The sequence below is a fragment of the Hemitrygon akajei genome, chromosome 23, assembly GCF_048418815.1.
Source record: "Hemitrygon akajei chromosome 23, sHemAka1.3, whole genome shotgun sequence".
NCBI classification, from domain to species: Eukaryota; Metazoa; Chordata; class Chondrichthyes; order Myliobatiformes; family Dasyatidae; genus Hemitrygon; species Hemitrygon akajei.
The window spans coordinates 37459219-37747576 of NC_133146.1; the positions used below are offsets into that span (position 1 = coordinate 37459219).

Consider the following 288358-nt stretch of genomic DNA (forward strand, 5'->3'; position numbering starts at 1 on the left):
CCAAGTCCAGTGTCTGCCACATCTACCCCAGGAGACAGGGTATTCTGGGATGTTCTGCTCCCTCTATCTCATCTCTTAATAATGTCACGACTTTTTAGAAGCTGTTTCGTACACCTCATTTGCTTGGTCAAAGCGTTTTCATTGGATAGATCTGGTGAGTTACTTCCAGCAAAAAGGGAAGCCATTTTCTGATCATCCATTCTGCTGATACTGATGATTTGTGAGGCTGTGAACTGGATTTTACCTTTTCATTACAGTTAACATGTCTCATGCTCGGACTAAACACTGAGGGCATCCCATTTTCCAAAATGCTGGTTTTAAAGCTGTGAACAGTAGGCCTGAGGATGCTCCTTAAGCACATATCAGCAACAGGGACCCATCCTAGATCCAGATTCTGTGTGCAGGATGTATTACCAGGACCCGACCTTATGTACTGTGAGGATATCTCTCCCAAGCAGAAGTACAGGTCCCAATTTCAGATAAAGATAAAACAGATTGTCCTGAATCAAACACAAAATGCTGGTGGAACACAGCAGGCCAGGCGGCATCTATAAGGAGAAGCACTGTCGAAGTTTCAGGCCGAGACCCTTCGTCAGGACTAACTGAAAGGAAAAATAATAAGAGATTTGAAAGTAGTGGGGGGAGGGGGAAATGCGAAATGATAGGAGAAGACGGGAGGGGGTGGGATGAATCTAAGAGTTGGCAAGGTGATTGGCGAAAGTGATACTGAGCTGGAGAAAGGGAAAGGATCATGGGACGGGAGGTCTCTGGAGAAAGAAAGTGGGGGGGAAGCACCAGAGGGGAGATGGAGAACAGGCAAACAACTAAATATGTCAGGGATGGGGTAAGTAGGGGAGGAGGGGCATTAGCGGAAGTTAGAGAAGTCAATGTTCATGCCATCAGGTTGGAGGCTACCCACCCAGTATATAAGGTGTTGTTCCTCCAACCTGAGTTTGGATTCATTTTGACAGTAGAGGAGGCCATGGATAGATATATCAGAATGGGAATGGGATGTGGAATTAAAATGTGTGGCCACTGGGAGATCCTGCTTTTTCTGGCGGACCGAGCGTAGGTGTTCAGTGAAACGGTCTCCCAGTCTGCGTCGGGTCTCACCAATATATAAAAGGCCACACCGGGAGCACTGGACACAGTATACCACACCAGCTGACTCACAGGTGAAGTGTCGCCTCATTTGGAAGGACTGTCTGGGGCCCTGAATGGTGGTGAGGGAGGAAGTGTAAGGGCAGGTGTAGCACTTGTTCTGCTTACAAGGATAAGTACCAGGAGGGAATTGGTTAGGAATTAGTTCTTACTCTCAATAGCGGAATTAGTTCTTACTCTCAATATCCTAACCAATTCCCCTCAACCACCACTCTCCTCCGTCTAGCGGAATTAGTTCTTACTCTCAATAATTTCTCCTTTGGCTCCTCCCACTTCCTCCAAACCAAGGGTGTAGCCATGGGCACCCGTATGGGTCCCAGTTATGCCTGCCTTTTTGTTGGCTTTGTGGAACAGTCCATGTTCCAAGTCTATACGGGTATCTGTCCCCCTCTTTTCCTTTGCTACATCGACGACTGCATTGGCGCTGCCTCCTGCACACATGCTGAGCTCGTTGACTTCATCAACTTTGCCTCCAACTTTCACCCTGCCCTCAAATTTACCTGGTTCATTTCCGACACCTCCCTCCCCTTTCTTGATCTTTCTGTCTCCATCTCTGGAGATGGCTTATCTACTGATATCTACTATAAGCCTACAGACTCTCACAGCTACCTGGACTATTTCCCTCCCCACACTGTCTCTTGCAAAAATGCTATCCCCTTCTCACAATTCCTCCATCTCCGCCGCATCTGCTCTCAGGATGAGGCTTTTTATTCCAGGACGAAGGAGATGTCTTCCTTTTTTAAACAAAGGGACTTCCCTTCTTCCACCATCAACTCTGCTCTCAAACGCATCTCTCCCATTTCCCGCACATCTGCCCTCACCCCATCCACCCGCCACCCCACTCGGGATAGGGTTCCCCTTGTCCTCACCTACCACCCCACCAGCCTCCAGGTCCAACGTATAATTCTCCGCAACTTCCGCCACCTCCAAAGGGATCCCACTACCAAGCACATCTTTCCCTCCCCCCCTCTTTCTGCTTTCTGCAGGGATCGCTCCCTACACGACTCCCTTGTCCACTCGTTCCCCCCATCCCTTCCCACCGATTTCCCTCCTGGTACTTATCCTTGTAAGCGGAATAAGTGTTACACCTGCCCTTACACATCCTCCCTCACCACCATTCAGGGCCCCAGACATTCCTTCCAGGTGAGGTGACACTTCACCTGTGAGTCAGCTGGTGTGGTATACTGCGTCCAGTGCTCCCGGTGTGGCCTTTTATATATTGGTGAGACCCGATGCAGACTGGAAGATCGTTTTGCTGAACACCTACGCTCAGTCCGCCAGAGAAAGCAGGATCTCCCAGTGGCCACACATTTTAATTCCACATCCCATTCCCATTCTGATATGTCTATCCATGGCCTCCTCTACTGTCAAAATGAATCCAAACTCTCCCGAGGCCTCCCATCCCATGATTCTTTTCCTTCTCCAGCTCGGTATCACTTTCGCCAATCTCCTTTCCAGCTCTTAGCTTCATCCCACCCCACTTCTCCTATCATTTCGCATTTCCCCCTCCCCCTACTACTTTCAAATCTCTTACTATCTTTCCTTTCAGTTAGTCCTGATGAAGGGTCTCGGCCCAAAACGTCGACAGTGCTTCTTCCTATTGATGCTGCCTGGCCTGCTGTGTTCCACCAGCATTTTGTGTGTGTTGTTTGAATTTCCAGCATCTGCAGATTTCCTCGTGTTTGTCCTGACACAAAATATAGTTGCTAAGTGGACTATTGTTTGGAAATGTACCATTTATCAATTCCCAATTAACTCAACTATTATTTGACTAAGATTCCAAATACAACTAAAAATACATTTTAAAATTAAAAATAGCAAGAGTATCAACATTCAATGCAAGGTTTAAAAAAAATCAAAATGCTGCAGGTAATATACATCTGAAATAAGAACACCAGTTCATGTCAAAGACCCTACCACCTGAAGTGTTCCCTTTCCACAGATGCTGCCTGACCTGCTGAGTACTTCATGAATTTTGTGTTTCATTGTAAAATAAGGCTGGTGTAAATTGAAGTCTAATCGTTAGTGCTTCGTTTGTAATAGTGGGAGTATTTGTTGTGCCTTTAGAGGTACAATGAGGTGTCAAAACGTTTGGATAAGGAGTCTGGAGAAAGACACACTCAAACCGATCAACCGTTCATTGACTTTAATGAGAACTGTTGCAGAATTTAAAGGAAAAGAAAAACAATAAACACTAGGCCAACAGGGCTGTTAACTAAAACTCTCAAACTGAAAGCTAATGCCAACACAGTGACTGGAAGCGATAACTAATACTAAATGAGTACTGCGCCTTGACAGATGCTATCAAAATGGAAGTCTTCTTTCCCAGGCAAGGTTGATGGTAAGCAGGGAGCACAAATGTTGCTGTGCTTTTGCTCAAGTCTCAACAAGACTAGAACAAACAGAAGGGAGTTAAATGCCACCATAATGAAATACTAAATAGCTGGAATGTGCAAACTCACATGCAGCAGATTGTAGTTGTGATGGGAGGACTGGTTTTGCTCATTATGAGATCCAAATTTATTCTGCTAAGGGTTCTTGGATCTGGTAATTTTAAAGATAAATAAAGATATGAGCTAGTAAATTGGATAGTTATAACTTGATGGTTCTAAGTTGAAACAAATACAGTTTTACACTTGGCAAATATTTCAATGCATCAAACACAACTTCAGTTTAATATATGATTTTTTTCTAGTGAATGCTGCTTATATGTTGCAACAGCATCACAGGCACACAGCAAGTTAGTTTTCCATTGCACCTGTGTGTACATGTACCTGCGCACTTGACAATAAACCCCATTTTGACTTTCAACTTTGACCCTAAAAGAGCCAAGATTTAATATTCTTCAGTGAAGCTGTCTTTGTAAAAGAGAACTTCAAGTGAGTGGGGAGACTGTGTCAAGCAATGCATTTCTCTCCCAGCCCCCATTCAGCAAACAGTCAATCTAGAAAAAAAACATCCTAAACCTAAAAAACTACTGCGTTCAGTGGCAAAGGTTCTCAAGGACCATGGTCCTGATCTAGAATACAAGAAAACAGGAGCAGGATTTGCCCACAGGTCTCTAATATCTGAACTGCCATTCAATATAATTACTGCCGATTTATGTCAGGTTCAACTCTCCTTTTGCACCAGTTCCCAAAGGTTCTCAATTCCTGAATCTTTCAGAAAGGTATCTACTTTCACCTTAAAATTTTCTAATGATCCAGCCTTCACAATATTCTGGGGTAGAGAATTTCAGAAATTCACCACCCCTGCAAAAACAAATTTCTCTGCATCTCAGTTCCAAATTTCCAGCAATTTATCTTGTAACCATGTCCCTTCATTTGAGACTCATTTACTGGAGAAATCATCTTGATATTCAGCCTGCCAAACCCCGTCAGCCTCCATAAGGTTCATTCCCCCTTCATTCTTCTGAAGTACAAAGAATTCCAACCCAAACTGTTTCACCTCCCTTAATTCCTTCCATCCCAGGAATTACCCTAGTAAATCTCCCTTGGACTGTGTCCAGTACTAGCATATCATTTTTTAGGTACAGGGACTAAACAGTGTTCAATGCTCCTCACCAACCTTTATGTTTTTAAACTCCAAAGCCTTTGCAATTAAGAGATCTGTCTCTAACTTTTAGATAGTCATGCAATCGAACACCTAAATCCTCTGAACTACTCATTTACAGTCTTTTTTCAATTACATAATAATTCACCTTTTGATTCCTCTTGTCGAAGTTCATGACTTCACATATTAAATTCCATTTGCCAAGCTTTTGTCTAATCACTCAGTTTATCTATATCCCACTGCGTGGTCATAATACTCTCATCACAATGTGTCCTTCTGCCTGTTTTTTTATTATCTAAGTTAGGATCACTGTCTTGAACTTTAACTGTTCATTCTTTAGATAAAATTGCTTAGCTAATAATCATCTTTATTTATAGATAGATAGATAGATAGATAGATAGATAGATAGATAGATAGATAGATACTTTATTCATCCCCATGGGGAAATTCAACTTTTTTTCCAATGTCCCATACACTTGTTGTAGCAAAAACTCATTACATACAATACTTAACTCAGTAATAATATGATATGCATCTAAATCACTAACTCGAAAAGCATTAATAATAGCTTTAAAAAAAGTTCTTAAGTCCTGGCAGTTGAATTGTAAAGCCTAATGGCATTGGGGAGTATTGACCTCTTCATCCTGTCTGAGGAGCATTGCATCGACAGTAACCTGTCGCTGAAACTGCTTCTCTGTCTCTGGATGGTGCTATGTAGAGGATGTTCAGGGTTTTCCATAATTGACCGTAGCCTACTCAGCGCCCTTCGCTCAGCTACCGATGTTAAACTCTCCAGTACTTTGCCCACGACAGAGCCCGCCTTCCTTATCAGCTTATTAAGACGTGAGGCGTCCTTCTTCTTAATGCTTCCTCCCCAACACGCCACCACAAAGAAGAGGGCGCTCTCAACAACTGACCTATAGAACATCTTCAGCATCTCACTGCAGACATTGAATGACGCCAACCTTCTAAGGAAGTACAGTCGACTCTGTGCCTTCCTGCACAAGGCATCTGTGTTGGCAGTCCAGTCTAGCTTCTCGTCCAACTGTACTCCCAGATACTTGTAGGTCTTAACCTGCTCCACACATTCTCCATTAATGATCACTGGCTCCATATGAGGCCTAGATCTCCTAAAGTCCACCACCATCTCCTTGGTCTTGGTGACATTGAGACGCAGGTAGTTTGAGTTGCACCATATCACAAAGTCCTGTATCAGTTTCCTATACTCCTCCTCCTGTCCATTCCTGACACACCCCACTATGGCCGTGTCATCAGCGAACTTCTGCACATGGCAGGACTCCGAGTTATATTGGAAGTCAGATGGCAGGACTCCGAGTTATATTGGAAGTCAGATGTGTACAGGGTGAACAGGACCGGAGAGAGTACGGTTCCCTGTGGCGCTCCTGTGCTGCTGACCACTGTGTCAGACCTACAGTCTCCCAACCGCACATACTGAGGTCTATCTGTCAAGTAGTCCACTATCCAATCCACCATGTGAGAGTCTACTCCCATCTCCGTTAGTTTGTGCTTTAAGATCTTGGGCTGGATGGTGTTAAAGGCACTAGAGAAGTCAAGGAATGTAATCCTCACAGCACAACTGACCCCATCTAGGTGAGAGAGTGATTTGTGCAGCAAATACGTGATAGCATCCTCCACTCCCACCTTCTCCTTATACGCAAACTGAAGCGGATCCCGGGCGTGCCTGGTTTGTGGCCTCAGATTCTGTATTATCAGCCGCTCCATGGTCTTCATCACGTGCGACATCAAGGCAACAGGTCTGAAGTCATTCAACTCCTTTGGTTGTGGTTTCTTCGGTACCGGGACAATACAAGATGTTTTCCACTGTCTGGGTACTCTTCTCTGATCTAGACTCATGTTGAAGATGCGCTGTAGTGGTTCTCCCAGTTCAGTCGCACAGGCCCTCAGTAATCGTGGGGAAACTCCATCCGGTCCAGCCGCCTTGCTGGTACAGATCTTCCTCAGTTGACCTTCCACCTGTGCAGCCGTAAACCTGGGCGTGGGCCAGATCTCCTGTGAGTGGCTATTTTCCTGTGAGGGAAGTAAGCCTGGTGTGGAGTTCTGCAGTGAGGGTGAGATTGTGCTGTCGAACCTATTGAAGAAGTTGTTCAGCTGGTTCGCTTTCTCCACATCTCCACTTATGTTTGCCCCCCGCTTTGCACCACATCCGGTGATGATCTTCATCCCATCCCACACCTCCTTCATGCTTTTTTTCTGCAGCTTTTGTTCTAGCTTCCTCCTATACTGCTCCTTTGCCCCCCTTATCTGTACTCTGAGTTCCTTCTGAACTCTTTTAAGCTCCAACCGATCACCATCTTTAAAGGCCCTCTTCTTCTGGTTTAGGAGGCCTTTGATGTGACTAGTGATCCACGGCTTATTATTGGGATAGCAGCGAACAGTTCTAACAGGGACAACGGCATCCACACAAAAGTTAATATAGTCCGTTGTGCATTCAGTGACCTCCTCAACGCCCCCACAGAGCCCCCCTTGCAGTACATCCCAGTTAGTAGTACCGAAGTAGAAGAACTAGAATTAATTTAACAGCTTGAAAACAAGTTATCTAAACTAAACTGGAGTCTTCTACTAATTTGAAGTAATTCTAATACATTGAAGAGTGACCAGACCATTTAATCTATAGCTGCAATGCTTCTTAATTTGGTCACATTAACAATTTCATTTACGCAAAGGTATCAGTACAAGGGAAATGCTAGGACCAAAGAGTATGATCTGTCCTCTCTCCCTATTGTTTAATGTCTGTAGGTAAATTCCTTATGTGCATTATCATCCACACTGGGACTCACATCTCCATCCTTTCTACTCACCCCTCTCAAGCTCTTTTGAATCTCTGGGGTGTTAATGTTAAAATTTCTGCCCGCATCTTCATTTTTATATCTTTGCTTTTAAGTTTTTTCCAGATGTATGTTACAGCAGACACAACCTTGGATATTTTCTTATTTCTAATTCCTCTCACTTCTCTTATTAGGCACTTGCTCTCTTATACTGTATATTAATTCCATACCTTTCACCCTCAGCATCCTTTGGGCCTTTGAAAGGCTGTTTGTGTTGCCTCAGAATCAGAACTAGGTTTATTATATCATCACTAATGTTTACCCAGAAATGTATTGTTTTGCAAACATAAAATATAAGTTTCACAAAGAAATATAAATATTGCTCTTACTTATTTATAGATGTATATAACTAAGCAGAGCAAAAAGAGAGCAGGATTAATGAGGTAGTGTTCATGTTTTCATGGACAGTTCAGCAATCTGATGGCAGAGAAAGGAAGAAGCTATCCTAAAATATTGAGTATGTGTCTTCTGGCCGCAGTACCTCCTCCCTGATGGTAGTAATAGCTTGTTATTGTGGAAAGAAATACTCAAATTCCGATTTGTTCACATATTCTTAATCACCTCACTACTAATTTTTTATTTCTATTTTTGCACTATTTATTTAACTTAACTATTTAAATATATGTGTACTTACTGTAATTCACCATTTTTCCACTATTATTATCCATTACATTGTGCTGCTGACAAAAAGTCAACAAATTTCACAACATCTGCCAATGATATCAAAACTGATTCTGATTGCTATTGTCATTACATCAAGTGAAAATCAGTCTTCCTATACACTTCCACTGTTAAAATCCAAGTCATACTGCACTGAAACAGGTCCTTTGGCCCACTAATCCTGACAAACCATCAGCACCTATTTACTCCAATCTTACACTAGTTACATTTTATTCTTCTAGTTTCAAACACTTGCGTGCACATGAGAGGAAATTTACAGTGTCCAATTAGTCCACTAGTCGCCATGTCTTTGGAAAGCTGGAGGAAACCTATCCAGTCACAAGGAGAAGTGCAAACTCCACACAGACAGCAGCTGCAGTCCAGGTTGAACATGGGTCGCTGTCAGCGGACATAGTGTGAAATTACAATCACTTGTTGATTGTTTTCCTCAGATGTGTAATTTTTTAAAATGTGCTTTCTAGTCTGCAATCTTGTACTTTTAGATTGCTGTTAGAGGATAATCATTCAGTCAGGGATAAGAATGATCTTACCTTAACACTAATCCAAGGTGCAAGATTCAATTCAGGAGCAAGAAAATGAGAATTTCAGAGACTGTGCACTGCTAGCTGCTTCATTGTGCCATAAGAAAATGAACTCCAATCCCCAGAATGGGCAGATGATGACTTCAAGGATTGAAGGGCTCTGCACAATTTTGTATAGTGCTTTAAATCTCAGACTCAAAGAGGATTAGACAGAAATGGTGAATGGCTGCCCAAAGACTAATTGCATCTCCATTGAAGGCAACATAATATATGGCAAGGAAAAGTGGTAAATACATTGCAAGGTAGAAAATAAGCAGATGGTGGAGATACAGTAGGTTGAGTAAATTGCAAAGAGGGGATAGCTTTGTGTAATTACCCTGATTAAGTTACAGACCTTTATTTCTGCACTTCCACTCACACAGCAAGGCCCTGGTTGCTGAACTCTATTTCACACATTATTGTCATAGTTCCTGTGCTTCCTTTTCCTCTGCACCCTTTCACATTTGAAGCCCCAGTTCGTTTACCCCCTGTTACGTACTGAATATCCAGTTCTGTGCTCCATTTTACACACTAGGGCCCTGGTTCCCATGCTCTCTTTAAAATTATTGGGGCTTTATTGTGTCTAAATACCCTTTAAACTACCTAGATTTACTGGAGTATTGATCATTCTATTGTGTAATATATCCAAAATGGTGAATAAAAGTGCATTGGAGTGCTCAAGGAACAGCTTGGATTCAAGAACAGTTATTACCTCACAATCATCAGGCTCCTGAATTGGCGTGGATAACTTCACTCACCCCAACTCTGAACTGATTTCACAATCTACAGACTCACTTTCAAAGACTCTAAAACTCCTGTTTTCTGTTATGTTTGTTTTATTTGCACAATTTGTCTTTTGTACATTGGATGTTAGCTTTGTTTACGTACAGCTTTTCATAAATTTTATTGTATTTCTTTATTTTTCTGTAAATACTTATATGAAAATGAATTTTAAAGCAGTATATGGTGATGTAATCATACTTTGATAATAAATTTACTTTGACTTTGACTTTGAATTACATCCAATAGCCCGGAAATTCTGCTATTCTAGCATCACCTAAATTCCTACATGCCAGATGAACAGGGTACAGAGTGGTAAAATTGAGGGTATGCAGCCTTCATTGGAGGGCAACATAACCTCAAATAAAATAACTAGAATAGTAGCAGTGCGAATACTATGAATTATTCAGCAGTATTAGTGTGAAATTAAAAATTACTCGTTGATTGTTTTCCTCAAATGTGTAATTTTTAAAAAATGTGTTTTCTAGTCTTGCACTTTAGATTGTTGGTAGGGGAAGGTCATTCTGATAGGATTAAGAATGATCTTTTCTTAACACAAATCCAAGGTGCAAGATTCAATACAAGGAGCAAGAAAACGAGTATTTCAGAGATTGTCCACCCTCCACTTTTGTGGTCTTGAGCTACATTATATATCTGAAAAGCCTTGGGATTGATGTGGTTATCTGAGAAACACTTCGGCCTGTAAGATTCCACATTCAAGGTTGCTTCAGTACGCAAATGTCAATGAGAACAAAATGATTGTTAGTCCTGATCCGGTACAGTATAAAAAACACAATAAGCATAAAGAATACAATAAAAATAAATATAAATATACAAATAATCCTGTAAAACGCAATGTACAAGTAACTGTTATATACATAGACTGATTGTATATAGGTAAAGTGGTGCTGGGTGATGTATATGTATTGGTAGTGAGGGGTGGTGGGTGGAAGTGTAGGTCAGCCTAACAGCTTGGAGGAAGCAACTGTCAATGAGTCTAGCTGCCCTGGCATGGATGCTTTGTAGCCTCTTCCCTGATGGGAGTGGAACAAACAGTCCCTGACTTGTTTGGAAGCATCCTTCATGATATTGCTGTCCTCTTTCCAGCACCTTTCTGCATGTATATCCTCGAAGGTGGGTAGCCTGGTTCTGGTGATGCACTGGGCAGCTAAGCTTTGTGTGTGAGTATCAGTTTGAGGGGGTCAAACAATAGAGTGGTAGGTGCACATGAAATGAGAACCCATGCCTCACATGTTGGTCGCAATAGTCACAGGGAGAATAACACAGGCTGAGAGGCAGAATGTAATGTGGAAAACCTAAAAGCAGAGTTCTTTGCAGGCTGGAGACTTGAGGGACGGCAGATGTTAGAATTTGGAGCAAAAATCAAACTGAAACATCTACATTTCCACCGCCCCCCTCACCCCCCCCACCCCCCGTGGGCTACATACAACCGCTGAGTTCCTCAAGCGGATTGTTTTTGGTTCCCTTCAGACTGTTGAGCCTTATATGTACATATGCCTTTCTACTGTCCTTACTTGATTTCCCACCGACCACTTTCCCAGACAGCATTCAACCCAATTGATAGGCTTGGCTGCTAATTAGATGGAGCGGGCTGAGGTAGAGAAGTGGGGTCTGTTCCCAAGGGGAGATCAGGCTCTGACCCAGGATGGTCCAAACCTAGTAGTAGGAAATCACAATGTCCAACCTCACATTTCAGGTGTATCCCATCCCATGACTGAGGTTAGGTCCTTTACACCTGCATGAATGGTATTTCCTGGTGAAAGAATCTGGGATGCATAGGAAAAGCATCCTAGCTTATCCAGGCCATCCCTGAAGCAAAGCAGATCCAAAAACACCCAACCCTCACTGTAGCAGCTGAGCATCCCGAGAACTGAGGATCCAACTTACCCTGGCACATCTGCAGAGTAGGCTAAATAAAACACTTGAAAAACAAGAAGTATAGACCCTGGAAATCCATAATTAAACTAAGAAATGTTGGGTACTTAGCAAGTCAAGCAACATTTGTAGAGAGGTTTAACATGAACTCATTTCTACTCTTTACACAGATGCGGACCGACATGCAAGTTATTTCAGATTTCTAGCCACACTGGGGTTATGTATCTCAGCTGATGTTTTAATTACCTCTCTCCCCCCCTCCCATTCTCACTTCTCTCACTCTCTTTATGTCTCTTGCACATTATTTTCCATTAACACATTGTCACCACCCTCTCACAACTGACCCCAATAACCTAGCTGTAACACACACAAAATGCTGGAGGAACTCAGCAGGCCAGGCAGCATCTATGGAAAAGGGTAAACAGTTGACGTTTCAGGCTGAGACCCTTCAATAGGGCTGGGGAAAAAAAGATGAGAAGCCTATAATCTAGCTTCCTGCTCTCCACCTAGTTTCTTTGTTCCCTCCAATCCCTCCCCCTTCTCTGCAACTTCCTCCAACTTTGCTCAGTTGTGATTAAAGGCCATCAGTCTGAAAAGATAATCTTGTTTGTTTCTCCATAGATGCTGCCAGACTTGCTGCATGTTTATTTTAAATAAGAGACTTCTGGTCTCATGAGGAGTGAGTCTGCTGTCTTCAACAAACCTGTTAGTGAGTTGGAGTTTGCTTTCCAATACCCTGCCAACTTCCCTGTAATTATCTTCTGTTTTCAACCATTCAAAAACCCACATTGCTCTGTACAATCAAATTCCCATCAATGTCCCTGGTATCTTCACTACAATGAATTCAGCAGAAGTGATTCTCATTGAACCACAGAATGATACAACACAAAAACAAGTACCTGCTCCACTTTGCTCATGTGGACCACCAAACAGTTTTACCCCAATCTTACCCTAACCGCATTTTATCTCTCCACATTCACAGAAAATGCCCCCAGATTGTACTGCTCATGTACACACTTGGGGTAATATACAATGTCAAATTAATCACATGGTCAAAGGGAGATCGGGCACACTCCACACAGAAAGCACCGAAGGCTGGGATTGAATATGGACTGCTGAAGCTGTGAGGCAGGAACTCCACTCAGTGATTCTCACTGTACTTGTAGTGTTATATGTATGGGGCAAAATTACTAGTAACATTCACCAACAGCTTGTGAAAAGGTTCCAAAGGCAGTAAATATGATTTGTGAACTGCTGGATTCCTAAGTCTATTTCTTGAATTAGTGCAGAATGTTGGAGACAATTCTTCTGGTCTGAAGTATTTCCCTGGGCTTGGTCCAATTACTCCCAGAATGCCTCTTGACTGAGAACAGGAACAGATCTCTCTGATGCAGTAAACTGGCCCAGATGAACAACCTATTGGCCACTAAAATTTCTCACGGTAGAAAAGATTTTTTTTTTACCCAAGTCATGAAAAGAATTATAGAACTGCATGAATTATTTTAGAAAACTGAGATTGTTTATTTTCTGAGTCTGGGCAACCTTCGGCTGTTATTCCAGCCACTTTAATATGGTATGCATCAGCACAATTCATTGGTACTTCTTCCTCTAAAGAGATCAATATCAGCATTTAATAGAGGTTTGTACTGGAGTGAAGAATTAGTAAATTAGGACAGTGAAAACTTTTTGTTTGCCATTCATCTGGATCCTTTCATCGAAGTATTTCAATGGAAACCAATAACAGAGTTCAGAATAGAGTTTTATAGTTACAGAGAAAGTGGATTATCAAGTCAAGAGTCCATCGTATGACGCAAGCAGGATAGAAGCTGTTCTTGAGCCTGCAGTATGTGCTTTCAGTCTGTTGTATCTTCTGCCCAGCGGGAGGAGGGAAAAGAGAGAATGTGTGGCATGGATACAGTCTTTGATCATGTTGGCTGCTTTACCAAGACAACAAGAAGTGCAGGCAGACAGAGTCCATGAAGGGGAGGCTGGTTTATGGCTCAACTCTATTTAGTGATGGCAAGGCACTTCATAATTCTGCAAGGGCCATGGAGCACCTTGAAAGTGATTTTTTTTATATGCATCTGTATTTAAAAAGCAAAACCCAATAAGTTACACATAACAAGAACACACAATGGGATAATGACCAGATTATTTATTCATATAATATTGACTTTTTTGCAATTCTGAGATCCTTGTGAAAGCAATTTAATGTTTCATCTGTAAATGCTTGTTAAAATACTGTGCAGGGTTTCCCAGCAAGGTGATTGATTTCATGAAGATGATCCCAGGATTTGATCTCTATATATCCACATTTTGTCATATTGATCAATTTTTGATGTGAAGTTAACTAATTCCATCAAAGTTTCTTAATCAGTTCTGCTATTGTCTAATCTATTCCAAGTAATCTCTCATTAGTCAGGTCAACATGCTGATGTCTAATCTGAGAAATGGATAAAAAGATATGGATACAGCCCAGTCCATCACAGGTAAAGCCCTCCCCAACACTGAGCATATCTACAAGAAGCATTATTGCAGGAAAGCAGCATCCATCATCAAGGACCCTAACCCCACCATCCAGGCCATGCTTTCTGCTTGCTGCTGACAACTGGGAAGGAGGTACTGGAGCCTTAGATCCCACTCTGCCAGGTTCAGGAGCAGTTATTGCTCTTCAACCATCAGGCTCCTGAACCAGCATGGATAACTTCACTCACCTCAACACTGAACTGATTCCACAACCCAAAGACTCACTTTCATGGACTCCACTACTCATGTTCTCAATGTTATTTATTTTTTTGTTTGTTTGTTTGTTTTTCTTGTTTTATTTGCACAATTTGTCATCATTTGCACAGTAGAGTTTAGTCTGTCTTTGTGCATAGTTTTTCATTGATTCCATTGTATTTCTTTGTATCTACTGTGAATGCCCACAAAAAATGAATCGCGGTAATATAGAGTGACATGTACTTACTTTGATAATAAATTTACTTTAAACTTTGCTATAATTAGGGATGAGTGCATAACTGATAAGACCCAAACTGGAAACATTCTCATCAGCTGATTATTTTTGAATAAATCATTTTGTTGAATGAGTTCTGATCTCTTAATATTAGCAAATTGTCCTTCTTTAGACAATATTGCATAACTTCTCAGTGTTAAACTCATCAAAATTTTCTAACTCTTCACTAAGATTTTGTTTTAGGCTACACAATACTTCGTTCCACTGCTCTCCGTATCGTGAATGACATTTGTCTTTTTAAACATGTACTGACTAGTAAAACAGAGGAGCTAAAGATAGCACCAAAGGGCGACTTCTCCCAGTCTAGCTTCAAAACAGGTTAAATTCTTCTTCTCTTCAACGTCTCTTCCTTCCTTTTCGTGGTTGGGGTCCTGTCGGAGTCTGTGATCTACAGCTGCAATCAAACTGCAGTTCTTCATGGTGGTGGGTTCCTACTCTCGGTGCTTGAGAGCAGCTGTTTTTGATATTCCCAGGACGGGCCTGGATGATCTACTCCTTCAGCCTGTAGACCTGATACTTCTCTGGTGTCACCAACTGAAGCATCGCAAGAGATCAGAACATCAAGACAATGGATGCAGCTGTCAGAGGTCTCTGCACTCAAGCGATTTCTCTCTCTCTCTTGCTCCCTCTCAATTGTGAGAGAGAGTTTGCTGTCGATTCTTGAGTTGGGGAACTTGAAACAAAAGTAAGACTGCAGACTGTAACATTGAAACAGTGGACTGTTGGTCTCCCCTCTCTCACAGTAGCAGGAATAATACCACTCTGTCCCTTGAGAGAGGGGGAGAGGAAGGTGGAGCAGGAGGGAGGGAGGGAGAGAGGGGAGAGAGAGAGACTTTGCTGATGCTTGTATGTGGAAGGGGGAGGGGGGACTTTGGGGTTCTAACATTTTCCAGTCATTCATTCTTGGGGGGAGGGTTCTTCAGTTTCGTGTGGAGAGTAAGAAATTCAGTTTGTACATTATATGCATTCTCTGATATTAAGTGGAACCTTTGAACTATTGACTAACTTCATGTTTCGTCTTTTAAAATATACTAAAGGATATTTGGACAAGCAATAACCCAATTATAGACATTTCATTACTAACATAATTGCAAAGCTCTTTATCCATCAAGTTAGTTCTTTCTTTAGTTTTAGAAGGCAGAAAAATTTGTGGTCCAATTAAAAAGGTTTTTTCCCCCCTTTCAATAACCTTCCAGCACTCACTACCAAGGTTATTCCACTGGCGTCTCTAGAACTTTGCATATTCTCAAAGGGAGAGCTAAGAAGGACTAAAGAGAAAATACATCTTTTACAAAACCTGAGACTACCCAAAAACAATCAACAGTAATCAATAAAAAAAACACGAAATGCTGGCAGAACTCAGCAGGCCAGACAGCATCTATGGAAGGAGGTAGTGACGACGTTTCAGGCCGAAACCCTTCATCAGGAGTGAAGTAACATGGGATGGTCGAGGGGGGATAAGAAGTGGGGGGAGGGATAAAGTAGAGAGCTGGGAAGTGATAGGCTGGAGGGAAGTGGGCTAGGGGGAAGGTGGAGAATTATGGGAAATAAAAGAGAACGAAAGGTAGGGCTAGGGGGAGGGATTATAGTGAAGGGGGAAAAAGAGAGAGAAAGAGAACCAGACTAAAATAATAGATAGGGATGGGGGTAAGGGTGGGGGGCAGGGATATCAACGGTCAGTGAGTTGGATGTTCATGCTGGCAGGAAGGAGGCTACCTAGGCGGGAGATAAGGTATTGCTCCATCGACCTGCGTGTGGCCTCATCTTGACGGTAGAGGAGGCCATGGACAGACATGTCGGAGTGGGAGTGGTCTGTGGAATTGAAGTGTATGGCCACAGGGAGATCCCGCCACTGCTGGAGGACCGAGCGCTGGTGTTCGGCGAAACGGTCTTCCAGTCTGCGGCGGGTCTCCCCAATGTATAAATGGCCACATTGGGAGCACCGGATACAGTATATCACCCCAGTTGACTCGCAGGTGAAGTGGTGCCTCACCTGAAAGGACTGTCTGGGGCCTGGGATGGTGGTGAGGGAAGAAGTGTGGGGGCAGGTGTGTAGCACTTCTTCCGTTTGCAGGGATGAGTGCCCGGAGGGAGGTCGGTGGGGAGGGATGGGGGGGATGAATGGACAAGGGAGTCGCGTAGGGAGCGATCCCTGCAGAAAGCCGAGAGTGGGGGGGAGGGGAAGATGTGGTTGGTGGTGGGATTACGTAGGAGGTGGCATAAGTTACGGAGGATTATGCGTTGGATCTGTAGGCTGGTAGGGTGATAGGTGAGGACCAGGGGGACTCTATCCCTGGTGGGCTGGCAGGGGGATGGGGTGAGGGCAGAGGTGTGTGAAATACGGGAGACGCGATGGAGGGCAGAGTTGATAGTGGACGAAGGGAAGCCCCTTTCTTTAAAAAAGGAAGACATCTCCTTTGTCCTGGAATGAAAGGCCTCATCCTGAGAGCAGATGCAGCGGAGGCAGAGGAATTGAGAGAAAGGGATAGCATTTTTGCAGGAGACAGGGTGGGAGGAGGAATAGTCTAGGTAGCTGTGAGAGTCTGTAGGTTTGTAGTAGACGTCGGTGGATAGGGTGTCTCCAGAGATAGAAACAGAAAGATCTAGAAAGGGGAGGGAGGTGTCGGAAATAGACCAGGTGAATTTGAGGGCGGGGTGAAAGTTGGAGGCGAAGTTAATGAAGTCGACGAGCTCAGCATGCGTGCAGGAAGCAGCACCGATGCAGTCGTCGATATAACGTAAGAAAAGAGGACGACAGATACCGGTGTAGGCTTGGAACATAGATTGCTCCACATGGCCGACAAAAAGGCAGGCACAGCTAGGACCCATGCGGGTGCCCGTGGCTACACCTTTAGTTTGGAGGAAGTGGGAGGAGCCAAAGGAGAAATTGTTAAGGGTGAGGACTAATTCCGCGAGGCGGAGAAGAGTGGTGGTAGAAGGTGACTGGCTGGGTCTGGAATCCAGGAAGAAACGGAGAGCTTGGAGACCTTCCTGGTGGGGGATAGAGGTATATAGGGACTGGACGTCCATGGTGAAAATGAGGCGGTGGAGGCCAGGGAACTTGAAATCTTTGAAGAGATGTAAAGCATAGGAAGTATCACGGACATAGGTGGGAAGGGATTGAACAAGGGGAGATAAAACAGAGTCGAGATAGGCAGAAATGAGTTCAGTGGGGCAGGAGCAAGCAGAGACAACGGGTCTGCCTGGACAGGCAGGTTTGTGAATCTTAGGTAGGAGGTAGAAAGGGGAAGTGCGGGGTGTGGGAACTATAAGTTTGGTCGCCGTGGATGGGAGAACAGTAATCAAGCTCCATACCAGAGGTTCAGATGTTCATGCTTGGCTGAGGAGGCAATAGGCTCAACGTGGCATAGAGGCGGATCAGCCATGGTCTGCCAGAACGGCACAGCAGGCTGCAAGGACCAAGTGGGCTACACTTTCATTTCTTACCTGCTTATTGAAGGTGGTAAATAAAAGGAAGTTGTTATGCTTGGCAGTGACCAAAACTGTTTTTATTGATTGCCAACATTAGTTAAGACAGTGTAAACCGTTGTCAGAGGTACACACTTGGTGGCACAGGGCAGCACAGTGTGGCACAATAACACAGCTGGTAGAGCCACTGTCCTCACCTAAGGCACCATATACATGGAGCTTCCACGTTCTGTTTGTGGCTGTGTGCATTTCCTCCAGGTGTTCTGGTTTCCTCTCTCATCCTAGAACTTGGCAGGTTAATTGGCCACTGAAAAAATAGCCCCAAGTGTAGTAGACCATAAGACACAGGAATAGAATCAGGCCATTCAGCCCATTTAGTCTGCTCCATCATGGCTGATTTATTATCCCTCTCAACCCCATTCTCCTGCCTCCCCCCCCCCCCCATGACCCTTGGGTGAGTGTTAGAACTTGGGAAAAATGTATGGACATGTGGGGAGCATATAACAAATGGGTTTAGAGTAAATGGGTGTCTGGTGTGTGACATAGACACTGTAGGCAGGGGGCTTCTTTCCATGCTGATGGCAATTAAGAAAGGGTTAGCTTTAAGTTTACGAACTAACATTTTCATCAGATTTTATTCCTACGATGAAATATAACACCAAACAAGGGTGAAGTTATGAGCAGGTTGCTTAGGAACAATAGAATTTTGGATATTTTAGAACTGAGTCACAGCCAACCCTCCAACTTACCAGAGAGTTCAATGTAATCCAATTGGTTATCACTTCGATCCGCAAGTGTCATCTATTTTTCCCCTTATGTATCTGTCCTTCCAGAAGGGAAATTCAGATACCTATGTGATATTCGCATATTGCCTGAGCTGTTATGCTCATCAATCTAGTCCCTCACAATTTTCCTCTACTCCTGCCATTGCTGATGCAGCTGCAGTTTATGAGCAACTTTAAAACATTAACAGCACACACAAAATGCTGGTGGAACACAGCAGGCCAGGCAGCATCTATAGGGAGAATATAGAGAGCTTCTCCCTATAGATGCTGCCTGGCCTGCTGTGTTCCACCAGCATTTTGTGTGTGGTGTTGTTTGAATTTCCAGCATCTGCAGATTTCCTCCTGTTTGCTCTTTAAAACATTAACATGTATTGTTGCGTTGGAAAGATTGTCTCTGCTGGAGAGCTACGTGCGGTCTTCTTTTCCCCATCGCTTCTGATAAATTGCACCTAGGTCTGTGCGACCGGAGTGGTGAATTTGCCTCCCTCCCACCCCCGTTCCCAGGGAGCTGGAGACCTGCGGGATTTCAGGCGCCACTGACTTTTGCCAGCTTCACTGGAGCGGCGTGGTGGCGGCGGCGGCGGCGGCTGCCTCGTACCCCGAGCCCGGGAGGCTGCGGCTCTTCGCTGCTCACCAGAAAGCATGAACGAAGAGCGCAGGACTTCCGCGGGCTGTGCTGAAGGCAGGGGGAGAGAGAGGGAGCGACTTCCAGCCATAGCGACAGCCTCTGCAAACACACAGTCGGTCTCCGCGGCGCCTGCGGTATGTGACTCTAGGCAGCAACTGTCCCTGCCCGCGATTAGAGCGATCAGTAGTCTCTGTAAAATGCTGGCATGATTTGTCGCAGGAGTAAAGAGAACTGCTAAACATGAATGACAGCAACCTTCCAAAGGGGGAAGAAAACTGGACCCCACATACATTTTTTCTTAAAATGGCACAATTAAATATAACTTGTTATTAAAAACAACACAGGGTCTTAAGTTAAGGATTTAGCACCTTAAATATAAACTGAAGTTATCATTCGCTCCTGTAGTCGAACGTCAATAACTTAGCACTTTCAAAACGAAAGAATAAAACCTTTCAAACTGTCACCTTCAAATTGTTAGCTGTGAGAGACGGTTTAGAAACAGTTCGTGTAGCTCTAAGTTTTTTCGTTATTCCGTTTTTAATGCTTTGCACACAGACAGTTCATTTGATTATAGTTTGATGTTTCAATTATGATTTGTCTCCTTTTAACCGACTCCGAATATACCTGTAACATATTTGGAATTAATAAACCAGTATCTAGCAAATTAAGATAATAAACTACAATTATGTACAGAAAATGTTATTTCTTGCTATAATGACATGACACTGCATCAGGCAATGAAGGGCCATAACTCTGCATTTCCATTACAAGACTCCGTAAAGTGGACCAAATGACCTGCAGAAGCAACTTTGAATATTTTTACTGATCTCCGATAGGTAGAGTAACTTTTAGTTTGTTCATTAGCATCACGTTACAGGTGTTACTGCATGCTGTAAATTTTTTTGTCATTACCTGCTGCACCTTAACAAAAGTTGTGTTTTACACCAATTTTAAAATGTTAAAAGGTTAATCAGGCGACAGCCAAAGGAAATGTTGTTAGCACAAGGAGCCAAAAGCTTAAAGAAAATATTTGCAGGAAAATAAATGTTTATTTATGAGTATGTTTGTTCTTGGACTCTTTGTTGCCATTAGGCTACCCTTGCTTGCCTTGTTAACATGCTAGTGGACTGTCCTATTCAATTGCTGCAGGCCATGTGCTGAAGGTATGTTCTCACTGATGTTGGTTTTGGGGGTTCCATAATCCCAACAATGATGAAGGAACACCAATAAATTTCCAGTTGAGGGTGGTATGTGACTTGGAAGGTCCCTATGGACCTTCTAGTCTGCTTTGTGTAAGGAATGGAAGACTGGGGTTCAGAGTTGCTGCTCGAGAGGCTGCTGCAGTGCACCTCGTTGATGTTACAAACTGTAGTTTGGTGCACTGGCCATGGACTGAATGTTTAAGATGGCTGGTGTTCCAATCAAGATAAATCTTGGAGAGGGGCTTGTGTCCAGAAGAACAACGTTAGGACAGAAAAAAATGGGTGCAGAATAGGAAAAATCCAAGCTCCCTTAGAGATTTGTAGTACTGAGGATGATACAAATCAAACTATAGGATAGAGGAATTAGAACAAGGGATTGATAATTGTCAACTTTAGGTCTTCTGGGTCTGAAGTACTCTGCATCAGTCTTCACTGTTGATTTCAAATAGTACTCTTCTCCAATAATATTTATCAATTTCATATTGAAGCAGGCAAAGACTCCAGACAATTCTCTATGCATGGAAATGAATTCCTGGTATCCAATGTACTGAAAGTTTTTGCCCTACTCTGAATTGATCAAATGTCCACGGGTGGGACAAATTGATTGCCTCTTAATCATGCTATATTTATAGAAGTGATTTTCAAATCTATAATCCACACTCTCTCCTGTGCATGTATTTTACAGCCACTGACATTGCTGTCTACAATAGAAATAACATCTAAGTACTGGTGGCAGTACTTTCCCTTTTCTGCAGTTTACACTTCACCACTTGCTTCTGACCATCAAACGCATCTAGCCTGACTTTGATAACTTTGCATATCTCAGTGCACTTTTCTAAAGATACTGTGCCTTATGCAGCAGCCATCGTCTTTGACAAGAAGGCCTGATTCCAAAAATGAATTGATTTTCTGAGGAGCAAGACACTGAATCTGCAGAACTGCAAAGATCTGCTTAGAGTCTTAACTACTTTTTTGAAGTATCCAAAGAGCCTCTCTGTTCCTAGTTAAGTAAAGAACCAGCAGTACTTAATTGCTCCACTTCCGGGTGGTTTGTAATGTATCTGATGCATTCTCCAGAGTTGTACTTTGAAGGCTTTATAGAGTGGATACCTTTGCATCTTTAGTTTAATCTTGCTGAAATTCATCTTCAACAATCCAGCTCAATGTGCCATTAAACATTCCTTCCTTTGCCTCTGTTCTTCTGGCAGGATGCTTCCCTGAAAATCTACCAGCTTCTGCATTGTTCTAATTCCACTGTGTACCATCTCAGTTGAATTGTACAGCATGGTGTCTCGTGATGTATGTTCCTGCATTATTGTAATTGGGAGAGACCTCCTGTCACATTTGGTATTTAGATTCAGATGCTATTCTTTTTATTTCATCGTTCTGCAATTTTTTCCCCATGTCTCAGTACCTCCATTATTTATTCTCCAAAATACCGGAAATAATAGGTAATTTAAACTACTCATGAAAGTAGGCAGCCGATGTCCTTAGAGTTTCTTACTCTGGAGAAAGAAACCTCCATCTGGAACCATTGACCCAAATCACATTGTAACTTATGAACCAGAATCAGAATCAGGTTTAATATCAGCAGTATATGTTGTGAAATTTGATAACTTAGTCGCAGTAGTACAATGCAATACATGATAAAATATAGAAAAAAAACTGAATTACAGTAAGTATATATGTATATTCAATTGTTAAATTTAAAGATAGTATTGCAAAAACAGAAATAATAAAACGTGAGGCAGTGTTCATGGGTTCAATATCCCCTTAGAAATTGGATGGCAGAAGGGAGGAATCTGTTCCTGAATGACTGAGAATGAGCCTCAGGCTTCTGTATCTCCTTCCTGTCGGTAGCAATGAGAAGAAGGCATGTACTGGGTGATGGGGGTCCTTAATAATGGACGCCGCCTTTCCAAGGCACTGCTCCTTGAAGATGTCTTGGGTGCTACAAAGGCTAGTACCCACGATGGAGCTGACTAATTTTACCACTTCCTGTAGCTTCTTCGATCCTGTGCAGTAGCCCCCACCCCCATTCCAGACAGTGATGCGGACTGTCAGAATGCTCTCCATGGTACAACTGTAGAAGTTTTCATGTGTTTTAGGTGACAAACTCCAAATGAAATATAGCCGCAGCGTTGCCTTCTTTATAGCTGCATCGATATGTTGGGACCAGCTTAGATTCTCAGAGATATTGATACTCAGGAACTTGAAATTGCTCACTCTCTCCACTTCTGATCCCTCTATGAGGATTGGTATGTGTTTGCTCGTCTTATCCTTTATAAAGTCCATAATCAGCTTGAAGGGGAAGATTGGTTGTGCAGGAAAACAGATTAAATGATACTTATCTCACAGGTTCAGATAATCAAGTATTGTTCCTGAATTAATTGAAGTAAAATGTTGCCAATGGAGTCCTCATTCAGCAATGGCATAGCACTAAGATATTAGGTACAGAAAATACAATCCTTCTACTTTCAATGACTAGATCCTTTGGATTTAATAAAAGGAAAATAATCATTCTCCTTAGAATTCTACTGATGTAATGATTCTTGCTAAGGAATTCTCTGTGGAAAATATTGGACTGAGATCACCAATGAATCACAATGAGGGAAAAAAACAACAGGCTATGATACCAATATTAAAGAATGAATTTCCACTAGGAGTGACTGATAGTCATGCATTAATAAACTACATCACAACCCGGGAATAATTCTCAGATACTCGGTGGTGTAAGCAACATGTGCTTCTTCAGATTGGAGATCAGAGCTGCTTCAAAAAACAAAAAGTGTTCCCTTGATTCCATGAATCATCACTTTAGAACTGCCTCAGAGCACAAAACACTACCCTTGAAGATATTCACTAGTTGTTCACCAAGAAAGAAAATGCAGATATTTCACTAAGGAGATTAAACAGAAGGACAGTATCATGATCGCAGTGTTCCTATTGTCTTTCTACTGCAGTTAACATTTTTAAATTTTTTTAAAATTCTGTGCTTAATGTATTTTTCTTTAATATTCATCACCTTGAGGCTGTATGTTTTTTGAATATATAGTTATATTTTTTCATTTAAAGTAAATTAATGTGGTTAGAATTTAAAATTATAGAAATATAAATGTACTTAGTCAAATAGCCAAAATAACTAAACATCACAGCTGAAACACAGCCCAAAAATTAAACATCTTTCTGGTGAGACAGGACCGCAGTCATGAATAATTTCAAGACGTGCACTATTTTGTTGGGTAATAAACATTTATGACCTCAGTTAGAAGTGATCAGTGTCAGTGAAAGGGGAGGTGGCTTGTGGCTTCAGATGGTAAAGAAGCATGTAAACTGTGATTTTCTAGTGCAGTGTTACTGGCAGCTGACGGAAGGAGGGGATGCTGTTAGCTCCATACCTCACAGACTGCCAGTTTTCAATGCAACTCCCTGAAAGGCAGTTAAGGAGGGTAAATACACCTGTCATGGCTACGATGATCCCAGTAAAGTTGTTAAGTATATTCTGTTCGTTCCAATTACTAACTAAAATGCACCACCTTCTGACCTAGCCATTGCACTTGGGATTTGCGACTCTTGCGCAATGCGTCTGCCATTACAGGGCTCCTCTTGACCCACTCAGCTGTCCCACCCGTCCCCACGACCTTTAATCTCTTCCCCAATCACAGCCCTAACCTCTTCAGAATTAAGTATCCCAAAATGACATCTTAATGTGTCTATCCACAGTCAGAGAACTTCAGAATGGCCACAGGTTGGCCACTAAATTGTTAGGCAATTATCAGGGACAGAGCGCCCGCCTGTGCCTGCTGGAAGGAACATTTCAAAGAATCCCACAACCATGTCACTATCCTTTATATGAAGTCAGTAACTCCATTCTGTGACAAACTGTGCTGTACGGACTGCTTCCACTCTCAATTAGCATGAAATCAAAAGGCCATAAACTATCTGAAACATCAGGGCCTTGGGAGCAGGGCTGTCCCTGATGAAGTTAGAGTGAAGGAAAACATTCTTAAGCAAATTCATAATTTCATCTCCAACATCTAGAAGAAAGGGGAGATGCTGTAGACATGAGAGACGCTGTGATTCTGGCCAACTTTGAGAAATGACATGATTGTGTTGACTGGGTGGGGTCTCTCTGCTCTCTGTCATGGGGAGCATTTTCACCATCTTTCAACTGCCTTTTCCCAGTGGCTAAACAACTGCTCAGATCATGGTGTATCCCTTCCTGAGCCACAATGGGTATGGGCTTCACTGTACAAGAACTCCAAGAGAAATGGAGAGAGCAGCATCATGGCAAAACGTTACCAGGTGATGCACCATCAATAACTCTCTCTGAGACGTGAAGTCGAGATATCGGCTTTTATTGACTGGAAGAAAGAACAAGCAGTAGTTGACCACCATACTACATCCTGGAGAATGAGGGCCGGGCTCAGGCCTCAATCGCCTTTATACAGGGGTCTGTGGGAGGAGCCACAGGAGCAGTCAGCAGGGTCTGTGGGAGGAGCCACAGGAGCAGTCAGCAGGGGTCTGTGGGAGGAGCCACAGGAGCAGTCAGCAGGGGTCTGTGGGAGGAGCCACAGGAGCAGTCAGCAGGGTCTGTGGGAGGAGCCACAGGAGCAGTCAGCAGGGGTCTGTGGGAGGAGCCACAGGAGCAGTCAGCAGGGGGTCTGTGGGAGGAGCCACAGGAGCTGTCAGCGGGGGTCTGTGGGAGGAGCCACAGGAGCAGTGGGTCTGTGGGAGGAGCCACAGGAGCTGTCAGCAGGGGTTTGTGGGAGGAGCCACAGGAGCAGTCAGCAGGGTCTGTGGGAGGAGCCACAGGAGCAGTCAGCAGGGGTCTGTGGGAGGAGCCACAGGAGCAGTCAGCAGGGGGTCTGTGGGAGGAGCCACAGGAGCTGTCAGCAGGGGTCTGTGGGAGGAGTCACAGGAGCTGTCAGCAGGGGTCTGTGGGAGGAGTCACAGGAGCTGTCAGCAGGGGTCTGTGGGAGGAGTCACAGGAGCAGTCAGCAGGGGTCTGTGGGAGGGGCCACAGGAGCAGTCAGCAGGGGTCTGTGGGAGGAGTCACAGGAGCTGTCAGCAGGGGTCTGTGGGAGGGGCCACAGGAGCAGTCAGCAGGGGTCTGTGGGAGGAGTCACAGGAGCTGTCAGCAGGGGTCTGTGGGAGGAGCCACAGGAGCAGTCAGCGGGGGTCTGTGGGAGGAGCCACAGGAGCTGTCAGTAGGGGTCTGTGGGAGGAGCCACAGGAGCAGTCAGCAGGGGTCTGTGGGAGGAGTCACAGGAGCTGTCAGCAGGGGTCTGTGGGAGGAGTCACAGGAGCTGTCAGCAGGGGGCGTGTCCAGACAGGTATATGTAGTTCACCACACCAGGAGAACAGAAGAAACATTTTGAGGATTTTCTCAGAAGCTACCTTGAAACAAGTGTAACATCCCCACTGCTGCATGGGGATCCCTGCTCCATCAATGTTCGAAATGGAGAAGGACCCTGGGCCAAAAAGAAACAAATGCAAAATGGGGGCGGATTTTCTGTGGACAGCCCAATTTGAGAACACAAAACCCTAGTGTGCACCATCTCCTCATTTGTGACAGAGTCTACTAATCCCACACTGGCCTCATCATCACCTTGGAACCAGCAGAATGGAGCTGACCTCAAGGACTGCTTAATAAGGCCCCTTCACAATATTCTCTTACCCAACAACTATTTGACTATGTTATTACACACCTCCTACTCCTACATGATTCACCCTTCATCCTCACTGCCACATCCCTACTATTCACACCACGGTGGGCATTGTCTCTCTCCTAGGTAAAGGGAACTGCGTTGCTGGTTGATCTCACTACTGCAACCTCGGCTGTGAGGTTCAGGATTGTCAGGAGCTTGCAGTGTTCATCCTCTGCTCCTCTCATGCATGTTGAATGGGTTTAGTCTCTGGTGCTCTCATTGAGGATGGCTGAAGCATATCAGTACCATCACCATCTGCTTCACTTACACCCTTAACCACCTGGATGCGTATTTTTGATCAAATTCCAACTAAACTCTGCACCCTGGTCATCTGAAGTGACTTTAATGGGAAAAGAAACAGTTGTCCTCCTCCCAGGCTGTACCCATTAAGGATGGACTTTAAAGAGGCCATTAAGGTAAATCAGTACAGAATTGAAATACTTCTGACAAAATGGCGGCAGTGACCTACAGCAACATTTTGCAGGCAGCTTACAAAACTCCTGAATAATCTTCTTCTGTTAGATATACTTATGAGCTGTGGTCAATTTCAGCCTATAATTTCACTTTTAAGAATGTATTTTTGGGCTGACTGAACAATCTGGCACTTCTGCGATCTCCTGAGGGATTCAGCATGGATGAGATCTTGTGTCATTTCCTAATGCTGTAACTCAAACCTGTGGTCGGCTGCAATTCCACACACTGATTCAAATGTAGAGCAAGATTAAAATTGTCGCGGGCGAGAGTGGAAAATTAACAGTTGTTGGGTGCAGTCTGCCTGCATTTGACCGGTTTCTGCTGCTGCTGACAGTGGGTGGAAGGAGCAGGAGTCATTGGTCCCATGTCGCTGAGTTCAGGAGCAGTCGCTGCTGGGCAGCCTTCAGGTTTCTGGATGCACTCCGCAGCTGTGGGCTCACTTCTGGGGCTCTGCTGTCAATGGTCCTCGTGTTTTTTCTGTTTACTTCTCTTTTTTACAATTTTGCTATTTGATTGGGATGCTTCAGCGCTGAACTAACTTCACAGCTGTGGCCTGCGACCATCAGCACAACACTGAGGCCTCACAATTAATGCTATTTGATCTCTTTTCAAAGCTTGCACGATTTGTTCTTTTGTTTTGCACATTAGGTGGGGATTTTCTTTGAACTAATTGTGGTGAACTAGATATACCTGTCTGACTGCTCCTGTGGCTCCTCCCAAGACCCTGCTGACTGCCCCTGTGGCTCCTCCCACAGACCCCTGTATAAAGGCGACTGTGGCCTGCTGCTCTCCCTCATTTTCCCCAGGATGTAGTGTTGTTCTTCAGTCAATAAAAGCCGATATCTCACTTCCTAAGTCTCGGCGTGAGTTATTGATGGTGCATCACTAATTCTATTGGTTTCTTTGTTCTGTGGCTGCCTGCAAGAAGACAAATCTCAAGGTTGTATACAGTATACATACTTTGATAATAAATGTACTTTGAATTTTGAACTTTGTATTTACAGAGGGCCTTTCATAATTGTGCAAGTTAACTGGAGTTCTGCAAATAAAAATTGAGTCGTTTGGTGAAGGTTTCTTTTCTGGATTTAGTCTTTGTTGATATTTGAGGAAGACAATAGACAATAGGTGCAAGAGTAGGCCATTTGGCCCTTTGAGCCAGCACCGTCATTCAATGTGATCATGGCTGATCATCCACAATCAGTACCCCGTTCCTGACTCCGCTGTCTTTAAGAGCTCTATCTATCTCTTTCTTGAAAGCATCTAGAGAATTGGCCTCCACTGCCTTCTGAGGCAGAGCATTCCATAGATCCACAATTCTCTGGGTGAAAGAGTTTTTCCTGAACTCCGTTCTACCCCTTATTCTTAAGCTGTGGCCTCTGGTTCTGGATGCATCCTAAGGTTGCCCTACTGCAAGACAATTTAATGTGTGGAAAGTTTGAAGGACGGGCCATTTGCTGCGATGGAGTTGAAGGGATGGCTCAAGAGATTATTTTCACATTAGTTTTTTCTGCTCTTCTATGAAGGGGAAATGTTATCTAGTCAGCAATTAGTTTTAGCATCTATGTTTCAAGGTACGCTTATCTTGGGTCTCAGGAGCGACCCAGTCCGTCGCACAAGAGAACCCCACGGCCAGCTGACAAGTGTGTTGATTCAGTGTGAAATCTGGATTCCTGTGGGGGATCCTGACTCAAAATGGTAACCATTACACTTCTACTGCCCTTCATAATGGGTTCTTAGTCACCCCTGGCATGTATTAAAAAAACGTGAGAAGGTGGCAATCTAATCTCGAGCCTTTTATCTGTTACGTGTATCTTTTTTTCAGATTTATTTGAAAATAAATACAATTGGGTTAAACCAATGCTGAGTAAAATGGCGGCACTCTCCAAACATCCTATCTCACAGCATGCACTGACAACATAGAGCAGGGACATTTTTGTTAGACTGTCTGAAAGTGAGATATGGCTTCAGTAATAAGATACTTCATCCACTGTTGTCTTAGGGATATGAAAAGCTGGCAGCATTAAGTACTGTAGCTTGCGTCATTACCATTGTCGCTTTTGTGAACCGTTCGATAAATATACTTCGTAGCTGTGACACAATGTGTTGATTTAACTTTCTAGAATCCTTCTAAAATCAATCTCCCTCATTACGATGCCTCCTCACCTATATCCTTTTACCATTTAAGAAGTCGTTCAAGAGTGGCAAGATTGTTCTTGGCTGCATCTGAAAGATAAAATGCTTCCTAGGCCACCCATGTCTGTTAAGGATTTTTTTTTAAAAACAATAGAATGAAATGGAATCCAAGACAACCACAACATCTGCATTCATCTTAGATCATACTAAAGCAGAAGATGTGTGACAATGTAAAGAATGGATGTAAGAATACTTGTGCCATTATAATAGGGAGATCAATGTTGTAAAATCGATTTAGTGTCTACGATGCTCAAAATTATCATAGGAACAAGTATGCAAACACGAGGAAATCTGCAGATGCTGGAAATTCAAGCAACACACACAAAATGCTGGTGGAACGCAGCAGGCCAGGCAGCATCTGTCCTGCCAAAGTGTCTCAGCCTAAAACGTCGACTGTACTTCTTCCTATAGATGCTGCCTGGCCTGCTGCGTTCCACCAGCATTTTGTGTGTGTTGATAGGAATAAGTTATGTTCATTCGTTGTACCTCTGCACTTTTTCTTAGGGTTTTGTGTCACTTGTTTTCTTTGTAATGTGTTTGACAGCCAATTATCATAACACAGCCCTATTAAAGTCAATGGCAGGTTTGAGTAGGCTAAATAAAAGCCAGCAAGACTGCCATTACATTTTAAATCTCGTATATGGCACAGATGTGCCGGAGTCAAAAGGACCACGTTCATGGAAGGCAATAACAATCTACTGTTCACTCAGAATTAATATTGATCTGAGTAGCTAATGGAGCACTTACATTTTTGGAGATTTACTTGAATGCAAATATGAAAGTAATTCTCAAATCTTCTAAATCATATAATTAAGAAAAACAGGATGATTATCGAAGCAAAGGGAAATTAGCTTCCTGGGGAGAGGTTTTCTGTCTGCTTCTAAAATCACTTTCCAATTTTGCTTGTTCCTAATGGATAACTCTCCTAAGCTCTCATAATTCTCACAGCTTGTGGAAAAAATGTAGAATTACTGAAAGTGTTCCTTTAATATTGTGACAATACGTATTCAATATTTAATTCCAATGATTATATGTAAATAGTATCAATTTGGATTAACAAATACAAAATGCTGGAGGAATCCAACAGGTCAGGCAACATTTATGGGAATGAATAACCAGTCAACAATTTGGGCCGAGACTTTTCATCGGGACTCGGGTCCAAGGGTCTCGGCCTGAAGCATTGACTGTTTATTCATTTCCATAGATGGTCCCTGCTGAGTTCCTCCAGCATTTTGAGTATGTTTCTTTAGATTACTCTGGTCAGATCATCCATGCAAAATAGGACAAAAAGTAGAGGAAGACTAAGAGCAGTCCACTAGTCCTCCAGGTTCAGGGGTTCAGCTCAGGGCTGGCAACAATGACTGGTAAAACAAAATCGTTCCGGAAACAGCAATGAAAAATCTGAGTGTGATTTTATTCCTGAGTCTCTTCCCAGGACTTGCACTACTGACAGTAATGAAATCCAAAAGGAAGCTACTGACACAATGAAGGGAGCCGCGAACACCATCAGATATGGAGGACCTTCATTGGTGCCCTAATTGCCAATAATGTAATGGACAATAAAGTCTCTGGTTTTCCAGCCTCTGCAGGATCTCTTGTGTCTATGCATAACCTGGAATGCCATCTGTACTTGAGGTTTGACTTTGGCTTGAAATTCTTCCACATACTTGAAGAATTTGAAGAGTTTATTGAACTCTTCAAATGTAATTTTGTTTATTTCATGGTGAATGGCTAATCTGTTATTTATAAAACACATGGAGACTGATAGAAAAATCTCTTATGAGGGATAGTAAATGCTCAAGTGACCTCTCTGAGACCTTAAAGCGAGATGCCATCTGCTCATTAGATAGACTTAATACACCAAGCAGTGTTTTGATGAGCAGAAGAGTTATCACTAATGTTCTGGCCCACATTTATCCTTCAACTAAATAAATTCAAGTCTGAAGTAAACTTATTATTGAAGTACGTATATGTCACCAGGTACTAGCTTAAGATTAATTTCCTTGCAGGCATCCACGGTAGAACAAAGAAATACAATAGAATCATGGGAAAACTGCATAGAAACAAAGACTGACGAACAACTGATGTGCAAAAGAAGACAAACTGTGCAAAATAAATGAATAAATACATACATATGACTGAGAACATAAGTTTTAGAGTATTTGAAAGTTAGCCCATAGGTTGTGGAATCAGTTCAGTATTGAAGTGAGTGAAGTTATTTATGCTGGTTCAGGGAGCTGAAGGCCTCATTGTCACGTTTGCATTTCGTGGGAGCTTTCTGTGTATAATTTGACTCTAATGCAACAAGATTGCTCTTCAAGTATCATATCACTTAATTAACCATTGACCACTTTGAAATGACCTGGTGCTTTTATATTTATGACTAACTGGGTACTGTCCAAGCACAGTACAGTATGATCATGGAGAGACATCTATTTATTATGTCATGGTGCTTACAATAATGACAGCATTTCCTAGTGTACTTGTGGGAGTTGAATCTGTGTTTTAAACATGAGTAAATCTCTTCTGGCGCGTGGCTGTTTATATCACAGTTAGGCTGACAAAAGACCATTAAGATTCATTCTGGCCAGTAGCTGCCAATCCAACTATGATTAAGAATGCAAGGGATCAAGATATTTTAAAAGATCTAATGTATTGTCTGATTAATTGATGCTAAAATAAGTGAAAATTTCAAAGGTAAATTAAACAACAGTTGTGCTAAACATCCACAAAAAACATTGAGCCTTGATTTATGACATCCAGATAAACCACCTTACATTTTGAATCCACAATCGTTCAATCAGCAGAATCTATACATGGAACACGGAATTATTTGTTTCCCATGTCGCCACTAGCAACACTTCGGAGATTCATTAACCCCTTGTAGGACATCCACACTATCCAAGAGCTTTGGCAATTCTATGACAGCATTATCCACTATTATTGTATATTACATAAAATCAAAGTAAATTTACTATATAAGTACATATAGGACACCATATGCTACCTTGAAATTCATTTTCTTGCAGGCATTTTTAGGAAAATAAAGAAATACAACAGAATTTATGAAAAGCTATACATAAGTAAAGACTGACAAACAATCACTGTACAAAAGACAGACTGTATAAATAAAAATAATCTGAGAACATGAGATGCTTCTAATTGAATTATTTCTCTTTTCATTGAAGTATTTACTCATCTTAATAGAAGTTCAAGAAGTTTCACGGGAATACAACACACTTGAGGTTGGAGCAGGTTCAGAAAGGCCAAACCTCTTGCAATTTTAGATGCATCTTTGAACCCTTAGTTTTGTTACTTATAATGTCACTCGGGTGAATATTATTTGATATAATATTTGAAATCTTAGTTATGTGTCTCCAAGAATAGTGCATTGAGTTGACATTTGGCGATACTGTATACCAATTAAACAGTAATATTGTAATTTGAACTAGATACATTTCATTTCATGTGTAAATTGGGTCAAGCAAAGTTTTATCCATACTCCAATACTTCCCTTGATCTTTTTCGTTACATATTCAACCGCTCCAGTTTAACTTTCATTTACTTCAGTTGTCAGATGATTAAAATCTAAAACATTTGAACTTAAGTTGTTGATCAAGTAACTCAGAAGAATTTTTTGTGTGCTACAGAGGTAATCAATGATTAATGAAACACTGTAAAAGCTCCTTCAAACTAGGGTTAATCAGTCTGTTTCTGCTTGTCTTGTTGCAGGGAGGTGAAAGAGGACCTAAAGTTCAGTTTCCTGCTTTTAACGGCTCTAACGTCAACCCGAAACAAGAAGCCATCGGTGCCACCAGTACAACCACAAAGCCTGTCTTACATAATGCTAAATATGGTAATCTAATACCTGTTGTCAATGATTAATGCTGCTGCGATGTTTCAATCTGATCAGCACCATTTTATACATTAGCTATGCTTTGCAATGATTTTCAATGTTTTCAATAGTTTTTGTGCCTCTTATTTGGCACCCACTTTTATCTTTCATCTAGCGCTCCCAAAGAGGTAGTTCAGTTGATAATGAACTCCGTCATCTGCTTACATCAGTCTTGAAGTTGCCAGCAGGAGTACTGGCCTGAATTCTACTTGCCTTTTGCTGGTCAGAATCAGCAGCAATCCAGCACAACTGGCAACCACTCTGCTGCTGAATCCTGAGGCGAAGCACAAGCATCTCTGGCTAATGGACAAGATGTACTTCACACCTGTTTCCTTGACCCTTCATTAGCCATGGTCTGCAAAAGTAGAATAATCCCATTCAGTTAAATGAGGTCACCATTCTCAATTCTAAACATAGGTGCTGCCGAACTTGAAGGGAGTTAAAATCAATATTAAATAAAAATAGACCCTTTTGATACGAGTTTAAATGTATTTGATGATCATGGACATTTGAAAGCAGTTCAAAGAGCTTAGACACGAGTGAGCTGTAGAATAACACCCTGGCAGTTTGGAAACAGGACCTCAAGATCTTGTGGATGGTAGCAATGCTAGTGAGTGACCACAACCTCTGGACCTGGGAGGACCAAAAGAGTGTGTAGCCATGGGAACAGTGTAGGGAATGAGAGTTGGGAGCCGGCTGGATTGAGTACATTAAAATAAGAGATTTTCAGCAGCAATACCTGATAGTGGTTTTTAGCATTAAGGAAGGTTCAGTGCTCTTTTTCCTAAAATTCTATTGAGGACTGTAAACATCACAGAACTGGGATTTTTGCCAGGTACGACTTTAAAGTGGTGCACCAGAATCCCAGGTTCAACCTTGACCTTGGGTGCTGCTGGTGTGGAGTATCACATTCTCTCCGGGATTGCCCATTTCCTCTGTGTGCTGCAGGTATTCTCCACATCCCAAAGATGGGTTTATAGGCCACCATAAGTTACACCTCCGTGCAAGTTCATGGCAAGAAAGAATCAAAGGGGATTTACAGACTTAGATGAGATAATAACTACCTGAGAGATTAAAGGAAAATGAAACTAAAGGGATTACTCCCATGGGAGTCAGGCTGGGCATATTGACCTCTATCTGTGTCATTCAAAAAAAAACAGTTTTAAGCATTGTGGAACCAAAGCAGAAAAGTGAATAAATTCTTATTGCTCATGATCTAATTAAATAGACATACAGATTTTGAGGGACTAAATGGCCCACTTTCAAACCTATATTTCTAGAAGTCATTGTAAATTGTGATGGATCAGATTTAATATTCCTTTAAGCTACAATTACTTAATATGTTTTAATGTAGTTAGGTTTCACTGACAGCCCAAAGAATAAACTTACTGTCTATTTGAAGGGCATCAAGTGTGCATATTGTCTACTCTAAATATGGGCAAGAGCTTTATAATAAAGGAAGAAATTGAAAGGAAGTGCTGGAAGCATTCAGCACGTCAAGCAGCATCTGTGGAAAGATAAAATAGCTAACATTTCAGGTCTGGTACTCTTTTATCAGGGCTGTTCTCTCTGCAGGTTAGGCAGCTTCTCTCCACAGATTTTGCCTGACCTATTAAGTGTTTTCTATTTTTATTAACCATCCTTCCACCTTATCCACAGCTCTCAGAAGCTGGTATATTGTTTCTGTATATTAGTATTTTTGATCTGTTTATCACTAATTTAAAAATCTACAGTGATTGGCAAAGTAGAATCCTAGGGAACATAGAATTATTTTCAGCAATGCAGAGAAAGTAGTTCAGGCAGACATTTAAAAATGAAGTACTTAGGCTGTGTCTTATTGAAGCATATCAGAGTATTAAAATGAAAGGTAGATGACGAGCGGAAGAGAGTCTGCAGCTGCTACAAATGCCGATTAACACACAGAATGCAGGAGGAACTCGACAGTGACGAATGGTCCTGATGAAGAGTCACGGCACAAAACATGAACCATTTATTCCTCTCTGTAGGTGCTGCCCAAGCTGCTGAGCTCCTCCAGCATTTTGTGAGTGTTACATAGCGAGATGCTGAGATGTTTACGCCAGTGTGGGAATTCCAGATGCAACAACATAGTTGTAAGGTTAGGAAACTGTCATTTATAACTGAAGTGCACAGGAAATATATGCAGAGTGTGATGAATCCCTGGAATTACCAACTCTGAAGAGTTTTGGAGGCTAGATCAGTTGTGGAATTTCAGAATCAGAATCAGTTTAATATCACTGGCGTATATCGCGAAATTTGTTAGCCTAGTGACAGCAGTACACTTCAATAAATTATATTAAAAAATAATTAAATCAATTACAGTAAGTAAATAAATTATGTATATTAAATAGTTAAATTAAACTTAGTGCAGAACTGATAAAAAAACAGTGAGGTAGTGTTCTTGCGTTTAATGTCAACTTGGGAATCGTATGGCGGGGGAAGAAGCTGTTTCTGAGTGTGTAACTTCTGGCTTCCGTACCTTTTTCCTGATGGTAACAATGAGAAGAGGGCATGACCTGTGTGATGGGGCCATTAATAATGAACTCTGCCTTTCAGAGACACCGCTGCTTGAGGATGTCTTGGATACCTGGGAGGCTAGTACCCACGACGGAGCTGACTAATCTTACAACTTTCCATAGCTTCTTTCAATCCACCCCACCCCCTGTACCAGACAGTGATGAAGCCCATCTGAATGCTCTCCACAATACATCTGTAGAGGTTTTTGAGTGTCTTAGGCGACAAACCAAATCTCAAACTCCTATTGAAATATAGCCGCTGTTCTGCCTTCTTTGTAGCTGCACTGATATGCTGCATCCAGGTTAGGTCCTCAGAGATCTTGACACCCAGGAACTCGAAATTGTTCACTCTCTCCTCTTCTGATCCCTCTATGAGGATTGGTTTGAGTTCCGTTGACTTACCCTTCCTGAAGTCCACAATCAACTCTCTTTTTCTTGCTGACGTTGAGTGCCAGGTTTTACTGCAACACCACTCAACTAACTAGCATATCTCGCTCCTGTACACTTTCTCGTCCCCAACTGAGATTGTGCCAACAATGGATGTATCATCAGCAAATTCATAGATGGCATTTGAGCTAAACCTAGTCCCACAGTTGTGGGTGTAGAGAGAGTAGAGCAGTGGGCTAAGGACACACCCCGAGGTATGACAGTGTTGATCGTTAATGAGGTGGAGATATTATCACCAATCCACACAGATTATTGTCCTCTGGTTAGGAAGTTGAGGCTCCAATTGCAGAGAGAAGGTACAGTAGCTTTTTGATCAGGACTGTAGGAATGAATGATGGTGTTAAACGTTGAACTACAGTCAATGAGCAGCATCCTGACATAGGTGTTTGTATTATCCAGGTTTAAAGAAGAAGTAGATAATTTTTTTGAAAGATTAGAGCAGAGAGGGCAATGGGGAGCTGGCGCATAAGAGGAGATGAGTCTCAGGCAGATCAGTCATGATATTGAATTGTGGGACAGGCTTGAAGGGCAACATGGCCCACTGCTTCTATTTCTTATGTTCTTGTTTCTCTGACGGCAGTGCACGCCAACTTAAATGGTTTCTAGTTTAGGTGGGTGTAGGAATTCAAAAGTCAATTTTCCACATAGCTCAGGAAGAATGCAAAGGGCACATTTAAGTGTGTGGGTGAGCAGCAGAGATCTGCAGGAAATGTAACCCTAAGTGAAATCTTTCCTATTTATTACTCCATTGCCGGAATTAGAGAAACAACCTGTAAGGAGGACAGGCAGTGGATTCGGCCCAGTACATCACAGGTAAAACCCTCCCAATCACTGAGCACATCTACATGAAACATTGCCATAGAAAAGCAGCCTCCATCATCAGAGCTCCCCATTACCCAGGCCGCGCTCTCCCCTCGCTGCTGTCATCAGGTAGAAAGTGCATGAGCCTCAAGACTCACACCACCAGGTTACTTTCCACAACCATCAGGCTCTTGAACAAAAGGGTATAACTACACTCACTTGCCCTTCTGTTGAGAGGTTCCCACAAACAATGATCTCACTGTAAGGACTTTTTATCTTGTTTTCTCATGATCTCATTATTTATTACTGTTTATTTATATTTGCATTTGCACAGTTTGTTGTCTTCTGTACTTTGGTTGATCTTTCATTGATGCTGTTATACTTTCTATCCTACAGATCTGCTGAGTATGCCAGCAGGAATATGAATCTCAGGGTTTTATATGGAGACATGTATGCATTTTGAAAATAAAATTTACTTTGAACCTTGAAGAATTTTCATGTAAAAAATAACTTATTTTTCTGATCAGAAGAAAATGTGAGAGTCTTGAACTCTCACAATTCTGCACCCTATCATTCAAAAACCTGGAGTTTCTCAGACCTCTGTAATCCCTTTACTGAATGAACATTTTATGGTGTCAACATATAGGTGCAAAATGCTTTTTCAAGAATTGAGCAAATGACTTTGTAGAAAAACTGAGGCTGGTAGTGTTCAACACTACCAATTGCTGGAATAAAGTGTTCAAATTATGGTATTCCTCATATAGCTACAGTCCTCCACAAAACCACTCAGTAACTATAGCTGGCTGTTGGAAGGAACCTTATCATCAGCAAATATCCAGAAGTTTTTTTGTGAAGGGTAAGAAAATAATATAAAGCTGAGTGGAAATGAATCGTTTTGTGCAAAGTGAGTCATAGTTTGATAAAGGTGAGTTTTCAAATGGTTGTGGATAGCGGTGAAGTAGGGTAATTTCCATGTTGTAAATTGAAAGGAGTTGAAGATAGTGACGTTGGATCAGAAATAGTGACTGGGGGTGGGAGAACCATGAAGACTGTCAGAGAGGGAAGAGGGAAGAGAGAGGGAAGGCTCCTCAGACAGGATGAAGAGGTCAATACTCCCCAATGCCATTAGGCTTTACAATTCAACTGCCAGGACTTAAGAACTTTTTTTAAAGCTATTATTAATGCTTTTTGAGTTAGTGATTTAGATGCATATCATATTATTACTGAGTTAAGTATTGTATGTAATGAGTTTTTGCTACAACAAGTGTATGGGACATTGGAAAAAATGTTGAATTTCCCCATGGGGATGAATAAAGTATCTATCTATCTATCTATCTATCTATCTATCTATCTACTCCAGAGGCCAACCTCTGAGGATCTGTAAAGCCACAAGAAGCGATGTGAAGCTGAAGTAAATTTCAGAAAGTACTTGGATTTCAGTAGAGTATTTTTAAATTGGGAGCCAATGTTAGTGAATGACAATTGGAACATAGAATGCAAAATGTGTGAACAACTGGGTGTTGAGCATGAAGAAAGAGACTGGGACAGTCTTAACTGTGGCAAGAGAATTTTTTGAAGATGGTTGATCTGGTAAAATAAGCAAAGTGACCAAAACTTGTCTTCAGTGGGCATTCTTGAAGATTAAGGGAGGTATGTTTAAATGCCTGCAATTAGCTCATTCATTGATGGTGGGCTTTAATGAGAAGTGAATTATTAGAGAAATCAATAATTTTAATAGGCTTCTATAAGTTTCAAGAGGTCCTGCTGAGATCTTTCTCAGAAATATTTTGCCCAGCTTTCTATCAAACAGTTGACTGGGGCTCAAAAGACAGGAGCAGTTAATCTGAGCTGACAATCATGTGACCACCCCCATTTGAACAACAACTCGCATTATGATTAATATCTTCCCCCTTCTGGGAACAAATGTTTAGCAGTGAGCTCTTGTGCTGTTGGCTACATTTTGCAGTGCTAGAGGTCTGAAGCCGTAAAAACTTGGAGAAGGATATTTTGGATACACTTAACGTGTCGGAAGAGAAAGGCTATCTATGTCTGCAACAGCCATGGTGAGACCAGCTCATGCACTGGGGTGGTAGTGCACCAGAAGGCCTGAGATCACAGCAGCAATGCTTGTATCACAGGGTTTGCAGACAGGAACTTGGCTACATCACCTTTGACTGATGTTGGTAAAGAAGGTGTTGGCTGACAACTGCAGCCTCCAAAGAAAACCTTTTGGGCCGAGTGTCTCCCATTCCCAGTGGCTATTGAAGCATATCATCCAATCTCCCAGCATATATGGAACAAAAAGAGCCAATGCAGCCATTCCAACCTAAAATGGACTTTAGATTAAATCTCCTTTCTAGTTATTAATCTAAAGCTCTAAGGACCAGCGTTCTTTATGTGTTCGTCTACTATAAATGCGCTCTTGTAGGCAATAAATTCACTGAGTGAAATAATTCATTCACAGTTGCTTTTTTTTCCTTTTAGTAATTAACTTAAATCTGTGCTCATATTTGCTGAGTACTTTGCTAAGTAACATAGTTGCTTTCATTTTATTCTGTTTAGCCCTCTGGTAACATATCCAACTATTGTTCCAAGACTGCACTTGTATGTCTCTCTTAGAAGGCCTATCAGTTAGATGACCATAAATACACAATGAACATGATGGAATATTTGTCAAACCTGGACAATAAATAGCCTTCCTATTCTGGCTAGTGATATCACTCTGTATGGGTGAGCACGCAGATTCACCCCTGTTGCTGGATTCCCCCAAGTATAAGGTGCCATCAAATGCAATAAAAATTCAAGAATTGGCCTAGTAGCCAAATATCTTTGTGAACCAAAGGTATTTTTCTAGCACTGTGCAATTGATGTGTAAGAAGTTTCATGATGTGGAGGTCCAACGATCCCTACTTTTTCATTTCAAGAAATAGCTTTAAGGTCTGGCCCCTTGGAGGCTTCAAACTTGGCAAGATCACAATTCTACCGACAAGCCACTGGCCTGGTATAAGTGACGGCACGTAACTACCAGATCTGTCAAAGCAAAAGCAGCAAGGATGTTTTTGATGTGCTTTAAGTACCAACAGAAGAATGTAGTGGTATGGTGTGCCTCATGTAACTTTGCACAGCGAGAAGGGTTTCTAGTGGAGGGGGATGAAGGGGCCCATCATTTTTTTCACATGAGAGAATCTTTGAGGAAGATGATACTGGGAAACCCACCATCAGGCCAGTCATAGTACATTATTGGGTAAATGTATCTGATTCAGAGGTATCTGGGCTTAATAAAAGTGAACAGCAAAAATGTTTATTTGTATGGCTGTACATCCTGTGATATTGCAGCCTCAGAAAGAAAGTCCAGAATCAGGTTTATTATCACTGACATATGTCATGAAATCTGTTGTTTTGTGGCAGTCGCACAGTGCAATTCATTTAAAAAACTAAGTTACAATAAGAAATGTATTAACAAAATAAATAAGTAGTGCAAAAAGAGAACAAAATTGTGAGGTAATGTTTATGGATTCATGATCTGTTTGGAAATCTGATGGCAGAGGGAAAGAAGCTGTTTCTAAAACACCATGCATGTATCTTAGGGCTTCTGTACCTGAGAAGAGGGCCCGAATTGGATGGTGGGGACATCATGACAGATGCTGCCTTTTTGAGGATCACCTTGATGGTGGGGAGGCCAGCGCCCATGATGGAGCTGGCTGAGTTTACAACCCTCTGCAGCATTTTCCAATCCTCCATATCAGATGCAACTGTTCAGAATGCTCTCAATGGTACATCTATAGAAATTTGCTAGAGTCCTTGGTGGCATACAAGTGTCCCCCACTTTACAAATGTTCACTTTACGCCACTTTGTTTTACAAAAGACCTACGTTAGTAATCTGTTTTCGCATTTCAGAGGATTTTCGCTGTTGTGAAAATTTTTCCCGTATAAATTCATCGCTTTACGTCATTTCAGCTTAAGAAAGGTTTCATAGGAACGCTCTACCTTTGTAAAGGGAGGGACACCTGTATTAAATCCACTCCTCTACATATACAGTAAGTGAACTTTGTATTTCCTGCTCTGACTTGATCTATTAGAATGCTAACTACGTGGTATCTGAGAGATTGCATAACTATTCTATTGATTTCCTTCTCTCTCTCTCTCTCTCTCTCTCTCTCTCTCTCTCTCTCTCTCTCTCTCTCTCTCTCTCTCTCTCTCTCTCTCTCTCTCTCTCTCTCTATCTATCTTTATCTTTTGTGAAGATGCCTTGGCGAACTGCCAAGGGAGAGGCACCTTATTTTGCCACTGACTGCACCCTGTAATAATGAGAGTAATACTGAATCAAATCTAGTTATTGCTTTTGTTCAAAGTTTAATGTCCGTTATGAACCCTTCCTCTGCATGCTTTATCTGTAAATTGTCCTTTCAAGTACAGCTGAGAAAGTGGTAGCAGATGTGTATTATACCGACTGCACAGCTTGGACATCGGGAAATTTACTGCTTCAGATCTGTTGTGTTTGAAGATTCTGACCTGCTCATTTAACTTCTTGGCTTTCCAAAATTATCACTTTTCTGAGGTGCTTCTCACAGTTTAACATGAGAACTAGTTAATCAAGATACTTAACAGTTTGAATGTTGTTATTGCTGATATACCCTCGTGCTCTGGGAATAACCTTTTAGCTATAATGTAAAGACTAAATCCCAATTTTCTTTATGTGATGTTGCTTGGATTTCTAAAAGTTTCTGTATACTCCTCTATTAGTTCTTGTAATCTGCAGTGAAGTTAATACATAGCATTTTATTTGCATCATAACAAAGTGAGTTTTATTTTTGCTTCATGCTCTGAAATCTGTTTCAGGTCCAAGATATTTTATGTGACATTTGTTAGGCAGACTCGTGGAGAGCTGAGGGAGGTATTTTGTGCAGCTGTCACAACTAAGCACATCGTTATAATATTAAGGGGAACTAAAGTTAATTTATAATATACATGGGAGTAGTTCAGAAATATTCCTCTGTTGGTTAAAGCTAATACACTTGGACAGTTCAATGTTGTTTAAAGTGCAGACCACCCCACTGGAATATTCCCACAGCTATCATGAACAAACGCTGGCCTCCCATACTTTCTTCTCGGTCCATTTCTAACTTCCCATTTTTAGTCCAAGTATAGTCTATTAAAATAAACATGATTCAAATCTATTTCCGCTATGCATATAGAAAAAAGTCTATCTGTAATAGGATGGGCCCCCAAACTTGCTGATCAGTAACCATATGATACCCAAATCAGCTTTGTAATCTCATTTAATGCCTAATCCCGAAAGAATTTTATTTTAGAGGAATATGGGCCATAGCTAAATAAATAGACATATTGGTTGGCATGGACTAGTTGGGCTGAAGGGCATTTCCGATGCTGTATTACTCTGTGACTCTATTTGTTTATATTTACTCACTTCCTTTGTTATCATATATATTCTTCTCACTTTATTTCCTTTTCAACTTACTGCTTTTCATATTTCTTTAGAACAAAAGACTATTCAGCACAGCTCTCAAAATAATCCTGCCTATCATAATTCCTTATATCCTAAAAGTTCTTCATCAGTTGAATCCGCTTTTCAGTTTTCCTGACCTAGTTAGACATTTGTGCCCAGAACAACTTCAAACTGGCAAGACCGAAACCCAACTACTTTGTTCTCATTCCCCTGTGAGACTTCCATCTAGATATCATTCTGTTCACAAGCAGCAACTTAAATTTCTAAACACCAGAGATTCTGCAGATGCTGGAAATGCAGACTAACACATGCAGAATGTTGGAGGAACTCAGCAGGTCAGGTAGAATTGATGGAGAGGAATAAACAGTCAATATCTTGGGCCAAGGATTTCTATCCTGTGTGATAATAATGGCAACACTGTACCAATGGCATTGACCATTTTCCTACTGCCACACCATACTGGCTTATTTTGTCATCTGAATACTGTATATTTGAACTTCAACTTCACGCTATAGGTTTGTGTATAGAGCTTGATGTGCTATACAAGCTGAAGTACATCTTCATTCCAATTCCCGATTTTTATACTTGTTTTATTCCATTCTCTTCTAGAACTGCACTTATAGTGGTTCAAATTATTAATTGATAATGCAGTGTTATGTAATTACAAAATGGAATTTGTCTGGCATCTGCATGAATAAACGCCTCTTCTCCTAACTCTCCATACTTGCCAAAAGTGACTGTTCTCATGCTTGTGTTTACCTGTCCCTGTTTTCTGAACCAGACTAACAACTTCACCCAAAGCACTTGGCTTCCTTTTCCTTTGCAGGTTTCTATTTCCTTTCCTCCCCCAATTCAGAGCTCCTCAGATGTATAGTGGGTAAGGATACTGCAACAAGAGAAAGTGGGAGAGGGAGGTAACTAAGGCAAACAGGGTGATCAAGCTAGCAAGTATTAGAATGTATGATCAGAGAGAGAGGAACAAGAAAAGACCTTTTTTTGTTCTCTGTAACACCATAATTAATGACTGAAGTATTTTTTTAACTGAATTAGAACTAACTTAGAGCTTTTTCCCTCCCAAAATTAGTTATATCAATTTCATAGTGTTTATCTATTCCAGTTATTCGCAGCACCTTCACTCGCATTTGTTACCGGTGTAGGATGAATGTAAATTAATTGCTTTCCAGCTGTAACTTGTCTATAACTCTTTTTTTCCAAATGTTTTGAACTTCCTACTCCATCAAATTCAGTTACCCTGATTGTAAATGATTGTAAATTGGAACTGCGTAATATGCTAAAGGATTATTTTTCTGGGCAATGTTTGTGTCATTGGGAGCTGTGTGCACACAGCCCTATCATGCATTGTGTAACGATTGCACGTGAGCTGGGTCCTCTGTCAGCTTTGTAATGCTGGGTTCGAAGTATGATTATGTAAAAGGTGCCTGTGCCCACACTAAACTGACATCTTGTTATCTTTTCTAAAATGGGAATTGTTTAAAAAATCATGGTAAGTCTGCTGAAACAAGCCTTTCTGCATGTACAGATAATGTTGCAGTAACCATTTTTAAAACCTCTAAATTGTACATTTAACATATTTACGAATTATGAAATGCCACTTAAAAATGGCAGCCCAAGAAATTAAATTAATGACTATCCCATCATTCACAAGCTTCAACTACTTTCTGGTCACATTTGTGTCAAACAGCCACTGTATATTTTGAATACATTTGAATCGGTTGCCTGGTAACAGTGATGTTTTTTCCAAGAGGTGAATGCCAATCTTCATTTTTTTTTAATACTACACTTTCTTTCCACAGGTTTGGCCATTCTCATTATAAATACATTTGCAAAATATTTCAGTTTTGAAACCTGCCCTTAGCAACCAAACCACAGAAAATCCATGACTCTGTTACCAGAGCAACAAGAATCTCAGAATATTAAAGCCAGCTCCAGCGAAGGAACATATCCAGTCTTATTGTATTTACCTTTGCTTAGCAACTTATGGTGATGTGTCAAAACAGTACTTCAGGATTATGCTGCAAAATTCAAACTGTGTTTATAATGTTGAAAACTCAGATTGCATTTTAATTTATAGTTATCGTGAATGGTATATTTTTGTTTGAGTTGAAATTGAGAACATTTCTTTTTGCCTTGAGAGTGTTGTGATTTATTTATTTAAACTGTTACAAATCGAGCTGAACCTGAAGCAGCTGATGTATTTAAGCAATATGTTTTGAATTAATTTCAGGCCAGCCATTTGAATATGCTCCCATAAGAGGCTGCTTCAAACTTTGATTTTCCTTTTACTGGTCGGGTATATGTTCTGAGTTTTATGTTTTATTTATACAATTTGGGCATCTGCAGCTACCAAGTACTCTGTTTTTCCTTTGGTAGATATATTATCTGTCATCAAGACATTCAGAAAGTGTCTTAAAGATATTTATATGTTTTATTTAGCTTTTCAAAAAGATCAATGCCAGAGTCTCATTTGTTGTTACTAATCATTAGCTTCAATGTATTTGTCTCTGTGCCCAATGTACTTCTCATGTGATAATGTTAAGTGATAAAGATCTTCATTTGTTTGACACAATTCAGTTCTTTCATTACCAATTAAATTTATGGATTGAATCTCCTTGCAGTTATAATGTCACAATGCTGCACACATTGAGAAGGAAGGGAGGAGGCTGAGTGGGGAATGTGGTGATGCTAACAGCAAAGACAGTTGATTTGAGGAAGAGGCAATATCCAGGTGATGGGTGATGCATTGAGCATTGTGAAAGTAGTTAACTTATTGCAGGATTTAATTGCACTTGCATGTGTGCAATGGCTTGTAAGGAGGTAATCTAGTTAAGGTTCCTTGTCACCATCACCTAAAGTTTAATAAACTTCTCGGTATACAAGGGAACAATATTCTCAGCAGTTTATGCCCAGTAAATTCTTTACCACCAGCAGCTGTGGAGGCCAAGTCTTGGGGTATATTTAAGGCAGAGGTTGATAGATTCTTGATTAGTCAGGGCATGAAGGGATATGGGCAGAAGGCAGGAAGTTGGGGCTGAGAGGAAAAACGGATCATCCATGATGAAATGGCGGAGCAGACTCAATGGACCAAATAGACTAATTCTGCTCCCATATCTTATGCCTCTAAATTTAGAAGCACCTTGGAGCTACGCATTGCTTTTTTGTTTGTCTTCCATCTGTGAGAAGTATATCCCTAGGTGTGAAACCTGCAAGTCAATTCTTGTCCATTTGCCCCACTGTGAGTATACATTGTAGTTGACTTGTTAGTCAGACTGCCTGTTACTGTTACAGCCCAGCCCTGGTTCACTAAGCATGCAATGTGAATCATCAATAGTGATCTTGGAAATAAAGGTGCAGGAACTCATCTGAAGACTTTACAGATTTGGGGTACTGGTAAATTTAGTGATACAGATACAGCTTGCTGGAGCTTGCAGAGACGTAGGTACAAACTGTTGGTTTCCCGTTCACAATATCACCGTAAGGAGACGCATAATTAAGACTGGGTCCTTTCTACAAGCGGGAACACTTAAACTCAAAGATAATGGGAGCAACTTAACGACAGTGGAGTCTGTGCATATTTTTAAGTCAAATGAATATACCGTTAATTGGCTGCTATATGATCTTCTTTCCTCTCCTCCTCTTCCAGTACGAGAACTACCACCTATTAACCAAGATGTACGTCAGAAGCAACGCATCTCAATAGAGATCTTGCCTCCCGAAATGAAAGCTCCTTTCCCTCCTGATCCAGTATTTCCCATCCGAACCAAAACCGTGAAGGAATTTCAGTAAGTATTGAAAACAGCTTGAAGTACATTTTATTTGCCTGCTTACATTTTTTTTGGCCCAGTGTTACTTCCCCAGCGATAGTCCACCAGTATTCCTGCTATTATGGTAATTTCATCTATAGTTCAATGTCTTTACAGTAACTCCAGCTGTGTCCTACCACTGTTACTGCCTCCCTATACTATCAACAAGAGCCTCCCGGTATTCACAAACAAAGAGAAAATCTGCAGATGCTGGAAATCCGAGCAATGTACACAAAGTGCTGGAGGAACTCAGCAGGCCAGGCAGCATCTATGGAAAAAAGTATGTTCGACATTTCAAGCCGAAACCTGTCCTGCCAAAGGGTTTCAGCCTGAAACATCGACTGTACTTTTTTCCATAGATGCTGCCTGACCTGCTGGGTTCCTCTAGCATTTTGCGTGTGAGTCTCCTGTTATTATTGCCCTCACTGCTCTTCTTGCTATACCACCGTTATAATTATCACTGCATATTCAACTATAGTCTTGCGTAATTTGCTCCAGCTCCAGACCACCAATATTACTGCCAATACTGTAACTCTTTTTTGTATCTTACCAGCATTAATATACTAACTGTAACTACAGCGATCATTCCTCAAACTACTGCTCCTCACTGTGACTCTGGCAATAACTTCCTCATATTACCTGTTGTTACTGTAACTTCAGTTATATTTAACTATGGGGATCATAATTTATCAATTTAATTAGTCACTGATTCTCACTGGACATTAATGTGAAGTGAAATTGTTGCAAAAGTGTGTGATAACCTGCTAAGTCTGGTCATGGTGGAAGGAAAGTTGTTGTTCCTCACCTAAACTGCAGTTCATCTATTTCATGACAAAATAGAGGGATTGTTTTTGAAGTCAAGGTTTAACAATGAAATCTAACAACTTGCTTCCATGATGAAGGGTCTCGGCCCGAAACGTCGACAGTGCTTCTCCTTATAGATGCTGCCTGGCCTGCTGTGTTCCACCAGCATTTTGTGTGTGTTGCTTCCATGATACACCGGTGTGCTCTCTTCAGTTACCTGATGAGGTAACTGTAGCCTTTGGCCTGGTGCAGAAGTCATCAGGTGGTGCCCAACCTTCAGAGAGTGTTTCAACCCTTAACCACACTCTCCAGCTGGTGGGTCAGCAGTGGTGGCCAAGTCATTGTCCATCTGCTCCTGACTTACAGCTCAAGTCCTGTCACCTGCTCCATATCCAGCAAGAGGCTCTTCCTGATTCCTCCCCACCCTGGAGCTACTGGGTTCTTGCTCATTTCATCAGGCCCAGCATAGACAGCAACCTCCATGCTGACTTGCCGGGAATCCTTTACAGCCAATCTCTGCTGGGAATAGTCATGTTTTCCATCCTTTGTCCCTGTACTCCTGGACTAAGGATTGGCCTTCCTCTCATGAGCCTCCTCACATCCTTCCTCCCATGGTACTGTGAGCTCCACCATTTTCGTGTCCTTGGTGGCACATATTAAGGTATCTGGTTGAAGTGTGGTTTGCACCACCTTCAGGAATGGCAGCTTCCTCCCCACATCAACCCTCATCTCCCATGATTTGGCAGTTTGCAGCAGATTGGATTTAGGCCTCTTTGATATGACCGGATTGGCCCTCTCCTTGATTAAAATGACTGCCTGCCCTGTTTGCCTCTCTGCCAGATGGTCTTTTTTACACTTCCTCTGCTCCACTGTGTCAGCAAGGAATGGTGGAACCTACACCGTCCTTGTGTTAAAGTAGTTTTGCATCCTGACAGTATGTGTGCCAGTGAACCCTGCTGACTACAAAGCTTGCAGTTAGGGTCCTCTCTCAGCCCCCATGAGTGCACTGTGATGGTGTAGGGAGAGTGTCATACACAGATTGCAGAAGGAAAGAAATGTGGAGGGGCTCCAGTTACCAAAGCTCTGCCCAAGGGATCTTGCAAATGGGAAGATCCCATTTTGTCCAGGTACCCTCTGACCCCAACTCCACTGCCTTTGATAATCAGCTTCCGTCCTCACAGTTCTGGACCATGTGACCTCTATCCCTTCCATTTGCACCCTCCCATTACTGGAAGTGTGCAAAGCGGAAACCTTGCCATCCCAGGCATGGGCTGTTGATGATGTCTCTCCGTTGCAGGGAGCTCACTACCTGGTCTATGGCTGAGTTGGCAGCCCACTTTCAGCCCAATTTTATTGTGACTCCTACCTGATTTATTAGTTTGTCACCGGAGCCCCTCAGTGTTAACACAACTCTATACTTTGCCACCTTGAACTCCTCCACTACCAATGACAATGGGAGCTGTAACTAGCCTGATCTTATGTGTGTGTGTAGGCCTCCGTTAGTCTTGATAGACCATGGATTTGCACCTTGGAAAGTTTCCAGGGCGCAAGCTTGGGCAAGGTTTTTTTTAATGGAAGACCAGCAGTTGCCCACGCTACAAGTCTCCCCTCTCCATGCCACCAATGTTGTCCAAGGGAAGGGCATTAGACCTGATCTTATGTAGACCCCCACTGAAGAAAAACTTGGGGCGATCCCCAGCCACCTGCACAGGTGCTTGTTAACTTTCCTCTCTACAGTGGTCACGGGGATCTTGTACACTGTGAAAAGCCAGAGCAGCCTTGGTAGAAGACCGTATTGCTACAACCGTGCCTTAAGTTTACCAGGGAGTCTGGTTTTGTTGAGCCACTCTTCAGTCTGCTTTACAGTGTTGATGATATTGGTGCTGTCATTGCTGCATTAAACCAATTTCCTCTGTGGATGAAATGACTTCTTCCTGCACTTGAATACTGAAATTGCTGGTAACCTTGCCTTTTTTGATCACCACGCATCTGGACTTGTTGGCCTTGAAGGTCATCCTAGCCCAGGTAGCTACATTGTGCAGGGTTTCCACTACCCATCTTGCTTAGGCATGGGTTACAGTGGTTACTGTGATGTCGTCCATGAACCTCTGTTTTGCAGGCTGTCGGATCCCAGGCCCCAACAATAGGCCTCGGGTTACATCTGCTGCTGCTGCTGATATGAGGAGGTTGTTACCCATGACAAACAAGATGAAGGAGATGGTACAGCCGGTCGGAATCCCTTTTTGGCGGTCTTGCCATCTGGTTTTAAAGTGGGCTGATGTGAATCCTCCTAGGTGGCTGGTGATCATGTCTCGCGTTACTGGTGGGATATGGTAGCGGTCCAGGCCAACCTGGGTGAGGACGTGTGGAAATGATCCGTTGGCATTGGCTGGGTCTAACTAGACCACTGTTAGGTTGCCTTCCTTCTGTCTGGTTTCCTGCCAAGTGAGATCTGCCATGTTTCGCTCAGTTGCTGGGATCTTGGTTGGGGGACTTTTGGATTGAACTCTAGTCCCTGATTCTTACAGGGATCGCTGCGTGATTCCCTCAGAAATTCTTCCACCTCCTACTTTGAGCCGGTTATGGTGCCAGATTTTTTGCTGGCTGGGAAGAGCCCTGGTGAACCTGAATGGATTTTTAATGAAGTACGCTCTCCTTCTCATTTTCTCCCTTCTGAGCTTCCGCAGCTGTTCCTGCAGTTTGCCAGTTAGATCTTTGACGCCTTCTTTTTTGCTAGGTGAACTGTTTCTGAATCGTTTGTTCAGGGTCTTATCTCACATCTCAGGTGGCAAATCTCCCTTTCCCTCCTGTTTTGTTGCGATGATGGTTTAAGATCCCCTTGGGCCAATTCATTCTTTAGCAAAGTTGAACACGATGGCTGTGAGGGAGTTGAGTTTCCTGTAGACAGGTTCTGCCAATGTAGCTTCCAAGATGCAATCCAGGTTGTCATCAAATGGCTTCCAAGATACATTGTCTGACGATATAGGCCATCCGACCCTCCCCTCTCTTTCCTTGATGAATGGATTAGGGTATCAGAGGGGGCACACACTTGGACTCTTCATTGGCACTAGGGTGGCTCAGGTTGCGGAGAGATCTTCAGTTCTGTGGGGTGCTTCCTGGCTGGAGTTCTCCATTGTCTCACCAGATGTCAAGTCTGTGCATTGCACTTGAGTCACCATCGTTCCACAACTGGACCTGTTCGGCTACATCCTGAGCCCTTTGGTGTTCTTGCAGATTTTGCCGCAGTAGCACTTTGCAACGAATGTCTCCCCGGTCAGTGTTGTTTGCTTGAACCTTCTCATTATCATATTTCCAGTCCTGGTTACTGCAGTTATATTTGTCCTATTGAGCCTCTCATCCTCCACCCCTCTTGGGAGACTCTGGGGGTGTTGCATATTCAGTTCGTCCATTGTTTGTATAGTGCCCTCTTGCGAGTGCTACACACAAGGTTGCTAGCCTTTCCTGGAACTCAGCAGTCTTTCCAGTGTCTCTGACCTTCTTGTTTGCCATCCAGTCTTTTCTGGAAGTCACTGATGAACCAGTTGACACTTGCATCCTACACTGGGGTGTTCCCTTCCGTTACCTGAAGAGGTAACTGTGGCATTTGGCTAGGGGCAGATGTCATTGGGTAGTGCCCAACCTTCACAGAGTGTGTCAACCTCTATACTCCAGCTGGTGGGTCAGTAGTGGTGGCCAAGTCACTGCCCATTTGCTCCTGACTTCCAGCTCAACTCCAGTCACCTGCTCCATATCCAGCAAGAGGCCCTTCCTGCTTCCACCCCCATCCTGCGAGCTGCTTGGTTCTTGCTCTTTTCATCAAGGCCCAGTGCAGACAGCAACCTCCATGCCACCTTGCCGGGAACCCTCTACAGCTGATCTCCACGTGGAATAGTCATGTCTGCTATCCTTTGTCCCTGCACTCCTGGACTAAGGACTGGTACTTCAGGACCCTCCTCTTATGAGCCTCTTCACATCCTTCCTCCTGTGGTACTGTGAGCTCCACCAGGATGATATTCTTGTCTTTGGTGGACTACAGTACAATAAAGCTGAATAATTTCAGTTTGAGTTATCATCAAACTAACAATTTTTGTAAGCAGCTGTCAACATTGTTTGAATTTTAGTCAATTATCCTAATTTTAAAGCAGATACTTTGCAAAAATTTGCACAGTGAATTGAGGTTTTTACTTGGAGCTGCGTAAATCCCTTCATAATTAATTAGATTTAGGGATCTTGGGGTCCGAGTCCATAGAACGCTCAAAGCAGCTGCACAGGTTGACTCTGTGGTTAAGAAGGCATACGGTGTATTGACCTTCATCAATCGTGGAATTGAATTTAGGAGCTGAGAGGTAATGTTGCAGCTACATAGGACCCTGGTCAGGCCCCACTTGGAGTACTGTGCTCAGTTCTGGTCACCTTACTACAGGAAGGATGTGGAAACCATGGAAAGGGAACTAATAATATTTCTCACAAGTTTTATAACTAAATAGATTGATTGGAAGTAGATTCACACAGCTCCATAGACAAAGATGTTGTAAAAAAAAAGCAGCTTAACCCGAACTAAAGCAATTCTGTGCATGTTTTGAAAAATAGTCTCCTCATTTTGCAGCAGGATCTTCAATCATCTCGCACCTTTTTCATTGTGGAAAGTTCCCAAATGAGTCCAATAAGAATCTTTACCAGGAGTGAGATAATAACCAACTTAGAACATAGAACCACAGAACAATACAGACCCTTTGGTCCACAATGTTGTGCTGACCTTTTAAACTACTCCAAGAACAATCTAACCATTCACCCCCACATAGCCTTCTATTTGCCTTTCATCCATGTGCCTATCTAAGAGCCTCCTAAATATCTTATATTTATCTGCCCCTATCATCACCCCTGGCGGTGCATTCAATGCACTTACCTCGTTTTCTGTTTAAAAATAACTACTGTTAATGTTCCCCCCCCCCCCCATACTTTCTACCAGAAAAGCTCAAGCTCACTCAGCCTTTCCTCATAAGACATGTTCTCTCATACAGGTAGCATCCTTGTAATCTATTCTGTACCTTCTCTAATGCTTCTACCTCCATCCTATAATAATGCAACCAGAACTGAACACAGTACTTTAAGTGTGGTCTAACTTTCTATCTAACCAAGAGTTTTATAGAGCTGCAGCTTAACCGTATGGTTCTTGAAATCAATCCCACAATTAATGAAGGCCAACACAGCATCCACCTTCTTAACCATTGTACAGAGCAAAGACCTTTCCTCTGAAACTGTGTATTTAAAGGGTGGACTCTGACCTTCTATGACCTCAATTTCGGGTGGTCAAGGTCATGTTCACTTTTGTTTGAACTTTATAATGAAGGAAAGGATATTTCACAAGCTTTGTTTTTCTCTTTCCAGAAGAGGTGGTAGTGGGGTCAGAAAGATTTGCTTGCAACTAGACTTTCCCTGATTCCACCATTATCCATTAATTTATGGTAATAGTGGTCAACTAGTCCAGCAACAAAATAAAATGCAGGAAAACACCATAAAATGCACATTAGTTCCTTTCTGACACAAGATGAAAAATTGTTTGATCTTGAGAATTTCAAAGAAATTTCCTCTGACTCATCTTCCTGAGAGTTTGCCAAGGCTGAATACCTGGCAGTGGTTCATTTGTTTGATTGAACAAATTTTAAGGAAGATCCCTCTCTCCCATCATCAATTTCATTCAAATTTCAGATACAGTCTCTTTAGTCTTCTTACAAACTAGAAGGGTGAAGTACTCTTTTGAATGTCTAAATTAATTTTTCATCTACATCGAGGGTTTCTGGCCTGAGATCCTTGGACCCCTCGGTTAATGGTAGGGATCCATGGCATAAAAAGGGTTGGGGACCCCTGCTCTACTTTCTCTGGTTTCCATCTGATTCATTTTCCTCATGGTTGTTGCAGGGGCTGATTCCTTTCCTGCTGTGAATCTTGGCCTGCGCTTTCCTTGAACTAGCCTGGTGGAATTAATCATTCTGGGTCACTTAAATAATGGTTGGAATGTGTGGGTGTCCATGGCTTAACTGGCATGTTAACAAGAACTTTGGACAGAGCAAATAGGTTGTGGTCAGTGATTAGTTTTAACCAGGTTTTATATTAGTGCCTGATGGCACAAACATTGATTTCTCAAACTTCCAGTAATACCCCCAACCCCTGCCCCTTTTCCCTCTCTCACCTCATCTCCTTGCCTGTCCATCTCCTCCCTCTGGTGCTCCTCCCCCCTTTTTCTTTCTTCCATAACCTTCTGTCTCTTTTCCCAGCTCTTTACTTCATCCCTCCCCCTCTAGGTTTCACCTATCACCTTGTGTTTCTCTCTCCTCTATCAACCCCACCTTTTAAATCTACTCCTCAGCTTTTTTTCTCCAGTCCTGCCCAAAGGGTTTCAGCCCAAAATGTCACCTGCGGAGCTCCTCCAGTTGCTTGGATTTCCAACATCTGCAGATTTTCTCTTGTTTATGTTAGCGAACATTTATTGTTCCTTAATCAGATGTAAACTACAGTGCTGAAGTAACAAACAATGAATCTATGGCTCTATCAAATGTATATTATTTTGCAGTGATTAGGGCCTGAATACTTATTTCTATGATGCCAACGGATTTTATGCTGATAAAGATATTTTCCATTGACAAATGAAAGCACTGCTGGAACATTTCACCTACAATCCATAAATCCAGTGTAAAATCGGGAAAGTTAAAGATATGACAGAAGAATTATTTTACATTGAAGTGCTTGTCTATATTATTTTAATAGGTTACATGTAGGATCGTAAAACCTTCCATGAGCACGAAGGTTTTCAGAATCACGCCCAGAAGACACCTAATGGATTAAACTAAGCTAAACTTTCCTCCCTCCCACTTTCTGCTTTATGCAGGGATCGCTCCCTACGTGACTCTCTTGTCTGTTCGCCCCTCTGCACTGATCTCCCTCCTGGCACTTATCCTTGCAAGCGGAACAAGTGCTACACGTGCCCCTACACCTCCTCCCTCACTACCATTCAGAACCAAACAGTCCTTCCAGGTGAGTTTGTTGGGGTCATATACTGCGTCCAGTGCTCCGGGTGTGACCTCCTGTATGTCGATGAGACCTGACATAGGTTGGGAGACCACTTCACCGAGCACCTACGCTCCGTCCGCCAGAAGAAGCAGGATCTCCCAGTGACCACCCATTTTAATTCCACTTCCCATTCCCATTCTGACATGTCAGTCCATGGCCTCCCCTACTGTCGCAATGATGCCACACTCAGGCTGGAGGAACAACACCTCATATTCCATCTGGGTAGCCTCCAACCTGATGGCATGAACGTTGTTTTCTCAAACTTCTGTCAATGCACCTGCCCTCCTTCACCATTCCCCATCCCCTTTTCCCTCTCTCACCTTAACTCCCTGCTTGCCCATCGCCTCCCTCTGGTGCTCTTCCCCCCTTTCTTCCATGGCCTTGTGTTCTCTCCTGTCAGACCCCCCCTTCTCCAGCCCTGTATCTCTTTCACCAATCATCTTCCCAGATCTTTATCCTTCCTCCTCCCAGTTTCACCTGTCCCTTTATTTCACTCTGCCCTCCCCCTCCTTTTAATTCTACTCCTCATCATTTCTTCTCCAGTCATGCCGAAGTTATTAACCCAAAACATCGACTGCACTTTTTTCCATAGATGCTGCCTGGCCAGCTGAGTTCCTCCAGGTGTGCGTGCGTGCGTGCGTGCGTGTGTGCGTGCGTGCGTGTGTGTGTGCGTGCGTGTGTGTGTGTGTGTGTGTGTGTCTGTGTGTGTGTGTGTGTGTGTGTGTGTGTGTGCGTGTGCGTGCGTGTGCGTGCGTGTGCGTGCGTGTGCGTGCGTGTGTGTGTGTGTGTGTGTGTGTGTGTTGCTAACTTTCAAGATTTGAGCTGCTGTTTAAGGATCCAGTTCTTCTATGATGAACTTTCTCTGAATGCTTGGACCATTCATTACTTGGATCAGTCATAGTTTCAGCAGCAGTTTTTGAGGTACAGCATGGTAACAGGTCCTTCTGCCGCAACAAGCCAATAATGCTCAATTACACCCATGTGACCAATTAACTACGTACTAACCCATAAGTCTTTGAAATGTGGGAGGAAGCTTGAGCACCCAGAGGAAACCCAAGCTTTATGGGGAGATTGTACAAACTCTTTACAGAAAGCAGTGGGAATTGAACCCACGTCTATGGTACTGGACTTTACTAATTGAGATACAGTGTGGAACAGGCCCTTTTGGTCCTTTGAGCTGCACTGCCCAGCGAATCCCCTGATTTAATTTTAGCCTAATCACGGGACAATTTACAGTGACCAATTAACCTACATCTTTAGGCTGTGGGAGGAAACTGGAACAGCTGGAGGAAACCCACACAGTCATGGGCAGAACGTACAAACTCCTTACAGGCAACAGCAGGAGTAGTGTTCAGTGTAACGCTACGCTACTGCGCTACCCCTTATGTTTTATTAAAACAGTTTCCATTCCCCACAAGTTCAAAACCTGGCATACAAAAATAGAAATTCTGCTTGAACTTTTAAAAATGTTTTTGAGAACGTGAACTAAGCTGACAAGATTGGCAATTCTTGACTGGATATGAGGAGTTGATGCCGGCAGCCTCCTTAAATCATGTGGATGCAGTGCTTTTTATTTAACTAAATGACCTGGCAGGTGAGAAAGAGCATTTAGGAGATAGTTGTGATGTGGTTCTGGAGTGAATATATATACCTATAAATGATTGGCAGGTCATTAGTGAAAACTCGTTGGTGAACCAACTGGATTATTACAATGGATGCCCAATATTCAATGCATCAAGTGAATTAATTTCTTAAACGTATACCGTGGGAAATGAACTCGTGTTTTGTAGGAATTTAAATTACCCTTAATCAATTCTTTCGTTAGTGCAGCAACATGAGTACTATGCCACTATGCCACTTAACTTTAGGTGTTTTCTCCTCGCCAGCTGAGCACCACTGTAATCTCTGCTTACTGAGGCAAGTGGGTATGTGAACACTGAGAACATTCCCAAGATTCCAATTTCCCAAAAAAAATCCAAGTCAGCTCTCTTTTTGTGCAACATGTAAAGACTGTATTTCAGATGTCATATATTTCTTTTGAAGTTTGAATTATTAGCTATTGTGAAGTTAAGTAAGCCAGGTTTTTACATAGTGATTTAACAATGTCTGAATGGTTTGAGGAAAGATCTCACCTCGGTAGCTGGAGTAGGGTGGATACCTGGGATTTGTGTTAGTCACAGGATATTCTAGTTAAGCCTTTCCCTGCACCAAAATTTTATTCTTTTAATGAGGTGTGTAGAGTACACAAGAGATTCCCAAATGATAGTACTGTAGAAGGAAAATTATCTACTTTATCAGGTATTCATCATTTTTTAATAATATCATTCTTCAGACACCAAAATCTATAGTAACCATCCTCAATGGGCCAGCTGGTGTTTTAGTAATAACATTGGTGAAAATTATTTGAGCTGATGTGCAGGTTCTAAGCACTCAACGGGGTAAGATCCGAAAATCATAGTTATGTGAAATTGTATATTCTTGTAGGGCATTTGAGGATTTCGGTTATCTGTAAAGGGCTGTCAATAATATTGCTCAAAAGTTAGAAATTATGTGGACTAATATCTTGTCATTGATTTCATTTGGGAGGTCAGGGAGTGGAGATGGGGTGTGGGAAACATGCTACCTCAGAGGAGGTTTAGCAGGGTGCCACCTGGATTAGGGTGTAAGGAGAAGCTGGATAAACGAATTATTTTCTCTGGGGTGTAGGAGGCTGAAGGGGGGGGATGATAAAAGTTAATAAAATTTTGGGAGGCATGGATAGGGTAAATAGAGTCACATAACAGAGGAGATAGCTTTGAGGTAAGATAAAGAAATTTTAAGGGAGATATATAGGGCAAGTATTTTACACAGTAGTAGGTGCTTGGATTGCAGTACCAGGGTTGGAGGAGGAACCCATGACATTTAATCATGACATTAAAGAGGCATTTAGACAGACACATGAAAATGAAGGTAATGGAGGGATATAGATTATGTGCAGGAAGATGGGATTTGTTTCATTTGACATTAGAGTTGGCACGTACATTAGAGCGAGCCAAAAGACCTGTTCCTATAAAGTTCTGGGTCTATATGGAATTTTCGTATTCCCTGTGACCGGATGGGCTTTCTCTGGGTGCTCTGGTTTTCTCATGTAATGGATATTCACTTCCTGGGCCAAGGAGCCTCTTCTTTTTGCCAAACCAGACGTTCTATACATATCCATTGTCACTTTTTAAAAATTAAGCAGTATTAAGTTAAACTTCCAACTATGCTCTTTGTTTAGCTTCTGATTGTAAATCGGAGCCGGTCTTCTGTTTTAAATGTAAGTGGAAAGCAATAATCAGTTTGAAGTTCGAAGGGCAGCTTTGCACACAGATGCATTGTCTAAAAAAAACAGGATGTAGGTCAGTGCACTGAGCTTATTGTTGCTCAAGAGATGCACTGTAAGATAGTGGATTATTTAATTGGGCTTGTTTCAAAATAGATAATGCTGGCTAAGTTGTTTAGATCAAGGAAGCTTGCAAGTGAAATGGAGACAGTCACTTAGCACATCAATAACTAATCTATTAGTAAATTGGAAGGTTTGTGTACTCAAGGAATCAGCTTCACAGAATAAATTGTACGTAACCTGGGATCTGTGTCTCCAAGAAGCTTTTAGACCTTTTGTTTTAAAAGGCATCTGAAAGAATATCATATGCGTGTGACGTCACTCAAGTGGCTGAGAAGGGATATAAATGTAGAGGGCAGTTCAGGCTCATTAGGAATGGGGTAAAGAACATCAAGAAGCATGAGAATATGGGATGAACTGGAGTTCGTTCCTCTACCTTCGATTTCTGTGATGGATGACTGGTTCATCTGCATTGTTGGTATGTCTTCATAGCTTAGAGGAGTTTGTACCTGTGTTTTAGAAATGGTCTGCAATTTGGAAATATTTTTTATGATAGAAAATGCTTTCTGAGCTATAAATGTATTTTAAGAGTTCTGTCTGGATTTAAAAGTGTATCACTAAAAAGAAACGAACTGTGCTGAAGCTACTTTGTTGGCTGGAAGTATCTCCTCCTTGCAGGGAGGGGGTCCCACCACTCAAATAGTTGGTATCGGCAGCTAAACTTGTCGTGGAGAATAAACAGTGAAGTGAACTAGTCTTTGAGGATAGGGTAGTTACACTATAATCACCCTTTAGTGATGGTAATCATGGCTACTTACAGTATATCCGATAGGTTTTAAGGTCTTGGTTTTGAGATTAGGACTTCATGGTCAGCAAACCCAATGCCGTCACACTCACGCATCCCAAAGATGTGCAGGTTGGTAGGTCAAATGGCCATTCTGAATTGTCTCAAGTGTAGAGCTGAGTGATAAAATGTGAGGGGAATGTGCAGGGAATAAAAAGGGATTAGTGTGTTTGATGGTTGGTCGTTTACATGATGCTTGGTGGTTTAAAAGGACTTGCTAGGCTGAAGATCCTGTTTCTGTGTTATATGACTCTTGTAAGTAAATGGATCCAACTATTCACTGGAGTGTATAACCTTCATATCTATTTTTGAACAGTTAAACTATAATTAATGAGTGCAGTGATATTCAGCATTCGCCAAGGCAGAATTTTAATGAGGATAAACATTATTAATTCAATTAACGTAGATATAAACAAATACATCTTTGTTTTGATTACAGGGAAGATATAGAAAAGGCCAAGACTTCAGGAGACTGGAAAATAGTGCATGATTTTTATTCAACAACTTTTGATTCTTTTCTGGAAATTAACGCAGCATTCAAGGTATAGAGATCTTTCATCTTGTTTTAGGAAAATGGGGCTTGTGTTGCACCTATTCATTGCATGCATATCTAACAACCTTTAATTGATTTTAACGATTTTCCGTAACTGTTCTTAAGAGCATAGTGCTCATTTCATGTTCCCATAAAATGAAGTGATCCAACTGAGATACAAATTACAATAAACAGTACACCAGCAGTATCAATTACTTGTTTTCTGCTGGTCTCCTATTATGACTCCCAGCTTCCTGATGTAATTTGGATTCCACCTCTTCCAGATAAAATATAAACTATATTGTTTATCTGTTCTACAGTCTGCTTTTAAATCTGCATCATTTGTGACTTTCAGATGTTGAAGAAGTAATTGATTTAGATCTCAATGTTGTATATGGTGACATATATGTACCTTGATAATAAAATGTACTTTGATCTCTGTAGGAAAAGTGAAAATTCAGCAAAATAGAAATGATATTTGTAACAGACAAGAAAAACAGTGGGAGATTTTTTTTAAAGTTATGACATGCACATAATAATCAGTCCTATTTCCAATGCAACTAACCATAAGTGATATCTCAGTCCTATTTCAAAGATTCAAAGTACATTTATTATTAAAGTATGGATGCAGTATACAACCCTGAGACTTAACTTTCCACAGACAGCCATGAAACAAAGAAACACCATGGAACCTGTACAAAGAAAACATGCCACACCCAACATGCAAAAAAGAACAATGCTAACAGCAAAACCAAACAAAAATACAGAATATAAAGCATCAAACCACAAAGTCATTGACACAGTCTAGGAATGTTATGTTTAACTCAATTCAGTTTAATTTAGCACTCTGTCGTTCATTGACTGTAGGCCACAGAACCAATCCAGCCTGATCAAAATCGCAATTAAAAAAGGAGCAGCCAGAACACATATAACCTGAACTGCAGAGTCCAGCCACAAACCGCGTCGAATAAACCCAAGACGCCAACATAATCCCCCCACAGCGTCAAGCGAGAGGGAGAGAGAGAGAGAGAGAGAGAGAAGTCAGATGCAGGCTCCTTTCTCTGGGAGCAGTAAGCAAGAGTGAAAGAAAGGCTGGTTACAATCAGGCATGTTCCTGCAGCAGGTGCGAGTGAGAGGGAAGAGAGACCAGACAGATGCAGGCAGATGGTGCTGAACACCCTCTCACCTTCCTTTCTTGTCCTCTTTGATTTCAATCTTGCTTGACACTTTAAATCAGCAAGAAATGGAGTCGATCATGGGCTCGCACCCTGTCTCCAGGCTTTTTGGCCTTCAGGCCACACACTCCACTCGAAACCTCACCAACCTCATTTGGAGGCAGCAAAATGCCAGATCTCTCAATCAGCCCGAAAACAGACCATCAAAATGTAAATCATTAGTAGCAAAATGATCATTGGAAGAAGAAGTAAAAGTAGTTTTGTGAATTGGCTGAAGGACGTCGCCTTTGGTCATATTGTTCACTGGCACCATGTTCTTCATTTCCAATACAACTAGCAATAAGTCGTATTAGATTGGAGATGTTGATCAGGGAAGGACAGAAAGCAACATGTTGTAATCACCATCGAGCTGTCATATATCAAGATAGATTATAGATTGTCCTGATCAATATAGAACATAAGATGTTTTCATTATCACAGAGCACTGGAAGTTCTAATCAGTGTAAATTATAGTACTCAATATCTTCATCAGGACTGATTATAGAGTGGTTAATCCAGTGAAAACTGAGAGAATTCTTATCAGAATCAGTTGTAAGATCTTTTTATTTATAAACAGGTCTCAGGGCAGCTCAGACTGCCCTTGTCAGGGTGGATTATAGATTGTTCTGATTAATCTAGAGCTCAGAATATCTTGTGAAATTACTTTTTAATTGTGTATTTTCTTGAGGAGTGTATTTTTATGCTTTGAAAAGCTTGTTTGAATTATTAGCAAGCTCTACAATATCCATGCAGCAGATGCTGGAAACCTGAAAGGGATTTGGAAATCTCAACATCTGGAAAGAAGGTGTAACATCTGCACAGCATTTTGAAATGCTATTGACTTGAATACTAAAACATATGTTCTAGCTGGGAATCTCCAGCATTTTCTCCCTGATTTATGGTACACATTATTTTGGATCAGGACACAACTACTGAGTGGCAGTTCAAGAATGACAAATCTGTCTCCCTACCCTAAAAATCAGAATATTGTCCTGCTCTTTATTCTATGTGTGAGTGCTTTCAGACCTGCCATATTCTCAAAATGTTATTTTATGTTAACTACTGTTAACCACATCAGTCAAAAGCTCTTACATCGCCCTCTGCAATGTGTCTGCAGACTCCAAAGATAAGGTTTCACCATATCTTTAATCCTCCAAGGTGGAGCAGCAACATAGAGGCTGTGGATAAGAAGGGCAGAGTTGCCTCTGCTTCCTGAGGAGGCTGAGGTCCTTTGGAGTATGCAGGCCTCCCTTTGCGCTTTCTACCAGTCTATTGTTGCCAGTACCATCTTCTATGTGGTGGTGCGCTGGGGCAATGGCATCAACACAATTGATGCCAACGGACTCAATAAACTGAATAGAAAGGCTGGCTCTGTTACAAGAGTCAAACTGGACACACTGGAGACTATGGTAGAACAAAGGACCCTGTGGAAAATCCGGGCAATTCTGGACAATGTTTCTCATCCTCTGCATGCCACCTTGGCTCAACAGAGGAGCACCTTTAGTAATAGATGAAAACAAATACAACTGCATTGTTCCAAAGAGTGCTATATGAAGTCATTCTTACCCTCGGCCACTACGCTCTATAATGAGTCAACCTGTAGCTGGGGAAGTGATGACCCCCTTCTATTAGACTGTTTGAGGTAAATTATATTTTATTCTTTCTTACTTCTCTTCTAATATTTGTATATTGGCATATCTGTGCACTTGTAATGCTACAGTGACACTGTAATTTCCTTTGGGATCAATAAAACATCTAGCTATCTATTTATCAATCATAATAACATGCTTGTAGGCACCATATTCCTCCCCCTAATTCTCCTCCTAATGTCAATAGTAGGAACGTTCTAGGGACAAGATTTTTGTATAGTTAGTAAAGTATGTATTCATCTAAGATCATCAACATGTCCAGTTTTGGGGAGATCCTGTTTAGCCAAATGACTGAATTTTTCAAAATATTAACAAAAGACCTTGATGAGTTCAGTGCAGTTGACGCAATCTGTGTGGACTTTGGTAAAGCTTTGACAAGGTCCCACATGGGAGATTGGTCAAAAGGTTAGAATCCATGGAGTTCAAAAGTTAGCAAACTGGATCCAAAAATTGTGATGGTAATAGAAGACATAGGGTATAAATGGAAGATTGTTTTTGTGATTGGAAGTGACCAGTATTGTTCCACAGGAATTGGTGTGAAACTTTTACTGATGATGACATATAGAAACATAGAAAGCCTACAGCAGAATACAGGCCCTTCGGCCCACAAAGTTGTGCCAAACATATCCTAACCTTAAAAATTACCTAGGGTTACCATAGCCTTATATTTTTCTGAACTCCATGTACATATCCAGGAGCCTCTTAAAAGACGCTATCGTATCCACCTCCACCACCATCGCCAGCAGCCTATTCCATGCACTCACCAATCTCTGCATAAAAAACCTACCCCTGACATCTCCTCTGTACCTACTTCCAAGCACCTTAAAACTGAGCCCTCTCATGTTAGTCATTTCAGCCCTGGGAAAAAGCCTCTGACTATCTACACAATCAATGCCTCTGATCATCTTATACACCTCTATCAGGTCACCTCTCATCCTCCGTCGCTCCAGGCAACATTCTCGTAGATCTCCTCTGCACCCTTTCTGTGGTTTCCACATCCTGTAGTGAGGCGACCAGAACTGAGCACAGTATTCCAAGTTGGGTCTGACCAGGGTCCTATACAGCTGTAATGTTACCTCTCAGCTCTTAAACTCCCAATCTCACAGTTGATGAAGGCCAAAACACCGTATGCTTTCTTAACCACAGGGTCTATCTGCACAGCAGCTTTGAGTATTCTATGGACTCAGACCCCAAGGTCCCTCTGATCCTCCACACTGCCAAGAGCCTTACCATTAAAGCTATATTCTGCCATCATATTTGTTCTATCAAAATGAACCACCCCACACTTATCTGGGTTGAATTCTATCTGCCACTTCTCAGCCCAGTTTTGCATCCTATCAATGTCCTGCTGTAACCTCTAACAGCCCTCCACACTATCCATAACACCCCCAACCTTTGTGTCATCAGCAAATTTACTAAACCATCCCTCCACTTCCTCATCCAGGTCATTTCTAAAAATCACGAAGAGTAACGGTCCCAGAACAGATCCCTGAGGTGCACCACTGGTCACCAGCCTCCATGCAGAGTATGTCCCATCAACAGCCACTCTTTGCCTTCTGTGGTCAAGCCAGTTCTGGATTCCTGGATATGTTAAACATTTGGATGTGTGTAGAAGGTACAATTAGTAAGTTTGCAGATACAATGAAACTTAATTTATCAATCAGTTGGTGATTGGTAGAGCAATGGACAAAGAATTTAATCTTGATAAGTGTGAGATGATTCACAATGAATGGTGGGGACCCAGGCAGTATTGAGAAACAGAGGGGCCTCAGTGTGCAAGTCCCAGGGTCCCTGAAGACAACAGTACAGGTAGATGAGATGATGAAGAATGCATATGGGGTCTTGGCCACATTTAGCCAGGGCAGAGAATGGCCATGGTACAATGTTATAAAACACAGGCTGGGCCACAATTGGGGTACTTCACCTACCTCTGATCATTCCAGTGTGGAAAGCTGTGGTTCATTGGAGAGGATGAAGGAGATGTTGCCTAGGAGGGAACGTTTCATTTACAGGGAGAGAGATTTGGCTGGATTTGTCTTCCTTGTAGTGGAGGATCTGGAGAGGTGTGGTTGGAGGGAGAGGTGAGGAGCAAGATCCCCGTTTAACTTTTATGAATAGTTTATATCCAATGTGTTGCCTGTTCCTATGTGCCTGTGAGCAGCAGGCTTTTCGATGTACTGAACTTCACCACATGACAATAAACTCGATTTGATAGAGATGTACACAATTATGAGGGGCCTCATAATTGTGAGGGTAAATAGTGTAAATTGTTGGAAACTTTTCCATATAGCTGAAGTGTCTAAAAGTAGAGGACCCAGGTTTAATGGAAAAGGTAAGATGTTTAGAGGAGATCTGCGGAGGAGCTTTTTCACCTGGATTACTGTTGGAATGTGTAACACACTATCTGTAGGGATAGCAGAGACACATACTCTCACAGCTATTAACAAACATCTAGATGATCATCATTTGAATCACCAAGGCACAGAAGGCCATAGGTTAAGTGTTAATAAATGAGATTAGCAGAGACAAGTATGTGGTGCTCAGTGTGGATGTGAAGGTCCATGGGGCCTGCTTCTGTCTGCACAACTCTACAACTTTATGCCTTGATGATCGATTCATCCAGATTTTTCTGGAATACATAGGGCTTACTTATTTGGGGATCGACTTAATATTTTACACACATTTGAAAATTGATCTTTAATTGTTATGATACATTGAAATCCTGGCTGTAACCCTGTCCAGGTTTTATTTCTAATTTCTAAATACATCTTTTCTCTTCCCAAATTTATTAAACTGAAGCCAAGACTCCTTCTTTGGCTTGCTCTTTTTCCAGGACACAAAACACTTTGAACTTTTATTTCTAATATATTTTTCCTGCCAGCTGTCAGATGCTCATACCTGGTTTCAGTCAATTAGTGCTTCTAAAATTACTTTGGCCTATTGAAGTGTAAATCATGCAGTAAAGTATTTTCACTGATTGTAGATCAAAAGCACTTACTTCCGGGTGAAATCCAGAACTCTGGAAAATTGGCCTGGACACTTGCATACACAGTTCACCTTGGCACATGCTGATGTTTTTCCAATATTAGTCATTAACATAAGGGGAAACTTCTTCACTCAGAGGGTCACAAGAGTGTTGAATGAGCTGCCAGCTACAGGTGGTACATGCGAGCTTGATTTCAACATTTAAGAGAAGTTTGGATAGGTACACAGATGGAAGAGGTATTGAGGGCTATGGTCCCAGTGCAGGTCGATGGGAGTAGCTAGTTTAAATGGTTTTGGGCATGGACTAGATGGGCTGAAGGGCTTGTTTCTGTACTGTACTTTTTTTGACTCTATGTACCTAAGGATACTGCAGTGTGTTTCCTTCATTGCTAACAACAATCAGAACTGTTAAGTACAAGCTTCACTGTCGAGCCACAAGTAAATTGGGATCTTAGCTGGGATCAGCATTATGACACTTAAATATTCTTCTCTAAAATATTGATGCCTTGAACAACTGTTAGTGTCCAGGATAATGGAAATTGTATCCAAGGAATTCCCTTCACAGTTCACAGACTCTGTAAATCATATCACTTTTGAGCTGCAAAAAGCATTTTTTGATTTCTTGGTCACCATCTCGTCCCAGTGGCATGGGACCTCTTGAGGCTTGGGGCTTAATGGAAGTTGATCATCATGGGATTTTGTCAAACATTCAGAGATCATCTTGTGCCCCTCTGTCATGTGACCCCTCCTTTTACGGCACCAATTTAAGCAGCACCACTGCCACGGGCAGAATTCGTTAAGCTCTGACTTCAGCTTAGTAGTAAATGGAAGCCAGGAGACCTTCAAATAAGTCCTGATGGAAATGACACAGGTCCTATTTCTCTGTACCAAATGCCACAACCCCGGTTTTAATGTATTTTTGAGCAATTTCAGGAATTTTTGTGCAAATTAATGTGTGAAAGAATTGAAATCCATTTCTTGGACTTCTATTCTGCTTTGCAAGAGTTCTGTAACTTCAGTTCTTTTATTTGTTTAATTTAGTGAGTTACCAAGTGGAATAGGCCCTTCTGGTCCTTCGAGCTGTACAATCCAACAATCCCTCGATTTAATCCTAGCCCAATTACCGGACAATTTACAATGACCAATTAATCTACCAACCGGTATATCTTTGGAACATGGAAGAAAGCTGGAGCATCTGGAGGAAGCCCATGGTCACAGGGAGAACTGACAAACTCCTTACAGGCAGCAGCAGGAATTGAACCCGGGTTGCTGGAACTGCAAAGCGTTGTGCTAACCACTACGCTACTGTACTGCCCCTTCATATAATGATTCTAATTTTATACAAACAGATTGGGGAGGTTTTTTATACTCAATCTAAACTCGTGCACCCTTTCAATTTTCACTTCTTGTACTTCCGTTGATTAATAAGAATTCTGGTATGTTCAGAATTATCATTATGTTAGGTTGAAGACAAGCTGATGATTGGCCATGTATAGGGACTATTCAAGTTCTACAATGAGTCAGTTGTTTATGATAATGAAAGTAAAATTGGTTCTCTATCTTATAAAATTCACTTGTACTGAAGGTTTGCATTATTTGTCCAGTTTATGTCAATGTTCATTAGAGTAAATGGGAGATACGTTGGCTCATTTCCAATACTTGAGTTTCTTTTTACCATGTAAAGGAAATTAACATTAATTTTGCATTAATGCCTTCTTTATTTTTGCCTTAACTGTCTTTGGATTTTATCTTCCATGAATTCTTAGCGAGATGTCAGTGCACCTTTTAATACAATTGAGGATCCAGGCATTAATGTTAAATTTACCAACAGTGTCTATGATGCATTGCTGAGCACAGTAAGTATGTTATTAGCATCTTTAACAAAATCTTAGCAATTAAGTTTATAGATTTATTGCTTAATAATGATGATTCTACATTCTTTAGTGTACCAGATATAAAAGCACTCTTACAAAATAAAAATATTTAAAACCTAACTGATAAATGTTAATGAGCTGCAGAATTTTGGGAATTGCAGAAGATACCACAATTGTGGTAGAAAGTTAGGAGTTTAGTAAAGAGGAGAAAAATGAGCCAGTAGAATAAGCTGGAAGTCATCAGGTATATTTAAAATGTTGATAGGTTCTTGATTAGTAAGTATGTTATGGGGGAGAAGGCAAGGCAATGAGGTTAGGAGGAATAAATCAGCCATGGTGGAATGGTAGAGCAGACTCAATGGGCCAAATGGCCTAATTCAGCCTCCATGTCTTATGGAAAAGGGATAAATAAAATTTAATCAAAAGACGTGTGATGTGATACTTTTTGGCAAAATGAATGTGGACACACAATGTGGACCATTTGGCAGAATTCTAACAAGTGTACAAGAGCAGAGCACATTCTTCTTTGAAGCTGGATGGATACTTTAAGTGAAATGCATGACATCAGAGTGAAATAAATAAAAGTGCAGGGTATAAGAACACAGCGGTTATGTTGAATCTTTAACAGGAGTACAGCATTCATTGTAGGAAAGGATATGAAGGTCGTTAACAAGGTATTGTAAAGCTTTGCTTGAACAGCTGAAAGATTCAGGGAATTTCATCTGCAGAATTAACCTACAGAAGCTTGGATTAAACTCCTTGGATCAAAGATGGATTAAGGAAAATTTTAATAAAGGTGTTCAAGATTATTATACCTTTTGGCAGTCTAGATAGTGGGAAAACATTCCCAATAGCAGATAGTTCAAAGAGCATGATCACAGATACAATGTGATACTGGGAATTCAAGGAGAATGTAAGAGAAAGCTTTTTCTGTGCAGTGAGCATAACCTTGTTCTTGAGTTTTGGCTGGGTGGTAGAGACAAATTCTATCTGGCCTTTCAAACAGGACTTGAGTATGTATTGGAAGGAAAATTATTTATAAACTTGAATTATAACAGGGTAACCTTACAGACAGTTATTGATATAGCCTCCTTCTTTGCCATAGTAAATCTAAGTAGTTGGAAATGCAAAGTGAGAAATGTTAGAAATTCTCAACAGGCTATGCAGCATCCGCAGAGACAGCACAAAGCTAAAAGACAGTATTGTGGTATTGTAATATGCAATTTGAGATTGGTAGCTGCATGAAGATGTGACTCATGTTGCCTCTTGCATACCACTGACTGTCCGGGGGATTGGTAGTTGTGGGCGTATTCAGCAGATTTGCCGTGAAGCTGTATTGTAAAATTGAATTATTTCATAATTATTTGGAGTACTGCAAAATATTAACTTACAGTACGCTCTCACCATTGCTTTCATTAATGTACTATCAAATGATTATGATGGATGGTACAACTATATGGTTACCTTAAACCACACCAGATGACACACAACTGTACTTCGGCAGCTAAACAATCCAATGCAGATTATGTGGGTGTTCCTGTCCTCCTCCTACAAGTAATACTGGTCCATCAATTCGCCAAACGCAGCCCTATTGAAATTGAATGCTTATGCTTTATAGCATTTAGACTTTACCAGTCTTTGTGAAACATTCAGTAACCATATACAGCATTAACAGATTATGTATTCTGATAAAATATATAAAGAATGATCTGCTGCTCTAGTATGTGTAATTGAAATGAATTGGTTATATATATAATAACCTCACACGACTGATATTGTTAGCCCCAGGACATCCAGAAAGCAGTACTGAAAGGCATTATTAACAGTCTCCTGAAAGAATGGAAAGGGTAAGTGTTACATGTATTTTTTAAATGAGCTTGCTTTGATGTCCCGTTGACAGATTATATTGGTAATTTTGATTTCCGATGTACAAGAAAGAGCAATGTATTTTCCTATCATTTAATGACAACATTCTACAGCTTCCCATTGTAAAGCTTCAACATTGTGGGCTGAAGGGCCTGTTCCTGTGCTGTACTGTTCTATGACCTATGCCCAATTTTACATAAGCATTCACCAAAGAGGAAATGTTTCCAGTTAGAGAATAAGAAAAACAAACATCTTAAGAATGTCTTCATTCACAGAATGTGATGTGGCTGGAAATGTGAACATTCAGTGCTCATTCTTAATTACCCCTGTACTGTGAAGGCTATTGAAGGAGCCATATTGGTGGGGCAGGAGTTACATGCAGGCCAGACTAGTTAAAGGTTGTAGCCTTTCTTCTTTGAGGGACATTATTGAGTTGCAAATGTTTCCACAGCAACCCAGTGGTTTTATTGTCGTCAGTACTAAATTAGATTTTTTAATAATTCAGAATTTACTCCATTAGTTGAATTGAAATTCACCAGCTGCCATTTGGGAATTCAGACTCATATCTCTGAGTTGTGAGAGGCCCGGTTGCTGGTTCAGCAATTTAACCACCCACCTACCTAAATACCGATGAGGGATATTGAATTTCTCCACCAACATTCAAAATAAAATTTATTATCAGAGTACATACATGTTACCAGATACAACCCTGAGATTCACTCTCCTGCGTGCATACTCAGCAAATCAATAGAACATTAACTGTTAAACAGGATCAATGAACAACAAGCTGTGCAAATGCAACTATAAAGAAATAGTAATAAGTAACGCGTATGAACTAACAAGATAAAGAGTCTTTAAAGTGAGTCCATCGGTTGTGGGAACACCATAAATAGAATGAATGTAGTTCTCACTTCTTGTTCAAGAGCCTGACGGATTGAGGGGTAGTAACTGTTCTTGAAACTGGTGGTGTGACTCCTGAGGCATTTTTACCTTCTACCTGGTGGCAGCAGTGAGGAGCATATGGCCTGAGTGGTGAGGATCATGGATAATGGATCCTGCTTTCCTCCAGCAACATTTCATGTAGATGTGCTCAGTAGTTGGGAGGGCCAAACCCACTACCTTTGGAATGATTTTCCATTCAGAGCCATTGGTTTTCCCAAGCCAAGTCATAATGTAGTCAGTCAGAACACTTTCCACCACACATCTATAGAAGTTCGCCAAGGTTTTTGATGACATGCCGAATATCTGGAGACTCCGGAGGAAGTAGAGGCACTGCTATGATTTCTTTGCAATTGTGCTTATATGATGGATCAGGACAGGTCCTCTGAGATAGTGACACCCAGGGATTTAAAGTTACTGACCCTCTTCACCTCTGATCCTCAGATTATTACTGGCTCATGGACCTCTGGTTTCCCTCTCCTGGTCTACAATCGGTTCCTTGGTCTTAGAATTGAATTGACTATTTCTTACATACACAAGGAGTAAAAATCTATATGTTACACCTCTGTCTAAATGTGCAATATGTAATCATAGTAATTTATAATAAATAGAACAGTCAGTGTAACATACAAATACGCTTGTGTCAGCATGAATTAATCAGTCTGATGGCCTGGTGGAAGAAGCTGCCCCAGAGCCTATTGGTCCTGGCTTTCATGTTGCAGTACCATTTCCCAGATGGTAGCAGCTGGAATAGATTGTGGTTGGGGTGACTTTGATCCCCAATGATCCTTTTCTCACACCTGTCTTTGTAAATGTCCTGAATCATGGGAAGTTCACAACTACAGATGCGCTGGGCTGTCCGCACCACTCTCTGCAGAGTCCTGCAATTGAGGGAAGTACAGTTCCCATACCAGGCAGTGATGCAGCTAGTCAGCATGCTCTAAGTTGTGCCCCTGTAGAAAGTTCCTAGGATTTGGGGGCCCATACCAAACTTTCTCAACTGTCTGAGGTGAAAGAGTTGCTGTTTTGCCTTTTTCACCACACAGCTGGTATGTACAGACCACGTGAGGTCCTCAGTGATGCGGATGCCAAGGAACTTAAAGCTGTTTACCCTCTACTCCCCAGATCCATTGATGACAATAGGGGTTACCCGTCTCCATTCCTCCTGTAGTCCACAACCAGCTCCTTTGTTTTTGTGACATTGAGGGAGAGGTTGTTTTCTTAATACCACTGTGTCAGAGAGTTGACTTCTTCCCTATAGGCCACCTCATTATTGTTTGAGATTAGGCCAATCAATGTAGTGTCGTCGCCAAATTTAATTAGCAGATTAGAGCTGTGGGTCGCAACACAGTCATGGGTATACAGAGAGTAAAGGAGGGGACTTAGTCCACAGCCCTGAGGGGCTCCTGTGTTTTGAGTCAGAGGGGCCGAGGTGAGGGAACTCACTCTTTCCACCTGCCAGCGATCTGACAGGAAGTGCAGGATCCAGCTGCACAAGGCAGGGTGAAGGCCGAGATGTCTGAGCTTCCTGTTGAGCCTGGATGGAATTATGGTGTTGAATGCTGAACTGTAGGCCAAGAACAGCATTCTCACATAAACATCTTTCTTCTCCAGATGTGTAAGGACGGTACGTAGAGCAGTGGCTATTGTGTCATCTGTCGATAGGTTATGTCGGTAGGTGAATCGTAGGGGGTCCAGTTTGGGTGATAGCAAGCTGCAGATGTAATCCTTGCCAGCCTCTCAAAACATTTGCTTATTATTGAGGTGAGTGTGACTGGACGCCAGTTGTTCAGGCATGTTACCTTGGTCTTCTTTGGTACAGGGACAATGGTGGATAATTTGAAGCAGGAGGGCACTGGGAGAGGAAGAGATTAAAAAATGTCTGTAAACACACCTGCCAGTTGTGCTGCATCCTGAGTACTCGCCCTGGGATGCTGTCCGGTCCCGCAGCCTTGCGACTGTCCACTCATTGTAAACATCTGCATACCTCAGCCTCAGAGATGACCACATTGCAGGTTGTAGCAGTGGCTTTCCTCGGAGGCTCGGAGTTAGCGACATCGAACTGAGTGTAAAAGTGATTGAGTTCATCTGGGGAGAGAGGCCGTGATGTTGGCAGCACCACTACGTTTGGCTTTGAAGTCTGCAATGGTTTGCAGCCCTCGCCACAAGTCATGTGTGCTATTCATTGTGAATCTTGACTCAGTCTTCTCCCTATATTGTTGTTTCGCAGCCTTGATAGCTTTGCGCAGATCACAGCTGCTTCTCGAGCTCCTGCTGATTGCCAGCGATGTAAGCTTCCTTGCGGAAGGAGGTGTAGCAGTGGTCAAGTGTGTTATCTCCATGAGTGCTCGGTTATTGGCAATGAGTGAGAGGTTGTTATTAGCTCACTTAGCCAAGGTTTTAGTCTTGCTCCTGAATGCTGATTCGTCACTCCCTTTGATACAGCCCACAACAACAAACCTGTATATGGTGTTAGAGCTGTGCTTAGCCACACAGTCACAGGAAGCAAAGCGAGTAGAGGAGAGGGCTAAGAACACATCCCCATGATGCTCCTGTGCTGATATTCTGAATATCCTGTGATAGATATGCACCAATATTCAGAACTAAAATTCTGAATCATTGAATCAGATTAATAATCAGAATAATAATTCTGATTCAATGATTCAGGCTAATGCTGACACCAGCTAACAACCATTCCTCGGGCAACATCTTCCAGGTGGCAACCCACACAAAATGCTGGTGGAACGCAGCAGGCCAGGCAACATCTATAGGAAGAAGTACAGACGATGTTTCAGGCCGAGACACTTTGTCAGGACAGATGCTGCCTGGCCTACTGTGTTCCACCAGCATTTTGTGTGTGTTGCTTGAATTTCCAGCATCTGCAGATTTCCTCGAGTTTGTATCTTCCAGATAGACAATCTTTTCAATTATTTCACTTTCTCTATGTTTTCTGCTTGTTCTTTTTGTCTTGATTGTGTTGGAGCCTGTGATGTGCGGTTTTGATTTTGGTTAAATGATCTTGCGCTCTGCTATATCCAACGAGGACCAGAGACGAAGTCCTGAGAAGGACCGAGGACATGAACCGCTTTGTGGAAAAGACCAGAGATGGGGCGCGGGTTCATGAACAAATCCATCTGGAAATGGTAAGGAAGCTTGAAGCATGAAGGTGACTACGGAGGAGGTCAGCAATCGCCCTCAGTGGAGGCCATGGGATCAGTAGCCAGGGCGGTGGCATTTGCGTACAGACACAATGTGGCAGTCACACCTCACAGAAGGACTGAGTTTATGCAGCCGCTCTCCTCGAAAGCTGACAGAAGGATGTTTTAGATATTCTGAGATTTATGTGATTACTGAACTGTACTTTCTATTGGTCTCCTTCTGTTTTTGGTGTTTTCTTTCTTGTTGCTGATTGGTGGGTGGATGATGAGGGAGGAGTTGGGGACTTGGGGTCTGATGTTTATTGGTGTTATTTAGCGGTGTTTATTGGTGTTATTTGGTGTGGGTGAATCTATTAGTTTCTGTATGTGTGAGAGGGGTTGGGGGTTTTGATGCTATTGTGCAGTTTTTTCTGCGAGGGAGGGGGTTTTGGGGGGTGTGGATAATCTGGTAGTTTTTTTCTGCTGGGGGTGTAGAGTTTTGGGGTTTGTGAGTTTTGTTTCTTTTTCATGTTAGGGGGGAGTGAGGTCTTTTTTTTCAATAACAACTCCCATGGTTTCTCTGCGTTTCATGGCTATCTGGAGAAGACAAGTGTCGGAGTTGTATTGTACATGTGTACTTTGACAATAAAATTAACCTTTGAATTCTGAATTATGAATCAGAAACATTTTAATATTAAAATGTGTGTATACAGTAGTTAGGGCAATATTTATAGCATAGACTAAATACTTGGGCGACAAAATTCCTGTACCAAGCAAAAAGCTGTACATTGATGAGGCAAGGGCAGAATTTGAGGCTGCACTTAATGTCTGTTGTTAGCATGTAATTTTTATTGACTTTTAACTCCCCTATTGTGAATGGCAATTGATCTTGCAACTTAGGAATTCAAACATGCACAGTTTACCAAATGGTCAATATCCTAAATGATAAGCCAATTCTGTGTGACAATAGCATTTTTCTGACCTGGCTTCAGAAGAGTGTGGTGGCTGGGGCCATTCTGTTCTCCTTTTGCACAACTAAAAGAATCATTAGTAGGGAAAAGATGAAATATGAGAGCAAGCTAGCAAATAATATCAAAGCGGATAGTAAAAGCTTATTCAAATATGTAAAAAATAAAGGAGAGATGAGATTGGATATAGGACCACTAGAGAATGAGGCCGGAGGAATAATAACAGGGGACAAGGAGATGGCAGATGAACTAAATGAGTATTTTGCATCAGTCTTCACTGTGGAAGATACTAGCAGTGTGCCTGATGTTGTAGTGTGTGAAGGAGAAGTGAGTGCAGTTACTATTACAAGGGAGAAGGTGCTCAAAAAGCTGAAAGACCTAAGGGTACATAAGTCACCGGACCCAAACTGCACCCTAGGGTTCTGAAAAAGGTAGTGGTAGAGATTATGGAGACGTTAACAATGATCTTTCAAAATGATCTGGCATGGTGCTGGAGAAACTGGAAAATTGTAAATGTCTCTCCGCTCTTTAAGAAAGAGAAAGGCAACATAAAATAAATTATAGACCAGTTAGCTTGACTCAGTGGTTGGGAAAATGTCAGAGTCAATTGTTAAGGATGAGGTTATGGAGTACTGGTGACACAGGACAAGATACAACAAAGTCAGCATGGTTTCCTTCAGGGGAAATCTTGCCTGACAAACCTATTGGAATTCTTTGAGGAGATTGCAAGTAGGATAGATAAAGGGGATGCAGTGGATGGTGTATATTTGGACTTACAGTAGGCCTTTGACAAGGTGCCACTCATGATGCTGCTTACCAAGTTAAGAGCCCATGGTATTATAGGAAAGTTACTAATATGGTTGGAGAAATGGCTGATTGGTAGGAGGGAGCAAGTGGGAATAAAAGGATCCTTATCTGGTTGTCTGACAGTGACAAGTTGTTTTTTGCAGGGGTGGGTGTTGAGACCACTTCTCTTTATGCTGTATGTAACTGATTTAGATGATGGAATAGATGGCTTTGTTGCCAAGTTTACAAATGTTATGAAAATTGGTCGAGAGGCAGGTAGTGTTGAGGAACCAAGTAGTCTGCAGGACTCAGACAGATTAGGAGAATGGGCAAGAAAGTAGCAAATGAAATATAATGTTGGAAAATGCATGGTTGTGTACTTTGGGAGTAGAAATAAATGTGCAGACTATTTTCTAAATGGGGAGAAAACCCAAAAATCTGAGACGCAAAGGGACTTGGGAGTCCTTGTGCAGAACACCCTAAAGGTTAACTTGAGGTTGAGTTAGAGTGAGGAATGCAAATGTAATATTAGCATTCATTTCAAGAGGTCTAGAATACAAGAGTAGGATGTGATGCTGAGGTTTTATAAGGCACCGATGAGGCCGCACCTTGAATATTGTGAACAGTTTTGGGCCCCTCATCTAAGAAAAGATGTACTGGCATTAGAGAGGGTCTAGAGGTGGTTCAAAAGGATGATTCAGGGAATAAAAAGGTTATCATATGAGGAACACTTGATAGCTCTGGAACTGCACTCGCTGGAAATGAGAAGGATGAGGGGAGATCTCATTGAAACCTTTCGAATGTTGAAAGGCCAAGACAGAGTAGATGTGGAAAGGATGTTTCCCATGGTGGGACAGTGTAGGACAAGAGGGAACAACCTCAGGATAGAGGGTCGCCCTTTTAAAACAGAGATGCGGCAAAATTTCTTCAGCCAGAGGGTGGTGAATTTGTGGAATTTGTTACCACAGGCAGCTGTGGAGGCCAGGTTGTTCAGTGCATTTAAGGCAGAGATTGATAGGTTTTTGATTGGACTCGGCATCAAAGGTTACAGAGAGAAGGCCAGGGAGTGGGGCTGAGGAGGGGATAAAAGGATCAGCCATGATTGAAGGGCGGAGCAGACTCCATGAGACGAATGGCCTAATTTTGCTCCTATGTATTATGGTCTGAGTTAAATAAAGTACAATTGAGGTATGAGTGCTTGGTTACAGAGTCCAGTTAATTGGCGAAAGCATAGTAATGTTCCCGTATAAATGCTGCCCTTTTGCTTCTGAATAAGGGTCACAGGTTTGAAGCTGGTGCTGAGAAGTCTTGGCAATTTACTGCAAAGCACTCGTATTAAGTTGTGCGTTGGTCAGAAAAGGACTGAACTTTTAGGGACATGCTTGTGCTGCAAATTAGACTGTTCTGTCATGCACTAGATGGTGTTGAGCCTGTTGAATGTTGCTGGAGATGCATTCATGCAGGCTTGTCGATGATAGAAAGCCTTTGAAAAGTGAGGAGGTGAGTCACTTTCCACTCATTATCTAAGCTCTGCCTCACTCTTTCAGCTATGTAGCTGAAATTTCTGGTCAGTATAAATCTCCCTCATGCTATGCCCCCAGATCTGTCCTCTCTCCAACACCACCCACTCCCTCCCCAGATTCTAAGATCCTGACAGCAGGTATTCAATGAAAGCAGTGGTAATGAATATTAAGAGGTAGGTTTATGACTTGGAAGTTCAATGATTTAAGATTCAAAGTACATTTATTATCACAGTATACAACCTTGAAATACATCTTCCCCACAGACTGTCACAAAACAAAGAACCACAGAACCATCCTGTTCAAACATCAAATTCCACTCCATCATGGTGCGAAAAGAAATCGTGCAAATGATGATAGCTTCCATCCACTGTGTAGGACTGAAGTTACCTACCACTTATTGGTCTATTTCCAAATTATGTCCAGGTCTCGCTGTGAATGAATTGGCCTAAATCGGTATGAATCGCTACACTCTCAGAGGTAAAAAAGGATCCCATTCCATTTCCATCTCACCAAAAGCTTAATTCCATCAGCCTTTCCCTGACAGGATCGAGAGGTTCTGCATTCTTCCTCTCATCCACCCTCCTTTTCCTCCTGTTCCACCATCTCTTGATCATCTAAACTTACTTAAGCCAAGGCCACATAATTGGCATGTTGTGTAGGACCCAATATATGGTTTGTGCAGGACAACACCCAAGCAATTTAAGCAACAGAGTTATTGCTTAATGCTCTGATTTTCTGCTCATCTACATTATAATGTTGGAATGGCTCTCACTACATTCCCTTTCTCTACTTGGGCCTGAGCTGTGTGGAGCCAGGCTTTGGAGTGCCATGTCTAACTAACAGACACAGTGTCTAGAAAGGAAGGGCACAGTAAATTGTCATAGGATATAGTTGTCATGGTAACTCCTCAACTGTTGTGCATTTTTCCTCAGTGTCATCTGGGCATGTTTGTGAAACAGCTTCACACGAGGCCTTTCCAAGAACATCTTTGCAAGCTATCAGTGTAATATGAGTAAAGTCAATCTTGCAATTTCATCACTGTTATTCCACCAATGTAGAAAACTTCTGTTCCCCTTGGCCTAATACCATATTCTTAAAGAAGAGGTGAACACATTACTTTTAGGGCAAAGGACCCTCTTGCATTGTGGGAAATATGATTTGCATCATTGGTGCTGCCCTGACAAGAAATGGAACCAAGGAAATTCATTGTAACTGCTGATTTAAAGGTCAAGTGTTGCTAAAGTGGCCCAGTGGTGTGCCTGATGGTGAGGCTGTATCTACAGCAATCCAAGGAGCAGCAGAAGCTTTGGCAAACATCTGATCCTCGTCAAATTTTGTAGGAAAAGTGATCCAAGAAAGCTCTGGATATTCCCTCTTCTCTTCCCTCCCATCAGGCTAAATATACAAAAGCCTGAAAGCACATACCACTAGGTTCAAGCTGAGCTCCTGTCCCACTGTTATAAGAATACTGAACTGCCCCTTATTACAATAACATGGACTCGTTACCTTCCAGTCTATCTTGTTATAACCTTGCAACTTATCATGTACCTGTTCAGCACATTTTCCAACTGTCACACTTCAAAGTTCAAAATAAGCTTATTATCAAAGTACACAAACACACACACACACACACACACACACACACACACACACACACACACACACACACACACACACACACACACACACACACACACACACACACACACACATCACCATATACAACTCGAGATTCATTTTCTTGCAAGCATACTCAATAAATCCAATAACCATAATGGAATCAATGAAAGACCACACCGACAGGGTGGACAACCAGTCTGCAAAAGACAACAAATTGTGCAAATGCAAAAAGAAAAAAAAAATCATAATAATAAATAAACAATAAATATTGAGAACATGAGATGAAGAGTCCTTGAAAATGAGTCTATAGGTTGTGAAAACAGGTCAGTGATGGGCAAGTGAAATTGAGTAAAGTCATCCCCTCTGGTTCAGGAACCTGCTGGTGTGAGTACTAAGGTTCCTGTGCTTTCTTTCTGATGGCAATAGTGAGATGAGTACGTGACCTGGGTTGTGGTGGTCCCTGATGATGGATACTGCTTTTCTGTGAGAATGCTCTGGGTAGATGTGCTCAATGGTGGGGAGAGCTTTACCCATGGTGAACTGACCTGTGTCCACTACTTTTTGTAAGATTTTCCATTCAAGAGGTGTTTCCATATGGGCTGTAACACAGCCAGTCAAAATACTCTCCATCACACATCTATAGTTGTTTGGCAAAGTTGTAGATGTCATGCAGAATCTTTGCAATTTTCTAAGGAAGTAGAGGTGTTGTGCTTCCTTCGTAAGTGCAGGGCCCAGGACAGGTCGTTTGAAATGATAACAGTGAGGAATGTAAAGTTGCTGACCCTCTCCCCCTTTAATCCCTTGATAAGGACTGGTTCTTGGATCTCCAGTTTCCTCCTCCCGAAGTCATTAATCAGCTCCTTGGTCTTGCTGACGTTGAGTAAGAGGTGGTTGTTGTGGCACCACTCAGCCAGGTTTTCAATCTCCCTCCTATATGCTGATTCATCACCACCTTTACCTATGGCAGTGGTATTGTCAGCAAACTTGAGTATGACATTGGAGCTGTGCTTAGCCACACAGTCATAAATAAAAATCGAGTAGAACAGGGGGAATAAACACACAGCCTGTGGTGCACCTGAGCTGATTCAGATTGTGGAGGAGATATTGTTGCCAATCCAAACCGACTGGGGTCTGAAAGTGAGGAAGTTAAGGATTCAATAGCACAAGGAGGTATTGAGGCCAAAGTGTTGAAGCTTATTGATCACCTTTGAGAGAATGATAGTATTATATACTAAGCTGTAGTCAATAAAGAGCATCCTGATGTAGGCATCTTTGCTGTCCAGATGTTCCAGGGTTGAGTGAAGAGCCAATGAATTAGCATCTGCTGTTGACCTGTTGCTCTGGTAGGCAAATTGTAATGGATCCAAGTTACTTTCAGGCAGGAGTTGATATGTTTCATCACCAGCCTCTCAAAATGCTTCATCACTGTGGATATTATTGCTGCTGGATGATAGTCATTGAGACAGGTTACCATCTCAGGCACAGGTATAATTGAAGCCTGCTTGAAGCGGGGGTGGGGGGATACCTTAGGTGGCCAAAGCAAGAAGCGTAAGATCTCAATGAATGCTTCAGCCAGTTGATCAGTGCAGGTCTTTAGTACTTGCACAGGTACCTCATCTGGGCTGGATGCTTTCTGTCACTTCACCCTCCTGAAGGATACTCTTACATAGGCCTCAGAGAATCAAACCACAGGGTTATGAGGGGCTGTGAGAGTTTGTGATGGCTCCTCCGTGTTTTGACAGTCAAACGAGCATTGAAAACATTGAGCTCATCTGGAAGCCCTACTGTCACGTATTGATTTCACTTTGTAAGAGGTGATGGTATTCAAGCCCTACTACAGGTGTCGAGCATCCTTCATTGATTCCAGTTTAGTACAGGATTGCCACTTCACCTGTGAGATTTGTTTCCAAAGAATGTACCTGGACCACTTGCAACGTTCGTGGTCACCAGAATTCCATGCTTCTGCTCGGGCCCTCAGCAGATTGTGGTTTACCCAGGGCTTCTGATTGGGGAACAACTTGAGTAATTTTGTCTACAGCCGTCCTTATAAAGTCTATGACAACTGTCCTTGAACACAGCCCAGCCCACCGACTCAAAGCAATCGTATATCCACTCCTCTGATCCCCATGACCACGTCTCGGTTGTCCGAATCTCTGGAGCCTTGCTCTTTAGCCTCTGCTAAAATGCAGGTAGGAGGGCAGCCAAGTGATCAGACTTCCCAAAATGCAGTCTGGGCATAAAACAGTAAGCTTTCCTTATCCTAGTATAGCAGTGGTATAGTGTGTTGGGACCTCTGGTGCTAATGGTAATTGGGTAGGGTTTTCTTCAAATAAGCCTGAATGAAATCCCCAACTATGATGCACTGGGGCGGACTGTTTCTTACCTGGTGATGGCATCATGCAGTATCTCAAGTGCTTGATTATTGTCAGCGCGGGTGGTATGTAAGTTGCTGTCAGGATGCCAGAGGAGAACACATTATTCTGTGATTGTCTTACCTCGTATTACCTCATGCACATTGATCTGTATAAACAGTACACAAGACAAGATCTTCCCTATAATTCAGTACGTGACAATAATAAACCATTTTACCAATTTAAACACGATCACTTGCTTTAAGCCAATCTCCCTCTCACTTCCTGACAGATTACCTTGCTCTCCTGTCTTTCTTACTTTCAACATCTCGAGTTTTAGCTGTGAAAGAACCTTATGTTACTTGAAGTAGATTAGCTCAAGTGAAACTCAGCTGGATTTATCTGGTGATAATAAGTTTTGACATTGAGCTGCATACCACACACTCTGCTTACTCATCGTGCGTAGTGAATAGATCCTACAGCACCACACAAACAGTGCGTCACACCATTCAAGCAGAGAGTTAATCCAAACTAACCACCGCAGTGCTGTAAACATAAAGGCCACAGAGCCCACTTTAATGACCAGTGTGCTCCTGAAGTTTGCAAACACAGAGACCAAGAACTGCACTTGAGCAGAGAGGAGCCCAGCGCCACTCAGGATATGAATTGATCACCGCGCTGTATTAACGGATAGCACTCGCGAAGAAAAGTAAAAATAGAGCTGCTTGTTTGAATGCTTTGTTAAAGGTACTACATGCCATGTGACTTTATAAACAATCAACCCTCAATCCAGCCTCCAAATCCCAGCACTTATTTGAAGGCAGTGTATAGAGCAACCTATCACCCTAATTATGCCAGAAAATGGGACAGTGGGCAGCTGTTCAAAATGACAGTTATTAGGTGGAATTTAGAAAGTGATTAATCTTCAAGATTAACTGAGTCAGATTTACAAACTGCCCCAATGTAGTGTGGTTACATTTACAGAATACATCCCATAGACTTAGCAGGTGGATTCCTTTCTGTGCTAGCCTCACACAATTTTACTGTGTATGATCATTGTAATTCATTCCACAGATTTGGAAAGGAGATGTTTAAAGCCTTTATCAAAGCAATTTACTTATGCCTTTAATTTCAAGCACATTTGCTTTTGCTGCTAGTACGTTTGATAATTTTACTAATTTATATAAAATTATAAAGGAATTGTACAGAAGATAGGTTGGGGCTGAACAAGATGTTGGTGAGGCCTAATTTGGAGTATTATGTGGAGTTTTGGTCACCTACCTACAGGAAAGATGTAAATACGGTTGGAAGAGTGCAGACAAAATTTATAAGGATGTTACTAGGCCTGGAGGATCTGAGTTATAAGGAAAGATTGAATAGGTTAGGACTTTATTCCTTGGAACATAGAAGATTGAAAAGAGATTTAATAGAGGTATGTAAAATTATGAGGGGTATAGATAGGGTAAATGCAAACAGATATTTTCCACTGAGGTTGGTGGGACTACAACCAGAGGTCATGGGTTAAGGGTGAAAGGTGAAAAGTTTTAAGGGGAACACGAGGGGAAACTTCTTCACTCAGAGGGTCACAAGAGTGTAGAACAAACTGTCAGCCCCAGTGGTGCATGCAAGCTCGATTTCAATGCTTAAGAGAAGTTTGGATAGGTACTTGGATGGTAGGCGTATGGAATGCTGTGGTCCCGGTGCAGATCGACGGGAGTAGGCTGTCTAAATGGTTCGGCATGGACTAGATGGGCCAAAGGGCCTGTTTCTGTGCTGTACTTTTCTATGATTCTATGACTATGAAAATGTTGATATGAAAGAGGCGTTACCTATCTGATTTATTGCCTCTGGAGGCAGTGTACTGCTGCCACACTGACTTACACTGTTGTCGCCAACTCAGAGCTACCAACGTTGTTAAGGGTAGCAGTATACGTTGAGAAGAGAGGACCTGTTCGTCTTTATTGGGCTGCTTTTGGCGCTTTCTTGAAAACGCTTATGTTTTTGTAAGTGGAATTAACTCCCCTAAGTGAACAGAATTGATATCATTCTAAAATTAATGTTTTTCATGAGATCTTCCTGAATGAGATGAGCAAGACTCTTCCAGCACAAAAGCTTCTCAGTTTGATTTCGATGGATTTCACATCGTCAGAACAGAAACCACTTCAAGTGACTTTATTTTAGTATTATCTCACTTGATGACTGAGAAAGATGTACATTTAAGACTGCAATAGAAACCAAAGCTCTGGTTTGCTCATAGACAACTTAGCTGGGTCAGAAATATCCTGTTTATCAGTGGTTACACCAGACTGAGAGAATCACTGCTTCTCAGAGGATTAGTTGCTTCTGGAGGAATTGCCAAAACCTACTTCTTTACGGGGTTCCAGGTTAGAATCACAAAGAGAAATAGGACCTTCATCCCACTAGTTCTGACAGTCAATGACCCAATAAGACTAATCCTACATTAATTTGAGGGTTTTTTTATTTATCCCATTTTATTATTATTATTATTATTATTATTATTATTATTATTATTATCCACCAGCTTCAATTACAATTTGGTTTTGTGCTAACTAACTCCACCTAGTGTAACAGGAGGGCTCTTGCAGTGGCTTCAGAATGAATGGAGAGCGGAAAAAAAACAAACATGTATTCATTTTTTATTTACTATCTACAATATCTGCTGGAATGTGTGTGATAAGACCATAACTTATCGGAATAGAATTAGGCCTCTTTTATATTATCTGGAAGCTTACCTTCATATTTCATCTTTTCTTTCCTTATTGCTTTTTTAGTTGCCTTCTGTTGGTCTTTAAAAGCTTTTCAATCTTCTAGTTTCCCCATTAAATTTTGCTGTATTATTTACCCTCTGTCTTGCTTTTATGCTGCTTTGATTGCTTTGTCAGCCACAGTTGTCTCAACCGCTCTTTAGAATGCTTCTTCTTTGAGATGAATCTATCCTGCATCTTCTGAGTTGCTCCCAGAAACTCCAGTCATTGCCGTTTTGCCATCATCCATGCTGGTGTCCCCTTCCAATCAACTTCGGCCAGCTCCTCTCTCATCCCCTGGCATTACCCTTCACTCCACTAAAATACTAAGATGTTAGATTTTAGCTTCTCCCTTTCAAACTGCAGTCATACACGTGGGTTGTGTATCGGTTACAAAATGATCACTCAGAAGCTGTATCAGGCAATTAATAGTGAAGGCCCCAGGAGAGTGAAAATTGCTAACTAAGTGTTACTGTGTGACAACCTGGTTTTCATTAGGCATTCACAATAATTATTTGGTTGAATTGTGTCTTCATTTGGACTCAGCATCTATTGTTATTGGTGTATCAACCTGTAACTGGAATTGCATACAGAAACTTCATCCTTCTCCTTTGATACCAATTAATACTGAATTTATTTTTCAATTTTTCTAGGCCACAGACAAAGGATGATCTCCGAGCTTATTTGTTACTTGTGCAGGTATGGGTCTATTAATCTTATAGTTTCTGATTATTGGATATAATCAAAAGTTGCTAAAATCTCACAAAATATTCATCTTGTATCTATTATTAAGCATGCTGCCTTTAAGTAGTTTGAATGGAGCACGGATAGCAACTGAGACCAAATGGGGCACATGATTTGTATGTGATCTGATTGCCATATGTTGCTTCACAATCTGTTGTCGGGTTTCATGCTGAAGCAGTTGAATATACTCATTGTTCACGTTATTCGGTATCTACTGTATCTAATAAAGCGGCCACGCAGTGTATGTTTGTGATCTTCTGCTGCTGTACCTCATCCACTTCAAGGTTTGATGCGTTGTGCGTTCAGAAATGCTCTTCTGCACATCACTGTTGGCTATTTCAGTTACTGTTAGCTACCTGTTAGCATGAACCAGTCTGGGCATTCTCCTCTGACCTTTCTCATTAACAAGGTGTTTTCGCTTGCGGAGCTGCCGCTCACTGGATTATTTTGTCACACCATTCTCTGTAAACACTAGAGATTGTTGTGCGTGAAAATCCCAGGAGGTCTGCAGTTTCTGAGAGACACAAACCACCCCATCTGGCATCAACAATCATTCCATGGTCAAATTCACTTAGATCACAATTCCTCCCCGTTCTGATGTTTGGTCTGAACAACCGAACCTCTTGACCATGTTTGCGTGTATTTCTGATTTGAGTTGCTGCCACATGATTGGCTGATTAGATAATTGTATTAACGAGCAGGTGTACAGGGGTACATAATGAAGAAGCCACTGAACGTGCAATTTGTTTGTGTCCTGGGTTTCTAATCAGATATTCAACATGAGCTGTTTTACTTTCCTGCAGAATCCTCAATTTGCGAGCACATCAACGTACGTTATCTACGCCCACTTGTTACGGCAGATGGCCAGTCTGTCTGAGGCGGATCATCACTTTCTGGTTCACTGGTTTCAAAAGTAAAACATTTTTTTTCTTTTCTGCACCTAGAAACTCTGAAGGGTGTGGCTTATTCTTAACACATTTACAATAGCTTTGGTGTATTTTTGTGGGACTGTTGGAAGTGCAGTTTACTGTGGGGAGTTTCAGGGCAGCTGAACTTGTGTTGGCCATTTCAACTTAATTTATCTAGGGAAGTAGTTTATAAAGGTTTTGAACAGTTGGTTTTCCAAAAACATTTATCATTTTTCTTCCATTTCTCACATCTTTGTAAAATAAAGGGACTGATATCAGCAAGATCGTCAATTTCTTAATATCTATTTCACAAATAAACCCTTCTCAGGCTTACAGCCGGGTCCGGGTATCGATTTTAACCGATGTTTCGGTGACAAACTCTGCTTTCATCAGGGATGATGTCTGGGAATGTCTAGTCCGGAGGTATTTATACTTCCTTGATGCGGGTTTCCACTGTACATGCGGAGCAGTGTATATCAGCCAGACAGGACACACTGTGGAAATACAAATCAGGGAGCACAGTAAGTGTATCTGTTTGGGTTATCTAGAGAAATTGGCAGTAGCAGAAGATTTTAATTGCAATGGCCATAAGATTGACTTTGATAGCACAAAACTACTGTGCTGTGCCAATGGCTTTTGTGACCATTTGGTGAAGGAAGCCATTGAAATAAAACTAAAGGAAAAGAATTTTAACAAAGCCGAAGATCTCACCCTATGGAAGAGCTGTAATTTGCTTGTAAACAACGTGGGACAGCAGAAACATGATTAAATGAGGACTAATTAATCAGGAAGGATGGACGACAGGGGTGTAAATACCACTGGACTAGACATACCCGGGCTTCAACTCTGATGAGGATGGCAGAGTTTGTTATCAAAACATTAGTTAAAATTGATACCTGTACCTGGCAGGAAGCCTGAGAAGAGTTTTTTCATTGTATATGCCAGGAAAGTACTAGATCCTTTTTCAACCATTTCACAATTGGCACATCAGAATTTTTCCAGGTATCTCTATCAATCATCAACATTACTAGTTGCTTTCCACAGTGTGAATAAAGCAAATTTGTTCCCAATACGGAAGGAGACAACAGTGAAAAATGATTGACAAAGGAGCGAAGTGTGTTGTAGAGAAATGACTTCTGAGGCAGCAGGTGGTTGTGATCCGTATTTCACTGCTTGAAAGGGAGGTGCAGTTTCAGTCTTTAACAGGGAGCTGGATAGACATCCAAGAAAAGATCTGCAGGTGTGTGAAGAAAGAGAAGGGGGCTAACTAGTATGTTCCATAGAAATCATAGAAATATAGAAAACCTACAGCACAACACAGGCCCTTCGGCCCACAAAGCTGTGCCGAACATGTCCTTACCTTAGAAATTACCTAGGGTTACCCATAGCCCTCTATTTTTCTTAGCTCCATGCACCTATCCAGGAATATCTTAAAAGACCCTATTTTATCCACCTCTACCACCGTCGCCGGCAGCCCATTCCATGCACTCACCACTCTCTGCGTAAAAAACTTACCCCTAACATCTCCTCTGTACCTGCTTCAAGCATCTTAAAACTGTGCCCTCCCATGCTAGCCATCTCAGCCCTGGGAGAAAGGCCTGTGACTAGCCTCTGCAAAGAACTGGCACAGACTCAATCAGCTGAATATCCTCCTTTTGCACTCTAATGATTCTATGATTTCAGTCACTGCTTCCATGCCAAAATAGTTCTATGATTCTTGCCAATCAGTCATGAGACTAATAATGTGCAATTAACCCAAGCTTATGACTCAGTTGAGATGATAATTTAAAGTCATGAACTGTTTGTAATATTTCCCTTTGCTCATCAATGTCTGATTATGATTTTCATTGATAATTTTTACATACTCATTTGTCCAGGAGAACTCTTTCTACGTACAGCTGGTAGAAACTATGAGGTTTTCCTCCTGTCAAGATATAATATATAATTCTAATGTGGCCCCTACATTGAGTTAAAAGCCACCCAGACAGTCTCAGGATACATACCTAGAGCTATGATTACTGATATCTATACTAGCTTCGTATTGGATTCCCAGCTGATGAAATTATTTTGAGAACTTTAGACCTCAATAATATTCACTAATGCTATCAAACACTCTTCAGAAGTATTACATTTCTTGAAGTCCTGAATTTCTTTTGCCCTATCTCATCTCAGCTTCATGCTATGAGATAGTTGATTAGACCCCTTAATTTCACCTGAATAGTTCATTATCGTGAGTAGACCTTTCCAATGGATTACCAGCTGTTTATTTGCTAATATGTCCAAACCTGTATTCAAGAGGATAAATTTCTTGTTCTGCAGGTTAATGGCAGTTGGCAAACAACTTTAAGATGCATTACCACCACTTTCTGAACTGGACTGTCGGTCAGGATTTCTAAATCATATATATTTATATTTGTACCAAATTCTTTAAAAAAGATGAGTATTCTTAAGGTACTACACAATATATTTAAATCAATGATCCTGTGAATCTCCCTGCAAAATATTGTTAGTTAAATTATATTTTATTTCATCATAACTTTAAAATCATGGACAAATTTAAAACAGAATAGTCTCATTACCAGAAAGTAGCAAAAAGTCTAGTTACTATTCCATCTGCAACCAAGTTTTTGAATAAACATAAATAACATCTCATCCAGCTACAGTGGCTAACATAAGCACCGAATGGGAAATAAATATGGGACGTTTTTAGCCTTCGTACAGTAATTCTGTTTTTCATAAAATAAAATAAAAATAATTATTGAATCCTTCCAAAAATTGATATGTGCTTTCTCCAGATTGCCTTTGAAGAGATTTAAGCAACTTGTCGAAAGATTGCTGCAGTTTATATCTCTACGTCTGTTCCCAGCAAAGCCAGATGACTTGCCGCCCCTGGCAAAATGTACGTGGTGGATTCCTTCAGCAACCAAGGTCCTCGCTCTGCTTAGTGAGTACCAGTGGCTTTCTGTCTCTTCGTATTCTTCAAATATAGACGATGACAAAAAGCTGAAATATGCCACTTTCAGTGAAGCCCCTCTAGAAAAAAAATTATTCCTGTTTACGTTACTAATAATAAGATTTCCTGGCAATTTTATCTTTGCTAAAGACAATAATCAAATAATCAAAATGCAAAAAAATAATCCAAACACTGGAAATCTGAAATAAAAATAGAAAATATAGGAAATACTCAATAGGTTAGGCAGCATCTGAGAATAGAGAAACTGAGTTAGAGTTTCAGATCAATGACATTCCATCAGAATTGGAATGTAGAAGATCGAGCAGAGATTTGATAGATATATACAAAATTAGGAGGGGTATAAATAGGGTAAATACAAGCAGGCTGTTTCCACTGAGGTTTGGTGGGACCACAACTAGAGTTCATGGGTTAAGGGTGAAAGGTGAAATGTTTAAGGGGAACATGAAGGTTGTGAGAGTGTGGAATGAGTTTCCAGTGTAAGTGATGCATGCAAGCTCGATTTCAGTGCTTAAGAGAAGCTTGGATAGGTACAGGCTGGGAGGGTTATGGAGGGCTATGGTCCGGGTGTAGGTTGGATGGAGTGGGTAGTTTAAATAGTTTGGCATTACCTAAATGGGATGAATGGACTGTTTCTGTGCTGTGCTTTTCTATGACTCTAATGCAATATTTCAGGTTGATGATATATCATCAGAACTCCTATATTCTGATCAAACTTCATCAAACTGAAACATAAATGGTTTCTCTCCCCACAGATAAAGCCTGACCTGCTAAGTATTTACAACATTTGCCATTTTTTTAATTTACCGATAATTAAAAATGCTAAATTGAGTCTGATGTAGGATTTAAATGCACTTTTTACACCCTCTGAAAACTAGGAAAGTGACATTGGTTTGTAATTTTTATGGAACAGTAGAGTGGAAAAATATTTTGAATTCTAAGTTGTCCAAATCCATCACACGCAATATTTTGTAATCCTCCTCAGTAAGTATCGAAAGCCTTTAAGTTATTTTTGTGGAAAAAGCTGTTACATTTGTACTTAAGACCTCCATAAAAATTATTTTCTCCAACATCCCAGGAGAATAATAACCCAGATATTTCTGAGAAATGTTAGTGGTTCTCTCTGTAACTGCCTAAGAGGTCAGGGATCCACAGACAAGCATATAAAAATATTGGAGTCCAAGAACTTCCTGCGTGATGCCCCAAACATTTCTCAAGTGTAGTCCAACTGTGTACTCCTCATCGAGTTCAATGACAGAACCCCGACTCTCTACAGTTCTTCAGCAGTTGTGAAATTCCATTCATTTCAATAGAGAGAAAGGGTCTGAGGCAGCCAGGTAACTTCCAGATAACTAACACTTATCTTCATTGTTTTAGCATTAAACCTGTTATCTTTTTCTTTTTCAGGTGCATTAATTTTTGTAATTTTTATTGTTTTAACTATTCATAAATGTCAGCAGATTTTAAAATAATAAAAAACAGCAGGCTATACATACCCAAGCTGAATTGGGATTAGGGCTCTTGCTAAGCTTATAACAAGAGTCATGGATATAAAATATATGTTGAGGAAACATCATCTCGGAGACTGGACAGGGAATGATTAAAAACCAGTTGTTACAGATAAAATTGCATTTATCTTACATCTGTAGAATCTCTTTCAGGATTTCACAAAAGGCTTCTCAGCCAAATAAGTTCCTGCGAATGTAATAATTTTTGCATTGTAGTCAATTTATACACAGTTTATTACAGTGAATTAGTACGCACCAGGTTTCTATAAAGAACTGATCCATTTTACTATTGTCAAATCAGATAATAGAAACTAAAAGATAAGTGTTGACTAGGGAAGATTGGGATTCTCTTTCAGTTATTGTCATGGGATATTTGACTTATCAGCAAAAGCACGGTGAGATAGAGTGTCACTGTTTAATATCTCTTCTGAAAGCCTCCAAAACTGCAATATTTCCTCAGTGCTGCATCAGGGCATCAGCCTAGATTTTTGTACTTGTGCTATTGAATGAGGAGCCTTTGTCTAAGTGTGCTACCAAGTGAGCCATAGATACATCGAAGAATTAAGATGTATAAAATTAGAGCATGGATTGATGTTACATTAAAAGTTGTGTGCAGTTTATGAGTGGTCAGAGCAGTTAAAGCAGGGTGGAGAATGAGAGGCATTGATAAGGTGAAGTGATGTGGTATTTATTCATGCACATAGTCAAAGCAGGCTAAATGTTCTTAGATCCCATTCTCTAAAGAATGAATCCATGAAAAAATGAAAATATCTAATAGCATTTTTGGACTTTATTAACAAAAGCAGGTTTTACTAGATAAAAAGCAATGGTTCATTTATATGGCATTTTAGAACACTAATAAATATTGGTGTACCAATATGTTAAAAAAATAATATATTTCCTGTAGGTTCACTAAAATGACCATGAAAGAGAAACGAATGCTAGTAGAGGTGCTTGAGCTGCTTCTGCTCAATCAGAGAAAACTAGGAGAAAATTTATTTGTGCTTTTAAAATCTTTTTAATTCATGTTGTGAGTAGTTGGGGAAGCAGTATGAAAGGATTGTTACAGTGTAGACACTAAGGCAATGAGGGGAAAAAAATTAGGATTTTTTTTAGGTGCAGCAGGCTTGTGGAACAATCGTATGCGGGATTGGAGACTGAAGCAAGAAGAACTGCATCTCTTAACATTACATAAGCGAGGAAATGAGTAATGCAAATTGTAAAGGTCAAAGTAGTGGATTAGATTTTGGATTGGTATGGCAAATTACCCAACACTCTCTTAATGAGCTGGGAGGCTTCTTCCATTTAGTGAATTAGTCATGTATGCAATTTTTTGGCTATAATTTATATGGAGAAAACATTTTATTTGTTAAACTTTAGTGATATTTCAGTGGTTACATTAGTGGTGTTGTAATAGGTACCATTATTCAGTAGTTAAATTCTAGTGTTGTAATGGTTGCTGTTATTAGAGATAATAAATTTTAGTGTTGCTTTAATGATTATTACTCAACGCGGTAAATTCCCATGGAGTTTCAATGATGAACATAATGGCAGTTGTTAAATTTTAGTGATGTTTTAATCGGTACCATTAATACAGATGCAGCAAATAGTCTGGCAAATCCTCCAATTCTTCCCTTCATGGATTTCTACAACTCCACCTTGGACCATATTGATCTCACGGAGGACTATCATACCTGGCAGTGTTGTGGAAATTCTCACAGGTGAGAATGAAAGGGGGAATCCACATCTGAAGTTAGAAGGAAGTTAATACAAACCTATGTATTCTTATATAATGAACAAATTATTGATTTGCATAATTTCTTTATCAATGTATTTTAATGATTCTTAAGTTTGATGTTACTTAACATTTTCTAGCCTGATAATAAAGTATCAGTAACAGCATATGACTTATACCATCTCCTCAAGTCTAGGATAAACTAGTGAGGTAAAAAAAATTCTATGATTAGTTCTTCAAATTGATTCCAAATTTAGTTAATTCACTCTGGTAATTGTGAAGGAGAATTGTTGAATATTGTGACTTAACATTAATTTTATTTTCTATAATACTGGTTCTTAGTTACTCATGCTTTCTTCACCTACTCTAGCTTACCTTGAAATCTGCCGCTGGTTGTCAGCCATCAATGCGTTCTATTATAGCAATATTGTCTTGTTTTCAGTACACCAGGAGATATTTTTTCCTGACTTGGATATCTGGAACACAGTTGTAAAGTAAGGGGTTATTCAGGCATCCGTTAGTCTTGTGAGATCATGGATTTGCGCCTTGGAAGGTTTCCAGGGCGCAGGCCTGGGCAGGGTTGTATGGGAGACCAGCAGTTGCCCAAGCTGCAAGCCTTCCCCTCTCCAAGCCACCGATGTTGTCCAAGGGAAGGGCACTAGGACCCAAGCAGCTTGGCACTGGTGATCAAGGACACAAACACACTGCCTCAGGTGAGGCTTGAACTAGTGACCTTCAGATCACTAGACCGATGCCTTATCCACTAGGCCACACGCTAACACGGTCATTCAGGATTCCTGTGAGAAGAAATTTCTTCATCCAGTGATAATGAATCTTTGGAAAATTTCTTAACTATTTAATAGACCAATGAATGGTAATCAAGGGATATGAATTTAGTACAGTAAAATTGTACTGAGATAAAGATTAACCTATGTTACAAACGTAAAAGAATGAACCAATTTGTAACTATGAACCTATTAAATGATGGAGCAGCATTAAGAATATACATGGCTCACTCCTGTTATGTTCCTTAGCTCTTCTGCTTCTGAAATTTCAGCTAAAAATCAGCTTCCCATTAGAGAGGAATATTCTGCAGAGTCACTGGGTTGAATGCAGGTAAAAAGTAAGCTAATATGTCCAACACCAAACTTCCGAAAGACACTCTTGAGTTATGTCACAAGCAAGCATTAGTGAAGGAGAGAAGAAACAATACAAGGATGTTCTCAAAGCTTCCATGGAGAAGTGCAGCAACCCCACTGATCTGTGGAATTGCTGGCCCACAACTTCTCAAAGTGAAGGAGGAGTATTCAGAATGGAACTGAAAGCCTTCTAATCCAATGCTGGGGGAGCCTGCTATAAAGTCTGGAAGTGGTACATTGTCTCTCGAACTGCCCATCCTGTCCCAACCCTCTACCCCACTTGCAGTGGAGCCTGCAGAGCTCAGCGTAGTTTTAAAAGCCAGCTTAGAACCCTTAGAACTGAAATGGGTGCAAGTCAATCTCAATCTTAAGTCATAACTTATGAAAAGAAGATTTTCACTGTGTAAGACTCCAACTGCTGCTACTGATTTCCTGCTGATGGGCAGGAAGGTAGGTAAATTTGGCTGGCTTGAGGCAGTGCTTTTCAGGCAAAATTGTCCAGCTCATTGGACAACTGGACTTTCCAGCTATGGGCTGTAATTGGTTATCTAACATGTGATATCTCTATCTTTACAACACAGTGATGACTTGGAGTTTAGTCTGAATGTGCACATGGGCTCAAATCGGCAGCATCCATGTCATCTTTGGATAATTTCTGGTCCTTTACTACTAAAAGTGGAGAAGGGAATTTGGGAGGCTATCGATAATCTCAAGCTTGTATGGAGGCCCTGTGTAAGTGATGGAAGGAAGCTACTCACAAAACACTCACCTACCTCCTCCATCCAACTCTTGCCCCATCAGTGGAAGAGCCTGTGTTTCCTACATTGGCTTAGTCAACCTTCTCCGAACCCACCAAATTGATGTGGAAGCAAATTATTATTGTACACCAGTGACTGCCTATGAAGAAAAGTTGCAAAGAATACTTGAATTTTATGGTGTGAATCCACCACCATTAACTTAATTTATAAAGACTGAAAATGACATTGCAAATAAGCAGAATATGTTTTATCTATTATGGTAGTAGCAATGAAGTACATTTAGAAGTCTTTAAACTGGGCCTGTTGGTGCTCCTTCATCAAACGTTAATTCTTTAGAATCTTCTTAAAAGTTTTCCCAAGTGACCAAACTTGCTGGAAACTCTCAGTGGTGATTAGGTCACCCTGGTTAGCATGCCCCCCATCCTCCATCATTACATGGACCTAGAGAAAATGACTGTGAATGCTCAAGTTCTGCTGAACTTAAAACCATGCAAAAATTGTATTAGTTGTGCCAATTTTAGGCAAATTCTGCAAGAAACTCAGCATAATCAGGCAGAAACTTGACCCAACAAATCATATTTTACATGCTTGTGTAAGGGCAAGGATGGCTCTGTGGAAAGTAAGTCTCTCCTTACACAGAAATGGCCGATGACATTGTACCAGCTGTGGACAATGCAAAGATTTGATGAAACCCACACAGCTGCAAATATCTTTACCAAATATAATATTGGTGCTTGAACCTGCATTTTATCTGTGTTGCTAGTTTAAGGTTTCTTTCGAATGAATGATCTTTATTGTCATTTGATAAGGTCCCACATAGGAGACTGGTGGGTAAAATCAAAGCTCATGGCATTGGGGGGAAGACATTGACATGGATAGATAACTGGTTGGCAGATAGAAAACAAAGGGTAGTGGTGAATGGGTGTTTCTCAGAATGGTAGGTGGTGACTAGTGGGGTGCCACAGGGCTCGGTATTGGGACCACAGCTGTTTACGATTTACGTCAACGATTTAGATGAAGGCATTGAGAATAACATCAGCAAGTTTACTGATGATACTAAGCTGGGTGGCAGTGTGACATGTGATGAGGATGTTAGGAGAATTCAGGGTGACTTGGATAGGCTGGGTGAGTGGGCAGATACTTGGCAGATGACGTTTAATGTGAATAAGTGTGAGGTTATCCACTTTGGGAGTAAGAACAGGAAGGCAGATTATTATCTGAACAGTGTAAAGTTAGGTAAGGGAGAAATACAAAGAGATCTAGGAGTCCTTGTTCATCAGACACTGAAGGTGAATGAGCAAGTGCAGCAGGCAGTGAAGAAGGCTAATGGAATGTTGGCCTTTATTACAAAGGGAATTGAGTACAAGAGCAAGGAAATCCTCTTGCATTTGTACAGGGCCCTGGTGAGACCACACCTGGAGTATTGTGTACAGTTTTGGACTCCAGGGTTAAGGAAGGACATCCTGGCTGTAGAGGAAGTGCAGCGTAGATTCACAAGGTTAATTCCTGGGATGTCAGGACTGTCTTACGCAGAGAGGTTAGAGAGACTGGGCTTGTACACGCTGGAATTAAGGAGATTGAGAGGGGATCTGATTGCAACATATAAGATTATCAAGGGATTGGACAAGATAGAGGCAGGAAATATGTTCCAGATGCTGGGAGAGTCCAGTACCAGAGGGCATGGTTTGAGAATAAGGGGTAGGTCATTTAGGACAGAGTTAAGGAAAATCTTCTTCTCCCAGAGAGTTGTGGGGGTCTGGAATGCACTGCCTCAGAAGGCAGTGGAGGCCAGTTCTCTAGATGCTTTCAAGAAGGAGCTAGATAGGTATTGTATGGATAGGGGAATCAAGGGATATGGGGACAAGGCAGGAACCGGGTATTGATAGTAGATGATCAGCCATGATCTCAAAATGGCGGTGCAGGCTCAAAGGGCCGAATGGTCTACTTCTGCATCTATTGTCTATTGTCTATTATACATAGATACAATGAAGCTCTGTTTGGCTTCCTCTCAAGCAATTAAATAAAGCGGTAGATAAAAAACAAGACAGTAATAGAAAAACAGTATTAAATAGATAAGTAGCAGAAAATAAGTTGCAGCAGCTCCAGAATATCACAGTAATGCACAAAGTGCCGTTAGTGCGAGTATTTGAGTCCTTGTGTGTGTATGTGTGTGCTCACAGTTTCAGTCATTGTTCTGTGGGAGTGGTGTGATGGAGGCCACAGCTCTGGGGTAGAAGCTGTTCCTCAGTCTATTTGTTCTGGCTTTTAGTGTCCTGAACCTTTTGCAGGTCAAACAGGGAGTGGCCAGTAGATTTCTAGCAAATTTCTGTAAATATGTGTAGTCATGAATTCAGTGCCCCAATGTTAGTATTCATTTTGAGAGGACTAGAATATAAAAGCAAGGATGTGATGTTGAGACTTCATATCATTAGTGGGGCCTCACTTGGAGTGTTGTGAGCAGTTTTGTGCCCCTTACGGACAAAAAAAAATCCCAGTTTTCCCGCTTTTGTTGACTTATTATTGCTTGGGACCTCTGCTTGTGTGCAATTTGGGCTCAGCATCGATAACACACTGAGCTCATTGAAGGAGGTACCTTTCTTAATGGATTGTTACTACACACTCCCTACCATTAGATGTTTAAAGTGTTTGCTTAATATCCTTTTCTCTGCCCATGCAATTGCTTCACAATTAGTGATTCACCTTTAAAGATCTTTCCGAGGACTCATTGTTCTGCTTCTCACACAACACAGAGCTGTGCTTTCATGATTCAAGTACAAATGTTGACAGGTCTGTTTTCAATTTAAGAACTTTTCTCAGAACGCTCGGGCTTCTACTTGATCTTAATTGTCCATTTCATAGGCCCGAGGTGAAAGTGATTCCATTTCATAATGGCTGCATTTCACCGGTTGAAATTGAGGTCATCAGAATTGTTGCCCTCTTTAGTCTGAGCTCAGTCTGCAGGCTCATCCAGAAAAACCTCTCCGGAGCCTTTGCTGTTTTAGAATGCATGAGGCAAAACTTTCACCAGCAAACCCACTGTTACCAGTTTATAGACCAGGCACAGTGGCGAATGTGAGGTCAGTGTAGAACAGGCTAATGTGCTGGAACATGTCAAGGTTAAGAAAGAGGCAGTATTGGGGCTTCAGAAAAACTTTAAGATAGATAAATCCCCAAGGCTAGACAGGATATACCCCAGGTTACTATGGAAAATGGTGGAAGAGATTGCTACAGCTTTAACAATTATCTTTGCATCCTCCCAGGCCACAGGAGTAGTACCAAAGGATTGGAAGATGGCAAACATTGTTTCATTACTCAAAAAAGGTAATAGGGATAATCCTGGGAATTTTCTACACACTGATAGATGCCTGGAATGCACTGCTGAGAGTGTTGGTAGAGGCAGATACAAGCTTAGATAGGAAATAGATGAAAGAAAAACAGAGGGTGATGTGCATGCAGTGGGTTTATATACACCCAGTGGCCACTTTATTAGGTACACCTACTCATTAATGCAAATACCCAATTAGCCAATTATGTGGCAGCAACTCATTGCAGAAAAGCATGCAGATGTGGTCAAGAGGCTCAGTTGTTGTTCAGACCAAACATCAGAATGGAGAGGAAATGTGATCTAAGTGACTTTGACTGTGGAATCATTGTTGGTGACAGATCGAGTGGTTTGAATATCACACAAACTGCAGGTCTTCTGGGATTTTCACACACGGCAGTCTCTAGAGTTTACAGAGAATGGCATGATAAACGGAAAAAAACATCCAGTGAGCGGCAGTTCTGTGGGCAGAAGGGCCTTGTTAATGAGAGAGGTCAGGGGAGAATGGCCAGATGGGTTCAAACTGTTAGGAAGGTGACTAACTCAAATAGCACCATGTTTCTACAGTGGTGTGCAGAAGAGCATAAATGAAGGGACAACACATCAAACCTAGAAGTGGATGGGCTTCAGCAGCCGAATACCACACCAGGTTCCACTCCAGTACCCAAAAAAGTCGCCACTGAGTTTATGTCGGCACCACATTGTGGATTAAAGGACCCATGCTCTATGTTCACAAGAGCTACCTCATATTCACAGGTCTGGTCTGGTTATTGGTTGAAATAAAATAACATGTTGGTCAAAATAAGTAGGACTTGAGATTATACAGCACATTTTACATCCCGTTCAGGATATTTCTAACATTGTTTTACTTCTTAAATGTTATTATATTGGAAAAGTGCAGCTTATAGTACTGAGCAAGACCTAATTAACGAATGACCCTGTTCGTGAGATTGGGGATAACTCCATGACCGTCAATATAGTGCCATTGCATTTCTTGGCACTCATTCAAGGGAGCAGACTGAGCCTCAATGATCTGCAGGAAATGGCACCTTCAACAGAGCAACACACACTTGATACCGCACCCGATTGCCAGTTTAACGTTTTATGGCACTGTAGCTAGAGCAGCTATGTTCACCTTCAGTCACCTAAACATTGACACGTGACTAATGATTCTATTTGTCTTCGTTTTTCTGTCTTCTGGGTCTTCTCGGTCACGTACATCAAAAGAAGTGTCATCTTTTTTGTTCCACTTTATTTGAAATGCAGAGAAACTATAACTGGTAGCTTGTAAATTAAATTTTGTATTTTGTATTTTTAGACTGTTTTATAATCAGCAGTGTCTGCAATCACTTGAAAGCGTCACTAATAGAAAGTACAAATTACTTTTTCCCTTTTCTTGTGTGTGTTTAATGCAAAGCAGAATAAAATTCTATCGATTTGCAAATACAGTACAATAGTGCCCTCATAAGCCCAATGGGCACATTACAACACAGTTCGGCAGTTAACACGTTTTCACAGGAGATGTCCCAAATTTTAAAATCTCATTTCCAATGTATCGAATGGGTTATTGTAAACCTTATAAACTCACTGCTCTTTCTATTAAAACTTGTGATATCTTTATTTAAACAAAATATATTCAGCACGACCAGCAGGACATCGTATTGTGAACATAAATATGTTAATGCATTAAATCTTGTGTTTCTAACATTTACATCTAAAAATTAAGTTTGGAGGCTTTAATCTGAGGACATTTTTGATTACATTGCTGGTTGATAATGATATAAGTATTTGTAATATTTGTCAATGTAGTTAATCTGTATTCAAAAATAAATATGCAGACAAGATAAATGTGGTCTATTTAAGTAACCTTTCTACAGGGTATGAACTTTGCCAAGCAAGTTTTATTGAAAATCCCTAATTTTCAGTACATAAATGAGTAGTCAATTCTAAAGGGTTGCAGCCACGCTGCATCTTCATTTATCGATCTGACTTGTACTTGCATTTCATGCATTTCAAATACCTGCAGATCCATCAGCCATGACTGTGTTAGCTCAGACCCTATTGTCTTCCGGCATGCCAGCTTTCAAAGCCTCTCACCTGCTTTTGAAGTGTTTGCGGCCCAGCTATGTGACTGGCTTCTGAGTACTTTTTGGTCTGAATGGTTATCAGCACTGAATCACATCTCCTGATGAAGGGCCTCAGCCCGAAACCTCAACTCTTTATTCCTTTTCATGCATGTGGCCTGACCTGCTGAGGGTTCCATCATTTTGTGTGTGTTACTCTGGATTTCCAGCATCTGCAGAACCTCTTGTGCGTATGGTTCCACAAGGTCTTCTCTGACTTGGCTTTACGTTTGAGTGGAATGTATGTTGAAATGGTAAGCAGCTGGATGTGTACTGCCCTGTAATATAAACCTTTCAGCAGCAGTGCTTTTGAAAAGATCCAGTTAAATATGAACTCACTGAAGATATTTTAAATATAATGGTTGCAATAGTGTGGTACAGAAGACTATGACAACTTTGCCTTTTTTTCACTACACTATAGGTTTACCTTTTGCCAGTTCCCTTTCATTCTCTCACTGGCAGCTAAAAAAGTTATAATCCAGAGAGATTCTGAACAGCAGATGATCACGATAGCCAGGGTAAGTAGATTTTGTGGAATCAAACCTGACTGAGTGTTGTCAATAGATCCTTTACATCTGCAAGGACAGCATGTTTTAGTATATATTTTTTATATTCTGGGAATATAGCAGTATATATTTTATATTCTGGGACTCTCATGTGTGAGGTGAAATTCAAATTATAGTTTCAACTACTTTTTGGATTTTACCTTGTTGAAGATTCAGTTTTCAAACTCTAATGACAGGACTTGCTGTTCAACATTCCATGGAATTATTGGACTCTCATGCAAAGAATCCTTACAACACTTTCCAATGAGTTTGCATTTAAGTTGAAATGGTGTCACGAAGTAGATACAAACACTGCTCAATGCTGTATTTTGTAACTATAAAACATTGGCTTTAGAAAGGCATTTGACAAGGTCCTGCACTGGAGGCTGGTCAAGAACTTCTGTTACTCAGCATTCACGATGAGGTATTGAACTAGGTTAAGCACTGGCTTTGTGGAGAAGCTAGAGGGTGGTATTAGATGGCTGAATATCTGAAGGTCTGTGACTAGTGGAGAGCGGCAGGAATCATTGCTGGGTCTGTTGTTTTTTCTCAACTATATCAAACTATCTGGATGATAATGTGGTTAACTGGATCAGCAAATTTGAAGATGACACAAGAATAGTAGACAGTGGGAAGGCTATCATGGTTTGCAGTGGGATCTGGACTGGCTGAAAAATGTCACATGCAATGTAATGCAGACTTGTGAGGTGTTGCACTTCGGAAGGACTAACCAGGATAGCTGTTACACAGTGAATAGTAGGGCATTGAGGAGCGTGGTAGAACGAAGGAATCTGGGAATACAGGTCCATAATTCACTGAAAGTAGTGTCACATGAGATATGGTTGTAAAGAAAGCTTTCCACACATTGGCTTTCATAAATCAAAGTATTGAGTACAGGAGACGGAAAGTTATGTTGAAAATAGATAAGAGATTGGTGAGGCCTAATTTGGAGTATTGGAGCCAGGAGAACTCGTAAACTTTATTCCTTTACTTTAAGTGATGCACACACTTACAACGTGGTAACATAATGACATATGCCATTCCCGTAATTTTACATATAGTCCATAATGAATTATTTAAACAAACAAACAATGCTTAATCAAACAATGTATTTATGATATTACTCAGATATTACTACACAATACACAATATTCTAATTCCATAACAACTGGTAAAAATGAATGCACTGTTATCAGTTTAAACACCAAGTACTGCCATATATCCAGATTCATATTTATTTATCACAAGTTCCCAGAAACATTGAGCGAAATGCATCATTTGCGCTGACAATCAGCAGGCTTAGGGACGTGCTGGAGGCAGCCCAGTGCCAACATAACATTTCCACACTGCTTAGCAGAACAACACAGAACACAACAAGCAACAAAACAACAACAGCAAAACAAGTTGAGGTACTCCCTCTCCCCACCACACACACGGACGTTCCTCCATCTCCAGGACAGGCCTCCAGTCTCCAGTCATTGGCCGTGAGGCTTCAACTATTGGGCTGCATTGTACCTTTGAGCTTTGATCTTTGAAGGTTCAAGGGAGAAGCACCAATATCTAATTTGATTATTGGTCATAATAGAATAAAAGGTTGACCAGAATGAATAAAGGCACTTTGAAAGCCTCTGTATGACATTGCGTGGGAAAAAAAGTGATAAAGTTCTTTTTCCTGGCTTCATCTTTCTCATCTCATAAGCAATCAAAGATAGTTTCCATTGTTCGCAAATGTTAAAAACCTTAGCAGTTAGTAGTTGTCTTTTCTTTCCGCGTAGCAAAGCTTACTTGATAAAGTTTCCCGCAGACAGAGGCCAGACATGAACGTGCTTTTCCTAAACATTAAAGTGAGGCGATTGCATCTGGTTAATGATTCTCTGGATGAGGTAAGGTGGATTTTTAATTCTTGTTAATAATTATTATTAGTCCCTCTTTATTGGGACTATAATAGGTGAATTAAGATTATTTTAAAATACTGTAAACAATGAATTTGTGTGAAGGTGTGGTACAATAGCATTGAATTAATAGCAATATTTCTACAAGGCCAACAAGCTTATCCCTGTAGAATTCAACCCATGTGGAAGGTCTAATCCAGACTTAATGTCAACTACATATCATCTGCTTTCCCAGACTGCTGGCTGAAACATAACTTCCCTGCTCTTGTACTTTGTGCCCCAGCTAACGAAAACTAGCAACCTGTATGCACTTCTATCTACATGTGCTACCAGCTTCAGGTATCTTTAGTCTTGTACACCAAGCTCTCTCTTCTTTAATACACCTTGGAGCCAGATCATTCATTGTGTACAGTATATTCTACCCGTATCTACTATACTTCTAAAGATGCTTTGGAGTATCAGGATTAAATTTCATCTGCCATTGCTCTACCCCATTAACCAGCTGATCCACGTTTTCCTGTATCCTGAGCCTTTCCTCCTCCCTGTCAATTTCAGCAAAAAATACACTGAAAACTTATCATAGGACTCAGCACCATTACCAGTTTCAGGTAGGTCCGCTATAAATAAAAACAAAATATCCTTGTAATAGCCCTCTATTGGGATTCCCACACCTGTTTCCCAGCCTGTTCTTTGCCCAGACCCAATCATACCCAATCATATTCTAATCATATTCCCTTCCCTGCCAACGGTCCATCATGATGTCCCCTCCTAAGACTCCAAGGAATACTCACAGTTCTGATTTCCTACCCGTTCCCCATCCAACATTTCAACAACAGGGTACCTGTCCCACAAGGTAACACTGCCACCTAAAACTGAAATTCTACCTGCACTCTGCAATGATGAACATACAAAAGAGAGGCTGTTCCCACATTGAATTGAAAGGCCTGTATTCTATTCCTTATGTTTCATACACTGTAGAAGTTTGCAGGAACCACCCTTCAACCAAACATTCACTGATTTGCTCTGCCCTACTGATATGATGCACCTTACTCACCACTGAGCAAGATGTAGACCTTTCACATCTTTGATCTGCTTTTTATAACTCAGAATATGACAAAATGTAGCTCTTTCTGAATCATAAATGTCATGTGATGGTGCAGTTAATTTTAATTGAATTAATTATAAATTGCTCAACAGGAACATGGTACTTATTTTCATATGCCAATACTTAAATGTCTTTCATAAGACAGGCATACGAAGGTACAATGCACTTTTTTAAATAAATACTGTTGTCTAAAGATGTATCAACCATGAGCAGCTGCAATGGTTTTAGTTGTAACTGTTTTTACTCCTTGTTGTAGAATACATTTTGCCAACTTAATCATTAAAATAGGGTTCAAAAATACTAATTTTTGAGGAAGATAGGTGGGAAATTATCCAATAGTACTAAATAGGTAACAGTCAACAAACTGTAGGGAGTGATTGAGCAGATTAGGAGACATCATTAGTCACACAGCCACCCTCAGGAATAGGTTGTGATGATCAGGTTCAGTGGAAGGTACTATGTCAAATATGCTGTCCATTTATTTGTCAGTTTTAAACAGTGATTTATTATTAAGGGTGTGAATAAGTGCATATGCACACACACAAACCTCATGGGAGGAATGGCAATGTAAACAATGAGACTTTTGTTATTATAAGGTCTATCATGTTCACTTTTAGGAATAATCCATTATGTTTAAAGTAACTTTAGAATTAAATTGCCTCAAAGAAACAAATGCCTGGAGGAATGAGAAAACTGTTCCAATTGTGTCGCAAAATGAAATCTAATATTTATTTGGGAGAAGATAACTTTCCTATGGAATGGGAAATACTCACAAATCTAAGTACTTCTGCTCATATTCTAGTTTACTTGCTCCAAGCTTAATTCTTTTGGTTATTTTGAGAAATGCCTTAAGCTCGATGTGTTGGGCAACCAGATTCAAATATGAGGAAGGAGAATAAAATAGCTAAAGATCCAATGGTAACACGAGTGAATCTGCAGATGCTGGAAATAAATAAAAAACACGAAATGCTGGCAGAACTCAGCAGGCCAGACAGCATCTATGGAAGGAGGTAGTGACGACGTTTCAGGCCGAAACCCTTCATCAGGAGTGAAGTGTCATGGGATGGTCGAGGGGGGATAAGTAGTGGGGGGAGGGATGAAGTAGAGAGCTAGGAAGTGATAGGCTGGAGGGAAATAGGCTAGGGGGAAGGTGGAGAATTATGGGAAATAAAAGAGAAAGAAAGGTAGGGCTGGGGGGAGGGATTATAGTGAGGGGGGAAAAAGAGAGAGAAAGAGAATCAGACTAAAATAATAGATAGGGATGGGAGTAAGGGTGGGGGGGGGCAGGGGTATCAACAGAGGTCAGTGAGTTGGATGTTCATGCCGGCAGGAAGGAGGCTACCTAGGTGGGAGATAAGGTATTGCTCCATTGACCTGCGCGCGGCCTCATCTTGACGGTAGAGGAGGCCATGGACAGACATGTCGGAGTGGGAGTTTTCTGTGGAATTGAAGTGTGTGGCCATAGGGAGATCCCGCCACTGCTGGAGGACCGAGCGCCGGTGAGGCCACACGCAGGTCAATGGAGCAATACTTTATCTCCCGCCTAGGTAACCTCCTTCCTGCCGGCATGAACATCCAACTCACTGACCTCCGTTGATAGCCCTGCCCCCCACCCTTACCCTCATCCCTATCTATTATTTTAGTCTGGTTCTCTTTCTCTCTCTTTCTCCCCCCTCACTATAATTTCTCCCCCCAGCCCCACCTTTCTTTCTCTTTTATTTCCCATAATTCTCCACCTTCCTCCTAGCCCATTTCCCTCCAGCCTATCACTTCCCAGCTCTCTACTTTATCCCTCCCCCCACTTCTTATCCCCCTCGACCATCCCATGTAACTTCACTCCTGATGAAGGGTTTCAGCCCGAAACGTCGTTATTACCTCCTCCCATAGATGCTGTCTGGCCTGCTGAGTTCTGGCAGCATTTTGTGTTTTTTAAAGATCCAATGGTGTTGATTCAGCCAGTTAATTATTAATGGGATATCACAAAAGTTGAAGTTAAGATTCCTAAGGCTTTCATGATTACAGTAACACTGTGTAATTATAGTAGCAGAGGTTGTTGAGGACACATTATATCCAATAAATTGTCATGATGTAGCTCTCACAAGGTGAACGGATAATGGAGATGGAGAGAATAGTAACCTACAAAAAGGTTTTATATTTCTGGAAAAGTAGATTTGTAAGGAAAACAGAACATGCTTGTAACTTCAGTAGAACATGCCCTGATGTGATATTCAAGTAGATTTAGGCTAATTGAAATATTATGCATGACAAATGAACAACAGAACACAGCTTCAAATGATGAGAAGGGAAATTTAGTCCTACCAGCAAATAGAATTTCACAGAAAACTTGTCAATATATAGAATTAATTTATAGATTCAAACTTTGATGGGAAAATCTTGAAATCAAGTCATGACTGTACAACTTAACTGTTTTGCACAGAACCTATCTCTAGGTAAATGAACACCATTACAGAACATAATTATGGTACCATAACCTGATTATATCAGTCCTTGGCCAGTTTGACTGAAGGCATTGTGCAGCAAATAAATAATCTTTTGCACATTTTATATATGATCCAAAGGTACATTATCTGTTTTCTGAGTGAAAAGGTTACAATTTGAATGAGAATATTAACAGCTGCAACCAAAGTCTTCATGTGCAAGGCGAGTACAAAGCAGAGATGATTAAGAAGGAGATAGGAAGAGAGCTGTAAATAACACACAACCACATCGTAAACACAGTCTGAACCAGTTGGTTTGCTTGTCTGCCTTAAAAGATACATGAAAGGAACAAAAAAAATATTCTTGCTGATTGTAAAAATTTGGATTTGACCTATTTTTGGTACGTTTGTTGGATGCGAGGTTTCACCCTAATGCCACACTGGGTGCCACTATACAAACTGCAACTTGGTCATCATTTTCTCTGTGTTTGGAAGCCTTGGGCTGACTTGCATTTGACAGACATAATCTCTTGCACTGCCTGTGCTACTGTTGGAGGACTTCTATATGTCTTATGGTCTACCGGCTTCTGGTGGGTCCAGAGATCACAGCACCTGTTTCACAGGTGCTGAAAGCTTTATATGTGGTGTCCATCGAAGAAAAACAACACATGAGATCAATTGTGGGAGTCAATGAAAAGGAAATCGAGGTTCAATTGTGTGTTTTAATTCTCTATGATTTCTGATCTTCTGCATGGTCTTCTCCTTCAGATTTTTATTTATTTATTTAGCACATGTACTTCAAAACATACGGTGAAATCCAAGGACTGTGAATCCAAGGAAAACATACAGACCAGACAGTGTACCTGCCACGTACTAAAGACCTGTGTTGACCAACTGGCTGGTGGGTTCACTGATATCTTTAACCTCTCACTTCAACAGGATGTGATACATACCTGCTTCAAGCAGGCTTCAATTATACCAGTGCCCAGGATGAGCATGGTGAACTGCCTCAGTGATTATCTCCTGGTTGCATTTACATCCACAGTGATGAAGTCTTTTGAGATGTTGGTAATGAAATACAGTATATCAGCTCTTGTCTGACAGGCAACTTGGATCTGCTCCAATTTGCCTATTGGAGCAACAGGGTCACAGCAGATGCCATCTCATTGGCTCTTCACACAGCCCTGGAACATCTGGACAGAAAAGATGCATACATTACGATGCTCTTTATTGATTACAGCTTGGCATTTAATAGCATAATCCCATCAAAACTAATCAATAAGCTCCAAGACCTTGGCCTCAATACATCCTTGTACAATTTAATCCTGGATTTCCTCACTTGTAGACCCCAGTCAGTTTGGATTGGCAAAAGCACCTCCTCCACAATCTCCATGGGGCTGTGTGCCTTGCCCCCTACTCTACTCACTTTACACCTGTTACTGTGTGGCTAAGCATAGCTCCAACACCGTAGTCAACTTTGCTGACATCACCACTGTTGGTGGGGAAGAATCAGCATAGAGGAGGGAAATTGAAAACTTGGCTGAGTGGTGCCATAACAACAACCTCTTACTCAATGTCAGCAAGACCAAAGAACTGATTGTAAAGTTCAAGAGGAGAGAACCAAAGGTCCATGAGCCTGTCCTCATCAGAGGTGAAGCTTAGCAATTTTAAATTCCTGGGTGTTACCATTTTCAGTGGACCTGTCCTGGACTCAACATATAAATGCAATTGCGAAGAAAGCACGGCAACACCTCTACTCCCTTAAGTGGCTGCGGGAGAATTGGCATAACATCAAAAACTTTGACAAAACTTCAATAGATGTGTAGTGGAGAGTATATTGATTGGCTGCACCATGGCCTGGTATGGAACACCAATACCTCTGAATGGAAAATCCTACAAAAGGTAGCGGATTTGGCCCAGTAAATCCCTTCCAACCATTGAGCACATCTACATGAAACGCTGTCGCAGGAAAGCAGCGCCCATCATCAAAGATCCTCACTACTCAGGCCATGCTCTTTTCTCACTGCTGCCATCAGGTAGAAGGTGCAAGAGCCTCAGGACTCGCACCACCAGGTTCAAGAACAGTTACTACCCTCAACCATCAGATTCTTGGAACAAAGGGGATAAGTACACTCATTCGCCCTTCCAGTGAGATATTCCCACAGCCAGTGATCTCACTTTAACAACTCTTTAACTTGTTACTTCATGCTCTCATTATTTATTGCTATTTATTTATATTTGCATTTGCACAGTTTGTTGTCTTCTACACTCTGGTTGATCTTTTATTGATCCTGTTGTAGTTACTCTTCAATAGAATTGCTGAGTATGCTTGCAAGAACAAAGAATCTCAGGGTTGTTTATGGTGACATGTATGTACTCTGATAATAAAATTTACCTTGAACTTTGAACTTGGTTTGCATTAACAACCAACACGATGTACTGGGGCAGCTCACTAGTGTTGCCATGCGTTCCACTGCAGACAGAGCACGCACAACAAAACAGAATACACCAAGCAACAAAACAAGAACCGTAAAACAGGCCCCGTTCCTCCCTCCGACTCACCCCCCCGGAACAGGCTGTCTCTAGCCTAAAGACTCCAGTTTACTTGTGGATTTGTAGAGATTGGGATTCAACTTTCCCAGTGGACTCGAAGACTTAGCAATGGTCACCCTCTGATATGTGAACAACATCAACCACAGGTTGCAGCGTTTTGACCCATTGTCAGTCAGAAGCACAGCACCATGATAACATCATTATCTATACACAGGCAAATCAAACCTGCATGAAGGTGAATCATGAGGGAAAGTTTCTACTCCAACTTCCTGGTGGGCAAGGCCTCACCAGAGATGCGCACCGGCTTTGCCAAACGGGCACAAAATTATTTTAAATTTGCGGTTTACATATAACAGGTGCAAACATTTTTACAAAAAGAACTTCTAAGGGGTAGTTCATACAAACAAAGTACAAGCAATGCCTTGTCAGACTGTGTTGAGTACTCTGTCAAATAATAACTTGTTTTAATGTTGGCTTGTAATTGTACGTAATTCCTCAGCTGTCAAAATTGCCTTTAAAATAGTGCAGGTAGTAAATTTTATTTCTGTTTTAATATAAAAGATGTAGGCTTTTACAATGTTGCTCTTTATATAATCCATGTTACTTTTTCTGTTTTGCATAATCCTATTTTAAAATTTAAAATGCACTTGTATTCTCTCTGTGACCTGCTTTATGACCATCTCTTTACATTTTCAGTTAACAAGAAAAAGGGCAGAGTTGAAAAAAAAATTGAAAGTCACATTTGTTGGAGAAGCTGGATTAGACATGGGTGGCCTGACAAAAGAGTGGTTTCTCCTACTTATTCGACAGATCTTCCAATCGGATTATGGTGAGGCAAAAACGATAAAGTTAATACATGAATGCACTGGCCATTAGAAACAACTCACTCAGTATTTACAGTATCCTTGCCCACTGGCACTCTGCATCGATTAACTATGAATCCCTCATTAGCCCCAGCCTTCCTCTTTGTTCCTGCTTGCCATTCACAAATCCACAGAAAATGTTCAGGCTTCCCATAAATTAACTACAATTCAGTTTTCATGTTCCCTCTGTGCTTGCCTTGCTGTCCATTTCACTTCATGTCTCTTTCACTTTGCTATATTCAGCCTGTTCTTGATTGAATTATTCATCTGACATGGTTCATGCTTCCCTCTTTTGGTTCTTTTAATCACTAAATAATTTTCTTCATCCTCCAGGGAGCCCTAGCTTTCAGTCCTCTCCCTTTATTCTTTGAAGGAACCTAATCTTGAAATACCTCAAAAAAAGTCTTCTGTTTACAGATTTACCGGACAGTCATTGGTTTCACTTTATGCTGGCAAATTTACCCAATTAAAGATGGCATTCTTCCAATCCAGAAGTTCTGCCTTCAGTTGCATCCCCTTCCATATCACCTGTCCACTGTTTTCTCCTATTTCACTGCCGGTAGATTTGATTGGAATTGCTTTGTTCTTGTCACCTATTCCGAGATTGAGGGAGAAGCTTGTAATTTGCATACTGTCTGTACAGGTCAGATCATTAGACAGTGCATTGAATCGAACAAGGTAAACAAATAACAATGCAGAATGAAGTGTAGCAGCTACAGTGCGGTAAGCAATAAGTTACAAGTCCATAACGAGATAGACAGTGAGGTCAGGAGTCCTATTGTCCTATTATCCTCTTTTGTTTCTTTCTAAGAAAATGAGAAACAGAAACAAGAGGCAAACTCTGGCCAATGGAGTCTGTTCTACCATTCATTAAGATCATGACCAATCTTCTTCCTCGGTACCTTTTCCAACCACCATCCCTGCACCCCTCCATTCCTCCACCCCTCCATCCCTGCACCCCTCCATTCCTCCACCCCTCCATCCCTGCACCCCTCCATTCCTCCACCCCTCCATCCCTGCACCCCTCCATTCCTCCACCCCTCCATCCCTGCACCCCTCCATTCCTCCACCGTTTAGAAACCTACTGAGCGCAGGTTCAAATTAACATAATAAACTGGAATTTTGAATGACTGGCAAGTGATTTTGCTCATTTAAAGTGCGTGTACAAAACAAAGAGAAATGTTTCAGTATTGATGCTTCTGAGCTGCTATGCAGTGAGTGTAACCCTTTAGTGTTGCATTACAGGGCACCTAATTTCAAAACATCAATGTCTGTTAGGAAACATCAGTGCTGGGCTGATCGGCTAAGCTCTTCTGAACTAGAATAATGCAAGTAGATTGATTAAATTTGAACAGAGTGCCTCAATTAGGTCTGTAAGCATGAATAGTGTAACTTCTTTTTGCTAGGTTAATATATATTCCTTTGACCAAAATATCAGGAGTGAGCCTAACATAAATAATAATTGCAAACCGACTATTTCCAACTAGTTGTATAATACTAGTTTAGTTTAGTTATAGAGTCATAGAATAATAGAGCACTACAGCACAGAAAAAGGCCCTTTGGCTGATCTAGTCCTTTCTGGACTGTTATTCTGCCTAGTTAGTCCCATCGACCCACATCTGGATCATAGCCCTCCCACTGTGTATATATCCAAACTTCACTTAAATGTTGAAATTGAACCCATATCCACTACTTCCTCTGGCAGCTTGTTCCGCACTTACACCACCCTCTGAGTGAAGAAGTTGCCCCTCCCCGTTTCCTTGAGACATTTCACCCTTAACCTGTGACCTCCAGTTCTAGTCTCACCCAATCTCATTGGAAAAAGCCTATTTATGCCACTCAAATGAGGCATATTTCCTTGTGATATAGGAAGGAGCTACTTTATCCTGTGAGACCTAGCCGGTTCATAGTGATCCCATTTTCCACTAATTTTCCTAGTATCCTATTTTCCACAAATCCTGACAGTTCCTCCAGATTCTACCCCTCACACACACACACACTGGGGCTAATTTACCATGGCCAGTTAACCCACCAATCCACACATCTTTGTAATGTGGGAGAAAACCTGGGTGAAATCATGTGGTCGGAGGAATAATGTGCAAACTCCAGAGACAGCACCAGACATCACTGGAGCTGTGATGAAGCAGTTCTACAAGATGCACCACCTTACTGCCCTTACACAATATTCAGTGTGTCATAAAATGGTGAACAGTAGCTGCGTCAAATGTACGTGGTTATAGAAATTATGTTTAAAGGTTTGGGAAAATCAGGTTGGTGCTGGATTTGAGGAGAGTGCATTTCAATGTGTCTATGAAGTGGTTTTTTAGAGCAGCTCATGGTTGAGCCCACTACGGGATTAGCCGTTCTGGATTGGGTGTTGTGCGATGAAATAGAATTGATTAGAGAACAGTTAGGAACCTTATAGGAGAAAGTGATCATAATATGATCAAATTCACCCTGAAATTTGAGGAGAAGCTAAAGTCAGATGTATCAATATTACAGTGAAGTAAAGGGAATTACAGAGGCATGAGAGAAAAGGTGGCCAGAATTAATTGGAAAAGTACACTGGCAGGGATGATGACAGAGCAGGAATGGCTGGAATTTCTAGAAGCAATCCGAAAGGCAGAGGATATATATACCTATCCCAAAGATGAAGAAGTATTCTAAAGGCAAGATGACACAACTGTGGCTACAAGAGAAATTAAAACCAACATAAAAGACAAAGAGAGGGCATATAATAGAGCAAAAATTAGTGGGAAGATAAAGGATTTGGTAGCTTTTAACAGAAGGCAACTAAGAAAGTCATTAAGAAGGTAAAGATGGAATAAAAAAGTGAGCTAGCCAATAATATTAAAGAGGATACTAAAAGTTTATTCAGATACGTTAAGTGTATAAGAGAGGCAAGAGTGGATATCGGACAGCTGGAAAACGATGCTGGAGAGGTAATAATGGGGTAACAAGGAAATGGCGGATGAACTGACCAGGTATTTTGCATCTTCACTGTGGAAGACACTAGCAGTTTGGTGAAGTTTCAGGAGTCATGAGGAGCGTGAAGTTACTATTACTAAAGAGAAGGTTCTTGGGAAACTGAAAGGTCTGAAGGTAGATAAGTTACCTGGACCAGATGGTGTACACTCCAGGGTTCTGAAAGAGGTGGCTGAAGAGATTGTGGAGGCATTAGTAATGACTACTAGATTCTGGAATGGATCCAGAAGACTGGGAAATTGCAAATGTCACTGTGGTAAACTATATATACCTGTCTGGACACCCCCCCCCCCCCCCCCACTTGCTGACTGCTCCTGTGGCTCCTCCCACAGACCCCTGTATAAAGGCGATTGAGGGCACTGCTCCTCCCTCAGTCTCGACATGGGCGTGGTCCCTTTTTCGCTGTTAATAAAAACCTATCGTTTACTTCCAGTCTCCTAGAGTTATTGATGGTGCATCAGTCACTCCACTCTTCACAAAGGGTAAGAGGCAGAAGAAAGGAAATTATGGGCCAGTTAGTCTGATCTCAGTTGATAGGAAGATGTTGGAGTCGATTATTAAGGATGAGATCTCAGGGTACAAGGAGGCATATGATAAAATAGGCTATAGTCAGCATGGTTTCAAGGGAAAATTTTGCCAGACAGATCTGTTGGAATTCTTTGAAGAAATAACCAGCAGGATAGACGAAGGGAAATGGTTAATGTTGTGTACTTGGATTTTCAGAAGGCGTTTGACAAAGTGCCACACAAGAGGCTGCTTAACAAGCTACAAACCCATGGTATTACAGGAAAGTTTCTGGAATGGATGAAACAGTGACTGATTGGCAGGAGGCAAAGAGTGGATTAAAGGGAGCCTTTTCTGTTTGGCTACTGGTAACTAGTAGTGTTGCATTGATGGCTGTGTTGGGACCGATTCGTTATACGTTTTATAGCAATGATTTGGATGATGGAATTGATGGCTTTGTTGTAAAGTTTGCAGACGATATGAAGATAGGTGATTGGGCAGGTAGTTTTAAGTAAGCAGAGAGGCTACAGAAGGACTTAGACAGATTAGGAGAATGGCAAAGAAGTGTCAAATGGAATATAGTGTTGGAAAGTGTCTGGTCATACATTTTGGTAGAAGAAATGAAAGGGTAGACTATTTTCTAAATGGAGAGAAAATACAAAGAACTGGGGTGTAAAGGGCTCCCTAAAGATTAATTTGCAGGTTAACTCTGCCAAGGAAGGCAATTGCAATAATAGCATTCATCTCAAGAGGATCAGGATATAAAAGCAAAGGTGTAATGTTGAGACTTTATAAAGCACTGGTGAGACTTCACTTGGAGTATTGTGAGCAATTTTGGACCCTTATCTTAGAAAGGATGTGCTAAAATTGGAGAGCGTTCAAAGGAGTTTCACAAAAATAATTCCAGGATTAAATGGATTGTCATATGAAGAGAGTTTGACGACTCTGATCCTGTATTTACTAGGATTCAAAGGAATGAGGGGGGACCTCATTGAAATGTGAAAGGCTTGAAAGAGTGGATGTGGAGATGATGTTTCCTATGGTGGAAGAGTCTAAAACCAGAGGACACAGACTCAGAATAGAGGGGCAACCTTTTAGAATGGAAATTAGGAGGAAATTCTTTAGCCAGAGAGTGGTAAATCTGTGAAAATTCTTTGCCACAGGCATCTGTGGAGGCCAAGTCTTTCTGTACATTTAAGGCAGAGCTTGATAGATTCTTGATTGGTCAAGGCATGAAGGGGTACTGGGAAAAGGCAGGAGATTGGGGCTGAGAGGAAAATTGGATCAGCCACGATGAAATGGCAGAGCAGACTTGATGGGCCAAGTGGCCTAATTCTGCTCCTATATTTTATGATAATTGTAAAAATAGCCAGAAAACTCCATGGAGATTTTTAGTGGGATTACTCTGTAGATTTTGGTTAGTGTGGTCCTTAAGCTGGTGGGGGTGGAAGATTAGTTAAAGGTTTGTGTATTTAGATGCTTGGATTGTTTTTTCACATGGAGTACTGGTGCTTAAATCCTGTATCTCTCATGCAACTCACCGTCATTCACTACTTCCTAATCTACAATTTAATGCTGATCATTTAATATAGAAAGGAAAATGAAGATTGTGTACTTCTTTGCAATTATTAACACCATACGTGGTAACAGTTGGTTGGAGAGTAATGTCAGACTTTGCAAAGCCTTTGCATTATTCGCTGTGATTTCTGAAAATCACCTCAGGACTTTTCTCTGAGGTGAAGAACAGGGTTGGGGGGGTGGGGGGGGGAACTTATAAAGGTTTATAAAATCCTGACAAGAAAAGATAAGATGGATGGTCATGGTGTTTTTCTGATGATAAGGGGCATCTAAAACTATAGGACATCGGTTTAAATTGAGAGGAGGAATATTTAAAGGGAACCTGAGGTTGGTGTTGGTAAGTACAATTACAACCTTTAAAATATATTTGGACTGATATTTGACCATCTGTCTGGATATCTTTATTTTACAGGTATGTTTCAGTATCAGCAGGATTCAGGGTTTTATTGGTTCAGCAACTTTAAACGTGAAAACTACTCTGAATTTCGATTAGTTGGAGCTGTATCCTTTGCAGATTTACTTCAATTAAATCTATTGACAGTGTTAAGGAGACATTTTGAACAATGGACCTTAAAATGAGATTATCAGGTTATCAAAAAATAGATTTAGAGAAGTGGGAGAAATCTCTTATGAAAGAACTTGAAGCACTTGAAGCACACAATTTTATTCCAGTTTGAAATTCACAGTAGACAACCACCTGAAAATGAACAGAAAGCTATAGAAATTAGCCAAAAGAGCAGAGCAATAGAATTCTGTTGTGGTCAGAATGTGGTATCACAACCATCTGCAGGCCAGGAACTAACTATAAATGTTGTTCTCATTGAATGACGTTACTGGCTGTTTGCCCTGACATCTTCCTGAAGTTCCTTTCATTACTTGCAGAAACATCTGTGTATCTAGTAATATGCATCTAATCTTTTTCAAATATTCCTATTTTAACCTCTGAAAGTTCAGTCATGTGCACGCAGGAAGTGTAATCTTTGTTGTCTGGAAGGTCAGCCTGATGATCTCTGGGGTCCACCATTGCACAAGCCTGCTGCTCATGACACTCCATCTGCTGTGCTCTTCTCCACACTGTTCTCTTCCATTGCAGTGCCTTAGAGAACAGATAGGATCCAGGCCCAGTCCATAGATGGCAAGTCATGAGGGGGGGGGGGGGTCCAAGGAGAGGAGTGGGAGAAGGAAGGTTGGGTTTTAACAGGTAGGGGAAGAGATGGTGTATCAGTGTGGAGGAAATTGGGATCTCTCTAATCTAGAGGGTTAGAATGTGAGGAAACCGTAATTGGCTATAGGAGAAAAGGGTGGGGTCGTGATCTGCTGTAGTGAGTGAGAGTCACGATCAAAATAGGATGGTCCGGACCATGAGGATAAATGAGTTATGTGCTAAGAACAAACGAACCATGGGATGGAAATGGGGAGGGGAAAGGGTGGGCAAGGAGCTGGAGTGGCATCTATGTGAGGAGAGGGGCAAAGTGGGAAGGGAAGATAGGGTGGGCGACAGAATAGGATGGGGAATGGAACTGAGAGGTGAGCTTAAAAGGGCAGTTGCGGGGCTTGGAGAAAGGCCAGAAATGAGTGATGGATGGGAAAGAGTGGGAGACGGATTGTGGAGGGAACAGAATGGAAAGGGGATAGAGTTCTGGGACAGATTGCAGAGGGGGTGAAGTGTTATTGGGACAGTGTATAAAGGGAGATGGAGTCTGGGGCAGATTGGAGGACAGTATGGGGAGAGGACACTGCAAGGAAGGTGATGGTATGGGGGATAGATTAGGAAGAGGACAGATTCCACAAATGAATTGTGGGTGGAGACATTCTGCATTGCAGAAAATATTTGCAGCTTAATGTGAAAAGCATATTTTTCCCTGAACAAATGCAACTAGTTGAAGTTGGAGAGAATCAGGCTGAAGCTTCTTGGTGCCATTGTTTAGCTGTTCCTCTGTGCCACCGTTTTCAGATCTTCCTTTCTTCAGGAGTGGTACTTCATTCCGTAGTTTTCCTATTACTACAGATCGACTTTGAGCCTGGTTACATAATTTTCTGAAAATTAACAATGGATAAGAGATGCATACTGTAACTAAAGCTAATTCACGTGGCAGGAAAGCAAAGCCTACTACTTGTGAACCTCTACGAGTGTCTGACTCATTACTTAGTCGTTATCTTCTTGCATTACCCTTCTTGTGAATTAGATGCAGTTTCTCATTATCGTTCTATTAAACTTGCAATAAGAAGTGACATCAAGTAATCAATTGTCCAATCACCTTCTTTATAGTGTTATAAATAGTTCAACTGTGTATAAAATATTAATATTTGTTTCTTCATTTTCATCTTTGCCTTTTTGTCCACCTACTTTTATCAAGGCCACGATCGCCCACGTCTTATGACACAGCACTTAATGATGATGACTGCCTTTTATCCATTCTTTCGCTTCCTCTTCCACTTTCCTCCAGTTACTTCAAAATCCTTTAATCTAATTGGCAGATGAATTACCCTGTTTGTCCAGTTGCTTACAGTGTACCAAATGCCCTTGTTGCCCCTGCTGTTATTAACATGTGTGTCAATGTCTGTGAACTGAAGAAGGAAGAAACCACTCTAATAATATAACTAATTAATTAACTAATAATGAATTAATTATAACTAACTAAGGACCTTTGTTAACTAATCTCTCTGCAGCAGAGTGGTTGACGACCTCCCTATCATTAAACACACAGCTGCGGAGGGGTTAACTGTGAAATACAAGTTCTAGTTTTTCAGTGCAATGATTCAGAGGTTTTCTGAAAAATATTCTGAGTTCATCACACATCATTTCTGTGTTAGAGTGTATCAGTAAAAAAATAACTGGTGGCAAAGAGCTGCAGCAAGAGCTGTGATTCACCCAAGCCTCTGGCATGGACTTCTCTTCACTTTTTTCTTTGCTGTCCCAAAAGCAGAAGAATATGATATACCGGTAGTTGCAATAAGTTATAATCTTCCCCGCTGAAACCAGTTAGACTTGCTATAGATAATTGGGTCTGATTTTCAACAATATGAGGACCTGAGGACTTCTTTTAACAATGGGATTTACATTCTTGCAAAGTCATTCAACTACAATAAATCCAGAAAGGGAGAGATTAAAATTATAAGATGCCATTCCTTCAGATAATAAATAGTTCTTAGAATTTTTTTATTTGTTAACTTCTTTTGGAGAAAACTTTTTTCCTTTACCTTAACATTTCTGTAGTTGATGGGTCTGGCTCTGTATAACAGCATTACATTGGATGTTCGGTTTCCACCGTGCTGCTATAAAAAACTGCTGAGTCCTCCTGTTGCTCCATGTGATCAGAGTACTGCCGTTGGCATAGCAACACTTACGCTTGATGACTTGCACCAGCTTATGCCTGTAAGTGCCCCTGAGGAATCCACAGATCAAGTTTACCTCACTGCATCATAAAGTTCAAGATTATTTTTGTCAAACACTCACACAAGCTACTGCTAAATGTCTGATTACCTCACTATATCATCCTTTATAATGAGCTGTTTTGGGTCACGAGTTCTCCAAATGTACAGAGAAGATTTATCAGTCAGAGAAAGGAGGTCTGTTTTTCCTGTAAGTGTCTGTGTCAAAGCCATGTAGTTCTGTGGTAATTAAAACAGTAACAGGTATGATCATTTCTACAATTGTAAGAAGTTGTGCCTTCTCTCATTACTATAGAGCAGGAGTTCCCAAACTTTTTTATGCCATGAACCCCACCATTAACTTGGGAACTGCTGCTATACAGAAATTCTTTAATTATTTCATTGATTGCTTTCTTGGAGCATAATTGGAACAAGGATTTTAGATAAATTGTTTGCATCATTATCAACCTTTGCCAACAAGAAGATGTGATAAAATAACCACCCATTATGGGAGCATTTTTTCATGGAAACAATTTTGTAAACTTCATAACAGAGAACATTGCAAAACCTCATCCTCTGTAGAAAGAGGCAGAGGAAAGGTTTCAGTAACATTTCAAGGAAGCATAAACAACACGCGGAAGATGCTGGAAGAAATGCAGGAGAAGGGTCTCAGCCTGAAATGTTGATGTTTATTCCCTTCCACACATGCTGCCTGACCTGCTGAGTTCCTCCAGCATTTCGTGTTTGTTCCTCTGGATTTACAGCGTCTGCAGAATCTGTGTTAAGGAAACTCAATTTCCCTTTTCCATGATGCTGCCTGACTTGCAGTAACCTTTCCAACATTTCTTGATTCTACTTCAAATATCCAGCATTTGTGTTTTTGGGTTTTCATTTTCTTTGCAAATCAGACATTTAATTTAAACTAACAGTGGAGATATATAGTATATTACCTGCTGCCTGCATTGCACTATTTATGCAAAGTGCATATTGGAAACAAATTCTGAAAAAGTAATTATTTGCCCTTGATCAAATTTCTTTCTCCTCTTCGATTCTCTCTACCCCAAGACCTATTCTTCTTCTCATCTCTTTAAATTGCAAACTGTTCACTTAGACTCAAACTCTGAGATGCTAGACACTGTCAATACTTTCCTCATTTTCTTTATATAACCAAATGTTGTCTGGATATCAGGAGCCTCCTCTCTCCACCCAGTGATTACCATATATCAAAGTTTCTTTGTTCCTTGTCTCATTTCAGAACTTATAATCACACACTAGGTACACCCTAGGCCAATTTGTTTTGATGATTTTTATATATGTATAACAGCATCTTGTAAAGATAATAACCAATAAAAAGACCTTCTCAATGTAAATGAAATTGCAGAGGCAAAAGAAGATGGAAAGTTGATGAGTGAATTCAGTCCAAAAGTGAACAAGAAATGGAACATTAAACACCAGGTTTCAAATTGAACGACCAGTTAGGCTGATACTTGAAAGGGAATGGCTCCTGCAGTCACCAGTTGGACTTAGTATGGGAACATATATCGTGGAAAAAACAGAAAACGCTCACTTCTTACAGATAGTTCTGACAACCACTCACCTTGTCCTTGTCTCTGACTTCAATGACTTTACACTGAAATGGAAAAGAAGAAGGCAGTGCATCTGACTCCACTGTTGACATACCAGTGGTTCCAACAGCAGGATACTGGTATACAGAGATGAGGGGCCCACTGTCATTTTGCATTTGGTGAAGGGTTGCCAATCCTCAGTGAAATGGCTAGTGTGACTAACTAGCAAACATAGTTCTTTAAATGTTACATCAACTTGATCATCTTTCTTTATAACACATTAAATGTATTTATTTATTAATTTTATTTAAATCATTTTTTCATTAAACAAAAGTGTTACTGCATTTTATAATGTTTTTAATCATCAGAGGTGTTTAAAAACAGTTCAAACACCTTTTCATGGTTGGAGTCACAGGACATGACCTTTGAGGCCTAGTTGATGCTAACAGTCTGACCACTTCGTAGGAAATCTCTTATGCCAGATGGCTCAATTTAGCCAGTTCTCAGTATCCAGATCTGGCGAATGCAAGTGGGTAATTCACAGTAATTCAGTTCCAGAATGAAGTGGCAAAGTATCTTATTGGCTCATTGTGAAATAACTTTGTAGTTTTTTTAAAGTTTAAAAAAAGGCTTTGTGTGAAAGTGAGGGGGAGCTAGGGAATAGACTGACATTGAAGTTGAAAATCAGAATAACATGGCAATCCAGAGGGAACCTCCTCTGAGTAAAGGGTTCCAGTGTTACAGGGAACAGTATAGTTTAATCATTCTGAAATGAATTAACACTTTAATATATTATTTTAAGGCTTTAGCCGATGGACTTCTGGCACTTATCAATTATGAAGGCAATGTTGAGGAAGACTTTGGCTCCACATTTCAAGTAGGTTTCTAATTTGATCAAATTCTACCTTAATTACAAAATCATTCGGTAATTCTGAAGAAAATTCTGAATTCATGAATTCATGATTCACAATCCTAATGAGAGGATATTGAAGAAATATTAATTGCATTTGAAAAGCAATGTTCTGTGATCAGCATTTTTATTGATCCTGCTAGTACTCGTAATGTGTTCATGTTACATGTGGAGCAAACTAGGACTTCATTCTGCTTGTCATCGTGAACTGCTCTGAATTTAGATCACATAATCCTTTTTCAATGTTGTACAACAGAAAATTAATGTTTATTAAGTGATAGTCAATGCACATTTGAATTTTCAAAGTAATATCTATTGCTAGTTTTGCACTACTTTGGAAATTCAACTGTGGCACTGACTGTCATTTTAGTGACTCCATTCTGACTTTCTCCATGCTGGGGTGCACAGGGTGACATTGCTCCCTAGCCATCTAGGGAAACTGATCCTTATTGATCTGGTGCACATGTTATTGGGTCTCTCTCAGGACATCATTGGGCTAGGATATGTGCTCAATAAGTAAATTACTTATCATTGTCTTTGGATACTCCTCCACATTTCTTCTCTTCTGACCCCGACCATTTCCATGGTTTGTTACCCCTGACCCCATGATTTCCTTCACCCCAACCTCACTGAAAGTTCTGATCCTGCCTCTATTTGGCTCGGTTGACCACACACCAGACCTGGTCCCCAATTCCCCCACTCCCCTCGGATTACCATAATAATGTGATTTTCAGATTCATTTCATACAATCAGTCTGTTCTCTACCTACCACTCACTTTCACACTAATCCTTATTTGTTACCTTCATACTTCACACAATGGTTACATTTTCACCCCCAGCTCTCCCAATCAGGCCAGGGCTACACACCCCTCCATCCCAGAGAACAGTCACCACATTGTTCATTTTTCAGATATATAAGGAGAAAAGAGAGGTGAAAGTGGATATTGGACCACTGGAAAATGACTGCAAGGAAATGGCAGACAATTAATAAGTACTTTGCATGTGTCTTCACTGTGGAGGATGCTAGCAGAATGCTGGGAATTCCAGAGTGTCAGGAGGCAGAAGTCAGTGCTGAGCTAGTTGCTATTACTAAGGAGAAGGTACTTGGGAAGCTGATAGGTCTGAAGTCTCCTGGTCCAGATGGACTACAGCCCAGGGTTCTAAAGAGGTAGTTGAAGAGATTGTAGAGGCATTAGTAATGATCTTTCAAGAATCACTAAATTCTGGAATGGTTCCAGAGGACAGGAAAATTTCAAATGTCACTCCACTCTTTAAGAAGGGAGGGAAGCAGAAGGAAGGAAATGATAGGCCAGTTAGTCTGACCCCAGTGGTTGGGAAGGCACCGGAGTCCATTATTAAGGATGAGGTTTCAGGGTATTTGGAAACACATGACAAGGTAGCCATAGTAAGAATGGTTTTCTTGAGAGGAAATCTTACCTAGCAAATCTGTTGGAATTCTTTGAGGAAATAGCAAACAGGATAGACAAAGGAGAGTCCGTGGATGTTGTTTATTTGGATTTTCAGAAGGCATTTGACAAAGTACTATACGTGAGGCTGCTTAACAAGATAAGAGCCCTGAATTAAAACAGTTTATTTGTACACATCTGGTTCATTGTTTCATCCTTTATTGATTTCAGGTATTTCAGGAAGAGTTTGGAACAGTTAAATCATGCAACCTAAAACCAGGTGGAGACAAAATCCTTGTAACGAATCAGAACAGGCAAGGCAAGTGAGTTCTTGTTCTACAGTTATGTTTTACATTATCTAGTAAATAATTGACGAGCTTATGACTAACACTGTATAGCTTAAAGTATTGGGAATTTTTATACTGATTTACTCAATTTATTTTAATTAAGCTTTTCTTATAACTAGTTTTCAACTATCTTTGCAAGAACATTATTTATCTGAGTTGTTGGTGTTTCTTTGCTTTCAGTCAGAATATTCTGCTACTGATAGTGTGTGAAATATGGTTATTTTAATAAAGGCTTTGGCTGTGCAATTAAATATAAAATTTGCAATTGAGTGGCAATACATTTAGAGAAACTTTCTAATGCAAAGTTGGTAAAAGGTTAAAAAAAAGTATTAAACTCTGTTTTGTGCGTAATACTAATTTATATTTTACAGAATATGTACATCTTTATGTAGATTTCCTTCTCAACAAGTCCATATACCAGCAGTTTGCAGCATTTTATTATGGTTTTCACCATGTGTGTGCCTCTAATGCCTTAATGGTAAGTAATGACTTTCCAAACAGATTTTTGTTAAAAGTAAAAGTCTTTTTTATTGTTTGGGCTTTGTTTGATTAACTTAGTTTAAGGTAGCTTGGGGATTGGTTTCATGAGACAGGCAGTCTTAACTGGGATGCATCTTAATGCCTTCCTTTGCATTAAGCATTATATTCCTGTCAAAGCATAAATTGTTCCCTATTTCTGTTTGAATCCCATTTTTCAATGCCATCTATTTATTAATATTTCTTGGTGCTAGGTGAATTTCAAATCAAGAATATACATAAAATCGAACCAATTTTCTGCAGATGCTAATTTTAAGACTTAATTTTAAATGTTAATATAATTGTTTTCTTAAATGCAAGCTCTTTGCAAAAGAAAGCTTTAAGAACATTTATTTATTACATCATTGTATATGGGGTGATTGATAAGTTTGTGGCCTAAGGTAGAAGGAGTCATTTTAGAAAAGCTAGCACATTCGTTTTTCACCCTCCCCTAGTGTTGCCACCATGTCCTCGTGGACCTCCTTGGGTGATAAGCCCTTGAGACAGAGGTAGCGGATGACTGCACAAAGGCCGATGTTGTCCATTTTCTCAGTCAGTGCTTATTTGCAATTTTCAATTAACTGAGACAGAAAATACCACAGATGTTATTTCTGTATAATCACTCAGAGTTGAACTGCACGTGCATGTAGCGAGAGCTGTATAACTCATCTCCTTCCACCTTAGACCACGAACTTATCAATCACCCCTGCTGTGGACCACTTTCTGGAGGTCCAAGATACAGACTTCTACAAAGAAGGGATCCATATGCTCCACGACCACTGTACTAAGTGTGTAAATGTAGGAGGGGACTATGCTGAAAAATAAATGTGCCAGGTTTTCTAAAATTGACTCCTACCTTAGGCCACGAACTTATCAATCACCCCTCGTATGTACATTCAGTGTCAAGGCTGAGTTAACTCTCATAAGTACATGTATGGGCAGGGTATCATGAAAACTTACTTAAAGCTTCACTACAGACACATAAGCAGCATTCACAAAAACAATTTAAACATTTAATCATATTTATTTTTACAAGTAAAACACAATTAGAACAAAAAATACATTGTAGTACAAAGAGACCAGAATGATCAAGGTGGTGCTATGCAGTAGAAATTGCTCATGAAACAGGAGTTTCTTTAAAAGCAGTAACATGAAAGCTGTAATCTGGAATTCAAGGTCACAGCCACTGCACAGCCACTAGTGAGGAGACTGTGTATGGGCAAATGGAGGCTGTATTCTAATTGGTTACCAGTTATACATGGAGTGCTGTCACAAGAAAGCATCATCCAATATCAAGGGCCCCCACCATCCAGGCCATGCTCTCTTCTCACTAATACCACCAGGCAGGAGGTACAGAAGCCTTAGGTCCCACACGACAAGGTTCAGGAACAGTTATTACCCTTCAGCCATCAGGCTCCTGAACCAGCATGGATAACTTCACTCACCTCAACTCTGATCTGATTCCAGAGTCTATGGACTGACTTTCAAGAACTCTACAACTCAAGCTCTCAGTTTCAATTAATTGATTTATTGAGCAATTGATTATTTATTTGTTTATTTATTTATTTAACTTTTTTTTTCCTATTTGTGGTTTGTCTTCTTTTGCACATTGGTTGTTTGTTGGACTTTGTGCTTAGTTTTAATTGATTCTATTTTATTTCTTCTATAATGAATGTCTGCAAGAAAATGAATCTCAGAGTAGACATATATGTATTTTGATAATAAATTTACTTGAAATTTGGGAAGGTTTCCAGAGATATCTAATTTTCTGTCTAATAGAGAAAGGGGCCTACTATTGATCGAGGCACAACTGTGCAAGCGCGTGGATGTCAGCCAGTTAGAACAGCAAGAAGAGTTTAAAAAGAAGACAGCTTTATAGAGCAAGCACTGGAGGAGCGGGCGACGGAGCAGAAGTAGACAGAGTAGGAAGGCTTTGGCTCAACAGAGCTGAGGCAATAACAGGTCGAGGCAAAGTAGGTTGACTGTGAACATAGAGACAGGAAGTATGTGTGTGGGGCTGGTGTTCTGAACTGGGTGTCAGATGTAGGATGTTTGGGAGACTCCCAGCCTCCCGGATGGCCACACCTGTGCCAGGTGCATTGAGCTGCAGCTCCTTAGGGACTGGGTCAGGGAACTGGAGATGCAGTTCAATGACCTTTGTCTGTTTAGGGAGAGTGAGGAGGTGATAGAAAGGAGTTATAGGCAGGTGGTCACACCGGGGCCTCGGGAGACATATAAGTGGGTAAGAGTCAGGAGAGGGAAGGGCAGGAGTCAGAGGCTAGAGAGGATCCCTGTGGCTGTCCCCCTTGACAATAAGTACTCCTGTTTGAGTACTGTTGGGGGGACACGGCCTACCTGAGGGACGCGACAGTGGCCACACCTCTGGCACAGAGTCTGGCCCTGTGGCTCAGAAGGGAAGGAAAAGGAAGAGGTTTGCCCCAGTAATAGGGGACTCTATAGTCAGGGGGTCGGATAGGAGATCCTGTGGACGCAGGAAAGAAACAGGGATGGTAGTTTGCCTGCCAGGCGCCGGGATGTTTCTGATCGCGTCCACGATATCCTGAAGTGGGAAGGTGAACAGCCGGAGGTCGTGGTACATATTGGCACCAACGACATGGGCAGGAAAAGGGAGAAGGTCCTGAAAACAGACTACAGGGAGTTAGGAAAGAGGTGATAGAGAAGTGATGTATTCAGACCGATGGTTTGAGATGTGTCTATTTTAATGCAAGGAATATTATGAACAAGGCAGATGAGCTTAGAGTGTGGATCAGTACTTAGAGCAATGATGTTGTAGCCATTACAGAGAATTGGATGGCTCAGGGGCAGGAATGGTTACTTAGAGTGCCAGCCTTTAGATGTTTCAGAAAGGACAGGGAGGGAGGCCAAAGAGCGTGGTACTGCTGATCAGATATAGTGTCACGGCTGCAGAGAAGGAGGAGGTCGTGAAGGGATTGTCAATGGAGTCTCTGTGGGTGGAAGTTAGGAACAGGAAGGGGTCAATAACACTACTGGGTGTTTTTTATAGACCATCCAATAGTAACAGGGACTTTGAGGAGCAAATAGGGAGACAGGTTCTGGAAAGGTGTAATAATAACAGAGTTGTCATTGTGGGAGATTTTAATTTCCCAAATATTGATTGGTATCTCCTTAGAGTAAGGGGTTTAGATGGGGTGGAGTTTGTTAGGTGTGTTCAGGAAGGTTTCTTGACACAATATGTAGATAAGCCTACAAGAGGAGAGGCTGTACTTGATCTGGTATTGGAAAATGAACCTGGTCAGGTGTCATATCTCTCAGTGTAAGAACATTTTGGAGATAGTGATCATAATTCTATCTCCTTTACCATAGCATTGGAGAAGGATAGGAACAGACAAGTTAGGAAAGCGTTTAATTGGAGTAAGGGGAAATACGAGGCTATCAAGCAGGAACTTGGAAGCATAAATTCGGAATGGATGTTCTCAGGGAAATGTTTGGCAGAAATGTGGAAAATGTACAGGGGATATTTGTGTGGAGTTCTGCATAGGAATGTTCCAATGAGACAGGGAAAGGATGGTAGGGTACAAGAACCGTGGTGTACAAAGGCTGTTGTAAATCTAATCAAGAAGAAAAGAAAAGCTTACTAAAGGTTCAAAAAAACTAGGTAATGATAGAGATCTAGAAGATTATAAGGCTAGCAGGAAGGAGCTGAAGAATAAAATTAGGAGAGCCAGAAGGGACCATGAGAAGGCCTTGGCAAACAGGATTAAGGAAAACCCCAAGGCTTCTTACAAGTACATGAAGAGCAAAAGGATAAGACATGAGAGAATAGGACGAATCAAGTGTGACATTGGAAAAGTGTGTATGGAACCAGTGGAGATAGCAGAGGTACTTATTCACTACAGAAAAAGATCTTGGCGATTGTAGGGATGGCTTACAGCGGACTGAGAAGCTTGAGCATATAGACATTAAGAAAGGATGTGCTGGAGATTTTGGAAAGCATCAAGATGTACCCCAGGCTACTGTGGAAGGTGAGGGAGGAGATTGCTGAGCCTCTGGCAATGATCTTTGCATCATCAATGGGGACAGAAGAGGTTTTGGTGGGTTGCAGATGTTGTTCCTTTATTCAAGAAAGGGAGTAGAGATAGCCCAGGAAATTATAGACCAGTGAGTCTTACTTCAATAAGTTGATGGAGAAGATCCTAAGAAGCAGGTTTTATGAACATTTGGAGAGGCATAATATTATTATGAATCATCAGCATGGCTTTGTGAAAGGCAGGTCGTGCCTTATGAGCCTGATTGAATTTTTTGTGGATGTGACTAAACACGTTGATGAAGGTAGAGCAGTAGGTGTAGTGTATGAGGATTTCAGCAAGGCATTTGATAGGTACCTCATGCAAGGCTTACTGAGAAAGTAAGGAGGCATGGGATCCAAGGGGACATTGCTTTGTGGATCCAGAATTGGTTTGCCCACAGAAGGCAAAGAGTGGTTGTAGACGGGTTATATTCTGCATGGAGGTCGGTCACCAGTGGTATGCCTCAGGGATCTGTTCCAGGACCTCTACTCTTCATCATTTTTATAAACCTGGACCTGGATGAGGAAGTGGAGGGATGGGTTAGTAAATTTGCTGATGACACTAAGGTTGGGGGTGTTGTGGAGACCTATCAGATTACAACGGGACGTCAATAGGATACAAAAGTGGGCTGAGAAATGGCAGATGGAGTTCAACCCAGTTAAGTGTGAAGTGGTTCATTTTGGTAGGTCAAATATGATGGCAGAATGTAGTATTAATGGTAAGACTCTTGGCAGTGTGGAGGATCAGAGGGATCTTGGGGTCCAAGTCCATAGGACACTCAAAGCTATTACGCAGGTTGACTCTGTGGTTAAGAAGACATACGGTGCATTGAGTTTAAGAGCTGAGAGGTAATGTTAAAGCTTTATAGGACCTGGCCAGACCCCCTGGTGTACTGTGCTCAGTTCTGGTCACCTCACTACAGGAAGGATTTGGAAACTATAGAAAGGGTGCAGAGGAGATTTACAAGGATGTTGCCTGGATTGGGGAGCATGCCTTATGAGAATAGGTTGACTGAACTCTGCCTTTTCTCCTTGAAGCAACAAAGGATGAGGAGTGACCTGATAGGGATGTATAAGATGACGAGAGGCATTGATCATGTGGATGGTCAGAGGCTTTTTCCTAGGGCTGAAATAGCTAGCATGAGAGGGCACAGTCTTAAGGTGCTTGGAAGTAGGTACAGAGGAGATGTCAGGGTTACGTTTTTTATGCAGAGAGTGGTGAGTGCGTAGAATGGGCTGCCGACGGTGTTGGAGGTGGATACGATAGGGTCTTTTAAGAGATTCCTGGATGGGTACATGGAGGTTAGAAAATAGAGGGCTTTGGGTAACTCTAGGTAATTTCTTGAGTAAGGACATATTCAGCTCAGCTTTTTTGGCTGAAGGGCCTGTATTGTGCTGTAGGCTTTCTGTGTTTTGATGTTTCTATACCAAAAACATATTGACCTGTTTCATCTGACTGGGTGTTTAATGTTGAATGTCTAAGCCTAAGAGTTTCAGTCCAAATAAGAGTTAATACATGTGTCTGCATTTACAAAGTGGTTTTACTTTCCTAAGTTTGCCTATTCCTGCGTTGTTATTTCATGCATAGACATATTAAAAGATCGATCTGTTTCACTAAGGCTCTGTAGGGAAGGCAATTTGCCATGCTTCCCTGATCGGACCAAATCACAGCTCCAGATGCAACAGAATTATTGGTTCTTACCTCTGAAATGGACTGGTAACCATTCACTTCGGGAGACAATTGAGAACGGACAATAAATAGCAATCTTGCCAGCAATGTCTATATTTTGTGAGCATTTACATTAAGAAATACAAATGGTGCATTCAGTTCTGTTGGTTGTTTGCTCTATTGAAAAATAATCTGTAATGAATTGCTTGGCTATCATCATTAAAGATATTGTGAGTATCAGGGTGTTTTCTCATCAGAAAGCTTGCACTGGACTGATGTAAAGCATTAATTGGATTGGAAATTGCTTATCGGACACAAAGCAAAAGCTGGGAATAAACAAGTCCTTCTCAGTTTGAAAGACAGCGATCAGTACTTGGATCCCAGCCATTCACAATCAGCATCAAATACTTGGCTAAGGGGACCAAATGTCTTAATTGCAAATTTAGTGATGATAACGATGGCCTTGTGAATAGGGGCAAGGATGTAAAGAACCACCAATGGGATTTGAGTAGTTGAGTAACTGAGTAAGAAGATGACAGAGACAATATTATATTAAAAAATTGGAAGTTTTACATAAGGACATAAGAAATAGGAGCAGGAGGAGGCCATCTGGCCTGTCGAGCCTGCTCCACCATTCAATAAGATCATGGCTGATCTGGCTATGGACTCATCTCTACCTACCTGCATTTTCCCCATAACCCTTAATTCCCCTACTATGCAAAAATCTATCCAACTTTGTCTTAAATATATTTACTGGGGTACCCTCCACTGCTTCATTGGGCAGAGAATTCCACAGATTCACCACTCTCTGGGAAAAGCAGTTCCTCCTCATCTCCATCCTAAATCTATTCCCCCAAGTCCTGGGTCTCTGTACCATAGTTCTAGTCTCACCTATCAGTAGAAACAACTTTCTTGCCGCTATCTTATCTATTCACTTCAGTGCACAAACCTGAAAAGCGTAGTACAGTATGGTGAAATGGTGAGACATAGCTTAGTGTTTTTGCTCAATGGGGCCCAAGTGTTAGGTAAACAAGTACTGGAAACCATGAGGCAGTGTCCAACAAGCAATTGGTATGTCGGCCTATTTTGCTGTAGAGTGAATTACAGGAGTAATGATGCCTTACTACAGTTACATGGGACCTTGGATATACTGTACCTGGAGCGATATGAACACTTTTATTCTCATTACCTACAAAAGGTATATTTGTCTTAATGAGAGTATAGCTAAGGTTCACTAAATTGGTACCACAGATGGAAAGTCTGCATATGAGGAAAGATCAATTATATTAGAGCAATAATCAAATTGCTGGAGGAACTCAGCAAGTCAGGCAGCATCTGTGAAGGTAAAATCTCGACTCAAAACATCTGAGAATGTTTTGGGTCAAGACCCTGCAATGGAAAGCTGCTGAGAAAACACTGAGTACCTCCGGCAGTTTGTTTTATGCTTGAGATTACAGGTTCTCCTGTGTCTCCATTGGACGAAACTGCATCTGTATTCTTTCAAACGTAGAAGAATGCGAGATCTCTTTGAAATCTACAGAATACTTAAAGACTGAACAGGTTGGATGCAGGGAGAATCTTTCCCCTGTCTGAGGACATTAAAACCCAGGCTCACAGTCTCAAAATAAGTGATTGGGATGATGAAGAACTTCACACTCTGGGTGATGAATCTTTGGAATTCTCTAACTTGGAACATTATTGAAAGGCAGTTACTGAGGGCTTTTAGATCAAAAATTCTTAGCTTTCTGAGTATTGATGTAGTGCTGGACAGTTGCACAGAGGTAGAAAATTAGCAGTGATCTGGATGAATAGCGAAGCAAGCTTAAAAAGACCAAATAGCTGTTTTTGTACCTATTTCTTATATTCTCATGAAATTCCAGCCTTCCAAATTGTATGTTAGTGATGCAGAAGATTTTATAGGCTGAAATATAGTTGCATTTTCTAATCCAAAATTGAACTTTAAGCAAAATATAAATTTAGCAAAGCAAATCTGGGGAATCATGGAATTGAAATATTTTGTGCTGGGTAACAGTGAGGTATATTCATCATCATATGATGTTGTTCCTGCTATATGCACTTGTGTTTTGTCTTCTACCCCTGCTTGTCATCTGACATTGATCAGCTGCAGCTAAAAATAGCTCCTTGACATCTGATTTTATCCACTTTACTTGCCTGCCCATTTTCCTGTGTCCCTGGGGTGCAGGTTTTAATACATTTAACATTTCTTTATCATTGAAACTGTTGTCTTTCGCTGAAATCAGTGTCGGAGACAAGTTCGATGTTTATCATTGGCAATGCCTCATCTTCCCTTATGCACCGATTAAATCACCACAAATACCAGTTTATTGTTTTGAAGGAAATTAAACAATGCATCAAATAGTCAAGCCTTACCACTGTAATTTAGTTGCAGTCTTTACTTTTCTTGTCTCCTCTTTGCAAGGCTCTGCTGCTCACTCAGTGATGCTTGTATCTTACCCAGGACACAGCTTCCCAGCAAGGGTAAAGGGTGCATGGAAACCCCATCATCTCCACATTGAGATTTAAGTAGTCATCTAGATATTTGCACAATCTGCGATTACTAGCCTTCACAAACCTTAATACGTCCGAATGAAAAATTTCCACCTCAAATCCCCTGTAAATCTCATACCACTTTCCCTAAGCCCATCTCCTCTGTTATTGATGCCTGGATTATGGGGAGAAATTTCCTCGTATCCACTTTTTCAGTTCTTCTCATAACTTTGCATGCTTTGCCAGGTGTCTCTCAGCTCCTCCATTTGATGGGAAACAAATCAAGCTTCTCCAACATATTCTACAGGATGGCCACTGGAACGGCCCACAATACTCTCACTGTGGACTAGTCAATGTATTAAAACATTGTACTACTCCTTCCCTACTTTTATATTCCATGCCTTACTAATAAAGGCATGTTTCCTGTGTGTCTTCTTTACAACTTTATCTACATGTGCTGCCACCTTCAGAAATACTTATTCGGTCTATGCCCATCTGTTTCTCAATACTTCCTCTGACCCTACAATTTATTGTGTAGAGCCTACACTTATTATCCACACAAAGTACATCATTGTACACTCACAATGAATAAATTTCATTTGCCAACTTACCAATTAACTAATATCATCCTGCAGCCGAAGCCTACCCTTTTCACTAAAATAATTTAAATTTATTGAATCTATCCTCAAAGAATGACCATGCTTTAACCAAGATCATCCTCGTCAACTTTCTGTGCATCCCCTCCATTTGAAATATAATTTCTTATATGAGGGAATCATAATTGTTTGCAGTACTCTAGATGTTTCCTCATTGGTGCCTTGCACAGATGAAGTGGGATTTCCCTACTTTAATATTCCAATCACATGAAATGAGGGTAAAAGGCAGCAGAGTGGCCCAGCCATTAAGCGACTTCTCTCTGTGGCTACCATGGTAAAGGCTGTCGTCAGAGTCAGAGTAAGCTGGGAAGGGATACATAGAAATCTCCAGTACAATGAACTGGACTGCTTGTCTCGTGAGACCATACAACATAGGAGCAGAATTGGGTCCTTTGTCTCACCAAGTTTGCTCTGCCATTCCATCATGGCTGATTTATCATCCCTCTTAACCCCATTCTCCTATCTTCTCCCCATAACATCTGACACCCTCAATAATCAAGAACCTACCAATCTCTGCTTCAAGTATACCCAATGACTTCGCTTCTAGAGCTGTTGGTGGCAAAAAAGTACACAGATTCACCGCCCTTTAGCTCAAGAAATTCAGACTTATCTCTGTTTCTAAATGGAGAAATTCAGACTTATCTCTATTCTGAGCCTGTGCTCTCTGGCCCTAGGCTCCCCCATCATCAGAAACATCTCTCCTTGTCCACTCTATGTAGGCCTTTCAATATTCAATAGGTTTCAATAAGATCCTAATTTTGTCTAAACGCCAGCAAATACAGGCACAGAGCCATCAAGTGCTCCTCTACCTTAGCTCCTGGCAGATATTGCAGCATCTCGCATTGAAGTGCATAACACAGAACTCTGTGATTGTCGAGTGAATACATCATGATGCATGTGCCCAATTTAAGATAAGTTGAGTCAGGAGTGAAATATCAATATCACTTTGGGGGCCCTTTTAATTGCATCTCTTTGCTATTCTGTTACAGGTTTTAGTTCAAATATTGTATACTTGATCAATAGTTTTAAATTGCAGCTTAATGCATCAGAGAAACACACAAAATGCTGGAGGAACTTGGCAGGCCAGGCAGCACCTATGGAGGGGAATAAATTGTCAACAATTTTGGCCAAGGCCCTTCATCAGGATTATCAGCTTAATGCGTCACTTTAGTTTGGTGTTCCTGGAAATGCACAGCACAATATCATTAGCTGCGTAACTGATGTCAAACAAAAAAATAGCAATACTCGGAAAGCTGGTGTGGAGATATCCAAGCCAGTTTCCCAGTAGATAGAAACATAGAAAACCTACAGCACAATACAAGCCCTTTGGCTCACAATGATGTGCCGAACATGTACTTACTTTAGATATTACTTAGGGTTACCCATAGCCCTCTAGTTTTCTAAGCTCCATGTACCTATCCAGGAGTCTCTTAAAAGACCCTATCATTTCTGCCTCCACCACCATCGGCAGCAGCCCATTCCACACACTCACCATTCTCTGTGTAAAAAAAATTTCCCTGACATCTCCTCTATACCTACTTCCAACCACCTTAACACTGTGCCCTCTCATGTTAGCCATTTCAGCCCTGGGAAAAAGCCTCTGACTATCCACACGATCAATGCCTCTCATCATCTGATACACCTTTATCAGGTCACCTCTCATCCTCCGTCGCTCCAAGGAGATATGGCCAAGTTCACTCAACCTATTCTTATAAGGCATTCTCCCCAATCCAGACAACATCCTTGTAAATCTCCTCTGCACCCTTTCTATGGCTTCCACATCCTTCCTGTAGTGAGGTGACCAGAACTGATGTTAATCTTGGTGGAATAGATTGCTGTTATGATGTCATTCATGTAAAGCAGCCTTCATCACACAACATAAGCATAATATAAATGTAAATGGATGCACTTTCTAAGGATTTCATTAATGCTGTTCTGACAAATGAAACTTCCATCTTTTACCAGACCCAGCAACAACTTTTCAACTGGGATTCCCTACCCCTGATGCTAATTCAAACAGGCAAAGAGCACTCGAAAAATTTGACCTCCGAATTTTGCACAAATCACACCCTTCTGTCTTTTTTGCCTGTTCATTGCTCTGAAGTTCCTACCCTGCTCAAATATTGCACCTTTTAAAAGTGCCTTCATTCCAAAAGAAATATTAATTGCAGCAAACTGTGTCATTATTTTTACAAACATGAGAGAATCTGCAGATACTGGAAATCCAAAGCAATGCATACAAAATGCTGGAAGTATTCAGCAGACCAGGCAGCATCTATGGAAAAAGATGTATCAGATTTATTAACTAATTTAGCCAAGAAAGTAATCTTCTTAAAGAGTCTAATATCTAAAGCATTAATTGTTTCTCTTTCCACAGATACTGCCTGACCAGCTGAGATCTTCCAGCACTTTTTTTTTGCTTTAATATAGACCTGTTTCTGTTGAAGCTGTCAGAAATATAGTGAAATTCTTCTGCTAGAATGAATCGGATTGACTTGCATTCCAAATCGAGAATGAAAGTTTAATTTTAGTTTGAGTATATAGATCAAATAGAAATATTTTGTTCATTCTTCCACAGTTGCTGCTCCCAGAAGAAGTGGAAATGCTCGTGTGTGGGAACCCTGAGCTGGACATATGTGCACTACAGAAGATCACACAGTATGAGGGTTATTCGAAGATGCACCCCACAATACGGTGAATAAGTCCATGCTCTGTTGTCTTTAAGGAGCTCAGTTTCGTAATGGTATCCATTATGTATATAAAACTGGGCTGATTTTCTTTTTTTTTCAATATTGCTTCTCTAATACATGCAAATATGTTTAAGTATGTTGCTGAAACATATAATAATTATGATAAGCATATAGCAATTTTATGATCATCGATAGCATTCTGTCCACAGAGACAGATTAGTGAATTCCAGATGCAATCAGGCACAGACACCTATGCACTCCTGAGGGAGTACCACATAATCAGAGTTACTTACTTTTTCTGAGACTTTAGGATTCAATTTTGATGTAGTGAGCAAGAGATTCTCATGGTGACCTGGCTGTTAGCTGACGAACTTCCTCTACCAACTTCACCAGAAAAGATGATCTCATCACTTCAGTTTGCTGATTTCCATAATTCAAAATCTCTTAATCAATTGTGCATTGTGGAGACTTGCGGTTCCAATGAGTATTATAGGTGTCTTTATTTATACCCTAGATAGTTCGTAACTCAGTATTTCCATCTCTCTAAGAGTTTGTTGACCCTCAATGTTAGTTCTGGGAAATAGGGACATGAGTAGGATTTGAGCCTGGACTACACCTTGATAAGATCAATGCCGATCTGCGACCTCAACTCCATTTTCCCACTCAGTCTCTGTGTCCTTCCATATGATTAACATAAATCATCAATTGCACCTGAGACAACATGTTATATTTGGAATCGTAGCAGTGAGAGTAACCAGACAAAAGTAAGAAAGGGGGAATTTAAAAAGTTTAATGTGGCTGTGAATCAGGGACAAAGATGATGGCCAGACCGGGCCAAATTGGGCAAATGCAATCTGGCCCAGTAATGCAGTGCCACGTGGCTTGCATTAGAAGGCTTGTTTGCACCAGCCACTCTGTCTGCAGAAATAGGTACATTTACCAGGGGATTTCTGAGGCATTTATCTTCCTATTCCTGTCAACCCAAGAATCAGAGAAGAAGTTATTACATCTGCTGGAATCTGACCAGCAGACTGTTCCCGCTACAGCAGCATCTGTTTCAGAGATATCCCATGTCACTGCAGTCCTGTATTTTCAAGCGTAAAATCATTTCTAACAGCCGCAGAAATAGTGAACAACTACAGTGTGTATGAAATGTATCACTGATCATTATTACCCAAGACTAAAGCCTTCTTCCACAGAGAAGTAACAAGTACCGTGACCATACACACCCTTCATAGCTATTAAATTCTATGAAGTCTTCATAGGAAAGGACTCACCTATAAAGTTGATGGCCAGGACAACATTCAGATAGTTAATCCAAAACAAAGTTCTGCATTTACTGGCAATCTGAAGGGAACAGGAAAGAAAAGCAGAATACTCAGCAGGACCAGAAGTATTTTGGGAGAAAAAAAGCAAGTTGAATGCCTTCTACCAAAACCGATGATAAATCAACCTGAAATATCGAGTCAGGTCTTACGGATTTTCTAGCAGCCACGTGTAGTGCGCGTGATAGACTTCTCTGTTGATACACTGCCACGTGGGAATACACAGTGTTCTGTGGGTCTCATGCCAGCACAGTCAGTGGTGAATCCAGAGTAAGTTCATGACATCATTGAGCTGAGGAGCCAAGTTCACTTACTTACCGACCCTTCAGCAAAATCCAGACATAGTTCAAAATTTAAAAGCTAATTTTAGTTCTTTAAAAATGTCAAAGGTCTTGATACTTACAGCCCTTTTTAAATGTCTATATTTTTAATCTTGATTTGCTTTAGGTAAGTAACAATATATTATTCAAGTTAATTTAGGTAATTTTAATTATTCAGATCAATTTTAACTGTTTTTAAAAAATAAATCAACATTCAAACTTCTTTCAAAAAACAAGCGACTTTTGGCACACAAGCTCTCAAAGGCCAACTTGGCACCTCGAGAGGGCTGATCCCCACACTCAGGACTGAGGGTGTTGACAGCATATACCTGCAAAGGTGTAGTGTGGCTGTGGGACACAGATGAGCAGCACATTGGACTGAACACAATGCAGCCCATTAATGTGGTAAATAAGGTGAATGCTTCACCCTTATACTTCCTGTGTCTCTAAACATAAGCTAAAATATAACTGGTGTTCCAAAGCAACACGAGATGCTGAACCGGCTTGTTTTTGAGTTTCATGGAGGCTAGGCATCGATCTACAGAGAGTATAGCAATACTCAGTTCTGCTGGGGCTGTCCAGCCTTGAGCTGTCAGATCTGGTATTAAGCAGAGAGGTGGTAGTCACATCGATTTATGCCCAAACTGAGCTCTTACTATTAGGCTTCCCTTTAGTGTGGTAATAAATCTAACAGGAATGACTCTGCATAATTTTCCAATCCTCAAGCATTCATATTAGCCGAGTAAGTGTTCAAAAAAAAGATAAATGAGCAAAATTGCTGTCGCTGGAGCAGAACAGTCTCTCCTTACTCTGCACTCTACTGTGGGCTACAGATCCAATCGACAAATGGGTCCTCCAGTGCTGGCATGAAAACTCGCAGAATGGTCTTGGCTGCAGATAACATGTGCTCCCAGACAGCACCCCTACATATCGGTATTGTAGCTATTCACTTTACTGATCCATGGATTAGCCCTGGCTCCGTGCTGAGTTTGTACTGACAATGTAACTACATTGTCAATATAAACACATAACCTCATTGTTGAAACAATTGTATAATGATTGCATGCGTTGACTAAGACATTATGAATACATGCTCCAGCAAAAATTTTGTTGTCACTTTCGTGCCTCGATTATTCTTTGGTAGGTGCTTCTGGGACGTGGTTTTGGGATTCAGTCTCCAGCTCCAGAAACAATTTCTCCATTTTACTACAGGAAGTGATCGAGTTCCAGTGGGAGGGCTTGCTGATCTTAGTTTTAAAATCACAAAGTTTGATGTGCCCACTGACTGGTAAGAAGTCTTTTTTTTTAAGCGGTTGCAATTAATCTCAGCAAAGAAACATTTATATACAACATTGTTTGCATCAAGATTGCCAAAGCATACAATTTTCTCGTATTGGCTGAGGCATTGTGTCCAGTGGAACTTCCTCCACCATATCCCGCCACATTGCGTACTGATGAAAGGTCATCTGTTTGAAACATTAATTGCATCTTTCTCCACTGCTGCTACCTGGCCTGCTGAGTGTTTTAATTTTCTAACTCGGGGCGGCATGGTAACGTAGCTGTCTGCATAACACCATTACAGTACCAGCGACCTGAGTCCAATGTCTGCCGTCGTCTGTAAGGAGTTCATATGTTCTCCCCATGACTCCATGGGTTTCCCTCTGGGTGCTCCGATTTCATCCCACATTCCAAAGGTTAGTAGGTTAATTGGTCACATGGGTGTAATTGAATGGCGCAGGCTCATTGGGCCATGCTGTATCTCTCTGTTTAAATTTATTTAAATATCAATTTATTTTACTTCAGGTTTCCAGCATCTGCAGTATCTTACTTTTGGATATCATTACATATGTCCAACAGCCTCAGAGCCACACCTTAACAAAACCTGCAATATTTATAGACCCATGAAATGAGGTTTATTGTGAATGACAATGTACTTTGGAATATGTTTGTTTTATGTCTGATTACATAAACCATGCTAAGCACAGAACAAGTTCTCGTGTAATAATTATATGTGTCCACTTGAAAAAGCATTTCTAAAATTCCTGTCACTGGTTCTACAGGTTACCAATCGCCCACACCTGTTTCAATCAGCTCTGCCTGCCTCCATACAAGAGTAAGAAAGAACTGAAGCAGAAGCTAATAATTGCTATTTCAAATGCAGAGGGGTTTGGACTGGAATAACAACTCATTTTTATGTGGAGCTTTTAATACAGAATTATCATCTAGGTATTACTTGTTGAAAATGGACTCTCACTTAAAGTGGACCCAAGTTGTACCCCTTTTAGTTTCATTACAGTCATACACGATGATTGTATGACATGGGCGATCATGGTCTTCCCATGACCGTGATTATTCTTGGAAAATTTTTCTACAGAAGTGGTTTGCCATTGCCTTCAGGGTAATGTCTTTACGAGATGGATGACCCCAGCCATTATCAATACTCTTCAGAGATCATCTGCCTGGTATCAGTGGGCGCATAACCAGGACTCACGATATGCACCAACCATTCCCACAACCATCCACCACCTGCTCCCACGGCTTCACATGACTCTGATCAAGGGGGCTAAGCAATTGCTACACCTTGCCCAAGGGTGACCAGCAGGCCAGCGGGGGGAAGGAGTGCTTTACACCTCTATGCCTCCACCCATCCGTTATAATGGGCTGCAGGAAATCAAACAGATGGCATGTTTTTAATCTGGAAGGAAGTGTGATATTTTATGATGTGCATGAATGGTTGGTGCAATTGATTCATGCAGAGAATCTGCTTCTGTGTGCATGGCCGCACCATCTCCAGCATATACAGTACAAACTCTGCATCACCTGTTCCCATGGCTTCACATGACCCTGCTCAGGAGGCTAATCAGGTGCAACACCTTGCCCAAGGGTCACCCGCAGTACAATAAATTAAACAAAGTAGGCACCTAAACCTGCAACGCATGTCACATGGTAGCACCACAGTAGTGTATTGGTTAGCGAGATATATTATTGCTCGGGACATCGGAGTTCAATTCTGACATCATCTGTAAGGAGGCTGTACACCCTCCCCGTGGCCACAAGGGTTTTCTCCGGGTGCTCCAGCTTCCTTCCAGAGTCCAAGGGCATACCGGTTAGTAGGTTAATTGGTCATTGTAAATTGTCCCGTGATTTGGCTGGGGTTAAGCCGGGGTTTCTGGGTGTCTCAGCATGATGGGATGGAAGGGCCTGGTCCATGCTGTATCTCAATCAATCAATCAATCAATCAATCAATAAATAACACCTTTGTGCGTTTATGGGCTCCCAGTGCATACATCATGTGCAGAGAAGGCCCAGAAGTATTTTGAGAAGTTTCATGAACTCATAAAGTTCCATGAACTCAGTTTCGAGAAGTTTCATAAAGTACAATAGCAATTAACTTTCTAATTAAGTTCTCTTTCACAGTATGCACAGTAGAATTTCTAGGCCATTGTGTCTTATTAGCTCCATAGTTGGAACAAACCATACCTTTGATATATTTGTGTGCAATCTTAATTGGGATCACATTGGTCCATCTATGATGGCTGCTTACCCATTGGATTTATAAACTATTAAATCCAGCAACTAAACTCCAGGTAAGATGGGAAGTAACATGTCAAGTTCTGATTCCAGGCATCCAAAGGCAGGCTTCTTATGGTGTTTTACAATTTGGTGCAATGAAATAGTGGAAGTTATTTCAACATAATGGAGCCTGAGACCAGATGTTACAAAACTGTTTTTTACTCTCTCAAAGGTCTTTAAGACCAGTGAAAATAATAGTCCTTAATAGGGGAAAAGTATCTTCTATTTCCAAAGCTCTAATACTGGCTTAAGAACACTTTTTCATTCAGAAGTAACACTTTTTGATGATAATGGGAAAGGGAGAGCCTTATTTCTCCATCCTGCCTTTGATCCTTGCAAGATGGAAGAAAGAAATTGTATAGTTCAGCTGTCAGTCACCAGCAGTGCAGATTATATGTTTGGTGCACATACCCTCTGCTGAACTGCTGTTGTTCATATACCCAACTATACACTTAATAGCCACTTTATTGGGTACACTTGTACACCTGTTCTTTAATGTAAATATCTAATCAGCCAATCATATGGCAGCAACTCATTGTATAAAAGCATGCAGACATGGTTGAGAGGTTCAGTTGTTATTCAAACCAAACTTCAGAATGGTGAAGAAATGTGACCTAAGTTACTCTGACTGTGGATTGATTGTTGGTACCAGATGGGGTGGTTTGAGTAGCTCAGAAACTGTGGATCTCTTGGGATTTTCATACAAGAACCATCTCTAGAGTTTACAGAAAATGATGCGTGAAAACTAAAAAACATTCAGTGAGAGGCAGTTCTGTGGACAAAATCGCCCTGTTAATGAGAGAGGTCACAGGAGAATGGCCAGACTGATTCATGCCGGCAGGAAGACGACAGTAACTCAAATAACCACATGTTACAACAGTGGTGTGCAGAAAAGCATTTCTAAATGCATGACATCAAATGCTACAGCAGCAGAAGACTATGAACGTACCGGAGGTGTCTAATGAAGTGACCACTGAGTGTAATTTCTCCATTTCAACCCAATGACAGTGATCTCTCGTGTTCAAAATGCAAACCATACTACGTATAAAAAGCAAAATCCTGCTAGCTGACCTGAAACAGAAATGCACTGGTAAACTAATAATAACTAAAGAAACAAGAAGCCAGACAAGGAGCAGGAATATTTAATTTCACTGTGATGGTGCTGAATGTTTGTCCTTGCCTGGCCCTGCAACTATATCTATTTCTCCTTTCTATGAACAACTGGGTGGATATGTAAAACAACTGAAATTAATTGCAATAACAACCAATTCCCTCAAAACAATCCCCTAAGGGGGAGACAGCAAACTGAAATTCTTTTTATAGATTGTATTTACAAAGCTGATGACAGAATATTGAAATTTCTTGTTGACAACTCAGTAATGTGCTACTTTAATTTTCACCCAACAGTTCTTACAATATAATGCACTTCATAATCATTTAACACCCAGAGAAGCCTTTGAAGAAATAGAACATAACGTAGGTGATGATGTACCATCAAAGTTTCACACATATGAAGCAACAGTTGTAATAAATTGGTAAATGCCCCATTCTACATAGAGCTTGACATTTTCTTGGAGATTCTTTTACCAGGTTTGACAACCTAACAGAGTGACAATATTAATTGATTTATTGCTGCTACAATGAGGTTAATTCTTTAATGTCGCAATGATGAGAGTGGTAGTTCAGCTGTTCAGCCATTGTTGAAAAAGTTATTTTGAAAAATTCAAATTTTTAGCTTAATATACATGCATTCACAGAGTATATATTTGTGACGTTCTGCTGCTGAGGCCCATCCATTTCACTTTTTGACCTGTGTGTTCGGAGATGCTCTACTGCACACCACTGTTGTAACATGTGGTTACTTGAGTTACTGTTGCCTTCCTGTTAGCTTGTTAATCAGTCTGGCCTTTCTCCTCTAACTTCTCTCATTAACAAGGTGTTTTTTGCACATCCAGAGATGCTCTCCTGCATATCACTGTTGTGAATCATGGTTAGTTGAGTTACTGTTGTCTTCCTGTCAGCTTGAACCACTCTGGCCATTCTCTTATTAAAAGGCATTTTCACCCACAGAACTGCCGCTCACTGTTTAATTTTGCTTTTTGCACTATTCTCTGTAAACACTGGAGACTGTTGTAAGTGAAAATCCCAGGAGATCAGCAGTTTCAGAGATAATCAAATGACCCTGTCTGACACCAACAATCGTTCCATGGTCAAAATCACTTTGATCACATTTCTTCCTCATTCTGATGTCTGGTCTGAACAACAACTGAACCTCTTGACCATGTCTGTAAGCTTTCATGCACTGAGTTACTGCCACATTATTGGCTGACTAGATATTTGCATTAATGAACAGGTGTACCCAATAAAGTAGCCACTGAGCATATTTCAAGTGTATCAAGGGTTATGAACCAAGGTGGGTAAATTGAATTAATATACATTCAATATAGTCTAATTAAAATGCAAGACAGAAATTGAATTGTGTACTTCTGTTTCTATAACTTGGTGTAATGGATTTCCACTGAAAGTTCAGGAATAGGATCTTAAGAGGTATGTGTTCATACCTTGGTATATTCTTTAGGGAAGGAAATCAACCATTCATACATGTATGATTCTTATCTACAAGAAATATGGTTGATTCTTAACTGCACTAAAAATAGCCACAGACTTCAAGGGCAATTTAGAGTTGGGTTATAATTGTTTCCCTTCATCCATCCTATGAACAAGTATGAAGAAAGGTTCTAATAGAGTCTGCCACTGTGCATAGGAATGGTCTAATGTGTATAACTTATAATGTATTTTGCTTCTGGTGGAAAACGTAATCTGAGCCATTTATTGAAAAAACAACAACTCCTTTTAATCATATGAATTTCAAAGCATTGGTTTAGATAATACTGTTTTATTGTACATCAGAAATTTGGTTGACCAGCAATGTAAGAAAACTGTGAATCTGAAATTCTGCGCACTAACCATGCTGGTATTTTATTGTATATAATTTATCAGTTTAGTGACTTGTATGATGAGACAAAAAGACATTTTTTGTTAGAATTTTCAGTTTTATTCAGACCACCAAGCCAATGCTAGTTTCTCCCCCAACCCCTACCACCAAAATGAAAAAAAGTCCTTTTTTTCCCAGTATTTCATAACAGTTCTTCATTTTGTCATCTCTTGGAAGTGATGCCATCAATCATCACTTCTGGTATGCATTTCACGAAAACAATTCTCATGATAAAGAAAGTTCTCTAATCCTCCATTCTGTTTTCGTCCTGATTCTGAGCTCAGTGAGCAGCTAAACAATTTTTTCATTATTTGTCATCTGAAATTATTCTACAATTTTGAACACTTCCAATAGATCCTTTTACCATTAATCTCTGATGTTCCAAACGTTAATTCTGGCGGTCGCATATTACTGATATTAATTGGCTAGCTGTAGCTCTTCCCCATGGCTCTGTTAGTATTTCAGTATATGAGCACTTCCATACCAAGTGACCAAAACAGTGCAGAACACCCCAATTTTGATCTGACCTTTGATTTTGTATGACCACCTTGGCAGTTAGGTTCTTGGGATACAACATTTGAATGAAAACAGACCAAATAATCCCCAAAAAAAGTCTAATAAACTAGGAAATAAGATTGAGAGCAAATGACTAAACTGGAATGTTTTACACTACTTACAAGAGGACTTAGTTCCAGTTTGACTGCTGTGCTGGATAAAAGCAAGATCTGCTGTGAATATTCATGGGATTGAGTAACTATTGGTAAGAAAAAAGATTTGAGATATTGATATATTTTCCAGTAGATTAAATAGGAGACTCTGCTTGTAATTTATACTTAGTTATTGATGTATTAGATATCCACTGTAAAATGTTTAGAGCTACTGGGATGATGAAAACATTCTCAATCAAGATTCCTATTGTGTTTTATTTTTCAAAGACACTTACTGAACAGACTTAGATTTCAAATATTAAATGTGCAGCAGATTTTCCTTATACAGGATGATTACCCTTTATCCGATATGCTTGGGGCCAGAAGTGTTTTGGAATTTGGAATATATTATGAGATAGCTTGCAATTGCCGTCATTTCCAACTCTGAATTTATGTGCTATTGGTAAGCAGTCTTTGTCTTACACTTCAAGAGAAAATCTGCAGATGCTGGAAATCCAAACAGCACACACAAAATGCTGGAGGAACTCCGCGGGCCGGGCAGCATCCTGCTGAAGGGTCTCGGCCCGAAACGTCGACAGTATGCTTTTCCATAGACGCTGCCTGGCCTGCTGAGTTCCTCTGGCACTTTGTCTGTGTTGTTCGTCTTACCCTTGTTCATCTCACACATATGTAATAAGCAGAGAAAATGATGACACACCATTAATATAATGAAAATATAACATGTGCAGGGTAACAAGACCAGCAGAGCAGCATCAAGTGAATGTGTTAATCAGATGTTAAACAGCAGCAAACAATGGCAGGCTTTCAATTTCCACTTACAATGCTATGTTTTGAATAAAAGATTACAATACACTATTTGTATTTTACTTTTTTTTTAGGTTTTATGTAAGGTATAAAAACAATCAGCAACATAAACTTGTTCCGTTTTTATATTTTTATCAGTGATGCTTTAAAAATTTAATGCCATTATGTAGGGTATACTCCTATTCCAACATGTCAGTCCATGGCCTCCTTTTGTGCCATAATGAAGCCACCCTCAGGGTGGAGGAGCAACACCTCATATTCCATCTGGGTAGCCTCCAACCTGATGACATGAATATCGATTTCTCCTTCCGGTAAAAAAAAATCACTTCCCCTCCCTTCTTCTTCTATTCCCCACTCTGACCTTTTACCTCTTCTGATCTGCCTATCAGATAGATAGATAGATAGATAGATACTTTATTCATCCCCATGGGGAAATTCAACTTTTTTTCCAATGTCCCATACACTTGTTGTAGCAAAACTAATTACATACAATACTTAACTCAGTAAAAAAATATGATATGCATCTAAATCACCGTCTCAAAAAGCATTAATAATAGCTTTTAAAAAGTTCTTAAGTCCTGGCGGTAGAATTGTAAAGCCTAATGGCATTGGGGAGTATTGACCTCTTCATCCTGTCTGAGGAGCATTGCATCGATAGTAACCTGTCACTGAAACTGCTTCTCTGTCTCTGGATGGTGCTATGTAGAGGATGTTCAGAGTTATCCATAATTGACCGTAGCCTACTCAGCGCCCTTCGCTCAGCTACCGATGTTAAACTCTCCAGTACTTTGCCCACGACAGAGCCCGCCTTCCTTACCAGCTTATTAAGACGTGAGGCGTCCCTCTTCTTAATGCTTCCTCCCCAACACGCCACCACAAAGAAGAGGGCGCTCTCCACAACTGACCTATAGAACATCTTCAGCATCTCACTACAGACATTGAATGACGCCAACCTTCTTAGGAAGTACATTTGACTCTGTGCCTTCCTGCACAAGGCATCTGTGTTGGCAGTCCAGTCAAGCTTCTCGTCTAACTGTACTCCCAGATACTTGTAGGTCTTAACCTGCTCCACACGTTCTCCATTAATGATCACTGGCTCCATATGGGGCCTAGATCTCCTAAAGTCCACCACCATCTCCTTGGTCTTGGTGATATTGAGACGCAGGTAGTTTGAGTTGCACCATATCACAAAGTCCTCCCCCTGGGTGCCCGCCTCCTTCCCTTTCTCCTCTGGTTCACTCTCCTCTCTGATCAGATTCTTACTTCTTCAGTCCTTGATCTTTCCATTCCACCTGACCTCACCTATCACCTCCTACCTATCCTCCTTCCCCTTCCTCCACCTTTTTATTCCAGTGTCTTCTCCCTTCCTTTCCAGTCCTGAAGAAGGATCTCAGACCAAAACATCAACTGTTTATTCATTTCCATAGCTGCTGCCTGACCAGCCGAGTTCCTCCAACATTTTACGTGTGTTGCTTTGGATCGGCACATTTGCTCGTGTTTATAAAAACGAACAGCATTGTAGATTTGTTATAATGCTAGATTTTCGTGATCAGCAGATGCTTTAAAAATTTAACGCCATGCCTTTACTTAAATTTCTGCAACCAGCATACTGAAAATTCACAATTACCTTCAATTTTCATTTCAACATGAAAGATGTTCACTTTTTTCATGATCAGCATACTGTTAAGCGGCATGTGTTCACTCTGATACATGATTGAGATTTTCATTTTCCACTTTATATGGTGTTTTTCTATTTTTATTTGAATTCTGTTCTTCACATACGTATGTCAGGTCACTTCTCAGAATTGTCTGTCATACACAGTGACCTGCACATCTCCCGGGAAACTTCCCAGCGTCTTGTGGAATTTTCCATTTGTGACTTCCTGTCAGTGCACTAACAACAATTCAGATTTTGGAGGTTTTTGGATTTTGGAACTTTAGAAGAAGGAGTACTCAACTGATACTTCCAGCTATTGACTGATACAGATTTAATCCAGTGGCTCTCAAACATCTTTGGATTACCACTCCCTTGGCTCCTAGACCACGTCCCCAGTGCCCCCATCTCACTTTCTGACCATTACATAAAATGATAAGGAAGTTTGATTTTCGATGCACAGTGAAGGAAAATAGGAACTCCAAATTTAAAGCAGTGACAAATAATTGCAAAAATGATTCAAATCTATTTAAAGCTACAAATAAAATGACATCTTTACTTAATTACTGTAGAAACAATTTTCATCAATAATTTTAGAGTGTACAGTAGGATAGAGATTTTTTTCTCAACCAAAAGTCTTGATATGATTTTTTGAACCTTGGCTTCAGCTCAAAAATCATTTGTAATGAGTTCTATTCTTCCTCCATCCTTCCTGTTAATTCCGCATTACAAGTGTTCAGGAATGGATGGTTTCATTGCCTCATTTGAAAAAACTATTTCACACAACAGACACTTTGGCTGGTGTGGGTTGCTTGATGCTGGTATAAATCCATATTTCAGATACTCCACACTATACTGGCTACACTTCTTTTTTGTTTGGTCTGCTTCTGCTGTTTTCATTATGGATTCATAACCACAGTCAATCTCCTGTTGTTTAAGTCTAACTTCAAGTGCTGCAATCAATAAAGGGGAAAGTTATGGCATCATCATAGCTCAGGCAAAACCTGGCTCTCTGCCTGAAGGTACATAAACTAGGCAGCAATAACTCAGTTCAGCTGTGGGAAAGAGAAATGCACTCAAGACTATTTGAAAGGGCAGATTCTGAACTTTACCCCATTGAATGCCATACCCTGATTCACAGGAGTTGCATCACTGTCTGGTTAGTCTTTGGGAATTGTACTAGTTAACACTGTACTACAGTAGTGAATGGCAATAATACGTGGGCCAGCCCGTAAATAATACTATTACTTCAGTCCAGATTTCTCATGATATGCCAAATATAGAAGTGTCACTTTGCTTTTCAATAACTATAACACGCTTTGAGTAAAATTTAAGAGAACCGTAAGACCATAAGATATAGGAGCAGAATTAGGTGATTTAGCCATTCAAATCTGCTCCGCCATTTCATCATGGCTGATCCAATTTTTCTCTCAGCCCCAATCTCCTGCCTTCTCCCCGTATCCCTTCATGTCCTGACCAATCAAGAATCTATCAACATCTGCCTTAAACATACATAAAGACTTGGCCTCCACAGCTGCCTCTGGCAAAGAATTCCACAGATTCACCACCCTCTGGCTTAAGAAATTCCTCCTCATCTCCATTCTAAAAGGACGCCACTCGAAGCAGGTTCAACAGCTCAATCTCATCCTCACCGCAGAAATCCACACCAGGCTTACTTCCCTCACAGGAAAATAGCCACTCACAGGAGACCTTGCCCACGCCCAGGATTACGGCTGCACAGGTGGAAGGTCAACTGAGGAAGATCTGTACCAGCAAGGCGGCTGGACCGGATGGAGTTTCCCCACGATTACTGAGGGCCTGTGCGACTGAGCTGGGAGAACCACTACAGCGCATCTTCAACATGAGCCTGGAGCAGAGAAGAGTACCCAGACAGTGGAAAACATCCTGTATTGTCCCGGTACCGAAGAAACCACAACCAAAGGAGTTGAATGACTTCAGACCTGTTGCCTTGACATCGCACGTGATGAAGACCATGGAGCGGCTGATAATACAGAATCTGAGGCCACAAACCAGGCACGCCCAGGATCCTCTTCAGTTTGCGTATAAGGAGAAGGTGGGAGTGGAGGATGCTATCATGTATTTGCTGCACAAATCACTCTCTCACCTAGAGGGGGTCAGTTGTGCTGTGAGGATTACATTCCTTGACTTCTCTAGTGCCTTTAACACCATCCAGCCCAAGATCTTAAGGCACAAACTAACGGAGATGGGAGTAGACTCTCACATGGTGGATTGGATAGTGGACTACTTGACAGATAGACCTCAGTGTGTGCGGTTGGGAGACTGTAGGTCTGACACGGTGGTCAGCAGCACAGGGGCGCCGCAGGGAACCGTACTCTCTCCGGTCCTGTTCACCCTATACACATCAGACTTCCAATATAACTCAGAGTCCTGCCATGTGCAGAAGTTCGCTGATGACACGGCCATAGTGGGGTGTGTCAGGAATGGACAGGAGGAGGAGTATAGGAAACTGATACAGGACTTTGTGATATGGTGCAACTCAAACTACCTGCGTCTCAATATCACCAAGACCAAGGAGATGGTAGTGGACTTTAGGAGATCTAGGCCTCATATGGAGCCAGTGATCATTAATGGAGAATGTGTGGAGCAGGTTAAGACCTACAAGTATCTGGGAGTACAGTTAGACGAGAAGCTAGACTGGACTGCCAACACAGATGCCTTGTCAAATGTACTTCCTAAGAAGGTTGGCGTCATTCAATGTCTGTAGTGAGATGCTGAAGATGTTCTATAGGTCAGTTGTGGAGAGCGCCCTCTTCTTTGTGGTGGCGTGTTGGGGAGGAAGCATTAAGAAGAGGGACGCCTCACGTCTTAATAAGCTGGTAAGGAAGGCGGGCTCTGTCGTGGGCAAAGTACTGGAGAGTTTAACATCGGTAGCTGAGCGAAGGGCGCTGAGTAGGCTACGGTCAATTATGGATAACTCTCAACATCCTCTACATAGCACCATCCAGAGACAGAGAAGCAGTTTCAGCGACAGGTTACTATCGATGCAATGCTCCTCAGACAGGATGAAGAGGTCAATACTCCCCAATGCCATTAGGCTTTACAATTCTACCGCCAGGACTTAAGAACTTTTTAAAGCTATTATTAATGCTTTTTGAGATGGTGATTTAGATGCATATCACATTTTTTTTTTTTTTACTGAGTTAAGTATTGTATGTAATTAGTTTTGCTACAACAAGTGTATGGGACATTGGAAAAAAGTTGAATTTCCCCATGGGGATGAATAAAGTATCTATCTATCTATCTATCTATCTCTATTCTGAGTCTGTGTGCTCTGGTCTTCGACTCTCCCACCACAGGAAATGTCCTCTCCAATCCACTCTATCAAGGCCTTTGACTATTTGATAGATTTCAATGTCATTCTTCTGAATTCTAGTGAATACAGGCCCAGAGCCATCAAATGCTCTTCATATGACAAGCCATTCAATCCTGGAATCATTTTCATGACCTCCTTTGAACCCTCTTCAGTTTCAGAACATCTTTTCTAAGAAAAGGGGCTCAAAACTGCTCACAATTCTCCAAGTGAGGCCTCAACAGTGCTTTATTAAGTCTCAATATTACATCTATGCTTTTATATTCCAGTCTTCTTGAAATGAATGCTAACATCACATTTGCCTTCCTCACCACAGACTCAACCTGCAAATTAATCTTTAAGTAGCTCTTTGCACCATAGGTTTTTGCATTTTCTCTTCATTTAGAAAATAGACAACCCTTCCATTTTTTAACCAAATTACATGACCATACACTTCCTAATACTGTATTGCATCTGCCATTTCTTTGCCCACTCTCCTAATCTGTCTGTCTTTCTGTAGCCTCTCCACTTCCTCAAAACTACCTGTCCCTTCACCTATCTTCATATCACCTGAAAAGTTTGCCAGAAAGCTATCAAATCATCATCCAAATGATTGACATATAAAAAGAATAGGTCCTCACCCAGGCCCCTGTGAAACACCACTAGTTGCTGGTAACCAACCAGAAAAGGCTTTCTTTATTCACGCTCTTTATCTCCTGCCAATCAGCCACTGATTTATCCATGCTAGAAAGTTTCCTGCAATATCATAGGCTTGTGGCTTGTTAAGCAGCCTCATATGTGACACCTTGTCAAAGACTTACTGAAAATTCAGGTGTTCAACATCAACCCATTCTCTGTCTATTCTGCTTGTTGTTTCTTCAAATAATTCCAACAGATCTGTTAGGCAAGATTTTCCCTTGAGGAAACCATGCTGACTACAGCTTATTTTATCATGTGCCTCCAAGTACCATGAGACCTCATCCTTAATAATTGACTCCAATATCTTCCCAACCACTGAAGTCAGACTAACTGGCCTATAGTTTCCTTTCTTCTGCCTCTCTCCCTTCTTGAAAAGTGGAGTGACATTGGCAATTTTCTAGTCTTTTGAAACTACTCCAGAATTTAGTGATTCTTGAAAGATCATTCTAATGCCTTCACAATCTCTTCAGCCACCTCTTTCAGAATCCTGGGGTGTACACCATCTGGTCCAGGTGACTTATCTACCTTCAGACCTTTCAGTTTTCCAATAAATGCCTCTCTAATAACAGTAACTTCACACACTTCTTGACCTCTGACACCTGGAACTTCCACCATACTGCTAGTGTCTTCCACAGTGAAGACTGATGCAAAGTACTTATTCAGTTTTCCCGCCATTTCCTTTTCCCCCATTGCTACCTCTCTTGCATCGTTTTCCAATGGTCCAATATCACCTTCCGCCTCTCTTTTACACTTTATGTATCTAAAGAAACTTTTTAGTATTCTCTTTAATATTCTTGACTAGCTTAATTTTGTATTCCATTTTTGCCTTCTTAATGACTTTTTAGTTGTCTCCCATTAAAAGCTGTCCAATCTTCTAACTTCCCATTAATTTTTGCTCAGTACATGCCCTTTCTCTGTCTTTTATGTTGGCTTTGACTTCTCTTTTTAGCCACGGTTGTGTCACCTTGCCTTTAGAGTACTTCTTCCTCTTTGGGATGTATAAATCCTGTGCTTTCAGAGTGGCTTCCAGAAATTCCAGCCATTGCTGCTCTGCCATCATCCAGTGTTCATTTCCAATCAATTATGGCCAACTCCTCTCTCATGCCTCTGTACTTCCCTTTTCTCCACTGTAATACTGATGCGCCTGTCTTTCGCTTCTCCTTCTCAAATTTCAGGTGAATTCGATGATATTATGATCACTTGCCCCTAGGGGCTCTTTTACCTTAAGCTCTCGAATCAATTCTGGTTCATTGTACAACAGCCAATCCAGATTAGCTGATCCCCTAGTGGGCTAAACCATGAGCTGCTCTTTAAAGCCATCTCATGGGCACTCTAGAAATTCACCCTCCTGGAATCCGGCACCTACCTGATTTTTCCATCTACCTGCATATTGAAATGCCCATGATGATTGCAACATTGCCCTTTTAGCATGCATTTTCTATCTCCCATTGTAATTTGTAGACTACGTCCTTACTACTGTTTGGGGTCTGTTTATAACTCCCGTCAGGGATTTTTTACCCTTGCAGTTCCTTAGCTCTATCCACAATAATTCAACACCTTCTGACCCTATGTCACCTCTTTCTGATTATTTGATTTCATTTTATACCAAGAGAAAAACATCACCCCTTTGCCTTCCTGCCTGATCTTTCGATACAATGTGTATCCATGGACACACAACTATAAGCTCCCAACTATAATCTTCTTTCAGACATGATTCAGTGATGCCTACAATATCATACATGCCAATCTGCAACTGTACTACAAGTTTATCTACTTTATTTCATATACTGCACACGTTCAGAATCAGAATCAAGTTTATTATCACTGACATGTGATGTGAAATTTATTAATTTAGTAGCAGCAGTTCAATGCAATTCATAATCTAGAAGAAAAAAACAAATAAAAAAATAATAATACAGTAATAAACAAGTAAAGCAATTACATATATTGAATAGATTTTAAAAAGTGCAAAAACAGAAATACTATATATTAAAAGAACAACACACAAAATGCTGGTGGAACACAGCAGGCCAGGCAGCATCTATAGGGAGAAGCGCTGTCGACGTTTTGGACCGAGACCATTAAAAGAAAGTGAGTTCCTGTTGGAAGATTCAATGTCCATTTAGGAATCAGATGGCAGAGGGGAAGAAGCTATTCCTGAATCGCTGCCTGTGTGCCTTCAAGCTTCTGTACCTCCTACCTGATGGTATTCAAATATAACACCTTCAGTCCTGTATTCACCCTTCTCAATTTTGTAAACTTTTTACATTGCAACTCATCCTGTTGACTGCAATTTTGCTCAAAGCCTCTCTTCACTACACATCACCTCCGTTTGTAAACCAGCTACTTCATCTTCAGCACTATCATCCGCCTTTCCTATGAAACTTCTTGCATTGAAATATATGCAGCTCAAGACACTCGTCACACCATGCTCAAACATTTGATTCCTAACTTTGTCTGAGGTCTTACCAACATCTGCCTGCACAACCTCTCCACTAACTGTTCTGGCACTCTGGTTCCCATCCCCCTGCAACTCTAGTTTAAACCCCCCCCGTTCAGCATTAACAAACCTTCCCACTAGGATATTAGTCCCCCTCCAGGTCAGATCCAAACCATCCCATCTGTTCAGGTCCCACCTTCCTTAATGATCCAAAAATCTGATGCCCTCCCTCCTACACCAAACCCTTAGCCACGTATTTAATTGTAAAATCTTCATAGTTCTGACCTCACTGGCACGTGGCACGGGTAGCAATCCTGAGATCACAACCCTGGAGTTCCTGCTCTTTAACTTAGCACCTAACTCCCTGAACTCCTTATGCAGAACCTTGTCACTCATCCTACGCATGCCTTTCATACCGACATGGACCACGGCTTATGACTATTTGCCTTCACACTTAAGAATGCTGATGACTCAATCCAAGACGTCCTAGACCCTGGCACCCAGGAGATAACATACCAGCTGGGAATGTCTTTCTCACCCACAGAACTTCCTGTCCATCCCTCTAATGAATCCTTTATCACGACAGTGTGCCCCTTCCCTTCTGAGGCTCAATGCCAGAGACTCAACACTGTAACTTTCCTCTGTTCAGTCAACCCTGCCCCCACCACCGACGGTATCCAGTGATATATCTGTTGTTGAGGGGGTGGCCACAGGGGTTCTCTGCACTGGCTCCTTAACCCTTTCCCCTTCTTGACTGTCACCCAATTTCCTGTGCCCCACCCCTTAGGTGTAACTTCCTCTCTATGTGTCCTTTGTATCACATTTCAGCTTCCTGAATGATCCGGAGTTCATCGAATTCCAGCTCCAACTCCTTAATGTGGATTATTGGAAGCTGCAGCTGGATGCACCTCTCGCAAGTGTAGTCATCCCTGCCTTCCCATATCCCACCAGAGCAGCTTCAATTATCCTGTCTGTCATCGCCATTGTCCTAGCTGAGCAGCTATAACAAAAGCAAGGAGAAAAAAATACTTAACCTGAGGTTTTCTTTTCTTTTGCTTTCTCCAACTGAAGCATCTTTTGACTGAAGCCTCAAGCTCACCACTCTGACCCTGTCCGCTCAGACGAAAGCCCCTGCAACGATGGCCGCCGTGCCTGGCCCTGCCTTCCTCAAATGCCGATTGGTCGCTGGTCAAAGCCCTTTTTCGCCATGGCGACCCACTGCTCCCTTTTCTACTCGGGCAGTGGACCTCAGTGAAATCCCCTCCTCTCAAAACCTCCAATGGATTAACAAGTGATGAGGTGATTACTTGATCATTGTGACCAATTATGAGGCGCTGAGGATCAAATGATTATAAGTAATTCATTTCTTAAATTAAGCCTGTGATCCCTCAGCTTCCCTCCCTTGCTACTGAATGATGCCCACCACCCCGTTAGGAACTTCCATTGCCCCCAAGGAGGGGGAGAGATAATCACCCACTTTGCAAACCACTAGGTTGATCAATGCAGTACCAGCATACTTCATGTTGCTCTCAGGAAAAACTATGTGAAATAACCAAGCTTCTTATCAGAAATTCAGGAATCTGTACAGCAGATTACAGAATTTGTTCACTAAATACTTTGGCTGGTTGACAAAGCTCGGCAGAAGTTGACAGAAATAGCCCTGGACTGAGTCAATCAGGCCAGCCATTTTAATTTCACTGATGTTAATAACCCTGGTTTTAAATTTTGTACATTAACTTACTCTCCAAAGGATTTGTAATAAACATAAATAAGCTGGGTGTTTCTAATCTTCCCTTTTCTTTCTTATACACTTTTGTAAATTGTGATCCAAACTGTCAAAGATAATTTATGCAGTACATCTTATGTTGCATACTTTATAAATGAAAACAATCTTTCTGCGGTGTGTTTAATGTTGGTGGGATTCTCAAAGTCTGCTTTTTGTAGAGTCTTGTTTCTGTTGCTTTTAGGTAACCACCTTCTTCAACTGAGCCTTCTGTGATTCTAGTCTGTTATAATCAAGAAATCTATTAACTGAGAGTTAGCAACAATTGTATATTGCACTGTGGAGTATTGTTCATGACATTTTAAGATATTGTGATAGCCTATCATTGTAATAGATTTTGTGATTAGAGACTAGTATTAACTATTTCTTTAATTGAATGTTGATTTGTAATCTGTTATGATGTGTTAAATTATTATATGGATTTGTTTTCTTCAAAAAAGAGAATCAATTAGCATTTGGATTAGTTTATTGTCTTTGTTATCACTGCTACAAGACCGTAGCCACAGCATAAGATTAAGTTGTATAAATATCCATTTTGATAATGAATTTATAAAGTTATACTAATTGTAAAGTTTATAGTCATAAAAATCAGAAACAAGCCTTTTGGTCCAATATGTCTATGCCTATCAATAAGTCCACTGTTTACGATGTATGTTCTATCTTTATTAGACCTCCCAAAATGCATTAACTCATACTTATCAAGATTAAATTCCATTTGCTATAGTCAAGTCCAGAAAACCACAACAACCGTACTCCACATCAATGTCGAACAAAACTCCATTAAGTTAGTCAGACAGGATGACCCACCAACAAATTTGTCTAGTCCTAAACAATCTCTCTCTTTCCAATAATTCCATTCTACTGACAGGTATGTAATTATCTAGTTTATCTTGGTTTCCTGTCTCGATAAAGGCACCATATTTGCAGTCTTACCGTCATCACACACTTCATTTGTGGCCAACAAGGATTTATCTCTGCCCAGCAATCTCCCCCTCCCCCACTCCTTGTCTTCTCAAAGAGGCCTAAGATTCACCAGGCCCAGGAAATTTATTCACTTTTATACCACTAATAATCATTAATTATATAATGATAATAATCATTTACTTTAATGTCAACATGCTCTTGAATATTTACCCCCAACCTACAAAAATCTGCCCAATAATGTCGTTCTCTCTTGTGATTAGATATGAACCATAATAATTTAAGACCTCACCCACGTCCTCAGGCTCCACAAATAGATTACCACTGAATGTAGCAAATCAGAGAGATTGTTTAATGGTTAAAAATCTGCCATTTCATTATGCAAAATTTTATTCAATCATTAACTTTAGAAATCACACTAAACTTTTAAGTTAGCTAGAAACTTGAAACATCTGAAAACTGAAAACTAAAGAGCTGCTTATACTGGATAGTGTACAATTATGCTATCTATCCATTGCTGCTAGAGGGCACCAGACACTGCCTGTTTCACCAGCTCAAATCTGTACCATGTTGAACAGCAGTTTCTGTGGATTTCTGTAAGACATAGATGGATATAGATGAATGGAAGGTAATAAGAACTCCAAAATTAGAATCTGAAAAACAATGTAATAGAAAATTAAGGCATTCCCTCTTTAGATTTCACAATTGCAGCTGCCGCTCAAAATATAAACTTGTTGCCCTTTCAACGTTAATATATACAAAAAGAGGAGCCAGCTATGAGCAGTTTGCAGCCAAGGCAAGAGGAAAGAACATATTAGGTGTTTTCTGCCCCCAGGGCAGATTGCTGTGATAGACTCAGATGAGACATAAATAACCTCCTTCCTTCCTGCTCCACCTCCACAATTACACGCGACATCAAAGGCTGAGTAAAGTGTCTGGGAGTACAGCAAGCCAACACAAGCTTCGAGGTACACTCTTCTGGGTAAAACAGGCTCTTCCAGATCAATCCAATCCATGGGATCATTGTGTGAACACACCTGTGGCTGCAGGTGAACTCCTGACACTGTCATCTGCACTTCCTTTCAAAAACCATATGATTAGTGAGTAATTCTTGTCTTCCAGATGCCCCTGTTCATTTGTCAGGGGGCTTCACATCAAGGTGGCATAACTCTCTTGGACAGAGTGAAGCATTGTAACTACAGTAAGAATGGCACAAGATGCACCGATTATGGAAAGGGGAGTGGAATCCCTTCCAGCAGCCACATATCTCTGAATTGAGATAAGGTCCCCTGCAAAATAAAAGGAGCACCATCAGTGATAGTCTCCTCAGTCACGACAGCCTCCAGTGCTAACAATGCTGTCAGTTCATCTGCTTTTATTTATTGAGATACAGCACCCAGTAGGTCCTTCCTGCCCTCTGAGACGTGTTGCCCAGCAACCCCCGTTTTAAACCTAGTCTAACCATGGCACAATTTACAATGACAAATTAACCTTCTAGCCGGTCCTTGGACCGTGGGAGGAAACCCACTCAGTTATGGGGAGAACAGACAGCGGCAGGAATTGAACCTGGTTCACTGGTACTGTAAAGCGTTGTGCTAACCACTACTTTGCGCTCTGGCATTGCACTGTGAATGTGGCCTTGGTCCTCTTCTTGCAGGGAATGCCTGCAGCCTCCTTTACGGTGAAAACTGAGTTTATATTGTGTTTCCTTCCAATTCCATCTTAAGGATTAAAGATTGGCTGTATTTTGTCAAATGTACATTGAAACATATTAGAGTGAAATACAGCATTTGCATCAATGGCTAACAGTCTGAGAATGTGCTGGGGGACAACCCGCAGCATCAACATGCTTCCAAGCCAATATAACATGCCCACAATGGCCGCCACTCTCTGTAACGAGTTTGTGCGTTCTCCCCATGACCATGTGAGTTTCCTCCAGGTACTCCGGTTTCCACCCACAGTCCATAGATGTACTGGTTGGTAGATTAATTGGTCATTGGAAATTGTCCCGTGATTAGGCTAGCATTAAGTCGCAGCTTGAAGGGCCTTAAAGGCTTATTCCACACTGTATCTCAATAAATAATCATAAAAAATAACTTCCTAACCCTAAACTGTATGTCTTTGGAATGTTAGGAAATCAAAGCACCCAGAGGAATCACACAGATACAAACTCCTTACAGACAGCAGTGGGAAGTGAAGCCCAATCTCCCAAAGCACTGCACTCACCACTATGTGACCATCCCATCGTGGAATAGGAAACTGATGGTTGTGGTGACCTTTGTAACTACCTTGCAAGCCTCTGCCAATGTACTACATGAGTTTGAGTGGAGGATAGTGAGAGTGCAGGTAGGAAAATCATTCACTAATTGCCCTTGGTGAACTAGATGCCTGCTGAGAACACTTCACGCCATCTTCCAGCAGGTTTTCTTCCGTTCTCAGTGTCCAAAGAGAAAAGGGCAGTAAAATGCCCATGGTCAGCACCAGTGAGGTCTGCTGCAGTGGATTCAGATGAGATCTTTGATGAGCTGTCCTAAATTTGAAAACTGATGAGTCTGCGCAATGAAATTGAACAGCTTAAATTATTCATCAGAACGTTGACAAGGAGAAACCAGACAAGCGAGGAAGGAGCCAAATCTGAAGCAAATATTATTTAATGGGTGTGACTTAGCAAAATGTAAAGAATGCTGCAGAAGTGGGCTCTGGTTATCCTGCTAACTAGAAAAACGTATTTCCGAACAATGTGCCTACTCATTCTTCAAATGAAATAGGAAGGTCATCAGAGTAATTTGTTAGGGCAGCTCATCATAAGATGTTGATTTTTGACTTGCAAAATAATGTCATTGTTTTGTTCTGAAGCCACTAGAATGTAAATTCAAACCAATAGCTGATACTTAACTTTAGCTCAACTCAGTTGCACAGTTGCAAAACATTAATTTGGAGTAAAGACTGTAATATAGGATCTTGTGCAGCTTGAAGATGACCAATTAAAATCAGTCTAATTCTGCAGTGATATCTATCTCTCATATATAAAGCATGTCTGTTATCATTATTCTGTACTTAGTTGTGCAATCAGCTGTGATTGATAACATAACAAAGGTACGCTTAATTTGGAAAACTTCTGGCAAGTTTGAAACTAACATACTGATATTTAGTTATCTGATGTAGGTGTGAGAAATCTCTGACAACGAGAGGCCAAATGGGTCATTTCATTAAACTTATTCACTCTTCATAGGATATTGGAGTTTCCAGTCCAAAATGGAAATGCATTATGCTCCTCGGATTGTAATTGACAATTGAAGACCTATCTTGGAGCTGGATCTCAGAATTATAGGATGATTACAACATGGAAGAAAACTATTCTGCCCATTGAATCCACACAAACTCTACATAGAGAGAAATCCAATCCATTTTATTTCTTCACCTTTCCCCATAGCCCTGCAAATTCATTCTGCCCAGTTATTGATCCAGTGTCCCCTTCGAACACTACAGTGGACTCTTCTTCTACTATCTCTGACCACTTACTCTGCAAAGGAATAACTCCTCATGCCACTTCTGATCCTTTTGCCAATCACCTTCATTTTATGCTTCCTAGTTCTTGACCTTCAGACAATGGCAGCAGATGCTTTCTACGTTTTCTATATATACCCTTTGTGATATTGAAGTACTTCCCCTCACACTTTTTTTCTGTTCTAATAAGAACACCCAAGCTTCTCCACTCTACATACAAACTTAAAATTACTCATCTGTAGATTCATAGAACATAGAACAGGCTCTTCGGCCCACAATGTTGTGCTGAATCAAATAACTGACCAAACTAAACCCTTATGCCTATACGATATCCATATTCTGCAATTTTCCTCCCATTCATGTGTCTATCTAAACATTTATTCCTCCACCACCACCCCAAGCAGCGCATTCCAGGAACTCACCACCCTCTGCGTAAAAAAACTTGCCCCTCACATCTCCTTTTAACTTAACCCCTCTCACCTTAAGTGCATACCTTCTGGTAGTAGACATTTTGACCTTGGCAAAATGATATTGTCTGTCTACTCTATCCATGCCTCTCAATCCTATAAACATCTATCAGATCTCTCCTCAGTCTCCTCCGCTGCAGGAAAAACAACTTCAATCTTGTCCAATCTCTCGTTATAGCGATTCATTTGGTAAATTTCTTCTGCCCCTCTCTAAGGCCTTTATGCCTCTCCAGTAGTGGTTGAAGTAGTCTTTTATATAGGTTTAAGGTAACTTCCCTGTTCATATATATTTTGCCTTTATGTAAAGGCAAGAACCCCGCATGCTTTGCTAACCACTTTCATTATCACCTGGCTACTTTCAACAATCTCTGCACTTAAATCCTTGTGCATCTCTGTTCCTTTACCCCATTTTAGAATCATTTCTTCAAGTTTACATTGTACTTTCTGATTTCTCCTATCAAAGCATAACACTAGGAATATCTAGCATCAGTCAGTATTAATATTCTTTGGTCTAACTTCCAAGAGGTCCTTCAAGCAGCAATTGACAAGCATGTCCCCTCTAAAACGAGCTCTACCACATTCAACTTACCATGGGTAAACCAGTCCACCCGGCATGCGATACGTAGAAAACAAAGATTCTATAATAAAGCTAGGAAATCCGGTCATAGTGAAGACTGGCAGAAGTTCAAATCCTTGCACCGACTTATTGATAGAAACATCAGGAAAGCTCACCATCAGTATGTTAATGAGGTAATAGGTGAGAGCTTAAAGAGTGACAACACCAAACCCTTCAAGGCAAGAAGTTTTTGGAATTTCTTCGCTCTCATCCGGGGGCCACGTTGTATCTCTTGCTGCAAAGCACAAGCACTTAACCAGCAGTTTTGCTCTGTGTTTACAAGGGAAACTTGAATGAACTTCCCACTTTAGACCCCAGCAATATCCCAGACTTGCCAGATCTCAATATAACTCTAACGGGGGTTGAGAAGCTTCTTGAGCAATTACAGCCTAAGAAAGCACCAGGACCTGATCAAACACCAGCCATGATTCTGAAGAGTTGAGCTTCTAGTCTAACTCCCATTTTACAGAAGTCTATTGATACTGGGACATTACCAGACAATTGGTTGAAAGCGAATGTCGTCCCAATTTATAAGAAGAGCGAGTGCACAAATCCGGGAAATTACAGACCGGTTTCACTCACTTCCATCCCTTGTAAAATTCTTGAGCATATTACTCACCGTCACATTATGGACCATCTAGACAGACACAATGTTCTTACTCACCACCAACATGGATTCTGACAGGGCAGATCTTGTGACACGCAACTTGCAGAGCTGATCAACGACTTAGCAAAGACCCTTGACAACAGAAGCCAAGCAGATTTGATCATACTCAACTTCAGCAAGGCATTTGACTTGGTCCCCCACCAAAAATTGCTACATAAGCTCGAACATGTGGGCATTAACAACAGCCTTCTACATTAGTTAAACACGTTCCTTACCAACAGACAGCAACGTGTGCTTCTCGAGGGGCAGAGTCCCCTGAATCTCCAGTAACATCCCGAGTGCCCCAGGGGACCGTGTTGGGACCCTTACTTTTTCTCATTTACATCAACAACTTGCCAAATATAGTCAAGTCCAAGGTCAGACTCTTTGCAGATGACTGTATAATCTACCGAGATAAAATATGACCAAGATGCTCAGCTGCTGCAAAATGATATTGATTCATTATGTAATAGGAGTCTCAATGGCAAATGTCCTTCAACTCATCTAAATGTTATGCTATGCAGGTCAATCACAAAGTTAAACCAATCAACACGACATATAACATGAAAGATTCTTGAACCAGCCACCCACCACCTATATCTTGGTGTTGAAATTAGCAAGGATCTTAACTGGGCATGCCACATCAATCAGATTACAGCCAAAGCAAACAAAATGCTGGATATCCTGAGAAGAAACCTCCACTCGTAGTAAATCTGTCAAGGTCATGGCATACAATAGATTCGTCTGTCCAAAGCTTGAGTAATGTGCGGCCATATGGGATCCCCATCAAGCTAACAATAAGTCCATCGAAAAAATCCAACGCCATGCTGCTTGCTTTGTGCTGAACGATTACAGCAGGAAATCCAGTGTCACCAATATGCTCCCTAACCATCAATGGGAACCACTTGAAAACCAACGTACTAAACTACGGTTAATCTCCATTTTCAAAGAAGTTCACAACATCTCTCCATCAAACATCCAAATTCGTCACAGGGTCAGTTCAACTCAACAGCAAACTGGACATTACATATTGGAAACCCCTTCATTCAACAAGATTTGCTACCAGTACTCCCTCGACCCAAGATCAACAAGAGAGTGGAATCTTCTGCCGCCAGACCTCCGCAGTATTTCTGACATTAATATTTTTAAAGATAGACTCAATCAAATCAACTTAGGGGATCTAGTCAAAAAAGCTCACTTTACTATTTAACTCTCACGCCGTTCACACCGACTGCGCGTTGTAACAGCCGTCTGGCAGTGCTTGCGTAGTACCAAGCAGAAGCAGAAGGACTTTACAAACTTTTGGAACTAAATTTTATTGGCCACCTCCTTGCCCATTTCACCAGCCCAACTATATCTCTCTAAAGTTGGTTACAACCATCTTCACATTTTACTTCACCTCTCAGTTTTGTGTATTCAACAAGTTTGAAAATTGTGTCTTGTTACACTCAAGCAAAAATCATTACTAATCCATGAAGGAAAGCAAAGTACTAGTGGCAACCCGGGTGAAGTTCACTTCACTCTTCCCCACTCATTCACTCCTGTTTTTGTTTTCTCTCCTTTAGTCAATTTTCTACAACCTTCATGTTTCCTTGGGTGTCAATCTTGATCACAAGCCAATGGTGTGACACTTAATCAAATATCATTTAGATGTCCACATTTATCACCCCAAAATCATCTTCCCCCATCCCTGTTAACATTCTCAACTAATTTCTTTATCACTTTAACTCTGAGCTTTCTTTGTACTTCATACTTGTGTTATCAACCTACCACCTATCAAGTGCTTTTATTTTCTATTCTACCTTACTCCATCTTTTTGGTCATTTGTGCAATTCTAGCTTTAATTTCCCTATCCTTCTCCTTACATAGAAACACCTCCATTTCAAAGGCCATCTGTTGTTCAGATAGTAAACTAGTGTAGGATTATGGTCCGACATTTCTGAGGACTCCGTAACTTTTATAGAAAGAACAAACCTGATTAACCAAATGACCTTCAATGGAGTAACAAAAACTATAACATTTCCAGACTACACAGGAAAATGAAATCAGTGCATTTATTCTATTGTAGATGAGCAAGGACATCAATTGATGTTAGGGTCAGGCTCATCATTGATAACATTAATGATGATCAGGTTTTCTTACATTTAAGAAGCTTTATCCAGCATAACTCACCACCTTCAAAATTTCAACAAAAAAAAGAGGAGAAAACTAAAAATTAAAATGCTTTATTTCCCACTTGCAATCTTCGTGGAGCATACAAACGAGATTTTCAGCTTGATAACTGACAAGATTAAACTTTGGAGCACTGAGATAAGTAGATTGCAGATAATGTGCAAAATATTTTGTAATGAAGTCATTAAAAATCTTTTAAACTAATATGTTTTTCAACATTGTCAGAAACGGAAACAGAATCAGAATCAGGTTTATTGTCACCAGCATGCATCATGAAGTTTGTTAAATTTACAGCAGTACAATGCAATTCATGATAATATAGAAAGAAAAAAATACATAAGTAAATCAATTACAGTAAGTGTATATATATATACACACACACACACATACATATACTTACCCTAACCCATATCAGACCGCAAAGCACTCCAGCGTGTGGTGAAAACTGCCCAGCGGATTATCGGCACTCAATTGCCCACCATTGAGAACATCTACCACAAACGCTGCCTGGGCAGGGCGAAAAGCATTCTCGAGGATGCATCTCACCCTAACCGTGGACTTTTTACTCTCCTCCCATCCGGTAGGCGCTACAGGAGCCTCCGCTCCCGCACCAGCAGGCTCAGGAAGAGTTTCTTCCCTGAGGCTGTGACCCTGCTGAACCTCACATCACAGCGCCAAGCAGTATTGCACCCATATTGTACAGTCCCAGTACTTTTATATTTGTGTGCTGTAGCACTTACTTTTTATTCGCAGCTATTTTGTAAATAACACTAATCTTTTGCACTTCTGGTTAGATGCTAACTGCATTTCATTGGCTTTGTATCTGTACTCAGCACAATGACAATAAAGTTGAATCTAATCTAATCTAAATCTAATATATATTGAATAGATTAAAAATAGTTTAAAAACTGAAATAGTGGATTTTTTAAACAATGGGGTAGTGTTCATAAGTTCGATGTCCATTCAGGAACCATTTAGCAGAGGTGAAGAAGCTGTTCCTGATTGTGTTTTGTAATTCCACACTATTTGCACCAATTAGAGCAGGAGAGGGTAATACAGTGACAGCAGGCCTGAATAGGGATCTCGACAGGATGAAAGCCTGGGCAGACGACTGGAATGTCACCTTTGAGCCTACTAAGTGCAAGGCGATGGTGAAGTCTAGGAAGAGGAATCCATCTACCCCCGGCCTGTATTTTGGGAACTGCAAACTGGATTTAAAGAAGGAGCTAGTAATCCTTGGTGTTAATATTGACAGCAGGTTGGTGTGGGATAAACACCTTCCACTATTTCAAACAAGGCTGGACAAAGGCTTGGAGCTCTGAGGAAAGTAGCATTCAAACTAGACAAAGAGGGCAGAGCCATGGTTTACAAAGCCCAGGCACGAGGTATCATGGAGTATGCCTGCTTATCATGGATGAATGCCTCACAGAGTGTCCTCAGCCAGCTCGATTCCACTCAGAGAAAGGCTCTCAGGATTATAGGTGTAGATGAAGCCACAGCACGTGAGAAGCTAGCCATCAGCAGCTTACACCACAGACGACAGGTTGCTGCAGCTACTGTGCTGTACAAAATGCACACCAGCCACTGCCCTGTAGACCTTGGCGCCATGCTGCCTTCATCTCATCAGAGACGGCGCAACACACGGTCACGTTTATGCCTGCTCATGCTGTTTCTATGCCTGATGCGAGAACCTAGACACTGGATAGAAGCTTCCTTCACTGTGCTATCAGAATTTGGAACAGCCTTCCAGAAGCTGTGGTTTGGAAACGTCTGCGACGATGGGGTCCAAGCCTTCAAGAGTCGAGTGCACAAACACTTATCATCTCTGGGAGGGAAGTCACATGCTTCTTCACAAGCTATCATGAAGGGGACCAGGATGGCAATGCTTGGTTGTTGGCAGTTAGGGTTAATACTTGACTTTCAAGAGCACTTGTGAGTTATGTTCCACCTGGACTTAGTCCTTAAACTGCTGGAGAACAGTGCAGAAGATCAGGTGCTGTTTTCTCCCGGTAGGGATTAGTTCCAAGTGCGCCTGTCACATTTTATCACGCTGTAACCTTATCCTTCAATCTCTGTGAATTATGGAGGACAGCATGTGTATAAATGTCTCTCTCCAGCAGACTTCATCATGACTCCAGTATTTCTACTATTTTATAATGTTTCTTAATTGTACACATGATTTTTTTAATGTTCTATCGCTAAGCAGCAGTGAACCATCTGATTGGCCTATCAGAGTTCTCTTTGGGAACTAGTTGACTAGATCAGCATTTCCGATCTGGCTATTTTTCACAATTGCACTTAATAAACAAAACTAAACATTGTGAGAGAGACATGAGCTGCATGGTGTTGGCTGCTGAAACTGTAATTAGCTTTGACAATTTAAAAGCTATTCTGAAATGGGGAAGTTTGTGGTCATTTGATTTAATCACAATACAAGATGTCTGTTAATGTGATATCTCTCTTGAGCTCAAAGTACTCTTCCACTTTATAGTTTGCTTAATTGAACTCCAATTCAATATTTTCTAATAAAAACTAGCTGTGTTCTCCAATGTCAAAACTATTTCATAGTTCTTTAGGAGACCCTGACCATTGTACTGTTTTATTTATACCAGGTCCCAAGAACCAGCACTAAAATTAACTGTTCAATATACAAAAGAACACACATTTTGGAAACAAAGCCAAGGTGACCTTGAAGTGCCAAATTTTCCCAACTGATTGTATTGTTTATTATTGAGGACACAGTTCGTTTAGTGTTAACTAGTTACACGTGTATATATATATATCAGAGCCCACTGTATTATAATTGGCAAAGGAGAGAAATGTCACATAGCTTTTATTAACTCCCTTGGCTTTTTAACTTCAATCATCAGAATGTCATTGATCAAAAATGCTTCATGAGATTAGCTCTGGAAACATTTTAAACCATCACCTGCTCTTCCTTGCAAGAGCTGTAGCACAATCATACAACAGAATGAACAGGATGAATCATAATAGAAGTGGATTGGGGCTGGATCCCATGGTTATAGTCATTGAGTTATACAGGCCCTTTGGCCCAACTCAGATATGCTGACCACAATACTACACTGATCAGATTTTGCATGAACTTCTTTCCCATGTGAGTACCTATTCAAATGCATTTTAAACTTGCATTGGGGTTAGGGTGTCTGTCTTCACTGAATTCTCTGGCAGCTCATTCTATATAGCAGCCACTGTGTGAAAAACCTGCCCTAATTAAAACTAAAAACATTGGAAGCAGGAAGCCAATGCTTAACTGCACTTTAACTGCACACACCTCCAATGTTAGCAGACATAATGGCAGACAGTGGATAATTCTTTAATACACAATCCAAAGGTGCATGGGCACACAATGTATTCTGGGTGAGGAACTTCTAAACCCATCGACTAAAGTGACTTGGAAGCTTTTTAACATCGCTACTAACTGAACTGCTTGAGTCTTGAAGGGCTTGGCTTGGGTCTGTGGAACTGGCATTCAAACCAAACTGAGGGATAGTTTTACTAGACCACATGCTCACCACATTATATGTGAAGGATTCATTGGTAGGACTGACCACCACACAATCCTCATAGAAATAAAATCCTCACCAAGGATATCATCTATCATGTACAACTCTAAAGTTGTGCAGATTGCAACAGAACAGATGAGGAAGCTCAAAGATGTGCAACCACAAGGACACTAGAGATCATCACCAGAAGCAAATATGTACACCATTAAAATAGGTAACCTCATGGCTCAGAATATCGCTCATTCACCCATTATTATCGAGCTCAGGCATCATCCGGGGGGAGGTGGGGGTACATGCCAACAGTAGATCCTGGTGTATTGAAAATTAAACACAAAGTACACTGCAGATGCTGTGGTCAAATCAACACGTACAGAAGCTGGATGAACTCAGCAGATTGGGCAGCATCCATTGAAATGAGCAATCAACGGATGCTGCCCAACCTGCTGAGTTCATCCAGCTTGTTTGTACGTGTTGTATTGAATATTAAGTTGCTTACGTGGTGAAGGTGCACACAGGATTACATATGTGTAACAGAGATAGGTCATCTCACAGCTAGCAAGTCAAATCAAATCTCTGCAATCTCATCACTTCTAGTTGTGAAAGGTGAAGGACAATTGAACAGCTGTAGCAAGAGGACCCAGGAATATCTTTAAGCTTATTTTTGGGAGAGCATGTGAGTGCTAAAGACAAGGCTAACACATTCACAATTATGTTCAGTTGCAAGTGCTGAGAGAAAAGTCCATCTTGGCTTCCTTCTGAAATCTTAAGACCATAAGAGATAAGAGCAGAATTAGGCCACTCAGCCCATTGAATCTGTTCTGACATTTGATCATGGCTGATTTATTTTCCCTCTCAACTCTATTCTCCTGCCATCTCCATATAATCTTTGAAATCCTTACCAATCAAGAACCTCTGCTTTAAAAAATATCTGATTATGTGGCCTTTACAGCCATCTGTGGCAATGAATTCCACAGATTCACCATCTCTGGCTAAAGAAATTCCTCCTCATCCCTGTTCTAAAGGGACATCCTTTCATTTTGAACTGTGCACTTTGGTCCTAGACTCTACCACTACTGGAAACATCCATTCCACATCCTACCTAGGCCTTCCAATATTTGGTTGAATTCAATGGGATCCACACTCATTTATCTAAATTCCAGATAGTATAGGCCCAAAGCCATCAAAAATTTGTCACACATCAACTCGTTCATTCCTGGGATCATTATTGCGAACCTCCTCTGGACAATTTCCAATGGCATCACATTCTTTCTTCAATATTGACCCAAAAACTGCTCACAATACTGCAAATATTGCAAATATGGCCTGACCAAAGCCTTACAAAGCCTCAGCATTACTTGCTTTTATATTCTAATCCACTTGAAATGAATGCCAACTTTGCATTCTCCTTCCTTATTACTAGTTCAACCTGCAATTTAATCTAGAGGATCCTGCCCTAGGACTTCCATGTCCCTTTTTACCTCTTGTTTTGGAATTTGATACCCATTTAGAAAATTGACTATGCTTTTATTCCTTATATCAAAGTGCATGACCATACACTATATTCCATCTGCCACTTCTTTGGCCATTCTTTTAATCTATCCAAGCTCTCCTGCAGACTCCCTGCTTCCTCAGTACTACCTATCTTCGTATCATCTGCAAACCTGGCCACAAAGCCATCATTTCAAGCCATCAGAATCATTATAGTGCTGTATCTGCTACTTCTCATGTTGCATCATTAACATCTGATGTGAACACAGAGCCCTGGCTGAACACTGCTAATCCCAGGCATCATGGGAACCAGTCATCATTGATTGTGATTCAAGCCACATGATATCAAAAAGCAGCTTAGAGCAAATGGATATATCAAAGTCTATGGGATCATAGAAGATCCTCTGTAGTCGTGAATATCTGTGCTCCAGAATTAATTATGCATTTAAACAAGCTGCTCCAGTACAAATTCAACACTGGCATCAACCTAACAATGTGGAAAATTGCCCAGATATGCCTTGTTCACAAAAAGAGGGAGAACTCCAATCTGACTCAGTCTGATTGGCTGACAACCACGCAGTCTGTCTGCTCTCAATCGTTAGCAAAGAGGCAGAAGATGCTGTTGACAAGCAGTACTTACTCATCAATAATTGGCTCAGAGATACCCAGTTTGTGTTTTTCCAAAAACATTAGCTCCAGACTTCATCACAGCCTTGGTCTAAACTTGGATAAAGACCTGACTTTCAGAGATGAGGTGAGAGTGACTGCTATTCATATCAAAGCAGCAACAAGTAGCCATAGTAAAACCGAATCAAAGAGAAAACTTTCCAGTGACTGGAATCACACAGTGCGATAATGAAATTGGTTGAAATTATGGAGATCAAATATCCCAGTCCCAGAACATCACTGTAGGTGTTCCTCAGACGAACTGTCCAAGGCCCAACTAAATTCTGTAATAACCTCCTCCCATTATAAGGTCAGATATTTACTAATAAAACATACAAGGTGGGAACAGGATTGTGTAATTCAGCCCTTTAAGTCTGATCTGCCATTCAATAGGATTATCACTGATCCAACATGTCTACAGTCCACTTGCTCACCATTTCCCCAGAACTATCAATTCCCTCACAGTTTGCCATCACCTATATTCTATATTGTAGTCCACATGAAATGAATGCTAACATACATCTACCTATCTCAGGGATTAGGACTCTACGGCAAAGAATCCCCACCCCCACCCCTCTCTCTTTGGCAAGATCACAACCATCTGAGAGAAGACAGTTTTCTTCATCTCTGTCTTATTGTGAGCCTCCTGGTTCTGAACTCACAATTGGCAGAAAACGTTATCTCAGCATTTTGATAACGTTATCTTTCATTCTTTAAAAAATCCAATCATGAAATCTAATCTGTTAAACCTTCCTATAACATGGCAACTATAAGAAGTAAACTCCCAAATCAGACAAGAGCAAAGCATCGTCTACTGGCTTCCAAATATAAATGCTCCATGTATACAAGGTAGAACTATATTAACTTCTATGAAATTTTCATATATACATAGTGGAATGATACATATTTATGTATATAGAATAGTGTAATTATATATTAAAAAGAGAGAAGTTATTACATTCCTGACTTGATATTTCAAAACTGCAGAATCATAGAGGAAAGGGAGAAGAAAAAGCAGCACTTATTTCTTTGAGCTGGAAGCTTATAAGCATCTTCTGGTCACCAAACAACTTGCAATTAATTCAATTGCTCAGTCAGTTGCTTAAGGAAAAGACACAATCAGAAAATGGCCAATAACTTTCTACAAGTTTCCTACATAAAACTATCCATCCTTATAAAGCAAACTTAAATATGACCTTTATTTTCTGGTGGAATGTGAAAGTTACCAGTGTGACTTTTACATTCTACAAGCAAAGCTGCTAAATATAGATACCAAATATTTCTACCAGATCTCAGTTCACTCAACCACCATACCTTCCACTTCTCCCAATCACATTCTCCAGTCATTCTCCCTTCCATGTTTTCCCACCCACCACATTCTTCTGTCAACCCCTCCTCCTCCTAACGCCAGCCATTCCCTCCCACAACCTACTCCCAGTCATAATACATAAAACTCGAGCAGGGCAAGCTTTCACAACAACTTGTAAATGCTTTAAAAAATAGCAAACATTTTAATGATAAGTATATTTTAGAATCAGAGCCAGAATCAGGTTTAATATTGCTGACATATTTTGTGAAATTTGTTTTGTGGCAGCAGTACAGTGCAATACATATTTTTTTAAACTATAAATTGCAATTAAATTACAAAAGGAAATATAAATATATAAATAATATTTATTTATGATATTCATATTTTAAACATAATTTTATACACCACTATAAAATCACCTCTCAGTCTCCTACACTCTAAGGAATAAAATCCTATCCTGTCAAATCTCACCCTATAACTCTGAAATTCACAATCAATTCCTTGGTCTTACTGACTGACATTGAGTACAAGATTGTTGTTATAGGTATTCATCTATCCAAAATCAATCAGCTTTAAAATAGATTTAGTCAAAGTTTCAGTGTGAGATAATGGGCATTCTGATTGCAGGCTGTCAAAGCAGAAATACAGTATGAAAACGTATAGCTCATAATGCTGAGCATAGTTGGTGCTGGGTGTATAGGAACATTGAGCTGACCTCCAGAAATCTGAGGTCCAGTGTAGTTGAGCTTGGTGTAAACTTGAGTCTTTTGTGAGAGCTGGTTCAAGAAAATGGCAGCAAAGAATTTGCAGCAACTGAGAGAGCATTCAGATGGATGATCATTCTTAGTGAACTGCCAGCCCATTTTTCTTGTCGACATGCTGATAGCTACATAAACATTAGCAGCATTCATTGTGTTCATCTCTAACCTTGCCTTTCCCTGTTATTGCTCCTTACAGAATCTCACTGGGACTATTGAACTTTACATTTTTATGGAGTCATGGAGTCGTAGAGTTATACAACATGGGAGAAGGTCCTCCAGCCTATCTGGCCCATGCTGAGCAGGATGCCCCATCCAAGCTAGTCCCATTTGCTAGTGTTTGTCATGACGTGCACAGGCAATATCAGAAACCAAGTGCAAAAGAAAATCAGATTCCAATGTAGAGACAGTGACAAGAGTTTATTCATAATAATTTCAAAAGAACGTTGATGGCTCACCGAGCGACACAGCGAGAGAAAACATTCTCAAAACTAGGACCACCTGATTAGCGCATCCATGTAAATCCATGTAAATAATGCAAGCAACAGGGAATACCCAAGCCTATCAAAATAAACTTAACAAACCTCAGCACAAAGCACCAGAAGACTGCATCATAAAGAGCTAGTCACACAGGAAAAACACAATGACTCTCGTTAAACAATCAAGCAATTGAGGTGCTCTAAAAACCTCGGAACCTAATGCTCTGTGGTGTTCCGCATAGGCCTGAAGAGCTCATCACAGTTGCCCCTTCCCTATGGCTGGTACCTGACGGCCCCAGGAGATCTGAAAACTCCAGATCCAGGAATGACTTGAGAGGAAGGCATAAGGAACTCAAGAGGGAGGCATGGGGAACCTCAAGAGGAAGTCCTGTGAAACCTTGAAAGGGACCTCAAGAGGCTGGGAGAACTGCGTCTTGAGACGCAGAGAAACTTGGGAACATCGAGAGAGATTTGGGAACCTTGAGAGACAGAGAAAGCAGAGGACCTTGAGAAACTGAAATACCGGGAAACTTAAAGTGGGGCCAAAAAACCTCAAGTGGGGCCTGGGCACCTTAAGGGAAATCTCAAGCAGGGCCTGGGAACTTGGAGGGGAACCTCGTGGGGCCTGGGAACCTCAAGAGACTGACGTGGGAGTCCTTGAGTCAGTGGGAACATCGAGAAGAATTGGAAACCTTGACGTCTTGGCAAGTCTTTAGAGCCAAGGGAGAGTTGAAAAAACTTGACGCCCTTGAGAACCTTGAACACCTAGGCTGGGACACTTAGACCCGGAAAATACCTTGAAACCCGGAAACTTGAGTCCCTGAAAACATGAAACTCATAACCTACGGAAGGATCCTGGAAGAATCTTGCTCACAGTTTTTCAGTCTTCACTATTTCCCAGAGGCAATTAGGATACAGAAGGCTATACTCTCAATTTTACAGATTGAGACAGCATAGACAGGCTCTTATCACTGAACCAGCTGCCTCTCTGTAGATCTGGTTCATTTGTTACATGAAAGTGATGGGTTACCTGAACCTGAGGGGACCAATATTTTTATGGGCAAGTTTGTTAGAAGGGAAGGTTTAAACTAACTTGGCAGTGGGGGCGGAGGGGGTGGGAACCGACGTGAAGGGACTCAGGATGGTAAAAAAGTAAAGATAGTGTGCAGTCAGATTGTCAGAAAGAGCAAGCAGGTGATGGGACATAGTTGCAGCCAACTATCAAACTATCAAAGCTGAGTATCAAATCATTAGGGATGCAGAGTCAGAAAACACAGCAAATCAAATTCGGTACTCAAGGTGTTGTATCTAAATGCACGTAGTATAAGAGATAAGATGGATGATCTTGTTGCAATATTACAGATTGCCAGGTATGGTGTTGTGGCCATCACTAAATCATGACTGAAGGATGGTTGTAGTTGGGAGCTGAACGTCCAAAGTTATTGGAGGGATAGGAAGGTAGGCAGAGGGGGTAGTGTGGTAAAGAATGGCATCAAATCAGTAGAAAGATGTGACATAGGATCAGAAGATGTTGAATCCTTGTGGGTTAAGTTAAGAAACTGCAAGGGTAAAGGGATGTTGTTGGCAGTTATATACAGGCCTCCCAACAGTGGCTGGGAGGTGGACCACAGGTTACAACAGGAAATAGAAAAGGCGAGTCAAAAGGGTAATGTCATGCTGCTCATGGGAGATTTTAACATGCATGTTGATTGGGAAAATCAGGTTAGTAATGGATCTCAAGAGAGTGAGTTCATTGAATGCCTAAGAGATGGCTTTTTACAGCAGTTTGTAATTGAGCCTACTTGGGGATCAGCTATACTGGATTGGGTGTTATGTAAGGAACCGAAGGTGATTAGGGAGCTTAAGGTAAAAGAACCCTTAAGAACCAGTGATTACAAAATGATTGAGTCCTGCTTGAAATTTGATAGGGAGAAAGTAAAGTCTGATGTAGCAGTACTTCAGTGGAGTAAGGGAAATTACAGTGGTATGAGAGAGGAGTTGGTCAAAGTAAATTGGAAGGAGCTGCTGGCAGGGATGTCAGCAGAGCAGTAATGGTGTGCATTTCTGAGAAAAAATTGAGGAAGATTCAGGACACATGTATTCCAAAAAATGAAGGTATACTCAAATGGTAAAATAATACAACCATGGCTGACAAGGGAAGTCAAAGCCATTGTAAAAGCAAATGAAAGAACATATAAAAAAGCAAAATTAATTGGAAGGTAGAGGATTGGGAAATTTTTATAAACCGACAGAGAGCAACTAAAAAAATCATTAGAAGGGAAAAGATTAAATATAAAAGCAAGCTGGCAAACAATATCAAAGTGAATAGTAAACGTTTTTTCAAGTATGCTAAAAATAAAAGAGAAATGAGAGTGGATATAGGACCACTAGAAAATGAGGCAGGAGAAATAATAACAGGGTACAAGGAGATGGCAGATGAACTAAATGAGTATTTTGCATCAGTCTTCACTGTGGAGGACACCAGCAATATGCTTGATGTTGTAGTGTGTGAAAGAAGAGAAGTGGATGCAGTTACTATCACAAAAGAGAAGATGCTCAAAAAGCTGAAAGACCTAAAGGTACATAAGTCATCCGGACCAGATGAACTGCATCCAAGGGTTCTGAAAGAAGTAGCGTCAGAGATTGTGATGGCATTAGAAATGATCTTTCAGAAATCATTGGACTCTGGCATGGTGCTAGAGGACTGGAAAATTGCAAAGGGGCAGGTAGTGTTAAGGAAACAGGTAGGATGCAGAAGGACTTAGACAGATTAGGAGAATGGGCAAGAAAGTGGCAAATGAAATACAATGTTGGCAAATGCATGGTCATACACTTTGATAGTAGAAATAAATGTGCAGACTACTTTCTAAAAGGGGAGAAAATCCAGGAATCTGAGATAAAAGGGACTTGGGACTCCTTGTGCAGAACCCCCTGAAGGTTAACTTGCAGGTTGAGTCAGTATTGAGGAAGGTAAATGCCATGTTAGCATTCATTTCAAGAGGTCTAGAATACAAGAGCAAGGATGTGATGCTGGTGAGGTCTCACATTAAGTATTGTGAAGAGTTTTGAGCCCCTCATTTTAGAAAAGGTGTGCTGGTATTGGAGAGGGTCCAGAGGAGGTTCACAAGGATGATTCCAGGAATGAAAGGGTTATCATATGAGGAAAGTTTGATGGCCCTGGGTCTATACTCACTGGAATTCAGAAGGATAAAGAGGGATTTCATTGAAACCTTTCGAATGTTGAAAGGTCTTGACAGAATAGATGTGAAAAGGGTATTTCCCATGGTGGGAGAGTCTAGGACAGGAGGGCACAGCCTCAGGATAGAGAGGCGCCCTTTCAAAACAAAGATGTGGAGAAATTTCTTTAGCCAAAGAGTGGTGAATTTGTGGTATTTGTTACCACATGCAGCTGTGGAAAGCAGGTCGTTGGGTGTAATTAAGGCAAAGATTGATAGGTTCTTGATTGGACATTGCATCAAAGGTTACAGGGAGAAGGCCAGAAACTGGAGAAATAGAAAGGATCAGCCACGATTGAATGGTAAAGCAGACTCGATGGGCCAGATGGCCTAATTCTGCTCCTATGTCTTACTGCCTTATTGTCTTATGGGAAGTTCAATTTTTGTAGTCTTTTATCAAGACTTTCATCAAGAGGTTAAATACAAGACAGTTTATTCTTAATAAAGTTACTTTACCTTGTGTGTTTTCTGACTCCAGCCAGGAATCAGTTTTTGGAACAAGGCTCTTCACAGTTGCAACTCAAGTTACTGTTTCCGGACACACTTGTACACTGGAACGTTTGCTACCAAAAGCATCACTCATCAGAACAGACAGATGGGAATTATGTATTGCAAAAGGTTAGTCCATCCCACTGCATTTGTTGGCATGTAAGCTTATTTCAATTATTCCCAAGAGTGTCCTTCAGAACACTGATTTGACATTAACAAAGGCAACCATTACTTGCAAGGGACATCAGGAAAGAGCAACTTCTTCCAAAATTCACATTACTGACTTGAATGCTGACTTGTTGAATCAAACAAACTTTATCAATAAGCTTGTAATCTACAATAATCTTCTTCACTATCAATAACACTGAATAATTTTTTGCCATCCATAAACCCACTGACTGTGCATTCACATCCAAATCATTTATATAAATAACGAATAACAAAGCTCCCAACACTGACCGTTGCAGCACATCACTGGTCACTGGTGTCTATTCAAGAAATGCCCTTCAACAACCATGGGACCTAAACTTTACTTGTTCTGCTTCCCAAATGTTAACTGTCAAACATTATATAATTGCATTTGATGAAGCTCCAAGATTGTCTTGCACAACACAAATCTCATCCAATCCACTAGACAATTCTTTAACTGTGGAATACAGCTTGTTCGTCTAATTTATCTGTATCTAAGTTGTATTTTTCCGGTTGATTCCAATAAACTACATGATCTTTATCAGTGATGTTTCTGTTTAAAGGTCAAATAGTTAATGGTTTATATTTCAGAGATTTGTTCTATGATTAAGCCCTGGATTGTGATTAACCAAATCAATATAGACCTTGCTTTCAGTAGTAACTGAACAAAAGTCCAACCAACTAAACTATTGTCCTCTCAACTACATTACTTACTTTTTTACTGAATTGCCTTTACTGTTAAAAGCCTAAAGCTGCACATCTTGAAGGTTCAAGAACAACTACTTTCCTTCAGACATTCAGTTCTTGACAAACGTGCACAACCTTAAACACTGCCTCAGCAAAGTCAAATTAAGTTAAGTTTATTGTCATTTAACTATATACACGTATACCACCAAACAAGACAATGTTTCTCCACACCAGGGTGTCAAGCACAGTAGTAGACATAACACACAATAACTTAGAAAAGTAAAAATAAAACTTACAAATGAATTTTGCACAAATAAACAAGGTAAAAAGTACATAAATTAAATATTGTCAGGTACAGAACAAATTAACCAGCGGCACTTCGAATAGCAGGCAGTTCAGAAACCTAATGGCCTGAGGGAAAAAACTGTTTCCCATCCGGACCATTCTTGTGTTTATGCAACACAATGATCGCTTTGCACTACAATGGGCTATATTTCTCTTTGTTCCAATTGTGTTCTATATTGCGTAATTTATGTTCGATGAATGCTGTGTCTCTAATCAAAATTCCAGAAGTTGAGGTCCTTTGGCTGGAGCCCCAGATCTGCATATCTCTGCAAGTCAGTTGGGGGTAGTTTGCAAATCCGAGTCCGGGGGAGGCTAGAGGCCAAAGGAAAACAGCCTGCCGTGGGGCTAGAGGACTGTGTATGTATGTGGGTAGGATGGTGCTTGTTCAGCTGTCGTTTTGCTGCTTGTTGCGTTCTGTGTTGATCTATTGACCACTGTAGGTGTGTAATGTTGATGCTGGAATACATGGCGACACACACAGGCTGTCCCTGGCACACCCTAGGTTGTGTTGCTTCTTAACACAAATGAAACATTTCACTGTATGCATGATCAATCAGTCTGAATCTTGAATGTTGCTGCAAGCAGGTTTTTCAGTGTAGCTACAGTACGTGTACATGTACCTGGGCAATGGTGATAAACTTGACTTTGATTTTGACTGTAATTTGAGTTAATACATCCAATAAAGGCTTAGTGAATGTAACTTTTTATAAATACTCTAAATTTTGCAAAACCTTTGCTACAGTGTGACTGTAATCTGTAAAGTCATTAGATCAAGTGGAGTTAAAGGCTCCGCAGGCTAGAAAAGCAGCAGTGAAAGGCAAATTGTGGATTAGACTGGACCACTTAACAATGAAACAATTCATTCTAAACACCATATGAAGGCAATGTGATTTGCTGGCTCTGTTGAAAAGACTTGCACTATTAAGTTAGACACATAGGAAAGTGAATGAGTGAAAAAGCTGCTGTTAATATAGCTGGCTCCCATTCATCCACAAACCAGTCAACATATCCGTATACCTTCTTAGCTTTAACAATCTATCAAACACTGCTGCATTACAAACTGATATTGTGTAGGATATTTGCAGTATGATGACAGTACAAACTAAGAGACAATGTGGCGATAAAAGCAGATTAATGTGAGCTTTTGATAGTAAAGGTCAGTTAGCTTAAACCTCAATATAATTAATTGCTATGTTTAACATTTCATGTGGGCGACTGTGATGATACTAGGAAAATAAGGAGATTAAATCAGGCATAAAACTCCACTGTTGTTGCTTTACCTTTTTTTACTCACTCCAAAACAATGCAAACTGTACATTCAAAATAGACAGCTACAGTGATAATGATAAATACAAAACAACCCAATTGCAAAATGTCATTTTAATCTACATATAATATATATTCAGTGACCACTTTATTAGGTACACAGGTGCACCAATTCATTTAAGACAAATAGCTAATCAGCCAATCTTGTGGCAGCAACTCAATGTATAATGTATAAATGATAAAAGACATTATCAAGAGGTTCAGTTGTTGTTCAGACCAAACACCAGAATGGGGAAGAAGGTGACCTTGACTGTGGTATGATTGTTGGCGCCAGATGGGGTGGTTTCAGTATCCCAGAAACTGTGGATCTCCTGGGATTTTCACACACAGCAGTCTCTAGAGTTTACAGAGAATGCTGAGATGAACAAAAGACATTCAGTAGGCAGTAGTTCTGTGTTCAAAACCACCTTTGTTAATGTGGAGAATAGCCAGTCTGGTTCAAGCTGCAAGAGGAGACAGTAACTCAAATAACCACGTTACAACAGTGGTGTGCAGAAGAGAATTTCCAAACACACAGCACTTCGAACATTGCAGTGGATGGGCTACAGCAGCAGAGGACCACAACTCTGCAAGTCATATTTGTTCTAATAAAAATATCTACTCTCGAAAGCTAGCATTATAACCACCAATAAAAATTGCAAAAAAAAGCACTAATATTTGTTTCATTAAGAAAGTTAAATAAAAGATTACTATACCCGGGTTGTGACACTTCCACCATGCAGCAACTTCCCTTTAAGTAAACAATAACTAACTCTGCTACCCAACGAATGAAGTTTCCTTGAAAACACACCTGAAATGTGAAATTCAGCCATATACATAAGGCAAAAAAACCCCACAGAATCTAGCTTCTGCAATCTCTTATATCCACATAAAGAAGAAAGGATGGTCTTGTTTGCAACCAGGGTCAAAAAATACCTGGAAGTCTCTGACTTCATCATCACATAAGTAATATCAGGGTTAACTCGATTTTGTTTTCCTGACAGCAATAGCTGATGGACTAGTCCAAAAGAAGCAATTAATGGGAAACTGAAACCCTAGCCTTTGCTTTTGGAGCCCTGAAGTGCAGATTTAGAAGTTATGGTCTAGTTGTGTGTAGGCCGTATTGGAAATAATGTATTCAGTTCTGGGCACTGTACTTAACAAAGGCTAAATTTCTATTGGGGAGACTGAGAGTGCCCTGCAAACTAACCTGGATAATATTGTGATTAAAGGGATTAAATAATGAGGATTAAAAACTGTACATGCTATTCCAGGAATGAATTCATCAACGCCTTTTGTAAGAATTTATATGCACTAATATATAGTCTCCTTATAATATACCTCTCATTTCCTTCTGCACATAAAGTTGTCTATCAGTTTCATCTGTATGTTAACATTTATTAATTTCTCCTCAAAGATATTGTTTTTCCAATTTTCTCACAAAAGAATCAGAATCAGGTTTAATATCAGGTTCAATATGTTGTGAAATTTGCTGTTTTTGCAACAGCAGTATAATGCAATACATAATAATAGAAAAGAACTGTAAATTAAAGTATATATTTAACTGAACTATCTAATATATATGTTGTGCAAAAATAGAAATAAAAAAGTAGTGAGGTAGTGTTCATGGGTTCAATGTCCATTCAGAAATCAGATGGCGAGGGGAACTGTTTTTGAAAAGTTGAGTGTGTACCTTTAGGCTTCTGTACCTCCTTCCTGATAGTACAGTGCCTATAAAAAAGTATTCATCCCCCTTGGAAGTTTTCATGTTTTATAGTTTTGCAACATTGAATCTCAGTGGATTTATCTTGGCTTCTTGACACTGATCAACAGAAAAAGACTCTTATGTCAAAGAGAAAATAGATCTCTACAATGTGATCTAAATTAATTACAAACATAAAACACAAAATAATTGATTGCACAAGTATTCACCCCCACCCTTTAATATGACATATCAAGTCATCACTGGTGCAGCCAATTGGTTTTAGAATTCATATCATTAGGTAAATGCAGATCCGTTTTTGGAGACTTGTATGCAGTCAAGGTGTTTCAATTGATTGTCGTAAAAATACACCTGTATCTGGAAGGTCCAACTGCTGGTGAGCCAGTATCCTGGCAAATACTACACCATGAAGACAAAAGAACACTCCAAGCAACTCTGCAGAAAGGTTATCGAAAAGCACATGTCACGAGATGGGTGGACACCAAGAGACCTATGACCGCTCTGAAGCAGTTACAAACTTCAGTGGCTGAGATGGGAGAGACTGTGCATTCAACAACTGTTGCTTCACCAGTCACAGCTTTATGGGAGAGTGGCAAAGCGAAAACCACTGTTGGAAAAAACTCATATGAACTCTTAGTTTGCCAGAAGGCATGTGGGATTCTCTGAGGTCAGCTGGAAGAAGATTCTATGGTCTTATGAATCCAAAATCAAGCATTTTCACCATTATACTAAATACTACATCTGGTGTTACCCAAACACCGCACTTAATCAAAAACAAACCAACCATACCATGAAGCATGGTGGTGGCTGCATCATGCTGTGGGGATGCTTCACTGCAGCAGGCCCTGGGAGGCTTGTGAAGGTAGAGGGTAAAATGAATGCAGCAAAACACAGGGAAATCCTGGAGGAAAACCTGATGCAGTCTGCGAGAGAACTGTAACTTGGGAGAAGATTTGTTTTCCAGCCAAACAATGACTCCAAGTATAAAGCCAAAACTATACAGGAATGGCTCAAAAACAACTAAATTAATGTCCTAGAGCAGCCAAGTCGAAGTCCAGACCTCAACCCATTTGAGATTTTGTGACTGGACTTGAAAAGGGCTGTTCACGCATGATCTCCATGCAATCTGACAGAGCCTGAGCAATTTTATAAAGAAAAATGGTGAAAATTTGCAGTGTACAGATGTGCAAAGCTGACAAAGACCTATCTACACAGACTCAAGACTGTAAATCCTGCCAAAGGTGCATCTACTAAATACTGACTTGAATGGGGTGAATACTTATGTAATCAATTATTTTATGTTTTATATTTGTAATTAATTTAGATCACTTTGTAGAGATCTGTTTTCACTTCGACCCAAAAGAATCTTTCCCCGTTGATCGGTATCAAAAAAAAAGCCAAGCTAAATCCACTGTGATTCACTGTTGTAAAACAAAAAAACATGAAAGCTTCCAGGGGAGGGGGAATACATTTTAAAGGCACTATAGCAATGACAACATGGCATGACACAGGTGATGGGGGTCCTTAATGATGGGCACTGCCTTTTTGAGGAATCACTCCTTGAAGATGTCCTGGATACTATGGATGCTTGTGCCCATAATGGAGTTGACTAAGTTTACAATTTCCTGTACCTCTGTAGAAATTTGCTAATGTTTTTGATAAATACTAAATCTCCTCAAACTCCTAATGAAATATAGCCATTGTTGTGTCTTCTTGCTGCTTAACTATTTATCCTCTTCTGCAATTACAGCGCAGAAGTAGGCCTTTGGGTCCTTCTTCCTGCACCATATCTTTGCAAGAAAAATTAAATTCATCTGACTCCTCAGCTGCTTTCCCCGCAGCTTTTTGCCTCTCCTTCAATATATCCAATTGTTTTAAAAAGCTATTTCTGGATCCAGTAATCGTTCTGGATCATAATCTTTCTCTGATTGTGATTAAGCTCCCTTGTTGCCTAGCAACACATGATTAAGGAACAGGTTTTCAGATCCACTCTGCAGTCTAGCCACTATTTGTTACAGCAACACAGTTTTCAAGATGACGTATGCAAACTGGTATCTAGACAGAATCATTTATGCTTTTGAATATAAAATTATCATGTTTTTGGAATTTACAAAACCATATTATTTATCAATAAATGAGCTAGATGAAAATGATAAGGAACAAAATGAGAAGCACGGAAGGCAGAAAGCAATGAGAAAGACATTGTCATTTTGTGTATTTTGGAGGAAAAGGCAAAGTTAGATAAGAAGCCACATAAGCTCATGGAAATTCATATCACTGTCCTAAATACAAGCTTAAAAATAAATATTGGCCATAACCAATAACCTTTGTCAAAATCAATCCACAATAGAAATTGTTCATAACTCCACCTCAAAACTCCATCATTGTTGTACCAAGCTAACCATTGAACTTCCTCTTACAAATATTGATTTAGAACATCAATTGAAAATTTCAGGACTACAGCAAACAGGTTTTAGTTGACCAAGAGTATGAAGAATTATAGAAACAAGGCAAGTGGACAGTGTGTTCCAGACATCTGGAAATGCATACTGCAACGTGTAATTGGGAACGCACTTTGTGAATGTATCTAACCTCTCAATGTGACTAATCTTTGACCCCAAATTTGTTCCATAATCTGCTAGTTCAAGATACCAAGACATGCAGAGCTGGTGGACCTAATAAAGGTCCATTCATTCAAAGACTTCGGTAATTTTTTGTTAATCCATTTTTACTCATTTAATATATATTTGTGCAAATCATTGATGCCTCCAAATTATCAGAGACTTTAGAATCAGTATAAAGGTCTTTTAACACTACAAACTAGCAGAAAGCCAATGAAACACTATAAAAGTATGTTCTATCACACTTGTGTGGCATCCTGTAGCTTACAAAATACCCAAAGCAAGTACAGTGATAAGACATTGGAAACTCCTCGAACATAAAAGTTAAGTGCAGTTGTTGAACTGATGTGGACAGTTGTTATGAATCATGAAAATGCCTGAAACATCTGATCCTATATGCATTTTCTACAAAGAGTATAATGTGCTAATGAGTGATGCTTTATAATAAGCTCTAATAGTATCCTTCAAAAGGACCACAACCTTGTTGTGCTTTGTAGAGTTGTGTACCTCAATGACCCAGACAGCTACATCGGCTGGGGTCAGGAATTTATGCTTCGACTCTTGGTGGGGTCGCCCATGCCAAACAGGTCAAAGGATAGAGGACAGACTAAGAATTGGAGAGTTTGGATCAGTGGTGGATTTTATTCCATCCCATTTCCTGGCTTCTCTTAGTTTTGATATTTTGCATTGTGCACATCAAGTTTACGATAATTTTAACAAGATTTCAAAATGTTATCATTAGATTCTAAACATCCACTACTTTCTCTCAGCGACTCAAGATATAACAAATAAACTCTTGCCGGGTACATGTATTGATTATAACCAATATTTCAAAGACAACTCTGCCATCTTCTTCTAGAAGCACTAGATCACTTTTTACCTTATGATATGATTCAGCATGAATACAATCAATGTCAAAACTGAGTTTATTCTCACATGCACAAGTACATGGGATTAAAGGAGGATGGGTGGCATTTTAGTTAGGGAAAATACCACGGAAGTGCTTAGCAGGACAGACTGGAGGACTTGTCTAGTGAGCTGCTATGGGTGGAACTGAGAAACAAGAAATATATGACTACGTATTACAGACCACCTATCAGTCAAGGGATGAAGAGGAGCTAATTTGTAGAGACAGCACAGAATGTTGCAAGAAACATAAGATTGCTATTGTGGGTGATTTTAACTTTCTACATATTGACTGGGACTCCCATGCTGAAAAAGGACTAGGTGCGATAGAGTTTGTCAGATGTGTTCAGGAAGGCTTCTTTAATCAGTACGTAGAAGTCCCAATGAGAGAGAGTGCAATACTTGATCTGCTATTAAGGAATGAGGCAGGGCAGGTGACAGAAGTTTGTGTAAGGAAACACTTTGCATCTGGTGATCATAATGCTATTGGTTTCAAAGTAAATATGTAAAAAGATAGGTCTGGTCCATGAGCAGAGATTCTAAATTGGAGAAAGGCCAATTTTAATGGTAACAGAAAGGATCTGGCAAGTGTGGGTTGAGACAGGTTTTTTTCTGACAAAGGTGTACTTGCTAAGTGGAAGGCCTTCAAAAGTGAAATTTTGAGAGTACAAGCCTTGTATGTGCCTGTCAGAATAAAAGGTAAATATAACAGGCTTAGGGAACCTTGGTTTTCAAGAGATATTGAGGCCCTGGTTAAGGAAAAAAGGAGGTATGTAGCAAGTATAGGCACAGAGGAACAAATGGGGTGCTTATGGAGTATAAGAAATGCAAGGGAACACTTAAGAAAGAAATCATGAAGGTTAAAAGAAGGCATGAGGCTGCCCTAACAGAACAGGGTGAAGGAAAATCCTAAGGGGATCTACAGATAAATTAAGAGTAAACTGATTGCAAGGGAGAAAATTGGTCCTCTGGAAGATCAGAATGGTAATCGATGCATGAAGCCAAAAGAAATGGGGGAGATCTTAAATGATTTTTTTGCATCAGTATTTACTCAGGAGATGGGCACAGAGTCTATACAAGTGAGACAAAGCAGCATCAACTTCATGGACATTACACAGATTACAGAGGAGGAGGTGTTTGCTGTCTTGAGGCAAATTGGGGTGGATAAATCCCCAGGGCCTGACAAAGTGGTCCCTTGGACCACGTGGGAGGCAACTGCAGAAGCTGTCAGGGCCCTAACAAAGATATTTAAATCATCCTTAGCAACAGGTGAGGTACTGGAGGATTGGAGAAGAGCCACTGTTGTTTTGCTGTTAAAGAAAGGCTCTAAAACTAAACCAGGAAATTATAGGCCGGTGAGCCTGACATCAGTAGTGGGAAAGTTATTGGAAGGCATTCTAAGTGGCTGTATATTTTGGCACTTGGATAGATATGGACTGATTACGGATAGTCAGCATGGCTTCATGCATGGTAGGTCATGTCTAACTAATATTATAAGAGTTTTTTCAAGGAAGTTGTCCTGGTTGGTGGCGCAATAATATCAGGCAAACACGAGGAAATCTGCAGATGCTGGAAATTCAAGCAACACACACAAAATGCTGGTGGAACGCAGCAGGCCAGGCAGCATCTATAGGGAGAAGCGCTGTCGATGTTTCAGGCCAAGACCTTTTGTCAGGGCTAACTGAAAGGAAAGATAGTAAGAGATTTGAAAGTAGGAGGGGCAGGGGAAAATGCGAAATGATAGGAGAAGACCGGAGGGGGTGGGGTGAAGCTGAGAGCCAGAAAGGTGATTGGCAAAAGGGATACAGAGCTAGAGAAGGGAAAGGATCATGGGATGGGAGGCCTAGGGAGAAAGAAAGGGGGAGGGGAGCACCAGAGGGAGATGGAGAACAGGCAGAGTGATGGGCAGAGAGAGAAAGAAAAAAAAACTAAATATATCAGGGATGGGGTAAGAAGGGGAGGAGGGGCATTAACGGAAGTTAGAAAAGTCAATGTTCATGCCATCAGGTTGGAGGCTACCCAGCCGGTATATAAGGTGTTGTTCCTCCAACCTGAGTGTGGCTTCATCTTGACAGTAGAGGAGGCCATAGATAGACATATCAGAATGGGAATGGGACATGGAATTAAAATGTGTGGCCACTGGGAGATCCTGCTTTCTCTGGCGGACAGAGCGTACAGAGAGTACAGCCCAATCGACTGAATTGAAGCAATTCCATACCTACTCCTCAGCCTTCCATAACCACCTCTTTGTTGACCATATCTCTGGAGCCTTGCTCTTTAGCCTCTGCCTGTTTGCAGTTAATAGTATGATAGCCAAGTGATCAGATTTCCTGAAATGCAGTCCAGGCATGGAACGATAGACATCCATAATCATGGTATAACAGTGGTTGAGTGTGTTGGGACCCCTGGTACTGCAGTTGATATGTTGATAATAACTGGGCTGGGTGGAGTTTTCTTCAAACATGCCTGATTGAAGTCCCTGACAATGATTTGAAAGGCGTCAGGGTAGGCTGTTTCTTGTTTGCTGATTGTAGTATACAATACATCGAGTGCTTTTTCAATGTCTGCATTTGATGGTATGTAAGTTGCAGTCAAGATCACAGAGGAGAACTTTCTTTGGAAATAGAGTGGTTGACACTTAACCATCAGATGTTTCATGGTGGATGCACAAGAGTGTGACAAGACAGCTGCATCCAAAAACCACAAAAAGCGTATCATGAAACACAGACCCCCACCTTTTGTCCTCTCCAAATCAGCAGTCCGGTCCTGTATATTGAGAAGCACTCAGGTCTTACCAATGTATTCGGCATGTCCTGAGTGAGCCACATCTCCATTAAACACAGAATGTACCAATTCCTCATTTCCCTCCAATACAGCCATCTTGCCATTGGGTCCTCCATCTTATTCTTCAACGACTGTACATCTGCTAACAAGATGCTAGGTAGAGGGAGTTCCATTCCTCGGTGTTTCAGTCAGGCTCAGAATCCTCCCCTTCTCCCTGTCTTCTGGCCATGGCGATGTACCTTCACCCGCTTAAAGGTGCCGTACCCATATGCTTGAGTGTTAAGTCCATTGAGTCCTTCAGAAGATTGTGAAATCACTCATTTATTAAGACTGTTCAAAAGTATGTTGCTTAAGGAGGAATTACAGGCTGGAGATTGCAGTGAGAGTAATTCAGAAGAATTATACCTATAAGTTTTATAAGCAGCCTGCAACACCAGTACCACAGTTCACCAGTACCATCATGGAAAGTGTTTGTAGTAGTGTTAATGATATTTATAGAGTTGAATTCCTTTTATCATCCAATGGCTGCCGCAGTTCTTCCTGGTCTTGAGTAGGACATGTCGTATATATCTTGTACACCATTCAGCTGTAGGAGATTACAACTAGGGTTGATTCTTTCTCTGTCTCTCCACACTTGACTTTTTTAACTGGTTAGATATGTTTCTCTGAACTGTATCTTCTCATAAAGTAGGGATAAGATTGTATTGCTATGCAAACTCTGAATTTGTCAGAGGTGAATTAGGTGAAAAAAATACTCAGTAATCCTCTGTTAAGTTAATGGGATTTATACAACTGTGGCAACTGTTCTCAGTTATGCTCAAACATTCTCGTCCGAGTATGGACAAATCAGCTGCCAAGATATACCATGGCCTAGAAGGTACCTCTTCCTTTCCTTGTGTAACTCTGTTCTACAAGCAGTGTTTTGACAATCAACAGTTTGAAAGTTATCCTTACAAAGATTGTTTTTAAATTTCAATTTAATTAATTATTTGAGCTAACTTCCTTGCCTAAAATGATGGGTCCATGGATCAATGGTTCAGAGCTCTGGCTGCAAATCCAGCAATTTTATGACTGATCTACACAACTCCTCGTGTTCTGACTGGTGAAGAATTAAAGAATTCATGTGTGCTCTTTCCCCTCTTGGTTCCACACAAAAGGCAAAGTCAATGTACATATGTACAATTTATATATCAAAGTATGTAAATGTCACCATATACAATCTTGAGATTAGTTTCCGTGTAAGCATTTACAGAAAAATAAGTACAATAGAATTCATAATAAAACTATACAAACAACCAAATGGCAAAAGAAGACAAACTGAGCAAATGATTAGATAGATAGATAGATAGATAGATAGATAGATAGATAGATAGATAGATAGATAGATAGATAGATAGATAGATAGATAGATAGATAGATAGATAGATAGATAGATAGATAATGAGAACATGCATTTAGAGTTCTTGAAATCCTTGATATTAGATCTATACTTTCTGGAGTTTATAAGAATGAGAGGTCATGTTATTGAGATATGGAAAACCCTTTGTAAGAATGGTATGGTAATAAGCAGATGTTTGCTCTCATGGGAGAATCTCAAATGGAAGGGACACATTTACAAAAGTAGTGGGTAAATCACTTAACACTGAGGTATATAAGATCTTGTTTGCTCAGCTGTGGAAATCTGCTCCAGTGGCCTGTGGAGGCTAGATCATCCTGCATTCCTTCCATGTGTTATCCTTTTGACTTGAACCTATTGTTACGAATGAGGAGCAACTCTGATGGGCAGAAGGGTGCAAAATTGCCCCCCCCCCCTTTTGAGAATCGCAAAATCGCTATTATTTCGGGTCTGATACCCAGGAAATGAGAGAGATAAACAGCTCATGTCAGTAATGAGAGAGAGACAACACAGGGATACACAAAGGTTGGAATGTCTCCTATCGACAAAGAGAAAGATTACTGCTATTGTCTCTTGAAGAAGGAATTGTGTATTGAGTACTGTTCTATTCATTGAAACCCCTCAGGGGGCAACCAGAGTGGGCTGGTTGAGGGATTGCATCATCCCAACCTGATTGACACCTGAGACCCTGTGAGTGGGGATAAAAGTAGGGTCTGGGGAACACCCCTCAGACGCACCAGGAGAGACGCTACAAGACCGGTGGGGGCTTGTGTGTGTGTCCACCCTTGCCTGGGTGACGAGTCCTCCATGGAACGGTCTAGCTAAAAGACGGAGGGGTCATACGTGAATGGCCACAATAACAACGCATCGACTGATCAAGATCGTAAAAGGAAAGTCGGCAAGTTACTCTCTCTCTCCCTCTCTCTCTCTCTCCAACAATTGCAACACAGTGATCAGCAACTACCGCAGCCTGCATGAACTGAACTGAACTTTATATTTCCATCGGACAATTCATTATCCCCTAGACAACGATAGAGCTTATTTCTTATTGATTATTATTATACCCGCACTTTTAGGTTTAGTATTGATATTGTATATTATCTGTATATTTGCATTGATATTATTTTTGTGTATTTTTACTAATAAATACTGTTAAAAATAGTATCATCAGACTTCAACGGATACTCCTATCTTTGCTGGTAAGATACCCAGTTACGGGGTTCGTAACACTATTATCCCAATTATTCAGCTTGCTGCATGATCAGAAGTCCAATGCAGACACATATCATCATCCTTGGCTCCAACAGGGCTTCCTTTCAATCTGGTTTCAGTTCTTGTGCTTCTGTTGCCCAGATGTGCCAATCCAGTCTCCTTTCCCGGGGCTCAACTCTTTGCATTTAGCGCTCATTCTTTAAGACATGCTGTTGGGCGCAAAGTTTCTGGAAGCTGACCCAGCAATGTTGAAGAACCAAGTAAGGATGTGATGTGAGAATTGGTAGGGTGTATGCAGCCATCGTTTCTGCGTACCTCGTTCTTCTTGGTGCTAGGGGTTCCTGGTCGGGAGGTGCTGTAGAAGGTACATGCAGCAGCTCATACAGTCGGCCCTCCTTACCAGCGGGTTTCACATGCGCGGATTCAACCTACTGCGGATCAGGAAAACCTGGAAGTTCTTCCTCCAGCACTCGTTCACCTCGCATCTCATGTACAGACTTTTGTTTCTTGTCATTATTCCCTAAACAATACAGTATAACAACTATTTACATAGCATTTACATTTTATTAGGTATTGTGAGTAATCTAGAAATGATTTAAAGTACTGTATACGGGAGGATGTGCGTAAGTTATATGCAAATACTACGCCATTTTATATAAGGGACTTGAGTAACTGCATTTTTTGGTATCCGCAGGTGGTTCCGGAACCAATCCCCCATGGATAAGGTTCCCAAAGGTATTAAGTTGGGAGCCTGGCTTATTTCATTAATATAAGAGAATACCTGGAAAAGAGATTGGAAACATTACCTTGTCGGTACTCTGCACAGTGGGAAGCAATCGAAGGAAAAACAGCAAGAGTTCAGGGCCAGCATATTCTTTTGATGGTAAAAGCCAGGGATCCCAAATGTAAGGTTATATGAAGAGAATTAATGAAGTATATGACAGATGTAAGGAGCTAATGATGAAGGGAGGCCTGCAATAAGTATGAAAAGTGAAACAAAGTGCTGAAAAAGGAAATTAGGAAACTAAAGCATAGTTCCAAAATATCACTGCCAGACGGCACTAAGGTTAATTTGAAGGCATTTTCTAAGTCTGTAAGAATAAACGTATAACCAGGGAAACAGTGGTGCCCATTAGGAACAACATGTGCAATCTATGTGTGAAGGCAGAATATAATAGGTCCAAAAAGCATTCCTCCGATTCACAAAGGAAATTAATCGTGTAGTTCAAGAATTTAGTGTAGAGATATGTAAAAGATCTAGTCTTTTCTCTCCATTCCAAAAGAAGATTTAGTTGGCCTTTGCCTCAGCATCAGTGGATTTCAGAAACTGCTTGATGTTTTGCTTAAATTTTCTACAACGTCATTGGTCTCCTATTTCCTTAGTCATCCAGCCTCCGCATTCTTCCCATAAATATTGAAGCCAATTTTTCTGCAAAGGGGTTGCAGTGGTGTGGTTTCTTTTGCAATTAAGTTGGTAAGTGTTTTGTTATTTAGGGTGACATAGAGGCTAAGAAATTGTCCAGTAGCGTCATGGAATGGAGCTATGCCAGCAGTCATATTTGAAGTACTCAGAGATCCACACAATCACCACTATCTAGCATTTCTTTTTTTTAAAGAATCAAACTGAGCTTCCACATCTTTTATTTTGGAATGTTATTCACATATCCATTGCTACAATATTACTTTTATCGCCCAAAGCTCTATTTCTCAACTATTGTCCAAAAGTCCTATCTATGTCACACATGGTCATTATTTTTGTTATAGTTTACCGTTTTGCTTGTAATCTACTCTAAGTTCTGTAAGTATATTAAGATCAAACATATAACTAGGGAAAGAATATTCAATTTTTCTCCCCATTTAGAAAATACCCAACATCTCTTTCCTTCTTAACAAAATGCATATCCTCACATTTCCCTCCACTTCTTAGCCTGATGCAGGTCTTCAATCTGAAATGTTGATGTTTCTTTTCTTCCATTTATGGAGATTTGGGAGATGGGAAAGATCTTAAATAAATACTTCCTGTCTGTAATTTAACACAGGGAAAAAAAACTCATAGAACCTAAAGAATTCAGGGGTGAAAACAGGTCATGAAATGTATCTTTTTTTTTCAAAGAGAAAGTTCTAGTGATCTTGAGAGGCATAGAGATGGATAAATCTACAGACTTGACTATTTATGACAGAGAATGGTGTAGGATGCAAGGGAAGAAATTTTTGGGGCCCTGGCAGAGATTAGCCACAAGTGAGTACTGGAAGACTGGAAAGTGGCTAATGTTATGCTTTTATTTACGAAGGGCTATAAGTATAAGCCAGGGAACTTCAGATTGGTGAACTTAACATCAGTGGTGGGTAAGCTACTGAAGGAAATTCTTACAGACAGGATATATCTGCATTTGGAAAGGCAGTTCTGATTAGGAGTAGTCTGCATGACTTTGTGTGTGGAAAATTATGCCTCAGATTTAGTTCAATTTCTTTTGAAAAAATGACCAAAAATAACAAGGACAAAGCGGTAGACATATTCTGTATGGACCTAGCAAAACTTTTGAAAGGTCTTGCATGGTAGATAGGTCCTGGAAGGTTAGATCAAATGGGAACAAAGGCAAGCTTGCCAGATTGGTGTGGTAGAAGGAGTCAGATGAAGGTATTAGAGGGCTGTTTCTCTAAACTGGATGTCTGTGACCAGAAGCGTGTGCTAGGGGAATCAGTGCTAGGTCCATTGTCTATAATGATGATTTGGATGATATCAACTAGGAAAGTAGGCAAAGGAATGTCAGGTGTACGGTAACTCAGACAAGTGTAAAGTAATGTGTTTTGGGAAGTTAAACCTGCGCAGGTGTTGCATGGTAAATGACAGGACACTGGGGAATTTTATTAAACATTAAGACCTAGAGGTTCAAGCACATGGTTCTGTGAAAATGGCGGCACAGGTAGACAATGCGATGAAGAAGGCATGTGATGAAGATGGAAGAGGCACTGAGCACAGGAGTTGGGATGTCCTGTTTGAGCTGCACGGCATGCTGCTGAGATTGAATCTGGAATATTGTGTCAGTTCTGGCAGCCATCCCATGGGGAGGATATGATTAAACTAGAGAGAGTGCAGAAAAGATTCACAAGGGTTTTGCTGGGACTGGAGGCTTTGAGTTATGAGAGACTAGATAGGCTGGCACTGGTTTCCTTAAAGCAAGGGGGGCTAAGGGATGACATTTTGACAGTCAGTAAAATCATGAGAGGCAAAAATAAAGGAGGATGGTCACAGTATTTTCCCCAAGGTAAGGGAATCGAACACTAGACTTACATTTAAGCAAAGAGGGAAAGAGTTAAAGGGGATCTGAGAAGCCATCTCTTCACAGAACAATTATGTATAAAAGACATTTGGACAGGTTCACAGATGGGAAAGGTTTAGAGGGATGTGGGCCAAACATAAGTAAATGGAACAAGCTGAGACAGGAACCTTGATCAGCATGAATAAGTTGAGCTGAAGGACCTGTTTCTGTGCAACATAACTCTATGACTGTATACCATGTGCCAAGTGATACAACATGCTTTTACTGCACAAAATATAGTGCAGGAATGAGTGCTAGACATAATAAGTATAAATAGTACACTTGCATCTGAAATCTGAAATCTTTGACAAGGTTCCGCACGGAAGGTTAGTTAGGAAGGTTCAATCATTAGGTATTAATATTGAAGTAGTAAATGGATTCAACTGTGGCTAGATGGGAGATGCCAGAGAGGAGTGGTGGATAACTGTTTGTCAGGTTGGAGGCCGGTGACTAATGGTGTGCCTCAGGGATCTGTACTGGATCCAATGTTGTTTGTCATATACATTAATGATCTGGATGATGGGGTGGTAAATTGTATTAGTAAGCATGCAGATGATACTAAGGTAGGTGGCGTTGTGGATAATGAAGTAGGTTTTCAAAGTTTGCAGAGAGATTTAGGCCAGTTAGAAGAGTGGGCTGAGCGATGGCAGATGGAGTTTAATGCTGATAAGTGTGAGGTGCTACATTTTGGTAGGAATAATCCTAATAGGACATACATGGTAAATGGTAGGGCAGTGAGGAATGCAGTAGAACAGAGTGATCTAGGAATAATGGTGCATAGTTCCCTGAAGGTGGAATCTCATGTGGATAGGGTGGTGAAGAAAGCTTTTGGTATGCTGGCCTTTATAAATCAGAGCATTGAGTATAGGAGTTGGGATGTAATGTTAAAATTGTACAAGGCATTGGTAAGGCCGAATTTGGAGTATTGTGTACAGTTCTGGTCACCGAGTTATAGGAAAGATATCAACAAGATAGACAGAGTACAGAGAAGATTTATTAGAATGTTACCTGGGTTTCAGCACCTAAGTTACAGGGAAAGGTTGAACAAGTTAGGTCTTTATTCTTTGGAGCGTAGAAGGTTGAGGGGGAACTTGATAGAGGTATTTTAAATAATGAAGGGGATAGATCGAGTTGACGTGGACAGGCTTTTTCCATTGAGAGTAGGGGAGATTCAAACAAGAGGACATGATTTGAGAGTTAGAGGGCAAAAGTTTAAGGGTAACATGAGGGAGAATTTCTTTACTCAGAGAGTGGTAGCTGTGTGGAATGAGCTTCCAGTAAAAGTGGTAGAGACAGGTTCGGTAATGTCATTTAAAGTAAAATTGGATAGGTATATGGACAGGAAAGGAATGGAGGGTTATGGGCTGAGTGCGGGCCAGTGGGACTAAGTGAGTGTAAGCATCGGCACAGACTAGAAGGGCTGAGATGGCCTGTTTCCGTGCTGTAATTGTTATGTGGTTATATCATATAGATCCCTTTTCATTCTTGCAATGATATATCAAGGGACTCTGCATTGGACTTGTTGGTTCCTTGCCTATTTTCTTTCCCCATCAACCACATACTTACCATAAATACTGAGTTCAGTACTTTTATGTCAGACAAAATTTGAATAGGTGTGGCATCTTTTGGAACTGAGTCTGCAGGCTATTTAGCATAAAGAGAGCTTAGAAAGGGCTGAGTGGCTTAAATCATTAAAAAAAATTATTTACCACTTAGTGCTATAATTTATTGATTAATCGTCACATTTTACCTTAATTTAGTGCAAGGAGACGTTGTGCACATATAGTGTGTCAGAGATACAAGTTATCAATTACCTTCTTATAAATATCTTTATACTATGTTAAAAGTTTGTGCTTTAAATAAGCTGGCCTGCAGACCATCATTACTGAACATTATCTACTTCAGCTATGGTACCTATATCTGTGATTGTTCCAGATTATTGTTTTGATTCAGATGCTAAGTCACATTTTTATTTATTAATTTATGTGATCTCAACACTTCTGGAAGTTTTTATACTTTATGTTGCTGGAAAATTACATAGGGTGTCGTGAATTATTTTCTGTGCAGCTTTACTCCAGTCCAACCCACAAAAATAAATGCAACTTTCCTAAGTTACCCACTTTACAAATATTGCAATATTGAATATAGCCAAAGGTGTGATAAATACAGATTGCTCTCTAGCCTCATAGTAATTTCTTATTTTCAGATATCATATGTGAATATAATGTGTTCAATTATCACCAGAAACAAAATGGGCTGCATGATTCCTCAGTAGTAAGAAAAATTATGAAATATAAAGAAAGTAAGCTCAATCATCAAAAAAGAATCCTTCCTGATAAAAATAGACATTTACTCATTTAGTATGCCTGATTCATTGTTAATGATTGGCCTATTTTATATGCAGTGACGCAAAAGTAACACAGACTATTCCTTATGTGCAAAACCAATGCTTCTCCGTAAATTCTCAAACAGACTCAGACATTTCTGTCCTCAGACTCCTACACTGTTCCACTGGAGCTCAACATAAAATTAACAAACAGCACCTCATCTTATGATTACGCATTTGATTAGGCTTTTTCCACTTGCATCTCTTGCCTTCTATCCTCAGTAATATTTTTATTTTGCTTTTTCTTTCTCTCTTCCTTTTTCCAAATCAGTAGCTAATAATACCACACTAAGGAGCCGGAGGAACTTAATGAATCAGGCAGCATCTATGGAGAGAAATTAATAATCATCCTTCCAGTTTGAGACCCTACATCAGCTCCAGATTTCCAGTATCAGCAGTGTTTTTATCTTCTGTTGAAGTGTATAAGACATTGGTGAGACCTAATTTGGAGTATTGTGTGCAGTTATGGTCACCTACCTACAGATACAAATAAGGTAGAAATAATACAGAGGTAATTTACAAGGATGTTGCCAGGTCTGGAGGATCTGAGTTAAATGAAAATATTGAATAGGTTAAGGCTTTACTCGTTGGAACATAAAAGATTGAGAGGAGATTTGACAGAGGTATGCAAATTTATGAGAGATATAGATTAGAAAAAGCCTGCTTGCATTTACCCTCTGAGGTTGGATGGGACTACAACTAGATGTCATGGGTTAAGGGTGAAAGATGAAAAGTTTAAGCAGAACATGAGGGGAAACTTCTTCACTCAGAGGGATGTGAGGGTGTGGAATGAGCTGTCAGCACAAGTGGTGCAAGCTCGATTTCAACTTTTAAGAGAAGTTTGGATAGGCACATGGATGGTAGGGGTTTGGAGGGCTATGGTCTTGGTGCAGGTCAATGGGAGTAGGCAGTTTGAATAGACCAGCATGGACTAGATGGGCCAAAGGGCCCATTTCTGTGCTGTACTTTTCTATGACTATTTTGTGCCTTTCTCTTAATGAAATGCAAATGTCATCAGCACCAATCAACAATCATTAACCTGTAGCACAACTTATTTGTTTCTTTTCATAAAAGCAAAACTTGATAAGTATTTCCAGCATTTTTTTAAATTCCTGATTTCTAGCATCAGCTATTCTTTGCTCTTGTAACTTTAGATACATTCCACAATATATGCCTGTGTTGCAGTTTTTATCATTTGAATTATAAACTTTGAAGTGTCAGAAGATGGCAGCCACTCGGGGTTTTCTAGGGTATGGTATACCGGATGTAAGTTTACCAAACTTCAGAAAAGTTATTTTCCTGCAAGAACAATACTGTCTCAGAACTGATATCATTTAATGTAACGTTCAGCTTCAGTGACAGTGGGAAATTTCACAGACTGAAATTTCACAGTTTACAGATCATAAATTATTTACATGTACTTGTGTGCACATCAGTTAATAAGCAATGGGCAGTTTGAACCCAATTAAACCTCTCCGCTCAGATTCAGATATTGTTTCATTCAGAGAGAACTGCGGATGCGAACCTCAACTGGCAATGATAAAATAAGAGAGAATTAAGCAGGCTTTTTCCCCAAGGATTCAAACGTACATTTCTCTCACCACAACTAACAATGAATATGAAGGTCAACTGCCATTTATGTTTTTCACTGTTGCCAAATGTTGCCTGAACATTGTTCAGGATCATTTAAAATATAAAACATTCAGCCCATTTCCTCAACTCAGAACCTAGCAAAGCTAGAGAGCTGAGACGCCTTATTTGTTTTCCATGACTCATACAATTAGAAACTGATCTTCCATAACTCAGAGTGAAAAGCGCACGTCTCTCAGAGTAACAACTGGCAGGGCTGCGATGTGCTAAAAAAAGCCCTTGGTCACTGCTGGAAATGCAAGCTTACAGTTATGTACACAGCGAACTGTTTCAGTATATTAAAAATCAATGTTGAGAAGGTTGCTTCTTATTTTCTCTTGCATTTTAAAATACTCATTAATTATGAAACGGTTTGATTAAAATCATAATTTGATTTGTTAAAGAGGGGTGATTGGGTGGAGGATTTGTTAAATTATTCCTGACAAATTCAGCAAAACACCAAAATACAAGCACGGATGAGACTGGAAATTTGAAATAAAATAAGAAAAACTCAGAAAATCCCATCAATGTAGTGACATATGTGGCAAGAGATATAGAGTTAGCATTTTGGACAATGACTTTCAACCAATTCCTGTCAGTCATTTACCAATATGAGACCCTAAATATACACTCAGTGGTCACTTCATTAGGTACACCTGCTCGTTAATATAAGTATCTAATCAGCCAATCATGTAGCAGAAACTCAATGAATAAAAGCATGCAGATGTGGTCAAGAGGTTCAGTTATCGTTCAGACCAAACATCGTGATAGGGATGATGCACCATCAATAACTTACTCTGAGACGTAAAGGCGAGATATTGGCTTTTATTGACTGGAAGAAGGAACGAGCAGTGAGTGACCACTATACTACATCCTGGAGACAGAGAGGCCGGGCTCAGACCTCCATCACCTTTATACAGGGGTCTGTGGGAGGAGCCACAGGAGCAGTCAGCAGGGGGCGTGTCCAGACAGGTATATGTAGTTCACCACAAGGGAAGAAGTGTGATCTGACTGACTTTGACAGTTGAGTGAGTGTTAGTGTCAGTTGAAGTGGTTTGCTGATCTCATGGGATTTTCATGCACAGCTGTCTCTAGATTTTACAGAGAGTGGTCCAAAATAAATACATCCAGTGAATGGCAGTTCTGTGGCAAATAAACACCTTTTTAATGAGCGAGGTCAGAGGAGAATGTCCAGACTGGTTCAAGCTAACAGAAAGGTGACAGTAACTCATAACCAGACATTACAACAGTGATGGGCAGAAGAGCATCTCTGAATGTGTATCACATCGAACCCTGAAATGGATGGGCAGCAGAAGACCACAAACCTACAGAAATATAATCAGTGGTCACTTTATTAGACACCTCCTGTACTTAATAAAGTGACAATTGAGTGCAATCAAGACTTAATTTGACACAGGAAGGAACAGTCATTTTTAGGTAGTCATTCAACTTTCCAAAGAAAGATCATCAAAATACAAGAGATATAATGAATTAAATTGCGTTTATTAGTCGTAATCGAGTTGAACAGTAAACAATATCTAGAGAAAACTAAATCTTCAAACAAGAAGTGCCAAGGGATGCTTTTTTTTGGATTCTATCAAACAGTTGTGTTTACTTGCTTCCTTATTGCAACAGAGAAGCAGCCCATTCTGTCCATCAGGTCTCTGCTGGCCCCCTCAGGCCCATTCCCCTTTCCCCTGCCACACTCTGCCTGACTTTCTCTCATGGGCATATCAACTCCCTTTTGCTTATTATGCCTCATGCCTTCACTAAGGGCTAAATTACTGTAGCCAACTAACCTATGAGTCAACTCCACACAGGTTGCACCAGAGACCAGGTTTGAACCTGGGTTCTTGGTGCTGAGGCAACAGAACCAGCTGCTGCACCACCACACCACACAGAGAAGTTAGCTGAAAAATTACACGCAAATCTTTATCTACGCATCTGAATGTGTATCTTTAATCTGCAGACTCCACAGACTTATATAAAAGTATGAATGCAGAACAGTTCAAGCTCTAATACATACAGGGAGAATGGAGAGCAAAAGAAATATCTGTTTGTATTATTTTCATGGCAGATGCTTTAGTTGTCTGGCATGGAATGGTACACAGTATGAAACAGCTGATGGAAGGGAGGAACTTTACTAATAAAACAATTACAGAAACTTTCAACACCCCCCTTCTCTTTCCATTCCAGCTCTCCTCTTATCTCTTCTCAACTCCTCACCTGCCCATCACCTTCTTCTGGTGACTTCATCCTTCCCTTTCTCTCATTGTCCGCTCTCCTCTCCTATTAGCTTCCTTCTTCTTAAGACTTTTAGCTGTTCCACCTACCCACCTACTACCTCCTGGCTTCTCACTTCATCCCACCCCCCTCCCCAACCACCTTACCCCCCCACGCCCCCCCCCACCCAGCTTCACCTATCACCTTCCAGCTTGCATTCCTTCCCCTCCTCCCACCTTCTTATTCTGGCTTCTTCATCCTTCCTTTCCAGTGCCGAAGAAGGGTCACAGCCCAAAACATCAACTCTCTTTTCCTTTCCATAGATGCTGCACGACCTACTGAGCTCCCCCAGCATTTTGTGAGCACTCTTCACAAACTTTTAACTGTATAGGCTGACAAACAAGTTGGCAGGCAGCCCATAATCAATATGGCAGCAGGACACATTCAGCAGGCTACAAAAAATATTGATTTATTTATTGTGATACAGCACGGAATAGACCTTTACAGTCCTTCAAGCTGGGCTGGCCAGCAACACCTGATTTAATCCAAGCCTAATCACGGGACAATTTACAATGAACAATTAACTCACCAATTGGTATGTCTTTGGAATGCAGGAGGAAATCGGAGCACCCAGAGGAAACCCACGTGGTCACGGGAAGAACATCAGTACTTGCAGATAGCAGTAGGAAATTAACCCAGGTTGTTGGGACTGTGAGGCATTGTGCTAACCACCATGCTACCATGATGTATTAGATTTTCCACGTGCACATCTGTGCAGATATCGCTTCCATACCATTGCGGCAAGTATTTCAGCAACAGTTTTTGTTTAGCATTGAAAGTGAATAGGGGCACAAGGTTCAAATGTAGGACCTATAATCTCAGCATTTCTCCCTGTGTTGTGTGCTGTTGAGGGTAAGGCAAGCTGATGTGTGATTGTAGTGCTGGTGTTGGTGGAAGGATTTCAGCTACTTGGACCACAGGACTCTTCCAGACAGAGTTAACCTGGACAGAAGGGATGGGTTGTGGCTGTACTGGAATATTCTTGAACAGGCAGGTTTGCTTGTGCTACTCAGAAGGGTTTAAACAAGTCTAGCAACAGGGCCATAAAGGAGTGTACCAGTTAAATGCTGAAACAGATAGAAAGATTAAAACAATAAAGTTCAATAGGCTGGGCAGGCAGGGGCAGAACAGGGAATATGGTACAGCTAAACTACAGGTAATGATTGTAATGTTATAGCTTTTACTGAAGCATGGATGAAGGAGAGATACAACTGGCAGCTCAGCTTGCCTGGGTACTAAAGCTTCTGGTTTGACAGAGGTGGAGGGAAGAGAGGAGGGAGAGTTGCTATATTGATTAGGGAGAACATTATGTAATACTTAGAGAGACTATCCTGGGGAGAAGCATTCAGCATGGCCATATGCATAGAACATAGAAATTAAAAAGGAGCAACAAACACAAACTACTGGAGGCACTCAGCAGGTCAGGCAACATCTATGGAAAGGAATAAACAGTTTTGTTTCGTACCGAAACCCTTCGTCAGGACTGAAAAGGAAGGAGGACAAAGCCAGAATAAGAAGATGGGGGAGGCCAGGAAGAACAAGCTGGCAAGTCATAAGTGAACCCAGGTTAGGGGAAAGTAGGTGGGTGGGGGAGCGCTGTGAACTGAGAAGCTGGGAGGTGATAGGTGGAAGAAATAAAGGGCTGAAGAAGAAGGAATCTGATAGGAGAGAACAATGGGCCATGGGAGAAAGGGAAGGAGGAGGAGCACCAGAAGAAGGTGATGAGCAGTTGAGGAGAACAGAAGGGCTAAGAGGGGAAGCAGCATGGGGAATGGATAAAGAGTGAAGGGAGAGAGGAAAAAGTACCTCAAGTTAGAGAAATTCATGTTTTGTAACCATCAGATTGGAGGCAACTTGGACAGAATATGAGGTGTTACTCCTCCAACGTGAGAAGAGCCTCATCAAAGTAGTAGAGAAGACCATGGACTGACTCGTCGGAATGGGAAGAGGAAGTAGAATTAAAATAGGTGGCAACCAGGAAAACCCACCTTTTGTGGCAAATGGAGCACAGGTGCAATCAAGGAGTATCAGTTTGAGCTACCAGTTGCTGAAGCAACGTGCAAACTCTGTTACATCTTACAACCTACACTATCACTTAAGAAGACAGTGAACCATGGATGACAATCATAGAATGTAAGCAGTCTGAGATTGGTATATTGGAGTAATCTGTTCAGGTAAGATCAAGAGCACCCAAAGCACCCTTTACAGTAAATCATGAAGTCAATCATAAAAACACCCAAAGAAATTCTCAGTTCATTCCTATCATTCCCTGAAAAGGTATTATAAAGTACTGTCTTATAACCCTTCCAATATTTATCAGGTACTTTGCTGAATTTCACAACTTGGTGTGAAACATCAATTATGAATGATTTTAAGTCATAACTTTAACCAACACATCTTAGGTTCTTTATATTTTTCATTACTTTTATTGTATATAAGTTACCAGACTGCACAAAGATTGTACAGAATCATGTTTTCTTTCTCCTTGGGATGTTTAGTTTATGATAGTTATATTTACAATCACCAATAAATTGAATGAAAAAAAGTTCACCTAAAATCTTTCCTTCTCTTCTCATTGGTTCAATGTGTTCTTCATATTTTTGTAACGATCTGCATCTGCTTGTTTTCTTTCAATCTCTTAATATAACAATAACAGTAACAACAGAACACAGTACCCTACATGGAGCACAATCACCCCTATGGAGAGGAGCAAATGGGCAACAGAAGTAAACATATGAGGCTAAATCCAAGATCAAACACAGCATTGTAATCAATGTTCCTGTGTGACATTTCATTCTCCTAAATCAGTCTTCCTAGAAAAGCTTTCCTCAGTACATTGGCAAATCATAAATTCAGTCAGTTTTTTCTACTTCCCTCATTTATCATATTTTGAGAAACTCCATCCAGTCGAGAACTCTTTGATTCACTCTCTCAAGTTAATAGTCAATAAATGGCACCTTTGCGCTGTGAGCTGAAGGAAAGGGAACTGAGCTGAATGGGATGATGCCCATTCATTATTGGCTCCCTAGAGCAGTGAAATAAATATTTGTTAAAAGCTGGCCTAGATTTGAACACAGGTCTGAAATTTTAAAAAAACAGTAAAATATCTCATCATGAAAATCATTTCCATTTGATGCCAGAGCACATTTCCAGGGGTATTCATAAGACAAGACAAGAAAAAGGAGCAGAAGTCGGCCATTCAGCCCATCGAGTCTGCTCCGCCATTTTATCATGAGCTGATCCATCCTCCCATTTTGTCCCACTCCCCCGCCTTCTCACCATAACCTTTGATGCCCTGGCTACTCAGATACCTATCAATCTCTGCCTGAAATACACCCAATGACTTGGCTTCCATTGCCACCCATGGCAACAAATTCCACAGATTCACCACCCTCTAGCTTAAAAAATTTCTTCACATCTCTGTTCTGAGTGGGCACCCTTCAATCGTCAAGTCATGCCCTCTTGTACTAGACTCCCCCACCATGGGAAACAACTTTGCCACATCCACTCTGTCCATGCCTTTCAACATTCAAAATGTTTCTATGAGGTCCCCCCTCATTCTTCTAAACTCCAAGGAGTACAGTCCAAGAGTGGTCAAACATTCCTCATACATTAACCCTCTCATTCCCGGAATCATTCTAGTGAATCTTCTCTGAACCCTCTCCAACATCAGCACATCCTTTCTTAAATAAGGAGCCCAAAACTGCACACACTACTCTAAGAACCAATGTATTCATGTCAAAAACAATCCATGTCAAAAACAAAGCAGTAAGTGGTTCCAATAGGCAAAATTGTCACAACTTATCTATTAAATAATTAAATAACAACATAGACAAGTTCCACATATTATCAATCAAGTATCTCAATAACTGTCCTACTGCTTAAGTTTTCTTTTCTCTTCCGTAATAAAGCAGGTTGATGTTGGTATTGGTTTATATATTAAGATACAGTGAAAAGGTTTTGTTTCGCATGCCATCCAGACAGGTCATTCCATAGAATAGAATAGAAGAGAAATTTATTGTCATTGCACAAAACAACGAGATTGGGGTGCTACTCCAGTCCACGCAAAACAGACATTTACATGGACTTGAGCAGCACTGCAGTCTCATTGTCTTAATGTAATGATGCCATACATAATTAAATTGAGGTAGTAAAAATCAAACATAATATAATGTTGTTGCAGAAGAAGTACAGTGCAGGTCAACAAGTAAAATGTGAGAGCCTCAGTGAGATAGATTAGGAGATCAAGTGCTCAGGTGACAAATCTCTAAAAAAATAAATAGGATCCTTTCTTTTGTAACCAGGGAAGAAATGTCATTAAAAAAGCACCAAAGTGAAGCACTAGAGAAATTACTGTGTTGAGATTTGGATGTTTCACTCTGGAAAACATGTTAAAACCAAGAAAGCTAACATCCTCCAGAAAAACTGAAATCAGGAATGAGATGCTTTTGTTCTGGCTCATAAACTGGGCTTTTGCATTGGAAGAAGGAAGTTTCGGAACTGATCTTTTAGAAAATTTCATAATTATCAGTTAATTTGAGGAAAATTACTAGGACTGAATTGTAAGCAACCAGAATTTAATGCAATATTCACAATTGATGCAAGAAAAGAAATGGGAAAATGGATTTATGGAGGTTTGTTAGAATGTCACAGTAGAATAGTGTAATATAGTTTTTTCATAATAACACATAAAGATGACTTGAAATATTTGAAAGGAAAAACAAAATGTCTCCTGCAGAAAAGACATGGAATAGCACTGAGTGAATAGCTCTTTCAGTAAAGCCAACACAAGGATAGTGTTGAGCCAAATGGTTGCCTGCATGCCAGAAAGCTGTGTGAATCTGTGGCCTTCACTATTGCAGCAATTTGCTTAGTACTGCAGCACCATAAAAATGCAACACAATCAGAATCAGTTTTAGAATTACTCTGTAATTGTTCTGCATGGTGAGTGAATAATACCTGAAAGCAAAAAATAAAGCGTAAGAGGCAGAAAAGGCAAAGGAGAGTCAGGGGATGTTGTTTCCTTAGATTTTCAGTTGGCTTTTGAGAGGGTGCTGCACATGAGGCTGATGAACAAAATAATGGCCCATGCTATTGCAGGAGAAGATACTGGCATGGACAGATGATTGGTTGACTGGCAGAAGCAAAGAGTGGAAGTTAAAGGGGACCTCTTTTGGTTGCCTGTCTAGTGACTAGTTGTGCCCCACTGGGGTTTTCCACATTATATACTAATGATCTGGATGACGGATCTGTGGCCAAGTTTGGGGATGATGCAAAGACAGGTGAATCAGGAAGCTAGTGCTGAGGAAGCAGGGAATCTGCAGAAGGACTTGGACAAATTAGGAAAATGGGGGAAAAGGTGGTAGAAGGAACATAGTTTACTAAAGTGCATGGTCCTGCACTTTATTAGAAGGAAAAGATAAGGTGTAGACTATTTTCTAAATAAAGAGAGAATTCAGAAATCGGAAGTGCAAAGGGACTTGGAGGTCCTCGTGCAGGATTCCCTAACTTGCTAGTTCTCTCAGTACTAAGAAAGGCAAATGCAATGTTAGCACACATTTCGAGAGGACTAGAATATGAAAGCAAGAATGTAATACTGAGAATTTGTAAGGCAATTTTCAGACTAAATTTGGAGTATCGTGAGCAGTTTTGGGCCCAATATTTAAGAAAGGAGGTGCTAGCATTAGAGAAGGTCTAGTGGCGGTTTATGAGAATGATTCAAGGAAGGAAAGAACTAACGTTTGAGGAATATTGGATGGCTCTGGGCCTGTACTCACTGGAGTTTAGAAAAATGAGGGAGAAGCTTATTGAAAACTACCAAATATTGAAAAGCCTAGGAAGAGTAGACGTGGAGAAGCTGATTCCAATAGTGGGAGAGTCTAAGCCCAGAAGGCATAGCCTCAGAGTAGAAGGACATCACTTTAGAAAAGAGATGAAGGGAAATTTCTTTAACCAGAGGGCAGTGAATCCATGGAATTCAATGCCATAGATGGCTGTGGAGCAAATTCACTGGGACTAATTAAAGCAGAAGTTGATAGGTAAGGGTATCAAAGATTACAGGGAGAAAACAGGAGAAAGGGGTTGCTAGGGAAAATAAATCAGCCATGATTAAATAGCCAAGCAGACTTGATGGGCAGAGCATTCCTAATTCTGACTTATGATCTTATAAAGAAACTTGTTCCCCTTCGAAACCATCCTTCAGTTGAATAGGGGATATAAAGCGTCAGCCTTTCAACTGTATTTGTAGACAGCATTGCCACTTTCGAGTTGCAGCTTCTTTCAGCACTATTCCATTCATGATCTTTATATGCTGGTATTTCACTGCAGTGTTTACAAATATTAATTTAACGCTGACATTTTTATATTTACACCATCCAATTTGAAAAGTAATCAGATTTAAAAGACAAAATGATTGGATCTTTTTTAATGAATCAACACATTCCGATAAATGCTGGTTGGCATTCAACAATTGAAGCTGCCTGGACAAAAAGTAAAAATGTGGCCTTAGTAGTTAAAGAATATATCATCTGTGCCCTCAAGGCCACGGCACTCTCCAGGCTCACGTAACAAAGGTTTACTTAGGAGATAGCTTTGTGTAAATGCCATCATGTCCTGACAACCTACACGCAATGTATCAGAAAATTCAGTAACTCCACATGTGGTCAAGTTCAGTTCAACATCTTCAAATGTCACAGCCTACCATCTGCACAAGATATAGGCTCAATTTACTACCCAAACTGAGAATACTACCAAACTTTTCCAAACAGAACAAGAACATTTAATTCATAAGCTTCACTGAAATCACATACTCAGCATTTCTGCAAGTCACCTGCCAAATGTCATGACTTATATGCCATAAGCTATTTAACTATCAATTAATGACATTGTAAAATAACTAAAACATCTTCCTCTTTATTTATTACAGCTCAACATTGAATACCATCATCCCCTCAAAACTGATTAATAAGCTCCAAGTTCTTAGCCTCAATCCCTCCTTGTGCAACTGGATAATGATTTCCACACTTGTAGACCCCAGCAAGGTCAGATTGGCAAAAACATCTCTTCCACGATCTCCATCAGCAGAAATGCACCAGAGGGCTAAGTGCTTAGCCCCGGCCCCCTGCTCTACTCGCTCCACACCTATGACTGTGTAGCTAAGCACTACTCCAACACCATATTCAAGTTTGCTGATAACACCACTCTTGCGGGTTGTATCAAAGGTGGTGACGAATCAGCATACAGGAGGGAGATTGAAAATTTGGTTAAGTAATGTCACTCAATGTCAGCAAGACCAAGGAACTGATTGTAGACTTCAGGAGAGGGAAACCAGAGGTCCATGAGCCAGACCTCATTGGAAGATCAGAGGTAGAGACGATTAGCAACTTTAAATTCCTGGGTGTTACTGTTTCAGAGGACCTGTCCTGGATCCAGCATGTAAACGTAATTGTGAAGAAAGCATGGTAGCGCCTCTACTTCCTTCAGAGTCTGTGGAAACTTGGCATGTCATCAAAAAACTCTGACAAACTTCTGTTGACGTGTAGTGGACAGTATATTGACTGGCCGCATCACGGTCTGATATTGAAACACCAATCCCTTGGAGTGGAAATTCCTACAAAAGGTAGTAGGCTTGGCCCAGTACATCACAGGTAAAGCCCACCCAATCATTGAGCACACCTACATGAAACACCGTCATAGCATCCATCATCAGAAATCTCCACCACCCAGGCCATGCTCTTTTCTCACTACTGCCATCAGGTAGGAAGTACAAGAGCCTCAGGCCTTGCACCACCAGGTTCAGGAACAGTTACTACTTCTCAACCATCAGGCTCTTGAGCAAAAGAGAATAACCACCTCACTTGCTGAACCAATAATCTCATTTTAAGGACTCTTTGGCTTGTTATATTATGCTCTCATTATTTATTGCTATTTATTTATATTCACATTTGCACAGTTTGTTGTCTTCTGGTTGATCTTTCATTTATCCTGTTATAATTGCTATTCTATAGATTTGCTGAGTATGCTTTAAAAAAAAAATCTCATGGTCGTATGTGGCGATATATATATACTCTGACAATAAAATTTACTTTGAACTTTTTTTTACTTTGTGGTCCACTATTGTAGGCAGTTGCAGTTGACAGACATGGGGACCAAACTTTGTGAGATATTAGAAAATAGGATTTGTGAGCATCTGAATAGAGAAAATGGCAAGGTTATGATAACAGTAAGAAATACAGTATAAAGAAAAAGTGATTCTTTTCAGAAGTGGCAAACCTAAGGCCCACATGCCCAAAATAGCACATACAAAAGTTTTCTTTGCACACAGCATCCAGTGCCAGCCCTCAATTCTTGAAACCCCAATATAATAACAAGATACCTAACCATCTTTATAGCAAAATAAAGCAGTGAACACTTTTATTTATTACAATCTAAGAGCAGTGAGATGTTTTCACAAGAAACGTCTCACCATAGCTTGGTGCCAGTTGGACAGTTGGAAGAACACGGTGTTGGATGATACACCTTGAAATCCTTGCAGAACCTGGTGTACAGTAATGGGATAGTAAATTGTTACAATAACAATCATATTTCAAAATGATTTTGTTTACCAGTTGTCTAATTAAAATTACAGTAATATTAATAATTTTTGAACAGGTTTTCTAAAATGCTTTATTTCAATCTGTCTCTGTAATACTTTAATTATTAGTTAAACAATGAATACATGTAAGTAAGCTACAAAACTCATCACTTTTCCTTTTATAAGTCCATAATCATTTTCACTCATTTTAAAAAGGACCTAGAACTTTCCCAGCATAAATGATGAATAAAGTCTTCTCAGGCTTCCAGCCTGGTACAGGTATTGATTTTAACTGACGTTTTGATGGCAAACTCTGCCATCTTCATCGGGGATGATGCTTAGGCAAGAATAGTCTGGTAGTATATATACCAAATCATCTATCCTTCCTGATTGGTTACTCCTCAACCAATCAGGCTGTCTTCCCTCTATTTCCATGGTTTCTGGGAGGATTGCCAGGATCCCAACAAAATACCGGATTAATGCCATCCACAAGCCCGTAAGCAAGCTCAAACCCCAGCCTAGGCAGGTCAAAGATGACCTGGGACTCAGGACAGCAGGTATTTACAGGATTCCCTGTGAATGTGGAGCAGCGTATATCGGCCAGACAGGGGGCACGGTGGAAAACTGCATTAAGGAGTATAGGACGTGTATCCATTTGGGTTACCCAGAGAAATCGGCGGTAGCAGAACATTACATTTGCAATGGCCGTAGGATTGACACAAAACTACTGCTTTTGGGACTTCCTGGTGAAGGAAGCCATTGAAATAAGACTAGAGAACAAGAATTTTAACAAAGATGGAGGTCTCACTCTAAGTAAGAACTGGAATTCGATTGCAAACAAGGTGGGACAACAGAAACCTGTTTGGCTGGATGACGGGAGTTTATTTGTCACTAACTTGATAATGGTGCCTACCTGAGATTCTCTTGAAAGCCTCAATCAAGTTTGCCCCCACCACCATTTCTGGCAGCACATTCCAGGCACCCACTACTCTCTGTATGTAAAAAAAGTTCCTCACAACTCCTTTGAACTTATCCCTTCTCACCTTACACGCATGCCCTCTGGTATTACACATTTCAACCCTGGGAATAAGATACTGGCTGTCTACTCTACCTATCTCTCTCATAATCATATAAACTGCTATCAGATCTCCCCCTCAGCCTGCACCACTTCATAGAAAACAATCCAAGTTTGTCCACTCTCTCCTTATAGGCTACACCCTTTAATCCTGGCCGTATCCTGGTAAACCTCTTCTGCATCCTTTCCAAAGCCTCAGCATTCTTCCTATAATGGGGCAATCAGAATTGAATGCAATATATTAGATACAGCCTAACTGTGTTTATAAAGCTACAACATAATATCCTGACATTTGAATTTAATTTCCTGACTAATAAAAGCAAGCATGCTACATGCCTTTTTACCATTATCAAACAGTATAGCTAGTTTCAGGGAGCTATGGACTTGATCTCCAATATCCCTCTGCAGGTCATCACTGTTAAGGGTCTTGATATAACTGATGCACTGTTCATTTCGATTGATCTCCCAACGACAATATTTTGCATTTGGTTTGGTTAAACCAGTAGTTCCCAAACTTTTTTGGCTTACTGCCCCTTGGGCTCACAGCCCACATCCCAGTGCCTCCTTATCACTTTCTGGCCATTACATAAGAACTATGAAGAATTTTGATTTATGATGCACAGTGAAAGAAAATAGGAACTGTAAATTCAAAGCAGTGACAAATAATTGAAAAAATTATTCAAATCTATTTAAAGCCTGTAATCCCTCAGCTTCCCCTCCACCGCCCCTCCCCCTGCTACTGAGCACCCCCCTCCAACTTCCTCAGCCACACATTCTATCTTTCTATTTCTACCTTCAATAACACTTGGCACTGGGAGTAATCCAGAGATTACTACCTTTGAGTTCCCACTCTTCTGGCTTTTTCCCAACTCTCTATTCTCAGTGCTCAAGACCTCTTTCCCCTTTCTACCTACGCCAATGTACACCATGACCTTTGTCTGCTCACCCTACTCCTTGAGAATGTTCTGCAGCTACTCTGACACAATCTCGACCTGGATATTCAGAAGGCAACATAGCATCCTGGCACCTCTTTCACGGCCACAGAATCTCCAATCTCTTCCCCCTAGCACTATTACTCTTCATGTCTTTACCCTTCCCTACTGAGCTTCAGAGCCGGCCACAGTGTTACTGAAATGGCTGCTGCTGCTGTGACCTGATACGTCATATACCAAACAGCATCCAAAGTGTTTGTATTGAATTTAATATTTAATATTGCAGATATATTGTTTGATTAAGCATTCTTTGTTTACATAATTCATTACAGTGAAATGTAGGAAGTTATGTGAATGGCATGTGTTATTATACCATGTGAGCACCTTACAAAAGAAAAGAAAAAGTACAACTAAGTAAACACGGTTTCTCAGCTGTCATGTTTTTATTTTCAATTACTTTCTGAGTTAAAATCAATATAATGGCAACAAGGTAGCATTAAAATGAAACTGAGAAGAACACCAACCTCTTAAAGTGCAGCACGTTTTTTTCTTTGGCAGAGGAGAAGTTTAATTTGAAAAAAGAAACTCAAAAAATGGACCAAATTCATGGGTTCATATACAATGAGTACTGGGTGATAATAATAAATAAATAAATAGCAGAAATAGCTGGCTACAAAGGTAAGATAGATGTGTTCGACTGCACAACAGATAACTGGATGATGTGTACAACAAATTGGGCAGTATTTTGAAGCAAAGGAAATAGCCAATGAAAAGTGAGTGTTAGTGTTAATGAGTGCAATGGGTGGAAAAGCATACAGTTTGATCAGAAGTTCAAATGCTCCAAACAAAATTAGCTTTGCAGATATCGTGAACGTATTGCAGGTACATTTAGAATTGAAAGCATTATTGATTGCAGAATGCTCTAGGTTTCATAAGCAAAAGCAAAAGGAAGGAGAGCACATTTCAGATTAACGTGGCTGAATGCAAGAAATTGCCTGAACATTGTCAGTTCAGTATTGGGCTTAATGATGTACTGAGAGTTCATGTAGCTTGTCGAATCTTACAAGAAGCATTGAAAACTGGCTCCTAACTGATGCACAACTCGGATTTAAAAGAACAGTTGAAATTTCTGTATCAATGGAAACAGCAGCTGGAGATATGAGTGAGTTGCAATCAGGAATGAAACTGAGCGTGAATGAAGTTGCAACATCCAAACAAAACCCTGCTTGCTGAACAAATTGTGCTACCGTTGCGGCAGGGGCACACATGCATCAGACCAATGCAGGTTTAAAGTCAAAACTTGCAGAGAATGGAACAAAGTTGGACACGTGCAAAGAGCATATTGGGGAGACAAAATTAAATGGACTGCACAGAAAAGAGAAGAAGATGAAAAGTCAAGTTGCAGTTTCAAAAAGAGCACCGATCTGCATGCTGTTGATGAAAAATGTGATCATGTTGAGAGTGACACAGGAATGAGTAGCCTTGAGATTTACAAAATGAAAACTAACAAGAGACAGGCCACATGAAAATTTCTCACCCAAGTTTTGCAAAGCCCGTCCGGTTACTTATACCACCCATGATAAAGTAGCCAATGCCTTCCAAGGTTCAATGGAGCCCACGGGCAATGCCAGTGGTCTCGTATCCAAGAAGAATAGGTCTGTCAAGATCGGTGGTGATTTTAATGTTACCATCAACCTGGAAATGAAAGTAGATCAATACCCTCTTGCCCAGGATAGAGGATATCTTTGCAAACCTTTCTAGAGTGAAACACTTCAGCCAAGTGGACTTAACTGAGGCCTACCTAAAGATGGAGATGAAAGAAAAGTCCAAAGTGTTTCTCACCATAAACACTCACGAAGGCTTTATCATTATAATAGGTTTACTTTTAAAGTAGCATCTGCACCTGCAGTCTGGCAGAAAGCTAAGGACCAGGTGCCGTAAGGCTGGCCAGGCATTCAATGTTACTGGATAACATCATTGTTACCAGTGAGGGTGGCAAGGAACATCTCCAAAATCCCAAGGCAGTGTTAAAAAGATTAGGAGATCATGGGTTCAGAGCACAATACAATGAGTGTGCATTCTTTAAACCAAGCGTTACTTACTGTGGTCACACGATTGATGCACAAGATTTTACACAAGTGTGCTGAGAAAATTGAAGCAGTGGTAGATGCCCCAAGGCTAAAGAATGTGTCACAGTGCAGTCCTTTTTAGGATTTGTCATTACTATAACAGGTGCCTGCTAAACCTGGCTATTGTGCTCTACCCTTTGAACTCATTACTACAGATCGGGAAGAAATAGCAATGGACAAAGCAGTGTGAGGTGCCTCTCCAAGAAACAAAGGAAATGGTGACATCAAACACAGTACTCACACACTATGAGTCACATCATCCAGTGAAGCTTGCTTGTGACACATTGCCTTATGGTATAGGTGCAGTCCTGTCATATGAGTGATGGAATGAACACCCAATTATCATTGCATCACGTTTCCTTACTGCTGCACAGGTAAAATATGCAAAGATCGAAAGACAGGCCTTGAATTTGGTTTGGGGTATAAAACATTTCAAACAGTAGTTGTGTGAGAGAGAGTTTACCCTCATTAATGATCAGCAACCACTGGTGTCCATTTTACTCAACAGAAGGGTGTTCCACTAACAGCGGCAGAACAAAGGCAGAGATGGGCTCTGCTTCTTTGAGGACACAATTACAAGATCAAATTCAAAAGGACAACTTATCATTGAAATGCTGATGGATTGTACCATTTACCCTTGGTAAAAGAAATACCTTAAAAATTTACAAAAGAGGACGCTCCACTTGACGTTTTCTCCCCAAGGCAAATCCAAAGTCTCCCTATTATGGTGGAGATGATCCAAAGGGAAACCAAGCAAGACCCTACACTCAGGTCTACACGCCCACACAAAATGGATGGAATATGCAATAGAAATTCCTCAACTTTTACCAGTGCGAGATTGAACTTGTCCTTGACATGGGTTGTCTGTGGGGACAGATAATTATTGTACTGTCCAAGATGAGAGCTAAAGTGTTGGAGGACTTACATGCCGGTCATCTAGGCATGGCCAAAATGAAAGTGTTGGCTTGAAGCTTTGACTGGTGGCTTTGGATAGATCAGCAGATTGAGCAGCTCGCCATGCACTGTTCAGGATGCCAACACGTCCAGACAATGCCAAGAGCAGTGCCTTTCCATCTCTGGGAATGACCTGCATTGCCCTGGGAGAAGATTTGTGTGGATTTTGGGCACGTTTCTTGGTAGCAGTGGATGCAGCTACAAAGTGGCCGAAAGTGTTCCCAATAGCCTCCACGACAGCCTCACACACTGTGAAGCCTCTTCTCAAAGACTGGCATTGCAGACCACTTAGTGACAATGGGCCACAGTCATTCCTGAAGAAACGTATTACACCTGCACCATATCACCCAGCTACAAACGGCTTGGTGGAAAGGTTTGTCCAGAGTCCAAAGAATGCATTGCAAGCAATGTCAGCAGAACACACTACACTGTCTCTGAATCAGAAGCTTATCAATTTCCTCTTTGCATATTGCAATGCAGCACACACCACAGCCAACAACTCACCAGCTCTGCTGTACCTGGGTTGTCTCTGATGCTCACACTTGGATCTCCTCGAACCCAATCTCAGAAGGAGTAGGCAGGACAAACAGCTGAGACACATTGAAGGCTCCTCGAACAAGAAGGTTTGCTGTTTCACTCCTGGACAAGCAGATCTGGCGAGACACTATGGAAACGACCAGAAGTGATTACTGGGAAGTTTAAGGACAGAACTGGACCGCTCTCCTACACATCAAAACTTTAAAGATTCAAAGCACATTTATAATAAAAGAATGTATAAATTATACACTTTGAAATTTGTCTGCTTATAGGCAGCCACAAAGCAAGAAACCTGAATAACCCAATTAAAAACATAACAAAAACCGCTGCACAGAGAAAGAGAGAGAGAGAAAGCACACACACACATCATGCTAATGAAAGAAGTAAGCCAATCACATCCCAAACCAGATTGAGTCCCAGGTCCGGAGTAGGCCCAAGCCTTGGTCCCCAGTTCATCACACCAGTGGGGTAGAAAGGGATGGCGGCCGGATCAGTCACAGCCTCGGTACTGCAGAGAAAGGAATAAACATTCACGAGAGAGCAAATGAAATCTGCCCAATATTTGGGCTTCCAGTCTGTCGGCCGACACGCAAATTGTCCTAGCACTGGGTAGTGCCACATTCTAAGACCTCTATCCCGGTGCACTGATACACTTGGGCTGCCTAGCCTGATGTTGTTCTGGAGCTCACCAATCGGCTCAGCTGGGTTAGGTCGATGGACATCTAAACTCTTCCTCATCGACTCCTCAGCAAATCAGTCACCCCATCTCCGCCAGCCATATGAACTTTGTCTGCTACCCTGGCTCAAACACTTTGCTTCTCGCACTGCTACAGCACAGCTCATCCCACCACCCCCCACCCCCCGAACCAGCCTCGTCTCTGCCTGACTCCTCACTGTCTGCAGCAATAGCTCACCACAATTTACTTCAGGAAAGATGTTAAATGTAATGATTTATGATTTACCAGTAAGCTGTCATACATCTTTGGTAGTGCCAACTTAAGCCGGAAACCAGCTACAATGGAAATTGCACCTGATATCATCTGGAGATGGCACATTGATCCGTTGAGGAGAGTAGAGTCAATTACCAGAGAAGAAAGGTGTCCAAAGCTGTCAGAACCACTTCTTGCAGTCGCAGAGTCAACTCCCAAAACCACCTCAAAGAAGGCCCCAGATGCTGAGATTGTTTCACAGTGACGTCTCACCTGCCAAGCAGAGTGACCCACCCCCCATCAGGAAAGAAGTTATTTCACAAGAGTAAGAAATCCTGCACAGTGATTAAATCTTTATACCTGAATGGAAACATTTAAAATTTACCAGGCTGACGATGTCTATATAGTAGTTCTATTATATAGTATACTGTGTATATATACTGTATATAGATCACTAGAGGAGTTACATTTTTGTTACATATGTTACATTTTTGAGTTGAGACATATTCTATGTTGAGTTGGAGTTTATACCTAAGCAGGGAGGAGTGTAATTGATATCTCTGTAACATTTGAGTAATATTGTAAATATTTTGTTATATGATGCATTCTTTGTTTACAGTACTTAATTCTTTATGGGTTATATGTAAGAAGTACCTGAACGGTAGACATCATTACATCACCACATCATATGAGAACACCTTACTGAAGAAAAGGAAAAGTAAAACTAAGTAGACAGCTTTTCATGGCTCTCATGTTTTTTCTTTCTGATAAGTTTCTGGAGTTACCAAACATAACAGTGTTTCTGAGAGGAATGGCTACAGGGGAATCCTACACTTTCAGATTTCTTCTCCTTACATCTTCTGGTGGTCACCTAACTATCAGCATCCTGTACCTTAAGTGCAAGCCACCTCACTAAAACTCTTGTCCATGATGATCTCAACATCCTAGGGACATCCAACTGCAGCTTCAGTTCCTTTATACAATCAGTCAGGAGTGCAGCTTGCTGCATTCCCCACAGGTGAAATCAGAGACAGTCTCCCTGATCTCCCACATCACTAGTTGGCATGGAGGGGCCACTCAACAGGATCAGAAAAATAAATGTGAAAGGTTGTAAACTCAGCCAGCCACATCATGGGCATGAGCCTCCCCACCATCAAGGGCACCTCTAAAAGAGAGCATTCACCATTAAGGACCCTGTCCACCCAGGACATAGTACCATTACTACCATCAGAGAACATACTACCATTACTCTCATTACAACCATCAGAGAGAAGGTGCAGGAGCCCGAAAATTTACACTCAATATTTCAGGAACAGCTTCTTCCCCTCTGCCACCAGATTTCTCAATGGACAATGAACCCATGATCGCTACCTCACTACTTTTGCTCTCTTTTTACACTACTTATTTAAGTTTTATAAATATTTCTTATTGTAATTTATAATGTAGTTTGTATATTGCATTGTACTACTGCCACAAAACAACACATATGTCAACATACGAGGGGTGACTGATAAGTTCATGGCCTAAGGTAGAAGATGAGTTATTAACTTCAAACTTTCTGCATAATCACTCAAAGAGTTGAACTGCACGTACATGTAACGAGAGCTGTATAACTAATCTCCTTCTACCTTAGGCCACAAACTTATCAATAACCCATCTGTAGACACTTTCTGGAGGTCCAAGATGCGTATGCTCCATGACCGCTGGACTAAGTGTGTAAATGTAGAAGGGGACTATGGTGAAAAATAAATGTGCCAGGTTTTCTAAAATTGATTCCTTCTACCTTAGGCCACAAACTTATCAATCACCCCTTGTATGTCAATGACAATAAACCTAATTCTGATTCTGATTTCTGCAAGAGGAGCATATCACTGCCTTAACTTGCACTGCACCTGCTCTAATAGGAACATGGTTCTAAAATAAATCCTCACTAGGCACCAAACTGGTCAGCCTCCATTCACGAAACCTTCCTGAACCAAAGCCTCAGCTTTTACACTCAACCCTGGCACTTGCACCTCAAACACAGCCACTCCCAAAAATTGTCACTCCAAAATGGCCACTCCATCAGACTCTGCTTCCCTTTTTATACATGCTGAAAAAAAACAAAGAAGCTCTTAGCTGAAAAACAACTTTCAAAAAGCTGCTGGTTCCGCCCATCTGCTCCTCTGGCTGTGGCAACTGGACAAACCACCAGAGATGTGACAATCAATTGACTTGATCTCAGTATTTCTGAGCTGTGAAAAGCTCAGGTTACCTGATATGTCAGATGGAATTCATCTCTTCAGTGGCTGAAATTACTGAACAGAAAAAAATATCCTTTACCATCATTGCAAAGATAGTCATATCATAAATGAATAGACATGGTTCCTTCCCTCATCCTCCCTCAGTCACTTGGAAGTACTAACAGAGAAGTCACATCTGATTTCTAAATAGACACCAAACTCATGAATACTACCTCACTGCTTCTTTTTATATTTATTTCTGTTTTTTGCACTACTTATTTTAACTTAACTATTTAATATACATATATAATTACTGTAATTTAGCTTTTTTCGATATTTATCATGGATTACATTTTACTGAAATAAAGATAAAATAGAAAACCTACAGCACAATACAGGCCCTTGGGCCCACAAAGTTGTACCAAACATGCCCCTACCTTAGAAATTACTAGGCTTACCTATAGCCCTCTATTTTACTAAGCTCCATGTGCCATCTAAAAGTCTCTTAAAAGACCCTATCATATCCGCCTCCACCACTGTTGCCGGCAGCCCATTCCACACACTCACCACTCTCTGAGTAAAAAACTTACCCCTGACATCTCCTCTGTACCTACTCCCCAGCACCTTAAACCTGTGTCCTCTTGTGGCAACCACTTCAGCCCTGGGAAAAAGCCTCTGACTATCAACACGATAGGAGAAAAGGCCGAGTTCACTCCACCTATTCTCATAAGGCATTCTCCCCAATCCAGGCAACATCCTTGTAGATCTCCTCTGCACCCTTTCTATGGCTTCTACATCCTTCCTGTAGTGAGGCAACCAGAACTGAGCACAGTACTCCAAGTGAGGTCTGACCAGGGTCCTATATAGCTGCACCAATTACCTCTCATACTGCTGCCACAAAGTTAACAGATTTCATGACATATGCCAGTGATATTAAACCTGATTCTGATTCTGACACTGCACAAACTCTTCATCATAGACTGTTGAAAAGAACTACAATGGCTTCACACTATCTATTTGTACATTTTGAAACAAATATTGCACATACTTAGTATGTTGATTTTATTTTGGAGTTCAATTTTTCTTCAGCATACCCTCCTGTGTAAATGAATGAATTAGTTTTAAACTGTGTGCACTGAACGAATGGTGTGATACCTAATTATTTGGGGTTCAGGAACACCCTGCATAGTGTCCAATGCTCTGCATTATAGTTAAGGAGCAAGTTAAGGAGAAGGAGGTATAAGAGCACACATTTGTGTTCAGTCAGTTGCTTATTAGACCTGCCCATTTTGCTGTGGATGCAACTCAAAGGTGTTGGTTTGGGAGGCAGCCCAATGTGTAAAAGCAGCAACTTGTCATATTTATTACAAAACAATGCACACAAGCATAGACTACAGCTTTATTGAGAAACATTGGCAGCGCTTCAACATCAATAATACACTCACTGGAAAGAAGAAAAGCTCCCTTTCAGACTGCATTATACTTGGTCTTGTCGAGAAAAAACAGAAACGCTTTTTAAGTGCCTTAAATAACAGACTCCCAGAGAAGGATATTCAATGCGCCGTTTGTGTTGATAATTTTGTACTGTTCCCAAAGGTAATACAGTATGCTGTCAATATTAGTTGATTGATGGTGAGCACATAGTGCAGTCCAGCACAACCAGATAACCAGCTGAGTCAGAGCCCTAGAAACAGACATCCACTTTCTGATTTATTACCACTGAGAGCTTCTGCTGGATATCATTCTGTTTCATTTCTATATAAACATGTCCGCTGTGAAATTGGCATTGATTTCCAGCCCTTGGATTTAAGTCCTCGTAAGATCAGGATTGATTTTGCAAGATTGCAATACTGTATAAAATCTTTGATCCTTGATAAAATTGATCTAGTAGCCTCCAAATGTTTTTTTTCTGTTTATTGGCTGCCACTTGGTACAGAAAAGCAAACAAGACAGCACTAGAAGACTGGGTAATGTTATACTGACCTCAAAGCAAACTTTTGGAAACATTAACATCTCAACTCGTGATCCAGGAGCATCCAATGTATTCTGATATACAAGACTACCATTTGATTACATAATCACCAGTGCAAGAGACACATATACTAGTTTCAAGCCAGCTTTGAAACAAAAATTATTCTTCACAACATCTTCCAAGTACGGCAACACTTCACCTGTGAGTCTTTTGGGGTCATCTACTGTAACGGGTGTTCCCAGTGAGACCCCTGTATATTGGCGATGCCCGTCATAGATTGGGAGACTACTTCATAGCTGCCTATTTCAATTCTACCTCCCATTCCCATTCTAAGATGTCAGCCCATGGCCTCCTTTGTTCCCAGGTTGGAGGAGCTTCTGGGTAGCCTGATGGCATGAATATCAACTTCTCAAACCTCCAATAATTGCCATCCTCCTCCCCTTCATCATTCCCCATTCTTATTTACCTATCACACCTTCTCTTCTTACCTTCCAGTCACCTTCCTCTGGTGCTCCTATCCCTTCCCTTTCTTCCATGGTCTTCTGTCCTCTTCTAACAGATCCCTCCTTCTCTAGTCCTTTACCTCTTTCATCAATCAACTTCTCAGCTCTTTACTTCACCCCTCCCCTTCTACCGGTTTCACCCATCACCTGCCACCTTGTACTTCTTTCTCCCCTTCCCCCCAACCTTCATAAGCTGACTTCTCCCCTTCCTTTCCAGTCCTGATGAAGAGTTTCAGACCAGAGCGTCGGCTGTTTACCCTTTTCCGTAGATGCTGCCTGACCTGCTGAGTTCCTCCAGCATTCTGGATTTACAGCATCCGCCGATTTTCTCGAGTTTGTGACTTATTATTTAGTCATGCTCACATGTATTGGCGTGAAACAAGGTGAGCAAAAGTTGCTGGAAATACCCTGCAGACCAGGCTACATCTGTGGAGAAGGAAGTAGAATTAACATTTTGAGTCAATCACCTGTCATCAGATATGGGAAAATTAAAGATTAACGGAGTTTAAAATGCAGAAAAAGGGGAAGGTGAAACAACTGGCAAACTTTTTGCCTAGCTAAACTGTGGAGAAGAATATTTGATCCATTTCATATGCTGTGCCCCATTATCTACAGAACACACTGTAAACATAACAGCTTAAAATTTGAAAATGCGAAATGCCGGCAGAACTCAGCAGACCAGACAGCATCTATGGGAGGAGGTAGTGACAACGTTTTGGGCCGAAACCCTTCATCAGGAGTGAAGTAACGTGGGATGGTCGAGTGGGGGGAGGGATGAAGTAGAGAGCTGGGAAGTGATAGGCTGAAGGGAAATGGGCTGGGGGAAGGTGGAGAATTATGGGAAATAAAGGAGAAAGAAAGGTAGGGCTGGGGGGAGATTATAGTGAGGGGGGGGGGAAGAGAAAGAGAACCAGACTAAAATTATAGATAGGGATGGGGTAAGGGGGGGCAAGGGTATCAACAGAGGTCTGTGAGTTGAATGTTCATGCCCGCAGGTAGGAGACTACCTAGGCGGGAGATAAAGTATTGCTCCATCGACCTGCATGTGGCCTCATCTTGACGGTAGAGGAGGCCATGGACAGACATGTTGGAGTGGGAGTGGTCTGTGGAATTGAAGTGTGTGGCCACAGGGAGATCCTGCCACTGCTGAAGAACTGAGCGCCGGTGTTCGGCGAAACGGTCTCCCAGTCTGCGGCGGGTCTCCCCAATGTATAAATGGCCACATCGGGAGCACCAGATACAGTATATCACCCCAGTTGACTCACAGGTGAAGTGGTGCCTCACCTGAAAGGACTGTCTGGGGCCTGGGATGGTGGTGAGGGAAGAAGTGTGGGGGCAGGTGTAGCACTTCTTCCGTTTGCAGGGATGAGTGCCCGGAGGGAGGTCGGTGGGGAGGAATGGGGGGGATGAATGGACAAGGGAGTCGCATAGGGAGCGATCCCTGTGGAAAGCTGAGAGTGGGGGGGAGGGGAAGATGTGTCTGGTGATGGGATCCCGTAGGAGGTGGAGGAAGTTACAGAGGATTATACATTGGATCTGTAGGCTGGTAGGGTGATAGGTGAGGACCAGGGAGACTCTATCCCTGGTGGGCTGGCGGAGGGATGGGGTGAGGGCAGAGGTGCGTGAAATACGGGAGATGCGACGGAGGGCAGAGTTGATAGTGGACGAAGGGAAGCCCCTTTCTTTAAAAACGGAAGACATCTCCTTTGTCCTAGAATGAAAGACCTCATCCTGAGAGCAGATGCGGCGGAGGCGGAGGAATTGAGAGAAAGGGATAGCATTTTTGCAGGAGACAGGGTGGGAGGAGGAATAGTCTAGGTAGCTGTGAGAGTCTGTAGGTTTGTAGTAGACATCAGTGGATAGGCTGTCTCCAGAGATAGAAACAGAAAGATCTAGAAAGGGGAGTGAGGTTTTGGAAATAGACCAGGTGAATTTGAGGGCGGGGTGAAAGTTGGAGGCAAAGTTAATGAAGTCGATGAGCTCAGCATGTGTGCAGGAAGCAGCGCTGATGCAGTCGTCGATATAACGTAAGAAAAGAGGAGGACAGATACCGGTGTAGGCTTGGAACATAGATTGCTCCACAGATGCCCCGCAGACTGGGAGACCGTTTCGCCGAACACTGGCGCTCGGTCCTCCAGCAGTGGCGGGATCTCCCTGTGGCCACACACTTCAATTCCACAGACCACTCCCACTCCGACATGTCTGTCTATGGCCTCCTCTACCATCAAGATGAGGCCACACACAGGTCGATGGAGCAATACTTTATCTCCCGCCTAGGTAGCCTCCTACCTACCAGCATGAACATTCAACTCACAGACCTCCGTTGATACCCCTGCCCCCCCCCCTTACCCCATCCCTATCTATAATTTTAGTCTGGTTCTCTTTCTCTCTCTTTTCCCCCCTCACTATAATTTCCCCCCAGCCCTACCTTTCTTTCTCATTTATTTCCCATAATTCTCCACCTTCCCCCTAGCCCATTTCCTTCAGCCTATCACTTCCCAGCTCTCTACTTTATCCCTCCCCCCACTTCTTATCCCCCTTCGACCATCCCATGTTACTTCACTCCTGATGAAGGGTTTCGGCCCGAAACGTCGTCACTACCTCCTCCCATAGATGCTGTCTGGCCTGCTGAGTTCTGCCAGCATTTTGTGTTTTTATTTATTTCCAGCATCTGCAGATTCACTCGTGTTGCCTTAAAATTTGAAAATGCATTGGTTTTACCTCAGGTAATGTCTCCCCATTCACCATTTGAGTTTTTTTCACCCATTTAGATGTGTAAGCACTGCTCACTTTAAGAAAAATAACAGAAACTGACTGCCACCAAAAATACTAATAAAAATATACTTCTTTACTCCATGGAGTCAAAGTGGTGTGTTGAAACATTTTCAGAGCCTTCAGTAAGCGCTCTGCTAAGAGCCAATATTATGAGTGTCTGTACATCTGAAGTGAACTTCAATTTTCAACCTTTTTATTTTTACATATTTTACATATTAGAGAAGAAAATTAAAGGGAATTTCTGCCACTCTCACAGCTCATCTGTATCTGGCTGCTTTGCCACAGCTCTACGGACTTGCTTGAAGCCAGTGTAGTTCAAACATCCTTGAAAACCTTCCATTTTCAAAAGGCACTCCCATATAAAAGGTCAGGCACTCTGAATAAAGAGCAGAGCAGTTAAAGAGAAAAACAGTCCTTATTGACAGATGGTTAGTAAAGATTCAATATTCAAGATGAATATTAAAGAATTTTTAAATGTTTTTTTCAGTTCAGATATGATTAGTTTGTTGAGGATCATGGGAGAATTTGAGCAGAACAATTATTTTACTACTCTCAAGAGCTTTGCCCTAGCAATTTAGAGCTATGATTTGAACTCTAGTGTGGGGGTGGGGAGTGCGGGGGACAGGAAGGAACAAGAGTCAGAACCAGCTGGGATACTGTATGTGTAAACAGTCTTAGGCACATGTAAAAAAATTCTGTAAAATGTTGTTTCATTATTTTTGAAAGCATCTTCATTTTACAGAATTTTTTTTACAACGCTTTATATTTCTTCTGGGTAGCCTCCAACCTGATGGCATGAATATCGATTTCTCCTTGTAAAAAAAAATTCCGTCTCCCCTCCCGTCTTCTATTCTGGCCTCTTACTTCTTCACACCTGTCTATCACCTCCCCTTGTGTCTCACACTCCTTCCCTTTCTCCTATGGTCCACTCTCCTCTCCTATCACCTTTTCACTCTGATGTCTTCCCCTTTCCTTTCCAGAAGGGTCCCGGACTGAAATGTTGACTATTTATTAATTTCCGTAGATGCTGCCTGACCTGCTGAGTTCCTCCAGCATTTTCTGTGTTGCTTTGGACTTTCATCATCTGCAGACTTCCTCATGTTTGTTTTTAACATGTGCCAAAGGCTTTTTGTACAGTATTGTAAGTGATGACATACTTGCGGGCGAGTGAACGGATTCTTGGAACAGGGTCCTGAGATATTTTAAGTCTTGAGCCTTATTAGTCTTGTCCAACTCTGCAGGCAACCAAACGTCATAAAGACAAGAGATTCTGCAGACGCTGGAAATCCTGAGCAAAATGCTGAAGGACCTTTCATCAAGCAACACCCATGGAAAGGAATAAACAATCAAAGTTTTGGCTCAAGAATCTTCATCAGGATATGGTGGGATGGTGTTATGTTAAACTAATGCAGGAACAGATTGAAAATTCAAAGGGACTAAATTGGAAAGTGTACAAAAATGGATATAGGGTATTCAAGTCCAGTTAACCCACATTGTTGATCACATGCAGATAGCCTGCCAACTTTTTGTCTCCTGCTCATTATAGCAATGCCAGTATACAGCCAACACAAGCCGTGATGAAAGTTGCAAGAAGCAGCAGTGGAGGACGACTACAGAAGTGGCTGGGACCAATTAAAAATAGCTTGCATTAGCTAATGTTATTCTGCATTTCTCAAAGGGGCGGTGCGCTTTGACTAGAGCAGATGCTACCAGATCTAGCAAACCTGGCCAAGCAAACAGCAACAAGGTGCAATACTGGTGTGGACGTATGATACAAAGGTCCTTGTTAAGGTTCATCCCAAGCAGCTGCATAATAGAGAAAATTCTGATCTATGACTCATTCCCAGGAAAAACGCAGAGACGGACTTCAAGTGCCGTTGGAAGATTATCAACTCGGTGAAAGACGCCTGAATCCTGTGAGTCTTCCAGCACAGTGAAGTACCTCCATGGACCCCTCGGTTAATAGTAAGGGTCCATGGTATAAAAAAGGTTGGGAAACACCGCAGGGGAATGCTGCAGTCTAACACATTTAGACCTCAGGAGTACATGCCTAGGGATACATTGGAGGCTGGTGCTCTGTGGGGAAGGATCACAGTCCAAGGTTCTTCCACTATTGAACATTTACATGACAGAATTTGGTGGGGAAGCAACTCAAATAATGAGATGAAATGACAGTGGTGTTACATACAAAAATGTGCTAACTCTACTAAATGCATTGACCAAATGACACTGAGAACATAAAGAGGGTTGTGCTGTATTTACTCATTTCTATTTATATTTAACCAAGGATAAATCTTATTGTTGAAACTAAAGCTCAGCACTGGTGAGGAAGTAGGTATTGAGGATACGAGTACTGCACTGGCTGTTGACAGAGAGATGGGAAGTAGAAGGGATGTCCGGTTTCTACATGGGGCCAGGGTGCCCAGTTGTTGGTATGAGCAGAGACTTGAAGCAGCATAACCCTGATAAACTAAATACAATAGTTAGACCAGTGACTTCATAGCAGTCATCAAAGTCAGTGAAAGCATTAGCAAATGCCCCGATCTATTAAATCCCACCTGAGTTTCACCAGTACTACACACGTCTGCGACTCCCCACAAACAATCAGCATCAGCTGACACTCACCCTTAACATTCCCCTGCTCCATGCATTGTAGACTGTCGCAGGCCTCTTACAGTTTACAGCTTAGGCAGTGTGGGAGTTATACATCATAATGTGACCAACACCAAACAGAGTGCATGATTGCACTAACAAGCTTCTGTTCACGTTGCAAAACAAGGTGGTTTGAAACCACCAGTGGCAGAGGGTGTCCATAGTGGAAGAAGTCCATTCTTACAGTAATTGAAGGAGATAAGCAGAACATTCATTGACAAGCTCAACCCTAAAACCGACAAAGGAAAAAGTACTTTCCTGACTGATCCTGTTTCACACAACCTTCTCCATCTAAGCACAATGGCATTACACGAGCCATTATGCATGGTAGAATAGCAGTTGGTTTGACACTATTATAGCACAGTGATTCTGGTTCAATTCATGCTGCTGTCGGTAAGGAGTTTGTATGTTTTCCCTCTGACCATGTGGGTTTTCTCTGGGAGCTCTGGTTTCCTTCCACGTTCCAAAGACGTACAGGGTAGTAGGCTAGTTGCTCACGTTGGTCTAATGGGGTGATGTGGGCTCCTTGGGTCTGTTACTGTGCTGTATTTCTAAATAAGTAAATACGAAATAGAAACAGGAGTCGTCCATTCTGCTCTTGATGGCTGCTCTGCTATTCACTAAGATCACAGTCAATTTTTTACTGTAATGTCACTCTCCTGAAATAGCTCCTGTATCCCGCAATTCCCTTAATAACCACCTCCTACCTTTTCCTGTAAGGCAACCTGGAACTGGGCTGAGGCCATTGGTGAAGGAAAGGCAAAAAAACAGAAAAAATGATAAAGACTAGGGCATTGCTATTTGAGTCCACACTTACAGCCACCAGCTCAGATACAGAAACTGTGCAATCCTTAGAATCAGGCCCACGTGGAGCCATCTAGGACAGGATGGAAGGAATGTACAAGGGCTCTTCCCCTGCTGCCACAGAGGTCTCAGATGAAATTAAGGATAAAGATTTTTGTAAGGAATACAACCTGAAAACCTACAATCATGAGGATATATCTGGACAACTGTACCTGCACTGCAGTCAGCATTTATGCCACACACAGCATCAGCATAATGCTCCATGAAAAAGCATTACTGCACTAAGGAAACAACTACAATCCAAAGTGTTAGAAATTCCCCCAAGTCAATGTGATGATCTTTGCGACAGTCTGCTGCGAAGAAGTAAAACTAATTATAACTTTAGTTTTCCCTTAGTCAGCTGTCCTCCCATGTTGGAATGCTACCCCAATGAGGTAGGCAACAAATGCAGTCCTACCAGAGTGGGTACACATCAAGCACACCTAATGAAAAATAGCTTCTTATCTCATTACCAGTTTGGTTCTGTGCAGGTTTTTTGTCAGGTAGTGAGAGTTCAGATAGAGGGTGCCCTCTATCCTGAGGCTGTGTCCTCTTGTCCTGGACTTACCCACCATGAGAAATATCCTTTCCGCATCTACTCTGTCTAGGCCTTTCAACGTTCAAAAGGTTTAAATGAGATCCCCCTTCATCTTTCTGAATTCAAGTGAGTACAGTTCCTCGTATGATAACTCTTTCATTCCTGGAATCATCCTTGTGAACCTCCTCTGGACCCTCTCCAATACCAGCACAGCTCTTCTAAGATGAGGGGCGCAAAGCTGTTCACAATTCTCAAGGTGAGGCCTCACCAGTTCCTTATAAAGCTTCAGCATCACATCCTTGCTCTTGTACTCTAGACCTTTTGAAATGAATGCTAACATGGCATTTGTCTTCCTCACCACTGACCTGACTTGCAAATTAACCTTTAGGGAGTTCTGCACAAGGACTCCCAAGTCCCCTTGAATCTCAGATTTTTGGATTTCCTGTTTAGAAAATAGTCCACACATTTATTTCTACTACCAAAGTGCATGATCATGCATTTTCCAACATTGTATTTCATTTGCCACTTTCTTGCTCATTCTCCTAAACTAAGTCCTTTTGCATCCTAACTGCCCCTCCACCAATCTTCGTATCTTCTGCAAACTTGGCAACAAAGCCATCTATTCCATCATCCAAATCATTTATATACAACATAAAAAGAAGTGGTCCCAACACCGACCCCTGTGGAACACCACTAGTCACTGGCAGCCAACCAGAAAAGGATCCTTTTATTTTCACTCACTGCTTCCAGTCAATCAGCCAATGCTCTAACTTTCCTGTAATACCTTGGGCTCTTAACTTAGTAAGCAGCCTCATGTATGGCACCTTGTAAAAGGACTTCTTAAAGTCCAAATATACAACATCCACTGCATCCCTTTATCTATCCTACTTGTAACTTACTCAAAGAATTCCAACAGGTTTGTCAGGCAGGATTTTTCCTGAAGGAAACCATGTTGACTTTGTACTATCTTGTCCTGTGTCACCCAGTACTCCATCACCTCGACTTTAACAATTGACTCTAATATTTTCACAACCACTGAGGTCAGACTAACTGATCTATAATTTCCTTTCTGCTGCCTTCCTCCTTTCTTAAAGATTGGAGTGACATTTGCAATTTTTTCAGTCTTCTGGCACCATGCCAGAGTCCAATGATTTTTGAAAGATCATTTTTAATGCCACCACCATCTCTAACGCAACCTCTTTCAGAACCCTAGGGTACAGTTCAACTGGTCTGGGTGACTTATGTACCTTTAGGTCTTTCTGCTTTTTGAGCACCTTCTGTCTTGTCATAGTAATTGTACCCACTTCTCTTCCTTCACACACTGCAACAGCAGGCATACTGCTAGTGTTCATGCCTCTCTCAATTTCACATGTAAGCCACTTAGGTATTTGGAGTGACTGGTTCAACAAAACTGTGGTTCAATAGTCGGTATACTGGCTGGTTGCATCACAGCCAGGTACAGCAATTTGAATGTACAGGAACAAAAGTAGTTGCAGCGAGTAGTGGAGTCTAACAGACAGTATCTCTTTTTTTTTATTGATTTTTTTATGCATTTCTACAACACTACAACAAAAAAACCCAAGACCAAAATAAGATATTAATACAGTGCAAGATAAACATCCAATGATAATAATGTTTCAAAATAATGATAAAAAAGCACCCAGACTAAAGTTGTGTAAAGTTAGTACCCACCCCCCGCACAAGAAAAAAAACTCCAGACCAACCACAGCAAAATGTAGGAAATATAAATCAGAACATTCAGACCCCCAAACCTGTACATGAAAATAAGAACAAAAGATAATAATGGCTACTACCAAAAAAAGCTGTAAGGGACTGAAAAAAAAACTTAATCTAAAGAAAAGCTATGAAAATATTCAAGAAAAGGTCCCCACACCTTATGAAACTTTATGTCCACTCATAATTTTTATGTACTTTCATAACTGAGAAGTGAGTAGTGATTTTTTTCAAGGTCTAAGCAGGACATAATATCATTAAGCCATTGAGCATGCGTGGGTGAAGCAATGTCTCTCCACCTAAGAAGAATTAAACGTCTAGTCAGAAGAGAAGCAAAAGATAATGTTCGACGTTTAGTCGGACTCAAATGTATGTCCGTCTCACCCAAGGAACCAAAAAGAGCAATCAGAGGGTTGGGTTCTAAGTGGCAATTCAGAATATGGGATAAGGTTAGGAAAACATCTCTCCAAAATTTCTCTAGACTAGGGCAGGTCCAGTACATATGAATAACAGTATCTCATCAGTGCTCCCTGCCTGCTATTGGCAGTATCTACAAAGAAGTGCTGCCTCATAAAGGCCATGTCTGTTATTAAAGATCCCGACCATCCTGACTATGCAATTGTCCCACAGCCACCATCGGGCAGGAGGTACAGAAGCTTGTAGTTGCACACCACCGGGTTGAAGAATAGCTACTTCCCATCAATAATTCAGTTCTTGAACTGACCCACATGATGCTATTCATTGCCTAAGTATAACACACTATGACTTTGCCTTAATTGTGTTCTTTCTTATAAAAATTGTGTATAACTTAGGCTTTTCTTGTGAACGTTGTGTATCTGTTGCTCCATGCTTCTGCTACTGTTGTAAGTAAGCTTTTCATTATACTTATGCATATATGTACCTGTGTGTATGACAATAACCTCAACTTTGAATAAAATTATTAAGATCTGTGACACCTTTAAACATCATTCTCATGAGATGCTTTTAACACCAAGGTTTTGACTATTCCGCAAAATCTTAAAGTTGCTTCTAGAAGATCTGGTTTTTCAGAATTTGTCAGCATAGAGTGATGTATTACTATGTTAGGAATGAAATGGATCATGTTCTGTATGAGAAACCTGATTTATTAACATAGCTTATGTCTATCTAATTTTGTTTGCATGCTACCATGTGTAAGGTATAATTCTTTTAAAGACTAAATGACTTGTATTGCTGTGAATATTTACTGATTGACATCAGAGACAAAGTGAAAAATGAACCGCAATTATAGGAACAGATAAGCTAAAAAGCTGTTTTTGTTAGTCGTCCTTGATACATAACTATTCTAGCAGGACTGCATTTACTTTCTGTCCACACTGAGGTCAGGTCCCAACATAGGAAAGAATCCTACCAGTAGAAAGCCAAAGTTATAATTAGATTAGTTTCTTAGCAGCATATCAATTTGACTGTCAAAAAAACCACATTCATTTTTGTTGGCTCTACAAAGTGAAACATTTTACTGAAATAATCTCCTTGAAATTGCGGCCAGCTTAACGATGCCTGCAATAGAATTTCTCATATGTATCAAGTTTCAGTCATCATTCAAGGTCACGTCAAGTAACATCCAGGTTTCCTACTCACTTATAAAAGTATTAGTGGTCTAATCAAATGAAACAGATAACAGAAAGACTTGTTTTTCCAGTTGTCTTTACAATTATACAGCACGGGGTTGTTTGCAGTTTTGTAACATAACTCTTAACAATTCAATATCTTAAACATTTCTCTCAATTGTTGAAACACCTTTCCTGCTGAGGAGAAAGAAACATTACAGATAAGGGATATATTAATTTGAGCATAAGAGGTGTTCACTCCAAAGCATTCAATTGTGCAAAGAAACTTTGTATTGAAATCCCAGGACTGTGTGGGAGAATTTTCATGCAGTTACAGGAATGGAAGGTGGTCTTAAAGATGAATTGCACAGGAGCATCTTCTCGCACAGAGTGGTGAATTTCTGTAGAATTGTGGAGGCTAAGTTGAGGGTCTCAGCCCAAAATGGTGACTCTTCATTCCACTCCGTAGATGCTCCCTAACCTGTTGAGTTTCTCCAGCATTTCGTGCGTGTTACTCTTGGACAGATCAGTGATGATCATAGTGGGGCAGGATTGAGATGCCAAGTGTTCCTGGTCCTTATATTTTATGTACTTCCATAATTTATCATGTACAAATTTTAGGGAACTAATGCACCAAGTTATGCCACTAAAGATGAGCAATCTCATTTAGGAGTGCCAAAGGCGTTCACCACTGTTTTCAACCAGAAGTATCCAGCAGATGAATCATGTCAAATTACTAACAAAATATCCCCCTTCACAGACACCAGCTTTCAGACATTTAATTTACTTCATGAGATATAATGACATAGGGTTGAGAGTAGACAACAAACTGGCAATGGTAACAGTGCTCCAGAACTTCTAGCCTCTCTAATCATGATATTTTAGTGCATTACAAGTACACACTCAGCAGAAACCTGCCCAGGTAATTTGGCAGGAAAGGCTAATATAAGGGAGTATAATTGTAAGATGATTGGAAGAAAGAATAAGGGAATGTCAAAGATGAGTCCTTTACACAGATAACGGTGGGTGCAAGGATTGACCTGCCAGAAACTCTTAGATAGGCATAAGGCCCATTGTCCCCATGCCGAAGAAGTCTTTAGTGTCCTGCCTAAATGACTACCGTCCTGTTGCACTCACATCCATCATCATGAAGTGTTTCGAGAGGCTCGTCATGAGGCATATCAAGACCCTGCTGCCCGGCTCACTGGACCCCCTGTAGTTTGCATACTGTCCCAACGCTCAACAGACGACGCCATTGCCATCACCCTCCACCTGACCCTAACCCACCTGGACAAAAAAGACACATACGTTTGGATGCTGTTCATAGACTTCAGTTCAGCATTCAACACAATCATCCCTCAGAAACTGATTGGAAAGCTGAGCCTACTGGGCCTGAACACCTCCCTCTGCAACTGGATCCTAGACTTCCTGACCTCAGTCAGTCTGGATCGGGAGCACCATCTCCAATACCATCACACTGAGCACAGGGGTCCCCCAGGGCTGCGTGCTCAGTTCACTGCTGTTCACTCTGCTGACCCACCTCGAACCACATCATCAAGTTAGTCGATGACACGACCGTGGTGGGTCTCATCAGCAAGAATGACAAGTCAGCTTACAGAGAGGAGGTGCAGTGGCTAACAGACTGGTGCAGAGCCAACAACCTGTCTCTGAATGTGAACAAAACAAAAGAGACGGTTGTTGACTTCAGGAGGGCATGGAGTGACCACTCCCCGCTGAACATCGACGGTTCCTCGTAGAGATCGTTAAGAGCACCAAATTTCTTGGTGTTCACTTGGCGGAGAATCTCACCTGGTTCCTCAACACCAGCTCCATAGCAAAGAAAGCCCTGCACCGTCTCTACTTTCTGCGAAGGCTGAGGAAAGTCCATCTCCCACCCCCATCCTCATCACATTCTACAGGGGTTGTATTGAGAGCATCCTGACCAGCTGCATCACTGGCTGGTTCGGAAATAGCACCATCTCGGATCGCAAGACCCTGCAGCGGATAGTGAGGTCAGCTGAGAAGATCATTGGGGTCTCTCTTCCCGCCATCACGGACATTTACACTACACGCTGCATCCGCAAAGGAAACAGCATTATGAAAGACCCCATGCACCCCTTATACAATCTTTTCTCCCTCCTGCCGTCTGGGAAAAGGCTCCAAAGCATTCGGGTTCTCACAACCAGACTATGTAGCAGTTTCTTCCCCCAAGCTATCAGACACCTCAATACCCAGAGCACAGACTGACACCTTGCCCTACTGTCCTGTTTATTATTTATTGTAATGCCTGCACTGTTTTGTGCACTTTATGCAGTCCTGTGTAGGTGTGTAGTCTAATGTAGCTTTTCTCTGTGTTGTTTTTTTTTACGTAGTTCAGTCTAGTTTTTGTACTGTGTCATGTAACACCATGGTCCTGAAAAATGTTGTCTCATTTTTACTATGTACTGTACCAGCAGTTGTGGTCGAAATGACAATAAAAGTGACAACTTGACTTGACTTGGATGATAGAAAAATGGAGAGTTATAGAGTCATGAAAAAGTACAGCACAGAAAAAGGCCTTTGGCCCATCTAGTCTGTGCTGAATCATTTAAACTGCCTTCTCCCATTGACCTGCACCAGGACGATAGCCTCCATATCCCTACCATCCATGCGCCCATCCAAACTTCTCTTGTATGTTGAAATCGAGCTTGCATGCACCACTTGCACTGGTAACTCATTCCACATTCTCATGACCCTCTGAGTGAAGAAGTAGCCCCACATGTTCCCATTAAACTTTTCACCTTTCACCCATAACCAATAATCTCCGGCTGTAGTCCCACCCAAACCCAGTGGAAAAAGCCTGCTTGCATTTTCCCTATCTGTACCACTTAGAATTTTGCATTCCTCTATCAAGTCTCCTCTCAATCTTCTATGTCCCAAAGAATAAAATCCTAACCTATTTAATCTATCCTTACAACTCAGGTCCTCCGGTCCCAGAATCATTTTTGTAAACTTTCTTCTGTATTCTTTCAACTATATTTACACCTTTCCTGTAGGTAGGTGACCAAAACTGTACACAATACTCCAAATTAGGTGTGACCAATGTCTTACACAACTTCAAAATAACACAACATCTCCTGTACTCAATAACTTAATTTATGAAGGCTAAAATGCCAAAAGCTTTCTTTACAACCCCATCTACCTGTGAAGCCACTTTCAAAGAATTATGGACCTGTATTCCCAGATCACTTTGTTCTACTGCCCTACTGTTCACTGGATAAGACTTACCCTGGTTGGTCCTACCAAAGTGCAATGCATTGCACTTGTCTACATTAAATTCCAACTACTATTTTTCAGCCCATTTTTGTAGGTGGTCCAGATCCCACTATAAGCCATGATAGCCTTCCTTGCTGTCTACTACACCCCATTCTGGGTGTCATCTGCAAGTTTGCTGATCCAGTTAACCACATTATCATCCGGAAGGGAACGTAGGAGGCAAAGGTTTGATTTATCAAGATGTAAAAGGTCAGCAGAACATCACGGGCTGAAGGGCCCGTACTGTAATGTAATGTTATTTGCCACCCACTAAAGAATATGACTGAGTAGTCAATTCTCAATCATCAACAACGTGATGGTGGGTATCGCTGACAATCAGTCAAGCTGTGCTTTGTGTTGGAAATCTGGTTGCCAGGGCTCAACTTAGATTCCACCAGGACCACGTCAACAACTCCAAACCTCTTTATAGCCTTGTCAAAACATGGACCAAAGAGCAGAGGGTGGTGATGGGAGTGTCTGCCCTTGACAGTAAGTCAAGTCAAGTCAAGTCACTTTTTATTGTCATTTTGACCATAACTGCTGGTACAATACATAGTAAAAATGAGACAACGTTTTTCAGGAGCATGGTGTTACAAAAACTAGACTGAACTACTTAAAAAACAACACAGAAAAAATACTACACTAGACTACGGACCTACCCAGGACTGCATAAAGCACACAAAACAGTGCCGGCATTACAATAAATAATAAACAAGACAATAGGGCAGTAAGGTGTCAGTCCAGGCTCTGGGTATTGAGGAGTCTGATAGCTTGGGGGAAGAAACTGTTACATAGTCTGGTTGTGAGAGCCCCAATGCTTTGGTGCCTTTTCCCAAGACAGCAGGAGGGAGAAGAGTTTGTATGAGGGGTGCGTGGGGTCCTTCATAATGCTGTTTGCCTTGCAGATGCAGCATGTAGTGTAAATGTCCGTAATGGCGGGAAGAGAGACCCCGATGATCTTCTCAGCTGACCTCACTATCCGCTGCAGGGTCTTTTGATCCAAGATGGTGCAATTTCCAAACCAGGCAGTGATGCAGCTGGTCAGGATGCTCTCAATACAACCCATGTAGAATGTGGTGAGGATGGGGGTGGGAGATGGACTTTCCTCAGCCTTTACAGAAAGTAGAGATGCTGCTGGGCTTTCTTTGCTATGGAGCTGGTGTTGAGGGACCAGGTGAGATTCTCCACCATGTGAACACCAAGAAATTTGGTGCTCTTAACAATCTCTACCGAGGAGCCGTCAATGTTCAGTGGGGAGTGGTCGCTCCGTGCCCTCCTGAAGTCAACAACCGTCTCTTTTGTTTTGTTCACATTAAGAGACAGGTTTGTTGGCTCTGCACCAGTCTGTCTGCTAGCCGCTGCACCTCCTCTCTGTAAGCTTTTGACTGAGGCTGTCACCAAGGAGCCCTGATAAAACTAAAACAATGAGAATCATGGAAAATATATTTCAAAGGTTTAAATTACACCTTGTACAAGAAGTTGAGATGCTCCCTCATATTTGAATATTCATCTCCATTAACAACAAGCAATGAAGTAGTTCATTCCTGGACCTGGATAGAAATCAGAAAGGAATAATAAGTCACACAAGTTCCAGTCAATGATGATCCCCAATAAAACAGAACAAGGTCTCTCATCTCATCTCCTTCCGTACCCATCACCTCCCTCTAATGCTCTCCTCCTTCTATGTCTTCTATCCTCTTGATTCAGATTCCATCTTCTCCAGCCCTTTATCTCTTTCATCAATCAACTTCCTAGCTCTACTTTACCACCTCCGCCTCCCCGGGTTTCACCTATCACCTACCACCTTGTACTTCTTCCTTCGCTCACCCCACCTTCTTACCCTGACTTCTCATCGTTTTTTTCCATTCCTGATGAAGTGCCTCGACCAAAACGTTGACTGTTTACTCTTTTCCATAGATGCTACCTGACCTGCTGAGTTTTTCCAGTATTTTGTATGTTTTGTTTTGGATACCCATCATCTGCAGACTTTCACATACAGTCCGCTCTCCTTATCCACGGGGGGACTGGTTCCGGGACCCCCCACGGATACCAAAAAACGTGGATGCTCTTTTTGGGGTGAGACAGATTTATGTCTGGGTCCGACCAAATGCCGAATACTATCTTTTGCCTCTCTCCTGGCTAGACGCTTGATCCTCCTTAGATGGAGAGATGTTGCCCCGCCCACTCATGCGCAATGGCTTAACGACATTATGGCCTGCTTGGACCTCGAAAAAATTCATTATTCAGTTCTTAATTCGGATCTAAAGTTCCATAAGGTCTGGGGACCTTTTATCGAGTACTTTCATAACCTTCCTCTTGACTAGGGTTTTTTTTTTCTTCTTCTTTTCGGTCCCTTGCTTTCAGCTCCCTTTTTTTTCTGGTAGCAGGCATTATTATCCTCTGTTGCTAAGTGTATTCGCAGTCTGGGAGCTTGACTGTCCTGACTTATACTCTCTATATTGTGTTGTGGTCGGTCTGGAGTTGTTGTTTTTTTCTTGTGTTGTGGGGCTTGGGGAGGATACTAAGCTTACGTGTCTTTAATTTAGGTGCTTTTTTGTTAAATTCTCTTCCTTTGTAGCATATTGTTATTGTATGCTTAATTTTGCACTGTATTAATATTCTTCATTGGGATTTGGGGTTTTTAATTTGTAAAATGTTTTGAAAAACTAATAAAAAAAAAATTTTTTTAAAACATGGATGCTCAAGTCCCTTATATAAAATGGCGTAGTATTTGCATATAATCTACGCACATCCTCCCGTATACTTTAAATCATCTCTAGATTACTTATAATACCTAATATAATGTAAATGCTATGTAAATAGATGTTATACTGTATTGCCTAGGGAATAATGACATGTTCAGTACAGATGCAAACATCGTAGCTCTTCTGGGAATGCTGATGCCACCTGATATTTCCGTGATCTTTAAGCTCTTGAGGCTGTAGCGCTTTACATAGCAAGCCAGCCATCCCTTACTAGCCTTAAACTCCTTCCTCTAGCTCACAACACAAGTAGCGAATGAACAAGACGCGAGGCAAACAATGCTCAACTTCTGGGTTTTCCCGATCCGCGCTTGCGGAACCTGCGGATAAGGAAGGCTGACTATATTTGGAATAAACAACATTCCTTTGACAGTCAATGGTGTTACAGTAGCTAGATCCCCACAATCAACACCACAGATGAGAAAATTAGCTGGAAAGCTACATGAATACTCTGGGAACAAAAACAATCAAAGGTTATCCTGCAGCAAATGATTTATCTCCTGACACCTGAAAGCTTTTCCCCAATTTTCAGACAAAATTCAGGACTCCGATAGGTTACTCTCCACTTCTAATGCCAGCAACGCTCACTGCACCTTGGCACCATCCAGCATGATTCAAGGAAGCCACAGGGTTTAATGAAAGGGAAATCAAGGTTTAATCAATTTATCGCACTTCTTCAAAGAAATAAAACATGATGTGGGAAACCAAACTATGCTTGGATTTCCAGAAGGCACTTCTACAATCCGATTAGCCGAGCGCTCACTGGAGAATAGAGCGGGCTTCAGATTTATCACATGTACATCAAAACATAGGGTGATATACACCGTCTGTGATAACAATCAACACAGCCGAGGATGTGCTGCGGGCAGCCGGCAAGAGTCGGCACACATTTCGGGGTCAACATAGTATATCCACAATATTCAGCAAGACAATACAAGCAGCAACGACGACGAACCAAAACAAGACACAACAGTAAAACAAGCCCCCTTTCCCATCCTCCCACCCAGCTCACTCTCACACACACACATACAGGCCTCCAGCCCCAGGACAGGCATCCTCACTTGAGGGGCTAAACAGGTGATTGCCTCTGCCATTTATAATCACATATTGCTTGTACTGCTAGACAACACTGTAACCTAACCATTCATTCTCCCCAACAACGCTGCACAGCATCCGTAGTGTGCACTCAAGCAGAACTTTCCAAAGTGTGAGCTGAGCTACTAAAAAAGACAAGAATCTATAGGCACATCAGAATGACACCACCTTCAAGCATACTTCCATGGCACACATCACTTCAAAGGGAAATATGTTACTGATCCTTCATCAATACTCAATCTAAATTGTGCAACTCTCTACCCAGACGCATATCAAGAGTAGCCTCACAAGAAGGACTGCAACGACACATCACCACCATCTTCAAGGGCAGCTAGGAATGGGTAATAATGTTGACCTTGCGCGTGTATTAAAGAAAACTACAAAGGCATAAGATAAAACGTGAGCTTTGTTTATTGGGGTGCTTGACGGACTTCATGCAAATTATGAATATCAGCACGTAATTGATTTCTATTTCAGTAGGTGGTCCTCGTAATCTTGCTGAGTGACAATAGGGAACCATAATAGTAGAGCACGAGAATGTTTTAACTTACCAAATGCGGGCTCTGACACAAGGGTATTGTGCAACGTGTGTAGTGTTGCAGCCGTTGACCTTCCATTTGTGTTTTAAATTATTATTGGTTTTGGTTAAAAGCTAAACAAATGTGTTTTGACAAGCCTCTTAGGAGATTGATTACTCCAAAGGGCATGTGTTATGCTCAATCCCTGTAATCACAGGACTATGTGCATTGATCAAAATGAAAGACTAGTCCACGGCTGAGCTTGTACATGGCAGGATACAGAACTTCTGTGCTCATTTGGGATATCTGTAGGGCATTTAGTCAGACACAGTCTAGTTAAAAAGCTGAATCATGTTTAATCTACGGTACATAAATCTTTCCTCTGGATTTCTATTTCACGCCATTGAATAGTTGACAACATTCTTGGACAAAAATCCAGTCATGTTCACGATATCATTTTTGCCCTCGACCTTAACTTTCCTTCCCTTTAAGCAGACATGCACTAATTTAGGACTGAAAGAAGATTCTGTCTTGTTTGGCCACACATAGCAATAATGTTTTTGTGACCTAGATTATGTGCTAAAAGATGTGTGTAAAAAGACTTCATTGTTATGAAAGAATGCATCTTATTCAATAAATGAATCCCAATATCACGATGGCAAAAGGCCAACGGAAGAAGACAATCATTATGGGGCCATGCATTTGCCAATGTAACAACTAGGCAGCATTGTTAGTTCTGTAACTACATGAGATCCTTTTTGAATTTCATTAGTTTGTTCTGAAAATCTATAGTCAAGCTTATGTTGGAAGAATTCTGGCCTCAACCTTTCTCATCTGAAGAGAATCTTGGAGAGGTTACAGCATTGCCTTTTCTCATATCTCCAGAAAAAAATTAATTTCAAAGTACAGTCCTTATCACCACAAAATGAGGAATGTTTACATGGCACGTTAGGTGTGTGGGACTCACTGCAAGACACTGAAATAACAATGGAAATGTATCCAAGCTCTTTCAAAATATTTTTGAAAATATTTTCATGTATCCACCAGAGAAAAATCACCAAAATGATTGCATATACAAAACTCCACACTGCTAATTATGGATTAGCAGATTTAAGATCATTAAGAGCGCATCAAACTTTTTAGGGTTTGCAAACTAAGAGGCATATTAAATAAATCATGCTCTACTTTAGCTGGAGAACTTCCAACCAGCCCCAGTATGCATTCCCAACTACCTAACCGGTGCACTAAATCACAGAACCACCTCAGTGCAGTGAATAATATGATTTGTTTTAAGGAAGAGGATGCCCCTAACAAAACAAGCATGCACTGGTGTACAACCTTCTTGAACTGCATCAGTCCCTCTTTTGAAAGCATTCTCACAATTTTGTTGGGGTGGTGTTCCAGGGTTTAAACCAAATGACAATGAAGAACCAGTAACGAATTTTCAACCCAGGGCAGTAATGTTTCCCACCACTTACTGCCTTAGTCTTTCTTGGTATACATAGCTGTGGGTTTAATAATAATAATACTTTATTGATCCTGAATGGGAAATTCTTCAATTACAGCAGCAACATTAGCTGTGTGTAGACTTGACTAATAAAGTACAGAATAATATACAATGATTTACCAATGTGCAATAATAATGTATGAAATATTAAAACAGACTATTGTACTATGTTATGTTATTCTGCTGTCACACGGAGATGAACTGTTGTATATGCTTATTGCATTTGGTAGGGAAGATTTGCTGTAACGATCCTTGTTCAAAAGGGTCCTCCGCTGGTCATGGAGAGGATGTGCCAGGTTGCCCATAATGAACAACAGTTTAGTGACCTCCTCTCCACCATTAACTCAAGAGTCCAGGTTGTAGCCAAGGACAGAGCCAGCCTTTTTGATGAGTTTATTTAGTCTTTTTTTTGCATCACCAGCACTGATGCTGCTCCCCCGACATAAAGCTGCAAAGACTTCAGAGTATCCCGGGCAAGTAAATCCAGTGCGTTCTGTAAAATGGCACAAACGTTGTGCCGGTGGTGGAAGGAATAACTGTTTAAGGTGGTAGGTACACAGCTATTTAAGTGACTTGCTTTTCACTATGGCATCTAACCTCAAGATTTTATTAGTATAGCAGTCATCTGCAGAAACAGAATATTCCAGTGTATTCCTACATCATGTAATCATACATTCTTGCACTACATGGAGAAAAAAGGGTGCCAGGAGGTGAAATATTCACTTCAGGATGCCTAGCTGCTCACCTGATTTTGTTACCACAATGTTAATGAGGCTCATTGAATCTCTGGTCAGTAATGACCCCCTCTCCAAAATACTGATGGTGGAGATAGCCATCACTAACCCCTCAATGTCAGGAGAATATGGTCAAATTGAGATCACAGAAAGTAGAGTTTCTGAAAATCTGAAATAAAAGCAAAAAAATGTAGGAATGGCATAGACTCTTTCTCACTGAAGTTAATTATTACCCAGCAGACCGTTGGTACAAATATTACCTTCCACTTGTCATCCCATGCCTCTCAGTGTAGTTTCAGAATATCTGCAAGCAGGGATTGGCTGATCCATTTACCAGTGAGTCACCAATGGGAATAAACATGATGCAGTCATCAGCAAACACTCTCACCTTGGACCTTATGATAAAGGGTATCAAAGAAGCAACTGCAAATGGTTAAAACAAGAAAAGTGTTCCGGGGATGAGGTTGGAATGTTTGACCACTGACAACTTCAATCATCTATTTTTGCGTCAACTCCTTGAGTGTTTTTTTTTTCACCTTTGGACTTCAAATGTGATCAGACTACTCTGGTATCAAATTGGGTCAATGTCTACCTTTTTAATCACAGGCTGCCACTCTCACTTCATTGGTATCACTAAACAGTTCCATTCTTTAGTCAATGTTTGGATCCAGACTGATGGTCAAGTGGTCCTGCCAAAGTCCAAACTGGGCATCAATGAATCCATTATTGGTGAGCAAGTGCTGTTTGATAGCACTAGCAGTGACAGCTTCCATCACTGTGCTGATGAGAGGGTAGCCTGGCATGGTAACATTGACCAGTTTTGATTTATCTTAAGTTTTGTGAACAGGTTAGTCTTGACTAGTTTCTGTTATCAACATAATAACATTCAGGCCAAAATCAGTCAATTACCTGGTGACAGATGCCTCTGACTCAATCACATTTTTCAAAATAAGTTATAACATTAACATAACAAGTTAGGTCTTTATTCTTTGGAGCGTAGAAGGTTGAGGGGGGACTTGATAGAAAATTTTAAAATTATGAGGGGGATAGATAGAGTTGATGTGGATAGACTTTTTCCACTGAGAGTAGGGGAGATTCAAACAAGAGGACATGTGTTGAGAGTTAAGCGGCAAAAGTTTAGGGGTAACATGAGGGGGAACTTCTTTACTCAGAGAGTGGTAGCTGTGTGGAACGAGCTTCCAGAAAAAGTGGTAGAGGCAGGTTTGATTTTGTCATTTAAAAAAAAAATTGGATAGGTATATGGACAGAAAAGGAATGGAGGGTTATGGGCTGAGTGTAGGTGGGTGGGACTAGGTGAGAGTAAGCGTTCGGCACAGACTAGAAGGGCCAAGATGGCCTGTTTCCATGCTGTAATTGTTATATGGTTATATAGTTATAACACTTAATGTACACTTAGTAAGCAAAATTTATTGTCATGAGCATCTGTACACAGATGTAATGAAAAACTTACTTCGACAGCATCACAAGAACATCGCAACAGATATACAACATTCACAAGCATAAATTAAACATTTAACACGATTTTACAAGAGTGCCCACACTTATTTTGCAAAAAAATGATTCATGTAACGAAGTTCAAATATAAATAGCATTGCTTTTTTTGCTCATTTGCAATATAGAATGTCATTGGCCATCTCTAAAAACCCACAAAGCGAGGTTGAGCTCCTTTCTTGAACTGCTGAAGACTTTGTGCCAAAGGGCCCCCACATTGCTGTTAGAGAAGGAGTTTCAATATCCCGATGAAGGATCTCAGCCCAAAACATCAACTAAACTCTCTTCTATAGATGCTGCTTGGCCTGCTGAGTTCCTCTAGCATTTTGTGTGTTGTTTCAATATCTTGACCTTTTACTACTGAAGGATTCATCCACAGGTGGGAATGCTGAAGAGAACTCACAGGGAATTGGTGTTCCTACATACTTGCTGTCTTCACCCTTCTCTGCAGTTTATAGTTTGAGGACTTGGGAAGTATATAATGGAGTAGCCTCGATGAGTAACAATTTTGTGTTTGGTGCTTATAAAACTATGTACAAAGACAGAAAGTGAATCGTTTAAAAGGGAAGAACTGGATACAAATCTACATGACTGCAGAGCTTCAGAAGGTGTCAAGCTGTACTCATACAGATAATTAATATTTCATCACATTCTAAATTTTTAAGTGATAAAAGTGGATAAATTCAGGAGACAAATCACAGCTACTAAAACCCCAGCCTATAATATGACCCCTCAATTCCCTGTCAGTCCCCATCCTTCCAAGTGCCCAGCTCTGATGCTTCCTCACTTTCAACCCACAACCACCAGCTTCTCCCAAGCAGGAAAAGAGAATGAGAACTCTGTATTTCTACCCATAAACAGTATTGTGCAGTGAACAAACCACCAAATCAGCACACTAGACTTTTTGACATTCCGTTGACTGGAATTACATCAATATTCATTAGAGTAATACCTTTTAAACACTGCTCTATTTTTGCATGAGTACATAAGCATCAGTGTTTGTGAATAACTAGCAAAGGGTTAGAAATTGGAAAGTGACTGTGCTTCTGGAGACCTTTTTTTTTAAAAAAGAGATGAGCTTTGCCTTTTGGCAAGTAGTGTCTGTCATCTGGTTCTCATTTGAGAGTTCAAGGTCACTTCATTCTTTTCAACTGACTGCTCAACCAGATTATGCTCAATGAACTTCTGTTACTCACAGGAACAAGCATGCAACAAAAGACTACACAATATTTTGTGACAAGTTCGATCTGGGAAGTGCAACCTGAAATTTTGACATCATTATTACTTCCAGAGAGGGACAGAATGCATTTATTGAGTCTTGATCCAAACTGACAACTAAATCAAATGATTTTACATGCAAGACATTTCAATGATGCCTGGACAGAAGTTCCAACTCGCACCAGTGTTAGGTGAAATTTACATTCACAAAATGTCCGGAAGGAACTGTACTCCCCCCCCCCACCCCACCCCCTATTTCTCTCTGATCATGCTCTTACTTCACTAAATGGACCCCTAATCCCCCTGTAGAGTGGGCCTACCCCCTCACTGCCCTGTGCCGGATAGCTACATCCACAGGGGAAGGGTGCCTTCTCCCAACATGGTGCTGAAAGAATGAGAATTTGTCACAAATAGTGGAGCACAACATTCCTGTTGCAGTCCAACCAGTGTTTTATAAACATTCAACATAATTTTCCTGCTTTTGTACTCTGCCTTATTCTATAAATCCCATGTATTTTACTAGCCATTCACTCAGCTTGCCCTACCACCTTCAATGACTTGTGCACAATAACACTGCCATCTGATGCCATACATCCTACAAAATTGTGGCCTTCATCGTGGGGTGAAAAAAGGGAGTGTGAAACAAGTCATTAATCTGTTAAATCAAGCCGATCAGCAAAACGTGGTCGACAATCTCTTTCGTTTTATAATGCTAACTGATGTAACAGCACTTGAATTGTTTTAAACTTCTGGCTCATAACAGACATTGAAACAGGAAGTTAGTTAAGCTGCTAATAATAGGTTTGAGGGGAGATGGGGATAAAGGTAATTTTCTCACTTAAAAATGAAATTGTTGTTTACTAAAATATGATAGTTCAGTACAGAATAAAGAGTTTATTAAGTTGCTCAGTTATAATAGCTGGTGGCACTCCAATCTGCCAGAGTAATATACAAAATGCAGGAGGAACTCAACAGGTCAAGCAACATCTATGGAAGTGGGGGCGCAGGGGAAAAAGAGTCCCTGATGAAGGGTCTGATGCGCCATCAATAACTCTCTGAGACGGGAGGCAAGATATCGGCTTTTATTGACTGGAAGAAAGAACAAGCAGTAATTGACCACCATACTACATCCTGGAGACTGAGGGCAGGGCTCAGGCCTCAATCGCCTTTATACCGGGGTCTGTGGGAGGAGCCACGGTCAGTGGGAGGAGCCACAGGAGCAGTCAGCAGCGGGGGGCATGTCCAGACAGGTATATGTAGTTCACCACAGGGTCATGGCCAGAAACATTGACTGTTTATTCATTTCCGTAGATGGTGCCTGACCTGCTGAGTCCCTCCAGCATTATTGTGCGTTGCTTTCGATTTCTGGTACCTGCAGAATCTCTTATATTTTTTACTCTAATTCACCAGGCTGCTTTGTTAGAGTTGTACTCATCCAAGTGAGGGGATACCTTTCCATATTATTCCCAAATAGTGGCTCCAGATGTGGAAAGGCTTTGGGATGGCAGTGAGCTGCAGGATACCCAGCCTCTGAACTGATGTTACCATTGCAATAGTTATCTAGTTGATCCAGATGAGCTTCTGGTCAATATTCTGGTGGGGAGGGTGGGTGAAGCAACTCAACCTTAGTAATGCTACCGAATATCAAGAGAAGGTGGTTAGACTGCTATTATGCTTTACAACTCCAGAAACTTGAAAGAAAAACATGGAAGCCCAGGAACTTTAGTGAAGTGCTCAAAGCTGACATGGTGGCAGAATGATGTTTGCAATTCATGTACATTTACACATAGCCCACAATGAATTATAAACAAAGAATGCTTAATCAAACAATATATTGATATATTAAATACACTACACTCCTCCCTGCTTAGGTACACAGTAAAATTCAATAAAGAATGTATCTCAACTGACAATTAGAGATAACCCAGGAAATTACAGACCAATGAGTCTGACTTCAGTGGTGGGCAGGATTAATGAGCATTTGGACAGATTCAATCTGATTAGGGATAGGCAGTGTGGCTTTATCAAGGGGAGGTCACGCCTTAAGAGCCTGACTGAATTCTTTGAGGCTGTAACAAAACACATTGATCAAGGTAGAGTAGTGGATGTAGAGTATATGGATTTCGGTAAGGCTTTTGATAAGGGTCCCCATGCAAGGCTCCTTCAGAAAGTAAGGAGGCATGGGATCCAAGGAGGCCTTGCTTTCTGGATCCAGAATTTGCTTGCCCACAGAAGGCAATAAACGAAAGTGGTTACAGATGGTTCGCATTCAGCATGAAGGTCGGTGATCGGTGGTGTTCCGCAGGGACCCCTCCTCTTTGTGATTTTTATAAATGACCTAATGAAGAAGTAGAAGGGTGGTTAGTAAGTTTGCTGATGTCACAAAGGTTGGGGATAGTGTAGAGAGTTGTCAGAGGTTACAGTGGGACATAGATAGGATACAGAACTGGGCTGAGAGGTAGCAGATGGACTTCAACCCAGATAAGTGTGAAATAGTACATTTTGGTAGGTCCAATTTGATGACAGAGTATAATATAAATAGTAAGACTCTTGGCAGTGTGGAGGATCTGATACATCTTGGGGTCCGTGTCAATAGGACACTCAGAGCTGCTGCACAGGTTGACTGTGTTGTTATGAAGGCGTATGATGTGTTGGCATTCATCAACCATGGGATTGATTTCAAGAGCCATGAGGTAATATTACAGCTATAAAGACCATAGTCAAACCCCACTTAGAGTACTGTGTTCAGTTCTGGTCACCTCACTACAGGAAGGATGTGGATGCTATAGAGAGAGTGAAGAGGAGATCTACAGGGATGTTGCCTGGATTAGAGGGCATACCTTATGAGAATAGGTTTCGTGTCCTTGGCCTTTTCTCCTTGGAGCAACGGAGGATGAGAGATGACCTGATCGAAGTGTATAGGATGATAAGGGACATTGTCTATCCACATGATCAGAGGCTTTTTCCCAGGACTGAAATGGTTAACATGAGGGGACATAGTTTTAAGGTGCTTGGGAATAGATACCGAGGGGACATCAAGGGCAAGTTTTTCCCACACAGAGAGTGGTGGGTGCATGGAATACACTGCTGGCGGCGGTGGTGGAAGTGGATACAATAGGGTCTTCTAAGAACCTCTTAGATAGATACATGGAGCTTAGAAAAATAGAGGGCTATGCGCTAGGGAAATTCTAGGCAGTCTCTAGAGTAGGTTACATGGTCGGCACAACATTGTGGGTCGAAGGGCCTGTAATGTGCTGTAAATTTCTATGTTCAAATAGGTATCATATTGCTCTCTAGTCATCTGATATACACAGTACACTATATAAATACAACTACTATATAGATAAGCACAGCATAGTAAATTTTGAATTGTCCCATTCAGACCTAAAGATTTATTCACTTGAGGATTTCTCACTCTTGGGGGATGACGTCTTTCCTGACAAGAGGGACACAATTGTAGGAGTTGACTTTGGGACTGCTGGAAGTGGTTCTGACAGCTCTGGACACCCTTCTTCTCTAACAATTGAGACTGCTCTCCTCAACTGATCGATGTATCTGATGTCATCTGGAGATGACACAATCTCCCTTGTGTAGGAAAGTTCTGTCCTTAATCTTTCCAGGTAGCCACTTTTGATCACTTCTGCAGTCCCTCAGAACTGCTTGTCCAGGAGTGAAACATCAAACCTCCTTGTTTGAGGAGCCTTCAATTTGTCTCAGCTGTTTATCCTGCAAACTCCTTTCAAGATTGGGTTTGAGGACATCTAAGCACAAGCACAAAGGATGAACCAAACTGCAGTCCGTTGTCACTGACTACGTGTTCTGGAACACCTGTCCTTGAGAAGGGGTTACTCAACACATCAACAGTGTGCAAGGCTGTAGTGGAGGATATTGGCCACTTTGCAACTAAATCCACTACTAATTTGTACCTATGAATGGTCCAGCAAAATCCACATGAATCATATGCCAGGGCAATGCAGGCCATTCACAGAGATAGAGAGGTGCTGCTCCTGCATCTTCTGGATGTGTTGGCATCCCAAACAATGCATGGCAAGATGCTCAATCTGATGATCTGTCACAGGCCACCAGACACAACTTTGAGCCAATGCTTTCATTTTGATCACACCTAGATGACTGACACATAGCTCCCCGAACACTTCAGCTCTCAGCTTGGACGATACAACAATTCTCAATCCCCATACAAAGCAACCTCTTTCAAGGGCAAATTCATCCCAATACTGGTAAAAATGTGGGAAACTGGAATTTCTGCTGCACATTCCAGCTATTTTGGGTTGTCATGTAGACCCAAGACAGCATGGAGTCTTTTCTAGTTTTCCTTTGTTGTAATAGGGAGACTTTCAATTTGCATTTTGGAAAATATGTCAAGGGCACTGTTCTCTCATGCAAGTTTTTCGGATATTTACCTTCCCAAGGGTAAATGGGACAATCAAATCAGTAGTTCCATGATTAGTTGTGCTCTTGAATTCAATCCTGTGACTGTGCCCTCCAAGAAACAGAGAGCCCATCTCTGCACTCGTGCTGCTGCTAGTGGAATGCCCTCCTGCGGATTGAAACTGAACACTAGCTGATGATCAGAAATGAGGGCAATCTCTTTCCCACACAGGTATTGGTTGAAAAGTTTTACATCCCTAAGCAGACACAAGGCCACTCTGTCAATCTATCCGTAATTTTTCTCTGCAGCTGTAAGAGAACGTGATGCAAAGCCTCTGGGGTGTTCACGTCCATCCTTCATAACCTGTGACATGACTGCACCAATACCATGAACTGTGGCATCACAGGCAACCTTCCCTGTACAATGTGGATTATAATATGCAAGTACAGTGTCTGGCATAATTTCCTTTCACCTTTTGAAAGCCATCTCACGCTACGTTGTTCATTGCCAATTCTTCTGATCTGTTGGAATGAGTTCAACGGGCAGAGCACAGTAGCCAGGTTTGGCTGGAACCTTTAATAGTAATTGAGAAATCTCAAAAAGCACAACAGTGACACACCCTTTAGCCTTGGGCATCCATCACTGCTTCAATTTACTCAGCACACTTGTGTAATCATTGTGCGTCAATGGTGCAACCACAGTAAGTGATTGATGCTTGGTTTAAATAATTCACATTTGTTGCACCATGCTCTGAGCCCATAACCTAATTTTTTTTTAATACTGTAACAATGATGTCATCCAGGTAACACTGAGTACGTGCTAAGTTTTGCAGCACCTGGAACATAGCTTTCTGCTGGAGTACAGGTGCAGATTCTACTCCAAAAATTAATGTATAATAGTGATAAAGCCCTTCGTGAGAAACCCTTAGACTCGACTTCAATCTCCTTCTGTAGGTCTCCAGAAAGGTTTGCAAAGATATCCTCTATCCTGGGCAGAGGATATTGATCTACTTTTAGTACCGAGTTGATGGTGACCTTAAAATCACCACAGATCCTAACAGACCCATTCTTCTTGGCTACTGGGTTTACTGACATTGCCCATGGGCTCCACTCAACCTTAGAAAGAATTCCTTCAGCCTAAATGTGATCTAGCTCACTGCCCACTTTATCACAGATGGTATAAGGAATCACACAGTCTTTGTAATACTTGGATGTGGCATTTTCATTTAACACTATTTTACCTCTGATGCATTAGAGTTTTCCAATGCCGTCCTTGAACACTGCTGTGTGATCATCCCGTACTTTTCTTAATTTGCTTTCAGCTGACCCTTGCAGGGGATGTGGTATGCAAATAGTGGGTGGATCTCCAATCAAGTTACAGTTGTCTCAGCCAATCACATCCCCACATGCTGCCCCTTCTGTTTTTACTACATGCAACTCAATGTGGCTTGTTGTATTTCACCGTTACAAATGTCATTCCCACATGAGTTTTCTCCAGTACAAGTTCTTAACTGGACATCTGCAGGGCTTCAGTTCAGTATCTTTAAAATGCCATTTGTGGAATGACTTAAACAGCAGTGCCAGTGTCCAATTCCATTTTAATTAATTTGCTGTTCACTTCTGGTGTAAGTCATATTGCTGGTCTATTGTTAGTTTTCACATTTTAAATCTCAAGGCTACCCAGTCCAGTGCTATCTCATCATTATCAGGCTTTTCAACAACATGCAGATTAGAGCTCTTTTTGAAACTGAAACGTGGCTTTTTAAAATCATTTTTTTCTTCCCTGTGCAGTTCCATTTATTGTTGTCTGCCCAACATACTCTTTACATGTGTCCTACTTTGTTGCATTTTCTGCAAGTTTCATCTTCAACATAAAGAGGATACCAAAAGTTTTTCAGACACATGAACTGTAAAAGAGAGGTGAGAGTGGATAATCTGTTGAAAAATGACACTGGAGACAATGAAATGGCAGGTGAACTGAACAAGTATTTGGCATCTGTCTTTTCTGTGGAAGACGCTAGCAGTATGGTGGAAATTGCAGGTGTCAGGGGCCATGAAGTGAGTGAAGTTACCATAACTAGAGAGAAGGTTCTTGTGAAGCTGAAAGGTCTGAAGCAGACATGTCACCTGAACCAGATGGTGTTCACTACAGATTTCTGAAAAGGTGGCTGAAGAGATCATGGAGGCATTAGTAATGATCTTTCAGGAATCACTGGATGCTGGAACGGTTTCTGAAGACTGGAAAGTTGTAAATGTCACTCCACTCTTCAAAAAGGAAGAGAGGCAGAAGAAAGGAAACTATAGGCCATTTAGTACGACTTCAGTACTAGGGAAGATGTTGGAATTGATTACTAAGGTTGAGGTTTCAGGGTACCTGCAGGCACATGATCAAAATAGGCCATAGTCAACATGGTTTCCTGAAGGGAAAATCTTACCTAAAAATCTGTTGGAATTCTTTGAATAAATAACAAGGATAGACAAAGGAGAATTGGTTGGTGTTGTGTACTTGGATTTTCAGAAGTCCTCTGACAAGGTGTCACACATGAGGCTACTTAACAAGCTATGAGTCCATGGTATTACATAAACAATTCTAACATGGATAGCGCAATGACTGATTGGAAGGAGGTAAAGAGTGGAAACAAAGGGAACCTTTTCTGGTTGGCTGCCAGTGACTAGTGGTGTTCCACAAGGGTCTGTGTTGGGACTGATTCTTTTTATATTATACATCAATGATTTAGATGATAGAATTGATGGTTTTGATGACACACTACACACTGCATCAACAAAGGAAACAGCATTATGAAGGACCCCATGCACCCCTCATACAATCTCTTCTCCCTCCTGCTGTCTGGGAAAAGGCTCTGAAGCATTCGGACTCTCACGACCAGACTACGGTATATAACAATTTCTTCCCCCAAGCTACCAGACTCCTCAATACACAAAGCCTGGACTGACACCGTGCCCTATTGTCCTGTTTATTATTTATTGTAATGCCTGCCCTGTTTTTGTGCACTTTATGCAGTCCTGTGTAGGGCTGTAGTGTAGTGTAGCTTTCTCTGTTTTTTTTTTTACGTAGTTCAGTCTAGTTTTTGTACTGTGTCATGTAACATCATGGTCCTGAAAAACGTTGTCTCATTTTTACTATGTTCTGTACCAGCAGTTATGGTTGAAATGACAATAAAAGTGACAACTTGACTTGACAAAGTTTGCAGATAATATGAAGATAGATGGAGGGCCAGGTAGCTTTAAGGAAGCAGAGGCTAAAGAAGGACTTAGATTAGGAAAATGGGCCAAGAAATGGTAGATGGAATTCAGCGTTGGAAGAATATGATTATGCACTTTGGTAGATGAAATGAAAAGATTGTATCTTCTCTCCATTTAGAGAATAGTCAAAGGACTGAGGGACATGGAGACTTGGGAGTCCTTGTGCAGGATTCCCCAAAGATTCGTTTGTAGGTAAAGTCTGTAGTGAAGGCTCAAATGCAGTGTTAGCATTCATTTTAAGAGGACTAGAATATAAAAGCAAGGATATAATGTTGAAACTTTATGAAGCATTAGCGAGGCCTCACTTCAAGTATTGCGATCAGGTCTGGCCCCTTTTTATTTTAAAAAAGGATGCACTGAAACTAGAGAGGATTTAAAGGAGGCTCACGAAAATAACTCCAGGATTGAATGGCTTGATACATGAAGAGTGTTTGATAGCTCTGGGCCTGTATGCACTGGAATTTAGAATACATAATGAGCGGTGACCTCGTTGAAACCTATCTAATGGTGAAAGGCCTTGGTGGAGTGGATGTGGAGAAGAGGTTTCATATGGTGGGAGAGTCGATGACCAGAGGACGTAGCCTCAGAATAGAGGGGCATCCTTTTAGAACAGAGATGAGGAGGGTTTTCTTTAGCCAGAGTGTTGAAGGCAGAGAGAGGCAGCTGTGGAGGCCAAGATTTTATGTACACTTAAGACAAACGTTGATAGATTCTTGATTGGTCAGGGCATGTTGGGATACAGGGAGAAGGCAGAAGATTGGGTCGAAGAGGAAAATTGGATCAGCTATGATGAAATGGCAGAGCAGACTCAATGGGCAAAATGGCTTAATTCGGCACCTATATCTTATTGTCTTAAAACCTGCATTGGGATGGTATACAGTATGTGAGCCCCTGGCACAACAGTAACACAGTTTGTTCAGGCAGGTTTCTGTTTAGTTTTTGCAAATTTGTTCACACTCACTTTCATCCATGATTGCAATCCACTTGCATTTCTGGCTGCTGTTTCCATTGATACTGTGATATCAACTGTTCTTTTAAACACGAATTGTGCTTCAATTAGAAGCCGTTTTTGATGGAGTCTTATAAGATTCTACAAACTAAACGATCCCTCAGAGCATTATTAAGCCCATCACTGTACTGACAATTTCTTCAAATGAGCCATGCAAGCTGAAGTGAACTACCCTTCCTTTGATTTCATTTATGAATCAGTCAATATTTTCAGTTCTAAATATTCCTATATTACTTTCATGATACCAGCAAAACTAATTTGAGCTGGCTTGGTTTTAGCAGTCAGACTTCTAAGCAAACTGTATGCTTTTCCACCTATTGCATCAGTAACACTAGCACTTGCTTTTCACTTGCTTCAAAATACTGCTCAATTTGCTCAGTATACATCATCCAGTTATCTTTCGTGCAAACATGTCTATCTTCCTGACATAGCCAGCTATTTTTTGTTGTTTATGATTATCACCTAGTACTGTTTATGAACCCATGAATTTTGTCTGCTTTCTGCCTTTTTTAAAAAAAAGTCTCAACCATCTTTGTCCCCTTCTGAAGGAGCACATGCTGTGAAAAAAGTGATGTAATTCAACAGGTAGTCATCCTGGGTTCATGATGCACCATCAATAACTCTCGGAGACGTGAGTCGAAATAGGCTTTTATTAGCTGGAAGAAAGCACCGTCGGCAGCAAGAGCCCACCACACAACATCCTGGAGACTGAGTGAGGAGCAGTGCCTCCAATCGCCTTTATACAGGGGTCTGTGGGAGGAGCCACAGGAGCAGTCAGCAGAGGGGCATGTCCAGACAGGTATATGTAGTTCACCACAGTTCAGTTTAAAATTATCTCATCACCATTGCTATGTTTTGTAACTCTTGCAACTAATCAAAAGTAAAACATGGTGGCCCAGGAATACTCATGTACTTAGTTTCACTTTAGTGAGGCACTCACACATGACTTGGTGGTGTAATGACCTTAGCTATTCATGTACTTTTACATATATCTGGTAATGAATTATATAACCAAGGAATCCATAGTCAAACAATACATCTACAATATTACTGAAACATGAAAATACATTACAGTCATTGCCTCACACAAAATGCTAGTGGAACACAACAGGCCAGGCAGCATCTATAGGAAGAAATACAGTCAACATCTCAGCCCAAAACTTTGACTGTACTTCTTCCTATAGGTGCTGCCTGGCCTGCTGCGTTCCACCAGCATTTTGTGTGTGCGTTGCTTGAATTTCCAGCATCTGCAAATGTCCTCATGTTTACAGCCACTGCCTGGCAGTTTTGGTGACATGAAACCAACTTCCCACTTACTGCATGACTGAATGTTGTCCAGGTCTTACTGCACGCAAGTAGGGGCTGCTTCATTTGCTATTAGGATTAACATTGCACAATTAAAAAAAAACAAAATTTCTGATTCTGACCACACAAAGGAAGAAAGACCATTGCTGAAGCAACTAAAGTATTTGTGCTTAGGATTATGTCCTGCAGTGATTTCCACCTTTTGTGCAACATACAACTTCAGCCACTGGAGTATTTTCTGCTTGACATCCATTTACTTCAGTTTTACCAAAGTGCTGCTGCCACACAAGGTCATATGCAGCCTTCATCTCAAGGGAAACTGGTCACCATAACCATGGAATGCAGCTCATGTAGCGGTTTATAACCAAACTATTTTGGCAGAACACAAACTGGACATCAGTAAGCAGGCTATTGACAAGTACCATTTAATAGCATTGTCAACAATAGCTTCCATCATTTTCCTGGTGACCGAGTGCACTGATTGCCAATTAGCAAGATTCGGTTGATCCTGCTTGTGAACAGGTCAAGAAATTTTCCACATTGCTGGATTAGTGCCAATTTTGCTACTGTACTGAAATAATTAGCTAAGATGTTACAGGATCTAAGGTCTGATACATGTGGTAAATTAAAACAAAATAGATAAAGCCTGCATCATGACAATCTCAGAAGTGCAGATAAATCATCTACTAACACTTCCGACAGAACATAGATGTTACTGTTTCAGTCTTTATTCTAGTACTCACACAGTTGACCCCCATTGTGCAGTTAGCCAAGCTGCCTCACCAATACAGCAAGTTAGGTATAATTTGATCAGTGATACCGTGTGGAGTTTCCACATTTACTCTGTGATTACACAGATTTCCTCTGGGTGCTTTGATTTTCCTCCTGTATTCACATGCTTGTTGTGGATCATTGATCATTGGAAATAATGCCTACTGTTTAGGAGAGTGAAAGAATTTGGAATTCATAGACTTGCTGGGCCAAAGGGCTAAACTCCATGGAGCACTTGAATCTTTCATGCAAATGAGAAAAACTGTTTGGTACTATTCAGGAAAATAAAAGGCAGTGCAGTTATATACAGCGACATATCTCTCTCTCTCTGAATCAACACTGCAATTGATTACTTAAGTTCTACCGCATGCTGTATGCAGACTGTTTCCCCCAATTACAAAAGTAACCATAAAAATAGCTGTTAAACACCCTGGGAAGCAAACTGCAGGTATGAAAGGCATGCTATAAATGTGACTCTTTCCTGCAATTAAACAGCATAATCATTAGATCTTGAAATGTTTCTGAAACACTGGAAAATTGTTTTTGAACTATTTACAAACATGTGAATTTGTACATTTTCTGCCCTTTTTAAAAAATTGCCAGCTCCCCTCTCCGCCTTCTGAAGAAACATGAACTGTGCTGCATTTTTTTTTTTAACTTGAATGTCTTGCTACACTTTTTTAAAACCTGAACATCCCACTGCACCTCAAAAGGTAGGTAGTCATCTCAGGTCCTTTTAAAACTTCTTCATCACCACTGTTATGTTTTGTAACTCCAAAATATAAAACTAATTGAGAGAAAAATCAAGGATCGATGAGATGTGTGTCGACTTCATTTTTACCTTAAGTGAGGTGAGCATGTATGGCTTGATGGCACAATGATGTATGTGATTCACGTACTTTTATGTATAACCCATAATGAATTATTTAAACAAAGGATGCTTAATCAGACATATTTACAAAATTTCTCAAGTATTACTGAAATATTAAGTAAACACCAGAAGTGCTCCACAGTTGTCAGTATTGGGACCACTTCTCTTTACATGTCAATGATTTGGATGACAGAATCGATGGCTTTCTCACCAAGTTCCAGATGACGTGAAGATAGGTGGAAGGGCAGGTAGTGTTGAGGAGGCAACAAATCTGCAAAAGCTCTTGGACAGATTAGGAGAATGCACAAAGTGGCAAACGGAAGTATAGGGAAATGTACGGTCATGCACTTCGGTAAAAGAAATAAAGACTTAAAGTATTTCTAAAAGGGGAGATAATTAAGAAATCAGACTTGCATAGGAGCTTGAGTGCCCTCATCCAGGATTCCTTAAATTTTAATTTGTAGGTTGAGTCAGTGGTAAAGAATGCAAATGCATTGTTAGTATTCATTTCGAGAGAACTGGAATACAAAAGCAAAGATGTCATGCTGAGGCTTTATAAGGCATTAGTCAGACCGCACCTGAAGTAATGTGAGCAGTTTTTGGCCCTCATCTAAGAAATGATATGATGCCATTGGAGAGCGTCCAAAGGATATTCATGAGAATATTTCCAAGGAAAGGGTTAAAGCGCAAGGAGCATTTGATGGCTCTGAATGTGTACTTGTTAGAAGAATGAGGGAGGGTTTCATTGAAATCTATCAAATATCGAAAGGCCTAGATACTGTGGATGTGGAGAGTCTGTTTCCTATAGTGGGGGAGTCTAGGACCAGAGGGCACTCCAGAATAAAAATAAAGAGGAACTTCCAGAAACAGAGAATCATGAACCTGTGGAGTTCACTGCCACAGGCAGCTGAGGAGATAAATCATTTGGGCATATTTAAAGCAGAGGTTGATTAGCAAGGGCAAAGGTTACAAGGAGAAGGCAGGAGAACAGAATTGAGAGGTATAATAAGTCAATCAAGATGGAATAGTGGACAAGACTCAATGGGCCAAATGGCCTAATTCTGCTCCATTGTCTTATTCAAACATCTTTCAAGTTATAACACAAAAGGTGGAAAAGGGGAAAAACACTGAAGTGAATTCAAAGTCTCTTGGCAATTTCCTTGAGATAAATTTAAGTATTAATGGTCAGGCAAATTACAATGGAGCATGGAGGAAAAAAGATGAAATAGAGACTGTTTCTACTGGTAAGTGAGACCAAAACTGGGGAACATTACCCTCAATATTCAAGGAAATAAATTTAGTACAGAGATGAGGGGAAACTTTTTCCTGGAGTGTAGTGAACCTGTAGAATTCTCTGCCCTGGGAATCAAAACAAATTTATTTAAGACACAATGAGATGGATTTTTGGACAGCAAGAGAATAAAGGCCATGGGGAAAAGGCAGGTCGGGAAAGCAGAGATAACCAGATCACCCATCATTTTATTGAGTGTCAGAGCAGGCTCAATGGGCCAGAACAATTACCTCTGCTCCTATTTCTTGTGTTCTTAAAAGAATGATAGATGAGTTGAGTGCATCTCTCTCTCTCTCTGGGGAAGGGCAGGGATTGTCACGGGAATAAGAAAAAGGAGACTAGGTAGTTGGATGCAGAAAGGATGAGAGATGACAGACTAACAAAGGAACCACCCTTGCTCCTGCAATTTTTAACCATGGCTAGCTCTTTTTTTCTTAAACTACTGTATTCTTCCTGGTCACTTTCACAATTCTCTGAAGAGGAAATTTACATCAGGATAACATTAAAACATCAGTGTCCATTTTACAAACACAAGTATCTGCATTGACAGCAGTTTAAATTGATACAGAAATGCAACTTCCAATGTAATATGAATCATTTCAAATCCGACACAAGGAGATAGGATGCAATTGATCTCCAAAGTAGCAGAAACTGGCCATGACAAATCTGCAGATTTTACATTGCCAGATTTTACTCACGATACAACCCTCCAAAGTGAAAGAATTAAGAGTATAAATCAGATATATTGAAATAGGAACTGAAGATCACCATTGTAGTTTGGCTTCCTCAGATGCACTATCTAAAGGTTTAAGGTAGTGCTGGTGAGATACAGTGACGTCTTTCTAGCAGCAAACAAATCTACTAACTATTCTATCAGTCACACTTCTTCAGGATAATGATCATTTCAGTCAATAGCTGGCAACTTCTCTTTCAGAGTTGTTGTTTTGAACCACCTGTATGACCTGGCATTTTTGTGGTGTGAACTGGTATCTAAGGTGCAGTAAGGTTGCCATGGGCATGTACAGGCCAAATTGAGGTAGCCTGAGAGTGAGGAATGAGCCAATGTTTGGCCAATTTAAATGCCTGGCCAGATTGTAAAGGTCAGGATGTTGAGGTCAAAGGCGAGGGACAGGCTGGTGTTCAGCTCACTGCTCCGTAAGGTTTACTTGTCTCTACGCTGAACTGAGGCTAAAGCCTGCAAACAACGGGCTCCTGGATCAACTGTAATAATAATCTGATTTTGTGGCTGTGGATTCACCTTAGTGAACTTTTAATTCCAAATGTTATTTGTTTACTTTGTTTTCATGGTTTGTTCTTTTCTGGAAACAGTTTTGTTTTAAAATAGTGGGATCTATTTGGTTTCTTGTTTTGTGGCTGCCTGTAAGACGACAAATCTCAATGTTGTGTATAGTATACATACTTTGATAATAAATGTACTTTGAACTTGGAACATTCACTCAGTCAGTGGAACACTCCACCCAGTAGAATAATACAAAAAAAGGAGCTAAAACAAGTTACAAAGGTGTTTGTGTTTGTCCCTGCATGGTGCAAAAATTTTGAATTACTTAGAAAACTTGATTGTCCAAACAAATTCTTGCATGACTACAGGCAGATTCCTTTCAGTGAATTCTGAACAAAAAAAGACACTCCTTAGAGATATGGAGACAATGTTCCAAGAAAGGCGTGATAAATCTCATGGGAGTATGCAGAGAAACTACAGAAAATACCCCTGCCCCCCCCCTTACCCTATCCCTATCTATAATTTTAGTCTGGTTCTCTTTCTCCCTCTTTCCCCCCACCTCTCACTATAATCTCCCCCCAGCCCTACCTTTCTTTCTCTTTTATTTCCCATAATTCTCCACCTTCCCCCAGCCCATTTCCCTTCAGCCTATCACTTCCCAGCTCTCTACTTCATCCCTCCCCCCACTTCTTATTCCCCCCCCCCCCACCGACCATCCCACGTTACTTCACTCCTGATGAAGGGTTTCAGCCCAAAACGTTGTCACTACCTCCTCCCATAGATGCTGTCTGGCCTGCTGAGTTCTGCCAGCATTTTGTGTTTTTATTTATTTCCAGCATCTGCAGATTCACTCGTGGTGACAACAGCACAACTTTTGCTCACTACACAATGCAACCAAAACCTGATTCAGCTCATTTTACCACATGTACAATGAAACATGCAGTGAAGTATTACGTACCCCGTAACTGGGTCACTTACCAGCAAAGATAGAGAGGTCCGTTGAAGTCTGATGGTACTATTTTTAACAGTACTTATTGATAGAAATACACAAATATCAATGCAAACACACAGATAATATATGTCGTCAATACTAAATCTAAAAGCGCAGGTATAATAATAATCAATAAGAAATAGCTCTATCGTTGTCTAGGGGATAATGTATTGTCCGATGGAAATATAAAAGTCCGTTCAGTTCATACAGGCTGCAGCCGTTGGGGACCCTGTGTGGCAATTGTTGGAGAGAGAGAGAGAGACAGGTTAAAACTTGCCCATTCTGTTTATGATGTCAATCCTTCAAGAGTCATTGAGAGTTGAGTTCCCCGTTGTTAGCTAAAAACCGTTTTTCCGTGGCAAAGGTCAGCGATTCCGGGCAAATGGAAGCAGACGCACGTGGCCTTCCACCGGCTTTCGCTATTACGGGATCGCTAGCGTTTCTTCTGGTGCGTCTGAGGGGCTGTTCCCACAGACCCTCTTTTTATCCTGACTCACAGGGTCTCAGGTGTCAATCAGGTTGGGGATGATGCAATCCCTCCACCAACCTCCTCCTTGGTTCATTGCCTGGGGCTTCGATTGCATCATCCACGATGCAATACACAAGTCCGTCTCCAAGAGACAATAGCCGGTATCAATGGGTCCGCCTTTCGGAGGCCAGGACACATTCTAACCCTTTTGTGGATTCTGCATGTCTTTCTCTCATTTCCTGTGTCTCCTGAATTGACTCAATAGTGATCTTGCGATTCTCACAAAGGAGGGGGCTACCCCCGCACCCTTCGGCCCCTCAGAGCTGTGGTACATTCATAACAGAAGTGAAATGTGTCATTTGCACTAAGAAACAACACAACCCAAGTATCAACACACAGTTATAATAATGATAGACTAATTATTGCTTACTATTATAAGTCCTCCACCCCACAAATAGAGTGAATCAATATGACACAGAAAGGTCACTGAGCTAATTTGTTAGGCTTTTGTTTTTAACTACTGAAAAATCCATGCTCCTCAAGGTAGGAATGCTCACCTTTGAGATCAATTCCCTTTATATTTCTGTCAAGAGAGTAAAGACAGGGTATTAGAAATACCAGGGACTTGATCTCTGATTTCTTCTTGGCTCTGGTAGGCATGCCTTGGCACCTGGACAGGGTAGATAGAAGCATTCGGACAGCCGGAACAATTGGGAAGAGGATTGCAACCCTCACTTGGTCTCCAGATACAATTTCTCACACCCATTTTATCCAAACAAACAAGAATAGGGCTCCTGAACTACATTCACTAGGCTGCAGTTATAATTAAAGCTGAGAGCATAGCCACAGACTTTGACTGTGACTCATCATCTTTATTCCACAGGATTGTAACAGATGAAACGGAACCAGTTTTAAGCATAGTGTTACACCTTGACAATTCCATGTATGTGCATATATCCATGGCTCGTGCTGTAGACGACCACCTCTCCTAATGAAACCCACTTTAGGATCCCTCTTCAATCATGTACCAGGTTCTCCATCAAGAGTAAGAGTTTGCACATGGGGCCTTTTGAAGGGTTTGGAAGATATGGGGGAGCAACAGAATTGGCATGCTGGGATACAGCAAATGATTGAGGCAAATATCAAGTCTTCACCGTGACAGAAAGCAATGCACTGAAGTGGCCACACCTATTGAGAACAGCATAATAAGTGGGAAATGAGTAAGTGGGAGATGAGAATTTGTGCCCAAGGTCTGAGCCAGAATAGTATAGCATTGACTGTTTAGAGTGCAAAAGAGATTAAAAATACAATTCTACTGCAATAAAATTCTGGTGAAACCATTAGTGTCAATCCCCTATGCAGCCTACAATGTCCATAATTCTTCTATTTCCCCACACCCCCTCCCCAAATTTATTCAGTGGTTGCCAATGAATTCACCCACTGGAGGACAATCACTTCGTTCCTTCTGCAACTCACCCACTCCAGCCTGACCTACCACTATTCTTCACATTTTAGAGACCTTGGATTAACCAATGATACAACTTCAAATAGTTATTTCTCCCCAGTCACCAGCATACATTGTGAAATTGGTCAACTTTGTGGCAGCAGTACAATGCAATACATGATAAGTATAGAAAAAAAGTATATATATGAATACTAAATAGAAAAATCAGAAATTGTGCAAAAATAATTTTTAAAATGAAGTAGCATTCAAGGGTTCATTTAGAAATCGGATGGCAGAGGGAAGAAGCTGTTCCTGAATCACTGAGTGTGTGCCTTCAGGCTCTTGTACCTCCTTCCTAACAGTAACAATGAGAAGAGGGCGTGACCTGGGCGATGAGGGTCCTCAATAATAGACAACCACTTTCTGAGGCACCACTCCTTGAAGGTGTCCTGAATACTACAAAGGCTAGTACTCAAAATGGAGCCAACTAGTTCTACAACTTTCTATAGCTTCTTTTGATCCAGTGCAGAAGCAACCCACCCCCCCCCCCCCAATACTAGACAGTGATACAATTGGGCTTTCTTCCAATTGCTTTGAGCAGATGGAACAGACATTCTACTTACATCATATTAAAACTGACCCCATTTCTGCAATGATAGCTCAAAGTATTGATTGGTAGCCAATTGGTACAGTACAGATGCATAAACTAAAAACATTTCCCCGCACTTAATGGTTGCCCAATTAACATGGTTATATAATCAACATTACCATTTTACATTGTTGAGAACAAGGAGGAATTGTTTATTGGCGAGAGATGTGCAGGCAACAACATGCACCCTGACCCACATCAATCACAGCAAAAGAAAACAATGAACCATTCAATTACTTCTCTCCCAGCAATGTTAACATTTCCTTTCTTGACCGTACATTCAATTAAACTTCATAACAAAAAGTATTAGATCTGTTTTCAGGTTAACTTGAAAAAGACAAGTTTTGGGTATTAGCAGCCTTTTTACAGAAGAACGAGGCTTTATTTTCACTTTTTGAATAAATGTCTGAAGCAATGTTTAGTATGCAGCCTTAGGAATGTACAATTTTACTGCAGAATATTCAAGACTTAAGTCATCCTTTTTATTAAGAGCCAAGGTGAAGAAAAAGAATATTCTGTTCCAAAGGAATAATTTGCTCTTATCTGTGTTGTGTGGAATGTCGCTTCATCAGTCAAGCTATTAAAAGTTTAAACAAAATTAATTATTTCACATTTTTGGCACAGAAACAAACCTCATTTTGACAGCTACTTTCTTTAATGGGCAAACTAACAGCACATGTATCTGTATTTTCCTGAGGGTGTATACAAAGGACCCTTAAAGAAGTTGTGTTCAAGAAATTCAACCAGTCCCATTTACCCTCCTTGGCATCACAGTAAATTCTATTCACTACTGTATTCAAACAGAAAAGATTACCTTCTAGAAAAGCTAAAAACAGGACAGTAACTCCCTTCTCCATAAGATTGACGTGAGCGTGTGCAGAAACTGGCTGGAAGCGTTTCTCATTCATTGCAAGATACTGGGAAGGTAATTAACATGCAAAGATATTTTATTCTTACCTGGATTACAAAGGGCAGCATTTCTGCTCTAGGCAGTGACATACACAAAATGCAGGAGGAACTCAGCAGGCCAGGCAGCATCTATGGAGAGAAATAAACTATCAATGTTTCAGACTGAGACTCTTCATCAGAACTGGGAAGGAAGAGGCTAGAAGCAAGAATGAGAAGTGGAGGGGAAAGGGAAGGGGGAGGCATACAAGCTGGCAGGTGAGAGGCAAGGGGGTGAAGAAGGCAGCTGGAAGGTGATAGGTGGAAGAGGTAAAGTGTTGAAGGAGGAATCTGATTGAAGAGGACAGTGGACCATGGAAGAAAGAGAAGGGTGAAGAGGCACCTGAGGGAGTTGATGAACAGGTGAAGATAAGGGGTGAGAGGAAAACCAGAAGGGGGGAATGGAAAAAAAAAGGGGGGAGGGGAGAAATTACCAGACATGAGAGAAATTGATGTTCATGCCTGTGGGTTGGAGGCTACCCCAATGGATTACGAGATATTGCTCTGACCCACATGCAATAGAACAGCCATGGACCGACATGTTGGAATTGGAAAGGGAAGTCAAATTGTAACAGACCACCTGAAAATTCCACCTGTTGTGGTGGACAGAGTCAAGGTGCTCAACGAACCCGCCCTTCCAATTTACATTAGGTCTCACCAATGTAGGAGTATCAAATACGGTAGATGATTCCAACAGACTCACACATGAAGTGTTGCCTCACCTGTTTGGGGCCCTGAATTGTGGAGAGGGGAAAGCGTAGCTCGCCTAGTAAAGCTGTTGTCTACTCTAGGCAGGCAGCTTCCCCTAGAGCAGATGCAGATTCTCTGGGCATCTACATCAAAACTGAACATGAGAAGTCATTCATTTCAATTCTTACGTGTTGTACTGTTACATAGATCAGAATGTGGTTGATAAAAGTATCAGAATCTTAGCAGTCTTTCACTCTTTGAAAAACAAGCATTGCATTTGATGCAGACACTACTCTTAGGCAAGAGATGAATTTTAAGAGGAAGCCAGGAAATTCAGCAATAAACTAAAAGTTTATTTTAATAACAGTCAAATGTGTATTGGAAGCTCTTTTTCTAGTTTATTAAACTAAATAAATACAAGATGTTCAGTACAAGTTTTATGCATTAAGCTACAATATTGTTAAATGGAATTTGAAAACCTATCGTGATTCAAAGTTGATCCGAAAATTTTGGTTACAACAATGTGATCACTACATTTTTGGAAAAGCAACCGGAATATCGGGGGTGGTACTGATGCTTGCTTAATTTTGCCAGCGGGGGAAGGAGGATTGCTGCTCACTGTTTACGCGTGGGAGGGAGGGGAAATGGGGGGGAGGGACTTTGGGGTCCTTATGTTCATCTATCATTCATTCTTTGGGGCACTTCTCTGATTCCATGGATGTTTGTGAAGAAAAAGCATTTCAGGACGTATGTTGTATACATTTCTCTGACATTAAATTGGACTTTGAATAAAATTCCACCAAATATGCCAATCAGAAACTACAGCACAAACATTCATGAAAACATTTAACCTGCTTCTCCATATGCATCCGCATTATCCAATCTTGCAGAGTCCTTCACTCAACCATGCCTGTTCTTTAATGTGCCCGGGAGAACCAGCTTGGAACCAGAGACACAGACAGAGAACTACATGCTCACCAACATTCCCAGAAACCAGATCATACCACTGACACTACAGTCAATCCAATCCAGCAACACCATTGCAGCAACTAGCAACTACTGGGGTGAAGCAGACATGTGATGCTTCCACTGCAACACATGGGTTTGCCTGGCCTTGAACAGTGTGTCTTGGAAGCTGAAATTTCAACCATCAACTGTTGTACAATGGGCATGTCAGAGCTTGCTGGCTTGGAGATGCCCACAAATTCCCAACCAGATTCAAGGTTCTGCATGCTCAACTTTGAATCTATTAACATTATCCTTTCTGTTAACATTACCTTGGGTGTCAAGATCTCTGAGGATCTAATCTGGTCTGATGTAGTCATAAAGAAAGCAAGACAGCGGCTATACTTAATTAGGAGTTTAAGATGATTTGGCATGTCAACAAATACGCTCAAAAACATCTATAGTTGTACCGTGGAGAGCATTCTGACAGGCTGCATTACTGCCTGGTATGGAGGGGCTACTGCACAGGACCGAAAGAAGCTGCAGAGGGTTGTAAATCTAGTCAGCTCCATCTTGGGCATTTGCCTACAAAGTACCCAGGACATCTTTAGGGAGCAGTGTCCATTATTAAAGACCTCCAGCACTCAGGGCATGCACTTTTCTCACTGTTACCATCAGGTATGAGATACAGAAGCCTGAAGGCACACAACTCAGCGATTCAGGAACAGCTTCTTCCCCTCTGCCGTCCAATTTCTAAATGGACATTGAAGCTTTGGACACTACCCCACTTTTTTTAATATACAGTATTGCTGCTTTTAATAATCTATTCTATATACGTAATTGATTTACTTGTTTATTTATTATGTTTTATTTTATTTATTATTATTCTTTTCTCTCTGCTAGATTATGTATTGCATTGAACTGCTGCTGCTAAGTTAACAAATTTCACGTTACATGCCGGTGATAATAACCTGATTTTGATTCTGTTGTACTCTAGCATTCTGGAGCAGAACTTAAATGGAAGCTCTTAGAAGTTTCCAGAAAGATTCAAAACACCAGCTCCAGTGTTGAAAGGGTCGTCTATCACAAAAGGCTAAAAGAAATTATAGTTTTCTGTGGCATTTAGACGAATGAGGTGATCTTAATGAAATACGCGTTCAATGAGTATGAAAGGCTAGATGATGAGATGCTTCCATTACTGATAAGTGATTGCAGCAGTGAGAGAGAAAAATCAGACAAAGGGATGGTCGTAAGGGGTGGTCACTTAAAACCAAGATGCTTAAGAATGTCTTCAGTGTAGCTAAGTGTTGGAATACTCTACCTGACAGGGTTGTAGAAGGTAGAGTGCTAGAGGTAAAGATAGACAAAATCTCAAATATTTAATGAAGTGAGGCTATTGGGAACTGGCACAGGAAAAGCTCAAGAACTGGGGCAGGTGAGCTATGATCATGTTGAATGGTGGGGCAGGTCTAAAGGAGCCAAGTGGTCTACCCTTGTTCCCATTTGCTTGTGTCATCATTTGAGTCTTAGAACTCATGATAGGGCAAAACATCATTATATTCCACAAACTGAATCCAAACTAGTCCATGGAGAAGCCAAAGTAAATGGTTGCCCTCCTCTTCCTTGCCCAAGTCTAGCTTCTGAACCAGGGTTATAAGGGGGGATGGAAGGGAAACCATGCACAAAGCTGTAAGTAGTACAGCTGTGGGGAATGCTAGGAGCACAAGGTAGCAGAAAGATGGTGGGATGATTTGGTCAGCTGTGAGGATGGCAAATATCAATGGCAATTGATATGACTTCATTTGTGCCATCTGTAGGAGGCTGCATCTCTGATGTAAAACATTATCTACACTTCACCTAAAAAGACCCGTTCTCCTTCCCCTCCCCCCTCACTCCCCAAAGTCCAGGGGAGTGTGGCCCACTGGTCAGCTGACCATCTATTGCAAACGCAAGTTCCCAGGACACAAGTTTAGGAACCTGTGGTACTTCAAACCATAGTGAGAGATTTCTATTAGATAATGAAGCAGTAAGAAACATCGAGGAGGTACTATACATTTAAAATGCATAAACATCCATTGATGAAAGCATGGCAGAAATCCAACAAGACTGAGAAATGCAGTCAGATGTGTCAGCATTAATGCCAAAGGAAATTAGTTACAATGTTCTCTAGAACGGATTTTAGTTATGGGGAGAAAATAGGATGCACTTGTTTATCCTGGAACAAAAGGAGACAGAGATGAGACATGTGAAATAGGATATACAAGTAGGGTAGATAGACAGAATCTCTCTACCCTTGATAGAGGCATCAAAGACAAAGGAGCACAAGTTCAAGGTGAGAGGAAGGAATTCCAAACAGGCAATGAGGCAAGTATTTAAAAAGAGTAGCTGACATCTGAAACTCACTGCCAGAAGTGATTGGAATCAGATACAAAGACTTTTTGAAACATTTAGGCAAGCACTTGAATAGGCAAAGCAGGATGATGAGGACCCAATGTGGGTAAATGAGATCAACATGGATCATAAGGACCCATTTCTGGGCTGTATGATCACATTTATATGCCAAAGAATTGCTAGATTGTCATTTTTCAATTTAGTTTCTGTCAACACTTGCCAATAGCCTCGGGGGAAAAGATGAAGGATTTCAGAATCAGAGTCAGGTTTAATATCATTGGCATATGTCATGAAATTTATTGTTTTACGGCAGCAGTGCATTAAAATGCATAATAGTCTAAACTAAATTACAGTAAGTATATTGTTATAAAAACCTACAGAGAGCAGCTAAAAAAAATCATTGGAAGGAAAAATGAGAGCAAGCTAGCAAATAATATCAAAGTGGATAGTAAAAGTTTTTTTCAAGCATGTTAAAAATAAAAGAAATGAAAGTGGATATAGGACCACTGGAAAATCAGGCAGAATTAATAACCAGGGACAAGGAGATGGCTGCTGATGTAAAATGAGTATTTTGCATCAGTCTTCACTGTGGAGGACACTAGCAATATGCCTGACGTTGTGGTGTGTGAAGGAAGAGAAGTGGATGCAGTTACTGTTTAATGAGAGAAGGTGCTCAAAAAGCTGAAAGACCGAAAGGTGCATAAGTCACCCAGACTACAGGAACTGCACCCTAGGGTTCTGAAAGAGATAGCGCAAGGAATTGTGATGGCATTAGAAATGATCTTTCAAAAATCATTGGACTCTGGCATAGTGCCAGAGGACTGGAAAATTGCAAAAGTTACTCCACTCTAAGACAGGAGGAAGGCAGCAGAAAGAAAATTATAGACTAGCCAGCCTGATCTCAGTGGTTGGGAAGATGTTGCAGTCAATTGTTAAGGATGAGGTGATGGTGACACAGGACAAAATAGTACAAAGTCAGCATGGTTTCTTTCAAGGAAAATCCTGCCTGATGAACCTATTGGAGTTCTTTGAAGAGACTAAGTCGGATAAAGGGGATGCAGTGGATATTGTATATGTGGACTTGCAGAAGGCCTTTGACAAGGTGCCACACGAGGCTCGATACCAAGTTAAGAGCCCGTGGTATTACAGGAACTAACATGGCTAGCGTATTGGCTGGTTGGTAGGAGGCAGTGAGTGGGAATAAAAGGATCCTTTTCTGGTTGGCTGCCAGTGACTAGTGGTGTTCCACAGGTGTCAGTGTTGGGACCACTTCTTTTTATGCTGTATATAAATGATTTAGATGATTGGATAGATGGCTTTGTTGCCAAGTTTGCAGATGATACGAAGATTGGTAGAGGGACAGGCAGTGTTGAGGAAACTGATAGGATGGAGGTGGTCTTGGACAGATTAGGAGAATGGGCAAGAAAATGGCAAATTAAATACAATATTGGAAAATGCATGGTCATGCACTTTGGTAGTAGAAATAAACATGTGGACTATTTTCTAAATGGGGAGAAAATCCAAAAATCTGAGATGCAAATGGACTTGGGAGTCCTTATGCAGAACACCCTGAAGGTTAATTTGCAGGTTGAGTCGGTGGTGAGGAAGGCAAATGCCATGTTAGCATTCATTTCAAGAGGTCTAGAACACAAGAGTAGGATGTGATGCTGAGGCTTTATAAGGCACTGCTGAGGCCTCACCTTGAGTATTGTGAACAGTTTTGGGCTCCTCATTTTAGAAAAAATGTGCTGGCATTGGAGAGGGTCCAGAGGAGGTTCACAAGGATGATTCCAGGAATGAAAGGGTTATCAAACAAGGAACGTTTGATGGCTCTGGGTCTGTATTTTCTAGAATTCAGAAGGATTGTGTGTGTGGGGGTGGGGGGAGAGAATCTCACTGAAACCTTTCGTGTGTCGAAAGGCCTAGACAGAGTAGATATGGAGAGGATATTTCCCACAGTGGGAGAGTCTAAGACACGGGGGCACAACCTCAGGATAAAGATGAGGATTAATTTCTTTAGCCAAAGGGTGGTGAATTTGTGGAATTTGTTGCCACATGCAGCTATGAAGGCCAGGTCATTGGGTATATTAAGGCAGAGATTGATAGGCTCTTGATTGGACATAGCATCAAAACTTACAGGGAGAAGGCCGAGAACTGGGGTTGAGGAGGAAATAGGAAAATAAAAGGATTAGCCATGATTGAATGGAGGACTGGACTTAATGGACCAGATGGCCTAATTCTGCTCCTATGTATTATGATCTTATATATAAAAAGTCATGCAAAAAGTGGGATAATAGTGAGGAAGTGTTCATGGGTTCATTGTCCATTCAGAAATCTGATGGCAGAGAGGAAGGAACTGTTCCTGAAACATTGAGTGCATGTCTTGAGGCTCCTGCATCTCTTCACAACATCTCACCTTGTGCACCAAAAGAGCATCTGAAACACTGAGGGCAAAGCATTAAAAATGAAATATTGTTTAATATCTGATGAAAGAGAAAAGCTTAAATAACAACCTCCACAAATTATAATTGAGTGAAAAAGATACAAGCAACCTCCAGCCTGTAATAAATGAAGTGTTCTCTTTACCGGTGTTTGTTTCGCAAGTAATCATAATCAGTCCAAACAGTCTATACCTGCCCTGTGCTTCTGCCACAACTGCATGTTTTCACTTTGCATACTTTATGAGAATCAACATTTAAATTAAGTTTGTTATTAGTAAAAATATATAAATACATGTGGCAGGCATGAGTGAATCCATACGCAAGTATACCCTGCATAAACATATGCAGGGGTGGCTCAGTAGCATAGTGGTCAGCACAACACTTGACATTACAGGTGACCCGGGTTCAATTTCCCACCCCTCTGCCTGCAAGGAAATTGCACACTGTCCCCTTGACCGTGCGTGTTTCCTCCGAATGCTCCTGTTTCCTTCACAGACCAAAGACTGTTAGTAGGTTTGAGCAATGCTGGAGGAAATCAACAGGCAGCATCTAGGAAAAGAGAACAGACGATGTTTCATGCCTAAACCCTTCCTAGATGCTGCCTGGATTGCCGAGTTCCCCCAGCATTTTGCTCGGATTTCCAGCATCTACAGATTTTCTCTTGTTTCCGGTCAGTAAATTGTAAATTTACAATTGGTCATTGTAAATTGTCCAGCAACTAGGATAGTATTGCTGGATGGCATGGCTTGAAGGGCCGTTAGGCCCTACTCCATGCTCCATGATAACTAATAAACTATTTCTCTATGCTAAAGTGCACAGAATTGTCCACATGCCCTGACATAACCTCATGGTCTCTGCACTGTCACCAGAGGATACAAAATATAGGCAATTATTCAGTACTAACTACAAGTTTCATTCATCACAATTTATGCAACAATACATGCAAAGACACATGGATCTTTCCCCCAGCACCCCACATAGAATTTACACCAATTTGTATTGTACAAACAATGGCATTACATTCCTCTAAGGCCAATACTGTTATACTCCCAGTTGTCATTTTAATCCATTGAAAGCATTAGGATGTTTATTCAGTGTACCCCAGTGGATTTCTATGTATGGTTGGCTGAAGAAGCTGGCCTGGAGCTATGATTTTTTTCCTCCTATTCCTATTCATTAACAAGAGTAAATATGACAAGAAGTCACGGCAAAAACTGACATTCAATTTACTTGGTACACTACGATTGTTAAAAATTACATCACCAGAAATCCAAATAGACATAAAGATTAAAAGTTTTGGTGTTTTGCAAAGTTAAGTAATTCTCATTGGCAAAATTATGTTGCTGGGATCAAGATCTGCAAGTTCAGATGTTGGATCTTTTACCAAAAGAGATTAGACCTGATTCCCGTAATAGGTGCTGGCTGATGCACTGAATGCTTCCGGCATTTTCTGCTTTCATCTTCGTGTGCCTCATCCTCAGACAAATGCCTTGAAGTAATGAGTAGCATCACAATGGGAGGTTTGGAAAAAGAGTGGAAGGAGGTAGCGGTTTGCAAATTACAAGGGATTTTCTTTATTTTCCTTACAAGTCTCTGTTGTAATTAATACTTACATTATTGTTAAAACCACAATTGTCTCAGTTACGAGGCCCAGTGCATCAACTTTAATTGAGGGGTGTGGACCTTAATGCTGAATTTTGCACGCATCACTTCAGTGCTGAATTGCCAAAACACAGCAGGATTTGTCAAGGAAAAATGTCAAGATCAACAATTTGTGGTACAGCTTAAATCACAGCATTTATGTTTTTCAAGTTTATCATTCCACCATACACATGTATACAACTGAACGAAACATCATTCCTCTGTGCTCAGATAGTTCTACTATTTGACTGTCCTGCTTATTAGGCTGTTACCACAATAAGTATATCTGTAGTATTTCTCAAGTGTTGGCTCTAATGTCCCCTGAATACAATAAGACAGAACATATCCAAAATTAGACAGAACATTTAGATTTGTTTCTTTAAACTGTTGGTACGTGCTGTTACGCTATCCAGAACATTTGACATTACCTTGTCATAAAGCACAACACATGACTGGCCTGTCTAATAGTATTACAAATAGGAGCAGGTGGAACCATCTTTAAAACACCATACAAGATGGATATTTGTGTTGCTGTACATAAAGGTCTCTAGTTCAGAGAAAAAAGTTCCTGAACATAGAGTGCCATAAGTTGATTACTCAGCATTGCAAAAATCAAATTTTCCCAAAGGCAGATTACTCATTAGGTATAGGAGAGGTTTATCATTCCTTTTTTAAAAAAATGATAGTTAGCCTAAATACAAGAATACAATTACAATAAAAGAACAAAACTTGCATCGAACATAATCCTGAACCAGTGCAGATAACTTCAATCACAACTCTGAACTGATTCTGCAACTCACTTTCAAAGACTCTTTACCACTCCTGTTCCCAGTATTATTTTATAATTTCAGTTTGCCTTTTGCACATGGGTTGATTATCAGTCCTTATGGTCTAATTTATGAAAAACTTAACATAAGACATAGGAGGATCAGCAGACCATTCAGCCCATTAAGTCTGCACTAGCATTTGATCATGGATAATATTTTTTCTACACAAACCCATTCTCCTCCTCTCTGACCTTTGATGGCCTTACTAATCAGAACTCAAACCCCACTTTAAATATACTCAAATAGTTGTTCTCAGCCATGAGACAGTGAATTCCACAGATGCACCACCCTCTGGCTAAAAAAAAAACCCCTCCTTATCCCTGTTCCAAAACAGATGTCCTATAATGAAAGAATGTCCTCTGGTACTAGACCCTCCCACTATTGGAAACATTCTCTCCACATCCGCTCTCACTGAACCTTTCAAAAGCAAATAGCTAGATTTTAGTGAGATTCCATTCCCCTCACCCCCCCCCACCCCATTTTCTAAACTCCAGCAAATACATGTCCAGGTTGTTGTGTGAACGAAGTCACTAGAGAGAAATAGGTGGTAGATACAAAATAGTCTCTTACTCAACAAGAGACACAGCATATTGAAGCCCTTTTGGAGGTGGAGGCCTGCACGACCTAACATTATAAGACATTTGATAAGCTAAATATCAAAGGAGGATTCTATATTGACAATGCATTTATAGTGCTTCCTTTAAACTATATACAACTTCCACACCTCCTTCAAACCCACATGACAGACATCCAAATGATTGTTAAATCAGCTTCATCTGATCTTCCAATTAACTGGTTCACAGCCCTTAGGAACCCATTGTCCAGAGCAGCGTCTTAAATTTAACCTTCAGTCATATTCAGATCTGAAGTTTGGTGACAGAAATTAGTTGCTGAAGTCAATGTTCTGCTGTACACCTCAAGTCCAGAATATGCTCTAACACAAAGCTATCAAATTCTATTACATTTCTTTTTCTGTAAATGAACAAAAGTGAATCTCAAGATAGTGTATGGTAAGATGCACTTTGATAATAAATTCACTTTGAATAAAAGAAATAAGATAGCTCAACGTAGTAATCTACTTGGTCCTCTTTTCATCTTGAGTTAATCGAGAGAAATATTGTCTTATTTAACTAAGGATCCGCCCAGAACATTCACTTTAAATGATTTCAGAAAAGCATTGCATTTTGAATGACATTAGTACTATTCCTTCAAGCACACTGGGCTACACAAAATGCTTATTTCACTGTCAATATCCATGCTTTTCAATTTCTGAGCCCTTTCTTCCAAGATCATGATAATGTGGTTAAGCTGGCTAAACAGCACAAAAGATTGACCTCATTATGCACAGGTGTAAGGAACTGGCTTCCTCACAAAATGAGATATCCATCAGGCACCATTGCCTTTTCCCAAGCTTTATCTGTTTTGGGTCCATCCAATCTCACTTACTAACAGACCACTTCCTCAATACAGAGTTACAGTGGTGCATCAGGTAGTGATGCTACTGCTGGTCACCACCAGTTCAACTCTGACCTCTGGTGCAAAGAGCCAGCCTGAACAGCCTCCTCCTTTCACATTGTATGTAGGTTTTAAAATTAAAAACAGTTCAAAACCTGTATGATCAACAAATGCAGAAATAGCTTTTGAACTATGCAGTGCTTCAAAAGGGATTTATTGATGTTGTACTCATAGGTGGCCAGGCCTTTTCTGCATCAATGCAAGGGCATTAACTGTACTAGGAGCATGGAGATATTTTTTTTTAAATGAAAGCATTGAAGTGCTTAATCTACTACTTTACTATTACCGTTGGCAAAAGTGAACCAGGCCTAAATGTCTGCAAGTAGATGCATCCAGTGGGAGTTTTTATTTAGAGATACAAGGCTGAAAAGGCCCTTTGAGCTACGTACCCCGGCAACTCACGACTTAACCCTAGCCTAATCACAGGACAATTTACAACCACCAATTAACCTACTAACCGGTACATCTTTGGGCCGTGGAAGGAAACCAGAGCACTGAGAAATCGCACACAATCCACGGGGAGGATGTGCAGACCTCTTAAGGTTGAAATCAGGATTGAACTGTTGCCGAGCTGTAATAGCCGGGGCTAACCTATAAACAAGCCCATGTTAAATAAAATAAGATGGTTTGATGTACTTACAAGTTACAGCAAACTACACAATTATCCAATTGTACTGTGCACTGACATTACAGAATCACTCCAAGGTTTTTAAAAAAAATTAAGATCATTGTATAATTTACATTTTTAATTAAAATTATGTTTGACAACATTAGTCACAACATTAACAGCAATAGACAAGTGGGCAAGATTCCACCTGTACCTCAATCCAAATTTTGCAATTCCTTTGGCTTTGCCTGTCAAGCTCTCCAAAACCTCTGAATGCTGCAAACAAGCAGAAACAAGACATGTTGCTTCCTCTCAGCATTGGCATTTCAAATATGAGGCCCAATTTTGGCCATATTATCATAACCACTTTAATTAGAGAAATGGAAAAATCACTTCACAGGACAAATTTACGCACCACTTCCAAATAGCTGCTGTTTGAGATTACAATATATTATGGTACCAATGACATAAATAGGAAGAGTGATGAGGTTCCGCAAAGTGAGCTCAGGGAGTTTGGTGCTCCAGGTTTGTGGTATCAGAAGCATTGCCCATGCAGCGTGCTAATGAGGCCAGTAATAGAAAGATCATGCAGTTCAACAAGAGGCTAAGGAGATAGTTTAGGAGGGAAGGCTTCAGATTTTCGGATGATAGGGCTCTCTTCCAGTGAAGGTGGAACTTGCACAGAAGAGAGTGTTTGCACCCGAACTGGAGAGCGACTAATGCCCTAGTGGGAAAGTTTGCTAGTGCTCAACAGGGGTGTTTAAACCAGAGCTGCAGAGTACCAGAACAGATTGTGGAGAGGTTGTGAATATAGATGTTGTTAAGACCTCAAAGTCAGGATTGAAAAAGGTTGAGCATGATGCAACTAATATTCTGAGCTACATATATTTCAATGCAAGAAGTATTGTAGGAAGGCAGATGAGCTCAGGGTATGGATCAACACATGGAATAGTGATATTGCAGCCATTAGTGAGACTTTGTTGCAGGACGGGCAGGACTAGCAACTCAGTATTCTGGGGTTCTGTTGTTTTAGATGTGACAGAGAGATCAAAGGGGGAGGGTTGGTATTACAAGTCAGGGAAAAAGTCATAGCTGTGCTCAGTCAGGACCGCCTGGAGAACTCGTCTAGTGAGTCGTTATGGGTGAAATAAGAAAGGCATTACCATGTTAATTATTATAGATCATCCAACAGTCCATGGTATTTAAAAGGAATAAATTTAAGAGAAATCACAGACAGCTGCAAGCAACACAACATTGTTATAGTAGGTGATTTTAAACTTTCTACATATTGACTGGGACTTCCATATGATAAAAGGAGTAGATGAGATAGAGTTTGTCAAATGTGTTCAGGAAAGTTTCCTTCATCAGTACACTGAAGTTCCAACGGAAGAGTGTGTGATGCTGGATCTGCTCTTAGGGAATGAGACAGAGCAGGTGACACAAGTTTGTGTAGGGAAACACTTTACATTTAGTAATCATAATGTCATTAGTTTCAAAGTCAATATGGAAAAATATAGATCTGGTTCACAGGTTGAGATTCGAAATTGAAGAAAGGACAAATTTGATGGTATCAGAAAGAATCTGGCAAGTGCTAATTGGCACAGGCTGTTTTCTGGCAAAGGTGTTCTTAGTAAGTGGGAGGCCTTTAAAAGTGAAATTTTGAGAGTACAGAGTTTGTTCGTACCCATCAGAATAAAAAGGTAAAGATAACAAACAGGTTTAGGGAATCTACAAGGAACAAAATTGGTCCTCTGGAAGATCAGAATGGTAATCTACAGGTGGAGCCAAAAGAGATGGTGAGCTCTTAATGAATTTTCTGTATCCGTGTTTACTCAGAAGACACACAGAAATTCTATAGAAATGAGACAAAGCAGCAGTGAGGTCATGGATCCTATACCGACTACAGAGGAGGGGGAGTTTGTAATCTTGAGGTAAATTATGGTGGATAAATACCCATGGCCTGACAAGGTGTCCCCATAGGCCCTGTAAGTGACAGGTGCAGAAATGGCAGTGGCCCTAGCAGCAACAGTTGAAGTATCAGAATTGGAGGAGAGCTAATGTTTTTCTGTTGTCTAAGAAAGGCTGTAAAATTAATTCAGGAAATTATAAACCAGTGGGCCTGATAGCAGTAGTGGGAGGGTTATTGGAATATACCCTAAGGGGCCAGATATGAATACTTGGATCGACAGCCACTTGTTAGGGATAGTCAGAATGGCTTTGTGTGGAGTAGGTCGTGTCTAAGCAATTTTAGAGCTTTGAGGAAGTTACCAGGAAAGTTGTTGAAGGCAAGAATTTGGATGTTGTCTACATGGTTTTTTGCAAAGCATTTGACAAAATCCCACATGGGAGGATGGTCAGGAAGGTTCGGTTGTTTGGCATTGAAGAGGAGGTAGTAAATTGGATTAGACATTGGCTCTGTGGAAGAAGCCAGAGAGTAGTAGAGGCAACTGTCTACTAACTGGAGTCCTGTGACTAGTGGAGTACAGTAGGGATCGGTGCTAAGAATATTGGTGTTTGCCATCTATAATCAACAATCTGGATGACATGTAGTTAACTGGATCAGCAAATTTGCAGATGGCACCAAATTTGGGGATGTAGTGGACTGATAGCCTTTCTTTCTGAGCTTGCAGCTGGACCTGGACCAGCTGAAAAAATGGCAGATGGAACTTAATGCTGAAAAGTGTAAATTGTTGCAGTTCAGTAGGATCAACTAGTTTAGGTCTTATACAATGAATGGTAGGGCGCTGAAGAGTGCAGTAGAATAAAGGAATTGGGAATACAGGTCCAGAATTCATTGAAAGTGGCAGCACAGGTAGATAGGGTCACAAAGAAAGCTTTTGGGACATTGGCCTTCATGAATCAAAGTACTAAGTACAGGAAATGTGGTGTTAGGTTGAAGTTGTACAAGACATTGGTGTGGCCTAATTTGGAGTATTGTGTACAGTTTTGGTCACCCACCTACATGAAACATGTAAATAAAGTTGAAAAAATACAGAGAAAATTTGCAAGGGCGGAGCCAGGAACGGAGAAGCTGAGTCAGTATGAAAGATTACAAATTATAAGGAAATGGGCTGAAGGACCTGTTACTGTGCTGTACTTTCCTACGACTCCATAAAATATCTAATCTAGGTTTTAGATTTTGCCCAAATAGCTACATTTTTGAATATTTCCATGAAACCAGCTAATTCAGACAGCTGCTAAATTGGGCCATAATGTACTGGTCCTGATATGTCCAAATCAACAAAAAATCTACTGTAAATAGAAGCTAAAAATAGAACCCATTGGAGATACTAAAATAAGTTTCGTAACACCTTTAACAGTAAGCATTTTAGCAAAACTTAAAAGCAAATTGCTTTCTAATCTTATTAACAGTTCAAGACTCAACCACCCAATGTGATATCACTTTGGTAGCCAAAGGTACTCGGAAGGGGAAAGCACACAAATTCTGTCCAAGTCGACACATAGCATTGCTGAAAGCAAGTGGGCCATTCCGAATGATTGGTAGCAAAGCCAACTCACCGCTAACTGCAAAACTAGGCCAATCAATTTGGAATCTATTGAGTTATTAAAGAGCTAAATCACAAAACGAAGGCACACCCCTGCATGGAAAGTTATTTTTTTAAATATATATCTTAAATATGTGACTGGTGCTGCCAAGTATGCACACAATTCTCACAAGTTATTTCATGAGACAAAATTAGATGTAAAGCACAGGTAAATACAAACAATATGGAACAAACAAATAATGAACAAACAAGATGCAGATGCAGGGTATCTGAAAGGATGAGCAAAAGTGCCAGAAATTCTTGGCATGTCAGAGACACAGAGTTAACATTTCAGATCAATGCTTTCAGCAAAAAAGATTTCAGTACAGTGTTAACATTTCTCTTCATAAACCACCCTATTTCCACACATTATTTTTCTGCAAGCCTCACTATGATTTAAAATGAAATAAAAGTTAAATTATATAGCAAATAAGATTCAAGTAAATTTAAAATGCAGTAGGAAATGGACTTTGCAATTGCTTTCATCCTCTTTTTGGCATCAGAGTCTTATTCCAATGAACCAAGTACTCAATTCTATTCACTACCTCGGGCACAAGTTAAAATTTAATTTTATTGTCTATTCTCATTTTCGTTCTTGCCAGTAGCATGACAATCAAAATGCTGGGCTTGGACTTAAAGTTCAAAAGTTGTAGTGCAACACAATTTAACAATCGGGATACATTTTCAATTCTTGGATTTCCCAGCACAAACTGGGAATTCCCCCCCCCCCACCCCTCAATGCCACCACACACACACCCTTCCATTTTCCAGCAAACCAGCACTATCATTCTTACCTCACACAAATGACATCTCTTCCACTAGTTTCACACAGGAAAAAGTTTTACAGTATTCAATATATATTTGGGAATTAAAGTGTTAAAATTTAATAAAAACACAGCCCTGGGATTTCCCCAAACCATGCCTTGGGAATAGTTAAAACTGGTACAGTAACAATGGGGTACTTTTTTGGGGAGACTTAAAAATGTGTCTTATTTGAACTTTATAGTATTCAAGGTGGATAATTGAAATAATGCAGCAGCTCCAAAACTGATGTTAAAAATACTATTTTGGATGTAAAATGCAAACAGTTTCAAATTTGAAAATTCAATTCTTCCCACAATAGCCAAAATAAACTGTTAAGGGCAAGAGTGTAAACTTCAGATTTCAGTATTAAATTTTTAACTTAATGTAAAAGGAATGTAAAAGGAATCTTAAGAAAGAGATTAGAAAAGCTAAAAGAAGATACAAGTTTGGCTTGGCAAATAAGGTGGAAGTAAATCCAAAAGGTTTCTACAGTTATATTAAAAGCAAGAGGATAGTGAGGGATAAAATTGGTCCCTTAGAGAATCAGGGTGGTCAGCTATGTGTGGAGCCGAGGGAGATGGGAGAGATTTTGAACGATTTCTTCTCTTCGGTATTCACTAAGGAGAAGGATATTGAATTGTGTAAGGTGTGGGAAACAAGTAAGGAAGTTATGGAACCTATGACAATTAAAGAGGTGGAAGTACTGGTGCTTTTAAGAAATTTAAAAGTGGATAAATCTCCGGGTCCTGACCGGATATTCCCCAGGACCTTGAGGGAAGTTTGTGTAGAGATAGCAGGAGTTCTAACGGAGATCTTTCAGATGTCATTAGAAACGGAGATTGTGCCGGAGGATTGGCGTATTGCACATGTGGTTCCATTGTTTAAAAAGGGTTCTAGAAGTAAGCCTAGCAATTATAGACCTGTCAGTTTGACATCCATGGTGGGTAAATTAATGGAAAGTATTCTTAGAGATAGTATTTATAATTATCTGGATAGACAGGATCTGATTAGGAGTAGCCAGCATGGATTTGTGCGTGGAAGGTCATGTTTGACAAACCTTATTGAATTTTTTGAAGAAGTTACGAGGAATGTTGACGAGAGTAAGGCAGTGGATGTAGTCTATATGGACTTCAGCAAGGCCTTTGACAAAGTTCCACATGGAAGGTTAGTTAAGAAGGTTCAGTCGTTAGGTATTAATGCTGGAGTAATAAAATGGATTCAACAGTGGCTAGATGGGAGATGCCAGAGAGTAGTGGTGGATAATTGTTTATCGGGATGGAGGCCGGTGACTAGCAGGGTGCCTCAGGGATCTGTTTTGGGCCCAATGTTGTTTGTAATATACATAAATGATCTGGATGATGGGGTGGTAAATTGGATTAGTAAGTATGCCGATGATACTAAGGTAGGATAATGAGGTGGGTTTTCAAAGCTTGCAGGGAGATTTATGCCGGTTAGAAGAATGGGCTGAATGGTGGCAGATGGAGTTTAATGCTGAGAAGTGTGAGGTTCTACATTTTGGCAGGAATAATCCAAATAGAACATACAGGGTAAATGGTAGGGCATCGAGGAATGCAGTGGAACAGAGAGATCTAGGAATAACAGTGCATAGTTCCCTGAAGGTGGAGTCTCATGTAGATAGGGTGGTGAAGAAGGCTTTTGGAACGCTGGCCTTTATAAATCAGAGCATTGAGTACAGAAGTTGGGATGTAATGTTAAAATTGTACAAGGCATTGGTAAGGCCAAATTTGGAATATTGTGTACAGTTCTGGTCACCGAATTATAGGAAAGATATCAATAAATTAGAGAGAGTGCAGAGACGATTTACTAGGATGTTACCTGGGTTTCAGCACTTAAGTTACAGAGAAAGGTTGAACAAGTTAGGTCTCTATTCATTGGAGCGTAGAAGGTTGAGGGGGGGATTTGATCGAGGTATCTAAAATTTTGAGAGGGATAGATAGAGTTGACGTGAATAGGCTGTTTCCATTGAGAGTAGGGGAGATTCAAATGAGAGGACATGATTTGAGAGTTAGGGGGCAAAAGTTTAAGGGAAACACGAGGGGGTATTTCTTTACTCAGAGAGTGATAGCTGTGTGGAATGAGCTTCCTGTAGAAGTAGTAGAGGCCAGTTCAGTTGTGTCATTTAAGGTAAAATTGGATAGGTATATGGACAGAAAAGGAGTGGAGGGTTATGGGCTGAGTGCGGGTAGGTGAGACTAGGTGAGATTAAGAGTTCGGCACGGACTAGGAGGGCCGAGATGGCCTGTTTCCGTTCTGTGATTGTTATATGATTATATGATTAATGAATTAAAACAAGCTGGGTACTTTTCTAAACCTCTTCCATTTTCAAGAGGCATAATAAACAAGACCAAAATGAGACAGGAGCCACAACAAAAATATTGGTTAAAAAGTCTAAAAAGAGGAAAAGAATCCTGAAACAAAATTTAAACCCTGAAATACAAAGAGAATTTACTAATCAGATCAAAGTTACTCAAGTATAAAATCAGCAATATTGTTTTTGAAAATAAATACACTTGACACCAAGTGCCTGTATTCAGCTCTCCACAACTCTTCACTATTAACAAAATTGAAAGCAATGTAAACTTGAATTAAACACAGGATGGACTTAATAGGCAAATTTTACCAACTGTTCCCATGTCAATGAATAAGCAAATTAAGTGTCCCTTCAACATGGTATCTATTTGCCACAGCAGAAATTGCCTAACAATCTATTTCAAATACTAATCCAAAACTTCACTGAGGCAATGCAGTTTCACCTTCCCTGGTATGTACACAACTAAAAGTACAACCTCAGATTGATTCATACAGAGTCAAAACAATACCAGGAAGGAAATATTCAGGAATGTGTAGATGTAATTAATCATAGGGTAATGGTAGAAGAATTAAATCCAAGGACACAGGCAGCTCGCAAAGAAGTGCATATTATATTTAAGTTTCCCAAGTCTGAAACTTAAAATACAGCACCTTAATAATGAACTACAACTCTGGAATAAATTTAATCCAGCCAGAATGGATTAGGTTCAATAATCTTGGCAAAAAAAAACAAATTGTAAATTATAACCTACAGGTGCAATATTATATTTAAAATAGCTAAGAATATAATCTTTACAATAGATTCTACACTGCATGTGTCTTATCAAATTATACAAACAACTTTACAATATCTTTCACAAACAGCAAATAGCAATTTTAGTCGAGTATAGTACATTTAGTGCACATGTCTAGATTCTGCCCAACTGAAAGTACCACCATCAATTTTAAGTTTATGATGGCATGAGTTTGCATTGCAGGTATTAGAAAATACTGAAGTTGTAAAGGCAGACAAGCAAGTTTGCAGTTACATCATATGCATGGAGACCAATGCTTTTAGTGAAATCAAATCTATATATTTTAATAAATTCAAGTCACATCTTGCAGATTACTAGTAACGTTGATGCGGAAGTGTTAAGATTCTTACTGTCCCTTCTCAAACTCCTGCAACTCACTTCATTTCATTGAAAAGACATTTTATTAAATGAACTAATCAGTTAAATTGAAGGAGCTGATTAAGAAATTATAGGGTTAATTTAATAATTATCATCTATTACTACACAGAAGATCTGGCAAAATGTACACATGGGTTCCACCTTGCCCAAATGCTCAACTTAAAAGTAAATTTATCATGTGGCAAATTTGTTTACATTCCAAATTGCAACTGCACTGCAATGCAATATGCTGTCCTACGCATTCAAACTACTTTGCAGTTCTTTCATTGAGTATGCACACCGATATTCCACTTAGGGTAAGTACAGCCAACATCAGTGGCAGACCTGCATCATAAAAAGCCTCTACTGAAAACCATTGTATCTCTATACAGACATACTAACAAAGCCAGACCTAAGTAACAATTCCTATACTTCAGAAATGAGTCAATTGCGTAAAATCTGATAACATTTCAGACTGTTGTGGCTATTTTCGAAAATGCAAAAGCTTAATTGTATATCAGCTGTTTCTTAGATAAAAGTATAATCTGCATATTTAACAATTATTGGAGATAACCCGCAACATGCAAGGGAGGCATGGGCAAATAAAAGTGTGGAATTTGACTAATCTAGAAAGTATGGAGCCTGTGGTACAAGTAGTGCACCAGATGAAGCACATTTCTAAACAAGCCCACGATGACTTGTCACTAGATTTGTACTATCAGCTGGTATGCTTGCCTGTGCTAATTTCACCGCATGATGGGTGCAGACTGATTGCATTACATTCTTTATTTCCTCCTCTGCCATTTCAGCATAACCTGCACTTGCAATGTTTCAGAAACAATCCACATTATCTGAACAGCAGCTTACTAAATGCAGAGATAACTTTAAAACATCAATCTTCAAATTCTCCAAGGGATTCTAATGAAAGTGTCAGACGGAGCAACAAGGATATATGTGACAAAGTTACACCATAAAGACAAATGAAATGAACTCCATACTAAAATATGCTGCATGAGTTTTTAAAAAATCCTTCAACTGAATAATATTTCTATTTTAAATGGAAACTTCTTAGTTGCTCCAGGGATAAAACTATCCTGTATACCCATGTCAGGGCAAAAAGCAGAAAATGAAGGTTATATCACTTTAAATTGAAACATGAAATTTGCAGCGTAATTGCTTTCAACAATAAATAGTGAATGCCTGATTACATAATCTAACGACAATTCCATTACATGATAATGATCAACCCTTGTGGACAAATCTATTGGTGGTAGGCATGACATGTGCACTAGCATGGAGGTCAGACAGAATGATTTTGCTGAGCTCATTCTCATGCACCACCTCCCCAGACCCCAATTACCAATTCCACTCGATCCCCTTCACTGGCACAGCAGCATAGTGGTCAACACAATGCTTTACAGTACCAGAAACCCTGGTTCAATTCCCGTTGATGCCTGTAAGGGGTTTTGGTCTCCCTGTGGCTGTGTGGGTTTCTTCCAGGTGCTTCGTTTTCCTCCCAAGTTCAAAAACATACTGGTTGGTAGGTTCATTGGGCATTGTAGATTGTTTTGTGATTAGGCTAGGACTAAATTAGGGATTACTGAATGACATGGCCCTAAGGGCCTATTCTATGCTGTATCTCAAGAATCTTCCCATCACTTAATCCATCTATTGTCCTCAGCATTCTAATGCACCCGTTCTTTACTGGGCAGTAAATGTACTCCTTGGGGACTCAGTACATTTTATATATTTAATAGAAATTGGAAATATTTACCAACTAAGAGAATAATAGCAGTGCTAAAGCTGATTAAATCAGTCAAAATTATATCACCATGAATAAAGGAAGGAATTTTAATTGGAAGCCTCCTTATAATTAATAAACAAGTGCAAATCTCTGAATGCCATTTGAAATTATTCTAGTCCATTTCTTCCAGACTGTGGGAAAACACTCCTCTTTCCTGCTTTGCTCAGCCTTGCTATTTCACTGTACACAAGACAACCTTTTTCTCCTGTCAACTTCATAGCAAATTTAAGCATGTAGGAGTTAGAGATGAGAAACAATGGTTACTTATTTCCTCCTCCTTTTCATAAACTAGTGCCATCCCTTCATGCTTGCTCTCAAGTTTATAACATCTGATTTAGCACAGAACTTTGATCATTGACACAAGGCAACCTCTTATCATAATCAAATATTCAACAAGAGTTCCGTAATGTACAAGAAATGTATTGACATTGCCAACATTCACAGGGTGTTTGCAGCAATACAGCTAAAAATTCAACCCATTGTCAATTAGAAGTGAGGGATACGAGGCCTTATCTGTTCACATCCTACGCAAGCTTCATAAAGTTGGTAGTGATGCAGCTCAAGTCCCAAATACAGAAATGTTTACTGTAGTTTAGGGATATTAAATTATGTTTTATCCTCAGCTGGAGTTTAATATTTAACTTAATGCGATCCAATTCCCTTAAACTCAATTTGTTACATTTCCCGTATCTTCAAAATCATTAAAGTGTTGCTAACATCACTCAGATTTCAATCATGCTCTTGTCTGAACTATAAAACGTACTCATGTTATTTTCATGATGCATGCCCCTCAATGATAGATACAAAGTAAACAATTAAAATTCTTAAAATAATCAAGTTTTAAAACTTTGAAATTTAGACCCACAATTGAGTGAAATGTTAAATGTATTCCTGGTTTCCTTTTACTTTTGCTTCCTCTTCTCCTGAAATCTGATACCAAATCAATAACTCAGTGTAAAAAAATTACTTAATGGACAGCGAAGTATTTCTTGAAAAAAAATACATTGCAGCTCAAAACTACTATAGCTTTAAAACAATTTCAACTTTTGGCATTCCTTTTTAATTACAAATGGCACCAGGATTCACAGGTAAAAGATTAAAGTTGGTTGAATTAAAAACATTTGAAATGTCTTGATTTACAGGAAGAATTGAATGGAATTTGGCTATTTCCATTCCCAGAACTGAAATTAAAATGCAAAAGCAAAACACTGCTATTACCAGAAAGTCAAATTAAAAACAAAATGCCGTAAACACTCAGTAACATCTAGAATTACAAAAATCAGGCTAACCTACCAATTATTTCAACCACTTGGTTAAGTTCACATTACTGATGAACCACCATCATGCATCATCCTAATCTCAGAAGTGTCATCAGCTCTCCATGTTGCAAAATTCTAATTCTGAACTGAGGGAGTACTTTCAACAGAAGAATGCAGTGGTACAAGATGGTGGTTCATTACCAGCCCTTGAAAGGAAACCAGCGATAGGTGATAAATTGATTTTAATCCAAGTTATTTCAAGATTTGAGTCCACAGAATGCAAGCTTTCAACAAGGTTTATGCTGATGTGAAGAATATTTTTTCAAAAAGGCATCTCTAAGGACGTTCAAATACAGAGCTTTAAACACAAGAGGGAACACTCATTCTGCAAAGAAATTGTTAACTCTTGGTTTTGATGTCCATTATTTGATTTATACGTTTATCGTTAACTTCCTTTACAGAGGGAACTTAATCTGTTGAAAATGCTACAAGACTGTCAAGATCAACAAGCAGAAATTAATCAGTTTGGGAAGATTTAATTACAGGTATCCTATTATATATGCAGATTCATAAATTTTAATGTACTTCAATTAGTCTATAGATGCAGAGTCATGATGCAAAAAAATGTCAGGCATCTGTCTGCTTCACCAGAATCTGTGCAATCTGCCAAGTTCCTCCAGCCATTTTGTTTGCTCTAGATCGCAGCATACGCAGTCTCAGGTCTTCAATAACTGGAAACCTATGTTGGAAGGGGAATGGGTAGACATGTACAGTATTTCTTCTGCGCAAACACGAGGAAATCTGCAGATGCTGGAAATTCAAACAACACACACAAGATGCTGGTAGAACACAACAGGCTAAGCAACATCTATAGGGAGAAGCACTGTTGACGTTTCGGGCCGAGACCCTTCATCAGGACTAACCGAAAGGTAGTAAGAGATTTGAAAGTAGTGGGGGGAGGGGGAAATGCGAAATGAGAGAAGACCGGAGGGGGTGGGATGAAGCCAAGAGCTGGAAAGGTGATTGGCGAAAGTGATACAGAGCTGGAGAAGGGAAAGGATCATAGGACGGGAGGCCTCGGGAGAAAGAAAGGGGGGGGGAGCACCAGAGGGAGATGGAGAACAGGAAAACAACTAAATATGTCAGGGATGGGGTAAGAAGGGGAGGGGGGTCATTAACGGAAGTTACAGAAGTCAATGCTCATGCCATCAGGTTGGAGGCTACCCAGCCGGTATATAAGGTGTTGTTCCTCCAACCTGAGTTTGGATTTACCATATCCTCTATTGTCAAAATGTATCCATGGCCTCCTCTATTGTCAAAATGAATCCAAACTCAGGTTGGAGGAACAACCCCTTATATACCGGCTGGGTAGCCTCCAACCTGATGGCATGAACATTGACTTCTCCAACTTCCGTTAATGCCCCTCCTCCTCTTCTTACCCCATTCCTGACATATTTAGTTGTTTGCCTGTACTCCATCTCCCTCTGGTGCTCCCCCCCCCCCCTTTCTTTCTTCCGAGGCCTCCCGTCCCATGATCCTTTCCCTTCTCCAGCTCTGTATCACTTTCGCCAATCACCTTTCCAGCTCTTAGCTTCATCCCACCCCCTCCGGTCTTCTCCTATCATTTCACATTTCCCCCTCCCCCCACTACTTTCAAATCTCTTACCATCTTTCCTTTCGATTAGTCCTGACGAAGGGTCTCGGCCTGAAACGTCGACAGTGCTTCTCCCTATAGATGCTACCTAACCTGCTGTGTTCTACCAGCTTTTTGTGTGTGTCAGTATTTCTTTTGATTGTTTCCACAATAAGAATCAGGTTTCATACCATTGGCATATGTCGTGAAACTAGCATTGCCTGCCCTGCTGCCCCAAAACAACATTAAAGTATATAAAAATATACTTTAAAAAGTACAAAAAGAGGGGAAAAACTGAGATAGTGTTCATGGATTCATTGTCCATTCAGAATTCTGATAGCGAAGAAGCTTTGCCTGAAACACTAAGTGTATGCCTCCAGGCTGCTTGATGGTAGCAATGAGAAAACAGCAAGTCCAAAATGCTGGTGATGGGTTTTGCTACCTTTTAGAGGCATTGCCTTTTGATGGTGTACCCTATCCTGGGTAGACCAGTGCTTATGAGTTTACAACTTCCTGCAGCTTTTTCCAATCCAGTGCAGTGTCCCTCCAGATCAGTCAGTGATGCAACCAGTTAGAATACTCTCCACTGCATCTGTACAAATTTGCAAGCGTCTTTGGTGGCATACCAAGCCTCCTCAAACTCCTAATGAAATATTGTCATTTTGTAATTGCATCAATATGTTGGGCCTAAGATAAATCTTCAGAGATGTTGACACCCAGGAACTTGAAACTGCTCACTCTTTCCACTGCTGATCCTTTGAAGATTAGTCTGTGTTCCCTCAACTCCACAATCAATTCCTCAGTCATATTGATGTTGACTGCACTTCTGTAGGCCTCCTTGTCACCATCTGAAATGATGCTAGAAGTTGTGTTGTTCACAAATTTATAGATAGTCTTTGAGCTGTGTCTAGCCACACTGTCATGGGTGTAGAGAGAGTAGAGCAGTGGGCAAAGCACGCATACTTGAGGTGCACCAATGTTGATTGTCAGTGAGGAAGAGATGATATTCTGATATGCAGAGACTGTAGTCTCCTGGTTAGGAAGTCAAGGATCCAGTTGCAGAAGGAGATAGAGGGAGATAGTTGATTAGAACTGAGGGTGGTATTGTGTTCAACACTCAGTTGTAATCAATAAACAACAGCCTGACATAGATGTTACCATTGTCCAGGTGATCCAAGGTCAGGTGGAGAACCAGTGAGATTTCATCCACTGTAGACCTAATGTGATTGGATAGATGTGTTTAAAAGTTTCACTGGCAGGTACATAGAAAATAAAATATATGGTAAAGAATATACTATTAAATTATTTAACAAACTAGTTTCTTTAAACCCGTGCGTAGAATTTTTAAAAATCTATTTGTGGAATGGCTCTTCATGGCATCTGGAGAAATGGAAACAATTGATATTTATAGTTTGAAATGTCAAAATCTAAACAAAACTTGTTAAAACATAGGAGATTTAGTTGCAATACAGACCAAATGTTTAAATATCATTGCATGCATTGAATGATCAAAATTATAACAAACTAATGTTTTATATTTAAGTTACTTAACAGCAAAAATACTGCAATCAATGCTTAGTGAATTTTATTTCAGTCAATACATTTCTCATGAGAAAATATTTAATGATTATTTAATGATCATTTAGAATCATTTGCTCAATTAGTCAGCATTTTAGAGCAGAAGAAAAAATGCAATTCAAGTATTTAAGATCCAACTTCTCACTTAAGCATTCAAGTCCCAAAATGCCAATAACCCAAACAAGAGGTTAAGTACAAAACAAAGGTGAATAATCTTTGCTTAAATAAGCAAGATACAAAGCAAATGGAAAGAAGGCAGCATCTACCCAATTTGGATTTCCCGCCTATCCCACAGCCACAGGACAATGCTGGGTCAAACAGGTTCATGAAAGAGCTAATGAAATTGTAATTATGCAATAGATGGGAAGGAATGCAAGAGGTACAATGTGGTGTTAAATCAACAAGACACCCATTGTTTAAGTTTTCAGTGGAATAAATGCTTCATGCAATTAAAATTTGCCTGGGGGCTTCAAACCAGACACCTGGATGTTTAATGTGGATCAGAAGCAAAATTAGTGAAGCAGACATGCCCCAAACTCCCAGTTGCAACATCTCTCTCTGTCAATTTGCACTGAAGGAATGCAGTTTGCTGACTAATTGTTTCAGGATGTCTCAGGGTCTAAGAGAGCAGGTGCATACTGTGGACTCTGGTCTGGTAGGGTAGGTGGGGGAAACATCCTGAAAGGTGACCCAAGTGTGGCCCACCTTGCCTTCCCGTCCCAATTTTCTGCAGTATCTGATGCTTTCAGCATGGTGTTTGATCCTCCAAAGCCCTAGAGAGTTTTAACATTATAGTCGATCTATGACTATACAATGAGGCATAATTAGGCATGATTCCCAATTAACCAATCATCTATCCATGCTAGTGCCTTTCCTGTAAGACTATGGGCTCACATCTTGTTTAGCAGCCTGATGTAATTTTGGCTTCTCCTCTCAAACCGCAGGGTCAACTCTATCATAACATGATCACTGCCTCTGGGGGGGGGGGGGGGGTCATTTACCTTAAGGTCCCTAATCAAATTTATTTTATTGCACAACATCATATCCAGAAATGCCTTCACCCTACTGGGCTCGACCACAAACTGCATTTATATTTTTAAAAATCTGATAGGAAATCTATAAATTCTTTCTCTTGTAATCTAGTGCCAACTGGATGTTCAGTGTACCTGCATATTGAAGTCTCCTATGGCTGTTATACCATAGCAAGGGCTTGTAACAGGCAATCTCTTACTGTAATGTGTACCCCCACCCCTGGTGACTGTTTGGGGGCCAGAGTACAACTCCCATCAGGGTCTTTAGACCCCTACAGGTTAACTCGAACCACAAGGTTTCTACATCTTCTGACCCTATGTCACTTTCTCCCCCTCCCCAAGGATTTGATTTCTTTTTTTTTTAAGAAGTCACCCCGTCTGTCACGTAACTGCTTTATTGATTGGATATATACACTTGCATATTTAGTTCCCAGCTGTGATCTTTCAGCCACAACCGATGCCCACACTGCTATCGTCATTGATCTTTTAAATGTATCTCAAGCCGTATCTACCTTCATTGCTGTAGGCATTCAGTCCTGCATTCACCACCCTCTTCTTAAGTTTGTCTCCATGTTACCCATTAAGATAAATTCATAACCTTTTCCAAATTGACTTTTTAAAATATTTGTAGACTTCATTAACCTCTCCTGTGCTCTCCTTCCCTTTATTTATTCTTATCCAATGAGTACCCACACTCCTCACCTGCTACCATTTAAAGTTCTATCCACAGCCTTGGTTATGCTATTTGTCAGAACAAAGAACATGAGAGATAGGAGCAGGAGTAGGCCAATCGGCCCCTCAAGCCTGTTCCGCCATTCAACAAGATCATGGCTGATCCAATCTTAACTCTAGTTTTCACCGAATCCCACAAGGCAACAGTGCCAACCAACAGGGCACCATGCCGCCCATTTTATTTTATTATTCATCCCGCCCAAACCCATGTGATCACCCGGGGGAAAAAAAAACGAGTTGCCAATTGAGGAGAAAAAATCTGGAAAATTCCTCTCCGACCCATCCAGGCTATCGAAAACTGGTCCAGGAGATCACATGGCTGATCTAAACCTAGCCTCATGTCCACTTACCTGCTCGCTCACCGTATCCCCCAATGCCATTTTTATCCAGGAAAATGTCTATCTCCGTTTTGAATTTATTGAGTGTAGTAGCTTCCACAGCTCTCTGGGGCCGTAAATTCCACAGCCCCACTGCCCTCTGAGTGAAGAAATTTCTCCGCATCTCAGTCCTGGAACGGCATCCCCTTATTTTAAGATTATGCCCCCTAGTCCTAGTTTCACCCATCATTGGGAACATTCTCCCTGCATCCACCCGATCAAGCTCCTTCACAATCTTATATGTTTCAATAAGATTGCCTCTCATTCTTCGGAACTCCAATGAGTAGAGTCCCAATCTACTCAACCTCTCATCATACATCAACCCACCCATCCCCGGAATTAACCTAGTGAACCTTCTCTGCACTGCCTCGAGAGCCAGTATGTCCTTTCTTAAATATGGACACCAGAACTGCACGCAGTACTCCAGGTGTGGTCTCACCAATACCCGGTACAACTGCAGTAAGACCTCCCTGTTCTTATACTCCATCCCCCTAGCAATAAAAGCCAGCATTCCATTGGCCTTCTTGACCACCTGCTGCACTTGCATACTAACTTTTTGTGTTTCCTGCACCAGGACCCCCAGATTCCTTTGCACAGAAGCACTTTCCAGTTTCTCTCCATTTAGATAATAACCTGCTCTATTATTTTTCCTGCCAAAGTGCAAGACCTCACACTTGTCAGTATTATATTTCATCTGCCAAATGTCTGCCCAATCACTCAGCCTATCTATGTCCCCCTGCAGGGTTTCAATGTCCTCCGCACTCATTACACTCCCTCCCATCTTTGGGTCATCAGCAAACTTCGATACGTTGCACTTAGTCCCTTTCTCCAAATCATTAATATAGATTGTAAAGAGTTGGGGTCCCAACACCGACCCCTGCGGAACACCACTAGTCACCAACTGCCAGTCTGAGAATAAACCATTTATCCCAACTCTGTTTTCTGTTAGAAAGCCAATCCTCCACCCATGCCAGAATATTATCCCCAATCCCATGATTTTTTACTTTAAGTAATAATCTTTGGTGTGGCACCTTGTCAAATGCCTTTTGGAAGTCCAAATACACCACATCCACTGGTTCCCCTTTATCTACCCTATATGTTATGTCCTCAAAGAACTCCAACAAATTAGTCAAACATGACTTCCCTTTTGTAAAGCCATGCTGACTTTGTCCTATTAAGCTATGTTTATCCAAATGCCCTGTTACTGTTTCCTTAATTATCGATTCCAACATTTTGCCAACCACAGATGTTAGGCTAACTGGCCTATAATTCCCAGCCTTCTGTCTATTGCCGAGTCCAGCGAGTTTTGAAAAATTATCACTAATGCATCCACAATCCCAACCGCCACTTCCCTTAAGACCCTAGGATGCAAGCCATCCGGTCCAGGGGATTTATCCACCTTCAGTCCCATTAATTTATCAAGTACCATTTCCTTGGTGATTTGAATCATAGTTAGCTTCTCTCCCCCTAGAGCCCCCTGTTTATCCAGTGTTGGGATATTTTGAGTGTCCTCTACTGTAAAAACTGATACAAAATATTTGTTCAGCGTTTCCGCCATCTCCATGTCCCCTACCATTAATTTCCCGGTCTCATCTTCTAGGGGACCAACATTTACTTTAGCCACCCTTTTTCTTTTTATGTAACTATAAAAACTCTTACTATCTGCTTTTATGTTTTTCACCAATTTACTTTCATAATCTATCTTCCCCTTCTTAATCAATCTTTTTGTTATTTGCTGCTGATCTTTAAAAGCTTCTCGATCTTCAATCTTCCCACTAGATTTAGCTACCTTATATAACTTTCTTTTTAGTCGTATACTTTGCTTTATTTCTTTACTTAGCCACGGATAACTATTTTTTCTTTTACACCCTTTTCTCTTCAGTGGAATATATTTTTCTTGATAGTTGTAAAATAACTCCTTAAATATACACCACTGATCAAGTACCGATCTACCCTTTAATCTATTTTCCCAATCCATCTTAAGCAATTCCGCTCTCATACCATCAGAGTCTCCTTTATTTAAGCTCAGTACGCTTGTTTGAGATCCAACCCTCTCATCCTCTAATTGAATATGGAATTCGACCATGTTATGGTCACTCATTCCAAGGGGATCCTTTACTAGGACATTTTTTATTAGTCCTGTCTCATTACACAGGACCAGATCTAAGACTGCTTGCCCCCTTGTCGGCTCAGTAACGTATTGTTCAAGGAACCCATCCCGAATACACTCAATAAACTCTTCTTCAAGGCTGCCGTGTCCGACTTGATTAGTCCAGTCAATATGAAAGTTAAAATCTCCCATAATTACTGCTGTTCCCTTATTACATGCCCCAACTATTTCCTGATTTATGCTCCGACCAACTGAGTTACAGCTGTTTGGAGGCCTATAGACTACTCCCACCACTGCTTTTTTCCCTTTACTATTTCTTATTTCTACCCAAATTGTTTTGTTATCCTGATCCTTTGAGCCAATATCATTTCGCTTTATTGCAGTGATTTCTTGCTTTATTAACATAGCCACCCCACCTCCTTTTCCTTCTTGCCTGTCTCTCCTAATTGTTGAATACCCTTGTATGTTTAATTCCCAGTCCTGGTCACCCTGCAGCCATGTTTCCGTAATTGCCACAATATCATAACCATACGTAATTATTTGTACCGTCAACTCATCAATTTTATTCCTAATACTACGTGCATTCAAATAAAGGACTTACAAATATGTTTGACACTTATTTCCTACCTTTTCCTTTTGTACAACTTTACGCTTATCTCCGTACATTCTTTCCCCTCCTGACACACTTGTCTTTTTATTCCTCTACTTTTATCTACATCCATTACCTTCTCCATTGTCTTTTTAATTATTTGCTCTCAAGAATCCTCCCCCCCCACTAGTTAGTTTAAAGACCTCTCTGCAGCCCTAGTTATATGATTCGCCAGGACACTAACCCCAGCCCAGTTCAGGTGAAGCCCGTCCCTCCGGAACAGTTCTCTCCTGTCCCAGTACTGGTGCCAGTGTCCCAAGAAGCAAAACCCACTTCTCCCACACCAGTCTTTGAGCCACGCATTTAACTCCCTAATTTTATTTAACCTAGCCAAATTTGCTCGTGGCTCAGGTAATAATCCAGAGATTAAGACCAGGTCAGGACCCTGGTCTTAGCATGGGGTTAACTAGAGCCTGTCCCATCAGAACAGCTCCCTCCTTCCACAATACTAATGCCATGTCCCATTAATTAAAACCCACTTCCTCCACACTAACCTTTGTGATAACTCCCTAAACATATTGATCCTGCACCAATATGCATGGGGCTCAGGTTTTACATTTTTGATTTTCAAATTCCCTCAGCAGGACCTCATTCCTTGTTCTACTTAGATCACTGGTATCCACGTGGACAACCATATCTCCCCCCCACCAAATTAATAAGCTTCTGCAAATTAAATTAGATATTCTAAACTGAGGTACCAGGCAGGTGACACTGCCTTCACGACTCTCGATCATTGTAGAGAATTGTCTAGTCTGTTGACTATTCCATCCCCAATTACATCATTTCTGTCTCACCCCCCCCTTTGAAAAAATCCCTAAACCATTGCTGCAGGAAAGATGAGCAGCCAGTTAATCTACCCATCTTTTCTGCGGCCCCCACTCGCATTCACCGGGGAAATTCCAATCTCAGACCTGTTGGACAAGTTCAATGGCTGAGGCTCATCCAGCACGATCTCTTTGATCCCCCAACAGCTTCATTTGCTATCACACCCACTTCTCCCTGACTACAGGCCAAATTTGAGGCAATTCATTTCATAGGTATGACTGCCCCCTGAAGCATATATCCAGGTCATTCCCCCCCCCCCCCCCCCCCGATATGTTAATGTTTAAATGTCAGATTCCAGGTCATCAAATTTGAAGCCAAGTTTCTTAAACAACTAACAGCTTGCTATAGATCTGATCACCAGGAACCACAATGACATCCACTAACTCACACATCATGCAGCCACAACACATCACATGACCCTGCATCCCTACCTTAGTTAATCATAATTTTTAAGATAGAAAATTATGTTGTCAATAATTTTAACTACAAGCCTTCTAAGCAATTTAATCAGAGTAGTTTAAAGAGTAAAGGTTAAGGGTCCAAGTAACAGGTTCAAGTAACATCTCAATCTTATACTGGACCACTCCACTTGGGACTACTTTGCTTTTATTGGTAGCTGCTGCTGAATTAGCTGGACATTCCTTCTCGCAAGCTCCAAAAAAAGTGTCCCAAAAGCTCAAGTTACAAATTAGCTTATTAGTTATAATAGATTTTTTTTAAAACCTGAAACTTCAGAACGAAAACAAGCACCCAGTGTCCCCAGGTACATTTGCAACGAAGTTTTGTATGCCAGAATATTTCCCTGCTGTCTAAAGTACTTCCAGTTGAAATGAATAGCAAACGTTGAACAATATCACCTTAAATCCTTACCACCAATTTTTTTCTTTTCCACCCAGACATAGCAAAATGAAGGAATTGTTACTGAAGCAATATAACTTGGGTTATTTTTTGTTAAACATTAGCAAGCCATTGAGTTGTCAGAGAGACTCTTAACTATCTGCCAGACAGTCCTGCCCAGTGCAGATTAAGATATTGCGATAGCATTTTGTTATGAAAACAGGCCACATCAATCCATTATTTCCCTTTCTGCAATAGAGTTTTGCAATCCTGACATTACCCTCATTCCCTCTACAAGGCTCTGAATTAATGACTTAAACAAGCAACTTCAAATTACTAGTTTCAAACATTATTAATAAAGTAAATGGAAATTAAGCAACATTTTGTGTCTTCCAAAGCTCTTTTCTCTTTATTCACCTTCAATTTTTCCAATCTCCTCGTGTCATAGTTTAAGTAAATCAGATTATCAGGTCAATAGATGGGCCATTGACTATTTATTTGAAGTAACATATCAACACTGGAAATATACAAAAAAAATTGCTTATCAAATGTAAATAAGGTGCTGTCATCAATATGATTCTAATTACCTGCAATAATTGGCATAGCTCCCAATTCTGTGGGGGAAAACAGCAATGTTTAAATTATCCCTTGGTTAACTGAAAAATTGTGCTGTTTTACAATAACACAATGACCATTAATAAATAATTTGCAACTCTACAACAAATCACAAGAACTAACAATTTGAAATGTTATAAACATGATGGAACACAAACATTAAGTCAACAGCATTAGTCCTCCTCAACGATAGAGAGGGGAAAATCTGACAATCTTTTTCTCGCTTAAAATTAATTCTCTCCTTTATACCAAGTGTAAAATTAGTTAGCACATCAGTAAATATACAAATCTCATGCTCAGGAATCAATAGGCTCATTAAAAAAGACAAAAAAGCACTCACAGAAAGTCAAGATTCTAGAAACACTCACCATGTCAGCCAATATTTTTGTAAACAGAAATAGATTAATGTTTCCAGACCCTTACAGATTTCTAGCAGCTGCATTATTTTGCATATCATACAGAGGCCATCGTCTCATTCAACATTCCCCAACCATCTGTGCTGTTTTAGTGCACAAAGATATTTCCTAACCTTGAGCTCTGTGATCATTACCTTCCACTTGTAAAAGAGCCCTTGTGTTGATC

General features: G+C 40.9%; 1 protein-coding gene across 1 annotated transcript; it reads left to right on the forward strand.

Moving 5' to 3' along the window:
• Positions 1 to 19283: 19283 nt before the first annotated feature.
• hectd2 (HECT domain containing 2) lies at positions 19284 to 137254 on the forward strand. The gene is made up of 21 exons (XM_073027430.1): positions 19284 to 19489; positions 32668 to 32791; positions 45742 to 45880; positions 58421 to 58523; positions 66128 to 66217; positions 68018 to 68082; positions 82844 to 82889; positions 83738 to 83847; positions 86638 to 86786; positions 89919 to 90042; positions 97820 to 97916; positions 99719 to 99826; positions 106628 to 106760; positions 112274 to 112362; positions 115079 to 115237; positions 117601 to 117675; positions 119346 to 119433; positions 119833 to 119939; positions 131437 to 131552; positions 134338 to 134481; positions 135254 to 137254. Exons 1-21 carry the CDS (start codon positions 19370 to 19372, stop codon positions 135372 to 135374), a joined length of 2307 nt encoding a protein of 768 aa, XP_072883531.1. The 5' UTR covers positions 19284 to 19369; the 3' UTR covers positions 135375 to 137254.
• The last annotated feature ends 151104 nt before the right edge of the window (positions 137255 to 288358 follow it).

Bases quoted from the DNA above. Each gene is read 5' to 3' on its own strand.
- hectd2 (XM_073027430.1), top strand. From the start codon at position 19,370: ATGAACGAAGAGCGCAGGACTTCCGCGGGCTGTGCTGAAGGCAGGGGG. The intron at 97,917-99,718 runs GTAAGTAGATTT...CTTTCCGCGTAG, and splicing joins AGATGATCACGATAGCCAGG to CAAAGCTTACTTGATAAAGT. The intron at 117,676-119,345 runs GTAGGTTTCTAA...TATTGATTTCAG, and splicing joins ACTTTGGCTCCACATTTCAA to GTATTTCAGGAAGAGTTTGG.